Below are 288,358 nucleotides of genomic sequence, written 5' to 3' on the forward strand. Positions count from 1 at the left end.
GAGCTGTACGTCTCCAGGACCTGAAGAAGGGCAGCCGGGATTGAAGCCGACCCCTCTCATCTCATCCTCACAGCAGAAAGATAAGGTGGAAGACTATAGTTTTGCATTGACTCCTCCTCAAAATGAAGAACTGGACTGGTGAATTTTGGTGAATGTGTTGAGTTAAATTCAGTCTTGTGTTTGTTGTGTTTACAGTAATGCAACCGTAGGAATAAAGTAGTTAAAGTCTCTAACAAAGTGTTTAACATTAAAATAAATTGTAATTTTACTGCATTAACTTGAACACACTTTGCTTATTATCTTTTTAAAATATCTACTGCTTTTCTCATGTTCAGAGCTTATTTTTCCTTTATTCTTATTTAGTGTAATATATGTTTTGAAGTTTACTGTATAAAATTAACTCCTATGACTGAAAGACATGACATCAAAATACATTAGTTAGCTTATTTTTAACAGTTTGTAAAAACAAATACTGCAACACATGTTTAACACGGACATTTCAAAGTGTTTTTGCAGGTGTTGAAAAAAACCCAGATGTCACTGAGATCACATCACGTCTTCCTATGGGTGGATGTTTTTGAACAGCTGCTACACTGTCTTCAGTCACTGTGCTTAATCGAGCACAGAAGTAAACAGCAGAATCTTCTGCTGTCAGACTCTTGATCTTGAGGTACTGAGTGCTGCTGGGGACGTCTTCAGTCATGGTGAAACGACTTTGAAAGGAGCTGCCAAGGGTAGCAGAGTTTGAACCTGTATTCATCCATCCAATCCACTCCAGAGCTTTTCCTGGTCTCTGTCGTATCCAGCCCATATCGTAGCTCGTCATGCTATAACCAGATATGACACAGGACATCTTCACTGTCTCTCCAGGTCTTTTCACCTCAGAGTCAGACTGGTCCATTTTGATTTCACTCCAAACTCCTGTAAGTAAAAAGAAAATCACACTTTTCATTCCCCGTAATTTAAACTCAGTGGATAGAAGCATTTGCAGAGTGATATTTCTCACCATGAACAGTAACAACAAGTAATAAGCTCCACACAACTGTGTTTTCCATTCTGTTGATTATCACTGTAGTTCAGTTCTCTTCTACTGCTGTCTCATTAAAATTGACACGATTCTGTCACCAACTGTGTGAGAGTTGTTGATTTAGAGTTGACTTTTTAAAGAAGCAAAACTTTGCATAGACGTCCCTCTGCAGGTTCAAACAGGAACAGATACATTTACATATGTAGAGTAAAACAGTGTGTCAATCTGGGCTGATGGGAATGTGATTGAGAAGCAGTGTAAAGCTCTTTGGGAACAGATGAGGTAGAAGAAAAAGAAAAATGCTGTAAGTGCAGATTATTAGTCATTAAAAATCCTCCCTGTCTCTACTGATGTACCACAACAACTACAAATGGAAATGTCATATTATTCTCATATCGGGCGATAATTAAATACATATCCATGGTTGTTTTAACATAATGTCACTATATTATACTATTTATTAAATCTGTAAGTTTTTTATAAGTTTAGAACATGTGTGTTTATGTGGTGAAGTCATATGTTATAAATCTCCAGGTGTTTGTGCATATTTGTACACAGTAATAAGCAGCTGTGTCCTCAGGCTGCAGGTTCTGTCCTTTTATAGTCACAGTTTCAGCAAACATGTCTCTGCTAAAGCTAAAAAAATACATCTTCTTTCTTAAAAAAAGAATGGAGCTATAATTTCTAACACTTGAAGACTCATGGATATTTGGGACATAGTAACAGTAGGATTTTGTACAGCTGCTCAACCAGCTTCAGTCACTGTGTCACTCGGGCACAATAATAAACAGCAGAATCTTCAGTTTTCAAACTGTTCATCTGCAGATACACCTGCAGTCTGCTGTCGTCTCTGGAGATGGTGAACCGGCCTTGGACTGACTGAGAGTAGTAGATGTAGGAACTGTACATACTCGCAACCCACTCCAGTCCTTTTCCAGGAGCCTGTCTGATCCAGGCCATGTAGTAGCCACTGATTGTCAATCCAGAGGCTGTACAGGTCAGTTTGTGGGATTCTCCAGGTCTTTTAACCACTGGTTCAGATTCTGTTAGAGTCTGACCATCAACACCTGTTGAAAAGCAAAAGATATGTACATTATGTTAGTTAGGATGTTGCATGAAAAACAAAACAAAAAATAAAACAATTTCATTTTGAGATTAGTAGAATTCTTCACCTGCACAGCAGAGAGATAAAAGCATCAGCCCGAACCTATAGTCCATCATGTCAAACTGTGTGTCCACTGTCCTCTGACGTCCTCTCTGTAGACTGATAAGTAGGTGGAAGACATGTGAGTTTTGCATTAACTCCTCCTCACAATCAGGAACTGGACTAGTGATTTTTGGTGAACGTGTTAAATTACATTCAGTCTCGTGTTTGATTATTTTTCCCAACATGTTTAACATTTCTTTAATCTCAGTTTAGACATCAGACACTGAAACATGTTTATTTACATTATTAACAATATTTTTCTATGAACACTGTGAAAGTATGAACACAAACAGATTGTTAAGCATTAAAAACAATCAGCTTTATTGTCAGTTCACCACATTGACTTAAATACACCTTACTTACACCTTACTAATACTGTAACCTTTTTAAATATCCTCTGTATCTATAAACACAGAAATAGTGATCATCAACTACCATAGAAGAAAGAAGACAGAACAAACTTGAGAAAACACTTGTTTCCTTTGTGTTGTTGCTGCTGTGGTTCACTGCACTATTGTTCTGTCTGGAATCAGACAGCTGCTTGTGTGGTGTTTGCACTGTATGGAACAAAGAGTTAGACGTCCCTCTACAGGTTTGCTAACAGTTCCACAAGAAGATGGTCTCTTATGCAACAAGGGATCATCTTTAATCATGGAGCAGCAGTCAGGGGCTATTTATTTTTATCTTGGCCACATCACAGCAAAGTCTGCATTTGTCTGTAGACTGTAGTCCATCCTCTCTACAATGAGAACTGAAAATGATGTCAGCAGCAGTATCAGAGCTACAGAGAACATGGTTGATGGTGAAGCTGAACTGATGGGAGCTCTTCTGTCCTCTCACTGACACACACACACACTTCACCTCCTTATGAACAACATACATTTGCATATTATATAATTCCCTCATTTAAACATAGATGTAAAGTTGAGCCTTCTCCTGTAGCTGCCAGATTGAAGTTAAAGGTTTTACTGCTTTTGTACAAACTTGTACAATTATGTTTTTTTTAAATGTTATAACAATTTAAATTGAACTTTAAATGTGCTTTGAATTAATTTACATTCTAACTGAAAGTTAAAGCCGTTAGTTAATACGTTAACATAAATCAAAACATTTGATATTTTTTTAGAAATATGCTCCAAACGTATGTTAATGTGGAGATGTTATTCAGTCCTTATCTATCATGGTGCTGAGTTCAGTTAGTGGATGAGCTGCTGTAACTGTCATATTAGGGACATTGAAGAGAAAAATTAGCTTGAAGTTTCTATAAAAGCTTAAAATGTAGCTAAACTGTAGGTAAACAGTGAATTACATTGCATATTGTGTGAATGCATAGTTGTAAAACAGTATTGAACATCTTTTTACTGCATGATTATACATTCATTTTTAGTTTTTATTGTTGTTATTAGCTATTGGAATGGAGACTGGGGTTTGTTCTGGTTGGTTGGAGGTTTGAAGTTGTGGTTAGAAAAACTTTGAATGTTTCAGTGTGTGTAGATGTTTGACATCCACAGAAATGTGAAGCAACTGAAACTTAATACAATAAAACTAGTGGAAAAACAATGTTTAACTAAGTGACATTTAGTGTGTGGAATTTAATGTTTTTGCTAAAACATCTGTGTTGTTGAGGTGATGAGTCTCTAGTCGTTTTTTATATTTTATTTTTATTTATTTTTATTTTTTACTTTAAATATATTTTCCACCACAGAATAGATTTGTCTTTAGTGGTATATTTAAATATGTAAGAAACTTTGTTTAATATTGTTCACTTTGATTCTCCCCCCCAAAATGTTTTAGAAAAATAAGAATGGGGCTGTAATGTTTAAACACTTAAAGACTTAAGGACATTTCCCTTTGTGAGATAGTAGGAGTCTATCAACCCAGTGGGATTTTGTACAGCTGCTCAGAAACCTTGTGTCACTGTGAGTCTCTGGCACAATAATAAACAGCAGAATCTTCAGTTGTCAGACTGTTCATCTGCAGATACAGCTGCTGTCTGCTGTTGTCTCTGGAGATGGTGAACCGGCCTTTAACTGACTGAGAGTAATAAGTGGTGCCACCACCACCATTAATGTAAGCGAGCCACTCCAGTCCTTTACCAGGAGCCTGTCTGACCCAGACCATCCAGTAGTCACTAAATGTGTATCCAGAGCCTGTACAGGTCAGTTTGTGAGATTCTCCAGGTCTTTTAACCACTGGTTCAGATTCTGTCAGAGTCTGAGCATCAACACCTGCAAACACACAAAATAAAAAATATGATGAGAGTTAAAATGCTAAGTGGAACATAATTTATTTCCACTTGAGAAATATACAACTCTTCACCTGTCCAACAGAGAGTTAACAACAGCTGTCCTGTCCTATAGTCCATCATGTCAAACTGTGTGTCCACTGTCCTCTGTCGTCCTCTCTGCAGACTGATAAGTAGTTGGAAGACATGTGAGTTTTGCATTAACTCCTCCTCACATGACAGATGGACACTGTACAGACTGAACATTTGCATCAGGGTATGATGGAGGGGGGGTGGCTGATGTGTAGTCAGTCTGTTTAACACATGAACACACAGAATTAACTACATGTATGTAAATGATCCATCTGATTTTATAAGAAGAGAGAAAAATATTACTATTTACTCTCATAAGATTACACATATTTTACAGACATCGCAGCAAAAGAAAAACTTTATATTTCTTTATTTATTTTAGCTTCACTGAATGAAAAAAAAAAACATTCATTGGTATATAATATAAATATGTCAACAACTCTGAATAATATTGTTCCCTTTAAACCTTTTTCTTTTTTTCAACTATAATTTAAATAACCATCAATATTATTCACCTCAAAACCCACTAAAATATGATCTTTTTAAAAAACAACAATGGACCCATCATTTATACTTGAAGACTTTGGGACAATGTAAGAGTCTGTGAACACAGTAGGATTTTCTACAGTTACTAAGACAAGTTCAGTCTCTATGGGTGTCGAGCAGAATAATAAACAGCTGAATCTTTTTTTAAATTCATGTTTTTTTTTCCAGTTTACTTTAGTTCATGTTGAACTAATTAATTCTGTTATAACTTCGGTTAGAAATGAATGAAATGGCAAAAACTAAAAAGATTAAAAAAGATTAATCTTGAGATACAGACTAAAACAAAAACAATACTTTTATAAGACTTAGTGTCACTGTGACATCTGCAGGGGTTTGTGTACAGCTCTGTAACTTCCTGTGTCACTGTGGCCTTCGAGCACAATAATAAACAGCAGAGTCTTCAGTCATCAATCTGTTCATCTGCATATACACCTGATCCACGTTGTTGTCTCTGGAGATGGTGAAACGATTCTTGACAGATGTGGAATAAGCTATAGTGCTTCCACTTGGAGCAGAAATGTAAGCAACCCACTCCAGTCCTTTTCCTTCAGCCTGTCTGATCCAGCTGATATGAGCATCACTGTCAGATATTCCTGCATATGTACAGGTCAGTTTGTGGGATTCTCCAGGCCTCTTTACCACTGGTTCAGACTCAGTCAGAGTCTGACTGCAAACACCTGAGGAGAAAAGACACTTTGATCAGAACTGAGACAAAGGAAACACTGACAAAGAAAAAGGCAGATACGTGTGGTATTTACCAGAAACTGCTGCTAGAAGCAGAAATGTTAAACAAGTAGTTAAAGTCATAGTGGAAATGTGTTGTATGTCTGCTTTGTGGTTTGATTTGTCCTCAGTTTGTTTGCAGTGAGATAAATAAAGATGGAGGAGACTGAGATTTGCATTGACTCCTCCCCATAAGACAAAAAAATCATATTTATCAACTGAAGGGATTTGGCCTATTTGCATTTGTTTTTTTTTTTTAAATTAAACTTTCAGAGACATGACTCATGACAAACTGGTCTGAATTTGCTCAGCATTTAGATCTTATTACAAACAATATGTACATATGCATATTTGTATATTTGTAGGGTGTCAGAGACAAGTCACAGACACAAAGCCTGACTGAAAATATTTGTTCAAGTGAGTCAGTAATCTCCTCACTTCTGTTACTTTCAGTAAAGCTCCATCTTCCATTAGTGTCACCAGAATCCGACTTAGAAACACAAGCAGTTCTTGTCTGACCCCTGGTGGTTGAAAGGAGGAACTGCAACTGTTTTTTTAATACAATGTACTGATGACGCTTTAAAACATAGAATGATGTTTTTTTTCGATGGTTTGATTTTTTAGCTAATGCTTGGCAACAAACAGATAAAAGGAATGTGCAGAGGTATGAATGAATGAAAATGATTTGTGGATGATGAGATAGTTTGTGTACGGAAAATTAGACTTTTGATATGAATTACACACCATATTTTTTTAGTGTGGTTGTGTTCATGGAACGTTAGTAATTACTGCAAATACTTCATTTTTCCTAGTTTCAGTGAGTTTGGACTTTGTAAAGTTTTACTTCAGAATCAATATTTTGATAACAATTTTGTTTAAAAACAAATTTGGCAGCGTGTTTTCAACTTTAACTAAAGTTAAACCTTTATAGGTAAAACTGTGTCAGACCATTGAGGATAAATATAATTGTGCAGCTACTCATTTATTTTTTTGTCAAACAAACTTTATTTTTTCATTTGTAATTTTATCTCAAACATGAATAAATGTGTGTTTAAATGTCTAAGTAACCTTGCTTAAAATTGTTCACTCTAACCTGACTCCCCTCCCTCCCTCCCTTTTAGAAAAATACATCTTCTTACTCTAAACCAGAATGAAGCTCTAATAATGGACTTATGGACATTTGTGACATAGTAAGTGTAGGATTTTGTTCAGCTGCTCAACCAACTTCAGTCGCTGTGGCCGTCGTGTCGAGCACAATAATAAACAGCAGAGTCTTCAGTTGTCAGACTGTTCATCTGCAGATACACCTGCTGTCTGCTGTTGTCTCTGGAGATGGTGAACCGGCCTTTGATTGACTGAGAGTAATATTTGCCGCTACCAGTATCATGCAAGGCGATCCATTCCAGTCCTTTTCCAGGAGTCTGTCTGACCCAAGACATAGCATAGCTGCTGAATGTGAATCCAGAGCCTGTACAGGTCAGTTTGTGGGATTCTCCAGGTCTTTTAATCACTGGTTCAGATTCTGTCAGAGTCTGAGCATCAACACCTGCAAAGACACAAAACAAAGTATCATGTAAGTTAAGATTTTAGTAAGAGGAAAATAATCTGCTTCAATTTGAAATTGGTAAAATTCTTTACCTGTCCACCAGAGAGTTAACAGTAGCAGAACTGTCCTACAGTCCATCATGTCAAACTGTGTGTCCACTGTCCTCTGTCGTCCTCTCTGCAGACTCATAAGTAGGTGGAAGACATATGAGTTTTGCAATGAGGAACTGGACTAGTGATTTTTGGTTTGTTGTGTTTACAACAATGCAACCGTATGATTAATGATGCAATTGTATTTGATCTCTGACACTGAAACATGTATTATTAACATTAGAAAATCCAACAAGTCTTATTAGCTCGGTAATTGTGGGAATATAATTGAGTGTTTAACATAAAAAAAATCTTTGTCAATTTACCACATCAACTTAAACAGACTTTGCTAATTATCTTTTTAAAATATCTACTGCTTTTCTCATGTTCAGAGCTTATTTTTCCTTCATTTTTATTTGGTGTAATATATGTTTTGCAGTTTACTGTATAAATTTCACTCCTATGACTGAGAGACATGACATCAAATTACATCAGTTGTTCTGCCCTCTGTTTGAGTGCATTTATAACTGCTAAAAAACCTTTGCATAGCTTTGTGTACAGCGTTTTGGGAGCAGCAGCGCCCCCCTCTGGTCAGCTAGTAGTAGTAGGTTTAGAGCCTGGATTCCCCTAAGAGTTACTGAAGCACGGTAGAGGAGACAGCGTGACTGATCGCCTGCCGCTAATTTTCTTTATAACGTTGTAGCCTTGGACATTATTTGTCCGTAAGTATTTTGTTTATTACCTTTTTTTATGCTGTAAACATACTGTGGTTGCTGCATTATTATTTTGCTTTAAAATCGTTAATTTGGAGCTATGGTAAATTGTGGTGCTCATTGCCGTTGTGACTCAGCATTTTTTTGTTTCAATGTTTGAAACCTTGGATTGTGCCTGTAAGATGCATGTTATGTTATTTTTATTCCTATTGTTGTTTGTGTTCAGTTTTACAGTGAATGAGTGAGTAAAGTAAAACAAGAGAAACGAAGAGTGAGCCTTCATTAAACATTCAAGGAAAGTTACGCCTTGTGCATATTGGAGGACTTCACACTCACCATGTTAGCTAACTGTCTAGCATAGAACAAGTTCCACTCTTTGCGAGGACAGTTTATCAGTTAGCTTATTTTTAACAGTTTGTAATAAAATTAATGTTAAACATATCAATAACATGGACATGTCAAAGTGCTTTTGCAGGTGTTGAGAAAACCCAGATGTCACTGAGATCACATCACGTCTTCCTATCAGTGGATGTTTTCTGCAGATGCTCCACTGTCTTCAGTCACTGTGTCTCTTCAAGTACAGAAATAAATCCCTGAATCTTCTGTTGTCAGACTTGTGATCTAGTGGCACTGAGAGCTACTGCTAAATTATAGGACATACAGGCCTTTATGTGATTCGTTTTCTAGAATGACCTGCTCCTCCGATTTAATTACGGTCTTCTAGACAGAAAAAGAAACAGCAGGGACTTTAGTCATAATTTTAAATGTAAATTATTTACAATTTCTTAATAAATCATGGTTTTGCTGTCAGCCACAGTGTAGATCAATGAGACGCACCCGTGTCTTCTTCAACTGACAGAGGAAAAACATGTGCACTGACTGCCCCTAGTGCTGTTTATAGAAAAATGCAACAACGTGTTCCACATTTTCTTTTGGGTTGATTTGTGAAAGTGCACATTATTATATAACAGAGAGTCTGACCATTTACCCAAAATCTGTACATGCAGTGGTTGTATAAAGCAGGTCAATCTGAGTAAAAATCTTTCAAAGCAGGAGAACTGTCCCATGTGAAAGTGTGTCCACTGTCCTCTTTCATCTTGTCATCAGACAAATAGCTGGAGGTGGAGGGCGTTTGAGTTTTGACTCATTATCAGGGGGAGGATACACAAGACCGGACATCTTTCAGCTACTGTTTTCTTAATCTAATAACACTGATATTTTGAGTCTGTAGTAATTAGAAACTCTTTTTTTCCCTCGGCTGAAACACCCAGAGCACCACCTTGTTTCTGATAGCTGCAGAGGCAACATCAACAAACTGTTGTTTGACAAGCTGCTTATTTTGTTTTGTTAGTTATAGTTTGTGCATTTCATCAAAAGTCTCCAGATTAGACTGTATTTGGATATTTTGTGTTGCAAATCTTCAAAAATGCTGACTGAAGTAGAAAATATTTGCTTTAAGAAATTACCAAAGGTAATGTTACAGTGCTATTTTTGACAGATGCACTGACCTTGGTCCTCTCACCTGTATGTGCTAAATCCAACACGTTCTCATCACACAGCATCAGATATGGCTTTTTAACATCCTTTGGTAAATCATGTTGACACCACAGATACCCTTTGGCATCACTACTGGGTCTATTTGACCCCGTGGGAACAAGAGCATCTGATATCGACGCCAAGAAACACGTTGGCATCAATATAGGATAAAAAAAAAAGGATAAAAGAAAATTCTGCCATCCATGTATTGTAATGTAACATATAAAGACTTTCTATACACACAGAATATGTTGGCACTTTATTGCTGACAAGACAACTCAGATGTTACTGTGGATGTTTTTGAACAGCTGCTCCACTGTCTTCAGTCACTGTGCTTTGTCACGCACAGAAGTAAACAGCTGAATCTTCTGCTGTCAGACTCTTGATCTCGAGGTACTGAGTGCTGCTGGGGACGTCTTCAGTCATGGTGAAACGACTTTGAAAGGAGCTGCCAAGGGTAGCAGAGTTTGAACCTGTATTCATCCATCCAATCCACTCCAGAGCTTTTCCTGGTCTCTGTAGTATCCAGTGCATATTGTAGCTCGTTATGCTAAAACCAGATATGACACAGGACATCTTCACTGTCTCTCCAGGTCTTTTCACCTCAGAGTCAGACTGGTCCATTTTGATCTCACTCCAAACTCCTGTAAGTAAAAAGAAAACCACACTTTTCATTCCCCGTAATTTAAACTCAGTGGTTAGAAGCATTTGCAGAGTGATATTTCTCACCATGAACAGTAACAACAAGTAATAAGCTCCACGCAACTGTGTTTTCCATTCTGTTGATTATCACTGTAGTTCAGTTCTCTTCTACTGCTGTCTCATTGAAATTGCCACGACTCTGTCACCAACTGTGTGAGAGTTGTTGATTTAGAGTTGACTTTTTAAAGAAGCAAAACTTTGCATAGACGTCCCTCTGCAGGTTCAAACAGGAACAGATGACGTAGAAAAATGCTGTAAGTGCAGATTATTAGTCATTAAAAATCCTCACTGTCTCTACTCATTGTGATGTACCACAACAACTACAAATGGAAATATCATATTATTCTCATATCGGGCGATAATTAAATACATATCCATGGTTGTGTTAACATAATGTCACTACAAAATCTTACATTCAATTTTATTTAGTCTATAAATCTATCTAAGTATTTTTATTCAGTTCAATTCAACTTTATTTATATAGCACCAATTCACAACAAAGTCATCTCAGGGCACTTTACAGAATAAAGTCAAGATTATAAAGATATATAAAGAGAACCCAACAATTCCCCCTGGAGCAAGCCATAGGCAACAGTGGAGAGGAAAAACTCCCTTTAACGGAAGAAACCTCCAGCAGAACCAGGCTCAGGGTGGACGGCCATCTGCCTCGACCGGTAAGAATATAAGAAGCAGGGTTTTAAATTCTATTCTACATTTAATTGGAAGCCAATGGAGAGAAGCTGAAATATGATCTCTCTTGCTAGTTCCAGTCAGCACTCTTGCTGCAGCATTTTGGATTAATTGCAGGCTCTTTAGGGAGTTACTGGGGCATCCTGAAAGTAGGGAATTACAGTAGTCCAACCTAGAGGTAACAAATGCATGGACCAGTTTTTCGGCATCACTTTGAGACAGGATGCTCCTAATTTTGGCAATGTTCCGTAGGTGGAAGAAGGCTGTTCTAGAGATTTGTTTTATATGTGAGTTAAAGGACACATCCTGATCAAAAATAACTCCAAGGTTCCTTGCAGTAGTACTGGAGGCCAGACTTATGCCATCTAGTGTAACAATATGGTTGGACATCATATCTCTGAGATTTTTGGGCCCAAATACTATGACTTCAGTTTTGTCTGAGTTTAAAAGTAAAAAATTGTGGGACATCCAGGCCTTTATGTCTTGTAGGCATGCTTGAAGCTTTATTAACTGATTATTTTCATCTGGTTCAATAGATAAATATAGCTGGGTATCATCAGCATAACAGTGGAAATTTATGGAGTGTTTTCTAATAATGTTGCCTAAAGGAGACATATATAAAGTAAAAAGTATTGGTCCTAACACAGAGCCTTGTGGAACTCCATAGCTAACCTTTGTGTGCATGGAGGATTCATCATTAACATGAACAAATTGAAATTTATCAGATAGATAAGATTTAAACCAACCTAATGCAGTTCCTGTAATTCCAATTTCATGTTCCAGTCTCAGTAATAAAATGTTATGATCAATGGTATCAAATGCAGCACTAAGATCTAACAGAACAAGTATAGAGATGAGTCCAGTATCTGAGGCCATGAGAAGATCGTTGGTGACTTTTACCAGTGCTGTTTCTGTACTATGATGAACTCTAAATCCTGACTGAAAGTCTTCATACAAATTATTCCTATGAAGGTGATCACATAATTGTTTTGCGACTACTTTTTCAATTATTTTAGAAATAAAGGGGAGATTAGATATTGGTCTGTAATTGGCTAAAACACCTGGGTCAAGACAGGGTTTTTTAAGTAATGGTTTAATTACAGCTACCTTATAGGCCTGTGGTACATAGCCTGTTTCTAAAGATAGATTGATGATATCTAATATGAACGTATCTATTAAGGGTAAAGCTTCCTTGAGCAGCTTAGTTGGAATAGGGTCTAGCAGACAGGTTGTTGGTTTAGATGAGATAATAATTGAAGTTAGCTCAGAGAGATCTATGGGTAAAAAGCAGTCTAACAGTTATAAGTTTAGAACATGTGTGTTTATGTGGTGAAGTCATATGTTATAAATCTCCATAAATCTCTGCATATTTTTACACAGTAATAAACAGCTGTGTCCTCAGGCTGCAGGTTCTGTCCTTTCATAGTCACAGTTTCAGCAAACATGTCTCTGCTAAAGCTAAAAAAATACATCTTCTTTCTTAAAAAAAGAATGGAGCTATAATTTCTAACACTTGAATACTTATAGACATTAGGGACATAGTAACAGTAGGATTTTGTACAGCTGGTCAACCAACTTCAGTCACTGTGAGTGTCGAGCACAATAATAAACAGCAGAATCTTCAGTTGTCAGACTGTTCATCTGCAGATACAGCTGCTGTTTGCTGTTGTCTCTGGAGATGGTGAACCGGCCTTTCACTGAGTTAGAGTAGTAAGTGCTACTTCCACTGCCACTGCTTATAAATGCAACCCATTCCAGTGCTTTACCAGGAGCCTGTCTGACCCAGTCCATAGCATAGCTGCTGAATGTGAATCCAGAGGCTGTACAGGTCAGTTTGTGGGATTCTCCAGGTCTTTTAACCACTGGTTCAGATTCTGTCAGAGTCTGAGCATCAACACCTGTGAAGACACAAAGCAAAACTGCATGTGAGTTTAGATGTTAAGTTAAAAACAAACTACATCAATTAGAGATCAGTAAAACTTTTTACCTGCCCAGCAGACAGTTAACAGCAGCAGCCCTAACCTGTAGTCCATCATGTCAAACTGTGTGTCCACTGTTCTCTGTCGTCCTCTCTGCAGACAGATAAGGTGGAAGACATTTGTGTTTTGCATTGACTCCTCCTCACAGCGAAAAAACAACTGCACTGCAGGTATTTAGTCAAAGTGGTGCATAATTTTAGTTTCCTATAACTCTGGTGTTCTGATTGACTGTTATGGATTAATTTGTGTTAAATAGAATTCAGTAATAATAACAACACCATGTGATTTTAAGACACACTATACTGGGCACTATTAAGTCCAATAAAAAGACTTCTGAGTTTTGCATTGACTCCTCCTCACAGAGAATAATCGAATGAATCGCAGATGTTTAGTCAAAGTGGTGAATTAATGTTTGTTCCTTCAGAGACAGTTAGACAACCAATATTTTTATTGATCTACATTTTATCTCAGTTTCAGCATCTCAGAAACACGTTTTATTCAAATTACTTACAAGAGAACAAAATTTTGAATCAATCTCATTTTCTCATCGCACACTCTGAACATTGGGCAACATTCTTTATAAACAGTATTTGTCTGGTTACAAACATGCAACATTTACCATGCTCTCAGATCCTTTGGTATGAGTCTTTTGTTTTTTCCAAAGTGCACCCAAGAGCTCAAGTGGGAGCAGAATATCAGCTCCCTCACAAAGAAGCCTGAGCAGAGGCTGCTGTTCTTACTGCAGCCGAAGAAGTTTCACCTCCATGTCATGATGTTGGTGAACTTCTACACTGCCATCATCGAATCCATTCTCACATCCTCCATCACAGTCTGGTTTGCTGCAGCCACAGCCAGGGACAAGGCCAAGCTGCAGCGCATCATTCACTCAGCTGAGAAGGTTATTGGCTGCAACCTCCCATCTCTCCAGGAGCTGTACGTCTCCAGGACCTGAAGAAGGGCAGCCGGGATTGAAGCCAACCCCTCTCATCTGTGTCATCCTCACAGCAGACAGATAAGGTGGAAGACTAGAGTTTTGCATTAACTCCTCCTCAAAATGAGGAACTGGTCTGGTGAATTTTGGTGAATGTGTTGAGTTAAATTCAGTCTTGTGTTTGTTGTGTTTACAGTAATGCAACCGTAGGAATAAAGTAGTCAAAGTCTGATCACAAACAAAGTGTTTAACATTAATAGAAATTGTAATTTTACTGCATTAACTTGAACACACTTTGCTTATTGTCTTTTTAAAATATCCACTGCTTTTCTCATGTTCAGAGCTTATTTTTCCTTTATTCTTATTTAGTGTAATATATGTTTTGTAGTTTACTGTATAAATTTAACTCCTATGACTGAAAGACATGACATCAAAATACATTAGTTAGCTTATTTTTAACAGTTTGTAAAAACAAATACTGCAACAGATGTTTAACACGGACATTTCAAAGTGTTTTTGCAGGTGTTGAAAAAAACCCAGATGTCACTGAGATCACATCACTTCTTCCTATGGGTGGATGTTTTTGAACAGCTGCTACACTGTCTTCAGTCACTGTGCTTAATCGAGCACAGAAGTAAACAGCAGAATCTTCTGCTCTCAGACTCTTGATCTCGAGGTACTGAGTGCTGCTGGGGACGTCTTCAGTCATGGTGAAACGACTTTGAAAGGAGCTGCCAAGGGTAGCAGAGTTTGAACCTGTATTCATCCACCCAATCCACTCCAGAGCTTTTCCTGGTCTCTGTCGTATCCAGCCCATATTGTAGCTCGTCATGCTATAACCAGATATGACACAGGACATCTTCACTGTCTCTCCAGGTCTTTTGACCTCAGAGTCAGACTGGTCCATTTTGATTTCACTCCAAACTCCTGTAAGTAAAAAGAAAATCACACTTTTCATTCCCCGTAATTTAAACTCAGTGGTTAGAAGCATTTGCAGAGTGATATTTCTCACCATGAACAGTAACAACAAGTAATAAGCTCCACACAACTGTGTTTTCCATTCTGTTGATTATCACTGTAGTTCAGTTCTCTTCTACTGCTGTCTCATTGAAATTGCTACGATTCTGTCACCAACTGTGTGAGAGTTGTTGATTTAGAGTTGAGTTTTTAAAGAAGCAAACTTTGCATAGACGTCCCTCTGCAGGTTCAAACAGGAACAGATACATTTACATATGTAGAGTAAAACAGTGTGTCAATCTGGGCTGATGGGAATGTGATTGAGAAGCAGTGTAAAGCTCTTTGGGAACAGATGAGGTAGAAAACTGCTGTAAGTGCAGATTATTAGTCATTAAAAATCCTCACTGTCTCTACTCATTGTGATGTACCACAACAACTACAAATGGAAATGTCATATTATTCTCGTATCAGGCGATAATTAAATACATATTCATGGTTGTGTTAACATAATGTCACTATATTATACTATTTATTAAATCTGTACGTTTTTTATAAGTTTAGAACATGTGTGTTTATGTGGTGAAGTCTTATGTTATAAATCTCCAGGTGTTTGTGCATATTTGTACACAGTAATAAACAGCTGTGTCCTCAGGCTGCAGGTTCTGTCCTTTCATAGTCACAGTTTCAGCAAACATGTGTCTGATAAAGCTAAAAAAATACATCTACTTTCTTAAAAAAAGAATGGAGCTATAATTTCTAACACTTGAAGACTTATAGACATTAAGGACATAGTAACAGTAGGATTTTGTACAGCTGCTCAACCAACTTCAGTTGTCAGACTGTTCATCTGCAGATACACCTGCTGTCTGCTGTCGTCTCTGGAGATGGTGAACCGGCCTTTGACTGACTGGGAGTAGTACTTGCTGCTACTGCTGTCAGCAATAGTAGAAACCCACTCCAGTCCTTTTCCAGTAGGCATCAAAGTAAAATCCCGAGCCTGTACAGGTCAGTTTGTGAGATTCTCCAGGTCTTTTAACCACTGGTTCAGATTCTGTCAGAGTCTGAGCATCAACACCTGTTGAGAAGTAAAAAACACATGTTATGTTATTTAGGATACTGAATGAGAAACAAACAATTTCACTCTGACATCAGTAAAATTCTTCACCTGCACAGCAGAGAGTTACCAGCAGCAGAACTGTCCTATAGTCCATCATATAAAACTGTGTGTCCTCTGTCCTCTGTCCTCTGTTGTCCTCTCTGCAGACTGATAAGTAGAGGGTGAAGACATCTGAGTTTTGCATTAACTCCTCCTCTCCAGAGGTGAAAAATAACAAATACTTCTTTACAGTACTTAAGTATATCTGTACATTTTTCAGCCAACTTATTATTTTTAGTTCCTACATTTTAATGGACAAATCTGTACTTCAAACTTACATTTTCAGTAAAGGAACAGGAAAGAGTCTGTATTCACAAGCTGCAGTGTTCTAACCTCAACAGTCCAGTTTTATTGTAACCTCAATCACTGCAGGAGGATTCTGACATGTTTGCTTATTAACAAAATTAATATGACATTAATATGACTTCGCTTTGATGTTTTCTTTGTTCGCTTTGATTTTTGCCTGCTTTGCATCTCACTTGCAAGTCGCTTTGGATAAAGCGTCTTCTAAATGACTAAATGTAAATGTAAATGTGATGGTATACATTGCTGAGGTTGGAGCTGCCAGGCAGGAGGTCTAGAGGAAGATCAAAGAGGAGATTTATGGATGTAGTGACAGAGGACATGAAGTTAGTTGGTGTGAGAGGAGAGGATGCAGAGGACAGGGTCAGATGGAGGCTCATGATTCACTGTGGGACCCCTGAAAGGGAACAGCCCAAAGGAAAAGAAGAAGAAGATTTTTTTACACAGTAATAAACAGCTGTGTCCTCAGGCTGTAGATTTTGTCCTGAAGCTGAACTTGTTCTTTAGAGCAGGACTTTGCATTGTGCCCATGAAAAACCAACTCCTTTCATTTCCCTTTCAACTGTGAGATGCAACCAGCTGATAAATATTCAGTTGTACTTTAATTAAAGTTAAAGGTGTCATTTCATTTAGAAAATTGTATCTTAACATTTTTAATTGATTCTTTACTTCGGTATGTTGAACTCATTGACCCTTAATTGTGTTATAAATTAGACTAAAACTAGACTTATAGTTTTTCAAATATTTGATATATGCAGACTGAAAGAAAAAAACAGTCAGTGTCACAGTGACATCTGCAGGGGTTTGTGTACAGCTCTGTAACTTCCTGTGTCACTGTGGCTCTCGAGCACAATAATAAACAGCAGAGTCTTCAGTCGTCAAGCTGTTCATCTGCAGATACACCTGATCCATGTTGTTGTCTCTGGAAATGGTGAAACGATTCTTGACAGATGTGGAATAATATATATAGCTTCCACTTGGAGCAGAAATGTAGCCAACCCACTCCAGTCCTTTTCCTTCAGCCTGTCTGATCCAGCTGATATCAGCATCACTGTCAGATATTCCTGCATATGTACAGGTCAGTGTGTGGGATTCTCCAGGCCTCTTTACCACTGGTTCAGACTCAGTCAGAGTCTGACTGCAAACACCTGAGGAGAAAAGACAGTTTGATCAGAACTGAGCCAAAGGAAACACTGACAAAGAAAAAGGCAGATATGTGTGGTATTTACCAGAAACTGCTGCTAGAAGCAGAAATGTTAAACAAGTAGTTAAAGTCATAGTGGAAATGTGTTGTATGTCTGCTCTGTGGTTTGATTTGTCCTCAGTTTGTTTGCAGTGAGATAAATAAAGATGGAGGAGATTGAGATTTGCATTGACTCCTCCCCATAAGACAAAAAAATGATATTGACCTATTTGCATTTGTTTTTATTTCATTGAACTTTCAGAGACATGACTCATGACAAACTGGTCTGAATTTACTCAGCATTTATATCTTATTACAAACAATATCGATAAGACAATGAAAAAACATCATACAGTTCATTTGTAACACATATTCATGGCACATGGCAAAACTGGACACAGTATCATATTGTACTTTTTCTGAGTTTTATAAGAATTAAATCTATTAGTCTGTGGGTGCAGCTTGTCTTAGTGCACTTTGACAGGAAACACCTACTGTACAGTCAGACACATACTGCTGTACATATGCATGTTTGTAGGGTGTCAGAGACAAGTCACAGACACTAATACTGATAGAAAATATTTGTTTGAAGTGAGTCAGTAATCTCCTCACTTCTGTTACTTTCAGTGATGCTCCATCTTCCATCAGTGTCACCAAAATCCGAATTAGAAACACAAGCAGTTCTTGTCTGACCCCTGGTGGATCAAAGGAGGAACTGCAACTGTTATTTTAATACAATGTACTGATGACGCTTCAAAACATAAAATGATGGTTTTGTTCGATTATTTGATTTTTTAGCTAATGCTTGGCAACAAACAGTTTAAAGGAATGTGCAGAGAAATTAATGAATGTAATTGATTTGTTGATGATGACATAGTTTGTGTACGGAAAATTAGGCTTTTGATATGAATTACACGCCATATTAGTGTGAACATTTTTTTAGTGTGGTTGTGTTCATGGAACGTCAGTAATTACTGCAAATACTTCATTTTTCCTAATTCTTCAACTTTAACTAAAGTTAAACCTTTAGAGGTAAAACTGTGTCAGACCAGTGAGGATAAATATAATTGTGCAGCTACTCATTTATTTTGTTGTCAAACAAACATTTTTTTTCCATTTGTAATTTTATCTCAAACATGGATAAATGTGTGTTTAAATGTTTAAGTAACTTTGCTTAATATTGTTCACTCTAACCCCACTCCCCTCCTTCCCCTTTAGAAAAATACATCTTCTTACTCTAAACCAGAATGAAGCTCTAATAATGGACTTATGGACATTAGGGACATAGTAAGTGTAGGATTTTTTACAGCTGCTCAACCAACTTCAGTCGCTGTGTCCGTCGTGTCGAGCACAATAATAAACAGCAGAATCTTCAGTTTTCAGACTGTTCATCTGCAGATACACCTGCAGTCTGCTGTCGTCTCTGGAGATGGTGAACCGGCCTTTGATTGACTGAGAGTAGTAGATGTTAGAACTGTATATACTCGCAACCCACTCCAGTCCTTTTCCAGGAGCCTGTCTGACCCAGGCCAAGTAGTAGCCACTGATTGTCAATCCAGAGGCTGTACAGGTCAGTTTGTGGGATTCTCCAGGTCTTTTAACCACTGGTTCAGATTCTGTCAGAGTCTGAGCATCAACACCTGTTGAAAAGCAAAAGATATGTACATTATGTTAGTTAGGATGTTGCATGAAAAACAAAACAAAAAATAAAACAATTTCATTTTGAGATTAGTAGAATTCTTCACCTGCACAGCAGAGAGATAACAGCATCAGCCCGAACCTATAGTCCATCATGTCAAACTCTGTGTCCACTGTCCTCTGTCGTCCTCTGTGCAGACAGATAAGTAGGTGGAAGACATGTGAGTTTTGCATTAACTCCTCCTCACAATTAGGAACTGGACTAGTGGTCCATCCTCTCTACAATGAGATCTGAAAATGAGTCATATCCTTCATGTGAGTCTCTGCTATACAAATGTGAGCTGCAGTGGAAAAAAAAATGTTTCACATTAAATCATTTTTATTAATTAAATGTATTGAAAGTAAATACACATTTTTCAATCAGCTTGTGAGTTTTTGTTCAGGTCTGTTGCTGGTTTGTGTCACTGTGAGCCGACAATAGTAAACATGTGTGTCCTCAGGCTGCAGCTTCACCCCTGCTAATGTCACAGAACTAGTTGAAGTGTATGTGTTGTTGTCAAAACATGATTTTATTCAAAGCCACGTCCTCCCCACCAATGCAAAACCCACTTTCTTTTTTTTCTTCACCCTGTCTGATCCAACCTGTTGCATAGCTGTTATCAATCAGAGAATATCCAGAGACCTGACAGGTGATGGACACAGTCTGTCCAGGCTGCACAACCACTGAGTCTGGCTGGATGAAATCAATACCATTCACACCTGTGGAAACAGAAATCAACATTATCTCCATTATTCATGTGAATCTTCAGTGTCGTCATTGTAAAGCAAAATTATTTTGAACTAACACTTCACTTTCTTATGAATAACCTCCGTTTTCAAGCCTTTGAATAATTATGAATATTTACTCTGATTTAAAAGTAGATAAAAAGTCTAACTGAGCAAAATTCATATGTTAGATACACTGTCAATGAATAAATGCTCATCTACTATGCTCATGTACCCTGTCTGCGTTTACAGTCATTTACTTTTCCAGTCATTTTCAATGGGAGAAACTATTTTATAACTACAGTATGTAATATTTTAAAAACATTTATTTATTTTATAACTATGCTCCACTACTTACTGTATGTTAATGTGTGGATGAGCTGCCAAAGCCTCATTGAACAGCACTGTTGACATTAGCTTCACTAATCAGAGATTTTTCTATTCTGCTTGTAAGTTTGAAGAATTCTGATTTACTGTGAACTTATAACAATGACTGCTTAAAGTGCTGGGCAGAGTTTTCAGTCGGTCCTTATCTATCATGGTTCTGAGATCAGTTAGTGGATGAGCTGCTGTACTGTCAGATTAAAGTGACACAGGAGAGAAAAATCAGCTTTAAGTGTCTCTGAAGACTTAAAATGTCCCTAAAATGTTCTGTCTATTCGGTGAGTTACATAAAATATTCTGTATAATTGTGAATTAGTTATTATTTGGTATGTTTTTACTACATGGCTGTTTATATTAATTCTTCATTTCTGTTATTAATTGTTGCAGTTAGGCTTCAATAAAACTTTTCATGTTTCAGTGTAGATATTTGACAAACCGTACACAGACATGTGGAGCCTCTAAAATTCATGTGATTATCTGCAAAATATTTTAGATATTAAAATTAAACTAGTGGAATAACAACATTTAACCAAGTTACAGTGTGTGAATTTGATGTTGTTGCTGAGACATCTGTCTTATTCAGACAATTTATCTTTTTTAAAGGTCTTCAACAATGTGTCCGAAAAACAAACTTTTTATTTTTTCTTTTGTATATTTTATGTCAAACATGGATAAATTTGTGTTTAAATATGTAAGCAACTTTGTTTAATATAAAATATCCCCCCTCCCCTTTTAAAAATACATGTTCTTTCGAAAAAAAAAATACAGCTATAATTTCTATCACTTGATGACTCATGGACATTAGGGACATAGTAACAGTAGGATTTTGTACAGCTGCTCAACCAACTTCAGTCACTGTGAGTCTCTGGCACAATAATAAACAGCAGAATCTTCAGTTGTCAGACTGTTCATCTGCAGATACACCTGCTGTCTGCTGTCGTCTCTGGAGATGGTGAACCGGCCTTTGAATGAGGAAGAGTAGTAGATGTTAGAACTGTCGTACATACTCGCAACCCACTCCAGTCCTTTTCCAGGAGCCTGTCTGACCCAGGCCAAGTAGTAGCCACTGATTGTCAATCCAGAGACTGTACAGGTCAGTTTGTGAGATTCTCCAGGTCTTTTAACCGCTGGTTCAGATTCTGTCAGAGTCTGAGCATCAACACCTGTTGAAAAACATAAGATATGTACATTATGTTAGTTAGGATGTTGCATGAAAAACAAAACAAAAAATAAAACAATTTCATTTTGAGATTAGTAGAATTCTTCACCTGCACAGCAGAGAGATAACAGCATCAGCCCGAACCTATAGTCCATCATGTCAAACTGTGTGTCCACTGTCCTCTGACGTCCTCTCTGCAGACAGATAAGTAGGTGGAAGACATGTGAGTTTTGCATTAACTCCTCCTCACAATGAGGAACTGGACTAGTCATTTTTGTTCAACGTGTTAAATTACATTCAGTCTCGAGTTTGATTATTTTTCCCAACATGTTTAACATTTCTTTAATCTCAGTTTAGACATTAGACACTGAAACATGTTTATTCATATTATCAACAATAGTTTTCTATGAACATAAACAGATTGTTAAGCATTAAAAACAATCAGCTTTATTGTCAGTTCACCACATTGACTTAAATACACCTTACTTACATCTTACTAATACTGTAACCTTTTTAAATATCCTCTGTATCTATAAACACAGAAATAGTGATCATCAACTACCACAGAAGAAAGAAGACAGAACAAACTTGAGAAAACACTTGTTTCCTTTGTGTTGTTGCTGCTGTGGTTCACTGCACTATTGTTCTGTCTGGAATCAGACAGCTGCTTGTGTGGTGTTTGCACTGTATGGAACAAAGAGTTAGACGTCCCTCTACAGGTTTGCTAACAGTTCCACAAGAAGATGGTCTCTTATGCAACAAGGGATCATCTTTAATCATGGAGCAGCAGTCAGGGGCTATTTATTTTTATCTTGGCCACATCACAGCAAAGTCTGCATTTGTCTGTAGACTGTAGTCCATCCTCTCTACAATGAGAACTGAAAATGAGTCATGTCCTTCATGTGAGTCTCTGCTGTACAAATGTGAGCTGCAGTGGAAATCACCAGTAAAATGTATTTATTTTTGTTAAATTAGCAGAGTACTTTTAAATAATGTTTTATATCAACTAATTGTTATTATGAGCAGAAGTTTCCACTATGTCAGTTTGTTCTGGTTGGTTTTAGGTTTGAAGTTGTGCTTGAATGTCAGTGTAGATATTGTATAGATATATGTAAGCAACTTTGTTCAATATTGTTCAGGATTTTGTACAGCTGTTCAACCAACTTCAGTCACTGTGTCTCTCGAGCACAATAATAAACAGCAGAATTTTCAGTTGTCAGACTGTTCATCTGCAGATACAGCTGGTTTCTGCTGTTGTCTATGGAGATTGTTAACCGGCCTTTGACTGACTGAGAATAATATTTGGTGGTGCTACTACCACTATTATGCCAGGCAATCCACTCCAGTCCTTTTCCAGGGGCCTGTCTGACCCAGTTCATATCATAGCTGCTGAATGTGAATCCAGAGCCTGTAAAGGTCAGTTTGTTGGATTCTCCAGGTCTTTTAACCACTGGTTCAGATTCTGTCAGAGTCTGACCATCAACACTTGTTGAAAATAAAAAGATATGTCATCGAGTTAAAATGTTACATGAAAAAAAAGTCTCATTTTGAGATTAGTAGAATTGTTCACCTGCACAGCAAATAGTTACCAGCAGCAGTCCTGTCCTATAGTCCATCATGTCAAACTGTGTGTCCACTGTTAAATGTTGTCCTCTCTGCAGACTGATAAGTAGGTGGAAGACATATGAGTTCTGCATTGACTCCTCGTCACAAAGAGGAACTGGACTAGTGATTTTTGGTAAACGTAAATTCAGTCTTGTGTTTGTTGTGTTTACAATGCAACCGTATGATTAATGATGCAATTGTATTTGATCTGTGACACTGAAACATGTATTATTAATATTAGAAAATCCAACAAGTCTTATTAGCTCGGTAATTGTGGGAATATAACTTGTGTTTATAATTGTGTTTAACATAAAAAAAAAAACTTTGTAAATTTACCACATCAACCTAAACAGACTTTGCTAATTATCTTTTTAAAATATCTACTGCTTTTCTCATGTTCAGAGCTTATTTTTCCTTTATTCTTATTTGGTGTAATATATGTCATAATTTCACTCCTATGACTGAGAGACATGACATCAAATGATATCATGTTGTAACATCATGTGATGTTTTCTGCAGCTGCTCCACTGTCTTCAGTCACTGTGTCTCTTCAAGCACAGAAATAAATCCCTGAATCTTCTGTTGTCAGACTTGTGATCTAGTGGCACTGAGAGCTACTGCTAAATTATAGGACATACAGGCCTTTATGTGATTCGTTTTCTAGAATGACCTGCTCCTTCGATCAAACAGCAGGGACTTTAGTCAAAATTTTAAATGTAAATTATTTACAATTTCCTAATAAATCATGGTTTCGATGTCAGCCACAGTGTAGATCAATGAGACGCACCGTGTCTTCTTCAACTGACAGAGTAGAAACATGTGCACTGACTGCCCCCTAGTGCTGTTTATAGAAAAATGCAACAATGTGTTCCACATTTTCTTTTGGGTTGATTTGTGAAAGTGCACATTATTATCTAACAGAGGGTCTGACCTGACAGGTGATGGACACAGTCTGTCCAGGCTGCTTTATCTACAGAGAACAAGGTTGATGGTGAGGCTGAACTGATTGGAGCTCTTCTGTCCTCTCACTTAATCAGACTCAGAAAAAGATTTATCATGATAAATAATGATTTAAGCAAACAGATCAAAATAAAGTTTGACAAGAATGAATGCAGATATGTGCAGTATTCACCAGAAACTGCTGGTTAAAGCAATGTTTTAGGTAAAGTCATGGTGGGAATGTTTTTAGTGGCTCATTTTTGCTTTGATTTGTCTTCAGTTTGCAGTGAGAATCAATAAGGATGAAGGAGACTGCGATTAACTATGACTCCTCCTCAAGAGCTACGGAAATCTAAAAAAATAAAATTGATATTTATTATCTGAAAACATGTCCATATATAATTTGTTTATTCCATTAGAACTTGTTACAGATGTACTTTCACTAACATTTATATATCATATACTGTTTGACATGACAGTATATAATATATAAAAGTTAGAGAGAGAACATCTGTAACAACTTCTAATGTCATCTGCAAAGATGCAGTACTTTGTGAGTCTTAGTTCAGCTTGTGAAAAACAGAGTTAGACACTGAAATAAACATACAGTACATTTCTAACATTCATTCATGGCATACAGCACGAGTGAAATGTGTTTTGTGATATGTTTTTAGTGACTTCATGGACAGAAATGAGATAAATGTGGTCACTCAAACAGTTTGATTTTGTGCGGTAAAAAGTTGCAACGTTTTCTAGTGCACTAAACTGAGAGCGCAAGGAAAAAATTTTAAATTTGAAAAGACTGAGAAAACAATTATAGGCTGGGGTTTGTTCTGTTATAATGTTTCAGTGTGTGCAGATGTTTGACAGACAGTGGAGCCTCTGAAACCTGTGATTACCAGCAAAATGTTTGTAGATGTTAAAATTAAAATAGTGGAAATGTTTTACCAAGTGACATGTAGTGTGGACATCTGTCTTGTTCAGACAATAAGCTTCTAGTTGTTGTTTTTTTTTTTTCGCCTTTTATGTTCAACAAAGTGCGTGGAAACGAAACTTTCTAAACTTTCTTTTATTTTAATTTATTTATCTTATATTTTTATTCTCCACCCTGGAGACAACAATACAAGCTTTTATTGGTATATATTAAAAATTTTATCACCTTTGTAAAATAATTATTCACTTTAATCCTGATTAAATATTATCTGTCTGAAAGATCTGAATAGGGCTATAATTTCTAAACCTTTAAAGACTTAAGGAGATTAACTATGTGAAATAGTTTGTCAACCCAGTGGGATTTTGTACAACTGCTCAACCAAGTTCAGTCACTGTGTCTCTCTGGCACAATAATAAACAGCAGAATCTTCAGTTGTCAGACTGTTCATCTGCAGATACACCTGCTGTCTGCTGTTGTCTCTGGAGATGGTGAACTGGCCTTTGAATGAGGAAGAGTAGCGGATGTTAGAACTGTCGTACATACTCGCAACCCATTCCAGTGTTTTACCAGGAGCCTGTCTGACCCAGGCCATCCAGTAGCTGCTGAATGTGAATCCAGAGGCTGTACAGGTCAGTTTGTGGGATTCTCCAGGTCTTTTAACCACTGGTTCAGATTCTGTCAGAGTCTGAGCATCAACACCTGAAAAAGACACAAAGCAAAACTGCATGTGAGTTTAGATGTTATGTTAAAAACAAACTACATCAATTGGAGATCAGTAAAACGTTTTACCTGCCCAGCAGACAGTTAACAGCAGCAGCCCTAACCTGTAGTCCATCATGTCAAACTGTGTGTCCACTGTTCTCTGTCGTCCTCTCTGCAGACAGATAAGGTGGAAGACATTTGTCTTTTGCATTGACTCCTCCTCACAGGGAAAAAACAACTGCACTGCAGCTATTTAGTCAAAGTGGTGCATAATTTTAGTTTCCTATAACTCTTGTGTTCTGATTGACTGTTATGGATTAATTTGTGTTAAATATAATTCAGTAATAATAACAACACCATGTGATTTTTAGACACACTATACTGGGCACTATTAAGTCCAATAAAAAGACTTCTGAGTTTTCCATTGACTCTTCCTCACAGAGAATAATCGAATGAATCGCAGATGTTTAGTCAAAGTGGTGAATTAATGTTTGTTCCTTCAGAGACAGTTAGACAACCAACATTTTTATTGATCTACATTTTATCTCAGTTTTAACATCTCTGACACTGAAACACGTTTTATTCAAATTAGTTACAAGAGAACAACATTTTGAATGAATCTCATTTTCTCATCACACACTCTGAACATTGGGCAACATTCTTTATAAACAGTATTTGTCTGGTTACAAACATGCAACATTTACCATGCTCTCAGATCCTTTGGTATGAGTCTTTTGGTTTTTTCCAAAGTGCAGGACAAAAACAGACGACAATGAAAGACAGCAGTTTGTGAGGCTGGGGAATCACATCTCTGACTAAATGACCATCAGCAGGATTTCAGGAAAGACCAGCCCCCCCCCCCCCCTCTCACCCTTTGCACCACTCCAGTGACCTCTCTCAAGTCCTTCTGCTTCCTGGGCCCCACAATCACCCAAGAGCTCAAGTGGGAGCAGAATATCAGCTCCCTCACAAAGAAGCCTGAGCAGAGGCTGCTGTTCTTACTGCAGCCGAAGAAGTTTCACCTCCATGTCATGATGTTGGTGAACTTCTACACTGCCATCATCGAATCCATTCTCACATCTTCCATCACAGTCTGGTTTGCTGCAGCCACAGCCAGGAACAAGGCCAAGCTGCAGCGCATCATTCACTCAGCTGAGAAGGTTATTGGCTGCAACCTCCCATCTCTCCAGGAGCTGTACGTCTCCAGGACCTGAAGAAAGGCAGCCGGGATTGAAGCCAACCCCTCTCATCTGTGTCATCCTCACAGCAGACAGATAAGGTGGAAGACTAGAGTTTTGCATTGACTCCTCCTCAAAATGAGGAACTGGTCTGGTGAATTTTGGTGAATGTGTTGAGTTAAATTCAGTCTTGTGTTTGTTGTGTTTACAGTAATGCAACCGTAGGAATAAAGTAGTCAAAGTCTGATCACAAACAAAGTGTTTAACATTAATAGAAATTGTAATTTTACTGCATTAACTTGAACACACTTTGCTTATTGTCTTTTTAAAATATCTACTGCTTTTCTCATGTTCAGAGCTTATTTTTCCTTTATTCTTATTTAGTGTAATATATGTTTTGTAGTTTACTGTATAAAATTAACTCCTATGACTGAAAGACATGACATCAAAATACATTAGTTAGCTTATTTTTAACAGTTTGTAAAAACAAATACTGCAACACATGTTTAAAACGGACATTTCAAAGTGTTTTTGCAGGTGTTGAAAAAAACCCAGATGTCACTGAGATCGCATCACGTCTTCCTATGGGTGGATGTTTTTGAACAGCTGCTACACTGTCTTCAGTCACTGTGCTTAATCGAGCACAGAAGTAAACAGCTGAATCTTCTGCTGTCAGACTCTTGATCTCGAGGTACTGAGTGCTGCTGGGGACGTCTTCAGTCATGGTGAAACGACTTTGAAAGGAGCTGCCAAGGGTAGCAGAGTTTGAACCTGTAATCATCCACCCAATCCACTCCAGAGCTTTTCCTGGTCTCTGTCGTATCCAGCCCATATTGTAGCTCGTCATGCTATAACCAGATATGACACAGGACATCTTCACTGTCTCTCCAGGTCTTTTGACCTCAGAGTCAGACTGGTCCATTTTGATTTCACTCCAAACTCCTGTAAGTAAAAAGAAAACCACACTTTTCATTCCCCGTAATTTAAACTCAGTGGTTAGAAGCATTTGCAGAGTGATATTTCTCACCATGAACAGTAACAACAAGTAATAAGCTCCACACAACTGTGTTTTCCATTCTGTTGATTATCACTGTAGTTCAGTTCTCTTCTACTGCTGTCTCATTGAAATTGCTACGATTCTGTCACCAACTGTGTGAGAGTTGTTGATTTAGAGTTGACTTTTTAAAGAAGCAAACTTTGCATAGACGTCCCTCTGCAGGTTCAAACAGGAACAGATACATTTACATATGTAGAGTAAAACAGTGTGTCAATCTGGGCTGATGGGAATGTGATTGAGAAGCTGTGTAAAGCTCTTTGGGAACAGATGAGGTAGAAAAATGCTGTAAGTGCAAATTATTAGTCATTAAAAATCCTCACTGTCTCTACTCATTGTGATGTACCAACAACTACAAATGGAAATGTCATATTATTCTCGTATCAGGCGATAATTACATACATATTCATGGTTGTGTTAACATAATGTCACTATATTATACTATTTATTAAATCTGTAAGTTTTTTATAACTTTAGAACATGTGTGTTTATGTGGTGAAGTCTTATGTTATAAATCTCCAGGTGTTTGTGCATATTTGTACACAGTAATAAACAGCTGTGTCCTCAGGCTGCAGGTTCTGTCCTTTCATAGTCACAGTTTCAGCCAAGATGTCTCTGCTAAAGCTTAAAAAATACATCTTCTTTCTTAAAAAAAGAATGGAGCTATAATTTCTAACATTTGAAGACTTATAGACATTAGGGACATAGTAACAGTAGGATTTTGTACAGCTGGTCAACCAACTTCAGTCACTGTGAGTGTCGAGCACAATAATAAACAGCAGAATCTTCAGTTGTCAGACTGTTCATCTGCAGATACAGCTGGTTTCTGCTGTTGTCTCTGGAGATGGTGAACCGGCCTTTCACTGAGTTAGTGTAGTAAGTGCTACTTCCACTGCCACTGCTTATCAATGCAACCCATTCCAGTGTTTTACCAGGAGCCTGTCTGACCCAGTGCATCCAATAGCTGCTGAATGTGAATCCAGAGGCTGTACAGGTCAGTTTGTGGGATTCTCCAGGTCTTTTAACCACTGGTTCAGATTCTGTCAGAGTCTGAGCATCAACACCTGTGAAGACACAAAGCAAAACTGCATGTGAGTTTAGATGTTAAGTTAAAAACCAACTACATCAATTAGAGATCAGTAAAACGTTTTACCTGCCCAGCAGACAGTTAACAGCAGCAGCCCTAACCTGTAGTCCATCATGTCAAACTGTGTGTCCACTGTTCTCTGTCGTCCTCTCTGCAGACAGATAAGGTGGAAGACATTTGTGTTTTGCATTGACTCCTCCTCACAGGGAAAAAACAACTGCACTGCAGCTATTTAGTCAAAGTGGTGCATAATTTTAGTTTCCTATAACTCTGGTGTTCTGATTGACTGTTATGGATTAATTTGTGTTAAATAGAATTCAGTAATAATAACAACACCATGTGATTTTTAGACACACTATACTGGGCACTATTAAGTCCAATAAAAAGACTTCTGAGTTTTGCATTGACTCCTCCTCACAGAGAATAATCGAATGAATCGCAGATGTTTAGTCAAAGTGGTGAATTAATGTTTGTTCCTTCAGAGACAGTTAGACAACCAAAATTTTTATTGATCTACATTTTATCTCAGTTTTAGCATCTCTGACACTGAAACACGTTTTATTCAAATTAGTTACAAGAGAACAAAATTTTGAATGAATCTCATTTTCTCATCGCACACTCTGAACATTGGGCAACATTCTTTATAAACAGTATTTGTCTGGTTACAAACATGCAACATTTACCATGCTCTCAGATGCTTTGGTATGAGTCTTTTGTTTTTTCCAAAGTGCAGGACAAAAACAGACGGCAATGAAAGACAGCAGTTTGTGAGGCTGGGGAATCACATCTCTGACTAAATGACCATCAGCAGGAGTTCAGGAAAGACCAGCCCCCCTCCCCCCAGTCACCCTCTGCACCACTCCAGTGACCTCTCTCAAGACCTTCTGCTTCCTGGGCACCACAATCACCCAAGAGCTCAAGTAGGAGCAGAATATCAGCTCCCTCACAAAGAAGCCTGAGCAGAGGCTGCTGTTCTTAGGGCAGCCGAAGAAGTTTCACCTCCCTTTCAAGATGTTGGTGAACTTCTACACTGCCATCATCGAATCCATTCTCACATCCTCCATCACAGTCTGATTTGCTGCAGCCACAGCCAGGAACAAGGCCAAGCTGCAGCGCATCATTCACTCAGCTGAGAAGGTTATTGGCTGCAGCCTCCCATCTCTCCAGGAGCTGTACGTCTCCAGGACCTGAAGAAAAGCAGCCGGGATTGAAGCCGACCCCTCTCATCTCATCCTCACAGCAGAAAGATAAGGTGGAAGACTTGAGCTCTGCATTTGCTGCTCCTCAAAATGAGGAACTGGTCTGGTGAATTTTGGTGAATGTGTTGAGTTTAATTCAGTCTTGTGTTTGTTGTGTTTACAGTAATGCAACCGTAGGAATAAAGTAGTTAAAGTCTGATCAAAAACAAAGTGTTAACCTTAAAATAAATTGTAATTTTACTGCATTAACTTGAACACACTTTGCTAATTATCTTTTTAAAATATCTACTTCTTTTCTCATATCTACTTTTATTTGTTTTTTCTTATTTGGTGAAGTATATGTTTTATGTTATAAATATGGCAGGTTAGTCAATAATACATTTCACTACTATAACAGAGACATCACATGAAATTACATCAGTTAGCTTATTTTTAACAGTTTGTAAAAAAAATGTGAAACATGTTTAACATCGACATGTCAAAGTGCTTTTGCAGGTGTTGAGAAAACCCAGATGTCACTGAGATCACATCACATCTTCCTATGGGTGGATGTTTTTGTGCAGCTGGTCCACTGTCTTCAGTCACTGTGTCTCTCGAGCACAGAAGTAAACAGCAGAATCTTCCACTGTCAGACTACTGATCTCGAGGTACTGAGTGCTGCTGGGGACGTCTTCAGTCATGGTGAAACGACTTTGAAAGGAGCTGCCATAGCTAGCAGAGTTTGAACCTGTATTCATCCTCCCAACCCACTCCAGAGCTTTTCCTGGTCTCTGTCGCATCCAGTGCATGTAGTGGCTTGTCATGTCAAACCCAGATATGACACAGGACATCTTCACTGTCTCTCCAGGTCTTTTCACCTCAGAGTCAGACTGGTCCAGTTTGATCTCACTCAAAGCCCCTTTAAGCAGAAAAATAAATAATTATCAATATCAAACTAGTGATATTTACAAAAGAAGAACAAAACTCTTCAGTGACTAAACACAGAATATTTTCTCACCATGAAAAGAAACAACACATAATAAACTCCAGAAAATACTTCTTTCCATTTTGTTGCCGCTGCACAGTAAATCAGTGTTTTCTATTCTCAGCCTTAGAAATGTATAAAGCTGCACCAGTGTTCTGCTCCAGTTTATGGCAGCAGCTGATGTGTTTATATGGAACAAAGAGTTTGCATAGAGCTCCCTCTACAGGTTTGCTTAGAGAATGTGGGACACAGATACAGTACATTTCCATAAGAACACTGTCTCTACGATGTCTCTCTGTTTTTTTTACTTTAGTCAAATTGCAAAAACAAAGGTTTCATATTTAAATTAAATATGAATGTTTATGTGATTCAGTCACATGGATTTCTGGGTATTTGTGCAGGTCTGTTGGTGGTTTGTCAGTGTGAGTCCACGGAGACAGAAATAAACATCTGTGTCCTCAGGCTGCAGATTCTGCACTTTTAATGCAACAGATAGATGTTTATTTGTGGTTAAGAAACTTGTTCTTCACTATTTAACAAGTTTCTTTCTCCCCACCGATGGATCAGCAAAACATTTTTAAATATTAAAATTAAAGTAGTGGAAACATTGTCTTGTTCTTTAATCGTTGTTTTATCAAACTGGTTCTTTTTAAAGGTGGTGTTCAACAATGTGAGTAAAAGAAAAGCTTTATATTTATTTATTTATTTATTTTATCTCTACTGCGAAATGAAAAAAAAAGTTCAGTGGTATATAATAAAAATATGTCAGCAACTTTGATTAATATTGTTCACTTTAAACCTTTTTCTGTTTTTTCAATTTAAATAATCCTCAATATTGTTCACTTCAAAACCCACTTAAATATGATCTTTTTAAAAAACAACAATGGACCCATCATTTACACTTGAAGACTTAAAGACATTAACTACGAGCCAAAGTAAAAAGTCTGTGAACCCAGTAGGATTTTGTACAGTTACTAAGACAACTTCAGTCTCTATGGGTGTCGAGCAGGATATTAAACAGCTGAATCTTTTTTTTTATTTAAGTTTATTTCAGCTTACTTTTCAAACTAATTAATTCTGATATAATTTGGGCTAAAAATTAAAAGAAATGGCACATTGATTGTTATTTAGTTTTTTCATGCAAAAAATTAAAAAAAACATTAAAAAAGAAAAATCTAGAGATATACAGACTAAAACAAAAACAGTACTTTTATAAGACTTAGTGTCACAGTGACATCTGCAGTAGTTTGTGTACAGCTCTGTAACTTCCTGTGTCACTGTGGCTCTCGAGGACAATAATAAACAGCAGAGTCTTCAGTCGTCAAGCTGTTCATCTGCAGATACACCTGATCCACGTTGTTGTCTCTGGAAATGGTGAAACGATTCTTGACAGATGTGGAATAAGCTATAACGGTTCCACTTGGAGCAGAAATGAAGGCAACCCACTCCAGTCCTTTTCCTTCAGCCTGTCTGATCCATCTGACAACAGCATCTCTGTACAGGTCCGTTTGTGGGATTCTCCAGGCCTCTTTACCACTGGTTCAGACTCAGAGTCTGACTGCAAACACCTGAAGAGAAAAGACAGTTTGATCAGAACTGAGCCAAAGGAAACACTGACAAAGAAAAAGGCAGATACGTGTGGTATTTACCAGAAACTGCTGCTAGAAGCAGAAATGTTAAACAAGTAGTTAAAGTCATAGTGGAAATGTGTTGTATGTCAAAACTGGACACAGTATCATATTGTATTTATTCTTATTTTAGTGGCAAAAGGGGAACACATTTACGAATGGGGTTTTATAAGAATTAAATCTATTAGTCTGTGGGTGCAGCTTGTCTTAGTGCACATTGACAGGAAAAAACACCTACTGTACAGACACATACTGCTGTACATATGCATATTTGTAGGGTGTCAATGACAAGTCACAGACACAAAGACTGACTGAAAATATTTGTTCTAAGTGAGTCAGTAATGTCCTCACTTCTGTTACTTTCAGTAATGCTCCATCTTCCATCAGTGTCACCAGAATCCGAATGAGAAACACAAGCAGTTCTTGTCTGACCCCTGGTGGTTCAAAGGAGGAACTGCAACTGTTTTTTTAATACAATGTACTGATGACGCTTCAAAACATAAAATGATGGTTTTGTTCGATTATTTGATTTTTTTAGCTAATGCTTGGCAACAAACAGTTTAAAGGAATGTGCAGAGAAATTAATGAATGAAAATGATTTGTGGATGATGAGATGGTTTGTGTACGGAAAATGAGGCTTTTGATATGAATTACACACCATATTAGTGTGAACATTTTTTTAGTGTGGTTGTGTTCATGGAACGTCAGTAATTACTGCAAATACTTCATTTTTCCTAATTCCTCAACTTTAACTAAAGTTAAACCTTTAGAGGTAAAACTGTGTCAGACCACTGAGGATAAATATAATTGTGCAGCTACTCATTTATTTTGTTGTCAAACAAACATTATTTTTCCATTTGTAATTTTATCTCAAACATGGATAAATGTGTGTTTAAATGTAACTTTGCTTAATACTGTTCATTCTAACTCCACTCCCCTCTCTCCCCTTTAGAAAAATACATCTTCTTACTCTAAACCAGAATGAAGCTCTAATAATGGACTTATGGACATTAGGGACATAGTAACAGTAGGATTTTGTACAGCTGCTCAACCAACTTCAGTCGCTGTGTCCGTCGTGTCGAGCACAATAATAAACAGCAGAATCTTCAGTTGTCAGACTGTTCATCTGCAGATACACCTGCAGTCTGCTGTCGTCTCTGGAGATGGTGAACCGGCCTTTGACTGACTGAGAGTAGTAGATGTTGGAACTGTATATACTCGCAGCCCACTCCAGTTCTTTTCCAGGAGCCTGTCTGACCCAGGCCAAGTAGTAGCCACTGATTGTCAATCCAGAGGCTGTACAGGTCAGTTTGTGAGATTCACCAGGTCTTTTAACCACTGGTTCAGATTCTGTCAGAGTCTGAGCATCAACACCTGTTGAAAAGCAAAAGATATGTACATTATGTTAGTTAGGATGTTGCATGAAAAACAAAACAAAAAATAAAACAATTTCATTTTGAGATTAGTAGAATTCTTCACCTGCACAGCAGAGAGATAACAGCATCAGCCCGAACCTATAGTCCATCATGTCAAACTCTGTGTCCACTGTCCTCTGTCGTCCTCTGTGCAGACAGATAAGTAGGTGGAAGACATGTAAGTTTTGCATTAACTCCTCCTCACAATGAGGAACTGGACTAGTGATTTTTGGTGAATGTGTTAAATTACATTCAGTCTCGTTTTCCAATATTTTTCCAAACATGTTTAACATTTCTTAAATCTCAGTTTAGACACCAGACACTAAAACATATATATTATTATATATATTATATATGATATAATATTATTACAACATATATATATATATATATATATATATTATTACAACATATTATTAACAATAATTTTCTATGAACACAGCTTAAGTATGAACATAAATAGATTGTTAAGCATTAAAAACAATCAGCTTTATTGTCAGTTCACCACATTGACTTAAATACACCTTACTTACATCTTACTAATACTGTAACCTTTTTAAATATCCTCTGTATCTATAAACACAGAAATAGTGATCATCAACTACCACAGAAGAAAGAAGACAGAACAAACTTGAGAAAACACTTGTTTCCTTTGTGTTGTTGCTGCTGTGGTTCACTGCACTATTGTTCTGTCTGGAATCAGACAGCTGCTTGTGTGGTGTTTGCACTGTATGGAACAAAGAGTTAGACGTCCCTCTACAGGTTTGCTAACAGTTCCACAAGAAGATGGTCTCTTATGCAACAAGGGATCATCTTTAATCATGGAGCAGCAGTCAGGGGCTATTTATTTTTATCTTGGCCACATCACAGCAAAGTCTGCATTTGTCTGTAGACTGTAGTCCATCCTCTCTACAATGAGAACTGAAAATGAGTCATGTCCTTCATGTGAGTCTCTGCTATATCCAAAGCATCATTAAATGGTTCACAGTCTAAATCTATAAATCTGCGGACTTTAGGATCATGACGTCATACTCTTTACTAAGATTAGTACTTCTTGCTAAAAGTAAGAGTGGGAGGCTTTATAAATAACACCTAATTGAGTTTTTTTTTGCTTGTAGGCTTCTCAGGAAAACTTCCACCACAATCTCTATAGATATTATAATTTGACAGTAAATCAATTTAATATAATGCATATTTTGCTCTTGTCAATGTGACTGATAACAGTTACTCTATTACTGTGAGTGATACTATAACAAAAGTCCTTGAATATATAATTTATATATAATTTAAATATGTTAAGTAAACTTTATATTGTTCTCTTTAAACTATAATTTAAATAACCATGAGTATTTTTCACTTCAAAACCCACTAAAATATTATCGTACTCAAAAAACAACAATGGACACATCATTTCCAAGCACTTGAAAACTTAAAGACATTAATTATTTGTATGAACTCAGTAGGATTTTTTACAGCTGCTCAGAAAACTTCAGTCACCGTGACAATAATAAACAGCTGAATCTTTAGTTTTCAGACTGTTCATCTGCAGATACAACTACTGTCTGCTGTTGTCTTGCAATTTTTTTAAAGGAATTTAATAATGTGTGCAATAAACAAACTTTTTATTTTTTCATTTTTATATTTTATCTCAGACGTGGATAAATGTGTTTAAATGCGTAAGCAACTTTTCTTAATAATGTTTACACTAATCCCACTCCCCTCCTTCCCCTTCAAAAAAATGCATCTTCTTTCTAAAAATAACAATGGCGCTATAATAAGGGACTTATGGGCATTAGTGACATAGTAACAGTAGGATTTTGTACAGCTGCTCAACCAACTTCAGTCGCTGTGTCTCTCGGGCACAATAATAAACAGCAGAATCTTCAGTTGTCAGACTGTTCATCTGCAGATACAGCTGGTTTCTGCTGTTGTCTCTGGAGATGGTGAACCGGCCTTGGACTGAGTTAGAGTAGTAAGTGGTGGAACCACTAGGCTTGCTGATTAATGCGATCCACTCCAGTCCTTTTCCAGGAGCTTGTCTGACCCAGTTCATCTCATAGCTGCTGAATGTGAATCCAGAGGCTGTACAGGTCAGTTTGTGGGATTCTCCAGGTCTTTTAATCACTGGTTCAGATTCTGTCAGAGTCTGAGCATCAACACCTGTGAAGACAAAAATCAAAACATCATGTGAGTTAAATGCTAAGTGACAAATAATCTGCTTCAATTTGAAATTGATAAAATTCTTCACCTGTCCAGCAGAGAGTTAACAGTAGCAGAACTGTCCTACAGTCCATTATGTCAAACTGTGTGTCCACTGTCCTCTGTCGTCCTCTCTGCAGACTGATAAGTAGGTGGAAGACATGTGAGTTTTGCATTAACTCCTCCTCACAATGAGGAACTGGACTAGTGGTCCATCCTCTCTACAATGAGAACTGAAAATGAGTCATATCCTTCATGTGAGTCTCTGCTATACAAATGTGAGCTGCAGTGGGAAAAAAAATTATGTTTCATATTAAATCATTTTTATTAATTAAATGTATTGAAAGTAAATACACATTTTTCAATCAGCTTGTGAGTTTTTGTTCAGGTCTGTTGCTGGTTTGTGTCACTGTGAGCCGACAATAGTAAACATGTGTGTCCTCAGGCTGCAGCTTCACCCCTGCTAATGTCACAGAACTAGTTGAAGTGTATGTGTTGTTGTCAAAACATGATTTTATTCAAAGCCACGTCCTCCCCACCAATGCAAAACCCACTTTCTTTTTTTTCTTCACCCTGTCTGATCCAACCTGTTGCATAGCTGTTATCAATCAGAGAATATCCAGAGACCTGACAGGTGATGGACACAGTCTGTCCAGGCTGCACAACCACTGAGTCTGGCTGGATGAAATCAATACCATTCACACCTGTGGAAACAGAAATCAACATTATCTCCATTATTCATGTGAATCTTCAGTGTCGTCATTGTAAAGCAAAATTATTTTGAACTAACACTTCACTTTCTTATGAATAACCTCCGTTTTCAAGCCTTTGAATAATTATGAATATTTACTCTGATTTAAAAGTAGATAAAAAGTCTAACTGAGCAAAATTCATATGTTAGATACACTGTCAATGAATAAATGCTCATCTACTATGCTCATGTACCCTGTCTGCGTTTACAGTCATTTACTTTTCCAGTCATTTTCAATGGGAGAAACTATTTTATAACTACAGTATGTAATATTTTAAAAACATTTATTTATTTTATAACTATGCTCCACTACTTACTGTATGTTAATGTGTGGATGAGCTGCCAAAGCCTCATTGAACAGCACTGTTGACATTAGCTCCACTAATCAGAGATTTTTCTATTCTCCTTGTAAGTTTGAAGAATTCTGATTTACTGTGAACTTATAACAATGACTGCTTAAAGTGCTGGGCAGAGTTTTCAGTCGGTCCTTATCTATCATGGTTCTGAGATCAGTTAGTGGATGAGCTGCTATACTGTCACATTACAGTGACACAGGAGAGAAAAATCAGCTTTAAGTGTCTCTGAAGACTTAAAATGTCCCTAAAATGTTCTGTCTATTCAGTGAGTTACATAAAATATTCTGTATAATTGTGAATTAGTTATTATTTGGTATGTTTTTACTACATGGCTGTTTATATTCATTCTTCATTTCTGTTATTAATTGTTGCAGTTAGGCTTCAATAAAACTTTTCATGTGTCAGTGTAGATATTTGACAAACCGTACACAGACATGTGGAGCCTCTAAAATTCATGCGATTATCTGCAAAATATTTTAGATATTAAAATTAAACTAGTGGAATAACAACATTTAACCAAGTTACAGTGTGTGAATTTCATGTTGTTGCTGAGACATCTGTCTTATTCAGACAATTTATCTTTTTTAAAGGTCTTTAACAATGTGTCCGAAAAACAAACTTTTTATTTTTTCTTTTGTATATTTTATGTAAAACATGGATAAATGTGTGTTTAAATATGTAAGCAACTTTGTTTAATATAAAATATCCCCCCTCCCCTTTTAAAAATACATGTTCTTTTGAAAAAAAAAATACAGCTATAATTTCTATCATTTGATGACATTAGGGACATAGTAACAGTAGGATTTTGTACAGCTGCTCAACCAACTTCAGTCACTGTGGGTCTCTGGCACAATAATAAACAGCAGAATCTTCAGTTGTCAGACTGTTCATCTGCAGATACACCTGCTGTCTGCTGTCGTCTCTGGAGATGGTGAACCGGCCTTGGACTGACTGAGAGTAGTAGATGTAGGAACTGTATATACTCGCAATCCACTCCAGTCCTTTTCCAGGAGCCTGTCTGACCCAGGCCATGTAGTAGCCACTGATTGTCAATCCAGAGGCTGTACAGGTCAGTTTGTGAGATTCTCCAGGTCTTTTAACCACTGGTTCAGATTCTGTCAGAGTCTGACCATCAACACCTGTTGAAAAGCATAATGTACATTATGTTAGTTAGGATGTTGCATGAAAAACAAAACAAAAAATAAAACAATTTCATTTTGAGATTAGTAGAATTCTTCACCTGCACAGCAGAGAGATAACAGCATCAGCCCGAACCTATAGTCCATCATGTCAAACTGTGTGTCCACTGTCCTCTGACGTCCTCTCTGCAGACTGATAAGTAGGTGGAAGACATGTGAGTTTTGCATTAACTCCTCCTCACAATGAGGAACTGGACTAGTGATTTTTGTTGAACGTGTTAAATTATATTCAGTCTCGAGTTTGATTATTTTTCCCAACATGTTTAACATTTCTTTAATCTCAGTTTAGACATTAGACACTGAAACATGTTTATTCATATTATCAACAATAGTTTTCTATGAACACAGCTTAAGTATGAACATAAACAGATTGTTAAGCATTAAAAACAATCAGCTTTATTGTCAGTTCACCACATTGACTTAAATACACCTTACTTACACCTTACTAATACTGTAACCTTTTTAAATATCCTCTGTATCTATAAACACAGAAATAGTGATCATCAACTACCATAGAAGAAAGAAGACAGAACAAACTTGAGAAAACACTTGTTTCCTTTGTGTTGTTGCTGCTGTGGTTCACTGCACTATTGTTCTGTCTGGAATCAGACAGCTGCTTGTGTGGTGTTTGCACTGTATGGAACAAAGAGTTAGACGTCCCTCTACAGGTTTGCTAACAGTTCCACAAGAAGATGGTCTCTTATGCAACAAGGGATCATCTTTAATCATGGAGCAGCAGTCAGGGGCTATTTATTTTTATCTTGGCCACATCACAGCAAAGTCTGCATTTGTCTGTAGACTGTAGTCCATCCTCTCTACAATGAGAACTGAAAATGAGTCATGTCCTTCATGTGAGTCTCTGCTGTACAAATGTGAGCTGCAGTGGAAATCAACAGTAAAATGTATTTATTTTTGTTAAATTAGCAGAGTACTTTTAAATAATGTTTTATATCAACTAATTGTTATTATGAGCAGAAGTTTCCACTATGTCAGTTTGTTCTGGTTGGTTTTAGGTTTGAAGTTGTGCTTTAATGTCAGTGTAGATATTGTATAGATATATGTAAGCAACTTTGTTCAATATTGTTCAGGATTTTGTACAGCTGTTCAACCAACTTCAGTCACTGTGTCTCTCAAGCACAATAATAAACAGCAGAATCTTCAGTTGTCAGACTGTTCATCTGCAGATACAGCTGGTTTCTGCTGTTGTCTATGGAGATGGTTAACCGGCCTTTGACTGACTGAGAATAATATTTGGTGGTGCTACTAACACTATTATGCCAGGCGATCCACTCCAGTCCTTTTCCAGGGGCCTGTCTGACCCAATTCATCTCATAGCTGCTGAATGTGAATCCAGAGCCTGTAAAGGTCAGTTTGTTGGATTCTCCAGGTCTTTTAACCACTGGTTCAGATTCTGTCAGAGTCTGACCATCAACACTTGTTGAAAATAAAAAGATATGTCATCGAGTTAAAATGTTACATGAAAAAAAAGTCTCATTTTGAGATTAGTAGAATTGTTCACCTGCACAGCAAATAGTTACCAGCAGCCGTCCTGTCCTATAGTCCATCATGCCAAACTGTGTGTCCACTGTTAAATGTGGTCCTCTCTGCAAACTGATAAGTACGTGGAAGACATATGAGTTCTGCATTGACTCCTCGTCACAAAGAGGAACTGGACTAGTGATTTTTGGTAAACGTAAATTCAGTCTTGTGTTTGTTGTGTTTACACCAATGCAACCGTATGATTAATGATGCAATTGTATTTGATCTGTGACACTGAAACATGTATTATTAATATTAGAAAATCCAACAAGTCTTATTAGCTCGGTAATTGTGGGAATATAACTTGTGTTTATAATTGTGTTTAACATAAAAAAAAAAACTTTGTAAATTTACCACATCAACCTAAACAGACTTTGCTAATTATCTTTTTAAAATATCTACTGCTTTTCTCATGTTCAGAGCTTATTTTTCCTTTATTCTTATTTGGTGTAATATATGTCATAATTTCACTCCTATGACTGAGAGACATGACATCAAATGATATCATGTTGTAACATCATGTGATGTTTTCTGCAGCTGCTCCACTGTCTTCAGTCACTGTGTCTCTTCAAGCACAGAAATAAATCCCTGAATCTTCAGCTGTCAGACTTGTGATCTAGTGGCACTGAGAGCTATTGCTAAATTATAGGACATACAGGCCTTTATGTGATTCGTTTTCTAGAATGACCTGCTCCTTCGATCAAACAGCAGGGACTTTAGTCATAATTTTAAATGTAAATTATTTACAATTTCTTAATAAATCATGCTTTCGCTGTCAGCCACAGTGTAGATCAATGAGACGCACCGTGTCTTCTTCAACTGACAGAGGAAAAACATGTGCACTGACTGCCCCCTAGTGCTGTTTATAGAAAAATGCAACAATGTGTTCCACATTTTCTTTTCGGTTGATTTGTGAAAGTGCACATTATTATCTAACAGAGGGTCTGACCTGACAGGTGATGGACACAGTCTGTCCAGGCTGCTTCATCTACAGAGAACATGGTTGATGGTGAGGCTGAAGTGATTGGAGCTCTTCTGTCTTCTCACTTAATCAGACTCAGAAAAAGATTTATCATGATAAATAATGATTTAAGCAAACAGATCAAAATAAAGTTTGACAAGAATGAATGCAGATATGTGCAGTATTCACCAGAAACTGCTGGTTAAAGCAATGTTTTAGGTAAAGTCATGGTGGGAATGTTTTTAGTGGCTCATTTTTGCTTTGATTTGTCTTCAGTTTGCAGTGAGAATCAATAAGGATGAAGGAGACTGCGATTAACTATGAATCCTCCTCAAGAGCTACGGAAATCTAAAAAAATAAAATTGATATTTATTATCTGAAAACATGTCCATATATAATTTGTTTATTCCATTAGAACTTGTTACAGATGTACTTTTTCCAACATTTATATATCATATACTGTTTGACATGACAGTATATAATATATAAATGTTAGAGAGGGAACATCTGTAACAACTTCTAATGTCATCTGCAAAGATGCAGTACTTTGTGAGTCTTAGTTCAGCTTGTGAAAAACAGAGTTAGACACTGAAATAAACATACAGTACATTTCTAACATTCATTCATGGCATACAGCACGAGTGAAATGTGTTTTGTGATATGTTTTTAGTGACTTCATGGACAGAAATGAGATAAATGTGGTCACTCAAACAGTTTGATTTTGTGCGGTAAAAAGTTGCAACTTTTTCTAGTGCACTAAACTGAGAGCGCAAGGAAAAAATTTTAAATTTGAAAAGACTGAGAAAACAATTATAGGCTGGGGTTTGTTCTGTTATAATGTTTCAGTGTGTGCAGATGTTTGACAGACAGTGGAGCCTCTGAAACCTGTGATTACCAGCAAAATGTTTGTAGATGTTAAAATTAAAATAGTGGAAATGTTTTACCAAGTGACATGTAGTGTGGACATCTGTCTTGTTCAGACAATAAGCTTCTAGTTGTTGGTTTTTTTTTTTCGCCTTTTATGTTCAACAAAGTGCGTGGAAACGAAACTCCACCCTGGAGTCAACAATACAAGCTTTTATTGGTATATATTAAACATTTTATCACCTTTGTTTAATATTATTCACTTTAATCCTGATTAAATATTATCTGTCTGAAAGATCTGAATAGGGCTATAATTTCTAAACCTTTAAAGACTTAAGGAGATTAACTATGTGAAATAGTTTGTCAACCCAGTGGGATTTTGTACAACTGCTCAACCAAGTTCAGTCACTGTGTCTCTCTGGCACAATAATAAACAGCAGAATCTTCAGTTGTCAGACTGTTCATCTGCAGATACACCTGCTGTCTGCTGTTGTCTCTGGAGATGGTGAACCGGCCTTTGAATGAGGAAGAGTAGCGGATGTTAGAACTGTCGTACATACTCGCAACCCATTCCAGTGTTTTACCAGGAGCCTGTCTGACCCAGGCCATCCAGTAGCTGCTGAATGTGAATCCAGAGGCTGTACAGGTCAGTTTGTGGGATTCTCCAGGTCTTTTAACCACTGGTTCAGATTCTGTCAGAGTCTGAGCATCAACACCTGAAAAAGACACAAAGCAAAACTGCATGTGAGTTTAGATGTTATGTTAAAAACAAACTACATCAATTGGAGATCAGTAAAACGTTTTACCTGCCCAGCAGACAGTTAACAGCAGCAGCCCTAACCTGTAGTCCATCATGTCAAACTGTGTGTCCACTGTTCTCTGTCGTCCTCTCTGCAGACAGATAAGGTGGAAGACATTTGTCTTTTGCATTGACTCCTCCTCACAGGGAAAAAACAACTGCACTGCAGCTATTTAGTCAAAGTGGTGCATAATTTTAGTTTCCTATAACTCTGGTGTTCTGATTGACTGTTATGGATTAATTTGTGTTAAATAGAATTCAGTAATAATAACAACACCATGTGATTTTTAGACACACTATACTGGGCACTATTAAGTCCAATAAAAAGACTTCTGAGTTTTGCATTGACTCCTCCTCACAGAGAGTAATCGAATGAATCGCAGATGTTTAGTCAAAGTGGTGAATTAATGTTTGTTCCTTCAGAGACAGTTAGACAACCAACATTTTTATTGATCTACATTTTATCTCAGTTTCAGCATCTCTGACACTGAAACACGTTTTATTCAAATTAGTTACAAGAGAACTAAATTTTGAATGAATCTCATTTTCTCATCACACACTCTGAACATTGGGCAACATTCTTTATAAACAGTATTTGTCTGGTTACAAACATGCAACATTTACCATGCTCTCAGATCCTTTGGTATGAGTCTTTTGGTTTTTTCCAAAGTGCAGGACAAAAACAGACGACAATGAAAGACAGCAGTTTGTGAGGCTGGGGAATCACATCTCTGACTCAATGACCATTAGCAGGATTTCAGGAAAGACCAGCCCCCCTCCCTTCGTCACCCTCTGCACCACTCCAGTGACCTCTCTCAAGTCCTTCCGCTTCCTGGGCCCCACAATCACCCAAGAGCTCAAGTGGGAGCAGAATATCAGCTCCCTCACCATTCACTGCTGTTATAGGGCAGCCGAAGAAGTTTCACCTCACTGTCAAGATGTTGGTGAACATACACTGCCATCATCGAATCCATTCTCACATCCTCCATCACAGTCTGATTTGCTGCAGCCACAGCCAGGAACAAGGCCAAGCTGCAGCGCATCATTCACTCAGCTGAGAAGGTTATTGGCTGCAGCCTCCCATCTCTCCAGGAGCTGTACGTCTCCAGGACCTGAAGAAAAGCAGCCGGGATTGAAGCCGACCCCTCTCATCTCATCCTCACAGCAGAAAGATAAGGTGGAAGACTTGAGCTCTGCATTTGCTGCTCCTCAAAATGAGGAACTGGTCTGGTGAATTTTGGTGAATGTGTTGAGTTTAATTCAGTCTTGTGTTTGTTGTGTTTACAGTAATGCAACCGTAGGAATAAAGTAGTTAAAGTCTGATCAAAAACAAAGTGTTAACCTTAAAATAAATTGTAATTTTACTGCATTAACTTGAACACACTTTGCTAATTATCTTTTTAAAATATCTACTTCTTTTCTCATATCTACTTTTATTTGTTTTTTCTTATTTGGTGAAGTATATGTTTTATGTTATAAATATGGCAGGTTAGTCAATAATACATTTCACTACTATAACAGAGACATCACATGAAATTACATCAGTTAGCTTATTTTTAACAGTTTGTAAAAAAAATGTGAAACATGTTTAACATCGACATGTCAAAGTGCTTTTGCAGGTGTTGAGAAAACCCAGATGTCACTGAGATCACATCACATCTTCCTATGGGTGGATGTTTTTGTGCAGCTGGTCCACTGTCTTCAGTCACTGTGTCTCTCGAGCACAGAAGTAAACAGCAGAATCTTCCACTGTCAGACTACTGATCTCGAGGTACTGAGTGCTGCTGGGGACGTCTTCAGTCATGGTGAAACGACTTTGAAAGGAGCTGCCATAGCTAGCAGAGTTTGAACCTGTATTCATCCTCCCAACCCACTCCAGAGCTTTTCCTGGTCTCTGTCGTATCCAGTGCATGTAGTAGCTTGTCATGTCAAACCCAGATATGACACAGGACATCTTCACTGTCTCTCCAGGTCTTTTCACCTCAGAGTCAGACTGGTCCAGTTTGATCTCACTCAAAGCCCCTTTAAGCAGAAAAATAAATAATTATCAATATCAAACTAGTGATATTTACAAAAGAAGAACAAAACTCTTCAGTGACTAAACACAGAATATTTTCTCACCATGAAAAGTAACAACACATAATAAACTCCAGAAAATACTTCTTTCCATTTTGTTGCCGCTGCACAGTAAATCAGTGTTTTCTAGTCTCAGCCTTAGAAATGTATAAAGCTGCACCAGTGTTCTGCTCCAGTTTATGGCAGCAGCTGATGTGTTTATATGGAACAAAGAGTTTGCATAGAGCTCCCTCTACAGGTTTGCTTAGAGAATGTGGGACACAGATACAGTACATTTCCATAAGAACACTGTCTCTACGATGTCTCTCTGTTTTTTTTACTTTAGTCAAATTGCAAAAACAAAGGTTTCATATTTAAATTAAATATGAATGTTTATGTGATTCAGTCACATGGATTTCTGGGTATTTGTGCAGGTCTGTTGGTGGTTTGTCAGTGTAAGTCCACGGAGACAGAAATAAACATCTGTGTCCTCAGGCTGCAGATTCTGCACTTTTAATGCAACAGATAGATGTTTATTTGTGGTTAAGAAACTTGTTCTTCACTATTTAACAAGTTTCTTTCTCCCCACTGATGGATCAGCAAAATATTTTTAAATATTAAAATTAAAGTAGTGGAAACATTGTCTTGTTCTTTAATCGTTGTTTTATCAAACTGTTTCTTTTTAAAGGTGGTGTTCAACAATGTGAGTAAAAGAAAAACTTTATATTTATTTATTTATTTATTTTATCTCTACTGCGAAATGAAAAAAAAAAGTTCAGTGGTATATAATAAAAATATGTCAGCAACTTTGATTAATATTGTTCACTTTAAACCTTTTTCTGTTTTTTCAATTTAAATAATCCTCAATATTGTTCACTTCAAAACCCACTTAAATATGATCTTTTTAAAAAACAACAATGGACCCATCATTTACACTTGAAGACTTAAAGACATTAACTACGAGCCAAAGTAAAAAGTCTGTGAACCCAGTAGGATTTTGTACAGTTACTAAGACAACTTCAGTCTCTATGGGTGTCGAGCAGGATATTAAACAGCTGAATCTTTTTTTTAATTTAAGTTTATTTCAGCTTACTTTTCAAACTAATTAATTCTGATATAATTTGGGCTAAAAATTAAAAGAAATGGCACATTGATTGTTATTTAGTTTTTTTCATGCAAAAAATTAAAAAAAAGATTAAAAAAGAAATATCTAGAGATATACAGACTAAAACAAAAAAGGTACTTTTATAAGACTTAGTGTCACAGTGACATCTGCAGTGGTTTGTGTACAGCTCTGTAACTTCCTGGGTCACTGTGGCCTTCGAGCACAATAATAAACAGCAGAATCTTCAGTCGTCAAGCTGTTCATCTGCAGATACACCTGATCCACGTTGTTGTCTCTGGAAATGGTGAAACGATTCTTGACAGATGTGGAATAAGCTATAACGCTTCCACTTGGAGCAGAAATGAAGGCAACCCACTCCAGTCCTTTTCCTTCAGCCTGTCTGATCCATCTGACAACAGCATCTCTGTCAGATATTCCTGCATATGTACAGGTCAGTTTGTGGGATTCTCCAGGCCTCTTTACCACTGGTTCAGACTCAGAGTCTGACTGCAAACACCTGAAGAGAAAAGACAGTTTGATCAGAACTGAGCCAAAGGAAACACTGACAAAGAAAAAGGCAGATACGTGTGGTATTTACCAGAAACTGCTGCTAGAAGCAGAAATGTTAAACAAGTAGTTAAAGTCATAGTGGAAATGTGTTGTATGTCAAAACTGGACACAGTATCATATTGTATTTATTCTTATTTTAGTGGCAAAAGGGGAACACATTTACGAATGGGGTTTTATAAGAATTAAATCTATTAGTCTGTGGGTGCAGCTTGTCTTAGTGCACATTGACAGGAAACACCTACTGTACAGACACATACTGCTGTACATACATTATTTGTAGGGTGTCAATGACAAGTCACAGACACAAAGACTGACTGAAAATATTTGTTCTAAGTGAGTCAGTAATGTCCTCACTTCTGTTACTTTCAGTAATGCTCCATCTTCCATCAGTGTCACCAGAATCCGAATGAGAAACACAAGCAGTTCTTGTCTGACCCCTGGTGGTTCAAAGGAGGAACTGTAACTGTTTTTTTAATACAATGTACTGATGACGCTTCAAAACATAAAATGATGGTTTTGTTCGATTATTTGATTTTTTAGCTAATGCTTGGCAACAAACAGTTTAAAGGAATGTGCAGAGAAATTAATGAATGAAAATGATTTGTGGATGATGAGATAGTTTGTGTACGGAAAATGAGGCTTTTGATATGAATTACACACCATATTAGTGTGAACATTTTTTTAGTGTGGCTGTGTTCATGGAACGTCAGTAATTACTGCAAATACTTCATTTTTCCTAATTCCTCAACTTTAACTAAAGTTAAACCTTTAGAGGTAAAACTGTGTCAGACCAGTGAGGATAAATATAATTGTGCAGCTACTCATTTATTTTGTTGTCAAACAAACATTATTTTTCCATTTGTAATTTTATCTCAAACATGGATAAATGTGTGTTTAAATGTTTAAGTAACTTTGCTTAATACTGTTCATTCTAACCCCACTCCCCTCCCTCCCCTTTAGAAAAATACATCTTCTTACTCTAAACCAGAATGAAGCTCTAATAATGGACTTATGGACATTAGGGACATAGTAACAGTAGGATTTTGTACAGCTGCTCAACCAACTTCAGTCGCTGTGTCCGTCGTGTCGAGCACAATAATAAACAGCAGAATCTTCAGTTGTCAGACTGTTCATCTGCAGATACACCTGCAGTCTGCTGTCGTCTCTGGAGATGGTGAACCGGCCTTTGACTGACTGAGAGTAGTTGATGTAAGAACTGTATATACTCGCAATCCACTCCAGTCCTTTTCCAGGAGCCTGTCTGACCCAGGCCAAGTAGTAGCCACTGATTGTCAATCCAGAGGCTGTACAGGTCAGTTTGTGAGATTCTCCAGGTCTTTTAACCACTGGTTCAGATTCTGTCAGAGTCTGAGCATCAACACCTGTTGAAAAACATAAGATATGTACATTATGTTAGTTAGGATGTTGCATGAAAAACAAAACAAAAAATAAAACAATTTCATTTTGAGATTAGTAGAATTCTTCACCTGCACAGCAGAGAGATAACAGCATCAGCCCGAACCTATAGTCCATCATGTCAAACTGTGTGTCCACTGTCCTCTGACGTCCTCTCTGCAGACAGATAAGTAGGTGGAAGACATGTGAGTTTTGCATTAACTCCTCCTCACAATGAAGAACTGGACTAGTCATTTTTGTTGAACGTGTTAAATTACATTCAGTCTCGAGTTTGATTATTTTTCCCAACATGTTTAACATTTCTTTAATCTCAGTTTAGACATTAGACACTGAAACATGTTTATTCATATTATCAACAATAGTTTTCTATGAACACAGTGTAAGTATGAACACAGACAGATTGTTAAGCATTAAAAACAATCAGCTTTATTGTCAGTTCACCACATTGACTTAAATACACCTTACTTACATCTTACTAATACTGTAACCTTTTTAAATATCCTCTGTATCTATAAACACAGAAATAGTGATCATCAACTACCACAGAAGAAAGAAGACAGAACAAACTTGAGAAAACACTTGTTTCCTTTGTGTTGTTGCTGCTGTGGTTCACTGCACTATTGTTCTGTCTGGAATCAGACAGCTGCTTGTGTGGTGTTTGCACTGTATGGAACAAAGAGTTAGACATCCCTCTACAGGTTTGCTAACAGTTCCACAAGAAGATGGTCTCTTATGCAACAAGGCATCATCTTTAATCATGGAGCAGCAGTCAGGGGCTATTTATTTTTATCTTGGCCACATCACAGCAAAGTCTGCATTTGTCTGTAGACTGTAGTCCATCCTCTCTACAATGAGAACTGAAAATGAGTCATGTCCTTCATGTGAGTCTCTGCTGTACAAATGTGAGCTGCAGTGGAAATAAATTAATGTTTCATATTAAATAATTTTTATTAATTAAATGTATTGAAAGTAAATACAAAATTTTCAATCAGTTTGTAAGTTTTTGTTCAGGTCTGTTGCTGGTTTGTGTAACTGTGAGCCAACAATAGTAAACGTGTGTGTCCTCAGGCTGCTGTTATTATTCATTGCTGTTATTAATTATTGCAGTTAGGTGAGAGCAGAAGTTTCCACTGTGACAGTTTGTTCTGGTGGTTCGAGGTTTGAAGTTGTGCTTAAATAAAACTTTCATGTGTCAGTGTAGATATTTGACAAACCGTACACAGACATGTGGAGCCTCTAAAATTCATGTGATTATCTGCAAAATATTTTAGATATTCAAATTAAACTAGTGGAAAAACAGCGTTTAACCAAGTTACAGTGTGTGAATTTCATGTTGTTGCTGAGACATCTGTCTTATTCAGACAATTTATCTTTTTTAAAGGTGTTTAACAATGTGTACGAAAAACAAACTTTTTATTTTTTCATTTGTATGTTTTATCTCAAACATGGATTTGTGTTTAAATATGTAAGCAACTTTGTTTAATATAATATATCCCCCCTCCCCTTTTAAAAAATACATGTTCTTTCTAAAAAATAAAAATAGAGCTATAATTTTTAACACTTGAAGACTTATGGACATTAGGGACATAGTAACAGTAGGATTTTGTACAGCTGCTCAACCAACTTCAGTCACTGTGAGTGTCGAGCACAATAATAAACAGCAGAGTCTTCAGTTGTCAGACTGTTCATCTGCAGATACACCTGCTGTCTGCTGTCGTCTCTGGAGATGGTGAACCGGCCTTTGACTGACTGAGAGTAGTTGATGTCGGAACTGTATATACTCGCAACCCACTCCAGTCCTTTTCCAGGAGCCTGTCTGACCCAGGCCAAGTAGTAGCCACTGATTGTCAATCCAGAGGCTGTACAGGTCAGTTTGTGAGATTCTCCAGGTCTTTTAACCACTGGTTCAGATTCTGTCAGAGTCTGACCATCAACACCTGTTGAAAAGCATAATGTACATTATGTTAGTTAGGATGTTGCATGAAAAACAAAACAAAAAATAAAACAATTTCATTTTGAGATTAGTAGAATTCTTCACCTGCACAGCAGAGAGATAACAGCATCAGCCCGAACCTATAGTCCATCATGTCAAACTGTGTGTCCACTGTCCTCTGACGTCCTCTCTGCAGACTGATAAGTAGGTGGAAGACATGTGAGTTTTGCATTAACTCCTCCTCACAATGAGGAACTGGACTAGTGATTTTTGTTGAACGTGTTAAATTATATTCAGTCTCGAGTTTGATTATTTTTCCCAACATGTTTAACATTTCTTTAATCTCAGTTTAGACATTAGACACTGAAACATGTTTATTCATATTATCAACAATAGTTTTCTATGAACACAGCTTAAGTATGAACATAAACAGATTGTTAAGCATTAAAAACAATCAGCTTTATTGTCAGTTCACCACATTGACTTAAATACACCTTACTTACACCTTACTAATACTGTAACCTTTTTAAATATCCTCTGTATCTATAAACACAGAAATAGTGATCATCAACTACCATAGAAGAAAGAAGACAGAACAAACTTGAGAAAACACTTGTTTCCTTTGTGTTGTTGCTGCTGTGGTTCACTGCACTATTGTTCTGTCTGGAATCAGACAGCTGCTTGTGTGGTGTTTGCACTGTATGGAACAAAGAGTTAGACGTCCCTCTACAGGTTTGCTAACAGTTCCACAAGAAGATGGTCTCTTATGCAACAAGGGATCATCTTTAATCATGGAGCAGCAGTCAGGGGCTATTTATTTTTATCTTGGCCACATCACAGCAAAGTCTGCATTTGTCTGTAGACTGTAGTCCATCCTCTCTACAATGAGAACTGAAAATGAGTCATGTCCTTCATGTGAGTCTCTGCTGTACAAATGTGAGCTGCAGTGGAAATAAATTAATGTTTCATATTAAATAATTTTTATTAATTAAATGTATTGAAAGTAAATACAAAATTTTCAATCAGTTTGTAAGTTTTTGTTCAGGTCTGTTGCTGGTTTGTGTAACTGTGAGCCAACAATAGTAAACATGTGTGTCCTCAGGCTGCTGTTATTATTCATTGCTGTTATTAATTATTGCAGTTAGGTGAGAGCAGAAGTTTCCACTGTGACAGTTTGTTCTGGTGGTTCGAGGTTTGAAGTTGTGCTTAAATAAAACTTTCATGTGTCAGTGTAGATATTTGACAAACCATACACAGACATGTGGAGCCTCTAAAATTCATGTGATTATCTGCAAAATATTTTAGATATTCAAATTAAACTAGTGGAAAAACAGCGTTTAACCAAGTTACAGTGTGTGAATTTCATGTTGTTGCTGAGACATCTGTCTTATTCAGACAATTTATCTTTTTTAAAGGTGTTTAACAATGTGTACGAAAAACAAACTTTTTTTCATTTGTATGTTTTATCTCAAACATGGATTTGTGTTTAAATATGTAAGCAACTTTGTTTAATATAATATATCCCCCCTCCCCTTTTAAAAAATACATGTTCTTTCTAAAAAATAAAAATAGAGCTATAATTTTTAACACTTGAAGACTTATGGACATTAGGGACATAGTAACAGTAGGATTTTGTACAGCTGCTCAACCAACTTCAGTCACTGTGAGTGTCGAGCACAATAATAAACAGCAGAGTCTTCAGTTGTCAGACTGTTCATCTGCAGATACACCTGCTGTCTGCTGTCGTCTCTGGAGATGGTGAACCGGCCTTTGACTGACTGAGAGTAGTTGATGTCGGAACTGTATATACTCGCAACCCACTCCAGTCCTTTTCCAGGAGCCTGTCTGATCCAGGCCATCCTGTAGCTGCTGAATGTGAATCCAGAGGCTGTACAGGTCAGTTTGTGGGATTCTCCAGGTCTTTTAACCACTGGTTCAGATTCTGTCAGAGTCTGAGCATCAACACCTGGTAAAAAACATAAGATATGTATATTATGTTAGTTAGGATGTTACATGAAAAAACAAGACAAAAAATAAAACAATTTCATTTTGAGATTAGTAGAATTCTTCACCTGCACAGCAGAGAGATAACAGCATCAGCCCGAACCTATAGTCCATCATGTCAAACTGTGTGTCCACTGTCCTCTGTCATCCTCTCTGCAGACAGATAAGTAGGTGGAAGACATGTGAATTTTGCATTGACTCCACCTCTCAGAAAGGAAATGGACTTATGATGCTTGTTGAATTATATGCAGTCAGTGTTGTGTTTGACTTTATTTTAACTTTTTGTTTTCACATTTCTTTGTGTTAAACATCCATCAGCAATAAAAACACTACCATATGAATATTAACACAATTTTTAAATCTCAGTTGTCAGCAGTACAATCAGCAGTTGTCTAATAAATCTCACAGTGAAACATGTAGTATTTATGTTAGTTAAACAGAATCATGTTATTTCAAGAGTCAGGTAATTTTATGAATAAAGTACATAGTAAGTCAGATGTAGAATGAAAAAATATGCTTAAGTGTCAACTTGAACACATCTTACTAATTATCTTTTTATATATTTTCTGAAAATGTCATGTTCAGAGCTTTTTTTTCATTTATCATTATTTGGTGTAACATGTTTTCACTTATAAATATGACAAAGGTGAGTCTATAATAAACACCACTTAGGCAGATGACATAACTCCTATGACTGAGAGATCCATTCATCCATTATCTGTAACTACTTCTGCCACGTCTTCAGTCATGGTGAAAGGACTTTGAAAGGAGCTGCCATAGATAGCAGAGTTTGTATTAACCTCCCTCTACATGTTGAAAAAGAAAAGAAGCAACATATATAGTGGAGGAAAATGTAAAACATAAAAGCCCTGACAAGTCATTTTAAACTGATGGAAAAGATTTTATACAATGACTGTTTGTGTAGTAGTTTACAGATATTTTTACTCTAATTAGTTCACAAAAGGCCATTTTGCTCTGTTCATGTGTATGTTTTAGTACTTTTGAAGACACTGGGGTGTCGAAGACATCACTTTACCTTTGTTATATATTATTTCTAACCCATGACAATGAAATAAAACACAGTTACTGATCCACAAAAGACTTGTTCTTCTGTGTGTTAATATCAGTAAATTACTGCACTATTGAGTAGATTCTATAAACTCTGATAAACAGTGATAGTGTCCCCCATCACATCATCACAGCACCACACAAAAAGTATTTTTTTCCACATTTTTTTTGTGTGTGGAAAAAAAATACTTTTTTAATGAATTTAAGAAAACTTTTCCTACGATTATTTTCCCATTTATAACGTGTGTTTATGTGGTTCAGTCACGTACTGTAAGTCTCTGGGTATTTGTGCAGGTCTGTTGGTGGTTTGTGTCACTGTGGGGCGACGTACACAGTAATAAACAGCTGTGTCCTCAGGCTGCAGACTCTGTCCTTTCATAGTCACTGTTCCTGCAGAAGTGTCTCTGCTGTAAGTGAACTTGTTCTTCAGAGAATCGTTTTTGTAAAAGTCTCCTCCACCCCACTGATGAAAAATCCACCTTCACGCTGTCTGATCCAACCTGTTGCATAGCTGATGGGAATTCTTCTGTCCTCTCACTGACACACACACACACACTTCACCTCCTTATGAATAACATACATTTGCATATTGTGGGATAATATAATTCCCTAATTTAAATATAGATGTAAAGTTGAGCCTTCTCCTGTAGCTGCCAGATTGAAGATAAAGATTTTACTGCTTTTGTACAAACTTGTACAATTATGTTTTTTAAAATTTTATAGCAATTTAAATTGAACCTTTAAATGTTCTTTGAATTCATTTACATTCTAACTGAAAGTTAAAGCCGTTAGTTAATACGTTAACATAATTCAACACATTTGACATTTCTTTTAGAAATATGCTCCAAACTTATGTTAATGTGGAGATGTTATTCAGTCCTTATCTATCATGGTGCTGAGTTCAGTTAGTGGATGAGCTGCTGTAACTGTCATATTAGGGACATTGAAGAGAAAAATTAGCTTTAAGTTTCTCTAAAAGCTTAAAATGTAGCTAAACTGTAGGTAAACAGTGAATTACATTGCATATTGTGTGTGAATGCATAGTTGTAAAACAGTATTGAACATCTTTTTACTGCATGATTATACATTCATTTTTAGTTTTTTATTGTTGTTATTAGCTATTGGAATGGAGACTGGGGTTTGTTCTGGTTGGTTGGAGGTTTGAAGTTGTGGTTAGAAAAACTTTGAATGTTTCAGTGTGTGTAGATGTTTGACATCCACAGAAATGTGAAGCAACTGAAACTTAATACAATAAAACTAGTGGAAAAACAATGTTTAACTAAGTGACATTTAGTGTGTGGAATTTAATGTTTTTGCTAAAACATCTGTGTTGTTCAGGTGATGAGTCTCTAGTTGTTTTTTACATTTTATTTTTATTTTATTTTAATTTTTTACTTTAAATATACTTTCCACCACAGAATAGATTTGTCCTTAGTGGTATATTTAAATATGTAAGAAACTTTGTTTAATTCAATTGTTCGCTTTGATTCTCCCCAAAAAATGTTTCTCAAAGATAAGAATGGGGCTGTAATGTTTAAACACTTAAAGACTTAAGGACATTTCCCTTTGTGAGATAGTAGGAGTCTATCAACCCAGTGGGATTTTGTACAGCTACTCAGAAACCTTGTGTCACTGTGAGTCTCTGGCACAATAATAAACAGCAGAATCTTCAGTTGTCAGACTGTTCATCTGCAGATACACCTGCTGTCTGCTGTTGTCTCTGGAGATGGTGAACCGGCCTTTGACTGACTGAGAGTAGTAGATGCTGCCACCGCCACTGCTGATGTAAGCAACCCACTCCAGTCCTTTTCCAGGAGCCTGTCTGACCCAGTTCATAGCATAGCTGCTGAATGTGAATCCAGAGCCTGTACAGGTCAGTTTGTGGGATTCTCCAGGTCTTTTAACCACTGGTTCAGATTCTGTCAGAGTCTGAGCATCAACACCTGATGAGAAGCAAAAGATATGTGATCTGAGTTAAGAAATAAAAATCTCATTTTTGGATTAGTAGAATTGTTCACCTGCACAGCAGATAGTTAACAGCAGCAGTCCTGTCCTATAGTCCATCATGTCAAACTGTGTGTCCACTGTTTAATGTCGTCCTCTCTGCAGACAGATAAGTAGGTGGAAGACATGTGAGTTTTGCATTAACTCCTCCTCACAGGACAAAAGCCAGAAACCTACAAGAACAGTGAGAACATGAAGACACACAGAAAATCCCCAACCATCCAACAAGTTTGAATACGAGACCTACACAGTGTTTGTAACTCCACTTGTGACTTCTCCAAGATAAATTATTTAAGTAACATTATTTGTAGCTCCTGGTTCCTCTTAAAATGGGAGTATTACTGTATAGATGGGCCTACAATCAGTTTTCTCTTCACTCAAACTGCTAAGATCATCTTGGAACAGTATACGCTTTGTTTATTACTTTTTATTACATTTTACTCCTGCTGTCATTATTGGGAACAATTACTGCTATTTAAAACAAATAACTGTGTTTTTGTTGAGCACAAGAGACAGGAAGTTGCAAACCTCAACAGCAGTTGATCCTTCCATAGCCTGCATTGTGTGTACAATGGTGTGTGTTAGTCATAAGTGAGTAATTAGTTAGAGTTAGACATACAGTCCCCTTCACCATCATTGACACAGCAATGTGTCATTTGTTTTTGCTGGACACCGAAGACCTTTACAGGTTTACGATCAAAAGATACATGAATCAATTTGTATGACATCACCCACATTTTAGCTCTGGTTTTGTAAACCAGTTCTGTAGTGAGAGCTGTGAGGAACCACAGTGAGTGAGATCAGTTGACCTTTGACCCATTTAAGCATCTACTTTCACCTGATATTCAAAGAGAATCCACCTCCGCCAGCAGAGGCCTGGAAGGCAAATAAAAAATAAAAAATAATAATTAACCAACAATTCAGTGATGGCAGTGAGACACAGATATTGCAAAAAGTGTATTTGCAGCCCAATATAAAGTTTTATTTACTTTAATGTAGTTTTAATAAATTTTTTGAAATCTGCTCCTATCTTAAATATTGTTTGACATATAGAAATGTAATCACTATTAAATGAAGCTAATATCCACATTTTGATCTTGAACCTAAATGTCTTCAGTGAAGAGAAAAAACAAACACACTTTGCTGTTTCAGTACTTTTGGAGGAGACTGTATTTAGTCATTGTCATGTTGGTCAAGTTAATGTCGTCCCAGTTATTAATTGTCTTCTGCCACCTGTAGGTCTCTGTAAACAATTTGGGTGGAGTTTTTTAAAGCTTCTCTGCTTCCTTGAACCAGTGTGTGTATCTGGCACAGTAATACACAGCAGAGTCCTCTGTCTTCAAGTTGGACAGTGTCAGATATGTCATGCTGTTGCTGTTATCTCTGGTGATTTCTATTCGACCTTGCAAACTGATGGCATAGTCTGTTCCACTCGCATCGTAGTAAACTAGTCCAATCCATTCTAGTCCTTTTCCTGCAGGTTGTCTTACCCAGTGCATATTACAGCAGGTAAATGTGAAACCAGATCCTCTGCAGGACAGACTCAGTGTCTCTCCAGTCTTTTTCACCACTGAACTGGGAGGAATGGACTCCATACTCTGACCTGTACAACCTGGCATAAAAAGAGAAGAAAGTCAAAGTTTTGTGATGTCATCAGCCAGTATTCAGATTAAATATAAGGCAAAAGAACGAGGAGAACTCACAGGTCAGAGAGAGAGAAACCAGCAGAAGAGTGAGTGTGTTGATCATCCTGAGGCTGGAGATGTGACCTCTGATGCTCCACACACAGTATAAGAGCAGTCAGCAGGACAGAAGGACACTGTACACACTGACACACATTTCCATCAGGGTATGATGGAGGGGGGGTGGCTGATGTGTAGTCAGTCTGTTTAACACATGAACACACAGAGAATTAACTACATGTATGTAAATGATCCATCTGATTTTATGAGAAGACAGAAAAATATTAGTATTTACTCTCATAAGATTACACATATTTTACAGACATCACAGCAAAAGAAAAACTTTATATTTCTTTATTTATTTTAGCTTTACTAAATGAAAAAAAACATTTAGTGGTATATAATATAAATATGTCAACAACTTTGATTAATATTGTTCACTTTAAACCTTTTTCTGTTTTTCAACTGTAATTTAAATAACCATCAATATTGTTCACTTCAAAACCCACTAAAATATGATCTTTTTAAGAAACAACGATGGACCCATCATTTACACTTGAAGACTTAAAGACATCAACTATGGGACAAAGTAAGAGTCTCTGAACACAGTAGGATTTTGTACAGTTACTAAGACAACTTCAGTCTCTATGGGTGTTGAGCACAATAATAAACAGCTGAATCTTTTTTTAAATTCATGTTTTTTTTCAGTTTACTTTATAACTAATTCTGTTATAACTTGGGTTAACTATGAATGAAATGGCAAAAACTAAAAAGATTAAAAAAGATTAATCTTGAGATACAGACTAAAACAAAAACAGTACTTTTATAAGACTTAGTGTCACTGTGACATCTGCAGGGGTTTGTGTACAGCTCTGTAACTTCCTGTGTCACTGTGGCCTTCGAGCACAATAATAAACAGCAGAGTCTTCAGTCGTCAAACTGTTCATCTGCAGATACACCTGATCCACGTTGTTGTCTCTGGAAATGGTGAAACGATTCTTGACAGATGTGGAATAAGCTATAACGCTTCCACTTGGAGCAGAAATGAAGGCAACCCACTCCAGTCCTTTTCCTTCAGCCTGTCTTATCCAGCTGATAACAGCATCACTGTCAGATATTCCTGCATATGTACAGGTCAGTTTGTGGGATTCTCCAGGCCTCTTTACCACTGGTTCAGACTCAGTCAGAGTCTGACTGCAAACACCTGAGGAGAAAAGACAGTTTGATCAGAACTGAGCCAAAGGAAACACTGACAAAGAAAAAGGCAGATATGTGTGGTATTTACCAGAAACTGCTGCTAGAAGCAGAAATGTTAAACAAGTAGTTAAAGTCATAGTGGAAATGTGTTGTATGTCTGCTCTGTGGTTTGATTTGTCCTCAGTTTGTTTGCAGTGAGATAAATAAAGATGGAGGAGACTGAGATTTGCATTGACTCCTCCCCATAAGACAAAAAAATGATATTTATCAACTGAAGGGATTTGACCTATTTGCATTAGTTTTTATTTCATTGAACTTTCAGAGACATGACTCATGACAAACTGGTCTGAATTTACTCAGCATTTATATCTTATTACAAACAATATCCATAAGACAAAGAAAAAACATCATACAGTTCAATTGTAAAACATATTCATGGCACATGGGAAAGCTGGACACAGTATCATATTGTACTTTTTCTGAGTTTTATAAGAATTAAATGTATTAGTCTGTGGGTGCAGCTTGTCTTAGTGCACATTGACAGGAAACACCTACTGTACAGTCAGACACATACTGCTGTACATATGCATGTTTGTAGGGTGTCAGAGACAAGTCACAGACACAAAGACTGACTGAAAATATTTGTTTGTAGTGAGTCAGTAATCTCCTCACTTCTGTTACTTTCAGTAATGCTCCATCTTCCATCAGTGTCACCAGAATCCGAATTAGAAACACAAGCAGTTCTTGTCTGACACTTGGTGGTTCAAAGTAGGAACTGCAAGTGTTTTTTTATTTTTATTTTTCATTTACTGATGACACCTTAAAACATAGAACGATGGTTGTGTTTGGTTGTTGTGTGTTACAGCTAGTGCATGCAAAACAAACATTTAAAGGGAATGTGCAGAGAAATGAGGTATAGATGGGTAAAAAAATATTGATTGTGGTTGATTTGATAGCTTTGTAAAATAAATATAATGATAAGAAGGCTTTTGATATGTATTTCAAAATTACAATTTTGATCAAAAATAACGTTGACAGAATGCTTTTAACTTAAATTAAGTCTTTATAGGTGCTGTGACTGTGCAGCAGCTCAAACTACATTTACTGTAAAAAACATGAAAACTTTTGACTTTCGATTTCGGACATAAATACTTCCATAACTGTTATTAATATTATTATTATTTATGGTATTTTATTATTTTTTTATGATCCATAGTTTTAAAACTTATAGCCTCCAGAGGAAAGAGCTGCTCACTAATCAAAACGTGTGAAACTAAATAAAAAGTCCAGTGTTCTTTTACACTATTGCTGTAAATATGAGTTGTGCTTTAATTCCTCCTCAAGGACAGAGGTGGATAAACTTTTGTTTAAAAAGCTGAAGCTTCTGTTGAATCAGCAATGAAAAGTGAGACGTCAGGACAACAACAACAAGACATAACCAACCAGCTAATAAGTTTTTTTTTTACTTTTTCCAACAGTGAGAATGTCACATGAGATAATTTAACTGTCTCAGTTCCATCATTTACAAAAGTAGCAGAAGCAGAATTGATTTTCTCCACCATCAATAAAAACTACAAATAATAAACTCAACACAGCTGTTTCCATTGTGTGAAAACATTTTCAGTGCTCTGTGTGCTTCAGTGACTTGTACCTTCTCTTAAGAGCATTGTTTTGATAAAGGCCGCGACTGCTTTCTCCTCACTGATGAAAAATCCACTCCTTTGTTTTTGCTCCTGTCTGATCCAACCTGTTCCATAGCTGCTACTAGTCAGAGAATAACCAGAGAGCTGAGAGGTGATGGACACAGTCTGAGACACACACACACACACACACACACACTTATTAATAACATGTATTTGCATAATTTTGAACAAATAACAAAATCCTACAAATAACATTTTTATTGGGGTAAATCAGTTTAATGAACTCATCCTTAATTCTGTTAGAAATGTGTCTCAATTGTAACAAAATTGACATTTATTACTGTGCCTGAGAAAGTAAAAAATGAAAAAAAATTGTTAAAACTGTTTTTCATGCAAAATTTTGTTAATCAGACTCAAGATTCATCATGATAAATGACGATTGAAGCAAACAGATCCAAAGAAAAACATGACAAGAACGAATGCAGATATGTGCAGTATTGAAGAGAAAAAGCTCCTAAAAGCAGCAATGTTATACATTAAAGTCATAGAGGAAATGTGTTGTAATTCTCATTTTTGTTTTCTAAGATTCAAGATTCTAACAATTGATCCCATAGAGAAATTGTGGGAAAAGTAGAAAAGAAAGAAAAAAACATCCACCAAACCAAGACAATGAACAAGTACAAGTACAAACTACTGATCAATAAGTAAGAAAACCCCAGCTAGAGGAGTAAACAAATACAATAAAAATCATAAATGAAATAAAAAACAATACTATTTGTCCATTTTGACCATTCAGTCCCCCTCCTTTTTAAACAAGAGGGATGAGTTGATCAGTTTAATGGCCACTGGGAGAAAGCATCTCCTGTGTTGTTGTGTGGAGCACTTGACCGTCATCAGTCTCTGGCTGAAAGTGCTCCTCTGTTCAGCCAGCACACAGTAGAGGGGGTGGGAGGGATTGTCCAGGATTGAGACGAGATTGGACAATATTCTCCTCTCAGCCACAACATGCAAAGTGTCCAGCTCCTGCCCCAGAACAGAACCAGCCCTCCTGATCAGTTTGTCCACTCTGTTACCATCTGCCACCTTCATGTTGCTGCCCGAGCAAACCACAGCAAAGAAGATGGAGCTGGCTGCCAGGATGTTGCTTTGTCTTCAGTGAGAATCAATAAGGATGGAGGAGACTGATAAAAAGCTTTTATTAGTATTTACTAAATATTTCATCGTCTTTCTTGTTGTTCACTTTAATTTTGATAAAATATTATCTGTCTTAAAAATCAGAATAGAGCTAGAACTCTTAAAGACTTAAGGACATTAACTACATGACATAGTAAGAGTCTGTCAACCCAGTAGGTTTTTGTACAAATACTCAAACCACTTCAGTCACTGTGTCTGTCGAGCACAATAATAAACAGCAGAGTCTTCAGTTGTCAGACTGTTCATCTGCAGATACACCTGCTGTCTGCTGTCGTCTCTGGAGATGGTGAACCGGCCTTTTACTGACTGAGAGTAGAAGATGTAGCTGCTGCCAGTGCTGATATAAGCAACCCACTCCAGTCCTTTTCCAGGGGCCTGTCTGACCCAGTGCATAGCATAGCTGCTGAATGTGAATCCAGAGCCTGTACAGGTCAGTTTGTGGGATTCTCCAGGTCTTTTAACCACTGGTTCAGATTCTGTCAGAGTCTGACCATCAACACCTGCAAAAGACACAAAACAAAACTGCATGTGAGTTTAGGTGTTAAAATAAAAACAAACTACATCAATTGAAGATCAGTAAAACTTTTTACCTGCCCAGCAGACAGTTAACAGCAACAGCCCTGACCTGTAGTCCATCATGTCAAACTGTGTGTCCACTGTTCTCTGTCGTCCTCTCTGCAGACAGATAAGGTGGAAGACATTTGTGTTTTGCATTGACTCCTCCTCACAGGGAAAAAACAACTGCACTGCAGGTATTTAGTCAAAGTGGTGAATAATTTTAGTTTCCTATAACTCTGGTGTTCTGATTGACTGTTATGGATTAATTTGTGTTAAATATAATTCAGTAATAATAACAACACCATGTGATTTTTAGAAACATGAACATTTTATTTCAGTTTTGGTATCTGAGATGTTAGATGTATTCAATTAGTTACAAGAGAACACATTTTTCTATTAAGTCTCAGTTTCTCATCGCACACTATTTTTATTTTTTGTCCTTTCAGCTTATCCCGTGAGGTCAGGGTCGCCACAGCGGATCAATGTCCGCATGTTGATTTGGCACAGTTTTTTTTTACGCCGGATGCCCTTCCTGACGCAACCCTCCCCAATTTCTACCGGGCTTGGACTGGCACTGCACAGCTGGGGAGGGGAATGGGCTGTTAGGGGTTCAGTGTCTTGCCCAGGTACACTTCGACATATAGCCGGGGCCGGGGATCGAACCACTCACCCTGTGGTCCGTGGACGACTGGGCACTATTAAGTCCAATAAAAAGACACCTGAGTTTTGCATTGACTCCTCCTCACAGGAAGGAACTGGACTGGTGACTTTTGGTGAATGTGTTGAGTTAAACTCAGTCTTGTGTTTGTTGTGTTTACAGTAATGCAACCGTATGATTAATGATACATTTGTATTTTTATCTCAGACATCTGACACCAAAACATGTGTTAATAATAATAGAAAAAAAAGTTATATCGAGTTTTACTGCTATATTAGCTGGGTAATTCTAGGAATAAAGTAGTGTAAGTCTTTTGCAGGTGTTGAGAAAACTCAGATGTCACTGAGATCACATCACTTCTTCCTATGTGTGGATGTTTTTGAACAGCTGTTCCACTGTCTTCAGTCACTGTGCTTTGTCGAGCACAGAGGTAAACAGCTGAATCTTCTGCTGTCAGACTCTTGATCTCGAGGTACTGAGTGCTGCTGGGGACGTCTTCAGTCATGTCGAGTTTGTCGAGTTTGAACCTGTACTCATCCTCCCAATCCACTCCAGAGCTTTTCCTGCTCTCTGTCGTATCCAGTGCATGTAGTGGCTTTTCATGACAAATCCATTTATGACACAGGACATCTTCACTGTCTCTCCAGGTCTTTTGACCTCAGAGTCAGACTGGTCCATTTTGATCTCACTCCAAACTCCTGTAAGTAAAAAGAAAACCACACTTTTCATTCCCCGTAATTTAAACTCAGTGGTTAGAAGCATTTGCAGAGTGATATTTCTCACCATGAACAGTAACAACAAGTAATAAGCTCCACACAACTGTGTTTTCCATTCTGTTGATTATCACTGTAGTTCAGTTCTCTTCTACTGCTGTCTAATTGAAATTGCCACGATTCTGTCACCAACTGTGTGAGAGTTGTTGATTTAGAGTTGACTTTTTAAAGAAGCAAAACTTTGCATAGACGTCCCTCCGCAGGTTCAAACAGGAACAGATACATTTACATATGTAGAGTAAAACTGTGTGTCAATCTGGGCTGATGAATGTGATTGAGAAGCAGTGTAAAGCTCTTTGGGAACAGATGAGGTAGAAAACTGCTGTAAGTGCAGATTATTAGTCATTAAAAATCCTCACTGTCTCTACTCATTACAATATACAGCAATATATGATCAGTTGATAAAACTGTAATAATTACTTTTAGAACATCTGTGTTTATGTGGTTCAATCACATACTGTCAGTCTCTGCTTATTTTCTGCACATTTGTAAGTGTTTTTAGTCACTGTAGTGTAACATACACAGTGATAAACAGCTGTGTCCTGAGGCTGCAGATTCTGTCCTTCTATAGTCAATGTTCCAGCAGACATGTCTCTACTGAGATCAATACCGTTCACACCTGTGGAAACAGAAATCAACATTATCTCCATCATTCATGTGAATCTTCAGTGTTTCTAATGTGTTTATTAGTGAGAATCCACTGAAAGCTCCTCACAGGATCCAGCTGTCAGCAGCAGTATCAGAGCTACAGAGAACATGGTTGATGGTGAAGCTGAACTGATGGGAGCTCTTCTGTTCTCTCACTGACACACACACACACACTTCACTTCCTGAATATGAATAACATACATTTGCATATTGTGGGATAATATAATTCCCTCATTTAAATATAGATGTAAAGTTGAGCCTTCTCCTGTAGCTGCCAGATTGAAGTTAAAGGTTTTACTACTTTTTTACAAACTTGTACAATTATGTTTTTTTAAATTTTATAACAATTTAAATTGAAATTTTAAATGTGCTTTGAATTAATTTACATTCTAACTGAAAGTTAAAGCCGTTAGTTAATACGTTAACACAAGTCTCACATTTGACATTTTTTTAGAAATATGCTCCAAACGTATGTTAATGTGGAGATGTTAGTCAGTCCTTATCTGTCATGGTGCTGAGTTCAGTTAGTGGATGAGCTGCTGTAACTGTCATATTAGGGACATTGAAGAGAAAAATTAGCTTTAAGTTTCTCTAAAAGCTAAAAATGTAGCTAAACTGTAGGTAAACAGTGAATTACATTGCATATTGTGTGTGAATGCATAGTTGTAAAACAGTATTGAACATCTTTTTACTGCATGATTATACATTCATTTTTAGTTTTTATTGTTGTTATTAACTATTGGAATGGAGACTGGGGTTTGTTCTGGTTGGTTGGTGGTTTGAAGTTGTGGTTAGAAAAACTTTGAATGTTTCAGTGTGTGTAGATGTTCGACATCCACATAAATGTGAAGCAACTGAAACTTAATACAATAAAACTAATGGAAAAACAATGTTTAACTAAGTGACATTTAGTGTGTGGAATTTAATGTTTTTGATAAAATATCTGTGTTGTTCAGGTGATGAGTCTCTTTTTTACATTTTATTTTTATTTTATTTTTATTTTTTACTTTAAATATATTTTCCACCACAGAATAGATTTGTCTTTAGTGGTATATTTAAACATGTAAGAAACTTTGTTTAATATTTTTCACTTTGATTCTCCCCAAAAAATGTTTACAAAGATAAGAATGGGGCTGTAATGTTTAAACACGTAAAGACTTAAGGACATTTCCCTTTGTGAGATAGTAGGAGTCTATCAACCCAGTGGGATTTTGTACAGTCAAGCCTTCTCCTGTAGTTAGATTGAAGTTTAAAGTTTTAACTAAGAATTATATTATTTTATTTTGATAACCATTTGAACCTTAACTGTTCCATGAAATGACTTTTACCTAAAATTTAAGCCATTTCATTCACACAAGTTATCACATGTTTTTAAAATATGCTCCAAACGTATGTTAATGTGGAGATGTTATTCAGTCCTTATCTATCATAGTTCTGAGATCAGTTAGTGGATGAGCTGCTGTAACTGTCACATTACAGTGATAGAGGAGAGAAAAATCAGCTTTAAGTGTCTCTGAAGACTCAAAATGTCCCTAAAAAGTTTTGTCTATACAATGAGTTACATAAAATATTCTGTATAAATGTGGATTAGTTATCATTTGTTATCTTTTTACTTCATGGCTGTTTATATTTATTCTTCATTGCCGTTAATAATTGTTGCAGTTTCCACTGTGACAGTTTGTTCTGGTTGGTTCGAGGTTTGAAGTTGTGCTTAAATAAAACTTTTCATTTGTCAGTGTAGATATTTGACAAACCATACACAGACATGTGGAGCCTCTAAAACTTATGTGATTACCTGAAAAATATTTTAGATATTCAAATTAAACTAGTGGAAAAACAGTGTTTAACCAAGTTACAGTGTGTAAATTTCATGTTGTTGCTGAGACATCTGTCTTATTCAGACAATTTATCTCTAATGGTTTGTTTAAAGGTGTTTAACAATGTGTCCAAAAAACTAACTTTTTATTGTTTCATTTGTATATTTAACTCAAACATGGATAAATGTGTGTTTAAATATGGAAGCAACTTTATTTAATATTGTTCACTTTAACCCCCATCCCCCCTCCCCTTTTAAAAAATACATGTTATCTCTAAAAAATAAAAATAGAGCTATAATTTCTAACACTTGAAGACTTATGGACATTAGGGACATAGTAAGAGTAGGATTTTGTATAGCTGCTCAACCAACTTCAGTCAATGTGAGTGTCGAGCACAATAATAAACAGCAGAATCTTCAGTTGTCAGACTGTTCATCTGCAGATACACCTGCTGTCTGCTGTTGTCTCTGGAGATGATGAACCGGCCTTTGAATGAGGAAGAGTAGCCGATGTTAGAACTGTCGTACATACTCGCAACCCATTCCAGTGCTTTTCCAGGAGCCTGTCTGACCCAGACCATCCAGTAGCTGCTGAATGTGAATCCAGAGGCTGTACAGGTCAGTTTGTGGGATTCTCCAGGTCTTTTAACCACTGATTCAGATTCTGTCAGAGTCTGACCATCAACACCTGTCAAGGCACAAAGCAAAACTGCATGTGAGTTTAGATGTTAAATTAAAAACAAACTATATCAATTAGAGATCAGTAAAACTTTTTACCCGCCCAGCAGACAGTTAACAGCAGCAGCCCTAACCTGTAGTCCATCATGTCAAACTGTGTGTCCACTGTTCTCTGTCGTCCTCTCTGCAGACAGATAAGGTGGAAGACATTTGTGTTTTGCATTGACTCCTCCTCACAGGGAAAAAACAACTGCACTGCAGGTATTTAGTCAAAGTGGTGAATAATTTTAGTTTCCTATAACTCTGGTGTTCTGATTGACTGTTATGGATTAATTTGTGTTAAATATAATTCAGTAATAATAACAACACCATGTGATTTTTAGAAACAAACATTTTATCTCAGTTTTAGTGTCCAAGATGTTTGTTGTATTCAAATTAGTTACAAGAGAACAGTTTCTCATCGCACACTATACTGGGAACTATTAAGTACAAAATACAGTGTTTTTCTGACCAATATAATTGAATATAAAATTTAAGACATTAACCTTTCTAATTTGATGCAATATGGTTTGCACTGATAAACTAATACAACTAATAAGCTCTGCCTATTATTGAGCAATGTAAAATCAAATGAATCCATCATGCTTATTATTAAGTGTTGTGGAAAGCTGGCGCTGGTCTCAGTTGTCATTGGAGGAGGTTGACACATAGACACCGTCAACTATTCAAACTCTCTTTCACATTTACAAGCAATTTGGAGTCAACCTGACTGCATGTCTGTGGATTGTGGGCTGGAGCCAGAAACCCACACAACAACATGGAGGACATGAAGACTTCACACAGAAAAACCCCAACCAGGCAACAAGTTTGAATACGAGACCTTACAGCTGTATACAGAAGTGTTCTGGATTCCACTTCTGACTTCTCCAGGATAAAATGGAAGCATTACTGACAGTATGTGCTGCTCTGACTGAGAGATGTAACATCATATTACAACACGTACTATAATTTTATCCACTTGCAAAAAAATAGCTAACACGGACACGTTAAAGTGCTTTTACAGCTATTGAGAAAACCCAGATGTGACTTAGGTCACATTTCTCTTTCTGTTGACTGTGAACGGTTTTGAGCAGCTGCTCCGCTGTCTTCTGTCACAGTGTGTGACTTCGAGCACAGAAGTAAACAGCAGAATCTTCTGTTGTCAGTCTCTTTTAAAATAGACAGCAAAGCAGAATAAAATGTCTCAGCATGAATAGTAACAACAAACAGTAAAACCCATAGTTCCTGCTCTGTAATCAACCTTTTTTTCAGTGTTTATATGGAAGGAAGAGTTTGCAGAGACCTCACTCTACCGCTTTTAAAAGGGAACATGTGACACTGATACATTTTCATGCCTGTTTCTACAATAACAGAAGAAAACTAATAGAAGAAAATATGGTTTGTGTCCTCAGGCTACAGATTCTTATCAGTATATTAGTATATTAACTTGTCTTTTTCAAATATGTTTGGTTTCTTTAATTACTGAATTGTCTGTGTCGTCCTCCTTCACTGGATCCAATAAATTCAAAGTGATACTACACAGCAGTCACATCATCTGAAAACAGATAAACCTTCAGTTTTCTACTTCTTAACATTTTTACCGCTTAACATAATATGAAAACAGGTTGATGGTGAAGCTGGACTGATGTGTCCTCTCACACATTTTAAGTCCTTATGATTATTAACATTCATTTTATGAGTCTTTGCTAACATTTCAACCCACACTAATTAATTTTTATCAATATTATTTGCCTCATTTTATTTATTGACCATCATTCATGTTTTTTTTAATCCTGACACTCTTCAGTGATTTTCATCCAGAGTTCGGTGTTGTTAAGTGTTTGTTCAGCTTTCTAGTCTCTTGTGTCACTGTGACTCTCTTGCACAATAATAAACTGCTGAGTTCTCTGGTTTCAGACTCTTCACCTCTAAATTCACAACATTTGTGGAAGTGTCTTTGGTGATGGAAAACTGGCCTTGGAGACTCGCTGCAAATATTGTGCCAGTTCCATTATCAATGCGTCCGATCCATTCCAGTGCTTTTCCTGGTTTCTGACGAATCCAGTGCAGCCACTCGAGCAAGGCCTTGGACTTTACAGGACAGCGTGACTGATTGTCCAGGTCTGCTGACTACAGGCTCTGAGGAGGTGAGGGACTGAAAGAGACACAGGATTTAGAAGACCGGAGCAGACATCCCACACTCCCTTTGTCTGCTGGATACTCACCTGAAACCAGAGCCAAGAGGAAGAAACTTTCTGCAGCTGTCATGGTTCAAACTTGACTGAGTCTGCAACTGTGCAGGTTGATATGAAGCTTATAACGTGCAGGCAGAATGGGTGGAGATTGTGCATCAGTGAGTGAATTTGCATTTCAACATGAACAGCCTCTGCATTTCTAAATCATATATTTAATTTTCGAGATGCAATGCGGAATAAACATGTGCCATCAAAGCTAAAGTAAAGCAAAATTTTCATTTTTAGTCTCATACAATTTCAATACACATACACATTGATGTATCAACTAACTGGTCACTTTGTAATTTGTAATTTGTAATGCACTTTGTAATGTGCTTAATCTAGATTTAAAATGTTGGATTAATTTAAATTATATCACCAAAAAACAAATTAGTTGCATATCTTTTTAACTGTGTTCTGTCATAAAATCATTCGTGGTCTGAGGGCTCCTCCTCTGGTGGCTTCATGTAACAAGTGTTCAGACACTGAGGGGTTTTTGTTCAGCTCTACTGATGGTTTTTGTTACTGTGGGGTCTCTGGCACAGTAATACACAGCAGAATCTTCAGGCTGCATATTCTGTCCATTTAGAGTTGCTGTGTTGGTGCTGGAAGAGACCACATCAATACTAAACTTGTTCTTCAATGAATCTTTATAGTAAGAGCCTCCTGTATATTTCATCCCAATCCACTCCAGTCCTTTCCCTGCCGGTTGTCTGATCCATGCTGTGTAGTGGCTGCCCACAGAATAAGAGACCTGACAGGTGATGGACAGACGTTGACCTGGCTGCACAGTCACAGAGTCTGGCTGTGTCAACTGTTCACACTTCACACCTGGTAAAAGAAGAACATTAAATGAAATATCAAGTTATGCAGTAAAAGAACTCATGACTTTGTTAAATCCAGAGAGACTCACAGGATCCAGCTGCCAACAGCAGCAGCAGAGCTACAGAGAACATGGTTTACAGTGACGTGATGTGAAGTCCACAGACAGTCTGATGTGAAGCTTTTATAGCTGAGTAACAGGAAACATCAGTGAGTTTGCATAGACTCAAGCATTGAACATAATTGGAGCCAATAATTAAAGTAGTCGATGAATTTTGTTTTTGTTTGTTTTTCTCACATTTTATCAAATACGTGCCAGCTTTGGATTTGTGAAACAGCAGTGTGTGATTTAAAGAAATGAATCTCTGGGTGTAAAGTGCACTGACAACAATTCTATATTAACACATTAGGTAAATGTTATGATTTAAGAATCACTGCTTATAATGACATTAATACTGCTGTTAGGAAAGTGTCTGCCATGGAAAACGTGGAAATGGAAAAAAATGAACACTGCAATGAAAATTATGACGTGCATTCATTGAAAAAAATGAGCAATAACTAAGAACATCCTGTAAGTCATTTTTAAAATGTGTTCATGTCTTCAAAAGGAGGGACTCCCCTCTAAATTTGATTTGAACACAGAGAATTTATTTACTTTTGCACATTGTACAAGACACTTATTATTCACCATTTTTTATCTATATGCTCACTTATTTGGTAACTGAGCAAACAGGGTGACAGTATGAAAACAAGTTTGCAGTGGCTGGTTTGTAGTTTTGCATATGTCAGCAGTGATGAGACCACAACCATGCGACCAGCTCTTTGATGCTATGTGTGCTCACAGCTGTGCCTTCAGTGTAACATCTCATGCTCACATTAACAATACTGATGTGATGATGATAAGCAGGTATAATGTTGGTCATGTTGACCAGTTCACTTAATCTTAACAAACTAACATTATATTGTACTGATGAGTCTGACGGCTTTGTCATTAGTTTCACAGGTATTTGGTATTAGACAGGTTGATGCTTTGACCAAATAGTGGCACCAATTTCAAAGTGAAAGGAAGCCAGCTGCTAGTGTTTGTGCAGGTCTGTTGGTGGTTTGTGTCACTGTGGCATTAACTCGTGCACAGTAATAAACAGCTGTGTCCTCAGGCTGCAGATTCTGTCCTGTTAATCTCACAGAACCAGAAGAAGTGTATGTGTTGTACAGAGCCTGGGATGGGCCAAAAACCCCCCCCCCAAAAAAAAGATTAACTTTAGTGAGATCTCGCAAATGTTTTCCTTATAAATATACTTTCGTGTCAGTTGGTCACCATGGAAATGACAGCGATGGTGCGAACACGTCACATTCGGCTTGTCCCTTCAGGGGTCGCCACGAAAGAACATGTTCCGCAAGTTGATTTCGCATGACTTTTTCACTGTCGTAACCCTCCCGTTTTATCCAGGCTCGGTGGTTGGGTGGGAGCCACACCTGGTGGGGTGGGATTCAATCTCGTGGCCTTCTGCATCCCAACCTGATGCTCTAGCCATTTAGCCACCAAGCCTCCCTGACATCATTTACAGGCTATATTTTGTAATAATGTAGGCATTAATTTAAATTATAGCAGCTTCCTTAGGTGACGTTTTTAGAAAAGTGTATATTGAATTCAAAAAGATTTAATTTTTTTTACAAACGTAATTTAAAATGAACATAAAAAGGTAAATACAAAAATTATCTGACATAGTTATGATCTATTACTCAGTTATGATGAGTTGAGTTTAGTAGGATTTTGTACAGCTGTTCAAACGTCTTCAGTCACTGTGAGTTTCGAGCACAATAATAAACAGCTGAATCTTCAGTTGTCAGACTGTTCATCTGCAGATACACCTGCTGTCTGCTGTTGTCTCTGGAGATGGTGAACCGGCCTTGGACTGAGTTAGAATAGTATTTAGCACTGCCACTTCCACTATCAATGAATGCAACCCACTCCAGTCCTTTACCAGGAGCCTGTCTGACCCAGTTCATAGCATAGCTGCTGAATGTGAATCCAGAGACTGTACAGGTCAGTTTGTGGGATTCTCCAGGTCTTTTAACCACTGGTTCAGATTCTGTCAGAGTCTGAGCATCAACACCTGCAAAGACACAAAACAAAGTCTTCTAAAAGTTAAGATGCTAAATGTAAAAAAATCTGCTTCAATTTGAAAACGGTAAAAATCTTCACCTGTCCAGCAGAGAGATAACAGCAGCAGAACTGTCCTACAGTCCATCATGTCCAACTGTGTGTCCACTGTTTAATTTTGTCCTCGCTGCAGCCAGAAAATAAAGGTTGAAGACGTCTGAGGTTTGCATTAACTCCTCCTCACAGGAAGGAAACAACTTGACTGTAGGTTTTTGTTGAAAAGGTGAAATAAGTTCAGTCCTTCAAACCTGGTGTTCAGATTTCTTTCCAGTCTGTTTAAGATTAATTTTAGTAAAACATTTTTCAATATAAACGACACCTTGATATTACTTTATTATCATAAAATGTAAACATCTGACACACCATAACAAGTTTTATTCCGTTCACCACATCATACAATTAACTTTATTCAGCATTATTAATTATCATTCTAATTTTTCCTTATAAATATAATTAGGAGAGATGAAATAATTATATCACTTATGGTTTTCATCACTTTATAATAATACTTAAGTCAAACACATCCAGTGGATATGTCAAAGTGCTTCTGCATGTGGTGAGTTGTTGACTGTGAATGTTTTTGTGCAGCTGCTCCACTGTCTTCAGTCACTGTGTCTCTCGAGCACAGAAGTAAACAGCAGAATCTTCCACTGGCAGACTACTGATCTCTAGGAACTGAGAGCTGCTGGGGACGTCTTCAGTCATGGTGAAACGACTTTGAAAGGAGCTGCCATAGCTAGCATCGTTTGAACCTGCATTCATCCACCCAATCCACTCCAGAGCTTTTCCTGGTCTCTGTCGTATCCAGTGCATATTGTAGTCTGTCATGTCAAACCCAGATATAACACAGGACATCTTCACTGTCTCCCCAGGTTTTTTCACCTCAGAGTCAGACTGGTCCATTCTTTCACCACAAACTCCTGTAGATGAAGAAATATTGAATGTCATGCAAACCATTCAGAAATGACAGGTTAGCATTTAATAAAAAATGAAGCAAAGCAGAATAAAATGTCTCACCATGAAGAGCAACGACAAATGATAAAATGAATACAACGGTATTTTTCATCCTGGGATGAATGTTCAGTGCTCTGTCAGTGTCAGTGTGTGATAAGTGTAAAAACGTGTCCCAGTGTTCAGCAAACTGTTGATGTCTTTTATAAGGAAGGAAAAGTTTGCATAGACCTCCCTGTACAGGTTTAAAGAGGGACATGTACCACACATATTTTCATAAGTGTCTGTCTCTACCATACCAGGACACAATGTAAAACATATATGTATCTAGTAGTATGTTGCACCTTGATCAGTTTATACTCAGAGGGCATTTGACTGTCTCTATATATGTTATTATTGACCCATAAGCACTGAGACAAGATACACACCCAGTTTTCTCTAGACACTGAAATACAGAAACATTGGAATAAAACTTGAAATGTGTCCTGTATTAAATCAATAAAAATGTAAGTATAAGTCACTTTTTTATTGATCCAAACAAATAAACTTTCTCTTTCTCTCAGTAACAAGTAGGTTTCTCTGTCATTCAATGAATTTAATAAACACTGACAAACTTCTTCAACAAGTCACAACTCAAATTTGGAACATGTGTTTCTGGGTATTTGTACAGGTCTGTTGGTGGTTTGTGTCACTGTGGGGTAACGTACACAGTAATAAACAGCTGTGTCCTCAGGCTGCAGACTCTGTCCTTTCATAGTCACTGTACCTGCAGAAGTGTCTCTGCTTAAGCTGAACTTGTTCTTTAGAGCATCGTTTTGCCTTAAGCCACTTGTGCCCCACTGATGAAAAATCCACTCCATTGCTTTTCCTTCACTCTGTCTGATCCAACCTGTTGCATAGTTGTTATCAGTCAGAGAATAACCAGAGACCTGACAGGTGACGGACACAGTCTGTCCAGGCTGCACAACCACTGAGTCTGGCTGGATGAGATCAATACCGTTCACACCTGTGGAAACAGAAATCAACATTATCTCCATCATTCATGTGAATCTTCAGTGTTTCTAATGTGTTTATTAGTGAGAATCCACTGAAAGCTCCTCACAGGATCCAGCTGTCAGCAGCAGTATCAGAGCTACAGAGAACATGGTTGATGGTGAAGCTGAACTGATGGGAGCTCTTCTGTCCTCTCACTGACACACACACACACACTTCACCTCCTTATGAATAATGGAAATTTGCATATTTTAATATTTATACTCGTTGTGTTTTTTCAGTAAGACGCAGGAACAAAAAAAAAACAAGCAAAACAATGGATTTCCATTTCTTACAAATGGCTGAAGTTATATATAAAAAAAACTTCAATTATTAAAAGCATAAAATATAACATGTGTTCTGATACTGTAAAAAAAATAATTCAAGTTTTAAATTTAAGCTTTAATAAGAAAACAACAATTCAATATTTCACCCATTCTTCTCATCATTTCCAGTTAAAAAATTTTATATTAGGTTCATAAAAAACAAAGGCTCACTTACAGTGAGACTTTCTGTTTACATTAATACACAACAGCTGCATCAAGGTTCCTGTTCACTTTGAGATCAACTGTCTGCAGAGATGAACTCGTACTGACAGATGGAGCTGAAGTTACTGCTTCTAGACACATGATCAAAGTTACTGTTCACACACAGAGTGGATTGTATTCAGTGAAGACTCCACATCTGGGAATCTCACTTTAGTTACACGAGAGAAATATGACACAGACTCTTTGTCTTTATGTGTAAAAATGCAACGTTATTTTTCATATCACAATTTACTTTGGATTTCATATTACTTACAGATGATCAATTTAAGGGGTTTCGGCTTGTCCCTTCAGGGGTCAACAGGGTAAGACATGTTCCGCAAGTTGATTTCGCATGAGTTTTTCATGCCGGATGACCTCACTGTCGCAACCCTCTCGTTTTATCCAGGCTCGGTGGTTGGGCAGAAGCCACACCTGGTGGGGTGGGATTCAATCCCGTGGCCTTCTGCATCCCAACCTGACATTGTTTACAGGCTATATTTTGTAATAATGTAGGCATCATTTTAAATTATAGCAGCTTCCTTAGGTGATGTTTTTAGAAAAGTGTATATTGCATTCAAAAAGATTAATTTTTTTTTTACAAACGTAATGTAAAATGAACATAAAAAGGTAAAGACAAAAATTATCTGACATAGTTATGATCTATAAGTCAGTTATGATGAGTTGAGTTTAGTAGGATTTTGTACAGCTGTTCAAACGTCTTCAGTCACTGTGAGTGTCGAGCACAGTAATAAACAGCAGAATCGTCAGTTGTCAAACTGTTCATCTGCAGATACACCTGCTGTCTGCTGTTGTCTCTGGAGATGGTGAACCGGCCTTGGACTGAGTTAGAATAGTATTTAGCACTGCCACTTCCACTATCAATGAATGCAACCCACTCCAGTCCTTTACCAGGAGCCTGTCTGACCCAGTGCATAGCATAGCTGCTGAATGTGAATCCAGAGACTGTACAGGTCAATTTGTGGGATTCTCCAGGTCTTTTAACCACTGGTTCAGATTCTGTCAGAGTCTGAGCATCAACACCTGCAAAGACACAAAACAAAGTCTTCTATAAGTTAAGATGCTAAATGTAAGATAAGCTGCTTCAATTTGAAAATGGTAAAATTCTTCACCTGTCCAGCAGAGAGTTAACAGCAGCAGAACTGTCCTACAGTCCATCATGTCAAACTGTGTGTCCACTGTTTAATTTCGTCCTCGCTGCAGCCAATAAATAAAGGTTGAAGACGTCTGAGGTTTGCATTAACTCCTCCTCACAGGAAGGAAACAACTTGACTGTAGGTTTTTGTTGAAAAGGTGAAATAAGTTCAGTCCTTCAAACCTGGTGTTCAGATTTCTTTCCAGTCTGTTTAAGATTAATTTTAGTAAAACATTTTTCAATATAAACAACACCTTGATATTACTTTATTATCATAAAATGTAAACATCTGACACACCATAACAAGTTTTATTCTGTTCACCACATCATACAATTAACTTTATTCAGCATTATTAATTATCATTCTACTTTTATTTTTGAATCTTTTTCATTATAAATGTGGCAAAGATGAGTCAGTTATAAATATAATTAGGAGAGATGAAATAATATTATATCACTTATGGTTTTCATCACTTTATAGTTATACTTAAGTCAAACTTCTGCATGTGGTGAATTGTTGACTGTGAATGTTTTTGTGCAGCTGTTCCACTGTCTTCAGTCACTGTGTCTCTCGAGCACAGAAGTAAACAGCAGAATCTTCCACTGTCAGACTACTGATCTCTAGGAACTGAGAGCTGCTGGGGACGTCTTCAGTCATGGTGAAACGACTTTGAAAGGAGCTGCCATAGATAGCAGAGTTTGAACCTGCATTCATCCTCCCAATCCACTCCAGAGCTTTTCCTGGTCTCTGTTGTATCCAGTGAATATAGTAGCTTGTCATGTCAAACCCAGATATGACACAGGACATCTTCACCGTCTCTCCAGGTCTTTTCACCTCAGAGTCAGACTGGTCCATTCTTTCACCACAAACTCCTGTAGATGAAGAAACAATGAACGTCATCCAACAAGCAGGTTCATATTTAAAATAGACAGCAAATCAGAATAAAATGTCTCACCATGAAAAGTAACAACAAAAAATAAAATCCATATAAAAGCAAGCCCAACAACCAGCACATAGTTTTCAAAACTGTTTCAAAACAATAAACTGTGTAGAACACTTATGTAAAAAACGTCTTATTTAATTTTAAGAGAGAAATTATATAAGAAACATGATTCCTCTCACAACAAGTTCGTTTTTGTACAGCTGTTGAAACAACTTCAGTCACTGTGGGTCTCGAACACAATAATAAACAGCAGAATCTTCCGTTGTCAGACTGTTCATCTGCAGATACAGCTGCTGTCTGCTGTCGTCTCTGGAGATGGTGAACCGGCCTTGAACTGATGGAGGGTAAATGATGGTACCACTAGGCCGAGTGATACATGCAACCCACTCCAGGCTTTTCACGGGAGCCTGTCTGACCCAGTGCATAGTGTAGCTGCTGAATGTGAATCCAGAGGCTGTACAGGTCAGTCTGTGGGATTCTCCAGGTCTTCTAAGCACTGGTTCAGACTCTGTCAGAGTCTGAGCATCAACACCTGTGAAGACAAAAGCTAGAACTTCATGCCAAACATGTAATCAGCACAGATGGGTATTATCTGAAACTGTGATCCGTCAAACTCTTCACCTGCCAAGCAGATAATTAAAAGCAGCGACGCTATCATTTTGTCCATCATGTCAAAGTGTGTTTCCACTGGTGTCGGTCTTCTGCTCTGCAGATAAACAAGAAGAAATGGAAAACATCTGAGCTTTGCATTGACTCCTCCTCATTGGGAGGAAACAGCTGATATTTGGTGAAACTGTGATATTTGGATTCATTTCTAACATGCTTGGATTAATTGGTGTAAAATAAAATGTATCAGATTTGTTTTGTCTTCTGAATGTTGAATGTGGTTTGACTTGACAACAACACAACCAGGTAACATTCATGTAGACAAGTTTTATTCAAAGCAGTTAAAAAATAAATATTTAACATACTTACAGCAGTGCTCAAAGTGAACCGGTGCACACAAATTTTCCTCCATGGCATGTTGTGCTGAGTTTGACATGTGTGAGATTTGCATTCACTGCACTGGGAACGAAGGCTACCACGAAAAGACACACCGTCTTTGATTAGTCAGCTAGGAAAAACTGTGTCCACTGTGCCAAACACACCCGTCCATGTTTCTGTCCCTACAGCAGATGGGGGAAACACAATCACTGCATGGTGTGTTGTTTTGATCAGCTGGTATTAAAAGTTTAATGTGTTTCACACTGTGTAGAGCAAAAAGAGAAAATGGCCAAAGGTAAAATGCTGTTTCCATGTGAAATGTGACAAACAAGCTGCATGACCTGTGTCCAAATTGTATCAGACTGCTAATATGAATGTTACATTACAGTACATCTAATCTCCTCCACTATAAAGTATATTACGTGAAACAACTTACCTGCAAAGAAAACAATCACACTGATGTACAGTTGGATGGAAATATGGAGTTTACACTAGAAATTATTTTGTTGTGTCCAGAGTGGGGCACACATTTAAAACAGGGTGGCACATTTGGAAAATGTAGGAAAATCTGCCTGGTTACAACTGCTACAAAATTCTATTCTGACATAATATGACACTAGCTTAAACGTACATAATAATAAAATATGTAAAATCCATTAATAATGATTATAGAGCTTTTTTCAGCTCTATAGGTTTTCAGAATTGATCACTTCTCCTTGTGCTGAAAATTGTGCAGCAGGTTCCTTTCACCTTGCCAATCTGGCAGAGGGTGGTTCTCTTGACATTTTATCAGTTTATTCTTGAAATTACAGTGCTGTTAGTGACACGGTTACTGTCACTATGTGACATGACTGGTTTAGAAATAAAACTGAAAAAAACAGCAAAAAATCCATAAAGTTTGTTTATATTACTGTTTTTTTGTTTACCAGTAGGAAAAGTTTCTTTACATAATGACACATTAACAATATTTTCTTTATTATTTTCACATGTAGAACATCTGACATGTGTTTCTGGGTATTTGTACAGGTCTGTTGGTGGTTTGTGAGTTTGTGTGACTGTGGCACTAACACGTACACAGTAATAAACAGCTGTGTCCTCAGGCTGCAGACTCTGTCCTTTCATAGTCGCTGTTCCTGCAGAAGTGTCTCTGCTGAAGCGGAATTTGTTCTTCAGAGCATCGTTTTGAACTAAGCCACTTGTGGCCCACATATGAAAAATCCACTCCATCGGTTTTCCTTCACGCTGTCTGATCCAACCTGTTGCATAGCTGTTATCAGTCAGAGAATAACCAGAGACCTGGCAGGTGATGGACACAGTCTGTCCAGGCTGCACAACCACTGAGTCTGGCTGGATGAGGTCAATACCGTTCACACCTGTGGAAACAGAAATCAACATTATCTCCATCATTCATGTGAATCTTCAGTGTTTCTAATGTGTTTATTAGTGAGAATCCACTGAAAGCTCCTCACAGGATCCAGCTGTCAGCAGCAGTATCAGAGCTACAGAGAACATGGTTGATGGTGAAGCTGAACTGATGGGAGCTCTTCTGTCCTCTCACTGACACACACACACACATTTCACCTCCTTATGAATAATGCAAATTTGCATATTTTAATAAAAAAACAATCGAGCAAAACAGTGGATTTGCATTTCTTACAAATGGCTGAAGTTATATATAAAAAAAACGTATTAACTTAAATTATTGAAAGCATAAAATATAACACGTGTTCTGATAATGTAAAAAAAATAATTCAAGCTTTAAATTTAAGCTTTAATAAGAAAACAACAATTCAATATTTCATCCATTCTTCTCATCATTTCCAGTTAAAAATATTTATATTAGGTTCATAAAAAACAAAGGCTCACTTACAGTGAGACTTTCTGTTTACATTAATACACAACAGCTGCATCAAGGTTCCTGTTCACCTTGAGATCAACTGACTGCAGAGATGAACTCGTACTGACAGATGGAGCTGAAGTTACTGCTTCTAGACACATGATCAAAGTTACTATTCACACACAGAGTGGACTGTATTCAGTGAAGACTCCACATCTGGGAATCTCACTTTAGTTACACGAGAGGCAAATATGACACTCTGGTTATTCTCTGACTGATAACAGCTATGCAACAGATCTGACACAGTTATGATGAGTTAAGTAGGATTTTGTACAGCTGTTAGAACCACGTCAGTCACTGTGACTATCGAGCACAATAATAAACAGCAGAATCTTCCGTTGTCAGACTGTTCATCTCCAGATACACCTGCTGTCTGCTGTTGTCTCTGGAGATGGTGAACCGGCCTTGGACTGACTGAGAGTAGTATTTGTAGCTACCATAACTATCGAGGTAAGCAAGCCACTCTAGTCCTTTTCCTGGTGCCTGTCTCACCCAGGCCATCCCATAGCTGATAAAAGTGAATCCCGAGGCTGTGCAGGTCAGTGTGTGGGATTCTCCAGGTCTTTTAAGCACTGGTTCAGATTCTGTCAGAGTCTGACCATCAACACCTGTGAGTATAAAAAAAGAAAGAATACCAAGTATTAAGTTGTCAACAGCATGTGCCAAAAAGTCATTAGGACAAACTCAAATAAAGGTGTGTTTTCACCTGCCCAGCAGAGAGTTAAGAGCAGCAGTCCTGTCTTGTACTCCATCTTGTTTAACAATGTCCACTGCTCTCTGTCCTCCTCAGACACATAAGTAGAAGTGTAAGACATGCGTTTTGCATTGACTCCTCCTCACAGGTAAGAGGGAGTTGGACAACATGTGGACTTTAGTTTTGCCATGCAGCCTAATTAATTTAATGTCTGGATAGTTCCGAGCTCTAAATTGCATATAAATACATTTGAAGCGCCTTTTGACTAGAATATTTTAACCTTATATATATATTTGTTGTCTACCTCATTTTATTTCTTCAGAAAATGTCAACTTCCTATATTTAAGTCCATGTGCTTTTGTGAATCATGGAACTGATAGTTGGTTCATGTTCATCTCTGTTCTCTCTTGGGCAGCACAGAGGTGGAGTGGTTAGTGCCGCCGCCTCACAGGTATAAGGTCTGTGCGGAGTTTGCATGTCCTCTCTTGTCTTGTGTGGTTCAGTTTCCTCCCACAATCCAAAGACATGTTAGTTTAATTGGTGACTGTAAATCGCCTGTGGATGTGACTCTGAACCATTGTCTTTGTGTGTATGTCTCTCTGTGTTGGCCCTGGGATAGATTTGACGCCTGTCCTGGGTGTCTCGCCTTATGGCATTTAATTCAAAACACAAGCTGCTAGTTAATACACAAATTACAAAAAGAAAGACAAACACACTTTAAAAACTAAAATTTCAATTTTATGTGCAGAAAATGTATTGTTTTTGGTAAAAAAAAAAAAAGTACCTGATAACTTTTCCAAACAGATTTGTTGTAAAAGAGACATTGAACATCATCCAATGAAGCAAATGTTTCTGTTTGGCGACGATTTGTAACTGTCAAGCGTCTTTGCTTTGTATTGTTCAGTTAAAATTACCAAACACATCCATATGGTTCTAAAGACGTAAACTAGTTTTCTAAACTACTAATGACAATGATCATGTGAGATCGTCAATCAACCCGATAAGAAAGTAGGATTTTTTAAATCTGTTTAACCGTAACTCCTGAAGACATGAAACAATGTTCTGTGTGCATTAATATGCTGAAATAAAAAGTAACATATTTCAATTTGATATAAGTAAAACTCCTCACCTGTTCACCAGAGAGTTAACAGCAGCAGCCCTGTCCTATAGTGCATCATGTTAAAGTGTGTGTCTTTTGCAGACACATAAGCAGAGGTGGAAGACAATGAGGTTTGCTCCATTGAGACACAGTCATAGAATACACAGAAGACAGGATAGTTATTGTTTTATCATTAGTGTTTTCAAGCACAGGAGAAAACAATAAGAATTTTCTGTTGTCACATTATTGACCTCAAGGTACTGAGTGCTGGTGGACACATCTTCAGTCATATTGAAATGACTTTGAAAGGATGCCATAGGTGGCAGAGCTTGAAACAGCATCCATCCTCCCAGTCCACTCCAGAGCTTTTCCTGGTCTCTGACGTATCCAGTGAATGTAGTACTGTGTCATGTCAAACCTGGTGAATGTTCAGTGCTCTTTGCTCAGTGTGTGATAAGGGTAAAAACGTGTCCCAGTGTTCAGCAAACTGTTGACGTCTTTATAAAGAAGGAAAAGTTTGCATAGACCTCCCTCTACAGGTTTAAAGAGGGACATGTATCACACATATTTTCCTAAAGTGGCTGTCTCTACCATACCAGGACACAATTTAAAACATATATGTATCTAGTAGTATGTTGCACCTTGATCAGTTTATACTCAGAGGGCATTTGACTGTCTCTATATATGTTATTATTGACCCATAAGAACTGAGACAAGATACACACCTAGTTTTCTCTAGACACTGAAATACAGAAACATTGGAATAAAACTTGAAATGTGTCTTGTATTAAATCAATAAAAACGTAAGTATAAGTCACTTTTTTTATTGATCCAAACAAATAAACTTTCTCTTTCTCTCAGTAACAAGTAGGTTTCTCTGTCATTCAATGAATTTAATAAACACTGACAAACTTCTTCAACAAGTCACAACTCACATTTGGAACATGTGTTTCTGGGTATTTGTACAGGTCTGTTGGTGGTTTGTGTCACTGTGGGGCGACGTACACAGTAATAAACAGCTGTGTCCTCCCGCTGCAGACTCTGTCCTTTCATAGTCACTGTTCCTGCAGAAGTGTCTCTGCTGTAAGTGAACTTGTTCTTCAGAGCATCGTTTTTGTAAAAGTTTCCTCCACCCCACTGATGAAAAATCCACTCCAATGTTTTTCCTTCTCGCTGTCTGATCCAACCTGTTGCATAGCTGTTATCAGTCAGAGAATAACCAGAGACCTGACAGGTGACGGACACAATCTGTCCAGGCTGCACAACCATTGAGTCTGGCTGGATGAGATCAATACCGTTCACACCTGTGGAAACAGAAATCAACATTATCTCCATCATTCATGTGAATCTTCAGTGTTTCTAATGTGTTTATTAGTGAGAATCCACTGAAAGCTCCTCACAGGATCCAGCTGTCAGCAGCAGTATCAGAGCTACAGAGAACATGGTTGATGGTGAAGCTGAACTGATGGGAGCTCTTCTGTCCTCTCACTGACACACACACACACTTCACCTCCTTATGAATAACCTATATTTGCATATTGTAATAAATTCATAATTCATTCAAAGATCATCGTTCTACACTTTGATTTTGCTTGTGTTTTTAAGTCAGATGCCCTTCCTGCCCGCAAGCCTCCCATTTTTTCTGGGCTTGGGACCTTCACCAAGGTGGCCTTTGGGGGCTGGGCAGGGCCACATCTGGGGGGTGGTGAGTCTTATTTCACTAGTTACAAAGTCAAAGGCTTCACTTTCCTCCTTCACTTGTCCGGAAACAGAAGGAAGAGCACAATCATGCAAATGATAATTTCCTATTTAATTGTTAGAGGTTTTATCTTATTTTGAAATTATAGTCTCCCCACTACTTTCCATGTGCAGTCAAAGTAGTTTCATAATTCTACTGTGCTCTGAGAGGCAGACGAAGACAAATTTAACATAATTATAATAAACCAATTTACAATGATCTGCAAAATAGCATTGACATTTTTATTTTATTAATTGCTTTTGTATGTGTTTATGTGTGATTATGTGAATGTAGTACAGCACGAACTGCTCGTCATGCTATAACCAGATATGACCCAGGACATCTTCACTTTCTCTCCAGGTCTTGTCACCTCAAATGTGTAATTTACAAAAATTTTAATTATATTTTATTTCAGTAAAAGAAAAAATAGTTAAAAAGAGACATTAAAGAAAATAACACCAGAAAATCATAGATTCCATGCTGTCGAGTTCATTGAGTTTTCCACAATCTATGACAGCTGCTGCCACTGCGGCTGCTGCTGCTGCTGCTACTGCTGCTGCTGCTGAGTTTATTTAGAACAAAATGTTTGCACAGACCTCCCTCTATAGGTTTGACAGAGGGAGTTTTAAGGAAACAATAAGCTTTGCTACATCGGATATTATATTCTTGTGTTTTAAAGAAAAACTAATAACATGCCAATAAAGAGTGTCTCCATTAGTCTGAATGAATTATGAGTCTTAAAAAATAAACAAAGAGTGCAATGTTTATGTGTTTATGTGATTCAGCCTTTTGTACAAGCTGTCAAACCATTTAGGTCATTGACACACATACACACACACACACACACACACACACGCACGCACACACACACACACACACAAACACACACACACACACACACACACACACACACACACAGAGACTTCTCTTCCATATGAGTATAGTTGATTTGCTATATTCTTGAACAGTTGCATTTGTATGCAATTAGTTGGACATTAGCAGTTGTAAAGTGAAGATGTAAAAAAGATGTAAAACAAAACAAAAATCACATTTGAGCTTAACTTTAAATTCTAATCCTGTGTAAATGTTATACTGCAATAATGTTTTCCTGCTACTATATACATGGGTCATTTATTTTAATGTTTGCATTTACCCCCCTCTGCTGGTTTATAAAGGAAACATGTAACACTAATTACTATTGTTTAACTATATTTAATTCTTATATCACCTCAGAACAGAATATTTTGTTGAATCACATGTTTTCTGGCACCGAAAAGTTATTAAACATAGGAAGTCAAACCCTAAGGTTCTGGGAGGTGCAACTCATTTAAACAGATACTAAAAACACTGTTTGCACCAAATACACCTTTGCTGGAGCCGGTTTTGTAGGTTTTTGGAAGCTAAGATAAGAATGAGAATCTGTTGCTGTCATTATGAGGATAAAGAAAGTGAAATTTAAATTTTTGTTTGTCATTTTTGAAATTGCAGAAAATACTTATGTGGTAAACAAAACAAAATGCTTTAAAAAAACATTCAAAACTCAAAAAATATGGCCAGTTTTTGTACAGCGTTTCCAACTCCTGTGTCACTGTGAGTCTCGAGCACAATAATAAACAGCAGAATCTTCAGTTGTCAGACTGTTCATCTGCAGATACACCTGCTGTCTGCTGCTGTCCCTGGAGATGGTGAACCGGCCTTTGACTGAGTTAGAGTAGCGAGTGATGCCACCGACACCACTAATGTAAGCGAGCCACTCCAGTCCTTTTCCAGGAGCCTGTCGGATCCAAACTTTAGCATATTCACCACCAAACCCTGAATATGTGCAGGTCAGTCTGTGGGATTCTCCAGGTCTTTTAACCACTGGTTCAGACTCAGTCAGTGTTTGACCCTCAGTACCTGTAGAAATGTTAACACATCATTATAGTATCAATTTCATCACATCCATATTATCCACATATGTTGGTAATTATAAAATGCATTGTCCTTACCAGACATTACACTAAAAAGGCAGAGGACAACAACCAAAGAATCAGGCCTGATCATTGTAAAGGACGATGGTTCAGTCTTCTGTGTGTCTGTCCCTGTGTTTCACTCTAACATATGTAGAGATGCATGAGATAAGAGTTTTGCATTGACTCCTCCTCCCCAAAGAGAAACACACCACGTTTTGCAATCCTTAATTTAATTATTTTAATTTATTTTTTTATAGTTATATTAATTAATCAGATCATCACATTTTCTTTGCCACATGTTGCTTGTTCATAATTTTTAAAAATGACTGAATTATTTGTACATGCAAAGAAAACTAAACTCTCGTAAAAACCTTAAAACCTGCAGTCACAAGCCACAACATCAGCATCTTCTCTTCTTGTTTGTGTTACTTTTTTGCCCCTTATGTTGTTTATGTTGATCTCTGGTGATTTTTTTTTTTAGTTTCACTGACTGGCTGATCTTTTTTTTTTTACCTTTAAATTTACATTTAGTCATTTAGCAGATGCTTTTATCCAAAGCGACTTACAAGTGGGGTACAAGCCAGCAAAAATGTAAGTCAAGGACAAAACATCACAGCGAACTCCTATCAGGAAAATGTTGGCATATAATCAGATGCAAGTGCAGGAAAGAGCAGAAAGGAAGTTGTAGACCAAGTTTTCTGATAAACATATTCAAATCAAGGTTTTAATATTGTGTGTCTGAATTATTATTCTCTGTGGTAATAAATACAGTGTACACGTATGCAGTTATGATCAAAACAGCTAAATGTAATAAAGCAGTTGCTGTTCGATCTATTTATTATTTAAGATTCTGGACAAAATAGCAGACTGTTTGAAGATTGAGATCAAAATTATTTCTGTTTTCGGTAAAATTATGTTTGTGGTTTTATGCATGTTGTTTTCTCTGTAAATGACTTTGGTCAAAACGTTTTTTTTTTTAACTGACTTGAACTGATGTTTTACTTTGCTGAGCTGGTTTAAATCATTCGTGGTCTGAGGCTCCTCCTCTGGTGGCTTCATGTAACAAGTGTTCACACACTGAGGGGTTTTTGTTCAGCTCTACTGATGGTTTGTGTTACTGTGAGTATCTGGCACAGTAATACACAGCAGAGTCCTCAGGCTGCATATTCTGTCCATTTAGAGTCAGTGTCTTACTGGTAGATTCTAAGTCAATGCTGAACTTGTTCTTTAATGAATCTTTATAGTAAGAGTCTCCTGTATATTTCATCCCAATCCACTCCAGTCCTTTTCCTGCAGGTTGTCTGATCCAGTGTGTGTAGTAGCTGCTCACAGAATAAGAGACCTGACAGGTGATGGACAGACGTTGACCTGGCTGCACAGTCACAGAGTCTGGCTGTGTCAACTGTTCACACTTCACACCTGAAAAAAAGACAAATAAACATGTTAGATTGCAAAAGATGAACTATAGACTGTGACAAATCTTGAGAGACTCACAGGATCCAGCTGCCAACAGCAGCATCACAGCAACAGAGAACATGGTGTGAGCTTCTGATCCTCTTTAATCTACACTGACAGTCACATGTGATGCTTTTATAACCGTGTCACAGAGACGATTACTGAGTTTGCATAAAAACCTGTGTCACACACTGTGGCTCAACCTGTTATCACTGTTTTTTTTTAGTTTTGATTTTGTGTCACGAGTTTTGCACTGAACCATGTCAAAGCTACTATAGCTGTACAGAGTTTTCTTTTAATGAGAGTTAAAGTTAAATATTTAAAATGTAATCATTTAATCAGGTCAAAGTCCTGCATAAAAAGTAAATTGATTATGTTTAGATTCAAAGTATGTCAATTACACCTAAATATGATTCATTGTAAAAGAGTGATAATGAAAGTCTTGGATCGATAGTACAGTCATGTCATGTTATAAGGATAAAACTATATTGTCTGAAATCAATGATGCAGAAAATTTATAGATAGGAAGAAGTGAAGGCCTTTCACTTTCTCGATCAATTTAAAATGTAAATATTTTATACATTTAAGTTTATTTTTAAAAAAAATATCTAGTGTGTTATAATAAAGTGGATTCTTGTCATGATAATCAATTGAGTGAACCTGATTATTGCAATAAATGTAATTGGATTGTTTGGTTGATGCGGTAAATAGAGGAAGTAGTTGGTGCCTCACTCTCATCTCTCTCATCTTTATGACCTGGATCCTTGTGAGAATTGGTTTACAATAAGCTGAGACAGACTGGTGACCTGCCCAGGACGGAACCCACCTCTCGTAGAAAATTGTTTGCTCATTGATCTGCTCAATGAAGCATAGCAGTCCCTGATTTTTGACATTGATAACCAAAACAGTAGAAAAGTAAGTCTGTAAGTATATATTTAACAGACGGTTTAAACCTCCGTGTATTTTCTTATTTGACTGTTCTGAAAGTCCACTCTCCTGCAGACTGACAATTAGAACAGATTCAGTAAAGCCATTTAACAAGTCCCGCGTTTATTGTTCAGCTACAGTTTTCTCAGAGGAGACGTTTGAATAAAACTTTAATTTAACAAGAGACAGGCTCAGTATGTAGCCGTAGGATTTTATTTCAGTTTTAATATTATTATTATTTCAGTACTAGTGGTTGTCACTAATTATTTGGTGGGACTGGATTGTGTCATTTCTGTCTTGTTGTCTCTGGAGATGGTAAACCGGCCTTGGACTGATACGTGTAAGCAACTCCAGTCCTTTTCCAGCAGCCTGGCTGACCCAGGCCATCCAGTAGTGACTGGATGTGAACCCTGTGTTTCTGTGGTTCTCTGTCATCCTCTCTGGAGACACATAAGTTTGTGTGAGACGTCGGAGTTTTGCATTGACTCCTGCTCCTTGGTTCAAGAGAGAATCTAAAATAATACATTTCATTTCTCTTACTTTACTGGTGACAAACCAAATTGCAGCATAGTGAGTAAGTAGTAAGTAAGTAAGCTTTATTTATATTGCACTTTTCCCAGATAAAATCACAAAGTACCACAAGGTGCAGTAGCAGAGAGGGAGCAGTGGCAAAGACAAACAGAGGCGCCATCTTGAACTACTGTTCTATCTTCAACTTTGTAGAATGTAAACATGACTTGACGTTTGTTCCCTGCAGCAGTACAGTAATATCTCTTTAGTGTGTTCGACCTACGACCTACTCTGTCATATTTGACAGGAAGACAGTATGTTGGACATACTGTGAAAACCATTAATAAGGTTACGAAGTGATCATTAATAAGTAAAAGATTTTTTGCTTTTAATGTGAATTTATTACTTCAAAATCAGGGGCTATGGGTGCATTAACTACACCATTGTTCTCTTAGCCGTAATAGTTGAAGTTTAAAGTGGCATGAAAAGAAACTAGGCAGCACAGTGCAAATACCTCAACTGTGTATATGAGCACAATACTTGCTTAAATGTACTTAATTACAGCTATCATTAAAAAGTGCAAAGATATTAATTATTTATTCATTTATTGTTTTCTTTTTTTAAATGTTTTCTCCAGTGAACGGATCTGAAATCATTTGTGGTCTGAGGGCTCCTCCTCTGGTGGCTTCATGGTAAAGTCACTGAGGGGTTTTTGTTCAGCTCTACTGATGGTTTGTGTTACTGTGACCGTCTGGCACAGTAATACACAGCAGAGTCTTCAGGCTGCACATTCTGTCCACTTAGAGTCACTGTGTTGGTGGAAGAATCTAACTTAACACTGAACTTATTCTTTAGTGAATCTTTAACAGATTCATCCTCACTAATCCTCTCCAGTCCTTTTCCTGCAGGTTGTCTGATCCAAGCTGTGTAGTCGCTGCTCACAGAATAAGAGACCTGACATCTGATGGACAGCTGTTGACCTGGCTGCACAGTCACAGAGTCTGGCTGTGTCAACTGTTCACACTTCACACCTGGTAAAATAAAGAACAGTACTGTGTTAGTTGGACTGCGACAGAAGAACTGTTACGATGAATCGACACAGACTCACAGGATCCAGCTGTCAACAGCAGCAGCAGAGCGAAAGAGAACATGGCTGGTACTGAAGGTGAAGAGATGAGGTGAGCTTTTTTATCTGCCACTGACTGACTCATGTGAGGATTTCATTTATAGCTTTGACAGGGTGATTTTCATAGAGACATGGGCGGTGATGGTCACATGCACATTAATCACATGGAAGCAAAACAGAGGAACTTGTTGTTGTTGTTGTTACTATTGTTATTATTATTAATGTTATATTACTAAAAGTCATACAATGCATTATAATAAAGAGAGTTACTGAGATGATTATTGCACTACACACAGAACTGAAAGTTACTTGTAAATAGAGGAAGTAGTTTTTGTATGACTGTCCTATTACTGTCTCTCACTGTGTCTCTGGCACAGTAATAAACTGCTGTGTCCTCAGTCTTCAGACTGTTCATCTGTAGATAGACTTTACTGCTGGAGTCATCTCTGGAGATGGTGAATCTGCCCTGGACTGACGGGGAGTAATAGATAGGTGTACTAGATGTGTGCACCAAAGCGATCCACTCCAGTCCTTTTCCAGGAGCCTGTCTGATCCAGTTCCACACTGAGCTACTAAAGCTGAACCCAGACGTTGTGCAGGTGAGCCTGTGGGATTCACCAGGTCTTTTAACTGCAGGTTCAGACTCTGTAATTGTCTGACTTTCAGCGCCAGTTAGAGAAAACAGAACAAACACCAAAATTGTTATCTTTCTCGCAGCCATGTTGTCAGTGTGATTAGAAGGTTTTCAAAACCTTATATTTAAAGTGTCTTTAAATACGAAGTAAACTGGATCCCTGTGAGAATTTGTTTAGAATTAGCTCCTCCTTCATCACATTGTGCTTTTAAAGTCAAATTCAGGGGGGTGAAGTCTGGACAGAGTAAAATAGTAACACACAACACATGAAACCTCTGGTGTAATACCTCCTGACTTAGTAATTCATTTATTAATTTAGCATTGTTACTGTTGATTAAATGATTTAGCATGTGGTGTTCAAATTTAGCTTTTTAAATAAGAGCTATAAATTTAATGAAACCTTTAAAACCATTTGAAATATCTGATTGTCAGTAAAGGATTACATTTAATTTTGTTTAAAGACTTTGTATTTAATTCTGTTTACAGACTTGAGTGAACTTACAACCAGACAATGAAAATTGTAACCTAGGTTTGGTGCAGCTGGATCAAGGTGTAGATTTTTTAAAATAACTGTAATGTTTCAAATCTGTTTGAAGCCACGCACACACAGGCAGTTCTAGAGGAACTGAAACCCGTGTGAGATTAAAAAACAGTAACTGCTGCAGTGAAGAACACTTACACTTTAAACTGAAAATGTAGAACTCAGATTAGACAATAATTAAAATATTTAGATGCTGCTTGTGGGCAATTTGTGGGATTCTCCATGCTTTTTAGCCACTGAAGCAGATTCTGTTAAAGTCTGAACCTGTAAGGACGAAAAAGTCAGTTACTTAGACACAGTAGTAATGTTTCAAAGACAACTCAAACTCAAGTCCATCATGTTGAACTGCGTGTCCACTGTTCTCTGTCGTCATCTCTGCAGACAGATATGTAGAGGCAGAAGACATCTGAATTTTGCATTAACATAAAAAAATGGCAAAAGCATAGTAAAACTTTTAAAGCCAATTTGACAAATAATAAATGATTAAACATAACACTATGACCACCTGTGCAATTTATTACAATCCAGTCCAGCAGCTCTGCCATGAATTCTACTTTTACTGGGACATAATTTGTCTGTTTTTAGGTTGAAACTGTGATAATTCTACTATGTGATTATTATTGAGGTCAACGTAGGTTGTGGAGTTGCACTGGACTCCATTACAAGATGAGCTGGTTCATTTGAGATAGTTGACAAAACTTTAGAACCACCACATGTTATAATGAACTCCAATATGACTCCACCACCCACTTTGACCTCAAAGTTAAACGTGTTTTGGTGTTTAGACTGCCCTCTGGTGTGTTTATAAAAATGGGGTCCTTTAATAGATTCTACATTTCTTTTGATTGCTGTGATGCACATATGAGATGTTGAGGTTAAAATGTGGTCCAGAAATATAATCACAATTGTTATAGCTTAGTTAATATTTATATACTGTGGTATGCAAATTAGAATAAATGATATTTTAAGCAGTAGTGTGATGATATAAATCTAGTGAAAGCTCCTCACAAGGAAGAGGCACCCGATTGGATTCCTCTGTTTTGTTATTCTAATGACACACAGGAATTTATTTTAAGTCTCCTCTACAACTTAAATCCATTTACCTAAAACTAAAAAATATGAACTGAGTTAAAGGATTAGTTGGTTGGTCTGAAAATGTCAAATTAAGTAGTAATAGCCTAACTACTGACAAAGTGGGTGCAATTAATCGAAGCTAAATCAACTCGACTGTTTGCAGAAAAACAGATTTTACATTTTTCACTTTTGAGATGATTAATTCAACGTTATTTTAAAGTAGTAAAAATTATGATGTTTTTGGAGAATTAAAATTAATTTTATTTGTTTGTTATTTGTCAGTCATTGTAACTTCGTCTCCGCACAGACAAAAACATTTTTACTAATATTATATGTTTAATTGTTTATTGGCCATTTAAAATAAAGGGAAATGAGTCTGTATAGCCAAAGATGTTTCAGCACTCGTCATTCAGAGCTCAGTGTTGTTCAGTTTTTGTACAGCTGTTTAGTTTCTTGTGTCACTGTGACTCTCTGACACAATAGTAAACAGCAGAATCTTCAGTTGTCAGACTGTTCATCTGCAGATACAGCTGCTGTCTGCCGTCGTCTCTGGAGGTAGTAAATCTTCCTTGTACTGACTGAGAATAATAGTTGCTGCCACCATTAGAATTAAAAACAATCCACTCCAGTCCTTTTCCAGGTGCTTGTCTGACCCAATGCATCCAGTAGCTGCTGAGTGAAAATCCAGAGACTGTACAGGTCAGTGTGTGGGATTCTCCAGGTCTTTTAACCACTGATTCAGATTCTGTCAGAGTCTGAGCATCAACACCTGCAAAGACAAAAAAGTCAGTTACTTTGACACAGTAGTAATGTTTCAAAGACAACTCAAACTCTGTCCCAATCATCACCTGTCCAGCAGAGGATTAAAATCATCAGTCCTGTCCTGTAGTCCATCATGTTGAACTGTGTGTCCACTGTTCTCTGTCGTCCTCTCTGCAGACAGATATGTAGAGGCAGAAGATGTCTGAATTTTGCATGAACTCCTCCTTACAACAAGGATGACAAGCAGCTTCATGATTTTCAGTCACGGGAGTGAGTTTTAATTAATTTTCAATCAATTGTAAGCAGTGAATATTCACTTCAAATATTAATAAACACACTGCGTGTGTGTGTCCTGATCTCTCAATCTCAATCAATAAAAAAAGAAAACATTCATGTTTTTTCAAAAAATTCATCTATTGCTATTTATTACACTCACATCCAGTCATTTAGCTTCAGATGCTTTGATTCAAAGTGATTTACATGTGAGGTTCACAGGACGCATTAGTTTGATGATATAAATACAGGATCCAGCAGCAGTATCAGAGCTATAGGAACATGGCTGACGGTGAAGCTGAACTGACGGGAGCTCCAGTTTCCTCCCACAGCACAAAGACGTGCATGTTAGGTTAACGGGTGACTGTACTGACCACAGGGGTGAGCGTGAGTGTGAATACATTTTCACTGACTGCCCTCTAGTGTTTATCTAAAAGAACTGCAGCATTATGTTCCACAGTGTGACCTGACTATCTTACAGACCAAGTTTAGGTCATGGACCATCTGCTTTCATGGTTTCACAGCTTTTTTTTAGGTGATTTGTGACAAAAGGTTATTTGAAATTACATGATTGTCATGTGATGAAAATATGGGATGCTGATGTTAAAATGATGTCAATAAGTGTAAATGTATTTTTAAAAGCTTTCAATACTGATAATGTGGCCTGCAAACTAATGAGAATAAATAGAGATATGAGACAAATAAAACAAACAAAACATTGTTAAATATTACATATTCTTATATTTCCATGTCACGTGTGTTAGAAGCATATTTCACAATTTAAACTAGAGCAAAGTACAGTAGTTAATTTCCTTAAAAAATATCTCCTTGGTCTAAAGTCTGATGGGGAGGAGAATAAAGACTTCAGGGGTCGTGTGTGGCACCATGTTTTTGTACAGCTGCTCAACCAACTTCGGTCACTGTGTCCATCTGGCACAATAATAAATAGCCGAATCTTCAGTTGTCAGACTGTTCATCTGCAGATAGACCTGGTTTCTGCTGTTGTCTCTGGAGATGGTGAACCGGCCTTTGACTGACTGTGAGTAGTAGATGTTGGAACTGTCGTACATGCTCGCAACCCACTCCAGTCCTTTTCCAGGAGCCTGTCTGATCCAGACCATCCAGTGTTCACTGAACGTGAATCCAGATGCTGTACAGCTCAATTTGTGTGACTCTCCAGGTCTTTTAAGCACTGGTTCAGACTGAGTGAGAGTCTGACCATCAACACCTGTTCACAATATAAAGATAAAGAAATTGATACACGACTTAAAGTACATTTTACATCAGTAAAATACATGTATGTCAGGTCAATCGGAGTAAATTCATCACCTGCCCAGCAGATTATTGTTAAAATCAGCAGCCCTGTCCTACAGTCCATCCTGTCAAACTGTGTGTCCACTGTTTCCTAACATCCTCCCTGCAGTCAGATAAGTAGAGGTGGAAGACATGTGAGTTTGCATGGACTCCTCCTCACAAGGAAGAGGCACTCAATTGGATTTTTCTGAGCTGTTGTTTTGTTATTGAAATAGTTTTTTTGTTTGTTTGTTTTTTCCTTTCGGTTTATCCTGAAAGTTCAGGGTCTCCCCAGCAGATAACTGTCCACATGTTGATTTGGCACAGTTTTTACACCGGATGCCCTTCCTGACGCATAGTCCCCAATTTCTACCGGGCTTGGACCAGCACTGCACTACTGGAGAGGGGAATGGGCTGTTAGGGGTTCAGTGTCCTGCCCAGAGACACTTAGACATATAGCCAGGACCAGTGATCAAACCACTGACCCCTGTGGTCCATGGACGACTGCCTTTACCAACGATGACACACAATGATTTATTTTAGGTCTCCTCTACAAATTAAGTGTCTTTAACTAAAACTGTAATAATTGCACTAAAAAATACCTATTATTTTACTTAAAAAAGGAAATAGTCCATTCACAGTTTCTTTAATCACCATTATACAAGCAGATCAAAAGAAATCAAATGTTCAACAACTGGTCATTTGCATTGCAGATTCTGTATCAGGGACTAACTGACCACAAAAAACTGCTATATTAGATTAACCTTGCTGTGTTTGTGTGTGTGTGTGTGTGTGGTTGAGTCTTGCTGCTTTCTGAGTATTTGTACAGGTCTGTTGGTGGTTTGTGTCACTGTGGGGAAACGCACACAGTAATAAACACCTGTGTCCTCAGGCTGCAGATTATTTCCTGTTAATTTCACAGAACTAGTAGAAGTGTATGTGTTGTAAAGAAACTTGTTCTTCAGAGCATTATTTTGGTAAAAGGCTCCTCCACCCCATCGATGACAAATCCACTCCAATGTTTTTCCTTCACTCTGTCTGATCCAACCTGTTGCATAGCTGTTATCAGTCAGAGAATAACCAGAGACCTGACAGGTGATGGCTGCAGTCTGTCCAGGCTGCACAACCACTGACTCTGGCTGGATGAGATCAATACCGTTCACACCTGTGGAAACAGAAATCAACATTATCTCCATCATTCAAGTGAATCTTCAGTGTTTCTAATGTGTTTATTAGTGAGAATCCACTGAAAGCTCCTGACAGGATCCAGCTGTCAGCAGCAGTATCAGAGCTACAGAGAACATGGTTGATGGTGAAGCTGAACTGATGGGAGCTCTTCTGTCCTCTCACTGACACACACACACTTCACCTCCTTATGAATAACATGTATTTGCATATTGTAATATGTCATAATTCATTATGCCTTTAAAGTGCCTTCTTTCACTAGTTACAAAATTGAAGGTTTGAGTTACAGTTTCTGTAGGTGGGACTGGAAATTGAAAGAAATTCAGATTTTTCTCTGATATCCTACAGTCTAAGTAAAACTCAACGTCAGTCATAAAACTTCTCAATATTAAATTTATATTGAAGTTAGATATTTACAATAAAACAAAAACATCCAGTAAACATTCATAGTTGGATGTGTTCTGCCGTTTTGCCATATGAAATCTTTTATTAAGGATTTTACTTTACTACATTTAATCACATATCATATATTCCAAAAAGAGTGTCTGTGTGTGAACAATAAATTTATTTTTATTGATATTTTTACATTTTTTGAACTGACTATATGTTGCAACGAGTACAAATTAGGATTTTGTACAGCTGCTCAACCAACTTCAGTCACTGTGACTCTCTAGCACAATAATAAACAGCAGAATCTTCAGTTGTCAGACTGTTCATCTGCAGATACAGCTGCTGTTTGCTGTTGTCTCTGGAGATGGTGAACCGGCCTTTGACTGAGTTAGAGTAGTAAGTGCTGCCACCATCACTACTGATGTAACTGATCCACTCCAGCCCTTTTCCAGCAGCCTGTCTGATCCAGCCCATCCAGGAGCCACCAAAGTCAAATCCAGAGGCTGAACAGGTCAGTCTGTGGGATTCTCCGGGTCTTTTAACCGCTGGTTCAGATTCTGTCAGAGTCTGAGTATCAACACCTGTAAAGACACAGTGAGAAGCAGCCATTTGCTGTAAGATGTTAACTTTTGAAAACAAATTCTTCACATATCAGAGAAACTCTTCACCTGCCCAGCAGATAGTCAGCAGCAGCAGTCCTGTCCAACAGTCCATCATGTCAAACTGTGTGTCCACTGGTCCCCAAACAGATAAATAAAGGTGGAAGACATCTACGATTTACATTGACTCCTCCTCACAGGGAATCTAGTATTTTCAGAGTGCACGTTCAGAGGTGGAGTGGTTAGCACAGCTGGAAGGTTGAGGGTTTGCATCCCTAATCGACTGTGACCTTTCTTTTCAGAGTTTGCATGATTGGCCTGTGCTTGCGTGGGTTTCCTCCCATAGTCCAAAGCGTTGGAGTCAGTGACAAGTGGAATTGGTAAAAATCTCTGCTGATCTGTATGTTGTTTTCCACTTTATGGAAGCAGCAGTATCAGAGCTACAGAGAACATGGTTGATGGTGAAGCTGAACTGATGGGAGCTCTTCTGTCCTCTCACTGACACACACACACTTCACCTCCTTATGAATAACATGTATTTGCATATTGTAATATGTCATAATTCATTATGCCTTTAAAGTGCCTTCTTTCACTAGTTACAAAATTGAAGGTTTGAGTTACAGTTTCTGTAGGTGGGACTGGAAATTGAAAGAAATTCAGATTTTTCTCTGATATCCTACAGTCTAAGTAAAACTCAACGTCAGTCATAAAACTTCTCAATATTAAATTTATATTGAAGTTAGATATTTACAATAAAACAAAAACATCCAGTAAACATTCATAGTTGGATGTGTTCTGCCGTTTTGCCATATGAAATCTTTTATTAAGGATTTTACTTTACTACATTTAATCACATATCATATATTCCAAAAAGAGTGTCTGTGTGTGAACAATAAATTTATTTTTATTGATATTTTTACATTTTTTGAACTGACTATATGTTGCAACGAGTACAAATTAGGATTTTGTACAGCTGCTCAACCAACTTCAGTCACTGTGACTCTCTAGCACAATAATAAACAGCAGAATCTTCAGTTGTCAGACTGTTCATCTGCAGATACAGCTGCTGTTTGCTGTTGTCTCTGGAGATGGTGAACCGGCCTTTGACTGAGTTAGAGTAGTAAGTGCTGCCACCATCACTACTGATGTAACTGATCCACTCCAGCCCTTTTCCAGCAGCCTGTCTGATCCAGCCCATCCAGGAGCCACCAAAGTCAAATCCAGAGGCTGAACAGGTCAGTCTGTGGGATTCTCCGGGTCTTTTAACCGCTGGTTCAGATTCTGTCAGAGTCTGAGTATCAACACCTGTAAAGACACAGTGAGAAGCAGCCATTTGCTGTAAGATGTTAACTTTTGAAAACAAATTCTTCACATATCAGAGAAACTCTTCACCTGCCCAGCAGATAGTCAGCAGCAGCAGTCCTGTCCAACAGTCCATCATGTCAAACTGTGTGTCCACTGGTCCCCAAACAGATAAATAAAGGTGGAAGACATCTACGATTTACATTGACTCCTCCTCACAGGGAATCTAGTATTTTCAGAGTGCACGTTCAGAGGTGGAGTGGTTAGCACAGCTGGAAGGTTGAGGGTTTGCATCCCTAATCGACTGTGACCTTTCTTTTCAGAGTTTGCATGATTGGCCTGTGCTTGCGTGGGTTTCCTCCCATAGTCCAAAGCGTTGGAGTCAGTGACAAGTGGAATTGGTAAAAATCTCTGCTGATCTGTATGTTGTTTTCCACTTTATGTGAATATTAAACTCTATTTGAATCTGGGTTTCTGTGTCAGTCAGTGCTGCTCAGTGTGTGACATTAACGTGTCTGCATATGTGGACACTACATACGTCTTCACTGACTGCCCTCTAGTGTTTATCTAAAAGAAATGCAGCACCGTGTTCCACAGTGTGACATCTTTATCTTACAAACCTCTTTTTACAGCTTACAAAAGTTTAGGTCAGCTGCTTTCATTCATTCAAAGTTTGTTTTTAGGTGATTTATGAACTGAGATATGGGATGCTGAAGTTAAAATAATTAACTGCTTTACTTTTAGGTAATTTCACATGCTAACTAATTGGAATAAATGTCACAACACGAAGATTAATAAATATTTAGTAATCTTATATTTCAAAGCTGCATGTGTTAGGAGCATATTTCAGTTTATATTCCCGCAAAGTAAAGTAGTTAACTTATGATTAAAAATATTTCCTTTTCTGAGGTCTGATGGGGAGGAGAATAAAGACGTCTGGGGTCATGTGTGGCACCATGTTATTGTACAGCTGCTCAACCAACTTCAGTCACTGTGAGTCTCTGGCACAGTAATAAACAGCAGAATCTTCAGTTGTCAGACTGTTCATCTGCAGATACACCTGCTCTCTGCTGTCGTCTCTGGAGGCAGTAAATCGTCCTTGTACTGACTGAGAATAATAGTTGCTGCCACTATAAGTATTAGTAACAACCCACTCCAGTTCTTTTCCAGGTGCCTGTCTGACCCAGTACATCCAGTAGCTGCTGAGTGAAAATCCAGAGACTGTACAGGTCAGTTTGTGAGATTCTCCAGGTCTTTTAACCACTGATTCAGATTCTGTCAGAGTCTGAGCATCAACACCTGCAAAGACAAAAAAGTCAGTTACTTTGACACAGTAGTAATGTTTCAAAGACAACTCAAACTCTGTCCCAAGCATCACCTGTCCAGCAGAGGATTAAAATCATCAGTCCTGTCCTGTAGTCCATCATGTTGAACTGTGTGTCCACTGTTCTCTGTCGTCCTCTCTGCAGACAAATATGTAGAGGCAGAAGACGTCTGAATTTTGCATTAACTCCTCCTTACAACAAGGATGACAAGCAGCTTCATGATTTTCAGTCACGGGAGTGAGTTTTAATTAAGCTTCAATTAATTGTAAGCAGTGAATATTCACTTCAAATAATAACAAACACACTGCAAGTGTGTGCTGATCTCTGTACAGCACCTGTCACAGTATTTCAATCAATAAAAAAAGAAAACATTTATGTTTTTTGAAAAAATTCATCTATTGCTTTTTATTACACTCACATCCAGTCATTTAGTAGATGCTTTGATTCAAAGTGATTTACAAGTGAGGTTCACAGGACGCATTAGTTTGATGATATAAATACAGGATCCAGCAGCAGTATCAGAGCTATAGGAACATGGCTGACGGTGAAGCTGAACTGACGGGAGCTCCAGTTTCCTCCCACAGCGCAAAGATGTGCATGTTAGTGTTACAGGCCCCAAACAACAGAGACCTGTAGACAGGATATATACCCTGTTTCAGACAGGAAAAAGTAGAGACGGGAGACGTTAGTTGTGTCCGTTCAATCAGGCTGTTTCTGTCTTTATTAAACAAGCATATTTTATTCTCATTTGACTCTTCTGTTTTGTTTTTATAAACATTTTTCTCTATTTCACAACAACTCAATTCAACATGTTTCCATTAACATACATTGTGATTTCCATCTCACAGGTTAATATACTGTAACTTACAAACAGAGTCTGGAAATACAGTGCAGTACTGTTTAACATTAATAGTATTAATTCACCACTATAGATTGCATTAACAATACTTACTTTGTGTCTGCTATACTAGCTCTCACTATACACTACCTCAGTAATCCTGTTACTAGTTAAATTCAGCCTATTGATCAATTTTTATGTTTTACACATTTGCAAACATTTCAACAAAGTAGTATACAAAATAACCCACTGGAACTCTGTGCTGAAAACAATACAGAACAGGAAAAATTCGTTATACAACCCATATTCCTCACTCTCGGTCTCACATACAACTTAATTACACATGAATTATATTTCTAACAAATGTCCAGGAGTCTTTAGTCCACACAGAAACACTCACAATAAAACCGCCAATGGTATCGTGTTCACACACGGAAGCTAGCAAAACTTTACTTCGACAAACAACTAATTTTAGGCTTTAAACGCTGCTCAAATGTGTGTTTATCTCCTCAAACCTAACCGTAGTTAGCTCAAAAAGACCTTAGACATCCTATGGAGTATGTTGTGATTAAAATACACATGCTACTAACCTGTTTCAGACAGGAAAAAGTAGAGACGGGAGACGTTAGTTGTGTCCGTTCAATCAGGCTGTTTCTGTCTGAGAAGCAGAGGCCTGAAGGCTACGTTCAACTAGCGCTCATTTTGATGAATGCTCCACCTAGTGGCGTAACTTGACAATTACAATGAAAAGCTTGAAACCTAAACCCATGGTAAATGTTCAGAAATTTAGCCTCTCTGCACCAAAATACAAAAAAAAAACACATAATCCTAATCAACAATTGTGACCAACCACTGGTGGGTGTCACACACTCCCCAACAAAAATAAAATGGCTCCTGACATTTTCATGTATAACTCATTCACTCAATATAAACTAAATTTAGAACTTTAAGTACTACTCAACCCACTTTCTAAACCTATGTACATCAACTTATGAACCAACCCTGTTACGTATAAGAGTGTGGTAAATATACTGGTGACATGTGGTGACGTGAAGGAACCATGTGAGGCATCCAACAGTATGGCTGCATGTCCCAAAGTGTTGTGTAGGGTGTTATGTACACATCTGTACTATTCACTGATGGGTGTACTTGATGTGAAGGCTGGCCTAATGTATTGTAAGTGAAAAACGTTACCGGTCGCCTGTCTCTATTAGACCTTCTGAGCGTCTGCTCCGCTGCTTCCGAGGTCCGACTTGGTCCTGCTGGTGTCTTGTTCAGAGCAGGTGACTCAGCTGCACTCTCACTCTCTGTAGAAGAATTGTGGATGGCTTCCGACTCTCCATCTTCCATATTGTAGTCCTCTTCCCCTCTACTTGCACATTCTTGGTCCTGATGTCCACTGTACTGTTCTTGTCTTTGCTCATTTATCAGTTTAGTAGGTGATTTGACCTTGTGTTTCAAACTTCCTCCTCTGATAGGGTGTTTATAGTTGGCAGTGGCACGTGATTCAGTGGGAGAAGAACCCACAGGAGCAAAGATAGGTTCACTAGAAGGGAAAGCATCTGTTCTATTTCTATTTCTCAGGTCATATCGTAACTCATAGTAGACAGAGTTATCATCATCATCAGAACTTGTCTCACTGTGAGATTGTGGTTTTGTCTCTTTGCTGCTTGTTTTTGATCTCGTTCTCTGCTCAAGTGTTGCTTTTGTTTTTCCATTGTCTGCCGGGAGATCCAAAGGTAGATCGTTGACAAGATGCAACAAGTTACGATGCAAGACACGTGATCTCTTCCCATCCATTTCTGAGACAACTTTGTAGACTGGATTGTCATTAATCTGCTCTTTTACAACATAGATCATGTTCTCCCAATATGACCTCAACTTTCCAGGACCACCTCGTTCACCCAGGTTTCTTACCAGTACCCGATCTCCTGGTTGCAGTACTACTCCCTTGATGTGTTTGTCATAGTATTTCTTACCACGGGCACCTGACTTCCTGCTATTTTCTGATGCTATCCGGTAAGCTTCGGTCATCCTCTCTGCCCATTTTTCTGCATAACCCCTTGCTGTTTGGGGCTCTTCATTTGTAGATAGCCTGAATAACAGATCTATTGGCAACCGTGGATGTCGGCCAAAGAGCAGAAAGAAAGGTGCATACCCCGTTGCTTCATGCCGTGTACAATTGTACGCATGCACAATCTGAGGGAGAAAGTCTTTCCACCTTTCCTTTTCCTTCTCTCCTAGCGTCCTGAGCATTTGCAACACTGTGCGATTAAATCGTTCAGCTGGATTGCCCTGGGGGTGATAAGGTGTTGTTCGTGAGTGTCCCACTTTACTCAGCTGTTGCAAAGTCTGAAATAGCTCATTCTCAAACTCACGCCCTTGGTCGTGGTGCAGCTTTAAAGGATAACCAAACCTGGGGATGTAATCATTGAAGATCTTTTCCGCTGCTGTTTTTCCAGACTTATTGCGGGTTGGGTAAGCCTGTGCATATCTTGTAAAGTGGTCTATGACAACTAAGATGTATTGGTATCCTCCCCTACTAGTCTCCAGGTGCAGGTAGTCAATGGAAACAAGCTCCATGGGTGAGTTTGTGACGATGCTAGACATTGGGGCTCTTATGTGCGTCGCTGGCTTCTTTTGCTTTATACATGAGCACTGTCTGGTAACATATGCTTCTATCTCTTTTCTCATATAGGGCCAATAAAATCTCTGTCGTGCCAAAGTAAGAACTCGTTCAATACCAACATGCCCCATGTCATTATGTAAGTGTTTCAACACTAGTGATTTTAAGCTGGCAGGTAGAACTAGCTGCCGTCTCTCCGGGGTCTTACGATATAGGATCCCATCTTCAATGCATAGTTTTCCCCATTCATGCATCATTTTTTTACTTGCTCCCTTTACACTACGCTTCATGTCATCTGTGAGTGTTTTTTTTGACTCCTTCATTTTCATTATTTCGCCTATCACTGAATCATCTCGTTGAGCTCTTTGCAGTTCAGCGGGATCCATAGGCAACAAAACATCTCTGCTGCTTGCTTCAAGCTGGTCACCCTGTGAGATTGTCAGGGCGGCAATCCAGGCAACATCCTGGTTTTTACTTGCCCTGCAGCCTTCCCATGTAGTAGTGACAGCTTCCCCAACCAGTTGCTCCGTACACTCTTTCATATATTTGTTGATGTCAAGAGGGCATCTAGAAAGAGTGTCTGCATCAACATTCACTTTTCCAGGTCGATAACGTATGTCAAATCTGAAATCAGACAGTTCCCCCACCCATCTGAAACCGACTGCATTCAATTTGGCTGTACTCATGACATACGTCAAGGGATTATTGTCTGTATAGATAGTGAAATATGGGGCATAAAACAAATAATCCCTGAATTTCTCGCAGACAGCCCACTTTAGAGCAAGAAATTCCAACTTGCCCGAGTGGAGCCGATAGTTTTTCTCGGCTGGTGTGAGGGTCCTTGAGCCATACCCAATCACCCTGAGTTTGCCGTTCTGATTTTGGTAAAGGACTGCTCCAAGCCCTTTGTCGGACGCGTCTGTGTGAAGCACAAATGGCAGTTCAAAGTCTGGATAGGCAAGAACAGGTGGATTCGCCAGCATATCAATTAACTTACACAGTGCCTCTTGGTGTCTCATTGTCCATGTAACTGGAGTCCTAGATGGTAACTGTGCACCTCTGACTTTCTGTACACCATGTCTCCCTCCCATCTGCACCTCAGGATTCACCTTTGGTTGCAGAAGTTCATAGATTGGTTGGGCCAGTCTGGAAAAATCTTGGATATATGAGCGGTAGTAGCCCAAAAACCCAGCAATTCTTCGCACGTCTCCCACAGTGTTTGGCGTTTTATCCTTCAGGGCGTACACTGCCTCCAAATCTTTGGGATCAATACGCACTCCTTCAGCCGAGACCAAGCGACCAACATACCTCACCTCCCATTTGAACAAGTCACACTTTGTGGCCCTGAGTTTGACTCCATGACTCTGTAGGGCTCTAAGGACTTTCCTCAGTCCTTCAACATGGTCTTCAAACGTGCGAGCATAACATAAGATGTCATCCAAGTATGGAATGCAGCACTCATCTCGCAGGGGGGCAAGCATTTCTTCCATACTGCGTTGGAATGCAGCAGGAGCATTTGTTAGCCCAAAAGGGATTCGCACCCACTCGTACAGGCCCCAGGGGGTTATGAATGCAGTTAAGTGGCGTGAACCCTCAGCAATAAAGCCCTGGTGATAAGCCTTTCCTTGATCTAAAATGGAAAACCAACTGTACCCACCCAGGGTGTCTGTAAGGTCCTGGATTCTTGGCAATGGATGCCGGTCTGGTACTGTGTGTTGATTGAGAAGGCGATAATCGACGCAGAGTCTGAGTGTTCCATCCTTCTTACGTACACAGACAACAGGTGCTGAGTACGGAGATTTGGACTTTACAATCCACCCCTTTGCCAAAAGATCCTCGATGTACTCCTTGACTTCCTTGTAAAGGGGTTTTGGAATGGAGGTGTAAGCTTTCTGAATAGGCGTGTTATCTTTCAGTGTGATGCACATCTCTAAACTCGGGATACACCCCATGTCATTGTCGTCCCGTGCAAATGCGGCTGATTCCTCTCGCAGCATTTTCTTGACAATTTTCTGCTGGTCATCACTTAAGTGACTGACATCCACTGGTGGGTCCCATGTTGATGTCCCACTACTTCCCGCATCCTGCTGTGCGGCAGAGGACTCCTCACTGCTGGTTCCCTGGGGGGTATGTGACTCAAACAAGTTCAGTTCTTTAGTCTCAATTACTTTCGCTACTGGTTCAATGCTCCCCAAGACAGTCCTGCAGTTCAGGGTTATACTGTGCTTGGTACGGTTGCTAATGGGAACTGTGACGTAAGAGACTTTCGCCTGAGTGATTTCAATTAGACTATCCCCAACATCCAACTGTTGTAGCTGTGGATTGTCCTCATGAGGTTCAAAGAGCACAAGTGAATTTGACGTGTCAAATGTGGAGGGTACTTTACACTTAACATTTCTAACTTGACCAGCTGGAATAACTACATCATACTGCCCCAGTCTCAGCTTGCCATGACATGTACCCTTGTCATTGCTGAGTTTCGTCTGGATTAAGTTGACAAGTGCAGTGGCTTGGTCGCAGTGAAGATTCATTGCACCACGTATGAGTTTCACCAGAGCAGGGATGAGGTCTGTATCGCCCTTTGGTCCTAATACTAGCTGCTCAATTACATTAAAACCGATCAGAGGGGCATCCAGAGGAACACTGCTCACCAGGAAGGGCACTTGTATTGACAGATCTGGGTCACTGTTGTCTGGAAGACTCACAACCACTCCTATCCAACCATCATAAGGTAGTGGCTGTCCATTCACAGCCAGCACACTCAAGTCTTTTTTTCCTATGAGTTCAGCTAGTGGCCGTAGCTGGTGGTCAGGGAGGTAGGTCTTTATCCACTGGCGGTCGAGGAGGCTAACTTGTGCTCCAGTGTCTAATAAACAGTCTACTGCATAGTTGTGAATGTAGCATTTGATTCGACATTTCCTCCCAACTAGCTGAGCTACAGTCTCACGGGCTTCAGTCTCATGTTCTGTGAGCAAGGATGGCACATAGCTTGTCTTCACATTTGCAGTTTCCTTCTGACCAAGCTCTGATTTTGTGGTGTTTGGCTGCCCGCTGCTACTTGGTGTATGTGCTTCAGCAAGTAAGTGACTGGAGCTCTGTCTCTGTACTCTTCTGAAACATCCAACTGCCCTATGCCCTGCCTCTCCACATATGAAGCAATGACTACATGAACTCATGCCTCCTTCAATACATCTCGGACAGCCATACTTCCTTGGTGTTAACTTGGGCTTGCTTTGTTTAGTATGAATACACTGGTAAGATGGTTCTTGGACCCTATTAGCTGCGAGAGCTTCAACCACTTTAGTCAGAGCATCAATTTTGGCATTCAGTTCCTCTATGACTTTATTTTTACTATTTACTTTACCATCTGATGTACTTTCAATGTCTCTTTCAGTAGTAAGTTGAGCACTATGAGCATGAGTTACCTTTTGACGAGAGGTTGCACCGAGTCTGCGCTGCCTTTCGCTCTCCTCACTGGATACTTTATTCACCTGCCGTATTAGTGCTTCATCTGTCACACCATAGTCTGAGAGAAGGGGTTTGAGTTCAGTACGAACATCTGCGTATTTTGGGAGAAGGCCCTGATGGATGGTGCGCAGGAACACATTTTGCACTGTGCGCGGTTCATACTCAATGTCCATGTTATCTTGTTTAGAAGCAAACATAACTTTCTGTTTTAGTCCTATCATCCTGTATAGGAACTGTTGGGGGCTCTCATGCTCATGTTGTTTAGTGCTCATTAGTTCCTGGAAAAGCTCACTGCCGCTCTTTTCACTCAAGTGTGACCTTAGGAAACTTTTGAGCTCTGTGAGGGTTAGGTCATCTTTGTTGATGAGCATGTCTTTAAACTGTCCTGGTTTGATGATGCGCAGCACCCCTTGGATGATTTCACTGTCTGTGTGCTTTGCTTTGTGTCCCTCATCAATCTGTTTACACAGCCCATGATAGCTGATGTCAGATGTACTGTCCCCAACCTGGCCCCCATGGACTTTAAACTCTCTACGCTGGAGGAAGGATAAATCCCTTAAGGAGACCATACTATCAGGCCTACGTTCGATGTGGTCTAATGGGGCTGGACTGTGATGTCTAACTGCTGTCGAGGGTTGTGGTTGTGTAGCTGTTAAGATGGGCTTTATTTGGACCGGTGACGCTGTCTTAAACTCAGCCAATCTTCTACCTAGAGCCTCATAATTAGTCATTAGCTGTTGGTACTCGACTACTTGTGGGTCATCAGAATGCACAGGATACGTGTCATCGGTATTATTCTTTACACTGCTCTGCTCTGACAATCTAGTAGGTGGGGATGCCAGTGTCATAGTCTCATTTTCACTACCTGACAATATAGATTGAGTGCATCTAACAGCACGACTAGACATAAGATCAGTAATGGCATCTCTCATGGATAGCAGATGGGAAAACCCCTGATCCTCTAAGTCGAGCAATGCCTGACAGTTCAAGTAAGTACATATGTAGTCAAGGCAACTCTCCTCATCACCCGGTATTACACTTGAAGGATCCAGGTCCTCTACTAGTGTGATATTCTCAAAAATTTGAAAGAGTTCCTCTGTTGTTAAAGCATGAAGGCTTTTCTTTATCTTCCATATTAACTCTTTTCTTCCGCTGTCATCCATGATGTTTCCCCTGATAAGTGATATCTCAGTTTAGCAATTTCCAGCAGGCTGTGCTGTCCTCCTCCAACTGGGGTTTCTCTCTAGCCCTTAGTCCTCGGGTTACCTCAGTTGCGCACATGCAGCTTTACCATGCTGGTTCTGTGATGTCTGCCTTGGGTCTGTAGAGTTAAGGATCAGCACCAGCTCTCACCAGATGCCGATCCCAGCGGTGCCTCCAAAATTATGTTACAGGCCCCAAACAACAGAGACCTGTAGACAGGATATATACCCTGTTTCAGACAGGAAAAAGTAGAGACGGGAGACGTTAGTTGTGTCCGTTCAATCAGGCTGTTTCTGTCTTTATTAAACAAGCATATTTTATTCTCATTTGACTCTTCTGTTTTGTTTTTATAAACATTTTTCTCTATTTCACAACAACTCAATTCAACATGTTTCCATTAACATACATTGTGATTTCCATCTCACAGGTTAATATACTGTAACTTACAAACAGAGTCTGGAAATACAGTGCAGTACTGTTTAACATTAATAGTATTAATTCACCACTATAGATTGCATTAACAATACTTACTTTGTGTCTGCTATACTAGCTCTCACTATACACTACCTCAGTAATCCTGTTACTAGTTAAATTCAGCCTATTGATCAATTTTTATGTTTTACACATTTGCAAACATTTCAACAAAGTAGTATACAAAATAACCCACTGGAACTCTGTGCTGAAAACAATACAGAACAGGAAAAATTCGTTATACAACCCATATTCCTCACTCTCGGTCTCACATACAACTTAATTACACATGAATTATATTTCTAACAAATGTCCAGGAGTCTTTAGTCCACACAGAAACACTCACAATAAAACCGCCAATGGTATCGTGTTCACACACGGAAGCTAGCAAAACTTTACTTCGACAAACAACTAATTTTAGGCTTTAAACGCTGCTCAAATGTGTGTTTATCTCCTCAAACCTAACCGTAGTTAGCTCAAAAAGACCTTAGACATCCTATGGAGTATGTTGTGATTAAAATACACATGCTACTAACCTGTTTCAGACAGGAAAAAGTAGAGACGGGAGACGTTAGTTGTGTCCGTTCAATCAGGCTGTTTCTGTCTGAGAAGCAGAGGCCTGAAGGCTACGTTCAACTAGCGCTCATTTTGATGAATGCTCCACCTAGTGGCGTAACTTGACAATTACAATGAAAAGCTTGAAACCTAAACCCATGGTAAATGTTCAGAAATTTAGCCTCTCTGCACCAAAATACAAAAAAAAAACACATAATCCTAATCAACAATTGTGACCAACCACTGGTGGGTGTCACATTAGGTTAACGGGTGACTGTACTGACCGCAGGTGTGAGCGTGAGTGTGAATACATTTTCACTGACTGCCCTCTAGTGTTTATCTAAAAGAACTGCAGCATTATGTTCCACAGTGTGACCTGACTATCTTACAGACCAAGTTTAGGTCATGGACCATCTGCTTTCATGGTTTCACAGCTTTTTTTTAGGTGATTTGTGACAAAAGGTTATTTGAAATTACATGATTGTCATGTGATGAAAATATGGGATGCTGATGTTAAAATGATGTCAATAAGTGTAAATGTATTTTTAAAAGCTTTCAATACTGATAATGTGGCCTGCAAACTAATGAGTATAAATAGTGATATGAGACAAATAAAACAAACTAAACATTGTTAAATATTACATATTCTTATATTTCCATGTCACGTGTGTTAGAAGCATGTTTCACAGTTTAAATTGGATCAAAGTACAGTAGTTAATTTCCTTAAAAAATATCTTCTTGGTCTAAAGTCTGATGGGGAGGAGAATAAAGACTTCAGGGGTCGTGTGTGGCACCTTGTTTTTGTGCAGCTGCTCAACCAACTTCAGTCACTGTGTCCATCGAGCACAATAATAAACAGCAGAATCTTCAGTTGTCAGACTGTTCATCTGCAGATACAGCTGCTTTCTGCTGTTGTCTCTGGAGATGGTGAACCGGCCTTTGACTGAGTTAGAATAGTAAGTGCTGCTATCATCACCAGTGATGTAACTGATCCACTCCAGTCCTTTTCCAGGAGCCTGTCTGATCCAGACCATCCAGTGTTCACTGAACGTGAATCCAGATGCTGTACAGGTCAATTTGTGTGACTCTCCAGGTCTTTTAAGCACTGGTTCAGACTGAGTGAGAGTCTGACCATCAACACCTGTTCACAATATAAAGATAAAGAAACTGATATATGAATTACATCAGTAAAATACATGTGTGTCAGGTCAATCGGTATAAATTCATCACCTGTCCAGCAGATTATTGTTAAAATCAGCAGCCCTGTCCTACAGTCCATCCTGTCAAACTGTGTGTCCACTGTTTCCTAACATCCTCCCTGCAGTCAGATAAGTAGAGGTGGAAGACATGTGAGTTTGCATGGACTCCTCCTCACAAGGAAGAGGCACTCGATTAGATTCCTCTGTTTTGTTATTCTAATGACACGCAGGAATTTATTTTAAGACTCCTCTACAACTTAAATCCATTTACCTAAAAATATGAACTGAGTTAAAGGATTAGTTGGTTGGTCTGAAAATGTCAAATTAAGTAGTAATAGCCTAACTACTGACAAAGTGGGTGCAATTAATCGAAGCTAACTCAACTCGACTGTTTGCAGAAAAACAGATTTTACATTTTTCACTTTTGACAAGATGAATTCAACATTATTTTACAGTAGTAAAAATTATGATGTTTTTGGAGAATGAAAATTCATTTTATTTGTTTGTTATTTGTCAGTCATTGTAACTTCGTCTCTGCACAGACAAAAACATTTTTACTCATATTATATGTTTCATTGTTTATTGGCCATTTACAATAATGGGAAATGAGTCTGTATAGCCAAAGATGTTTCAGCACTCGTCATTCAGAGCTCAGTGTTGTTCAGTTTTTGTACAGCCGTTTAGTTTCTTGTGTCTTTTCTGAGGTCTGATGGGGAGGAGAATAAAAACATCTGGGGTCATGTGTGGCACCATGTTATTGTACAGCTGCTCAACCAACTTCAGTCACTGTGAGTCTCTGGCACAATAGTAAACAGCAGAATCTTCAGTTGTCAGACTGTTCATCTGCAGATACACCTGCTGTCTGCTGTCGTCTCTGGAGGCAGTAAATCGTCCTTGTACTGACTGAGAATAATAGTTGCTGCCACCATTAGTATTAGCAACAATCCACTCCAGTCCTTTTCCAGGTGCCTGTCTGACCCAATGCATCCAGTAGCTGCTGAGTGAAAATCCAGAGACTGTACAGGTCAGTTTGTGAGATTCTCCAGGTCTTTTAACCACTGATTCAGATTCTGTCAGAGTCTGAGCATCAACACCTGCAAAGACAAAAAAGTCAGTTACTTTGACACAGTAGTAATGTTTCAAAGACAACTCAAACTCTGTCCCAATCATCACCTGTCCAGCAGAAGATTAAAATCATCAGTCCTGTCCTGTAGTCCATCATGTTGAACTGTGTGTCCACTGTTCTCTGTCATCCTCTCTGCAGACAAATATGTAGAGGCAGAAGACGTCTGAATTTTGCATGAACTCCTCCTTACAACAAGGATGACAAGCAGCTTCATGATTTTCAGTCACGGGAGTGAGTTTTAATTAATTTTCAATCAATTCTAAGCAGTGAATAGTCACTTCAAATATTAATAAACACACTGCAAGTATGTGCTGATCTCTGTACAGCACATGTCACAGTAATTTAATCACTAAAAGAAGGAAAACATTTATGTCAACAGAACAGAATGAAAAGTAGAGACTGAAAGCTCATTCAGAAGAAACATGTATTAAAGTAAATATTATAAAACATTTTGCAGCTGATTCTGAATCAGGGGATATAAGTTTATTCCAAAACAACAGTGGAACTATTTCTGCTCAAAATTAATAATGGCATGATGAATGTTTTGCAGAGCCAACTGTACTTTTCTCACACTGAGTAACACAAAATCAAATATGGAAAAATGGAAATTAAGATGATCTCCATCATTCAGTGCTTCTAATGCATTTATTACATTTACATCCAGTCATTTAACAGATGCTTTTATTCAAAAGTACAGAGAAGCAGTTTGATGATATAAATACAGGATCCAGCTGTCAGCAGCTACAGAGAACATGGTTGATGGTGAAGCTGAACTGATCGGAGCTCTTCTGTCCTCTCACACTGTTTTTTTAATCATTGTAGAAATTCATTTTATTGAATTCAGTTGACTGTGGGTTTTTGTAAACTGTGCCAACTCACGAACAAATTCAGTTTCATTGAGATTATTTGCCTCATTCTGTTTATTCACCATCATTTAATAAGAATGTTTTTTGAAGCCTGACACGCTTCAGTGATTTTCATCCAGAGCTCAGTGTTGTTCAGTTTTTGTTCAGCTTTCTAGTCTCTTGTGTCACTGTGAATCTCTTGCACAATAATAAACTGCTGAGTCCTCTAGTTTCAGACTCTTCACCTCTAAATTCACAACATTTGTGGAAGTGTCTTTGGTGATGGAAAACTGGCCTTGGAGACTCGCTGCAAATATTGTGCCAGTTCCACTATCAATGCGTCCGATCCATTCCAGTGCTTTTCCTGGTTTCTGACGAATCCAGTGCAGCCACTCAAGAGCGAGTCCTTGGACTTTACAGGACAGCGTGACTGATTGTCCAGGTCTGCTGACTACAGGCTCTGAGGAGGTGAGGGACTGGCCCTGAGCAACTGAAAGAGACACAGGATTTAGAAGACCGGAGCAGACATCCCACACTCCCTTTGTCTGCTGGATACTCACCTGAAACCAGAGCCAAGAGGAAGAAACCTTCTGCAACTGTCATGGTTCAAACTTGACTGAGTCTGCAACTGTGCAGGTTGATATGAAGCTTATAACGTGCAGGCAGAATGGGTGGAGATTGTGCATCAGTGAGTGAATTTGCATTTTTTGTTTAAATTCATCTCAAATCAGGGAGATGCAGTGCTGACAGATAAGAGACGTGAAGCTATTGTTTTGCTAGAAGTGTGTTTTTGTGTGACAGAGAACAACCTGAAACACCAACAGGAAGAATGGTTTTTGATGTTTAGTATATGTGATCATTTTTTTTCACATTTTTGAGTGCGAATGAGCAAAAATGCTTGATGCATATCACAACAGCATTAGCTGCACTGTTAGCCTCATACACTTTCCGTACACATGCATTTTTGTAAAGTGCAGGGAGTGGAGTCACAATGTACGTCGTCAGTGTTGCCTAACGAGTTGCATTAATGTGAGTGTCTCCTCATTGACGGAGGACAAACGTTTACACTGACTGCCCTCTAGTGCTTCTTTAAAGAAAATGCAGCATCGTGTTGCACAAAGTGACCTACTTTCAGCATGTTACAAATCAGTTTCTATCAGGTTAAAATGAGGTCATTAATTATAAATGCAATTTTTATGTGTTCAAATATATTCATTGTAATGTAGCATGCAAATTAGAATCAATTGTGATATATATCAATATAACAATACAGTACCTGTGGAGGCCATGGTTCTCTCCCAGAACCATGTTCGTGTTGGGAACGAGTCACTGCCCCAAGTAAAGTCATTTCTCTTCTTGGTCTATGAGGTCTGATGGTGAGGAGACTAAAAACTGCTGGGGTCACGTGTGGCACCCTGTTATTTTACAGCTGCTCCACCAACTTCAGCCACTGTGACTGTTGAGCACAGTAATAAACAGCAGAATCTTCAGTGTACAATATTCTACTTCCACTGCCAATGCTTATCAATGCAACCCACCTCTGTCCTTTTCCAGGAGCCCATCCAGTAGTCACTGAAGGTGAATCCAGAAGTATGTGTGAGTCTCGAGGTCTTTTAAGCACTGGTTCAGACTGAGTGAGAGTCTAACTACCTATTATTTTACTTAATAAAAGGAAATAGTCCATTCACAGTTGCTTTAATCATCACAATACAAGCAGAGAGATTAAATAAATCAAATGTTCAACTGGCCACAAAAAAACTGCTCAATTAGATTCACGTTGCTGTATTTGTGTGTGTGTGTGTTTGTGCGTGAGGTTGAGTCTTGCTGCTTTCTGAGTATTTGTACAGGTCTGTTGGTGGTTTGTTTCACTGTGGAGAAACGCACACAGTAATAAACAGCTGTGTCCTCAGGCTGCAGATTATTTCCTGTTAATCTCAAAGAACTAGTAGAAATGTATATGCTGTGAAGAAACTCGTTCTTCAGAACATTATTTGGGTAAAAGGCTCCTCCACCCCATCGATGACCAATCCACTCCATTGCTTTTCCTTCACTCTGTCTGATCCAACCTGTTGCATAGCTGCTATCAGTAATAGAATAACCAGAGACGTGACAGGTGATGGACACAGTCTGTCCAGGCTGCACAACCATTGAGTCTGGCTGGATGAGGTCAATACCGCTCACACCTGTGGAAACAGAAATCAACATTGTCTCCATCATTCATGTGAATCTTCAGTGTTTCTAATGTGTTTATTAGTGAGAATCCACTGAAAGCTCCTCACAGGATCCAGCTGTCAGCAGCAGTATCAGAGCTACAGAGAACATGGTTGATGGTGAAGCTGAACTGATGGGAGCTCTTCTGTCCTCTCACTGACACACACACACTTCACCTCCTTATGAATAACATGTATTTGCATATTGTAATATGTCATAATTCATTAACGCCTTTAAAGTGCCTTCTTTCACTAGTTACAAAGTTGAAGGTTTGAGTTACAGTTTCTGTAGGTTGGACTGGAAATTGAAAGAAATTCAGATTTTACTCTGATATCCTACAGTCTAAGTAAAACTCAACGTCAGTCATAAAACTTCTCAATATGAAATTTATATTGAAGTTAGATATTTACAATAAAACAAAACTATTTTTTTATTAAAGATCTTTATTTTATCTTTGTTTTATCTAGATATTTACAATATAACAAAAACATCCAGTAAACATTCATAGTTGGATGTGTTCTGCCGTTTTGCCATATGAAATCTTTTATTAAAGATTTTACTTTACTACATTTAATTACATATCATATATTCCAAAAAGAGTGTCTGAGTTTGAACAATAAATTTATTCTTATTGATATTTTTAAATTTTTTGAACTGACTATATGTTGCAACGAGGACAAATTAGGATTTTGTGCAGCTGCTCAACCAACTTCAGTCACTGTGACTCTCTAGCACAATAATAAACAGCAGAATCTTCAGTTGTCAGACTGTTCATCTGCAGATACAGCTGCTGTCTGCTGTCGTCTCTGGGGATGGTGAACCGGCCTTACACTGAGTTAGAGTAGTAAGTGCTGCCACCATCCCACCTGATGGTGGAAACCCACTCCAGTCCTTTTCCAGGAGCCTGTCTGATCCAGCCCATCCAGTGTTCACTGAACGTGAATCCAGATGCTGTACAGGTCAATTTGTGTGACTCTCCAGGTCTTTTAAGCACTGGTTCAGACTGAGTGAGAGTCTGACCATCAACACCTGTTCACAATATAAAGATAAAGAAATTGATATATGAATTACATCAGTAAAATACATGTATGTCAGGTCAATCGGTATAAATTCATCACCTGTCCAGCAGATTATTGTTAAAATCAGCAGCCCTGTCCTACAGTCCATCCTGTCAAACTGTGTCCACTGTTTCCTGACATCCTCCCTGCAGTCAGATAAGTAGAGGTGGAAGACATGTGAGTTTGCATGGACTCCTCCTCACAAGGAAGAGGCACTCGATTAGATTCCTCTGTTTTGTTATTCTAATGACACGCAGGAATTTATTTTAAGTCTCCTCTACAACTTAAATCCATTTACCTAAAACTAAAAATATGAACTGAGTTAAAGGATTAGTTGGTTGGTCTGAAAATGTCAAATTAAGTAGTAATAGCCTAACTACTGACAAAGTGGGTGCAATTAATCGAAGCTAACTTAACTCGACTGTTTGCAGAAAAACAGATTTTACATTTTTCACTTTTGAGAAGATGAATTCAACGTTATTTTACAGTAGTAAAAATTATGATGTTTTTGGAGAATGAAAATTGATTTTATTTGTTTGTTATTTGTCAGTCATTGTAACTTCGTCTCTGCACAGACAAAAACATTTTTACTAATATTATATGTTTAATTGTTTATTGGCCATTTAAAATGAAGGGAAATGAGTCCGTATAGCCAAAGATGTTTCAGCACTCGTCATTCAGAGCTCAGTGTTGTTCAGTTTTTGTACAGCCGTTTAATTTCTTGTGTCACTGTGAGTCTCTGGCACAATAATAAACAGCAGAATCTTCAGTTGCCAGACTGTTCATCTGCAGATACACCTGCTGTCTGCCGTCGTCTCTGGAGGCAGTAAATCGTCCTTGTACTGACTGAGAATAATAGTTGCTGCCACCATTAGTATTACAAACAATCCACTCCAGTCCTTTTCCAGGTGCCTGTCTGACCCAGTGCATATAATAGCTGCTGAGTGAAAATCCAGAGACTGTACAGGTCAGTCTGTGGGATTCTCCAGGTCTTTTAACCACTGATTCAGATTCTGTCAGAGTCTGAGCATCAACACCTGCAAAGACAAAAAAGTCAGTTACTTTAACACAGTAGTAATGTTTCAAAGACAACTCAAACTCTGTCCCAATCATCACCTGTCCAGCAGAGGATTAAAATCATCAGTCCTGTCCTGTAGTCCATCATGTTGAACTGTGTGTCCACTGTTCTCTGTCGTCCTCTCTGCAGACAGATATGTAGAGGCAGAAGACGTCTGAATTTTGCATTAACTCCTCCTTACAACAAGGATGACAAGCAGCTTCATGATTTTCAGTCACGGGAGGGAGTTTTAATTAAGTTTCAATCAATTGTAAGCAGTAAATATTCACTTCAAATATTAACAAACACACTGCAAGTGTGTGCTGATCTCTGTAAAGCACCTGTCACAGTATTTCAATCACTAAAAAGAGCAAAATCCCTGATAATTTGGTGCATTTACATCCAGTCATTTAACAGATGCTTTTATCCAAAGTGAGGTACAGAGAAGCAGTTTGATGATATAAATACAGGATCCAGCTGTCAGCAGCAGTATCAGAGCTACAGAGAACATGGTTGATGGTGAAGCTGAACTGATCGGAGCTCTTCTGTCCTCTCACACTGTCTGTACAGTATTATAGAAATTCACCTGTCCAGCAGATTATTGTTAAAATCAGCAGCCCTGTCCTACAGTCCATCCTGTCAAACTGTGTGTCCACTGTTTCCTAACATCCTCCCTGCAGTCCTCACTAGCCTGGATTTCTCTGAGCTGTTGTATTTTATACTAATGACTGTAATTCCCTTTGATTCATGTCATTCATTTTAAGTCTCCCTTTAAACTTCAGCTCCCTTATTTAAAACTTAAGTGAGCCAAGTCTGAAAATTTAAGACAATCAGAATGAGAATGAAACATCACAGGGGTCAACTTAAAATATGTAACATTTCTTTGAACATATCTCCTGTTTTTCCTTATAGATAGTTACAGAAGGTTTAGTAAATGTATTTTTGGTTTTATTTCATCTGAGTGATTAGTTGGTTAAATGCATTTGTTTGTTGTCTTGGCCTTCGCTCACCTAAGTTACTTTGCTTTTTTTTTTTGTATCACCTGTTCCTGAAGAATGTAGTGATACATTCTTCTTTGTAGTAATACATTCTTCGCATGTTACCATTGTTTGTTTTTTTTTTTGTTTTTTTTGTCTTAATAAAGTCAGCATGATGAAGTCAAATTGTTTTTATATAGACTCATCAACTCTGAATAACAAGTTTCTCTGATGTTCAAACCCAGCTGATGTAATAAAGCTTCACTGAGGTTCATCCTGTGATCATGTAAAAGGTGAAGGGAGGTTTTGAAAACACAATATTCTGCAACAATACTACCTAATTGAAATCTAGGAATGCAGACTTTTTGTGGAGCCTGGGGAGAGAACAGCCTTTGAATCTTGTATATAATCCAGATTAGACATTAAAATTAACCATTTAACTGCATAATTACTGAATGATGCTTGTATGTTAAACTCTGTTTTCATATTTTACTGACTATAAAAAATTAATTGTCAAAGTTTGGATGATCACAGCTTCTGCTGCTCTGTCACGCACAGATATACACATATTTAATTAGGAGTCTGAGCTTATTAATATTGGAAAAAATAAACAATTAATGGAGTTTAATGTTTAAGTATCATATCACTATAACTCAATTAATTTTTTACATTTATGCCTTGATCAAACACACAAAAACCTCACGTTAGTGTAGAGAGATGGATTCAAATGACCACATGCTGTCAGGTAGTTTCTAACTTTTACCACTCAGAAATAACTGTTCCATAACTGTGGAAAACAAGTGTTCACACACTGAGGGGTTTTTGTTCAGCTCTACTGATGGTTTGTGTTACTGTGGGGTCTCTGGCACAGTAATACACAGCAGAGTCTTCAGGCTGCACGTTCTGTCCAATTAGAGTCACTGTCTTACTGGAAGATTCTAATTCAATGCTGAACTTGTTCTTCAGTGAATCTTTGTAGTAGGTTGTATAGCCAACACGTGCACTTCCAATCCACTCCAGTCCTTTTCCTGCAGGTTGTCTGATCCAATGTGTGCGATCGCTACTCAGAGAATAAGAGACCTGACAGGTGATGGACAGACGTTGACCTGGCTGCACAGTCGCAGAGTCTGGCTGTGTCAACTGTTCACACTTCACATCTGTTAAAAGATGAGCATATTTTACAAATTACTAAGTTACCTTTCAGAAGAACAACTATATAAAATGCACAGAGACTCACAGGATGCAGCTGCCAACAGCAGCGTCAGAGTGACAAAGATCATGGTTTCTTGGTTTCTGTCGAAGCTGTGGAGCTGGCAGCGTCTGATCCTCTTTGGCCTCCACTGATCATCTCCTGGGCAGTTTTTATAACTGCATCACTAAGAAGGTTACAGAGTTTGCATAGAGTCGTGGCAGGTGAGGGTCACATGGGTATGAGACCGTGTGGGAGTTCACACTTTTTTTTGAATAACAGATGCCCAAAGGCTGATTATGCTCATTGGACCAATCATTTTAAATCAGTATGGAACAAACACTCCAAAATATCTACAGTTTATAACATGAAGGGCCATATGACAACTGTGCATCAACATAACAGTAACAATGTGTCATAACACAATTTAAGTTTTTGTCCAATGTGTTTCTCTGTGGTCTATTTCTGTGTTGTTTTTAAATTATAATATAATGAAGGGGCATTTTTATATGTTTAACGACTAACAATCATAGCATCAGATACAATAGTAAAATAATTGTTTCACTTGACGTATCAGCCTGATAAATGTGTCACTGTGCAGCTGCGCAAACAGTAATAAACAGCTGTGTCCTCACGCTGTCCTGTGTCCAGTCTGTCCGGTTCATTTCACAGAACTAGGGGAGTCACTGCCCTGTGTTAAAATCACTTGACTCCTCTAAGCCCTTCAACCTCAAAGCTGACGCGAGTGTTGTGGGAGCCTCCACTGTTGTGGGACCACTCCACAGTGGTCCTCCACTGTAGAAGAAGAAACTCTGTCGCTACTGCTTGTTTAAAAACACTTTGACATTTATGTTGGATCCAATTCTAAACCCCTTGTTGTATACAAGGACCATAACCCACTCACCTTCCTGGCTAGAATGTATATTCATAGCACCTCATCAGGTGGGCTTTGTCAGCGCAGGGCTTCAGACTTGATATGTGGCAACAGAAGGGGGTAGAAAATGTGACGGCTGATAAGTAGCACTCCTTTCCTCTATGTTGGAAGTGTTGACTAAAGTGGGGTAATTGGACTTGGATTGATATGTAGTGTGACATTTGATAGAATGGGAGATGTGATTTTTGATGACAAACCTAGGTTGCAATTTTAGAGGGAGGGTGTCACGTTCCCTGGGCTGTTGTGCCCTGTTTGTTGTTCTCCATCCTTCCCTGTTTGCTCCTCTTCCTCTCTGAGTTCAGTGTTTAGTGGGTGGGTCTATGCAAATCGGCTGCAGCGGGTGGTGAAAACTGCCCAACGGATCACAGGGAATAATATACCTGTTTAACACGATGCATCAGCCTCGTTAATGTTACTGTTATGAAAACAGTCTTTTTATTAAAACAATCACACGCTTCTCAAAAAGGTGAGTAAGTGTAAATTAATCTCACAGAATTATTGATGTAAGAATATGATTGATAAAATAAGTGTAATAATGACTGGTTACTGGTCGAGATTCATTTAGAGTCTGACCATCAATACTAAAAAAATAAATAAAGTGAGATAAACTGATCTAAGGTGACAAATAAGCAAAGGTGAAAGACACCTGAGTCTTGCATTAACTCTTCCTCACAAGGTGAAAACACATGATCAGGATACAGTATATTTAGTGAAATTAAAGAATTTATCTATCACATTTGATGTTTTTGACATTTGAAGTATCTTTTATTTTGTTATTATCATCGCCACAAACATATGAATGTTTGTAAGGCAACAATATGATTTTGCTCTAATAACCTAAATATCAGAACATTTTAGCTTTTTATTGTTACTACTACTTAGTATTTAAAATGTAAATATAAATAGATATAGTTATGTATAGAGGAGATTGTATTTTCTACTAACTTAGAATGTAAAGTTCAGTCCCATCAACCAGTTTTTGTACAGGTCTGTTGGTGGTTTGTGTCACTGTGTAACCAGTCGTAGTCCCAGTAAACACGTACACAGTAATAAACACCTGTGTCCTCAGGCTCCAGATTCTTTCCTGTTAATTTCACAGAACTAGTAGAAGTGTATGTGTTGTAAAGAAACTTGTTCTTCAGAGCATCGTTTTGCTCAACGGTGCCTCCTCCCCATCGATGCATTATCCACTCCATTGCTTTTCCTTCACTCTGTCTGACCCAACCTGTTGCATAGCTGCTACTAGTCATAGAATAACCAGAGACCTGACAGGTGATGGCCGCAGTCTGTCCAGGCTGCACAACAACTGAGTCTGGCTGGATGAGATCAATACCGTTCACACCTGTGGAAACAGAAATCAACATTATCTCCATCATTCATGTGAATCTTCAGTGTTTCTAATGTGTTTATTAGTGAGAATCCACTGAAAGCTCCTCACAGGATCCAGCTGTCAGCAGCAGTATCAGAGCTGCAGAGAACATGGTTGATGGTGAAGCTGAACTGATGGGAGCTCTTCTGTCCTCTCACTGACACACACACACACTTCACCTCCTTATGAGTAAAGCACATTTGCATACTGTTGAATAAAATGAGAGTTAAGTTAAGAATGTGTTTTTGCATATGAATCATTGTGTTGGCAGCAGCAATAAATTCACACTTCTGTGTGCAAAAGAGCTGCTTACTTGGAATTTTTATATTTTATATAAAATATTTTAAAGTTAATTTTTGTTGCCCCACACATGCTGTATGTACAGATGGACAGAAGGTGGTTCATGTCCCAGAGGAAAACAGCTGCTCAGGAAATGAAACTTGTCATCATTCGCGAAACAAAAACAAGTTGTTTTTCCTTATGAAACTAACAAGGAATTGTTTTATTGAAAAGTATTCAAGTAGATCTTAGATTAGAAATTTAAATAAACCATTTAACTCATAATTACTGAATGATGCTTTTATGTTAAACTCTGTTTTCATATTTTACTGACTATAAAAAAAGTAATTGTCAAAGTTTGGTTGATCACAGCTGCTGCTGCTCTTTCCTCTCTGTCACACACAGACATACACATATTTAATTAGGAGTCTGAGCTTCTTAATATTGGAAAAATAAACAAGTAATGTGGTTTTTACTATTTGTGTTTGAACTTTTTAGCAATATAAGACAATGTCAACACCATTTAAATATCATATAGTATAGTATATCATTATCATATCAGTATCATATCATTATGACTCAACTGTTCCATAACTGTGGAAAACATAATGATGTAAAGGTTTTTTTTTTTCTCATCATCTAAAGTCATTCGTGGTCTGAGGGCTCCTCCTCTGGTGGCTTCATGTAACAAGTGTTCACACACTGAGGGGTTTTTGTTCAGCTCTACTGATGGTTTGTGTTACTGTGACTCTCTGGCACAGTAATACACAGCAGAGTCTTCAGGCTGCACATTCTGTCCATTTAGAGTCACTGTCTTACTGGAGGAGTCTAAGCTGACACTGAACTTGTTTTTTAGTGAATCTTTGACAGCTGTGTCTCTACTAATCCACTCTAGTCCTTTCCCTGCAGGTTGTCTGATCCAGGCTGTGTAGTAGCTGCTCATAGAATAAGAGACCTGACATCTGATGGACAGACGTTGACCTGGCTGCACAGTCACAGAGTCTGGCTGTGTCAACTGTTGACACTTCACACCTGGAAAAAAAGAGAAATTAACATGTGAAATTGCAAAAGATGAACTATAGACTGTGACAAATCTTGAGAGACTCACAGGATCCAGCTGCCAACAGCAGCATCACAGCAACAGAGAACATGGTGTGAGCGTCTGATCCTCTTTAATCTCCACTGACAGTCACATGTGATGCTTTTATAACCGTGTCACAGAGACGATTACTGAGTTTGCATAAAAAACATGACAGATGATGGTCACACACTGTGGCTCAGCCTGTTATCACTGTTTTTTTAGTTTTTATACTATTTGACTACTTTTGCAATGAACCATGTCAAAGCTATAACTGAGTGTTCTTCTTTATCATTGAAAGTTAATGTTAAATAGTTTTTCATGATATTTAATAACTCACTTAGTCTCACATGAAAAATAAGTTATTTTATTTACACATGAATGTGAATCATTGTAAAAGTTAATTCTAAATGAGTGATAACAAAGGACTGGAATTGTTAGTAATGTCATGTTATAATGATAAAACATGTTGCCTGAAATCAATAATGCAGAAAATGTATAGATAGGAAAAAGCATGGAGCTGCTTTAGGAACTACAACCTGTGTGACAATATGCAAAACCTGTTTTCTGTGTGCAAAGGAAAATGTCTGCTGGTTAATTTATCAAGTAATGTTTATGAAAGCTCTGTTTAACATCATGTTTAAGGTGATTATCCAACACAGACGACTTGGTTACTGTAAGTTACTGTATCTATTACGGAATGACCAAACTGTTATTAATATGATTTCTACAATCTTTTTAGTTTTAAAATATTTCTGATCAAACACAATTTGTCCTCTCAATAAATCCTACAGCAACAATATGTGTCACCAGCTACTTGAAGTACTGTAAATGCATTAAGAAGGACGACTGCAGGATTCTGTACAGCTGCTCAAGATTGCATTTCTCACTGCTGTTGTTTTTATTCTAATAATGTCCACTTTAAATTCACTTCTCCTCCTTTAGAACGTGCATGAGGTGAATTCAGGTTGAAAATATAAAGTTGGTTTAATCATTAGTTGGTCATTTGATGAGTGGACTAACTTAGTGAAGCTAAAGTGAGAAAGTGAGTTCAAACTCAACTGTTTATAGAAAGACAGACTTGCAGCCTTCATAACCGAGCATCACTATGGGGGAGGGTGTAGATGGGATAAGAGAGGCCGCAGAACTGAACCTGCTGTTCTTAACACTTTCTGACACCAAATCCACACACACTGATCAACCGTAGGTGCACACAGACACACGACAGCAGCTCATGAGCCTTGTACATGTGCTGACAGTGACCAACATGTCACATGATGTCAATGATGTTTTTGTGCAGCTGTGTCACTGGCTTCAGTCACTGTGTCTCTCGAGCACAGAAGTAAACAGCAGAGTCTTCTGGTTTCAGACTTGTGATCTCGAGGAACTGAGTGCTGCTGGACACATCTTGAGTAAAGTTGAATCGACTTTGAAATGAGCTGCCGTAGCTCGCGGTGTTTCTATACGGGCTGATTCTCCCCATCCACACCAGAGCTTCCCCTGGCCTCTGTTGTATCCAGTTAATATAGTTGTTTTCCATGTTGTAACCAGATATGACACATGACACCTTCACTGTCTCTCCAGCTCTTTTCACCTCATGTTGAGACTGCTCCAGTTTGATCTCACTCCAAGCACGTGTAAGTAAAGAAAGACGATCATCATCCATTCACAAATGCCCACAAAGGCTCGAGCACATGTGATTTGTGGTCCGTACCATGAAGAAGAAGAACAAATAAACCCCAGACAGTGTATTTCATTGTGTAATAACTCCTGATAATCACTTAGAATCTGACCACAGTGTTTGTATTTAAGTGTTGTAACAGAAAGGATCTGCAGTGGTGTTTATGAAGAAGGAAGAATTTGCATAGACCTCCCTCTAAAGGTTTGACCAACAGGGGCTGGTATTTACATACATTTAATCCTCTTTTCTTTCACCATCTTTTTACCTTTCCATTATATTTCATCCGTTGAACATCCATCTTTGATATTTCATTAACTTACTGCATCTGGTGCCTTTTAATAAGAATAAAGAACATATTAATAATGTGCATGTTTGCTTTGTTATTTTGATGCTGCAGTGTGAAACCTGTCACCAACAGTAATAATGATAATTAAGCCTAATGTGGATCAGAACAGACAAGAGAGCACTGAATCACCCCACAAACTGTGGTTTGCTGCTTTCTGTTTCACCCATTAAAATAGATTATAATATACATTTTTAAAGAAAGTGGAAGGAATCATCAATAATCTTATCCTAGTATCTTATCCTGCAACTTTGACAATATGATTATGGCGTTTTTGGTATTTGTGTTTTTGTCAGTTTGTCTGTTTTAAAATAAGTAACTACTGTATGTGGGAGGAAACAACTGTCCCAGTGACACGTTCTGATATTCTGACCAAATATTTTCAAATGTTCTTTTCTCTGTAAAGTAATTTGGTCAAAACATTTGTTGTTTTTAACTTGAAATGTTTTACTATAAAGATAAACTTGTCTGAACTCATTCCTGGTCTGAGGCTCCTCCTCTGGTGGCTTCATGTAACAAGTGTTCACACACTGAGGGGTTTTTGTTCAGCTCTACTGATGGTTTGTGTTATTGTGAGTATCTGGCACAGTAATACACAGCAGAGTCTTCAGGCTGCACATTCTGTCCATTTAGAGTCACTGTGTTTCTGGAGGAGTCTAATTCAATGCTGAACTTGTTCTTTAGTGAATCTTTGTAGTATGTTGTATATCCAACATGTGCACTTCCAATCCACTCCAGTCCTTTTCCTGCAGGTTGTCTGATCCAAGCTGTGCGGTAGCTGCTCACAGAATAAGAGACCTGACAGGTGATGGACAGACGTTGACCTGGCTGCACAGTCACAGAGTCTGGCTGTGTCAACTGTTGACACTTCACACCTGTGGAGACAAACATGTTGAACATTGAATCAGTGTAATAATGTGCTGTGATGATACTGTCAGTGTCTGTGTCTCAGTGAGACTCACAGGATCCAGCAGCCAGCAGCAGCAGCAGAGCTACAGAGAACATGGTTGCTATTGAAGGTGATCTGATGGGAGCTTCTCTTCTTCTGCTGCAACTGACAGCATGATATCAAGTCTTTATAGCAGACTGGGAGGAAGCTCACTTTGCATAGAGAAGGCTTTTAAAGTTACCAGTTCTCCTCTCCAAAACACACAAAAAGATTTTAATTAGACCTCATGCAAATAGAGTATTTATATGTATTTTACATGTCTCCTGTGAAAAGAGAAAAGAGGAGCTGACAGTTTTGCATTGACTCCTCCTCCTCAAAGAGAAACAACTGCATTTTTCACATCTTCTGAAATAAATTAGATAATTATTATTGTATTGTTATACATTATTGTATTGTAAAAAATATCTTTCTACATATTTTGTTTCATTATTTAATTCTAGATTGGTTTTATTCATACAATCTGTTCTCTCTCCACAACATCAGCTTTTTCTATCACTGTTTTTAACCATTTAAGTTCTTGTGAAAATAAATGATTAAAAATCATTTTAAAGCACCTCTACTTACTTGTACCATGTCACTGTCAAAATACTACATATTACACCTCAGTCCTCTAGCTGTTATTATTGGTCATTTCTATTTGTCCATGTATAATACTGGCTGTTCCATTTACTATATATAATTTATACTCCAACGTCATGAATGTTGTCTCATGCAGTACGTGTTACAGTACTCCCTCCTAGAAGGACCCCAGACTTTTTCAAGACCCAGCTTGAAACAATGGACTCCATCCTATGACCTGCACAACCTGATGAAATGACAGGAAGAAGATATGAAGTGAATTAAATAAGTTTTAAGGTTTCACAGATTGACCATCAGTTGTGCTCTAAAAGTAAAAACTGTCTAAACCAACGTGTCAGCTGAAATTATTTCATTTGATCTTTTATAGTTCTGCATCTAATTAGATTTTCACTGTGGCAATAGACACATTCCAGTAATGTTGCTATAATAGTGTTAGTGGAGGAGTGCGATCAACCTGAAGATTCAGATAATAAAACATATTAACCAAAATCAGCATTTCTACAAATGTTACACATATAAAAACATGGAGCTGTTTTAGGAACTAAAACCTTTGTGACAATATGTAAAATCTGCTGTCTGTGTGCAAAGGAAAATGTTTGTATAAGAGATGTTTACACAGTGTTTATGAAATCATTCCTCTACATCATGTTTAAGGTGAATATGCAAAGACATAATAATAATAATAATAATTCATTTTATTTATAAAGCACTTTACATTTGCTAACAAATCTCAAAGTGCTACACAAGCGGATTAAGACCAGGAATAAAACATAAAACATGTAAAGCCTAAAAACATATAAAACATAGAATAGTACAGGATTAAAGTAAAAAAGTAATGATCATTTTAAAATGATCACTTTAAAATGCTTTTCTAAACAAAAAAGTCTTTAACTGTTTTTTGAAACAGTCCACAGTCTGTGGTGCCCTCAGGTTCTCAGGTAGAGCGTTCCAGAGCCGTGGAGCAGCTGCTGAGAAAGCTCGGTCCCCCATTGTATGGAGTTTGGGTCTGGGGGGGTAGAGGCGATAGGTGTTGGTGGAACGGAGGTGTCTAGTTGTAGAGTGCAGTGTGAGGAGTTCCTTTAGATACTGTGGGGCATTTCCATGGATGCACTGGTGGGTGAGTAGACAGACTTTATAATCAATGCGAAGGTGGATGGGAAGCCAGTGAAGTGTCCGGAGGACAGGAGTGATGTGTTGGTGTTTCCGCACTCTCATAAGGATCCTGGCGGCGCTGTTTTGAACATATTGGAGCTTTTGAAGGCTCCTGCCGGGGATTCCAATGAGAAGTGCATTGCAGTAGTCCAGCCTGGAGGAGACAAAAGCGTGGACCAGCCTTTCAGCGTCACAGAGGGACAGAAAGGGGCGGAGTTTGGCTATGTTTCTCAGATGAAAAAATGCAATTTTGCAGAGGTGTTGGACATGTGTTTTGAATGACAGGTGGGGGTCGAACTTGACCCCCAGGTTGCTAACTGAGTTGGAGAGGGTAATGGTGTGACCAGAAAAGGAGATACAATTAATGGGTAAGGAATGAAGCTGATGAGTGGTGCCAACTAGAAGGGCTTCAGTTTTGATGCTGTTTAGCTGAAGGAAGTTCTCTGTCATCCATGCCTTAATGTCCTCCAGGCAACAGGTGAGAGTTGACGGAAGTGTCGGTGGGGTTGGGCTCAGTCTCACGTAGAGTTGAGTATCATCAGCATAGCAGTGGAAGGAGACTCCATGCTTGCCAATGACGTGGCCCAGTGGGAGCATATAGATGTTGAAAAGGGTCGGCCCAAGAACCGACCCCTGTGGCACCCCACAGGTGACCAAGTGTAACTGAGATTTGGCGTCACCTAGGGCCACACACTCAGCTCTATTTGTGAGATAGGAACTGAACCACCCTAAAGCAGTACCAGAAAAACCAACAGTATGCTGCAGACGATGGAGGAGAATTTTGTGGTCAACTGTATCAAAAGCGGCAGTGAGGTCCAGAAGAATGAGAAGGGATGGGAAGCCCTGGTCAGCAGCCATTAGGAGGTCGTTAGTGACCCTGACCAGGGCTGTCTCTGTGCTATGGGAGGGGCGGAAACCGGATTGAAATGTTTCAAACAGATTGTGTCTTTTGAGGTGATCCTGGAGCTGGGCTAAGACAGCTTTTTCCAAGACCTTTGATAGGAATGGAAGATTGGAGATTGGACGATAGTTTGCCATGACTTCAGGATCCAGGGAGGGTTTTTTTAGACGTGGTTTAATTATTGCGGTTTTCAGTGATGTTGGGACTGTGCCACTCTGAACGGAGTAATTAATGATGCTGGTGATGAGTTGGCTAATGTTTGAGACATTAGTTTTTACCAAGGGAGTGGGGAGAGGGTCCAGGATGCACGTTGAGGGTTTCATCCTCTGTACGATAACTTCAACTTCTTTCACAGTAGTAGCCGAAAACTTAGACAGACAGCCTTCTGGCCTTGAAGTGGGGAGGTCAGGGGGTTTGCGGTTTACGACTGACAGTGAGGAGCGGATAGTTTGAACCTTAGTGGTAAAATGTGCAATGAAACGGTTGCACTGTTCCTCTGTGTGGTTGCTGCCAGTGTGGGATTGGGGTTTGAGTAGAAGATTTATTATGGAAAAGAGTTGTTTTGAGTTCCCGGGGCTGTTATTGATTATATTTGAGTAATATTGTGATCTGGCAGTGGCAAGTGCTTTGGAGTATTTTTTTTGATGATCCCGGTAGGCAATTTTATGGACAGTTAAGTTGGTTGAGATAAAGCGACGTTCAAGGGCCCGCCCAGCTGTTTTCATCTGTCGGAGCTCCCTTGTAAACCACGGTGCAGATTTTGAAAAAGTGACCACACGTGATCTAAGAGGAGCATGGGCCTCAAGGATATTCTGGAGGCTGTTGTTATAGTAGTCCACTAGGTCTGTGACTGAGGGGAGGTCCGGGACAATGGAGAGATTTTTGATGTCAGTATTTAGGTGAGAGAGATTTATGTTTCTCAAATTCCTGAACTGGATAAAACGCTGTGGGTTTGGAGACGATGTATATGAGGGGAAGTCCATTGAAATTATTTTGTGGTCCGAGACACCCAGGTCGTATACTTGGAGGTTAGAAATGGGGACAGAGTCAGTAATGACTAAGTCAAGGATGTGGCCTTTACTATGGGTGGGGACCTCAACTTTCTGCTTCAGGTTTAGGCAGTCCAGCAGTTCTAAGAACTCAGCAGCAGAATGGTTTGAAGGTGTGTCCACGTGGATGTTCAGATCTCCGAGTATCAGCATGTTGGGTGACGCTGTGCAGAAGGTTGAAAGGAGTTCGTACATTTCTGTGATGAAACCCGGGTGTTGCTTTGGTGGCCGGTAAATAAGAAGTATTACTGTGGAGAGTGGATGTTTACATTTAATTGCCAAACATTCAAAGGTAGACAGTTTAGGAAGAGGGAGGGGTGACAGTTTCAGATCTTCACGGTGGATTATGACTAGGCCCCCACCGCGGCCAGTGGTGCGAGCTTTTTCAAGGTAGGTATATCCGGGGGGGCAGGACTCATTCAAAACTGAGTAGGCCTCGGGTTTATGCCAGGTCTCAGTCAGGCAGATGATATCAGTCTCATTTTCCAGAATGTGGTTATGAATCAAACAGGATTTATTTGATAGGGACTGGACATTAAGGAGTTCAAGTTTAGTGTTTGATGTAATATTACTTTTGATCAGAAGACGAAGAACTCTGTAGTCCACTCCAGGATTCCAGAAATCCACTCCAGGAATCCCATTTCCCCTTGTCCGTGGCTTCGCAGCGTTTTCAGTCTCTATGGTAACTGTGTTCGGACGACGTAATCGAGTCGTCACGGAGCGAGATTCTGACCACAGTGAAGGAATGGAGCTCCCGGTTCCGGTATAGACGAACCCCCGGCCGGATCCTCTATGGGCGTAGCGGGATCGACGGAGGAGTCCTAGTTGTTCAATGACTCCAGTGTCCGATGGGAGGCCATGGTTGTTGAGCTCCAGAAGTTGCGATGGTGAATACTGGAGCATGACGCCAGGTGGTTTTGGTATGGTCCCCTGCAAAAAGGTAACCATAGACCATGTGCAGGCGACTGGGTAGTCGCAGCAAACGCCGAGGGAGACCGCAACAGCAGGTCCACCGCCAACAGCCCCCAGACCAGAGCCGACACCCAGGAAAACCCACAGCATAGCATGCGGGCAGTGTCGATAGAGGTAGATGTTAGCTTGTAGCGGCTGTTAGCATGTAGCGGCTAATGCTAGCCGGAGGTGAGCACTGGCGGAGTGAACACGAGAGGCTAGCAACCAGCTACAGAGGCAACAGTCCAACAACAGCAGGTAGAAACAATCAGCGACTTTTAAAACAAACTGATATAGCGCGAAGAAGTGATGTAGCGTGGAGAAGCGGCGAACAGTCAACGCCAGCGTCCTCTCCCGCCACATACGTATGCAAATTATCATATAGATGCTTTACAACTTTACAGTTACTCTATCAATTATATAACCACATTTCTAGTTCTGGTTCTCTGAGTATTTTAAAGTACAGCAACTTTGTCACCAATTACTTGAAGTACAGGCATTAAGCAGGACAACTGTAGGATTTTGTACAGCAGCTCAACCAACTTCAGTCACTGTGAATCTCGAACACAATAATAAACAGCAGAATCTTCAGTTGTCAGACTGTTCATCTGCAGAAACAGCTTCCTCTCTGAGTTCTGTGTTTAGTGGGTGGGTCTCTGCAAATCTGCTACAGCGGGTGGTGAAAACTGCCCAACGGATCACAGGGAATAATATAACTGTTTTACACGATGCATCAGGCTCGTTAATGTTACTGTTATCAAAACTGTCTTTTTATTAAAACAATCACACGCTTCTCAAAAAGAGAACAATATAGTTTTGCTCTAATAACTTAAATATCAGAACATTTTAGCTTTTTATTGTTACTACTACTTAGTATTTAAAATGTATAAATAGATATAGTTATATAATGAGGAGATTGTATGTTCTACTAACTTGGAACGTTCAGTTCAGTCCCATCAAACAGTTTTTGTACAGGTCTGTTGGTGGTTTGTGTCACTGTGTAACCAGTCGTACCAGTAAACACGCACACAGTAATAAACACCTGTGTCCTCAGGCTGCAGATTATTTCCTGTTAATTTCACAGAACTAGTAGAAGTGTATGTGTTGTAAAGAAACTTGTTCTTCAGAGCATCATTTTGCTCAACGGTGCCTCCTCCCCATCGATGCATTATCCACTCCATTGCTTTTCCTTCACTCTGTCTGATCCAACCTGTTGCATAGCTGCTACTAGTCAGAGAATAACCAGAGACCTGACAGGTGATGGCCGCAGTCTGTCCAGGCTGCACAACCACTGACTCTGGCTGGATGAGATCAATACCGTTCACACCTGTGGAAACAGAAATCAACATTATCTCCATCATTCAAGTGAATCTTCAGTGTTTCTAATGTGTTTATTAGTGAGAATCCACTGAAAGCTCCTCACAGGATCCAGCTGTCAGCAGCAGTATCAGAGCTACAGAGAACATGGTTGATGGTGAAGCTGAACTGATGGGAGCTCTTCTGTCCTCTCACTGACACACACACACACACTTCACCTCCTTATGAGTAAAGCACATTTGCATACTGTTGAATAAAATGAGAGTTACGTTAAGAATGAAAGTGTTTTTGCATATGACTCATTGTGTTGGCAGCAGCAATAAATACACACTTCTGTGTGCAGAAGAGTTGCTTACTTGGAATTTTTAAATTTTATATAAAATATTTTAAAGTTAATTTTTTATGCCCCACACATGCTGTATGTACAGATGGACAGAAGGTGGTTCATGTCCCAGAGGAAAACAGCTGCTCAGGAAATGAAACTCGTGATCATTCGCGAAACAAAAACAAGTTGTTTTTCCTTATGAAACTAACATGGAATTGTTTTATTAAAAAGAAGCTCAGAAAACAGTTCAGATAGTTTTCATACATTTGCAGACATAGTTTAAAATCACTTTAGTCACTTTCTCCAAAGCCTCTGCTGTCTATTGCACTGTGTTATTGGTCCTACTGTTTAGGAAGAGGTCAGATAATCAGACTGTAGTCAAGTAGATCTCAGATTACACATTTAAATAAACCATTTAACTAATAAATACTGAATGATTCTTTTATGTTAAACTCTGTTTTCATATTTCACTGACTATAAAAAAAGTAATTGTCAAAGTTTGGATGATCACAGCTGCTGCTGCTCTTTCCTCTCTGTCACACACAGACATACACATATTTAATTAGGAGTCTGAGCTTATTAATATTGGAAAAATAAACAATAATGTGGTTTTTACTATTTGAGTTTGAACTTTTTAGCAATATAAGACAATGTCAACACCATATAAATGTTCAAGTATCACTACAACTCAACTGTTCCATAACTGTGGAAATCATAATCATGTAAAGTTTTTTTTTTTTTCTCAACATCTAAAGTCATTTGTGGTCTGATGGCTCCTCCTCTGGTGGCTTCATGTAACAAGTGTTCACACACTGAGGGGTTTTTGTTCAGCTCTACTGATGGTTTGTGTTACTGTGACTGTCTGGCACAGTAATACACAGCAGAGTCTTCAGGCTGCACATTCTGTCCATTTAGAGTCACTGTGTTACTGGAGGAGTCTAAGTTGACACTGAACTTGTTTTTTAGTGAATCTTTGACATCTGTGTCTCTACTAAACCACTCCAGTCCTTTTCCTGCAGGTTGTCTGATCCAGTGTGTGTAGTAGCCACTCACAGAATAAGAGACCTGACAGGTGATGGACAGACGTTGACCTGGCTGCACAGTCACAGAGTCTGGCTGTGTCAACTGTTCACACTTCACACCTGAAAAAAAGACAAATTAACATGTGAAATTGCAAAAGATGAACTATAGACTGTGACAAATCTAGAGAGACTCACAGGATCCAGCTGCCAACAGCAGCATCACAGCAACAGAGAACATGGTGTGAGCTTCTGATCCTCTTTAATATCCACTGACAGTCACATGTGATGCTTTTATAACCGTGTCACAGAGACGATTACTGAGTTTGCATAAAAACATGACAGATGATGGTCACACACTGTGGCTCAGCCTGTTATCACTGTTTTTTTTTTTTGTTTTGATACTATTTTACTACTTTTGCACTGAACCATGTCAAAGCTATAACTGAGTGTTCTTCTTTATCATGATATTTAATCACTCACTTAGTCTCACATGAAAAATAAGTTATTTTATTTACACATGAGTGTGAATCATTGTAAAAGTTAATTCTCGTCCTGCACCTTAAATGAGTGATAACAAAGGACTGGAATTGTTAGTAATGTCATGTTATAATGATAAAACATGTTGCCTGAAATCAATAATGCAGAAAATGTATAGATAGGAAAAAGCATGGAGCTGCTTTAGGAACTACAACCTGTGTGACAATTTGCAAAACCTGTTTTCTGTGCGTAAAGGAAAATGTCTGCTGGTTAATTTATCAAGTAATGTTTATGAAAGCTCTGTTTAACATCATGTTTAAGGTGATTATCCAACACAGACGACTTGGTTACTGTAAGTTACTGTATCTATTACGGAATGACCAAACTGTTATTAGTATTATTTCTACAATCTTTTTAGTTTTAAAATATTTCTGATCAAACACAATTTGTCCTCTCAATAAATCCTACAGCAACAATATGTGTCACCAGCTACTTGAAGTACTGTAAATGCATTAAGAAGGACGACTGCAGGATTCTGTACAGCTGCTCAAGATTTCATTTCTCTCTGCTGTTGTTTTTATTCTAATAATGTCCACTTTAAATTCACTTCTCTTCCTTTAGAACGTGCATGAAGTGAATTAAGGTTGAAAATATGAAGTCGGTTTAATCATTAGTTGGTCATTTGATGAGTGGACTAACTTCGTTAATCTAAAGTGAGAAAGTGAGTTCAAACTCAACTGTTGACACAAAGACAGACTTGCAGCCTTCATAACTGAGCATCACTATGGGGGAGGGTGTAGATGGGATAAGAGAGGCCGCAGAACTGAACCTGCTGTTCTTGACCTCAGGTTGAGACTGCTCCAGTTTGATCTCACTCCAAGCACGTGTAAGTAAAGAAAGACGATCATCATCCATTCACACATGCCCACAAAGGCTCGAGCACATGTGATTTGTGTTCCGTACCATGAAGAAGAAGAACAAATAAACCCCAGACAGTGTATTTCATTGTGTAATAACTCCTGATAATCACTTAGAATCTGACCACAGTGTTTGTATTTAAGTGTTGTAACAGAAAGGATCTGCAGTGGTGTTTATGAAGAAGGATGGATTTGCATAGACCTCCCTCTAAAGGTTTGACCAACAGGGGCTGGTATTTACTTTCCATTATATTTCATCCGTTGAACATCCATCTTTGATATTTTGTTAACTTACTGTATGTGGTGCCTTTTAATAAGAATAAAGAACATATTAATAATGTGCATGTTTGCTTTGATATTTTGATGCTGCAGTGTGAAACCTGTCACCAACAGTAATAATGATAATTAAGCCTAATGTGGATCAGAACAGACAAGAGAGCACTGAATCACCCCACAAACTGTGGTTTGCTGCTTTCTGTTTCACCCATTAAAATAGATTATAATATACATTTTTAAAGAAGGTGGAAGGAATCATCAATAATCTTATCCTAGTATCTTATCCTGCAACTTTGACAATATGATTATGGCGTTTTTGGTATTTGTGTTTTTGTCAGTTTGTCTATTTTAAAAAAAGTAACTAATGTATGTGGGAGGAAACAACTGTCCCAGTGACACGTTCTGATATTCTGACCAAATATTTTCAAATGTTCTTTTCTCTGTAAATTAATTTGGTCAAAACATTTGTTGTTTTTAACTTGAAATGTTTTACTATAAAGATAAACTTGTCTGAACTCATTCGTGGTCGGAGGCTCCTCCTCTGGTGGCTTCATGTAACAAGTGTTCACACACTGAGGGGTTTTTGTTCAGCTCTACTGATGGTTTGTGTTACTGTGAGTATCTGGCACAGTAATACACAGCAGAGTCTTCAGGCTGCACATTCTGTCCATTTAGAGTCACTGTGTTTCTGGAGGAGTCTAATTCAATGCTGAACTTGTTCTTTAGTGAATCTTTGTAGTATGTTGTATATCCAACATGTGCACTTCCAATCCACTCCAGTCCTTTTCCTGCAGGTTGTCTGATCCAAGCTGTGCGGTAGCTGCTCACAGAATAAGAGACCTGACAGGTGATGGACAGACGTTGACCTGGCTGCACAGTCACAGAGTCTGGCTGTGTCAACTGTTGACACTTCACACCTGTGGAGACAAACATGTTGAACATTGAATCAGTGTAATAATGTGCTGTGATGATACTGTCAGTGTCTGTGTCTCAGTGAGACTCACAGGATCCAGCAGCCAGCAGCAGCAGCAGAGCTACAGAGAACATGGTTGCTATTGAAGGTGATCTGATGGGAGCTTCTCTTCTTCTGCTGCAACTGACAGCATGATATCAAGTCTTTATAGCAGACTGGGAGGAAGCTCACTTTGCATAGAGAAGGCTTTTAAAGTTACCAGGTCTCCTCTCCAAAACACACAAAAAGATTTTAATTAGACCTCATGCAAATAGAGTATTTATATGTATTTTCCATGTCACATGTGAGAACAGAAAAGAACACAAAATCCTGTCTGAAAAATTCAGGTTATTGAGGATGTGTTGAGTTTGTTCACGATGCAATTTATTAATGTGGACGTAAAATGAAGACAATAGTTTTTAACACTTTTCAGTTTTTGTACAGCGCTGATTCCTTTTGTGTCACTGTGTCTGTGGAGCAAAATAATAAACAGCAGAATCTTCAGTTGTCAGACTGTTCATCTGCAGATACAGCTGATCTCTGCTCTTGTCTCTGGAGATGGTGAACCGGCCTTGGACTGAGTTAGAGTAAGAGATCTAGCTGTTGTCACCACTACTATGTCAGTGACCCACTAAAAGCGATTGTCTTTACCAGACAAGGTCATAAACAGGCAGAGAACAACAAGCGAATAATCCTGTCGATCATTGTAAATGTCGACTGCCTCTGTCCCAACTGTTTGTCTGTCTGTTCTTCACTCTTTAACAACATGTAGAGATACAGGAGATGACAGTTTTGCTTTGACTCCTCCTCCTCAAAGAGAAACAACCGCATTTTTCACATCTTCTGAAATAAATTAGATAATTATTATTGTATTTTTATACATTATTGTATTGTTAAAAATGTCTTTCAACATGTTTTGCCTCTTTATTATTTAATTCTAGATTGGTTTTAATCATCCAATCTCTTCTCTCTCCACAACATCAGCTTTTTCTATCACTGTTTTTAGCTGTTTAAGTTCTTGTGAAAATAAATAATTAAAAATCATTTTAAAGCACCTCTACTTACTTGTACCATGTCACTGTCAAAATACTACATATTACACCTCAGTCCTCTAGCTGTTATTATTGGTCATTTCTATTTGTCCATGTATAATACTGGCTGTTCCATTTACTATATATAATTTATACTCCAACGTCATGAATGTTGTCTCATGCAGTACGTGTTACAGTACTCCCTCCTAGAAGGACCACAGACTTTTTCAAGACCCAGCTTGAAACAATGGACTCCATCCTATGACCTGTACAACCTGATGAAATGACAGGAAGAAGATATGAAAGTGAATTAAATAAGTTTTAAGGTTTCACAGATTGACCATCAGTTGTGCTCTAAAAGTAAAAACTGTCTAAACCAACGTGTCAGCTGAAATTATTTCATTTGAGCTTTTATAGTTCAGCATCTGATTAGATTTTCACTGTGGCAATAGACACATTCCAGTAATGTTGCTATAATAGTGTTAGTGGAGGAGTGCGATCAACCTGAAGATTCAGATAAGAAAACATATTGATCAAAATCAGCATTTCTACAAATGTTACACATATAAAAACATGGAGCTGCTTTAGGAACTAAAACCTTTGTGACAATATGTAAAATCTGCTGTCTGTGTGCAAAGGAAAATGTTTGTATAAGAGATGTTTACACAGTGTTTATGAAATCATTCCTCTACATCATGTTTAAGGTGAATATGCAAAGACATAAAACTTTACAGTTACTGTATCAATTATATAACCACATTTCTAGTTCTGGTTCTCTGAGTATTTTTCAGTACAGCAACTTTGTCACCAACTACTTGAAGTACAGGCATTAAGCAGGACAACTGTAGGATTTTGTACAGCAGCTCAACCAACTTCAGTCACTGTGAATCTCGAGCACAATAATAAACAGCAGAATCCTCAGTTGTCAGACTGTTCATCTGCAGATACAGCTGCTGTCTGCTGTTGTCTCTGGAGATGGTGAACCGGCCTTTGACTTAATTAGAGTAGTAGGTGCTGCCACCACTATCACTCACTCCAGTCCTTTTCCAGCAGCCTGTCTGACCCACTGCATCCAGTAGGTACTAAATGTGAATCCAGATGCTGTACAGGTCAGTCTGTGAGACTCTCCAGGCTTTTTATCAACTGGTTCAGATTGTGTCAGAGTCTGACCATCAACACCTGTCAAAAGATCAAAGCAATCATGCATCAGATCAACACAACTTAGAGTCAAGAGTTATCAAAAAATAGTGACAAGTGTCACCTGTCCAGCAGAGAGTTAAAAGCAGCAGTCCTGTCCTATTGTCCATCATGTCAAACTGTGTCCACTGTTCTGTCAACCTCCCTGCAGACAGATAAGTAGAAGACATCTGAGGTTTTGCATTGACTCCTCCTCACATGCATGAAACTTGGTAAAAACTGAACAATGAATAAGAACTGAATTAGAACTGAATTGTAAAAGCTGGATTTTATTACGTGTTCATTTGCATCATCTCTGCATAAAATTAGCAAGTGGAACAGGTCAAAGTTACAAGAATGAATCTTGAGACTGTAATTCGAGTAAATTCATTTCAGAAATCCCACAAGTTAGTAACACACACACAATGAAAGTGTGTGCATGCACATAGGCCTATTGATAACTGAATATTTATAGGGTTTGTGGTTAACAGTTGCCAGGAATGTCTTCAGACTGCTGCCAGTGAGAGAGGAAAGTGTTACTAAATCACTCTGACCCACGGATTGTTGCATCATGTAACACTCTTTATTATCATCGTCCTCATTTCAATAGTTTGCTCAGCAACACATTCATTGTTGGTCCATCACTTTTCAGCTCTTAGAGGTTTTCTTGTTCATACTGAGCAAACTTAGAGTTTGGCTGGAGAAGACTGGAGTGGATCACCTAAATCAGTATTGGTTCTGGAAGCACTTACTACTCTCAGTCAGTCAGCCAGTTTACCAAATATGAGTTTATGTAATATTTATAAATCCTCACTTTGTTTTTTTATGTAGCATTTATTCTAATTAGTTTTCAGGACACATTACACAATTATATTGAAACCTTTTAAAAGTACATATTCACCTCATTTTAACCTCAGCATCTCAAACTAAATACATTCATTCAAAGTTTTTAAGCTTCACAAATCGACTCAAAGGAAGTTTGTAGATTGAAGTTGTCAGTCTCAATGTGGAACATACCGCTGCAGTTCTGACTAAAAACACTAGAGGGCACTAAAGCCCAAATTCATCACTTGAAAACTTCTATATGCATTTATTTATAACATATGAATACATGTTATATATATATATATATATATATATATATATATATATATATATATATATATATATATATATATATATATATATATATATATATATATATATATATATATATATATATATATTGTATTGTATTTAGTATATGATGTGAGAACATAAGAACAGAACTGCACAAAACCCTGTCTGAACAAACCACTTTATTGAGGCTGTTGTATGAATAGTTTTTGTACAGCGTTTCAACCTCCTGTGTCACTGTGACTCTCTGGCACAATAATAAACAGCAGAATCTTCAGTTGTCAGACTGTTCATCTGCAGATACACCTGCTTCCTGCTGTTTTCTCTGGAGATGGTGAACCGGCCTTTGACTGAGTTAGAGTAGTAGATGGTGCCACTGCTAGCACTAATGTAAGTAACCCACTCAAGTCCTTTTCCAGCAGCCTGTCTGATCCAAGCAACCCAGGGATCACTACTGAACCCTGAATATGTGCAGGTCAGTCTGTGGGATTCTCCAGGTCTTTTAACCACTGGTTCAGATTCAGTCAGTGTTTGACCATCAACATCTGCAGAAATTTCAACAGTTATAGTATCAGTCACAGTTTATCTACATGATATGTTTTTTAATTAAAATAAAAGTATGGTTCTTACCAGACAAGTGAATAAACAGGCAGAGAGCAACAACCACATAATCGGGTCTGATCATTGTAACAGACGTCAGTTACAGTCCTGTATAGTGTGAGTCTGTTAGTGATTTAGTCCCTGTGTTTCAGTCTAACATATGTAGAGATGGAAGAGATGAGAGTTTTGCATTGACTCCTCCTCCTCAAAGAGAAACACACCACGTTTCATCTCTTGAAAAAGTAATTTAATATATTTTTACATGAATATAAAAATCACCATATTTTTCCAGTTTGTTATTATAACGTGTACTGAATATATACATATATTGCCAATCATCACATTTTTGTCTGCATTCTAGTAAAAACTTGATGATGATGACCAGATGATTTCTGAGACCCTCTGCTTACTTGTACCATTATCCATCTATCCATTATCTCTAACCACTTTACCAATTTGGGTCGCGGGGGAGCTGCAGCCTATTTTCTAAGCCTGAAAGATTATTTCTGTATTTTTTTACATTCCTGTTGGAGCAGTGCTGAATCAGGAGGATTCTGAAGGGAGAGACCACCCAGTTTGTGACTTCTCATGTAAGTTCAAACCCCATCAACGTTGGTCCTCCACTGTAGAAGAAGAAACTCTGTCACTACTACTTGTTTAAAAACACTTTGACATTTTTGTTGGATCCAATTCTAAACCCCTTGTTGTATACAAAGTTTGGATGATCACAGCTGCTGCTGCTCTTTCCTCTCTGTCACACACAGACATACACATATTTAATTAGGAGTCTGAGCTTCTTAATATTGGAAAAATAAACAATTAAACTGGCTTTTACTATTTGTGTTTGAACTTTTTAGCAATATAAGACAATGTCAACACCAAATAAATGTTTAAGTATCATATCACTACAACTCAACTGTTCCATAACTGTAGAAGAAGAAACTCTGTCACTACTACTTGTTTAAAAACACTTTGACATTTATGTTGGATCCAATTCTAGACCCCTTGTTGTATACAGGGACCATAACCCACTCACCTTCCTGGCTAGAATGTATATTCATAGCACCTCATCAGGTGGGCTTTGTCAGCGCAGGGCTTCAGACTTGATATGTGGCAAAAGAAGGGGGTAGAAATTGTGACGGCTGATAAGTAGCACTCCTTTCCTCTATGTTGGAAGTGTTGACTAAAGTGGGGTAATTGGACTTGGATTGATATGTAGTGTGACATTTGATAGAATGGGAGATGTGATTTTTGATGACAAACCTAGGTTGCAATTTTAGAGGGAGGGTGTCACGTTCCCTGGGCTGTTGTGCCCTGTTTGTTGTTCTCCAGCCTTCTCTGTTTGCTCCTCTTCCTCTCTGAGTTCTGTGTTTAGTGGGTGGGTCTATGCAAATCTGCTGCAGAGGGTGGTGAAAAAGGGAATAATATAACTGTTTTACATTATTAGAATCTGACCATCAATACTAAAAAAAAAATAAGTAAAAAATAAAGTGAGATAAACTGATCTAAGGTGACTGTCTCTGAGGACAAATAAGCAAAGGTGAAAGACACCTGAGTCTTGCATTAACTCTTCCTCACAAGGTGAAAGCACATGATCATGGTACAAAATATGTAGTGCAATTGAAGAATTTATCTATCACATCTGATGTTTTTGACATTTAAAGTATCTTTTATTTTTATCTTATCATCGCCACAAATATATGAATGTTTGTAAGGCAACAATTTAGTTTTGCTCTAATAACCTAAATATCAGAACATTTTAGCTTTTTATTGTTACTACTACTTAGTATTTAAAATGTATAAATAGATATAGTTATATATTGAGGAGATTGTATGTTCTACTAACTTGGAACGTTCAGTTCAGTCCCATCAACCAGTTTTTGTACAGGTCTGTTGGTGGTTTGTGTCACTGTGTAACCAGCGGTACCAGTAAACACGCACACAGTAATAAACACCTGTGTCCTCAGGCTGCAGATTCTGTCCTGTTAATTTCACAGAACTAGTAGAAGTGTATGTGTTGTAAAGAAACTTGTTCTTCAGAGCATCGTTTTGCTCAACGGTGCCTCCTCCCCATCGATGCATTATCCACTCCATTGCTTTTCCTTCACTCTGTCTGATCCAACCTGTTGCATAGCTGCTACTAGTCATAGAATAACCAGAGACCTGACAGGTGATGGCTGCAGTCTGTCCAGGCTGCACAACCACTGACTCTGGCTGGATGAGGTCAATACCGTTCACACCTGTGGAAACAGAAATCAACATTATCTCCATCATTCATGTGAATCTTCAGTGTTTCTAATGTGTTTATTAGTGAGAATCCACTGAAAGCTCCTCACAGGATCCAGCTGTCAGCAGCAGTATCAGAGCTGCAGAGAACATGGTTGATGGTGAAGCTGAACTGATGGGAGCTCTTCTGTCCTCTCACTGACACACACACACACACTTCACCTCCTTATGAGTAAAGCACATTTGCATACTGTTGAATAAAATGAGAGTTACGTTAAGAATGAAAGTGTTTTTGCATATGACTCATTGTGTTGGCAGCAATAAATACACACTTCTGTGTGCAGAAGAGCTGCTTACTTGGAATTTTAAAATTTTATATAAAATATTTTAAAGTTAATTTTTTATGCCCCACACATGCTGTATGTACAGATGGACAGAAGGTGGTTCATGTCCCAGAAGAAAACAGCTGCTCAGGAAATGAAACTCGTGATCATTCACGAAACAAAAACAAGTTGTTTTTCCTTATGAAACTAACATGGAATTGTTTTATTAAAAAGAAGCTCAGAAAACAGTTCAGATAGTTTTCATACATTTGCAGACATAGTTTAAAATCACTTTAGTCACTTTCTCCAAAGCCTCTGCTGTCTATTGCACTGTGTTATTGGTCCTACAGTTTAGGAAGAGGTCAGATAATCAGACTGTAGTCAAGTAGATCTCAGATTACACATTTAAATAAACCATTTAACTCATAATTACTGAATGATTCTTTTATGTTAAACTCTGTTTTCATATTTCACTGACTATAAAAAAAGTAATTGTCAAAGTTTGGATGATCACAGCTGCTGCTGCTCTTTCCTCTCTGTCACACACAGACATACACATATTTAATTAGGAGTATGAGCTTCTTAATATTGGAAAAATAAACAATAATGTGGTTTTTACTATTTGAGTTTGAACTTTTTAGCAATATAAGACAATGTCAACACCATATAAATGTTTAAGTATCATATCACTACAACTCAACTGTTCCATAACTGTGGAAATCATAATCATGTAAAGTTTTTTTTTTTCTCATCATCTAAAGTCATTCGTGGTCTGAGGGCTCCTCCTCTGGTGGCTTCATGTAACAAGTGTTCACACACTGAGGGGTTTTTGTTCAGCTCTACTGATGGTTTGTGTTACTGTGACTGTCTGGCACAGTAATACACAGCAGAGTCTTCAGGCTGCACATTCTGTCCATTTAGAGTCACTGTGTTACTGGAGGAGTCTAAGTTGACACTGAACTTGTTTTTTAGTGAATCTTTGACATCTGTGTCTCTACTAAACCACTCCAGTCCTTTTCCTGCAGGTTGTCGGATCCAGTGTGTGTAGTAGCTGCTCACAGAATAAGAGACCTGACAGGTGATGGACAGACGTTGACCTGGCTGCACAGTCACAGAGTCTGGCTGTGTCAACTGTTCACACTTCACACCTGAAAAAAAGACAAATTAAAATGTGAAATTGCAAAAGATGAACCATAGACTGTGACAAATCTAGAGAGACTCACAGGATCCAGCTGCCAACAGCAGCATCACAGCAACAGAGAACATGGTGTGAGCTTCTGATCCTCTTTAATCTCCACTGACAGTCACATGTGATGCTTTTATAACCGTGTCACAGAGACGATTACTGAGTTTGCATAAAAACATGACAGATGATGGTCACACACTGTGGCTCAGCCTGTTATCACTGTTTTTTTAGTTTTGATACTATTTTACTACTTTTGCACTGAACCATGTCAAAGCTATAACTGAGTGTTCTTCTTTATCATTGAAAGTTAATGTTAAATAGTTTTTCATGATATTTAATAACTCACTTAGTCTCACATGAAAAAAAAAAGTTTTTTTATTTACACATGAATGTGAATCATTGTAAAAGTTAATTCTAGTCCTGCACCTTAAATGAGTGATAACAAAGGACTGGAATTGTTAGTAATGTCATGTTATAATGATAAAACATGTTGCCTGAAATCAACAATGTAGAAAATGTATAGATAGGAAGAAGCATGGAGCTGCTTTAGGAACTACAACCTGTGTGACAATATGCAAAACCTGTTTTCTGTGTGTAAAGGAAAATGTCTGCTGGTTAATTTATCAAGTAATGTTTATGAAAGCTCTGTTTAACATCATGTTTAAGGTGATTATCCAACACAGACGACTTGGTTACTGTAAGTTACTGTATCTATTACGGAATGACCAAACTGTTATTAATATGATTTTTACAATCTTTTTAGTTTTAAAATATTTCTGATCAAACACAATTTGTCCTCTCAATAAATCCTACAGCAACAATATGTGTCACCAGCTACTTGAAGTCCTGTAAATGCATTAAGAAGGACGACTGCAGGATTCTGTACAGCTGCTCAAGATTTCATTTCTGTCTGCTGTTGTTTTTATTCTAATAATGTCCACTTTAAATTCACTTCTCCTCCTTTAGAACGTGCATGAAGTGAATTCAGGTTGAAAATATAAAGTCGGTTTAATCATTAGTTGGTCATTTGATGAGTGGACTAACTTAGTGAAGCTAAAGTGAGAAAGTGAGTTCAAACTCAACTGTTGACACAAAGACAGACTTGCAGCCTTCATAACTGAGCATCACTATGGGGGAGGGTGTAGATGGGATAAGAGAGGCCGCAGAACTGAACCTGCTGTTCTTGACCTCAGGTTGAAACTGCTCCAGTTTGATCTCACTCCAAGCACGTGTAAGTAAAGAAAGACGATCATCATCCATTCACACATGCCCACAAAGGCTCGAGCACATGTGATTTGTGTTCCGTACCATGAAGAAGAAGAACAAATAAACCCCAGACAGTGTATTTCATTGTGTAATAACTCCTGATAATCACTTAGAATCTGACCACAGTGTTTGTATTTAAGTGTTGTAACAGAAAGGATCTGCAGTGGTGTTTATGAAGAAGGATGGATTTGCATAGACCTCCCTCTAAAGGTTTGACCAACAGGGGCTGGCACTTACATATGTTTACACGTACGTGTATACATATGTAAATACCAGCCCCCAAAACACACAAAAAGATTTTAATTAGACCTCATGCAAGTAGAGTATTTATATGTAATTTACATGTCTCCTGTGAAAAGAGAAAAGAAGAACACAAAATCCTGTCTGAATAATTCAGGTTGTTGAGGATGTGTTGAGTTTGTTCACGATGCAATTTATTAATGTGAACGTAAAATGAAGACAATAGTTTTTTACTTTTCAGTTTTTTACAGCGCTGATTCCTTTTGTGTCACTGTGTCTGTGGAGCACAATAATCAACAGCCGAGTCTTCAGTTGTCAGACTGTTCATCTGCAGATACAGCTGATCTCTGCTGTTGTCTCTGGAGATGGTGAACCGGCCTTGGACTGAGTTAGAGTAAGAGATCTAGCTGTTGTCACCAGTACTATGTCAGTGACCCACTAAAAGCGATTGTCTTTACCACACAAGGTCATAAACAGGCAGAGAACAACAAGCGAATAATCCTGTCGATCATTGTAAATGTCGACTGCCTCTGTCCCAACTGTTTGTCTGTCTGTTCTTCACTCTTTAACACACATGTAGAGATACAGGAGATGACAGTTTTGCTTTGACTCCTCCTCCTCAAAGAGAAACAACCGCATGATTTGCATCTTCTGAAATAAATTAGATAATTATTATTGTATTTTTATACATTATTGTATTGTTAAAAATGTCTTTCAACATATTTTGCCTCTTTATTATTTAATTCTAGATTGGTTTTATTCATGCAATCTGTTCTCTCTCCACAACATCAGCTTTTTCTATCACTGTTTTTAGCTGTTTAAGTTCTTGTGAAAATAAATAATTAAAAATCATTTTAAAGCACCTCTACTTACTTGTACCATGTCACTGTCAAAATACTACATATTACACCTCAGTCCTCTAGCTGTTATTATTGGTCATTTCTATTTGTCCATTTATAGTACTGGCTGTTCCTTTTACTATATATAATTTATACTCCAACGTCATGAATGTTGTCTCATGCAGTACGTGTTACAGTACTCCCTCCTAGAAGGACCCCAGACTTTTTCAAGACCCAGCTTGAAACAATGGACTCCATCCTATGACCTGTACAACCTGATGAAATGACAGGAAGAAGATATGAAGTGAATTAAATAAGTTTTAAGGTTTCACAGATTGACCATCAGTTGTACTCTAAAAGTAAAAACTGTCTAATTAGACATCTAATTAGATTTTCACTGTGGCAATAGACACATTCCATTAATGTTGCTATAATAGTGTTAGTGGAGGAGTGTGATCAACCTGAAGATTCAGATAATTAAACATATTAACCAAAATCAGCATTTCTACAAATGTTACACATATAAAAACATGGAGCTGTTTTAGGAACTAAAACCTTTGTGACAATATGTAAAATCTTGAAAATGTTTGTATAAGAGATGTTTACACAGTGTTTATGAAATCATTCCTCTACATCATGTTTAAGGTGAATATGCAAAGACATAAAACTTTACAGTTACTCTATCATTTATATATAACCACATTTCTTGTTCTGGTTCTCTGAGTATTTTTCAGTAAAGCAACTTTGTCACCAACTACTTGAAGTACAGGCATTAAGCAGGACAACTGTAGGATTTTGTACAGCAGCTCAACCAACTTCAGTCACTGTGAATCTCGAGCACAATAATAAACAGCAGACTCTTCAGTTGTCAGACTGTTCATCTGCAGATACACCTGCTGTCTGCTGTTGTCTCTGGAGATGGTGAACCGGCCTTTGACTGAGTTAGTGTAGTCCGTGCTGCCACCACTATCACTGATAGCAGCAACCCACTCCAGTCCTTTTCCAGCAGCCTGTCTGACCCACTGCATTCAGTAGGTACTAAATGTGAATCCAGATGCTGTACAGGTCAGTCTGTGAGACTCTCCAGGTTTTTTATCAACTGGTTCAGATTGTGTCAGAGTCTGACCATCAACACCTGTCAAAAGATCAAAGCAGTCATGCATCAGATCAACACAACTTAGAGTCAAGAGTAATCAAAAAATAGTGACAAGCGTCACCTGTCCAGCAGAGAGTTAAAAGCAGCAGTCCTGTCCTATAGTCCATCATGTCAAACTGTGTGTCCACTGTTCTGTCAACCTCCCGGCAGACAGATAAGTAGAAGACATCTGAGGTTTTGCATTGACTCCTCCTCACATGCATGAAACTTGGTAAAAACTGAACAATTATTGAGAACTGAATTAGAACTGAATTGGAAAAGCTGGATTTTATTACGTGTTCATTTGCACGATCTCTGCATAAAATCAGCAAGTGGAACAGGTCAAAGTTACAAGAATGAATTTTGAGACTATAATTCGAGTAAATTCATTTCAGAAATCCCACAAGTTAGTAACACACATACAATTAAAGTGTGTGCATGCACATAGGCCTATTGATAACTGAATATTTATAGGGTTTGTGGTTAACAGTTGCCAGGAATGTCTTCAGACTGCTGCCAGTGAGAGAGGAAAGTGTTACTAAATCACTCTGACCCACGGATTGTTGCATCATGTAACACTCTTTATTATCATCGTCCTCATTTCAATAGTTTGCTCAGCAACACATTCATTGTTGGTCCATCACTTTTCAGCTCTTAGAGGTTTTCTTGTTCATACTGAGCAAACTTAGAGTTTGGCTGGAGAAGACTGGAGTGGATCACCTAAATCAGTATTGGTTCTGGAAGCACTTACTACTCTCAGTCAGTCAGCCAGTTTACCAAATATGAGATTATGTAATATTTATAAATACTCACTTTGTTTTTTTATGTAGCATTTATTCTAATTAGTTTTCAGGACACATTACACAATTATATTGAAACCTTTTAAAAGTACATATTCACCTCATTTTAACCTCAGCATCTCAAACTAAATACATTCATTCAAAGTTTTTAAGCTTCACAAATCGACTCAAAGGAAGTTTCTAGATTGAAGTTGTCAGTCTCAATGTGGAACATACCGCTGCAGTTCTGACTAAAAACACTAGAGGGCACTAAAGCCCAAATTCATCACTTGAAAACTTCTATATGCATTTATTTATAACATATGAATACATGTTATATATATATATATATATATATATATATATATATATATATTGTATTGTATTTAGTATATGATGTGAGAACATAAGAACAGAACTGCACAAAACCCTGTCTGAACAAACCACTTTATTGAGGCTGTTGTATGAATAGTTTTTGTACAGCGTTTCAACCTCCTGTGTCACTGTGACTCTCTGGCACAATAATAAACAGCAGAATCTTCAGTTGTCAGACTGTTCATCTGCAGATACACCTGCTTCCTGCTGTTTTCTCTGGAGATGGTGAACCGGCCTTTGACTGAGTTAGAGTAGTAGATGGTGCCACTGCTAGCACTAATGTAAGTAACCCACTCAAGTCCTTTTCCAGCAGCCTGTCTGATCCAAGCAACCCAGGGATCACTACTGAACCCTGAATATGTGCAGGTCAGTCTGTGGGATTCTCCAGGTCTTTTAACCACTGGTTCAGATTCAGTCAGTGTTTGACCATCAACATCTGCAGAAATTTCAACAGTTATAGTATCAGTCACAGTTTATCTACATGATATGTTTTTTAATTAAAATAAAAGTATGGTTCTTACCAGACAAGTGAATAAACAGGCAGAGAGCAACAACCACATAATCGGGTCTGATCATTGTAACAGACGTCAGTTACAGTCCTGTATAGTGTGAGTCTGTTAGTGATTTAGTCCCTGTGTTTCACTCTAACATATGTAGAGATGGAAGAGATGAGAGTTTTGCATTGACTCCTCCTCCTCAAAGAGAAACACACCACGTTTCATCTCTTGAAAAAGTAATTTAATATATTTTTACATGAATATAAAAATCACCATATTTTTCCAGTTTGTTATTATAACGTGTACTGAATATATACATATATTGCCAATCATCACATTTTTGTCTGCATTCTAGTAAAAACTTGATGATGATGACCAGATGATTTCTGAGACCCTCTGCTTACTTGTACCATTATCCATCTATCCATTATCTCTAACCACTTTACCAATTTGGGTCGCGGGGGAGCTGCAGCCTATTTTCTAAGCCTGAAAGATTATTTCTGTATTTTTTTACATTCCTGTTGGAGCAGTGCTGAATCAGGAGGATTCTGAAGGGAGAGACCACCCAGTTTGTGACTTCTCATGTAAGTTCAAACCCCATCAACGTTGGTCCTCCACTGTAGAAGAAGAAACTCTGTCACTACTACTTGTTTAAAAACACTTTGACATTTTTGTTGGATCCAATTCTAAACCCCTTGTTGTATACAAAGTTTGGATGATCACAGCTGCTGCTGCTCTTTCCTCTCTGTCACACACAGACATACACATATTTAATTAGGAGTCTGAGCTTCTTAATATTGGAAAAATAAACAATTAAACTGGCTTTTACTATTTGTGTTTGAACTTTTTAGCAATATAAGACAATGTCAACACCAAATAAATGTTTAAGTATCATATCACTACAACTCAACTGTTCCATAACTGTAGAAGAAGAAACTCTGTCACTACTACTTGTTTAAAAACACTTTGACATTTATGTTGGATCCAATTCTAGACCCCTTGTTGTATACAGGGACCATAACCCACTCACCTTCCTGGCTAGAATGTATATTCATAGCACCTCATCAGGTGGGCTTTGTCAGCGCAGGGCTTCAGACTTGATATGTGGCAACAGAAGGGGGTAGAAAATGTGTAGGCTGATAAGTAGCACTCCTTTCCTCTATGTTGGAAGTGTTGACTAAAGTGGGGTAATTGGACTTGGATTGATATGTAGTGTGACATTTGATAGAATGGGAGATGTGATTTTTGATGACAAACCTAGGTTGCAATTTTAGAGGGAGGGTGTCACGTTCCCTGGGCTGTTGTGCCCTGTTTGTTGTTCTCCAGCCTTCTCTGTTTGCTCCTCTTCCTCTCTGAGTTCAGTGTTTAGTGGGTGGGTCTATGCAAATCTGCTGCAGCGGGTGGTGAAAACTGCCCAACGGATCACAGGGAATAATATATAACTGTTTTACATTATTAGAATCTGACCATCAATACTAAAAAAAAAATAAGTAAAAAATAAAGTGAGATAAACTGATCTAAGGTGACTGTCTCTGAGGACAAATAAGCAAAGGTGAAAGACACCTGAGTCTTGCATTAACTCTTCCTCACAAGGTGAAAGCACATGATCATGGTACAAAATATGTAGTGCAATTGAAGAATTTATCTATCACATCTGATGTTTTTGACATTTAAAGTATCTTTTATTTTTATCTTATCATCGCCACAAATATATGAATGTTTGTAAGGCAACAATTTAGTTTTGCTCTAATAACCTAAATATCAGAACATTTTAGCTTTTTATTGTTACTACTACTTAGTATTTAAAATGTATAAATAGATATAGTTATATATTGAGGAGATTGTATGTTCTACTAACTTGGAACGTTCAGTTCAGTCCCATCAACCAGTTTTTGTACAGGTCTGTTGGTGGTTTGTGTCACTGTGTAACCAGCGGTACCAGTAAACACGCACACAGTAATAAACACCTGTGTCCTCAGGCTGCAGATTCTGTCCTGTTAATTTCACAGAACTAGTAGAAGTGTATGTGTTGTAAAGAAACTTGTTCTTTAGAGCATCATTTTGCTCAACGGTGCCTCCTCCCCATCGATGCATTATCCACTCCATTGCTTTTCCTTCACTCTGTCTGATCCAACCTGTTGCATAGCTGCTACTAGTCATAGAATAACCAGAGACCTGACAGGTGATGGCTGCAGTCTGTCCAGGCTGCACAACCACTGACTCTGGCTGGATGAGGTCAATACCGTTCACACCTGTGGAAACAGAAATCAACATTATCTCCATCATTCATGTGAATCTTCAGTGTTTCTAATGTGTTTATTAGTGAGAATCCACTGAAAGCTCCTCACAGGATCCAGCTGTCAGCAGCAGTATCAGAGCTACAGAGAACATGGTTGATGGTGAAGCTGAACTGATGGGAGCTCTTCTGTCCTCTCACTGACACACACACACACACTTCACTTCCTTATGAGTAAAGCACATTTGCATACTGTTGAATAAAATGAGAGTTACGTTAAGAATGAAAGTGTTTTTGCATATGACTCATTGTGTTGGCAGCAATACACACTTCTGTGTGCAGAAGAGCTGCTTACTTGGAATTTTTTAATTTTATATAAAATATTTTAAAGTTAATTTTTGTTGCCCCACACATGCTGTATGTACAGATGGACAGAAGGTGGTTCATGTCCCAGAGGAAAACAGCTGCTCAGGAAATGAAACTCGTGATCATTCGCGAAACAAAAACAAGTTGTTTTTCCATATGAAACTAACATGGAATTGTTTTATTAAAAAGAAGCTCAGAAAACAGTTCAGACAGTTTTCATACATTTGCAGACATAGTTTAAAATCACTTTAGTCACTTTCTCCAAAACCTCTGCTGTGTATTGCACTGTGTTATTGGTCCTACAGTTTAGGAAGAGGTCAGATAATCAGACTGTAGTCAAGTAGATCTCAGATTAGACATTTAAATAAACCATTTAACTCATCATTACTGAATGATGCTTTTATGTTAAACTCTGTTTTCATATTTCACTGAATATAAAAAAGTAATTGTCAAAGTTTGGATGATCACAGCTGCTGCTGCTCTTTCCTCTCTGTCACACACAGACATACACATATTTAATTAGGAATCTGAGCTTCTTAATATTGGAAAAATAAACAATAATGTGGTTTTTACTATTTGTGTTTGAACTTTTTAGCAATATAAGACAATGTCAACACCATATAAATGTTTAAGTATCAAATCACTACAACTCAACTGTTCATAACTGTGGAAAACATAATGATGTAAAGTTTTTTTTTTCTCATGATCTAAAGTCATTCGTGGTCTGAGGGCTCCTCCTCTGGTGGCTTCATGTAACAAGTGTTCACACACTGAGGGGTTTTTGTTCAGCTGTACTGATGGTTTGTGTTACTGTGACTCTCTGGCACAGTAATACACAGCAGAGTCTTCAGGCTGCACATTCTGTCCACTTAGAGTCACTGTGTTAGTGGAAGAGTCTAAGTTGACACTAAACTTGTTTTTTAGTGAATCTTTGACAGCTGTGTCTCTACTAAACCACTCCATTTCTTTTCCTGCAGGTTGTCTGATCCAGTGTGTGTAGTAGCCACTCACAGAATAAGAGACCTGACAGGTGATGGACAGACGTTGACCTGGCTGCACAGTCACAGAGTCTGGCTGTGTCAACTGTTCACACTTCACACCTGAAAAAAAGACAAATTAACATGTGAAATTGCAAAAGATGAACCATAGACTGTGACAAATCTAGAGAGACTCACAGGATCCAGCTGCCAACAGCAGCATCACAGCAACAGAGAACATGGTGTGAGCTTCTGATCCTCTTTAATCTCCACTGACAGTCACATGTGATGCTTTTATAACCGTGTCACAGAGACGATTACTGAGTTTGCATAAAAACATGACAGATGATGGTCACACACTGTGGCTCAGCCTGTTATCACTGTTTTTTTAGTTTTGATACTATTTTACTACTTTTGCACTGAACCATGTCAAAGCTATAACTGAGTGTTCTTCTTTATCATTGAAAGTTAATGTTAAATAGTTTTTCATGATATTTAATAACTCACTTAGTCTCACATGAAAAAAAAAAGTTTTTTTATTTACACATGAATGTGAATCATTGTAAAAGTTAATTCTAGTCCTGCACCTTAAATGAGTGATAACAAAGGACTGGAATTGTTAGTAATGTCATGTTATAATGATAAAACATGTTGCCTGAAATCAACAATGTATAAAATGTATAGATAGGAAGAAGCATGGAGCTGCTTAAGGAACTACAACCTGTGTGACAATATGCAAAACCTGTTTTCTGTGTGCAAAGGAAAATGTCTGCTGGTTAATTTATCAAGTAATGTTTATGAAAGCTCTGTTTAACATCATGTTTAAGGTGATTATCCAACACAGACGACTTGGTTACTGTAAGTTACTGTATCTATTACGGAATGACCAAACTGTTATTAATATGATTTTTACAATCTTTTTAGTTTTAAAATATTTCTGATCAAACACAATTTGTCCTCTCAATAAATCCTACAGCAACAATATGTGTCACCAGCTACTTGAAGTCCTGTAAATGCATTAAGAAGGACGACTGCAGGATTCTGTACAGCTGCTCAAGATTTCATTTCTGTCTGCTGTTGTTTTTATTCTAATAATGTCCACTTTAAATTCACTTCTCCTCCTTTAGAACGTGCATGAAGTGAATTAAGGTTGAAAATATGAAGTCGGTTTAATCATTAGTTGGTCATTTGATGAGTGGACTAACTCAGTTAATCTAAAGTGAGAAAGTGAGTTCAAACTCAACTGTTGACACAAAGACAGACTTGCAGCCTTCATAACTGAGCATCACTATGGGGGAGGGTGTAGATGGGATAAGAGAGGCCGCAGAACTGAACCTGCTGTTCTTGACCTCAGGTTGAGACTGCTCCAGTTTGATCTCACTCCAAACACCTGTAAGTAAAGAAAGACGATCATCATCCATTCACACATGCCCACAAAGGCTCGAGCACATGTGATTTGTGTTCCGTACCATGAAGAAGAAGAACAAATAAACCCCAGACAGTGTATTTCATTGTGTAATAACTCCTGATAATCACTTAGAATCTGACCACAGTGTTTGTATTTAAGTGCATAGACCTCCCTCTAAAGGTTTGACCAACAGGGGCTGGTATTTACATATGTTTACACGTACGTGTATACATATGTAAATACCAGCCCCCAAAACACACAAAAAGATTTTAATTAGACCTCATGCAAGTAGAGTATTTATATGTAATTTACATGTCTCCTGTGAAAAGAGAAAAGAAGAACACAAAATCCTGTCTGAATAATTCAGGTTGTTGAGGATGTGTTGAGTTTGTTCACGATGCAATTTATTAATGTGAACGTAAAATGAAGACAATAGTTTTGAACACTTTTCAGTTTTTGTACAGCGCTGATTCCTTTTGTGTCACTGTGTCTGTGGAGCAAAATAATAAACAGCCGAGTCTTCAGTTGTCAGACTGTTAATCTGCAGATACAGCTGATCTCTGCTCTTGTCTCTGGAGATGGTGAACCGGCCTTGGACTGAGTTAGAGTAAGAGATGTAGCTGTTGTCACCACTACTATGTCAGTGACCCACTAAAAGCGATTGTCTTTACCAGACAAGGTCATAAACAGGCAGAGAACAACAAGCGAATAATCCTGTCGATCACTGTAAATGTCGACTGCCTCTGTCCCAACTGTTTGTCTGTCTGTTCTTCACTCTTTAACAACATGTAGAGATACAGGAGATGACAGTTTTGCTTTGACTCCTCCTCCTCAAAGAGAAACAACCGCATTTTTCACATCTTCTGAAATAAATTAGATAATTATTATTGTATTTTTATACATTATTGTATTGTTAAAAATGTCTTTCAACATATTTTGCCTCTTTATTATTTAATTCTAGATTGGTTTTATTCATACAATCTGTTCTCTCTCCACAACATCAGCTTTTTCTATCACTGTTTTTAGCCATTTAAGTTCTTGTGAAAATAAATGATTAAAAATCATTTTAAAGCACCTCTACTTACTTGTACCATGTCACTGTCAAAATACTACATATTACACCTCAGTCCTCTAGCTGTTATTATTGGTCATTTCTATTTGTCCATTTATAGTACTGGCTGTTCCTTTTACTATATATAATTTATACTCCAACGTCATGAATGTTGTCTCATGCAGTACATGTTACAGTACTCCCTCCTAGAAGGACCACAGACTTTTTCAAGACCCAGCTTGAAACAATGGACTCCATCCTATGACCTGTACAACCTGATGAAATGACAGGAAGAAGATATGAAGTGAATTAAATAAGTTTTAAGGTTTCACAGATTGACCATCAGTTGTACTCTAAAAGTAAAAACTGTCTAAACCAACGTGTCACCTGAAATTATTTCATTTGATCTTTTATAGTTCTGCATCTAATTAGATTTTCACTGTGGCAATAGACACATTCCAGTAATGTTGCTATAACAGTGTTAGTGGAGGAGTGCGATCAACCTGAAGATTCAGATAATAAAACATATTGATCAAAATCAGCATTTCTACAAATGTTACACATATAAAAACATGGAGCTGCTTTAGGAACTAAAACCTTTGTGACAATATGTAAAATCTGCTGTCTGTGTGCAAAGGAAAATGTTTGTATAAGAGATGTTTACACAGTGTTTATGAAATCATTCCTCTACATCATGTTTAAGGTGAATATGCAAAGACATAAAACTTTACAGTTACTGTATCAATTATATAACCACATTTCTAGTTCTGGTTCTCTGAGTATTTTTCAGTACAGCAACTTTGTCACCAACTACTTGAAGTACAGGCATTAAGCAGGACAACTGTAGGATTTTGTACAGCAGGTCAACCAACTTCAGTCACTGTGAATCTCGAGCACAATAATAAACAGCAGAATCCTCAGTTGTCAGACTGTTCATCTGCAGATACACCTGCTGTCTGCTGTTGTCTCTGGAGATGGTGAACCGGCCTTTGACTGAGTTAGTGTAGTCCGTGCTGCCACCACTATCACTGATAGCAGCAACCCACTCCAGTCCTTTTCCAGCAGCCTGTCTGACCCACTGCATCCAGTAGCTACTGAATGTGAATCCAGATGCTGTACAGGTCAGTCTGTGAGACTCTCCAGGCTTTTTATCAACTGGTTCAGATTGTGTCAGAGTCTGACCATCAACACCTGTCAAAAGATCAAAGCAATCATGCATCAGATCAACACAACTTAGAGTCAAGAGTTATCAAAAAATAGTGACAAGTGTCACCTGTCCAGCAGAGAGTTAAAAGCAGCAGTCCTGTCCTATAGTCCATCATGTCAAACTGTGTGTCCACTGTTCTGTCAACCTCCCTGCAGACAGATAAGTAGAAGACATCTGAGGTTTTGCATTGACTCCTCCTCACATGCATGAAACTTGGTAAAAAATGAACAATTATTGAAAACTGAATTAGAACTGAATTGGAAAAGCTGGATTTTATTACGTGTTCATTTGCATCATCTCTGCATAAAATCAGCAAGTGGAACAGGTCAAAGTTACAAAAATGAATCTTGAGACTGTAATTCGAGTAAATTAATTTCAGAAATCCCACAAGTTAGTAACACACATACAATGGAAAGTGTGTGCATGTACATAGGCCTATTGATAACTGAATATTTATAGGGTTTGTGGTTAACAGTTGCCAGGAATGTCTTCAGACTGCTGCCAGTGAGAGAGGAAAGTGTTACTAAATCACTCTGACCCAATGATTGTTGCATCATGTAACACTCTTTATTATCATCCTCCTCATTTCAATAGTTTGCTCAGCAACACATTCATTGTTGGTCCATCACTTTTCAGCTCTTAGAGGTTTTCTTGTTCATACTGAGCAAACTTAGAGTTTGGCTGGAGAAGGACTGGAGTGGGTCGGCTAAATCAGTATTGGTTCTGGAAGCACTTACTGCTCTCGGTCAGTCAGCCAGTTTACCAAACATGAGATTATGCAATATTTATAAATCCTCACTTTGTTTTTTTTATGTAGCATTTATTCTAATTAGTTTTCAGGTCACATTACACAATTTTATTGAAAGCTGTTAAAAATACATATTGACCTCATTTTAACCTCATCATCTCAAATTAAATACATTAAATTCAAAGTTTTTAAGCTTCACAAATCGACTCAAAGGAAGTTTCAAGTTTGAAGTTGTCAGTCTCAATGTGGAACATAATGCTGCAGTTCTGACTAAAAACACTAGAGGGAATTGAAACTAAAGCCCAAATTAATCATTTCATCACTTTATTGAGGCTGTTGTATGAATAGTTTTTGTTCAGCGTTTCAACCTCCTGTGTCACTGTGAGTCTCTGGCACAATAATAAACAGCAGAATCTTCAGTTGTCAGACTGTTCATCTGCAGATACACCTGCTTTCTGCTGTTGTCTCTGGAGATGGTGAACCGGCCTTTGACTGAATTAGAGTAGTAGATGCTGCCACTGCCACTGCTGATGTAAGCAACCCACTCGAGTCCTTTTCCAGCAGCCTGTCTGATCCAAGCAGCATCGGGATCACTACTGAACCCTGAATATGTGCAGGTCAGTCTGTGGGATTCTCCAGGTCTTTTAACCACTGGTTCAGATTCAGTCAGTGTTTGACCTTCAGTACCTACAGAAATTTCAACAGCTCATTATAGTATCAGTCACAGTTTATCTACATGATATGTTTTTTATTTAAAATAAAGGTATGGTTCTTACCAGACAAGTGAATAAACAGGCAGAGAGCAACAACCACATAATCGGGTCTGATCATTGTAACAGACGTCAGTTACAGTCCTGTATAGTGTGAGTCTGTTAGTGATTTAGTCCCTGTGTTTCACTCTAACATATGTAGAGATGGAAGAGATGAGAGTTTTGCATTGACTCCTCCCCCTCAAAGAGAAACACACCACGTTTCATCTCTTGAAAAAGTAATTAAATATATTTTTACATGAATATAAAAATTTGTTATTATAACCTGTACTGGATTTATATATTTATTGCCAATCATCACATTTTTGTCTGCTTTCTAGTAAAAACTTGATGATGATGACTAGATGATTTCTGAGACCCTCTGCTTACTTGTACCATTATCCATCTATCCATTATCTATAATCACTTTACCAATTTGGGTCGCGGGGGAGCTGCGGCCTATTTTCTAAGACTGAAAGATTATTTCTGTATTTCTTTACATTCCTGTTGGAGCAGTGCTGAATCAGGAGGATTCTGAAGGGAGAGACCACCCAGTTTGTGACTTCTCATGTAAGTTCAAACCCCATCAACGTTGGTCCTCCACTGTAGAAGAAGAAACTCTGTCACTACTACTTGTTTAAAAACACTTTGACATTTATGTTGGATCCAATTCTAAACCCCTTGTTGTATACAGGGACCATAACCCACTCACCTTCCTGGCTAGAATGTATATTCATAGCACCTCATCAGGTGGGCTTTGTCAGCGCAGGGCTTCAGACTTGATATGTGGCAAAAGAAGGGGGTAGAAAATGTGACGGCTGATAAGTAGCACTCCTTTCCTCTATGTTGGAAGTGTTGACTAAAGTGGGGTAATTGGACTTGGATTGATATGTAGTGTGACATTTGATAGAATGGGAGATGTGATTTTTGATGACAAACCTAGGTTGCAATTTTAGAGGGAGGGTGTCACGTTCCCTGGGCTGTTGTGCCCTGTTTGTTGTTCTCCAGCCTTCCCTGTTTGCTCCTCTTCCTCTCTGAGTTCTGTGTTTAGTGGGTGGGTCTATGCAAATCTGCTGCAGCGGGTGGTGAAAACTGCCCAACGGATCACAGGGAATAATATATAACTGTTTTACATTATTAGAATCTGACCATCAATACTAAAAAAAAATAAAAAAAAAAATACTGTGAGATAAACTGATCTAAGGTGACTGTCTCTGACGACAAATAAGCAAAGGTGAAAGACACCTGAGTCTTGCATTAACTCTTCCTCACAAGGTGAAAGCACATAATCAGGATACAGTATATTTAGTGAAATTAAAGAATTTATTTATCACATTTGATGTTTTTGACATTTAAAGTATCTTTTATTTTGTTATTATCATCCCCACAAACATATGAATGTTTTCAAGGCAACAATATAATTGTGCTCTAATAACTTAAATATCAGAACATTTTATCTTTTTATTGTTACTACTACTTAGTATTTAAAATGTATAAATAGATATGGTTATATATTGAGGAGATTGTATGTTCTACTAACTTGGAACGTTCAGTTCATTCCCATCAACCAGTTTTTGTACAGGTCTGTTGGTGGTTTGTGTCACTGTGTAACCAGCTGTACCAGGTAACACGCACACAGTAATAAACACCTGTGTCCTCAGGCTGCAGATTATTTCCTGTTAATTTCACAGAACTAGTAGAAGTGTATGTGTTGTAAAGAAACTTGTTCTTCAGAGCATCATTTTGGTAAAAGCTGCCTCCTCCATATCTATGCATTATCCACTCCATTGCTTTTCCTTCACTCTGTCTGATCCAACCTGTTGCATAGCTGCTACTAGTCAGAGAATAACCAGAGACCTGACAGGTGATGGACACGGTCTGTCCAGGCTGCACAACCACTGACTCTGGCTGGATGAGGTCAATACCGTTCACACCTGTGGAAACAGAAATCAACATTATCTCCATCATTCATGTGAATCTTCAGTGTTTCGAATGTTTTTATTAGTGAGAATCCACTGAAAGCTCCTCACAGGATCCAGCTGTCAGCAGCAGTATCAGAGCTACAGAGAACATGGTTGATGGTGAAGCTGAACTGATGGGAGCTCTTCTGTCCTCTCACTGACACACACACACACTTCACCTCCTTATGAGTAAAGCACATTTGCATACTGTTAAAAAAATGAAAAGTTAAGTTAAGAATGAATGAGAGTTAAGTTAAGAATGAAAGTGTTTTTGCATATGACTCATTGTGTTGGCAGCAGCAATAAATTCACACTTCTGTGTGCAAAAGAGTTGCTTACTTGGAATTTTTATATTTTATATAAAATATTTTAAAGTTGATTTTTGTTGCCCCACACATGCTGTATGTACAGATGGACAGAAGGTGGTTCATGTCCCAGAGGAAAACAACTGCTCAGTAAATGAAACTCGTGATCATTCGCGAAACAAAAACAAGTTGTTTTTCCATATGAAACTAACATGGAATTGTTTTATTAAAAAGAAGCTCAGAAAACAGTTCAGATAGTTTTCATACATTTGCAGACATAGTTTAAAATCACTTTAGTCACTTTCTCCAAAGCCTCTGCTGTGTATTGCACTGTGTTATTGGTCCTACAGTTTAGGAAGAGGTCAGATAATCAGACTGTAGTCAAGTAGATCTCAGATTACACATTTAAATAAACCATTTAACTCATAATTGGATGATCACAGCTGCTGCTGCTCTTTCCTCTCTGTCACACACAGACATACACATATTTAATTAGGAATCTGAGCTTATTAATATTGGAAAAATAAACAATAATGTGGTTTTTACTATTTGTGTTTGAACTTTTTAGCAATATAAGACAATGTCAACACCATATAAATGTTTAAGTATCATATCACTACAACTCAACTGTTCCATAACTGTGGAAAACATAATGATGTAAAGTTTTTTTTTTCTTATCATCTAAAGTCATTTGTGGTCTGAGGCGCCTCCTCTGGTGGCTTCATGTAACAAGTGTTCACACACTGAGGGGTTTTTGTTCAGCTCTACTGATGGTTTGTGTTACTGTGACTCTCTGGCACAGTAATACACAGCAGAGTCTTCAGGCTGCACATTCTGTCCATTTAGAGTCACTGTGTTACTGGAGGAGTCTAAGTTGACACTAAACTTGTTTTTTAGTGAATCTTTGACATCTGTGTCTCTACTAAACCACTCCAGTCCTTTTCCTGCAGGTTGTCGGATCCAGTGTGTGTAGTAGCTGCTCACAGAATAAGAGACCTGACAGGTGATGGACAGACGTTGACCTGGCTGCACAGTCACAGAGTCTGGCTGTGTCAACTGTTCACACTTCACACCTGAAAAGAAGACAAATTAACATGTGAAATTGCAAAAGATGAACTATAGACTGTGACAAATCTAGAGAGACTCACAGGATCCAGCTGCCAACAGCAGCATCACAGCAACAGAGAACATGGTGTGAGCTTCTGATCCTCTTTAATCTCCACTGACAGTCACATGTGATGCTTTTATAACCGTGTCACAGAGACGGTTACTGAGTTTGCATAAAAACATGACAGATGATGGTCACACACTGTGGCTCAACCTGTTATCACTGTTTTTTTAGTTTTGATACTATTTTACTACTTTTGCACTGAACCATGTCAAAGCTATAACTGAGTGTTCTTCTTTATCATGATATTTAATCACTCACTTAGTCTCACATGAAAAAAAAGTTGTTTTATTTACAAACTCAACTGTTTATACAAAGACAGACTTGCAGCCTTCATAACTGAGCATCACTATGGGGGAGGGTGTAGATGGGATAAGAGAGGCCGCAGAACTGAACCTGCTGTTCTTGACACTTTCTGACACCAAATCCACACACACTGATCAACCGTAGCTGCACACAGACACACGACAGCAGCTCATGAGCCTTGTACATGTGCTGACAGTGACCAACATGTCACATGATGTCAATGATGTTTTTGTGCAGCTGTGTCACCGGCTTCAGTCACTGTGTCTCTCGAGCACAGAAGTAAACAGCAGAGTCTTCTGGTTTCAGACTTGTGATCTGGAGGAACTGAGTGCTGCTGGACACATCTTGAGTAAAGTTGAATCGACTTTGAAATGAGCTGCCGTAGCTCGCGGTGTTTCTATACGGGCTGATTCTCCCCATCCACACCAGAGCTTCCCCTGGCCTCTGTTGTATCCAGTTAATATAGTTGTTTTCCATGTTGTAACCAGATATGACACATGACACCTTCACTGTCTCTCCAGCTCTTTTCACCTCATGTTGAGACTGCTCCAGTTTGATCTCACTCCAAACACCTGTAAGTAAAGAAAGACGATCATCATCCATTCACACATGCCCACAAAGGCTCGAGCACATGTGATTTGTGTTCCGTACCATGAAGAAGAAGAACAAATAAACCCCAGACAGTGTATTTCATTGTGTAATAACTCCTGATAATCACTTAGAATCTGACCACAGTGTTTGTATTTAAGTGTTGTAACAGAAAGGATCTGCAGTGGTGTTTATGAAGAAGGAAGAATTTGCATAGACCTCCCTCTAAAGGTTTGACCAACAGGGGCTGGTATTTACATACATTTAATCCTCTTTTCTTTCACCATCTTTTTACCTTTCCATTATATTTCATCCGTTGAACATCCATCTTTGATATTTCATTAACTTACTGCATCTGGTGCCTTTTAATAAGAATAAAGAACATATTAATAATGTGCATGTTTGCTTTGTTATTTTGATGCTGCAGTGTGAAACTTGTCACCAACAGTTATAATGATAATTAAGCCTAATGTGGATCAGAACAGACAAGAGAGCACTGAATCACCCCACAAACTGTGGTTTGCTGCTTTCTGTTTCACCCATTAAAATAGATTATAATATACATTTTTAAAGAAGGTGCAAGGAATCATCAATAATCTTATCCTAGTATCTTATCCTGCAACTTTGACTTAATGATTAGGGGTTTTTGGTATTTGTGTTTTTGTCAATTTGTCTATTTTAAAATAAGTAACTACAGTATGTGGGAGGAAACAACTGTCCCAGTGACAAGTTCTGATATTCTGACCAAATATTTTCAAATGTTCTTTTCTCTGTAAATTAATTTGGTCAAAACATTTGTTGTTTTTAACTTGAAATGTTTTACTATAAAGATAAACTTGTCTGAACTCATTCCTGGTCTGAGGCTCCTCCTCTGGTGGCTTCATGTAACAAGTGTTCACACACTGAGGGGTTTTTGTTCAGCTCTACTGATGGTTTGTGTTACTGTGACTGTCTGGCACAGTAATACACAGCAGAGTCTTCAGGCTGCACATTCTGTCCATTTAGAGTCACTGTGTTTCTGGAGGAGTCTAATTCAATGCTGAACTTGTCCTTCAGTGAATCTTTGTAGTATGTTGTATATCCAACATGTGCACTTCCAATCCACTCCAGTCCTTTCCCTGCAGGTTGTCTGATCCAATGTGTGCAATAGTAACTCACAGAATAAGAGACCTGACAGGTGATGGACAGACGTTGACCTGTGTAATATTTATAAATCCTCAGGCTATTTGTTGTACGTTGCATATCAGCATTTTTTCTAATTAGTTTTCAGGCCATATTACACAATTATATTGAAAGCTGGTAAAAATACATATTGACCTAATTTTAACCTCAGCATCTCAAATTAAATACATTCATTCAAAGTTTTTAATCTTCAAAAATCGACTCAAAAGAAGTTTAAAGTTTAAAGTTGTCAGTCTCATTGTGGAACATAATGCTGCTGTTCTGACTAAAAACACTAGAGGGCATTGAAAATTTAACTTCAAATTCATTATTTCATGTTGAAAACGTATATATACATTTATATATAACATATGAATACATGTTATATATATTGTATTGTATTTAGTATATGATGTGAGAACATAAGAACAGAACTGCACAAAACCCTGTGTGAACAACCACTTTATTGAGGCTGTTGTATGAATAGTTTTTGTACAGTGTTTCAACCTCCTGTGTCACTGTGAGTCTCTGGCACAATAATAAACAGCAGAATCTTCAGTTGTCAGACTGTTCATCTGCAGATACAGCTGCTTTCTGCTGTTGTCTCTGGAGATGGTGAACCGGCCTTTGACTGACTGGGAGTAATAGATGTAGTCACTGCCATCACTAATATAAGCGATCCACTCGAGTCCTTTTCCAGCAGCCTGTCTGATCCAAGTAGCATCGGGATCACTACTGAACCCTGAATATGTGCAGGTCAGTCTGTGGGATTCTCCAGGTCTTTTAACCACTGGTTCAGATTCAGTCAGAGTTTGACCTTCACTACCTACAGAAATTTCAACAGCTCATTATAGTATCAGTCACAGTTTATCTACATGATATGTTTTTTATTTAAAATAAAGGTATGGTTCTTACCAGACAAGTGAATAAACAGGCAGAGAGCAACAACCACATAATCGGGTCTGATCATTGTAACAGACGTCAGTTACAGTCCTGTATAGTGTGAGTCTGTTAGTGATTTAGTCCCTGTGTTTCACTCTAACATATGTAGAGATGGAAGAGATGAGAGTTTTGCATTGACTCCTCCTCCTCAAAGAGAAACACACCACGTTTCATCCGTTGAAAAAGAATATATTAAATATATTATTGTATGAATATACAAATTTGTTATTATAACCTGTACTTGATTTATATATTTATTGCCAATCATAACATTTTTGTCTGCATTCTAGTAAAAACTTGATGATGATGACTAGATGATTTCTGAGACCCTCTGATTACTTGTACCATTATCCATCTATCCATTATCTATAATCACTTTACCAATTAGGGTCGCGGGGGAGCTGCGGCCTATCCCACCTGCCATCCAGCGAGAGGCGGGGTCCACCCTGGACAGGTTGCCAGTCCATGTCAGGGCCAACACAGAAAGACAAACACGGACAGACGACCATTCACACTCACATTCACGCCTACGGGCAACTTAATGTCCTTGTCCCTGGGAAGTAAAGACACAAAGACAATTCTATTTTAATTTTATGTTAATTTTTGGTCTCACTGACTGGACATGAGTAGATTTTACACCAATATTTTTAATTTGAGGTTTTAATGTTGTGTGTCTGATTCATTATTCTCGGTGGGAATAAACACAGTAAAGACACATGCAGTTATGAATCTCTCAGACCATATACTTTTATTAAAGCTGGTGATGTTTCATGTTTTCAAATTTTCTAAGACTTAAACATTATTTCTGTATTTGTTTACATTCCTGCTGGAGCAGTGCTGAATCAGGAGGATTCTGAATGGAGAGACCACTCAGTTTGATACAGTTTGTACAGTGTTTCAATCTCCTGTGTCACTGTGAGTCTCTGGCACAATAATAAACAGTAGAATCTTCAGTTGTCAGTTGCTGCCACTGCCAACACTAATGAACGCGATCCACTCCAGTCCTTTTCCAGCAGCCTGTCTAATCCAAGCATCATCATAATCACGATCAAACCCTGAATATGTGCAGGTCAGTCTGTGGGATTCTCCAGGTCTTTTAACCACTGGTTCAGTACCTGCAGAAATTTCAGCAGCTCATTATTCTATCAGTTGCAGTTTATCTATATTACATGTTTGTATTTATATTTTAAAAAATGTCCTCAACAGACAAGTTTATAAACAGGCAGAGAACAACAACCACATAATAAGATCCAATCATTGTAACAGACGACAGTTACGGTCTCTTGTGTGTGTCTGTTAGTGATTTAGTCATATGTAGAGATATGTATAGATGGAAGACTCCTCAACGAAACAAACACATTTCATTTCTTGAAAAATAAATTAATTTAAAGCCCCTCTGCTCACTTTTATGCTCACCATTATGTCCCTGGGAAATAAAACAGCAAACTCAACTGCCTGTGACCTGGACACTATAGATACACTACAATGTTGTTATCTCATTATCTACACTCCATCATCATCAAGTGTTTTTTTTTTTTTGTTTCCTGGGTGTTACAGAAGCAGAGAAACACATTTCCCCAGGCTTTTTAACACCTGAATTTAAAATGTATGTTTTTCTTTACATTCTGTTTGTGATTTAAATTGGTTGTGGCTCAAGCTGTTATCACTGTTTATTTTGTTGTGTTTTTATTTTCTACTTTTTCACTTAAACATATCAAAGAGTGTTTTTCTTTACATTTAATCTTTAATCTTGATGTTTAATCATTCACATACTGTCCTGCATAAAACTAAATGGAATATGTTTAATATAAAGTTATTTAATTTACACCTAAATGTGACTTGTAAAACTTAAATCTAGTATTGCTGTTCAAAAGTAATACCAAAGGACTAGGACTGTTAGGAATGTCATGGTATAAAACTATGAAGCAATGACTAAAATCAGCATTTCAGAAGATCTCGTTTGGGGCCTTTCTGTGTGGAGTTTGTAAATCTCCACACTTGCGTGGGTTTTCTCTGGCTGCTCCGCTTTCCTCCCACAGTCCAAAAACACGGTCGTGGGTTAATGGGCAAATAAACAGCCAATATGTTATATGTTAAAGCATGTGATGTCATTGATGACCCCATCAATGATGTCATCAAAGCAATACTATTTTAAAATGTTAAAATATAAAAATCTTAAAAAAAAAAGAAAAAGCTATACAAGCAATAAAGTTTTGAATTTTGATCAGTGTTTCTAGCTGAAAGTATGTCGATGTAGGTAGGCGCCAAAAAACCTACGGAAGATGGAAGTCAGAATAAAAATAGAGATTAAAGTATCAGTACATTATAAATAATATAGATAAAAGATATAGGTAATAAATATAGTTAATATATAGATAATAAAATCTTCCAAATAAATGGCATAGAGTACCAGTAAATGGTACAGCACCAAAGTAAATTTACTGAGTTACCTAGTTACCTCTTGTCACTTTGATGTAATAAGGTTCCATTTCCAAACTGAGCTTTGGGCTGAATGAACTAAATTCTCCAGTTCCTTAACAAACCTAGACTGAGAGAAACACTGAAAGTATGAGTGGCCAGGGCAGGTGTACCTCAATATATAACGAACTCCATCCAGAGGGAAATCTTTGTGATGCCATTATCAAAGTTGAGGATGTTGAATTTCAAATACACAAGGTCGTCCTCTGTAACTGCAGCCCGTACTTCCGGTAAGCTATGTGATAAATGTACAGTATGTCCTGTTCATTTTAGTCGTTGACTTGAGCCTAGGAAACAGCAGTGTCTACAGAGCTACACTGATTAATTAAGCATTTCTGAAAACAGGTTTGTCAATATAGCAATGCACAAAGCAAGAAAAGAAAAATCCTGATGATAAACAAAGAAAACAAAATCACAAGACGGGGCTACATAAAAGGTCTACAGTCACACAGTATTACTGTCAGTATGAAAAAGTAGAAGATTTATTTGCAGTGTTGCTGCTGTGCCTCTATCCTGACCCTCAGAGTTCTTTTCAACTGCTGCTCAACTGAAGACAGGAAGGTTTTTCATGTGTCCAACCTGTCTCCTCACATGATGGAGCTCATCATCCAGTTCGCATACACTGGCTCTGTCATGGTGACTGAGGACAACGTACAGGAGCTGCTGCTGGCAGCTGATATGCTCAATGTCGTGGACATTGTGCAGACCTGCTCCAACTTCCTCAGTGAGAAGCTCTGTCCAGAGAACTGCGTCGGTATCTGGCAGGTCACAAACATCTGCCTCTGCCCCGAACTGCAGCACAGGGCCTACAGCTACATCATGCATCACTTTAGGGAGGTGGTTTTCCACGAAGAGTTCCTGCAGCTTTCTGTGCAGGAACTCACTGACATCCTGAAAAGAGATGACCTCGGGGTAAAAAATGAGAGCACCGTGTTAGAGGCCATTCTTCGCTGGATCTCCCACCTGCCCGAGGAACGGGAAGGTCACATCACCTTGCTTTTCTCCAAGGTACAATTATGCCACTGCATTTAGCCTAGATTTACATCTTCAGCATTTAACTGGTGGTGACTCCTTTAATGTAATTAATGCAGTAACACTCGTCAAACTGAAGTGAATTCCAGGACCAGTCCAAGACTCTTCAACTATTTTAGCTTGAACTCATATAGACAAGCAGGTAAAGCCGTATGTCACTAAATGATGCTAGATGGTATAGTATATCTAATTCTGGAAACTGTAGACAAGTCATCATGTTAAGAAATCATCTTAACATTTATGTCCGACTAATAATCACGACTCACAATATTGATAAAATGGCAACATATACAACAGCGTTGTCTGGATCCTTGACTTTACTACAGTACAATAAGTCAAGTTCATTGTGTCTCTTGTCTGTGTGCAGGTCCAGCTTGCCCTGTCAAGTGAAGAGTACATCAAAAACACGGTTATGTCGAATAAGCTTGTGAGTAGCAACAAATTGCACGGAAACAGAGCCAGCTTTTGGCACAGGCCATATAGGCGGTCACCTAGGGCGCGACCGGCGCGTCGAGGTGGCGCTGCTGCAAGCCCTCAAATAAAACAAATCAATAAATAATACTTATAATAATTTGCAGCCCCCACCGGCGCTCTTTCCTCATTCTCAGTCTTGAAAGTAAAAAAATAAATATTCACTGACCATAGCACCGTTTCCATTTATGTTGCTGAAGAAAAAATGGAAACGTAAAATAATATATAAAATAATATTTGCTGTCACTGGGACTGACTTTGAGTTAAATTAGCACTGGAACTTTTGTATTCTGGTTTTACGTTACATTGCACTGCTTGGGCACCAAACTATAATCTCGCCTATAGGGCACCAAAATGGCCAGAGCCTGCTGTGGCGGGAACGATTCCATCCAAACCATAAGCCACGTGGTCATAAACAGCCCTCTCTCTTATCGCCTCGCCTGCCCTCGCCTCCCTGATGCTGTTCTGCTGGCCATTGGGGAGCGGCTTTAATCCAAGCAATGACATTGAAGTGTTCGTGCTGACTGCTGGATCGTCATGACGAACAATGATGCCTGTCACGCCGATCTTCAATGAGGATGTCTATTTTGTTGATGGTTTTGATGGCGTGGAGGCAGCACCCACTCGCCTTTGTCGTTGCTAGACAGCAAAGTCGTCTCAGACTTTGATGGACAAAGTCGTCTCAGTACTGCAGAGCACTACAGGCCTGAAACCAATCAGTCTTATTGCACCAATGCACAAACAGAGGAGCGAAGCCAGCTGCACGACACTCCACAGCAAGTTTAGTGAAGTGAGAAAAACATCTGGGCACTTTTCAGCTCCTATCGGTGCTTACGATGACTATTAGCTGCTACTGCCACCAGCAGAAACCCACTCCAGTCGTTTTCCAGGTGCCTGTCTGATCCAGTGCATCCACATCTAAAGTTCTGCAATAATCCACCTCACAAGGTCGAGATATATGTAGTGGTGTTTGATAAATAAATAAAACATTTGATTCGTGTTTTATTTTGGGTTGGAATAGGCCCCCAAGTCATATGATTTTCATAAAATATTTACAGCAATCTAATTTTTTTGCACCATTGTTTTGATAGTCATCAGAACATTTTAGCTTTGCCACTAACACGTGTTTTCAATATTATTCACACTGCAGATATTTCAACGTTACAATTCTTTTGCAGCCAAGTTTGCTGTGAGCAAGCTGTTTGTTAATGTTAATGTTCATTTTTAAGTTCATATTTTATTGCTATTTCCACTCACGCAAGAGAAACCCTGAGCTGATGCTCAGAGTAAAACTGATGCTCCAGAAATTAAATTCATGATCATTTGTGAAACTAAGAACAAGTAGCATTTCTCTTAAAGTGAAATGTAATTTGTCACATCAGATGGTTTTAAACAGTGTCAGTTATCGTTTATAATTCAGACATTTGCATAGAAATGTAGAAATGTAGTAATTAAACGTGTCTGATAAACGTTGCAGGATTTTGTACAGCTGTCTCATCACTTCCAGTCACTGTGTCTCTCGGGCACAGTAATAAACAGCAGAATCTTCAGTTGTCAGACTGTTCATCTGCAGATACAGCTGCAGTCTGCTGTTGTCTCTGGAGATGGTGAACCGGCCTTTGACTGACTGAGAGTAGTATATCTCGTTACTGTCACCTCTGATGAGCGCAACCCACTCCAGTCTCTTTCCAGGAGCTTGTCTAATCCAGGCCATCCAGGAGCCACCAAAGTCAAAACCAGAGGCTGTACAGGTCAGTCTGTGGGATTCTCCAGGTCTTTTAACCACTGGTTCAGATTCTGTTAGAGTCTGAGCATCAACACCTGTTAAACCAAAATGTGAAACAGCCATTTGTTATGGCATTTTTAAAAAAACAAATTCAACACATATCAGAGAAACTCTTCACCTGCCCAGCAGATAGTCAACAGCAGCAGTCCTGTCCAACAGTCCATCATGTCAAATTGTGTGTCCACTGGTCTCTGCATTCAGATAAGTAGAGGTAGAGGACAAATGAGTTTTGCATTGACTCCTCCTCACAGGAAGAAAAATGTTTGAGTGGACCTTTCCAATGTTCAACAATTACAATATATATATATATATATATATATTTATACAACAGGTTTAAATTTCATCTAAACGTACATGATTTTTTAAAAGGTGAATTTCATATTTTTCGATTTGATTTGTCTTAGAAGTTTAATTTTCTGTTGCATGTTATTGTTTCATTAATGCAGCATAAAATAAAATATAAAAAGCTCTTTTAAAGAACCCCAACGTATAAAAATACAATACATGAGGGAATAAAAGGTTTTACAGCCAGAACTGACAGATGTTAGAGTTCGACAGCACAAGGTCGATGTGACAATGTGAGCTCTCATTTCCTTCTTTTGATGCTCTCTTTTATTTTGCTCCCTAATCAGTAAGTTCTCTTTCTGAACTAGTTCTTATCACACACATATTCAGATTTTTGTTGCCGTTAAGTGTGTATTTTATTTGTTTATTTTGCAATTGTAAGAATTTAAGATTTCCATATTTGAGCCGCCTTTTCTCATGTGGAGTTTGCACGTTCTCCCTGTGCTTGCGTGGGTTTTCTCGGGGTTCTCCGGTTTCCTCCCACAGTCCAAAAACATGCATGTTAGGTTCACTCGTGAATCTAAAGTTGCCCATAGGTGTGAATGTGAGTGCAGATGCTGGTCTGTCTGTGCATGTCTCTCTGTGGCCCTGAGATAGACTGGCAACCTGTCCAAAGAGGATAACGGATGGACGGATGGATGGATATTTGAGCTAGTAAAAAGTCATCTGTGGTCTAATGGCTCCTCCTCTGGTGGCTTCGTGGTACTGTTTAGATATTGAGGGGTTTTTGTTCAGCTCTACTGATGGTTTGTGTTACTGTGACTCTCTGGCACAGTAATACACAGCAGAGTCTTCAGGCTGCACATTCTGTCCAATTAGAATCACTGTTCTTTAGTGAATCTTCACAGTCATTATCATATCCCACACGTGCAGTTACAATGAACTGCTGACATGCTATAGAATGTGGACACATCCTGTGTCCCAGTACAGACAATAAAATAATAGCCTTAAAGTTAAATGAAAAAACATTGCATGTGATGAACCTTGGATGGTTCCTTTTGGTTTCCAAATGAAAATTCTTGTGATCTGTTTGCACATGATGTATAACATAAAGGCAATGTGACAGGCTGGGTTAGCACTTACTGTAAGACAACAAAAGTCCAGTGAAGTGTTATTCAGTTGTCTTTTATTGGGAAGTGCAGTTATTATTTCTCACTGCAGTGGGCGGATTAAGATAAGTTTACTTGTTGATTCAATTTAATAATGAGTATATTCAAAGGGGTAAGGGGTCAACTGTGGGGATTGTGTGTGTACCTGATGCCACAGCAGGGGGACAGTGAGGCGTTTAAAAGAATGCAATTGGTGACCCTGCCCAACCACCCAGGGCTACCTTGCTGCTGGTCCCGAGCCCAGATAAAATAGGAGGGTTGTGGCAGCAAGGGCATTTGGAATAAAATACCAAATCAACGTGTGGAACATGTTCCGCTGTGGCAGAAATGTTTTAACTGCTTGTTGATTTAGTTTGATTGTATATGTTGAAAACTAATTTCCATTCAGGGATAAAAAGTTAGTTAAGTCACCACAAGTACATTTTATATTTCTGCCAGCTCCTATTATTGGCAGTTACATACCTGATTAGGTAAACAAAAGAATCTGTGAAATCTGTGAGACAGAGGGAGAGATAGGAGCGGTAACCACGGCAACAAAGATCAGAGTCACAGTCATGATGACATCATTGTGGAATCTTGCCTTTAATCTTTAGCAGGCTCCTCAAAACCTGTTTTTGCTAAACCTTTACAGTTTGACAAAACCAGCAAGGGTTTAACTACACTAGATCAAAAATGATGTCCACCTGAAATGATGGCAAGTAGTCAACCAAACCCTGGACCGTCACTGACAGCAGAATCTCAGTGTACTGCTGATACAGCTAGCCGGGGAGACCAACAGCAGCTGTTGGAAATTGACCCTAGCTTGGAGGTTATTGAAGAAAATGTCCCTCTGCCCCAGGGAGAACCTATTAGAACGTCAAAGCAGGGACATGGGGACAAGTCAAAGTGGTCTCAATGTGCAAAAATGCCAACATTGCTACTGAGATTTGGACTAACTGGTGCAAAAACAAAAGAGGCAGCTGTGAGTTTGACATCCTCCTTTAGTAAACCAAACACTGAGCAGTGTGTGGTAGAAACACAACCAGAGTGTGCTGTAAAAGCAGACCCCCAGTCTGCGGTAACAGCAGACCCGCAGTCTGCGGTAACAGCAGACCCGCAGTCTGCGGTAACAGCAGACCCGCAGTCTGCGGTAACAGCAGACCCGCAGTCGGTGGTAATAGCAGACCCGCAATCTGTGATAACCGCATGCCCGCAGTTGGTGGTAACAATAGACCCGCAGTCGGTGGAAACCGCAGACCCGCACTCGGTGGTAACCGCAGACCCCCAATCTGCTGTGATGACAGAGCAAAAGGATGAACTTTTAGAACCGCAGACTGCCAATGTGTCAGGTGTTGACATGTTTCAGGGGGCTGCGGATACAAGCAGCTCTGCTGTGTCTGAATACAATAAACAGGAGCTCCTGACTATCCCAGACACAGATAAAGAAATGTTCTTGCTGGTTAACGAAAAGGCTGCTGTGTTAAAAGAGCTTGAACGGATGGAAGAACTGCTCAGGATTCAAAAAGCCCAGTCAGATCAGCAGGTGCAATTCCTCCAGACTGAGCTGTCAAAAAAGAAGCAGGCAGAAAGGCACACTGCCCTAAAAGTTAGAAAATTAAGACAGGCTCTGGGCAATGAACGAAGGAAGAAGAAGGAGATACAATCATTACTGGTCAAAAAGGATGAACTGTACTCCAGAAATGTGGCTTTACTGTCCGAGAGAAATAAGTACCTGGAAACTGAGAGAGCTCGTTTATCTTCTGCATGCAAGGAGGAAACTTCCAAGTCGACCACATTGTGGACTGACACAACTGAGAAGAGCAGTTTGGAGTGGAAGGAAGAAAACTCCTGCCTTGTGGCTGAGCATATTAAGGCCGTCTGGAGCATAAAGAAAATGTGGAAACAGGAACTGGAGAACTGCAGGTCTGAGTGGGAGGAGGAGAGGTCTCATTTACAAGCTGTACATGAAGAGGAAACTTCCAAGTTGACTACAACGTGGACTGAAACAATTGAGAACAAGTGGTGTGAGAGGGAAGAGGAAAAATCCCGCCTCATCGCTGAGCACCAGAAGGCTACCGCGTGCATCAAGGAAATGTGGAAACAGGAGCTGCAGAAGTGCAGGTCTCAGTGGGAAGAGGAAGAATCCCACCTCATCACTGAGCACCTGAAGACCGAAATAGAAAAAGAACAGATGATGCAGGAGGACCTCGAAAGAGAAAGAGTGCAGTGCGAGAAGGAGAACTCTCGTATCGAGCAGTCCATCAGGGTCATTATGGTGGACTTAGAGCAGGACACGAAACAAAGACTGAAATACAGGAATGAACTGACCGAAAAAATAGCTCAGTTACACAATCAAATCCCCCGAAAGAAGAGACTATTCTTTGGGCTATTTGAGAAAAAGAAGGTGACCCCACCCAGCTCAGTCATCTGAGCTCCTAAATTGGATTATTAGTCTACATCCCAACGCCATTGACCATCAAAAACAAGAAAAATATATGTGACATAATAACTAACTATAAGAAATCATGAATTTCTTCAAATGATCCGTGATAAGAAAATACAGGGTAGCACAGTGGTGGGCTGGTTAGCACTGCTGCCTCACAGAAGATCCCCTGTTTGGGGCCGTTTGCACATTCTCCCTGTACCTGCGGGGGGTTTTCCTGTTTCCTCCCACAGTCCAAAAGCACGTTGTTGGGTTGATGGGTGAATACATTGCTGAAATCTGCGATTCAAATGCTCTGACAAGTTATTACATGTTAAAGCATGAAAATAAAAATAAAAATAAAAATAATCTTCACAATTTCTTTGTCTTGTGGCACAGGTGAAGCTGTAGCACTTGCTGATTAAGTAGTCAAAATTTTAGATAATGTATATTTTGATCTGATATAAATACACATCTCTATAGTATTAAGTTTAGCTTAGGGTTGAATATATAGTTCACATGCTGTGCTTTCTTTGGCTGTGAAGAAGTAATTATCCTGACATTTTTAATGTTTTAATTTTTGTTGATCCTTCTCAAAGTTTTCACAATATATAATAAACAGTAACAACAGCTTAAAAAAGGAAAAGAAACATCTTCAGGATTTATTAACACATTAATGATGAGAGCTGTAGGTTTTTGTACAGCTGTCTCATCAACCCCTGTCACTGTGTCCACCGAGCACAATAATAAACAGCAGAGTCTTCAGTTGTCAGACTGTTCATCTGCAGATACAGCTGCTCTCTGCTGTTGTCTCTGGAGATGGTGAACCGGCCTTTGACGGACTGGCCGTAGTTGGTCACACTACTGTCAGGTTTGATTTCTGCAATCCACTCCAGCCCTTTACCCGAGGCTTGTCTAATCCAGTACATCCAGTGGCCATCAAAGTCAAATCCAGAGCCTGTACAGGTCAATTTGTGGGATTCTCCGGGTTTTTTAACCGCTGGTTCAGATTCTGTCAGAGTCTGAGCATCGACACCTGCCAAACCACAATAAGAAGCAGCCATTTGCTGTAAGATGTTAACTTTTGAAAACAAATTCATCACATATCAGAGAAACTCTTCACCTGCCCAGCAGATAGTCAACAGCAGCAGTCCTGTCCAACAGTCCATCATGTCAAACTGTTTGTCCACTGCTCACCGCAGTCAAATAAGTAGAGGTAGAGGACAAATGAGTTTTGCATTGACTCCTCCTTTGAATAGACTTTTCCAAATGTTGAATAATTACAGTACAGTATGTGCCGGTTTGTTTTTAGAATTTCAATTTTGTGCTGCATATTTTTATTAGACAGTATAAAACAAAATATAGATAATTATATTAAAGAAGTATAAAAAATATCACACATTAAGGGAATAGTGTTTTGTCGCATTTTGAAGACCTGTTTCTTTCTAGATGACAAGCTTTTTAAACATGCTCTCAGTTAAATGTATTTTATTTTTAGGGTTTAATGGTTTATAATGCAGTTTTCAATGTAACATTCTATTGATTATACTCTCAGACCAATTTAACAAATACAGATGCTTTTAAATGTACAACAATCAAAGACTGCTTATCTCCACATTAATTTTATTTGTAATCATAAATGAAATAATTTTGTGTTATACAGTAAACAGTATAGTATATTACAGTATATTCATTGGGCTGTGACTCCACTGTGGTAACAATAAGCTCGTCTGAAACCATTAGTGGTCTTAGGGCTCCTCCTTTGGTGGCTTGTAAAAAGTGTTGGTTTTTGTTCAGCTCAACTGACGGTTTGTGTGTTTTGTGGTCCTTCTGTCTTCAGGCTGTTTGGACATGACTTTGCATTCAAATACAGGCCAATGAGGGAACGTATATAAAGTATCACATTAGAGGGGATTTAGTTTTCTGACATTGGCATTGCAATACTCTAAATGTTAACAGACAAAACGTAGAGCGAGTAGTTTTGTCTGTTCTGTCCCTCACTGTGTGTCTTCTGGCACAGTAATAAACTGCTGTGTCCTCAGTCCTCAGGTTGCTCATCTGTCGACTTCACTGCTGGGATCCTCTCTGGAGTTGGTGAATCTGCTTTGGCTCTATGAGCCATGTTGTCAGTTTGATTCGTATGAATGTCTTTAAATATGATGTGAACTTGTTTACAGTTAGCTCCTCCAATATATAAATAATAATAGAAATACAGCATAAACGGTGAGTTTCACAGTAATTTCTTACATTTCAATAGCTTTTAATTCAAGAAAGACATTTAAACTGTCTTTGTTAGATCGATTTCTACATCTGCTATTATTTCAAACTAGGCAAAAAAAATTCAAAATGTGCTTGAAACCTCAGATATACAAATGAAAGTGAGACGACTGTGAGATATTCAGAAACTGAAACGTGCAAAAATCAAAAATGAAAATTCTGCTTTCCTGGCAGAGAATCATCATTTCTTGATCATATGTCAAGTGTGAGTGAGATGGTCACAGTGAGCGAGTGCACGTCTATAAGGGAAAAGCAAGATGCCAATGTCTTTGGTTTCTACGCTGATATAATGTATAATTTCGAATCAAACAACACTGATTATTTAGTGTAACTTTATTATATCATTGTCTATGGGAAAAAGTATTACTTCACGATTTTGTACAGCTTCTCAACAGACTTCGATCACCGTGACTGTCAAGCACAAAATCAACGGCAGAATTCTGATGGTGATGGTAACTTAAAAATAATACAACACATGAAGGCAATAAAAAGGTTATTAATTAATATTAATAATTGACAGATGTAAAAGTTTAACAACACATGTTGAACTGAACTAGTTCACAAACACACACACACACACACAAATTCATATATTTTTGCCTTCCATTGCCAAACTGAAGTTACTATGTAAACTGTTACATAAATTAAAATGTATGTCAGCAAATGGCTTTTACACTAATATTAATGTGATTTGATTTAAACCTCTCATTTAAACAAAAATAAAGTATGTGTAAACATTTTTTAAAATTTACATTATTAGCTCCGTTTCTTTATAAGTAATAAATCATTCTGAAACAGACATAATTATTGTGAGCAACATGGCAAATACAATGCTCTTGATTGGTGAGCTGGGGAGACAACATCTGTTGTCTGATGCACTGAGGGGTTTTTGTTCAGCTCTACTGATGGTTTGTGTTACTGTGAGTATCTGGCACAGTAATACACAGCAGAGTCTTCAGGCTGCACATTCTGTCCATTTAGAGTCACTGTGTTTCTGGAAGAGTCTAATGTAATGCTGAACTTGTCCTTCAGTGAATCTTCATAGTAATTATCATATCCCACACGTGCAGCGACAATGAACTCCAATTCTTTTCCTGCAGGTTGTCTGATCCAAGCTGTGTGAGCGTCACTCACAGAATAAGAGACCTGACAGATGATGGACAGACGTTGACCTGGCTGCACAGTCACAGAGTCTGGCTGTGTCAACTGTTCACACTTCACACCTGTGGAGACAAACATGTTGAACATTGAATCAGTGTAATAATGTGCTGTGATGATACTGTCAGTGTCTGTGTCTCAGTGAGACTCACAGGATCCAGCAGCCAGCAGCAGCAGCAGAGCTACAGAGAACATGGTTGCTATTGAAGGTGATCTGATGGGAGCTTCTCTTCTTCTGCTGCAACTGACAGCATGATATCAAGTCTTTATAGCAGACTGGGAGGAAGCTCACTTTGCATAGAGAAGGTGACTGACAGGTTTTGTCAGGATGTACTGCCATGTTGTCAAGAGGACTGAGGATGGTTCAGACGGCTGTGGATCTTAATACTCAGGTACTGCATGTTGATTGACCAGAGAAGCAGGGAGATACTACAAAAGCAGAGGGGTGGTGCCGTTGACATAGCATCTTCATTGACATCTGACCACATCAGTAGGTCATGTTTTAAAACACACTTTAAATACACCCACTTTAGACACATAGAGCCATTGATCCTACCTGTTTTAATACTGTTGTCAATCAGAAACCTGACAGGTGACGGTCAAACGCTGCACAGCTGGGATGAGATCAACATTATCTCCATCATTCATGTGAATCTTCAGTGTTTCTAATGTGTTTATTAGTGAGAATCCACTGAAAGCTCCTCACAGGATCCAGCTGTCCACATATGTGATTAATAATTGGTTTGGTTTCGTATGCTGGTTCTTTTGTAGTGTCCTCTGTCTGTCCTCCATTTTGGGATTGATTTTCTGTTGTTTCTGTACTTTAACACATCAGTGCAATAAATCACCATACTTCCTCTCATTGTCTTCTTACTTGGGTCCTGGATACACATATAGTTACAATATCCATTCTCCCTGTGTTATTTTTTTTTTCTCAGAGTTAAAATTGTTTTTTAAGTTAAAAAAAATACTGTATTTTGATTTCATCCATGATGAAAAGCTTCTCAATGTGAAAAAATGTGTTTAAATACACAATGTACTGTAGAGTGTGTAGGATTCATGTAAATTGTGAGTTTTAAAAGTTTACCCTATGCCACTTATAGAGACAGCTGATGTCTTCTCTTGTGGGGTTTTAATATATATAGTCTATTATGACTAAAACAAGTAATACTAAATGTTTGGGAATTGATAATCTGAAAGATGAATGCTGTAGGTTTTTGTACAGCTACTCAAATAACTTAGTCACTGTGAGTCTCTGGCACAGTAATAAACAGCAGAATCTTCAGTTGTCAGACTGTTCATCTGCAGATACACCTGCTTCCTGCTGTCGTCTCTGGAGATGGTGAACCGGCCTTTGACAGACTGAGAGTAGTAACTGCTGCCACCATCATTTCTCACGGTGGAGATCCACTCCAGTCCTTTTCCAGGAGCCTGTCTGATCCAGCCCATCCAGTAGCTGCTGAATGTGAATCCAGAGGCTGTACAGGTCAGTTTGTGGGATTCTCCAGGTCTTTTAACCACTGGTTCAGATTCTGTCAGAGTCTGACCATCAACACCTGTCAGAACAGTAAAGCAAACAGGTCACATGGAACAACTTACATCTTTAGAAAACATGAAAAAACACTAGTAATATGGTTCACCTGCCAAGTAGATCAACATTAACAACAGCATTTGTGTCCTATAGTCCATCATGTTAAACTGTGTGTCCACTGTCCTCTGTCGTCTTCTCTGCAGACTGATAAGATGTGGAAGACATCTGAGTTTTGCATTGACTCCTCCTCATATGTAGAATTGTGAGGAACTAGATTTGACTTAACAAAAAATGTTGACTGCACATAAATAGTTAATGTCATTTGTATAACAGCCCTGAAATCAGTATTTATGGTTGATGTATTAATATAAAAATATAAATAACTCTTTAACAAATGCTTTTTTCTTTATTTGCATTCCATTAATCTGTTCTCTGTTAATCCAGTTAATCAAGTTTATTTGTGTTTGTTTTAAGATGTATCCTAACAACAGCTAGATAGATGTAATCTAGATTTGAAATTTGTGGTGGATTTGAATCGATCCCTCATCAAAATGTTTACCTTGGCCAGAACATTAGTGTACTTATGTTTTGTTTGAAGCTAAACTAATTAGCTGATTTATCCAATTACTTAATCAATTCCTGTAAGTAAATGCAACTAATTAAATAGGACAATCCGCAGCCCATGTTTTTTTTTTTCATGTTTTTTAAGACTGTTTCTCTTAATGAATCATTCATGGTCTGAGGCTCCTCCTCTGGTGGCTTCATGTAACAAGTGTTCACACACTGAGGAGTTTTTGTTCAGCTCTACTGATGGTTTGTGTTACTGTGAGTCTCTGGCACAGTAATACACAGCAGAGTCTTCAGGCTGCACATTCTGTCCATTTAGAGTCACTGTCTGACTGGAAGAGACTATGGTAAAACTGAACTTGTTCTTAAGTGAATCACTGTACACTACGGTGCAACCAGCACATGAATATCCAATCCACTCATCAATTTTATAAAAATGTATTTTATCAAATTTTATTTTTTCAAATATCTTCATGATATTGATCAAATAAACATCTCTTACTTCTTCCTGTGATGTTAAAGAGGAAATAGAGGAAGTAGTTTTTGTATGACTGTCCTACTACTGTCTCTCACTGTGTCTCTGGCACAGTAATAAACTGCTGTGTCCTCAGTCTTCAGACTGTTCATCTGTAGATAGACTTTACTGCTGGAGTCATCTCTGGAGATGGTGAATCTGCCCTGGACTGACTGAGAGTAATAGATAGAGTAACTGCCTGTTTGTATGAAAGCGATCCACCCCAGTCCTTTTCCAGGAGCCTGTCTGACCCAGACCATATGGTAGCTGCTGAATGTGAATTCAGAGCCTGTACAGGTCAGTTTGTGAGATTCTCCAGGTCTTTTAACCACTGGTTCAGATTCTGTCAGAGTCTGAGCATCAACACCTGTTAAGTGAATGAAAAAAACACAAAGTTTAACAGGCAGTTAAAAAAACTATTAGTGTGTAATAATCTGATCTTTAACATTTTACCTGCCCAGCAGATATTTAAAAGAAGCAGAGCTGTCCTACAGTCCATCATGTTGAGTTGTGTGACACTGTCCTCTGTCGTCCTCTCTGCACACAGATAAGTAGAAGTGGAAAACATTTTGCATTGGCTCCTCCTCAAAGTGAGATTGTGTGTGTGTGTGTGTGTGTGTGTGTGTGTGTGTGTGTGTGTGTGTGTGTGTGTGTGTGCGTGGGCACTAATGTCATTTTGTTTTTAAAGTGAAATGCACAATGATGCACCGGTAAGATGAGCCTACTCATAATTTATCTAACTGCAATATTTCCCTTTAACACACCTTTGGGTTGATCGGCTTCCTAAAATTGCTCCTGGACCTCATAATCTTAATTCCAAAACATAAACAGAAGTCTTTGGAGGCATCTATGTAGCACAGATGACAACTGTTTCCATTCAGCTGCCTGAGATGAAAAGCATGTGATGTTTCGAACTAACTCTCTCTTCACACAGAGTGGATTTACTGGAAATGGACTGAAGATACGTGAGAAATCTAGAGAAGCAACTCTTTTGACATTTGTCTGACACTTTTTAGTTTCATTTGTATAAATGAACTGTGATTATTAATTTGGCAACCACAAATATCAGTAATAGAAAATGTAATTCTCATAGACAACTAACAAATGAGGGGAAGTAGAATTAATATTAATAACAACACTTCAACCTGCTTCATTACTGCTGGTGGAGTAAAAGAAAAACCATGTTAAAAGGAAGAGTTTTCATCAAGTGTCTGGAGGTAAATATTTGGAGACTCAATTTTTCATATAAATATATTATTCTTTATTGTTTTTTTCTAAATGAAGTGACCTTAAATGTCTAGATCAATCTGGAGTTTGAGTGTCAGTGTAGCTCAATGTGAGGCTTTAATTCTTATGTACAGAAGAGAAACCTTTACACTGTCTGACCTCCAGCGTGTAAAATGCTGCATTGTGTCACATTGTGACCTACCTACCTCACATATCAGTCTCTGCTAAATTGCTTTCACAAGTTCAAACTTTCTTTGAGTCAATTGGTGAAGCTTTAAAGCTTCATCATAGCCAATGTTAAAATGAGCTCAGTATGTATTTTATGTGGCCTGCAAACTAATTAGAATAAATGCTGATATGCAACATAAAAAACAACCTGAGGATTAATAAATATTACACAGTTTCATATTTCACAGTTAATAAATGAGCATTTATAGTTTATAGTTCAGAAAAGTGGACTTTTGTTATAAATACAAAATATCTTCTTGAAGAATAAAGACTTCTGGGCTCATCCATGTGTGGCACCATGTTATTGTACAGCTGCTCAGCCAGTTTTAGTCACTGTGACTCTCTGGCACAATAATAAACAGCAGAATCTTCAGTTGTCAGACTGTTCATCTGCAGATACACCTGGTTTCTGCTGTTGTCTCTGGAGATGGTGAACCGGCCTTTGACTGACTCAGAGTAGTAGATGCTGGAACTGTCGTACATGCTCGCAACCCACTCCAGTCCTTTTCCAGGAGCCTGTCTGACCCACTGCATCCAATAGCTGCTGAATGTGAATCCAGAGCCTGTACAGGTCAGTTTGTGGGATTCTCCAGGTCTTTTAACCACTGGTTCAGATTCTGTCCGCATCTGTCCATTAATGCCTGTCAAGACATGAAAGAATACAGTAAGTTGTTGTAAGATGCTGAATTTTTAAAAACAAGTTTGGTGGAGATTGTTCACCTGCGCAGCAGACAGTTAACAGCAGCAGTCCTGTCCTGTAGTCCATCATGTTAAACTGTGTGTCCAATGCTCTCTGTCGTCCTCTCCTCAGATAAGTAGAGATGGAAGACATATGAGTTTTGCATTGACTCCTCCTCATGAGTTCAATGGGCTCGAAAACCATGTGTCTGCTTTTGTGTCAGTGTTGGTCACTGTGGAAGTTTGTAATGTAAAATAATTATCTGATGCATTTATTTGCAAACCATAAAATAGACCAATAGGCTTCAGCACAGAAAGAGGGAAATTGAAGATTGTACCTGTCAGGACTGGAATCATTTTCCTTTAAACCAAAGACCTAGTTGTGAAAAATCAGCATGTGTGTCATCTCGAATGCTGCGATGTCACATACTGTGGAATGACCAGAGATGACTTCCTTATGAGCCAAAAGAGAAAGAGGAGAATTTATATTTTCCACGCTTGATAGTAAATTAAGTCATTAATTCACTATATTTGAATAAATGAAAATAAACAAACATGCACATACACATTCATCGCTTCTGCGAAACAATTTGTTTAATCTGCATATGGTTATATGGAGACTCTAACTAAAATCAATACACAGTTATTTTTTTAAAGATGATGATGTGGTTCAAATCATCTGGTGCTGATCCTTTATCTCTCGAAAGAGTCGATCTTGGATCATTTGTATCAGATTTGAAACAATTACAGTATCATACACAGCATAGATGTGCTGCTTTAACCTGGACAGCATCAAGTGCACCATGCTGACATCATCTGTCAAATACATGAAAAACCACTCAGCAGGAAAATAGAAACAGATTCAACTGTTGTGATTTAATTTGCCTGAATAAAAATGATGTTTAGGAAGACACAGTGTATAAAGTCTGTATAGGATGGTAGTTGTTGAAGCTTGGCCCCTGTTTTGGCTTGATAAGCAAATTTCTTGCTACAACAGTCAAATGAATGTACTCTGAATTAGAAATTTTAGTTGGATTTTATTCATGTCCCCCAACAAATAAAATACATTGTCCTTCCCAGAAAACTTTTTGGTAAATGTGTTACAAGACATTTCTTTCCTTAAATCATTCGTGGTCTTAGGGCTCCTCCTCTGGAGGCTTCATGTAACAAGTGTTCACACACTGAGGGGTTTTTGTGTTACTGTGAGTCTCTGGCACAGTAAGACACAGCAGAGTCTTCAAGCTCATTCTGTCCATTTAGAGTCACTGTGTTGCTGTAAGAGTCTAATTCAACACTGAACTTGTTCTTTAATGAATCTTTGAAGAATGTGTCTCCTGTACGTGCTTATGAAATCCACTCCAGTTCTTTCTTTCTCAATTTGCATAGAGAAGGACACTGACTGCTTATAAAAGAAAGATGTGCTGATTTGTCAAATGTAATCACATCATCAATTGTGTCATAAACATTTATTTTGATACACAGAATTTATTGAGCCTGATATATAAGTTTTTACATCACAAAACTTGTTACAAAGCAGATGAAATCATTCATTCACAGTTACACTCATGTAAACATGTAATTGTTGCCGTCTCTGCAGGTCTTATACTCACTGGTTTAGACTCAGTCAGTTGTCAACAGAAAAGTTTTTAATTAGCTGCTGTAGTGCAGATATGTTATGTTTAAATTGTGATTTTGGTTAGAGGTTATATAATAATAATAATAATGGCTGTAAATTAAGGAGAAAGTACGTTATGGGAAGCTGGGTGTATGTTTGAAATCAGCGATGTTCTGGTTTTGCTTTAAATTTTCAGTCATAATTATTCAGACTGATCAGCAAAATCCTGTATGTGGGACAAACATTTGATGGATTCTGCTTTTACTTTAAACAGCACATGCTGAAATGTCCTTCAATCCAGAGCTAAGACAGTCTTTTGAGTTAGTGTTGTCTCTCTATCATGAAGGGAAGGACTAATGTAGGTTTTTGTGCAGCTGCTCAACCAACTTCAGTCACTGTGAGTCTCTGGCACAATAATAAACAGCAGAATCTTCAGTTGTCAGACTGTTCATCTGCAGATACAGCTGCTGTCTGCTGTTGTCTCTGGAGATGGTGAACCGGCCTTTTACTGACTGAGAGTAATATTGGTTACTGCCACCACCATCAGCAGGAACCCACTCTAGTCCTTTTCCAGGAGCCTGTCTGACCCAGTGCATCCAATAGCTGCTGAATGTGAATCCAGAGGCTGTACAGGTCAGTTTGTGGGATTCTCCAGGTCTTTTAACCACTGGTTCAGATTCCGTCAGAGTCTGTCCATTAATGCCTGTCAAGACATGAAAGAATACAGTAAGTTGTTGTAAGATGCTGAATTTTTAAAAACAGGTTTGGTGGAGATTGTTCACCTGCGCAGCAGACAGTTAACAGCAGCAGTCCTGTCCTGTAGTCCATCGTGTTAAACTGTGTGTCCACTGCTCTCTGTCGTCCTCTCCTCAGATAAGTAGAGATGGAAGACATATGAGTTTTGCATTGACTCCTCCTCATGAGTTCAATGGGCTCGAAAACCATGTGTCTGCTTTTGTGTCAGTGTTGGTCACTGTGGAAGTTTGTAATGTAAAATAATTATCTGATGCATTTATTTGCAAACCATAAAATAGACCAATAGGCTTCAGCAAAGAAAGAGGGAAATTGAAGATTGTACCTGTCAGGACTGGAATCATTTTCCTTTAAACCAAAGACCTAGTTGTGAAAAATCAGCATGTGTGTCATCTCGAATGCTGCGATGTCACATACTGTGGAATGACCAGAGATGTAGGACACAGTGCATCTATGTGTAAACACAGCTGTGCCTTCAGTGTAACATCTCATGCTCACATTAACAATACTGATGTGATGATGATAAGCAGGTATAATGTTGGTCATGTTCACCAGTTCACTTAATCTTAACAAACTAACATTATATTGTACTGATGAGTCTGACGGCTTTGTCATTAGTTTCACAGGTATTTGGTATTAGACAGGTTGATGCTTTGACCAAATAGTGGCACCAATTTCAAAGTGAAAGGAAGCCAGCTGCTAGTGTTTGTGCAGGTCTGTTGGTGGTTTGTGTGACTGTGGCATTAACACGTGCACAGTAATAAACAGCTGTGTCCTCAGGCTGCAGATTCTGTCCTGTTAATCTCACAGAACCAGAAGAAGTGTATGTGTTGTAATGAAACTAGTTCTTCAGAGCATCGTTTTGGTAAAAGTCTCGTCCCCATCGATGCCAAATCCACTCCATTGTATTTCCTGCCTTATTTTCTTTCACTCTGTCTCAGGCTGCACAACCATTGAGTCTGACTGGATGATATCAATACCGTACACAAAACCAACATTATGTCCATCATTCAGGTGAAGATTCAATGTTTCTAATGTCACATGACTTCCTTATGAGGCAAAAGAGAAAGAGGAGAATTTATATTTTCCACGCTTGATAGTAAATTAAGTAATTAATTCACTATATTTGAATAAATGAAAATAAACACACATGCACACACACATTTATCGCTTCTGAGAAACAATAGGTTTAATCTGCATATGGTTATATGGAGACTTTAACTAAAATCAATACACAGTTATTTTTTTAAAGATGATGATGTGGTTCAAATCATCTGGTGCTGATCCTTTATCTCTCGAAGGAGTCGATCTTGGATATCGGATTTGAAACAATTATAGTATCATACACAGCATAGATGTGCTGCTTTAACCTGGACAGTATCAAGTGCACCATGCTGACATCATCTGTCAAATACATGAAAAATCACTCAGCAGGAAAATAGTACACTATACAGATTCAACTGTTGTAATTTAATTTGCCTGAATAAAAATGATGTTTAGGAAGACACAGTGTATAAAGTCTGTATAGGATGGTAGTTGTTGAAGCTTGGCCCCTGTTTTGGCTTGATAAGCAAATTTCTTGCTACAACAGTCAAATGACTGTACTCTGAATTAGAAATTTTAGTTGGATTTTATTCATGTCCCCCAACAAATAAAATACATTGTCCTTCCCAGAAAACGTTTTGGTAAATGTGTTACAAGATGTTTCTTTCCCTAAATCATTCGTGGTCTTAGGGCTCCTCCTCTGGAGGCTTCATGTAACAAGTGTTCACACACTGAGGGGTTTTTGTGTTACTGTGAGTCTCTGGCACAGTAAGACACAGCAGAGTCTTCAAGCTCATTCTGTCCATTTAGAGTCACTGTGTTGCTGTAAGAGTCTAATTCAACACTGAACTTGTTCTTTAATGAATCTTTGAAGAATGTGTCTCCTGTACGTGCTTATGAAATCCACTCCAGTTCTTTCTTTCTCAATTTGCATAGAGAAGGACACTGACTGCTTATAAAAGAAAGATGTGCTGATTTGTCAAATGTAATCACATCATCAATTGTGTCATAAACATTTATTTTGATACACAGAACTTATTGAGACTGATATATTAGTTTTTACATCACAAAACTTGTTACAAAGCAGATGAAATCATTCATTCACAGTTACACTCATGTAAACATGTAACTGTTGCCGTCTCTGCAGGTCTTATACTCACTGGTTTAGACTCAGTCAGTTGTCAACAGAAAAGTTTTTAATTAGCTGCTGTAGTGCAGATATGTTATGTTTAAATTGTGATTTTGGTTAGAGGTTATATAATAATAATAATAATGGCTGTAAATTAAGGAGAAGGTACGTTATGGGAAGCTGGGTGTATGTTTGAAATCAGCGATGTTCTGGTTTTGCTTTAAATTTTCAGTCATAATTATTCAGACTGATCAGCTAAATCCTGTATGTGGGACAAAAATTTGATGTATTCTGCTTTTACTTTAAACAGCACATGCTGAAATGTTCTTCAACCCAGAGCTAAGACAGTCTTTTGAGTTAGTGTTGTCTCTCTATCATGAAGGGAAGGACTAATGTAGGTTTTTGTGCAGCTGCTCAACCAACTTCAGTCACTGTGTCTCTCGAGCACAATAATAAACAGCAGAATCTTCAGTTGTCAGACTGTTCATCTGCAGATACAGCTGCTGTCTGCTGTTGTCTCTGGAGATGGTGAACCGGCCTTTGACTGACTGTGAGTAGTATGTGGTGGTGCTACTACCCCATATATGCCACGCGATCCACTCCAGTCCTTTTCCAGGGGCCTGTTTGACCCAAGCCATGTTATAGTCACTGAATGTGAATCCAGAGGCTGTACAGGTCAGTTTGTGGGATTCTCCAGGTCTTTTAACCACTGGTTCAGATTCTGTCAGAGTCTGAGCATCAACACCTGTCAAACCAAAAAGAAAACAGATGCATGTGTTGTGTTAGGTTGGTAGCAAAAACAAGAATAAGTCCTATTAATATTAGTGGAAATCATCACCTGCCCAGCAGATGGTTAAAAGCAACAGTCCTGTCCTACAGTCCATCGTGTGTCCACTGTTGTCTGTCGTCCTCTCTGCAGACGAATAAGTAGACGTGAAAGACATCTGAGTTTTGCATTGACTCCTCCTTAGAGTGGAACATTGACACAGACCTGAATCTCAGCTGTGGTTCAATGAAACTGGCAAATACATTTTTCACTTTACAAACAATTCAAGAGTGATTTTTAAATGTTTTGGTATCATCTGTGCAAAACATGGACAAATACATTATCTAAATTATTGAACTCATCACTAATTATAAGTTCAGTGTCTATACAGCAAAAACAAGTAGTTGCAGACAAACAAACAAAAGCATGTAATTCTCCAGTGCACTAATACAAAATGCACAATTTATGTATAAAAAAGTTTAATTGTGGCCTTTACGATGAGGCCATGTATTCATTTGTCATTAAAGTATGAGTGGAATGTGTGTTTTTTTTTATTAAATATTAAAATGTGATTCATTACATTATTACTTTTTAACTGTTCCAAGAACTGACACTCTGTTTGAGTCAACTGGTTTCTAAAATCATTCGTGGTCTGAGGCTCCTCCTCTGGTGGCTTCATGTAACAAGTGTTCACACACTGAGGGGTTTATGTTCAGCTCTACTGATGGTTTGTGTTACTGTGAGTATCTGGCACAGTAATACACAGCAGAGTCTTCAGGCTGCACATTCTGTCCATTTAGAGTCAGTGTCTTACTGGAAGAGACTATGGTAACACTGAACTTGTTCTTAAGTGAATCACTGTATACTACGGTGCAACCAGCACATGAATATCCAATCCACTCCACAATTTTATAAAAATGTATTTTATCAAATTTTATTTTTTCAAATATCTTCATGATATTGATCAAATAAACATCTCTTACACATGAAATAACAGAACTCAGTGTTTCCTGTGATGTTAAATAGAGGAAGTAGTTTTTGTATGACTGTCCTATTACTGTCTCTCACTGTGTCTCTGGCACAGTAATAAACTGCTGTGTCCTCAGTCTTCAGACTGTTCATCTGTAGATAGACTTTACTGCTGGAGTCATCTCTGGAGATGGTGAATCTGCCCTGGACTGACTGGGAGTAATAGACATTGGAACTGCCTGTGTGTATGAAAGCGATCCACTCCAGTCCTTTTCCAGGAGCCTGTCTGACCCAGTTCATAGGATAGCTGCTGAATGTGAATCCAGAGCCTGTACAGGTCAGTTTGTGAGATTCTCCAGGTCTTTTAACCACTGGTTCAGATTCTGTCAGAGTCTGAGCATCAACACCTGTTAAGTGAATGAAAAAAACACCAAGTTTAACAGTCAGTTAAACAAACTATTAGTGTGTAATAATCTGATCTTTAACATTTTACCTGCCCAGCAGATACTTAAAAGAAGCAGAGCTGTCCTACAGTCCATCATGTTGAGTTGTGTGACACTGTCCTCTGTCGTCCTCTCTGCACACAGATAAGTAGAAGTGGAAAACATTTTGCATTGGCTCCTCCTCAAAGTGAGATTGTGTGTGTGTGTTTGTGTGTGTGTGTGTGTGTGTGTGCGTGTGTGTGTGTAGGTGTGTGTGTGTGTATGTGTATGTGTGGATGTTCGTGGGCACTAATGTCATTTTGTTTTTAAAGTGAAATGCACCAGATAAACCTACTCATTATTTATCTAACTGCAATATTTCCCTTTAACACACCTTTGGGTTGATCGGCTTCCTAAAATTGCTCCTGGACCTCATAATCTTAATTCCAAAACATAAACAGAAGTCTTTGGAGGCATCTATGTAGCACAGATGACACCTGTTTCCATTCAGCTGCCTGAGATGAAAAGCATGTGATGTTTCGCACTAACTCCTTCACACAGAGTGGATTTACTGGAAATGGACTGAAGATACGTGAGAAATCTAGAGAAGCAACTCTTTTGACATTTGTCTGACACTTTTCAGTTTAATTTGTATAAATGAACTGTGATTATTAATTTGGCAACCACAAATATCACTAATAGAAAATGTAATTCTCATAGACAACTAACAAATGAGGGGAAGTAGAATTAATATTAATAACAACACTTCAACCTGCTTCATTACTGCTGGTGGAGTAAAAGAAAAACCATGTTAAAAGGAAGAGTTTTCATCAAGTGTCTGGAGGTAAATATTTGGAGACTCAATTTTTCATATAAATATATTATTCTTTACTGTTGTTTTCTAAATGAAGTGACCTTAAATGTCCAGCTCAATCTGGAGTTTGAGTGTGAGTGTAGCTCAATGTGAGGCTTTAATTTTTATGTACAGAAGAGAAACCTTTACACTGTCTGACCTCCAGCGTGTAAAATGCTGCATTGTGTCACATTGTGACCTACCTACCTCACATATAGGCTCTATACTTATACGTAATGACTTATAATTATTGTTCAATAATTTAAATAATGTATTTGTCCATGTTTTGCACAGATGATACCAAAACATTTAAAAATCCCTCTTGAATTGGATGTTTGATTGTTTGTAAAGTGAAAAATGTATTTGCCAGTTTCATTGAACCACAGATTCAGGTCTGTGTCAATGTTCCACTCTAAGGAGGAGTCAATGCAAAACTCAGATGTCTTTCACGTCTACTTATTAGTCTGCAAAGAGGACGACAGACAACAGTGGACACACGATGGACTGTAGGACAGGACTGTTGCTTTTAACCATCTGCTGGGCAGGTGATGATTTCCACTAATATTAATAGGACTTATTTTTGTTTTTGCTACCAACCTAACACAACTCATGCATCTGTTTTCTTTTTGGTTTGACAGGTGTTGATGCTCAGACTCTGACAGAATCTGAACCAGTGGTTAAAAGACCTGGAGAATCCCACAAACTGACCTGTACAGTCTCTGGATTCACATTCAGCAGCTACAGGATGGTTTGGGTCAGACAAGCCCCTGGAAAAGGACTGGAGTGGATCGCCTGGCATGAAAGTGGTAGTAGCACCACCACATACTACTCACAGTCAGTCAAAGGCCGGTTCACCATCTCCAGAGACAACAGCAGACAGCAGGTGTATCTGCAGATGAACAGTCTGACAACTGAAGATTCTGCTGTTTATTTTTTGTGCTCGAGGCCACAGTGACTAAAACTGGCTGAGCAGCTGTACAATAACATGGTGCCAACATGGATGAGCCCAGAAGTCTTTATTCTTCAAAAAGATATTTTAAGAAAAAAATCATATAAGTCCACTTTTCTGGACTATAAACTATAAATGATCATTTATTAACTGTGAAATATGAAACTGTGTAATATTTATTAATCCTCAGGTTTTTTTTATGTAGCATATCAGCATTTATTCTAATTAGTTTGCAGGCCACATAAAATACATACTGAGCTCATTTTAACATTGGCTATGATGAAGCTTTAAAGCTTCACCAACTGACTCAAAGAAAGTTTGAACTTGTGAAAGCAATTTAGCAGAGACACATAGCACATAATTCTCTAGTACACTGACGCAAAAAGCCCACAATTTATGTATAGAAACGTTTAATTGTGGCCTACACGTTGAGGCCCTGTATTCATTTGTCATTAAAGTATGAGTGGGATGTGTGTGTTTTTTTTTTTTTTATAAAATATTAAAATATGATTTATGACTCTAACTTTGTAAATGTTCCAAGTACTGACACTCTGTTTGAGTCAACTGGTCTGAACTCATTCATGGTCTGAGGCTCCTCCTCTGGTGGCTTCATGTAACAAGTGTTCACACACTGAGGGGTTTTTGTTCAGCTCTACTGATGGTTTGTGTTACTTTGGGTCTCTGGCACAGTAATAAACAGCTGTGTCCTCACGGACACAGCTGGGAGCTCTTCTGTCTTCTCACTGATACATGCACACACTTCACCTCCTTATGAGGCAACACGGAAGGAGGAGAATTTACATAGTGATGCTAGTAAACCAGCTAATTTCCCTTTAAATCCACTTTATTCCACATTCTGATGCTCGGTTTGAACTCCAGCCATGTCTACATGCACAGATGCATTAAATTGCTGCAGTGTGATTGCGTGGACCTAATAAAGAGGCCAATGAGGGTAATTATTTAATTAAAGATCACCTGTCTTAATATGAAGGATTTATTGAGTAGATATATATGTTGGGGGGGCCGGGTGGTGGGATGCAGGTCTGTCACTTTGTGGCAAAAAGAATCTGGGTTCAAACCTGACAGTTGATCAGGGCCTTTATGTTTTATATCTTCTCCCCATGTTGTCCCCAAACCATCTGTCCTGTCTGCTGAGCTGATCAGACATCGACAGATGGAGCTGAAGACACTGCTGATGATCGACTACCTTCCAATAAAACTTTAAGGTAAAAAACATAGATTACTTATGACTCATGTTTAGGATAGAAACTAAATAAGTATCATTGTCAGTTATTATTATTATTTCTGAAGATTTTTTTCCCTTTAAGAATGTTTTTGTGGTTTTGTGTAATTAAAGGGAAATTGAATAGCAGATAAGTCTTTGTTAATTTGGGGTCTGTCAGCCTGGAAGATAATTACTGTTGGTTTTTGTACAGTTGTTCAAACAACTCTAGTCACTGTGTCTCTCGAGCACAATAATAAACAGCAGAATCTTCAGTTTTCAGGCTGTTCATCTGCAGAAACACCTGCTTCCTGCCGTTGTCTCTGGAGATGGTGAACCGGCCTTTGACTGAGTTAGAGTAATAAGTGCTGCCACCGTTCCAGCTGATGTAGGAAACCCATTCCAGACCTTTTCCAGCAGCTTGTCGGACCCAAGCATAAGCATGATGAGCATCAAACCCATATGTGCAGGTGAGTCTGTGGGATTCTCCGGGTCTTTTAACTGCTGGTTCAGACTGAGTCAGTTCTTGACCTTCAGTACCTACAGAAATGTACATAAGCTTGTTAGTTCATATACTCTCACATCTACATATTAAGATGTTTCCTGAACAAGAAGTTTAACTTTACCTGCTGTTGACAGGATTAAAAAAACAACCATCAAATGACGTCTGATCATTGTAAAAGTTGCTGTGTCCAGTCTTCACTGTCTGTGTCAGAGATTGAGTTTCTGTCCTTCACTTTACAACACATATGTAGACGTGGAAGAGATGAGATATTTGCATTGACTCCTCCTCTTTAAGAAGAACAAAATGTTGCAGATAAAAACCCAAATACACTCTTGGTTAACAACAAGGATCAGCTACTGTAATGGTTCTGTTGTGTCCCTGTGTTTGTGAGGATGTTGTGTATGTGTTTGTGTAGGTCTGGAGGTGACATAAAGTGGGTTTTTTATCTTTATCTTCTGATCTTTTGTACAGATGTAGTTTGTATGAATTGTATGACATTGTATGATGGCTCCCCCTCTAACTAGAAAGTGAACTAACTGCTACTTGGTTTATTATTGTTTATTATTCTGCATATGAATGACTGGAAAAAGAACAAAGCGTCATAATGTGTCATAATATCTGATTCAAAAAAAATAACCTAAGTCAGAATATATTGGATTAAGGATGCTGCTTTGTTTTTCTTGTGATTAAAGGACCATAAAAGAAATGACCAGTAATGACACATTATTTAATAAGAACAGTGAGAAACATCAAATCAGATATGGTTTGTCAGACTCTAAGATGCTGCACTGGACTTTTCTCATTTCCATTCAAACTACTGTAAAGAACTTTTTTTTATTGTTTGTTGAGGTTTCATCAACTGTAACTAAAACCAACATTCTGCCAAATAAAATAAGTATTTCTCAGAATATTGTTCAAATAAACTTTAAATACAAGTGATATTGAAGGAAAAGTTCACTTATTGTTTCAGTAGTGGGCAGAATTTAAGGAAGTAGTTTTTGTATGACTGTCCTATTACTGTCTCTCACTGTGTCTCTGGCACAGTAATAAACTGCTGTGTCTTCAGTCTTCAGACTGTTCATCTGTAGATAGAGTTTACTGCTGGAATCATCTCTGGAGATGGTGAATCTGCCCTGGACTGACTGCGGATAAGAGATAGAGGAACTGGATATGTGCACGAAGGCAACCCACTCCAGTCCTTTACCAGGAGTCTGTCTGACCCAGACCATCCAGTAGCTGCTGAATGTGAATCCAGAGGTTGTACAAGTCAGTTTGTGGGATTCTCCAGGTCTTTTAACCACTGGTTCAGATTCTGTCAGAGTCTGAGCATCAACACCTGTCAGGACAGTAAAGCAAACAGGTCAAATGCAGCAAACTTAAAATCTCAGAAAACATCAAATAAGAGACTAGTTCACCTGCCAAGTAGATCAACATTAAGAGCAGCAGTCCTGTCCTACAGTCCATCATGTTAAACTATGTGTCCACTGTTCTCTGTTGTCCTCTCTGCAGACAGATAAGTAGAGGAAGAAGACCTCTGAGTTTTGCATTAACTCCTCCTCACATAGAAGACAGTAAGAAACTGGATTTAACTTACAGAAAACTCAGAGTTAACAATGTATTTATATTTAGAAAGTTCTCTATAGGCAGGATAAAGATCCACCATCTGTGCATGTTTTACACCAAATGATGCCGTGTTGTTTGGCATAGTTTGGTGCAACAGAAGTAACTTGTGTATTATATGTGTTCTACCATTGTAATGACATCACCATATAATAAATAACAATCAGGGAGAGGAAACATTCCAACCCCGTCCTCTAGAAGAGCAGTTGGTGGTTTGTTGGTTATTTTTGCATTGTGGATGTAATGATCATGTAATGATCATGTAATGTATTTGAAATTTTACTTTTAACATTATTGTGTGACCACAATAAATACTTAGTCAAGATGTATTGTCCTGTGAGAAACTAACAGTCTGTGAACTTTAAATTAGGAGGTTTATTATCTTTATAGCAATGTTGGAAAAAAAAAACAAGGTGGAAGTCTTCCATGTTTGACTTTACACTGGTTTAACCAGTTTAAATGTTAAAGTTTAGTGTCTTATAGACTTAATGAGCTCCAACAGATTATTCTAGTTTTAAGACGTAAGTTTAATTTTAATCATGTCCCCTAACAAATTGTTTCCTTTACCAAAATATTAACAAACCTGGATTTTGTTCTGACACAATGACACAATTGTTATGCAACTAATTCAATTACGTTTCATTCCCAGAACACTTTTTGGTAAATGTGTTTCAGGAATGTTTCTGGTCTGAGGGCTCCTCCTCTGGCGGCTTCATGTAACAAGTGTGCAGACATTGAGGATTTCTTTGTGTTATTGTGTGTGTCTGTCACAGTAACACAAAGCTGCACATTCTGCACCTTTTGCTGTGGAAAGGGTCAAATTCTATTGTGAACTTGTTCTTTAGTGAATGTCTGTAGTTTGTAGTGTGAACAGAGGTAAACAGAATTAATATTTATCTGGGACCCATTAGATTTCTGTTTAGTGTTATTACATTTTGACTAAAAATGTGCTTGAAAATCACCTCTGCCTCATATGTAATATTTCATTTTTATAATACTAAACTGCAATACTGTGAGAATGTTCTAGCATGTTCTAATATTAACCTGCTCCTTTACTTTGCTGTCATCTAATAGCTCTGAAATGGAAAATACTGCCTTAAAATGTAAAGACATATTTAAAGCAGTTTGTGAACAGAAGATGAAAAAGAAGATGGACCTTCCACTGTGTCTTCTGTTCTGACTGGATCCAGTTGCAGCATGTCTGCAGAGGCTATAGTGTCCACCTATTAAAGAAATCTTCAGTTTCTTTTAGAGAATAACTTTCTTTTCCCAAGACAAGTTTCTAAGGAAAGCTGTTTTATTTTAGAATATTTTTCCAGTAAAGGTGACTGCTGCAGGATTGTGTACAGGATCTTCACCATGTGTCACTGTGGATGTCGAGCATAATAATAAATCATCAGGTTTTCTTCAGAATCTTCAGTTTCACACTGTTCATGGTTTGAACAATTTGTGAGATTCCCCAGGTTGTTAAACCTCTGTTTCAGATTGTAGCAGAGACTGACCATCAACACCTGTCAATAGATAATTACAAAGATTCATTTTCTTATTGTTTAAAAACATAAATGTAACTTATAAGATCAGTAAAATCACCTGTCCAGCAGAGAGTTAACAGCAGCAGCTCTGTCCTATAGTCCATCACGTTAAGCTGTGTCCACTGTTTAATATTGAGACTTTCAGGTCACAGGGAAGACATATGCACAATATATGTACTGTAACTGGAAACTGGTGTCTTATGAAATATGCATCATATCCACCAGACTTTCTCACAAGAGTCTGAGATTAGAGTCCAGTGTGAGATGACGTTTAGTCTTCCAGTCACATGAATTCTGTACTTCATTTAGTGCCTGGGAATGGCAGCTGCCATGTTCTGTTGCCTTTTTAACAGATGCCTTTCTCTTTATGCTCTTTACGGTGAGGAGATTTTGGTGGTTTTGGTGGTTATTTTTTAGGGATAAGATAAATTAAGATCAGTTATCAATTATCAATTTGATTATTAGTTAAAAAAGTTTTAAAAAAAATCTTAAATCATTAGTGCTCTGAGGGCTCCTGCTTTGATGGCTTCAGAGTTTGGGTGAGTTCACTGTTACATTTTATGTGTCCTACTGCCACCTGTAGGTTGTAGTTGGGAAAACAATGTTTTTTTAACCAGTGTGTGTCTCTGGCACAGTAATACACAGCAGAGTCCCCTGGCTGTAGGTTGGACAGTCTCAGATACACCATGCTGCTGCTGTCATCTCTACTGACTTCCATACGTCCTCTGACGCTGCTTGCATAAGTGTTTTTGCTGGCATCAGAGTAGCTGTCTCCAATCCATTCCAGTCCTTTGCCTGCTGGTTGTCTTACCCAGCTCATAACACAGCAGCTAAATGTGAAGCCAGATCCTCTGCAGGACAGACTCAGAGTCTCTCCAGGCTTTTTCACCACTGAACTGGGAGGAATGGACTCCATACTCTGACCTGTAACAACTGATGAAAAGATGGAAACCACAGGACAACATGAAATCATCATCTGGGAACATGTTCTCCCCTTTTTTTCTCTAATTAAAACTAAAGAATCAGCAGAACTCACAGGTCAGAGAGAGAGAAACCAGCAGAAGAGTGAGTGTGTTGATCATCCTGAGGCTGGAGATGTGACCTCTGATGCTCCACACACACACAGCAGTCAGCAGGACAGAAGGACACTGTACACACTGAACATTTGCATCAGGGTATGATGGAGGGGGGCTGGCAGGCGTATAGTTCAGGAAGTCTGTAATAATCTAATCACTTTGTATCATTTCTTCTTTATTCATTTTGCATGTAGCTACTTGTCTGCTGATGTTTGACATAAGAACATTTTACACCAATTTCTGTAAATCACTTTTATCTGTAAATGCTCACATAAACAATAAATAAACAATATAGGCTTCCCGATTTATTTATTTATGTTGTTTGTCCTTTCGGCTTATCACGACACCACAGGGGATCATTGTCATCATGTTGATTTGGCACAGTTTTTACACAGGATGCCCTTCATGACACAACCCTTCCCCATTTCTACCGGGCTTGGACCGGCACTGCACAGCTGGGGATGGAAATTGGCTTTGGGGGTTTCAATGTCTCGCCCAGAGACAGTTCGACATATAGCCGGGACCTGGGATGAAACCAGTGACCCTGTGGTCCGTGGACGACTGCCTTTACCAACTGAGCTACAGCCGCCTCACAGGCTTCCTGATTTAAAAAAAGAAAAAGAAAAAAGGCCTTTATGTTCAAGTATCTTGGTCACTTCTTTATTTATGAGGGTTTTGTTAGTTTATGAAAAAAAAACATTTATTTCAAAATATATATTTTTTTAAATCATTCATGGTCTGAGGGCTCCTCCTATGGTGGCTTCATGGTAAACTCACTGAGGGGTTTTTGTTCAGCTCTGCTGATGGTTTGTGTTACTGTGACTCTCTGGCACAGTAATACACACCAGAGTCTTCAGGCTGAACTTGTTCTTTAGTGAATCTTTGTAGAATGAAGCTGAAATATATCTCATCCCAATGCACTCCAGTCCTTTCCCTGCAGGTTGTCTGATCCAAGCTGTCCAGTGGCTGGTGACAGAATAAGAGACCTGACAGTTGATGGACAGATGTTGACCTGGCTGCACAGTCACAGAGTCTGGCTGTGTCAACTGTTCACACTTCACACCTGTGGAGACAATCATGTTGAACATTGAATCAGTGTAATAATGTCCTGTGATGATACTGTCAGTGTCTGTGTCTCAGGGAGACTCACAGGATCCAGCAGCCAGCAGCAGCAGCAGAGCTACAGAGAACATGGTTGCTATTGAAGGTGATCTGATGGGAGCTTCTCTTCTTCTGCTGCAACTGACAGCATGATATCAAGTCTTTATAGCAGACTGGGAGGAAGCTCACTTTGCATAGAGAAGGAGACTGACTGCTTATAAAACAAAGATGTGCTGATTTGTCAAATGTAATCACATCATCAATGGTGTCATAAACATTTATGTTGATACACAGAACTTATTGAGACTGATATATTAGTTTTTACATCACAAAACTTGTTACAAAGCAGATGAAATCATTAATTTACAGTTACACTCATGTAAACATGTAATTGTTGCCGTCTCCGTTATTTATTTAGCTGCAGTGGTGCAGATATGTTATCTTTAAATCATGATTTTGTTTTGTTAGAGGTTATATAATAATAATAATAATAATAAGAAGAAGAAGAAGAATAATAAGAAGAATAAGAAGAAGAAGAAGAAGAAGAAGAAGAAGAAGAAGAAGAAGAAGAAGAAGAAGAAGAAGAAGAAGAAGAAGAAGAAGAAGAAGAAGAAAGGTTGATTTTATTAATTCCATGGAAAATGTATAAACTACTCATTAATAATAGTATGTGGGCATCAAACATATAGAACTCTAACAGTGTTTGTTAGGTGAAGATTGTGAAACATGACAGAGCATCTTATTTGTAAGAGACTTTCACACAGGAGACCACACAAATACAATCACTCCAGTCCTTTTCCTGAAGCCTGTCTGAACCTGTGGGAGTCTGCAGGTGTTTCAAATGTTTGTTTTATAATTAATATTTGGCTGTAAATTAAGGAGAAAGTACGTTATGGGAAGCTGGGTGTATATTTGAAATCAGGGATGATCTGGTTTTGCTTTAAATTTTCAGTCATAATTATTCAGACTGATCAGCAAAATCCTGTATGTGGGAAAAACATTTGATGGATTCTGCTTTTACTTAAAACAGCACATGCTGAAATGTCCTTCAACCCAGAACTAAGACAGTCTTTTGAGTTAGTGTTGTCTCTCTATCATGAAGGAAAGGACTAATGTAGGTTTTTGTGCAGCTGCATAACCAACTTCACTCAGTGTGGTTCTCTGGCACAATAATAAACAGCAGAATCTTCAGTTGTCAGACTGTTCATCTGCAGATACAGCTGCTGTCTGCTGTTGTCTCTGGAGATGGTGAACCGGCCTTTCACTGACTGAGAGTAATATTGGTTACTGCCACCACTATCAGCACAAACCCACTCCAGTCCTTTTCCAGTAGCCTGTCTGACCCAGTGCATCCAATTGCTGCTGAATGTGAATCCAGAGCCTGTACAGGTCAGTTTGTGGGATTCTCCAGGTCTTTTAACCACTGGTTCAGATTCCGTCAGAGTCTGTCCATTAATGCCTGTCAAGACATGAAAGAATACAGTAAGTTGTTGTAAGATGCTGAATTTTTAAAAACAAGTTTGGTGGAGATTGTTCACCTGCGCAGCAGACAGTTAACAGCAGCAGTCCTGTCCTGTAGTCCATCGTGTTAAACTGTGTGTCCAATGCTCTCTGTCGTCCTCTCCTCAGATAAGTAGAGATGGAAGACATATGAGTTTTGCATTGACTCCTCCTCATGAGTTCAATGGGCTCGAAAACCATGAGTCTGCTTTTGTGTCAGTGTTGGTCACTGTGGAAGTTTGTAATGTAAAATAATTATCTGATGCAATTGTTTGCAAACCATAAAATAGACCAATAGGCTTCAGCACAGAAAGAGGGAAATTGAAGATTGTACCTGTCAGGACTGGAATCATTTTATTTTAAACCAAAGACTTAGTTGTGAAAAGTCAGCATGTGTGTCATCTCGAATGCTGCGATGTCACATACTGTGGAATGACCAGAGATGACTTCCTCATCAGGCAAAAGAGAAAGAGGAGAATTTATATTTTCCACGCTTGATAGTAAATTAAGTCATTAATTCACTATATTTGAATAAATGAAAATAAACAAACATGCACATACACATTCATCGCTTCTGCGAAACAATTTGTTTAATCTGCATATGGTTATATGGAGACTCTAACTAAAATCAATACACAGTTATTTTATTAAAGATGATGATGTGGTTCAAATCATCTGGTGCTGATCTTTTATCTCTCGAAGGAGTCGATCTTGGATCATTTGTATCAGATTTGAAACAATTACAGTATCATACACAGCATAGATGTGCTGCTTTAACCTGGACAGCATACAGTGCACCATGCTGACATCATCTGTCAAATACTTGAAAAACCACTCAGCAGGAAAATAGAAACAGATTCAACTGTTGTGATTTAATTTGACTGAATAAAAATGATGTTTAGGAAGACACAGTGTATAAAGTCTGTATAGGATGGTAGTTGTTGAAGCTTGGCCCCTGTTTTGGCTTGATAAGCAAATTTCTTGCTACAACAGTCAAATGACTGTACTCTGAATTAGAAATTTTAGTTGGATTTTATTCATGTCCCCCAACAAATAAAATACATTGTCCTTCCCAGAAAACTTTTTGGTAAATGTGTTAGAAGACATTTCTTTCCTTAAATCATTCGTGGTCTTAGGGCTCCTCCTCTGGAGGCTTCATGTAACAAGTGTTCACACACTGAGGGGTTTTTGTGTTACTGTGAGTCTCTGGCACAGTAAGACACAGCAGAGTGTTCAAGCTCTTTCTGTCCATTTAGAGTCACTGTGTTGCTGTAAGAGTCTAATTCAACACTGAACTTATTCTTTAATGAATCTTTGAAGAATGTGTCTCCTGTACGTGCTTATGCAATCCACTCCAGTTCTTTCTTTCTCACTTTGTCCTTTAGAGAAGGACACTGACTGGTTTTAAAACAAAGATGTGCTGATTTGTCAAATGTAATCACATCATCAATTGTGTCATAAACATTTATTTTGATACACAGAATTTATTGAGACTGATATATTAGTTTTTACATCACAAAACTTGTTACAAAGCAGATGAAATCATTCATTCACAGTTACACTCATGTAAACATGTAATTGTTGCCGTCTCTGCAGGTCTTATACTCACTGGTTTAGACTCAGTCAGTTGTCAACAGAAAATTATTTAATTAGCTGCTGTAGTGCAGATATGTTATGTTTAAATTGTGATTTTGGTTAGAGGTTATATAATAATAATAATAATGGCTGTAAATTAAGGAGAAAGTACGTTATGGGAAGCTGGGTGTATGTTTGAAATCAGCGATGATCTGGTTTTGCTTTAAATTTTCAGTCATAATTATTCAGACTGATCAGCTGAATCCTGTATGTGGGACAAACAATTGATGGATTCTGCTTTTACTTTAAACAGGACATGCTGAAATGTCCTTCAACCCAGAGCTAAGACAGTCTTTTGAGTTAGTGTTGTCTCTCTATCATGAAGGGAAGGACTAATGTAGGTTTTTGTGCAGCTGCTCAACCAACTTCAGTCACTGTGAGTCTCTGGCACAATAATAAACAGCAGAATCTTCAGTTGTCAGACTGTTCATCTGCAGATACAGCTGCTGTCTGCTGTTGTCTCTGGAGATGGTGAACCGGCCTTTGACTGACTGTGAGTAGTATGTGGTGGTGCTACTACCCCATTGATGCCACGCGATCCACTCCAGTCCTTTTCCAGGGGCCTGTCTGACCCAAGCCATGTTATAGTCACTGAATGTGAATCCAGAGCCTGTACAGGTCAGTTTGTGGGATTCTCCAGGTCTTTTAACCACTGGTTCAGATTCTGTCAGAGTCTGAGCATCAACACCTGTCAAACCAAAAAGAAAACAAATGCATGTGTTGTGTTAGGTTGGTAGCAAAAACAAGAATAAGTCCTATTAATATTAGTGGAAATCATCACCTGCCCAGCAGATGGTTAAAAGCAACAGTCCTGTCCTACAGTCCATCGTGTGTCCACTGTTGTCTGTCGTTCTCTCTGCAGACTAATAAGTAGACGTGAAAGACATCTGAGTTTTGCATTGACTCCTCCTTAGAGTGGAACATTGACACAGACCTGAATCTCAGCTGTGGTTCAATGAAACTGGCAAATACATTTTTCACTTTACAAACAATTCAAGAGGGATTTTTAAATGTTTTGGTATCATCTGTGCAAAACATGGACAAATACATTATCTAAATTATTGAACTCATCACTAACTACTCATCACTTATTATTAAGTTCAGTGTCTATACAGCAAAAAACAAGTAGTTGCAGATAAACAGACAAAAGCATGTAATTCTCCAGTGCACTAATACAAAATGCACAATTTATGTATAAAAAAGTATAATTGTGGCCTATACGATGAGGCCATGTATTCATTTGTCATTAAAGTATGAGTGGGATGTTTGGTTTTTTTAATTAAATATTAAAATGTGATTCATTACATTATTACTTTTTAACTGTTCCAAGAACTGACACTCTGTTTGAGTCAACTGGTTTCTAAAATCATTCATGGTCTGAGGCTCCTCCTCTGGTGGCTTCATGTAACAAGTGTTCACACACTGAGGGGTTTTTGTTCAGCTCTACTGATGGTTTATGTTACTGTGAGTCTCTGGCACAGTAATACACAGCAGAGTCTTCAGGCTGCACATTCTGTCCATTTAGAGTCACTGTCTTACTGGAAGAGACTATGGTAACACTGAACTTGTTCTTAAGTGAATCACTGTACACTAGGGTGCAACCAGCACATGAATATCCAATCCACTCCACAATTTTATAAAAATGTATTTTATCAAATTTTATTTTTTCAAATATCTTCATGATATTGATCAAATAAACATCTCTTACACATGAAATAACAGAACTCAGTGTTTCCTGTGATGTTAAATAGAGGAAGTAGTTTTTGTATGACTGTCCTATTACTGTCTCTCACTGTGTCTCTGGCACAGTAATAAACTGCTGTGTCCTCAGTCTTCAGACTGTTCATCTGTAAATAGACTTTACTGCTGGAGTCATCTCTGGAGATGGTGAATCTGCCCTGGACTGACTGGGAGTAAAAGATATGGGAACTGCCTGTGTGTATGAAAGCGATCCACTCCAGTCCTTTTCCAGGAGCCTGTCTGACCCAGACCATATGGTAGCTGCTGAATGTGAATTCAGAGCCTGTACAGGTCAGTTTGTGAGATTCTCCAGGTCTTTTAACCACTGGTTCAGATTCTGTCAGAGTCTGAGCATCAACACCTGTTAAGTGAATGAAAAAAACACCAAGTTTAACCGGCAGTTAAACAAACTATTAGTGTGTAATAATCTGATCTTTAACATTTTACCTGCCCAGCAGATACTTAAAAGAAGCAGAGCTGTCCTACAGTCCATCATGTTGAGTTGTGTGACACTGTCCTCTGTCGTCCTCTCTGCACACAGATAAGTAGAAGTGGAAAACATTTTGCATTGGCTCCTCCTCAAAGTGAGATTGTGTGTGTCTTTGTGTGTGTGTGCATGTGTGTGTGTGTGTGTGTGTGTGTGTAGGTGTGTGTGTGTGTGTGTGTGTGTGTGTGTGTGTAGATGTGTGTGTGTGTGTGTATGTGTGGATGTTCGTGGGCACTAATGTCATTTTGTTTTTAAAGTGAAATGCACCAGATAAACCTACTCATAATTTATCTAACTGAAATATTTCCCTTTAACACACCTTTGGGTTGATCGGCTTCCTAAAATTGCTCCTGGACCTCATAATCTTAATTCCAAAACATAAACAGAAGTCTTTGGAGGCATCTATGTAGCACAGATGACAACTGTTTCCATTCAGCTGCCTGAGATGAAAAGCATGTGATGTTTCGCACTAACTCCTTCACACAGAGTGGATTTACTGGAAATGGACTGAAGATACGTGAGGAATCTAGAGAATCAACTCTTTTGACATTTGTCTGACACTTTTTAGTTTAATTTGTATAAATGAACTGTGATTATTAATTTGGCAACCACAAATATCACTAATAGAAAATGTAATTCTCATAGACAACTAACAAATGAGGGGAAGTAGAATTAATATTAATAACAACACTTCAACCTGCTTCATTACTGCTGGTGGAGTAAAAGAAAAACCATGTTAAAAGGAAGAGTTTTCATCAAGTGTCTGGAGGTAAATATTTGGAGACTCAATTTTTCATATAAATATATTATTCTTTACTGTTGTTTTCTAAATGAAGTGACCTTAAATGTCCAGCTCAATCTGGAGTTTGAGTGTGAGTGTAGCTCAATGTGAGGCTTTAATTCTTATGTACAGAAGAAAAACCTTTACACTGTCTGACCTCCAGCGTGTAAAATGCTGCATTGTGTCACATTGTGACCTACCTACCTCACATATCAGTCTCTATACTTATACTTAATGACTTATAATTATTGTTCAATAATTTAAATAATGTATTTGTCCATGTTTTGCACAGATGATACCAAAACATTTAAAAATCCCTCTTGAATTGGATGTTTGATTGTTTGTAAAGTGAAAAATGTATTTGCCAGTTTCATTGAACCACAGATTCAGGTCTGTGTCAATGTTCCACTCTAAGGAGGAGTCAATGCAAAACTCAGATGTCTTTCACGTCTACTTATTAGTCTGCAAAGAGGACGACAGACAACAGTGGACACACGATGGACTGTAGGACAGGACTGTTGCTTTTAACCATCTGCTGGGCAGGTGATGATTTCCACTAATATTAATAGGACTTATTTTTGTTTTTGCTACCAACCTAACACAACTCATGCATCTGTTTTCTTTTTGGTTTGACAGGTGTTGATGCTCAGACTCTGACAGAATCTGAACCAGTGGTTAAAAGACCTGGAGAATCCCACAAACTGACCTGTACAGTCTCTGGATTCACATTCAGCAGCTACAGGATGGTTTGGGTCAGACAAGCCCCTGGAAAAGGACTGGAGTGGATCGCCTGGCATGAAAGTGGTAGTAGCACCACCACATACTACTCACAGTCAGTCAAAGGCCGGTTCACCATCTCCAGAGACAACAGCAGACAGCAGGTGTATCTGCAGATGAACAGTCTGACAACTGAAGATTCTGCTATTTATTTTTTGTGCTCGAGGCCACAGTGACTAAAACTGGCTGAGCAGCTGTACAATAACATGGTGCCAACATGGATGAGCCCAGAAGTCTTTATTCTTCAAAAAGATATTTTAAGAACAAATCATATAAGTCCACTTTTCTGGACTATAAACTATAAATGATCATTTATTAACTGTGAAATATGAAACTGTGTAATATTTATTAATCCTCAGGTTTTTTTTATGTAGCATATCAGCATTTATTCTAATTAGTTTGCAGGCCACATAAAATACATACTGAGCTCATTTTAACATTGGATATGATGAAGCTTTAAAGCTTCACCAACTGACTCAAAGAAAGTTTGAACTTGTGAAAGCAATTTAGCAGAGACACATAGCACATAATTCTCTAGTACACTGACGCAAAAAGCCCACAATTTATGTATAGAAACGTTTAATTGTGGCCTACACGTCGAGGCCCTGTATTCATTTGTCATTAAAGTATGAGTGGGATGTGTTTTTTTTTTTTTTTTTTATAAAATATTAAAATATGATTTATGACTCTAACTTTGTAAATGTTGCAAGTACTGACACTCTGTTTGAGTCAACTGGTCTGAACTCATTTGTGGTCTGAGGCTCCTCCTCTGGTGGCTTCATGTAACAAGTGTTCACACACTGAGGGGTTTTTGTTCAGCTCTACTGATGGTTTGTGTTACTGTGAGTCTCTGGCACAGTAATACACAGCAGAGTCTTTAGGCTGCAGATTCTGTCCATTTAGAGTCAGTGTCTTACTGGAAGAAACTATGGTAACACTGAACTTGTTCTTTAGTGAATCTTTGTAGAATGAACCTGAAATATATCTCATCCTAATCCACTCCAGTCCTTTCCCTGCAGATTGTCTGATCTAAGTTGTCCAGTAGCTGGTGACAGAATAAGAGACCTGACAGGTGATGGACAGACGTTGACCTGGCTGCACAGTCACAGAGACACTTCCACCTGTGGACACAAACATGTTGAACATTGACTCAGTGTAATAATGTGCTGTGATGATACTGTCAGTGTCTGTGTCTCAGTGAGACTCACAGGATCCAGCAGCCAGCAGCAGCAGCAGAGCTACAGAGAACATGGTTGCTATTGAAGGTGATCTGATGGGAGCTTCTCTTCTTCTCTTCTCTTCTCTTCTTCAGTTGTCAACAGAAAATTATTTAATTAGCTGCTGTATTGGAGACATGTTATGTTTAAATCGTGATTTTTATTTTTGTTAGAGGTTATAATAATAATAATAATAATAATAATAATAATAATAATAATAATAATAATAATAATAATAATAATAATAATAATAATAATAATAATAATAATAATAATAATAATAAGGTGGCTGTAGCTCAATAATAATAATAAAGGTTGGTTTTTATTAATCCTAGGGAAAATGCATAAATGTTTGAATTCCAGGATGTACTGGTTTCGCTCTAAATTTTAAGTCATGATTATTCTGACTGATCAGCTAAATCCTGTATGTGGGACAAACATTTGATGGATCCTGCTTTTGCTTAAAACAGCACATGCTGAAATGTCCTTCAACCCAGAACTAAGACAGTCTTTTGAGTTAGTGTTGTCTCTCTATCATGAAGGGAAGGACTAATGTAGGTTTTTGTACAGCTGCATAACCAACTTCAGTCACTGTGAATCTCGAGCACAATAATAAACAGCAGAATCTTCAGTTGTCAGACTGTTCATCTGCAGATACACCTGCTGTCTGCTGTTGTCTCTGGAGATGGTGAACCGGCCTTTCACTGTGTTAGAGTAGTATGTGGTGGTGCTACTACCACTATGATGCCAGGCGATCCACTCCAGTCCTTTACCAGGGGCCTGTCTGACCCAAGCCATGTGATAGCTGCTGAATGTGAATCCAGAGGCTGTACAGGTCAGTTTGTGGGATTCTCCAGGTCTTTTAACCACTGGTTCAGATTCTGTCAGAGTCTGAGCATCAACACCTGTCAAACCAAAAAGAAAACAGATGCATGAGTTGTGTTAGGTTGGTAGCAAAAACAAGAATAAGTCCTATTAATATTAGTGGAAATCATCACCTGCCCAGCAGATGGTTAAAAGCAACAGTCCTGTCCTACAGTCCATCGTGTGTCCACTGTTGTCTGTCGTCCTCTTTGCAGACTAATAAGTAGACGTGAAAGACATCTGAGTTTTGCATTGACTCCTCCTTAGAGTGGAACATTGACACAGACCTGAATCTCATCTGTGGTTCAATGAAACTGGCAAATACATTTTTCACTTTACAAACAATCAAACATCCAATTCAAGAGGGATTTTTAAATGTTTTGGTATCATCTGTGCAAAACATGGACAAATACATTATCAAAGTTATTGAACATTAAGTGTTAGTCATTAAGTATAAGTTTAGAGTCTATACATTCAGAAAAAAATATATAGTTGCAGACAAATACAAAAAAGCACTTAATTCTCCAGTACATTGATGCAGAAAGCCCATAATTTATGCTTATAAAAGTTTAATTGTGGCCCATACGACAAGGCCATGTATAATTTTGTCATTAGTATGAGTGGGATGTTTGTTTTTTTTTAAATAAAATATTTAAAATATGATTTATGACTTTAACTTTGTAAATGTTCTAAGTTCTGACACCAACAAGTCTTCACACACTGAGGGGTTTTTGTTCAGTTCTACTGATGGTTTGTGTTACTGTGACTCTCTGGCACAGTAATACACAGCAGAGTCTTCAGGCTGCACATTCTGTCCACTTAGAGTCACTGTGTTGCTGGTGGAGACTATTCATACTGAACTGGTTCTTTAGTGACTGTTTAGTGACACATGAATATCCAGTGTACTATTCTATGAACTTGTACTTGCTGTATGTTTGAATTGATATTTTCTGTGGATGAGTTGTATAAAAAATTGCAAGTGAGAGACAGACTAAAAAACTTTTGACTTTAAAGAAAAACCTAAACTTGCATCACAATATAGAGAGATGTTTTCTATTTAATGTGAAGCAGGTTTAGTTTTTTTTTTTATTATTTTTAATAAAAATGATAGTAGCCCAAGCATAAATACATTTTGGTTTTTGTCCTTCTAGTTGTATGAAATCACGTGTTACTTGTTTTTGGACAGGTCTGTTGATGGTTTGTGTCACTGTGGGGTACCTGCACGAGATAACACGCACACAGTAATAAACAGCTGTGTCCTCAGGCAGCAGGTTCTGTCCTGTTAATTTCACAGAACTAGTAGATGTGGATGTGTTGTAAAGAAACTTGTTCTTCAGAGCATCATTTTGGTAAAAGCTGCCTCCACCAAAATGATGAGAAATCCACTCCACTCTGTCTGATCCAACCTGTTCTATAGCTGTTATCAGTCAGAGAAAAGCCAGAGACCTGACAGGTGATGGAAGCTGAACTGATGGGAGCTCTTCTGTCCTCTCACTGACACACACACACTTCACTTCACCTCCTTATGAGGCAACACAGAAGGAGGAGAAGTTACATAGTGATGCTAGTAAATCAGCTAAATTCCCTTTAAATCCACTTTGTTCTACATTCTGATGCTCTGTTTGAACTCCAGCAGATATCTGATCATGTCTACATGCACAGATTCATTAAATTGCTACAATGTGATTGCGTGGACCTAATAAAGAGGCCAATGAGGGTAATTATTGCATCAAAGATCAGCTCTCTTAATATGAAGTATTTATTGAGTAGATATATATGTTGGGGGGGCCGGGTGGTGGGATGCAGGTCTGTCACTTTGTGGCAAAAAGAATCTGGGTTCAAACCTGACAGTTGATCAGGGCCTTTATGTTTTATGTCTTCTCCCCATGTTGTCCCCAAACCATCTGTACTGTCTGCTGAGCTGATCAGACATCGATAGATGGAGCTGAAGACACTGCTGATGATCGACTACCTTCCAATAAAACTTTAAGGTAAAAAACATAGATTATTTATGACTCATGTTTCGGATAAAAACTAAATAATTATCATTGTCAGTTATTATTATTATTTCTAAAGATTTTTTTCCCTTTAAGAATGTTTGTGTTGTTTTGTGTAATAAAAGGGAAATTGAATAGCAGATAAGTCTTTGTTAATTTGGGGTCTGTCAGCCTGAAAGATAATTACTGTCGGTTTTTGTACAGTTATTCAAACAACTTCAGTCACCGTGGGAACGAACACAGTAATAAACAGCAGAGTCTTCAGTTGTCAGACTGTTCATCTGCAGATACAGCTGCTGTCTGCTGTCGTCTCTGGAGATGGTGAACCGGCCTTGAACTGACTGTGAATAGTATTTGTTGGTGCCACTATCTCTTTCATGCCACGCGATCCACTCCAGTCCTTTTCCAGGAGCCTGTCTGACCCAGTGCATGAAAAAGCTGCTGATTGTGAATCCAGAGACTGTACAGGTCAGTTTGTGGGATTCTCCAGGTCTTTTAACCACTGGTTCAGATTCTGTCAGAGTCTGAGCATCAACACCTGTCAAACGAAAAACAAAACAAATGCATGTGTTGTGTTAGGTTGGTAGCAAAAACAAGAATAAGTCCTATTAATATTAGTGGAAATCATCACCTGCCCAGCAGATGGTTAAAAGCAACAGTCCTCTCCTATAGTCCATCGTGTGTCCACTGTTGTCTGTCGTCCTCTCTGCAGACTAATAAGTCTGAGTTTTGCATTGACTCCTCCTTAGAGTGGAACATTGACACAGACCTGAATCTGTGGTTCAATGAAACTGGCAAATACATTTTTCACTTTACAAACAATCAAACATCCAATTCAAGAGGGATTTTTAAATGTTTTGGTATCATCTGTGCAAAACATGGACAAATACATTATCTAAATTATTGAACATTAAGTATAAGTCATTAAGTTTAAGTTTAGAGTCTATACAGTTAGAAAAAAATATATAGGTACAGACAAATACAAAAAAGCACGTAATTCTCCAGTACAAAAAGCCCACAATTTATGTATAAAAACCTTTAATTGTGGCCTATACAACGAGGCCATGTATTCATTTGTCATTAAAGTATGAGTTGGATGTTTGTTTTTAAAAATAACATATTAAAATATGATTTATGACTTTAACTTTGTAAATGTTCCAAGTACTGACACTCTGTTTGAGTCAACAGGTCTAACTAATTCGTGGTCTGAGGCTCCTCCTCTGGTGGCTTCATGTAACAGGGTTCAGACACTGAGGGGTTTTTGTTACTTTGAGTCTCTGACACAGTAATAAACAGCTGTGTCCTCTGGCTGCAGATTCTGTCCTGTTAATTTCACAGAACTAGTAGAAGTGTATGTGTTGTAAAGAAACTCGTTCTTCAGAGCATCATGTTGGTAAAAGCTGCCTCCATCAAAACGATGAAAAATCCACTCCATTGTTTTTCCTTCACGCTGTCTGATCCAACCTGTTGCATAGCTGTCATCAGTCAGAGAATAACCAGAGACCTGACAGGTGATGGCTGCAGTCTGTCCAGGCTGCACAACCACTGAGTCTGGCTGGATGAGATCAATACCATTCACACCTGTGGAAACAGAAATCAACATTATCTCCATCATTCATGTGAATCTTCAGTGTTTCTAATGTGTTTATTAGTGAGAATCCACTGAAAGCTCCTCACAGGATCCAGCTGTCAGCAGCAGTATCAGAGCTGCAGAGAACATGGTTGATGGTGAAGCTGAACTGATGGGAGCTCTTCTGTCCTCTCACTGACACACACACACTTCACTTCACCTCCTTATGAGGCAACACAGAAGGAGGAGAATTTACATAGTGATGCTAGTAAATCAGCTAATTTCCCTTTAGATCCACTTTATTCCACATTCTGATGCTCTGTTTGAACTCCAGCAGATATCTTGACCATGTCTACATGCACAGATTCATTAAATTGCTGCAATGTGATTGCGTGGACCTAATAAAGAGGCCAATGAGGGTAATTATTGCATCAAAGATCAGCTCTCTTAATATTAAGTATTTATTGAGTAGATATATATGTTGGGAGGGCCGGGTGGTGGGATGCAGGTCTGTCACTTTGTGGCAAAAAGAATCTGGGTTCAAACCTGACAGTTGATCAGGGCCTTTATGTTTTATGTCTTCTCCCCATGTTGTCCCCAAACCATCTGTCCTGTCTGCTGAGCTGATCAGACATCGACAGATGGAGCTGAAGACACTGCTGATGATCGACTACCTTCCAATAAAACTTTAAGGAAAAAAACATAGATTATTTATGACTCATGTTTAGGATAGAAACTATTTAATTATCATTGTCAGTTATTTCAGATCTTTTCAGACAAGTGGTTTATTTTATTTCTAAAGATTTTATTCCCTTTAAGAATGTTTGTGTTGTTTTGTGTAATAAAAGGGAAATTGAATGGCAGATAAGTCTTTGTTAATTTGGGGTCTGTCAGCCTGGAAGATAATTACTGTCGGTTTTTGTACAGTTATTCAAACAACTTCAGTCACCGTGGGAACGAACACAGTAATAAACAGCCGAATCTTCAGTTTTCAGACTGTTCATCTGCAGAGACACCTGCTTCCTGTCGTTGTCTCTGGAGATGGTGAACCGGCCTTTCACTGAGTTACGATAGTAAGTGTTGACACTGTTAAAGCTGATGGTGGAAACCCATTCCAGACCTTTTCCAGCAGCTTGTCGGACCCAAGCATAATCATGATGAGCATCAAACTCATATGTGCAGGTGAGTCTGTGGGATTCTTCGGGTCTTTTAACTGCTGGTTCAGACTGAGTCAGTTCTTGACCTTCAGTACCTACAGAAATGTACATAAGCTTGTTAGTTCATATACTCTCACATCTACATATTAAGATGTTTCCTGAACAAGAAGTTTAACTTTACCTGCTGTTGACAGGATTAAAAAAACAACCATCAAATGACGTCTGATCATTGTAAAAGTTGCTGTGTCCAGTCTTCACTGTCTGTGTCAGAGATTGAGTTTCTGTCCTTCACTTTGCAACACATATGTAGACATGGAAGACATGAGATATTTGCATTGACTCCTCCTCTTTAAGAAGAACAAAATGTTGCAGATAAAAACCCAAATACACTCCAGGTTGACAACAACAGGATCAGCTACTGTAATGGTTCTGTTGTGTCCCTGTGTTTGTGAAAATGTTGTGTATGTGTTTGTGTAGGTCTGGAGGTGACATAAAGTGTGTTTTTTTTCTTCATCTTCTGATCTTTTGTACAGATGAATTTTGTATGAATTTTGCGTAATTTTCTTTCTTTTCTACTAATCCTCTGAGCTGGTCATTAATGGTCTGAGGGCTCATCCTCTGGTGGCACTGAGGGAAATTTATTCTGACTGAGGTTTTAAAATTGGTCATATTTTATGATTCATTATCAACAACAAACTAGAAAGTGAACTAACTGCTAATTGGTCTTATTCTGTATATGAATGACTGGAAAAAGAACCAAGATAAAAAATGTTTAACAATGATTTAAAAAATAACCTAAGTCTCAGAATATATTGGAATAAGGATGCTGCTTTGGTTTTATTTTAATTAAAGAAATGGGTTTCCGGTAATATGCTGAATAAATACACAGATAAACACAATCATTTTTAGAGCTACTGCCGTGTTGATTTATAGTTTGGGCTGTAAATAATTGTTAGACCAGTAATGAGATTTATTTAATAAGAACATTAAGAAACATCATTTACATATGGTTTATCAAACTCTAAGATGCTGCACTGAACTTTACTTATTTCCATTCAAACTATTGTAAAAAGCATTTTGTTTTATTATTTGTTGAGGTTTTATCAACTTTAACTAAATTCAACATTCTGCCAAATAAAATAACTGTTTCTCAGAATATTCTTCAAATAAACTTTAATCACAAGTGATGTTGAAGGAAAAGTTCACCTCAGTGGTGGTGGTGAGGATTAAAGGAAGTAGTTTTTGTATGACTGTCCTATTACTGTCTCTCACTGTGTCTCTGGCACAGTAATAAACTGCTGTGTCCCCAGTCTTCAGACTGTTCATCTGTAGATAGACTTTACTGCTGGAGTCATCTCTGGAGATGGTGAATCTGCCCTGGACTGACTGAGAGTAATAGAAAGAGGAACTGCCTGTTTGCACAAATGCGATCCACTCCAGTCCTTTACCAGGGGCCTGTCTGACCCAGTCCATAGCATAGCTGCTGAATGTGAATCCAGAGGTTGTACAGGTCAGTTTGTGGGATTCTCCAGGTCTTTTAACCACTGGTTCAGATTCTGTCAGAGTCTGAGCATCGACAGCTGTCAGGACAGTAAAGCAAACAGGTCAAATGCAGCAAACTTAAAATCTCAGAAAACATCAAATAAGAGACTAGTTCACCTGCCAAGTAGCTCAACATTAAGAGCAGCAGTCCTGTCCTACAGTCCATCATGTTAAACTGTGTGTCCACTGTTGTCTGTCGTCCTCTCTGCAGACAGATAAGTAGAGGAAGAAGACCTCTGAGTTTTGCATTGACTCCTCCTCACATAGAAGACAGTAAGAAACTGGATTTAACTTACAGAAAACTCAAAGTTAATAATGTATTTATATTTAGAAAGTTCTCTAAAGGCAGGATAAAGATCCACCATCTGTGCATGTTTTACACCAAATTATTGTGTATTTAATGTGTTCTACCATTGTGTGGCCACAATAAATACTTAGTCAAGAATTATTGTCCTGTGAGAAACTAACAGTCTGTGAACTTTAAATTATGAGGTTTATTATCCTTATAACAATATTGGGAAAAAAAGGTGGAAGTCTTCCATGTTTGACTGTACACTGGTTCAGCCAGTTTAAATGTTAAAGTTTAGCCTCTTTTAGACTTAATGAGCTCCAACAGATTATTCTAGATTTGAAATGTGAGTTTAATTTTAATCATGTCCCCTAACAAATTGTTTCCTTTACTAAAACATTAACAAACCTGGATTTTGTTCTGACACAATGACACAATTGTTATGCAACTAATTAAATGTGATTGTTTTTATGCTTAATGAGGTCAGAGAAAAGATGCAGCATCAGAGCAGAAATCACGCTTAAGGTTTTACATATTTAAATGACAGGGGCTGATTCAAAGCTCCAAGGAACCAATCTGTGCTATACTGTACATTTACATGTTTGAAAAGGCCAAACATTGCATTTGGAAGATAGATGGACTTATGCTGCTGATGGTGCTGCATTTAAACAACAGGGAGAAATAACGTTTAAAAAAGTACACAAGTACTGTTACTGTCATGCAGATTCTTACTTTTTTACAAAACGTTGAAGTAGATGAAACTCTTCACAGCTTAATACACACATATGTAATATGCACAAATACATCAATAAATAAAATCTATAACTGTCTGTTCATTGGTAAATGTAGTGTTAGGTAACAATTTTTAAAAAACACTTAATTGTTTTACGTTCTGCAAAATGTTTTTCCTTTGTGAATTTGTGTAATGCAGGGCAATATATGCATTTGTTAAAAAGGAAAACTACAAACTGTACGATTTTGTACAGCTGCTCAACCAACTTCAGTCACTGTGTCCATCGGGCACAATAATAAACAGCAGAATCTTCAGTTGTCAGACTGTTCATCTGCAGATACAGCTGGTTTCTGCTGTTTTCTCTGGAGATGGTGAACCGGCCTTTGACTGAGTTAGAGTAGTAAGTGCTGCCACCACCACCATTAATGTAAGCGATCCACTCCAGTCCTTTTCCAGGAGCCTGTCTGACCCAGCACATTTCATAGCTGCTGAATGTGAATCCAGAGACTGTACAGGTCAGTTTGTGGGATTCTCCAGGTCTTTTAACCACTGGTTCAGATTCTGTCAGAGTCTGAGCATCAACACCTGGTAAAAAAAAAAAAAGAAGTTAATTCCCATGTTGGGTTTTTAAACATTGTTTTAAAAAAATAAGATTAATAGAAGCATCACCTGCCCAGCAGATAGTTAACATCAGCAGTCCTGTCCTACAGTCCATCATGTTAAACTGTGTGTCCACTGTTCTCCGTCCTCCTCTCTGCAAAGTGATAAGTAGTGGTGGAAAACTCTCTTTGCATTTTGCGGTTTTTGCAACTCCTCCTCAGTGACCATGCAACAAGGAGAGTAGTGAGGGAGGCCCCCAAGACACCTCCTCAGAAGGAGCGATGAGCTTCAGCAGCTGGAATCGGAGACACTAAACACACAATCCACCCAGGGGCCTACTCTCTGCAGATTTACACATGTGCCATATTCCTTTTATTTATTAATGATGGATTTAACTCTGCTCCATAACATATTTAATATGTAGATCTAGAATGTCTAAATGCTAAATCCCTTGAATTCTGCTTTTTAATAATATTTTCACAGAGTAGATTGGAGTATTTTTTTTGCCTTCACAGTGTAGATCTTGACCTGTGTACTAATTCACCTTATAACTGGACATTCCAAGTACATGTGTATTTATACTACAATCCTTTAAACATTTTCACTATGCTCAGGTGATCTCCAATCTGCTTACTATGTGACTTTGGAACGTGTTTCTTCCTCATACTCTAGTAAATATTACCACTTCAGTCCTATTCCAGCAGCCTTCAGAAAATGCATTAGATTTCAATCATAACAATAATTGATCATAAGAATCATTGTAACAGTGGTTATTGTTAAAGTCTGTTTCCTACTACAGTGTGTCTGTCAGTGATTTAGTCCCTTTCTGTGACACACACTGCAGTAAATGGATGAAAGATTGAAAGAGTCTTTTTTTAATTTCTCCATCTTCTCCATAAGACACAAACAAACATGTCATGCTTCTCTGGAAACAAGTGGAATATTAACATTAAAGCCTCTCATCATGTTTTCATATTTTAATGACATATTGGACATATTTGTTAATGCTGATTCATTTTGCTCTCCCTTATTACATTACAGATCTTTTACTGCCACCTGTAGGTTGTAAGTGAAAAATAGGTTTTTGTAAAGACTCTCTGCTCATTTTAACCCGTGTGTGTATCTGGCACAGTAATACACAGCAGAGTCCCCTGGCTGTAGGTTGGACAGTCTCAGATACACCATGCTGCTGCTGTCATCTCTACTGACTTCCATACGTCCTCTGACGCTGCTTGCATAAGTGTTTCTGCTGGCATCAGAGAAGCTGCTTCCAATCCATTCCACTCCTTTTCCTGCTGGTTGTCTTATCCAGCCCATAACACAGCAGCTAAATGTGAAGCCAGATCCTCTGCAAGACAGACTCAGAGTCTCTCCAGGCTTTTTCACTACTGAACTGGGGGGAATGGACTCCATACTCTGTCCTGTAGAACCTGATGACAAGATGGAAATAACAGGACAACATGAAATCATCATCTTGGAACATGTTCTCCCCTTTTTTCTCTGGTTAAAAATAAAGAATCAGCAGAACTCACAGGTCAGAGAGACAGAAACCAGCAGAAGAGTGAGTGTGTTGATCATCCTGAGGCTGGAGATGTGACCTCTGATGCTCCACACACAGTATAAGAGCAGTCAGCAGGACAGAAGGACACTGTACACACTGAACATTTGCATCAGGGTATGATGGAGGGGGAGTGGCTGACGTTCAGGAAGTTAGTAAGAGTTTAACAAATTTGTTTGATTTCTTTTTCATTCATTTTGATGTATTAGCTGTTTGCTGTTACTAATAGTACCTCCAAGCACAACATTATTTGCCACATTTCTTAAAAATAATTTTAACCTTAGAGAACAACACATAATTTAGGCATCCTGAACAGAACATACTAATAAAAATAAGGGATTCAAGGGTAAAGGCTTCCGCTTAGTTCTAGTTTGTTGACCACTTCTGTTTTTGTATGAGTTTTTGGCTTGTTTATGATTATCATATAATTATTAGTGGTCTGAGGGCTCCTCTTTCATGTAACAAGTGTTCAGACACTGGACTATGTATTTTGGTATTTTTATTCCCGCTCATTTAGAAACATGAAAACCAGTGTTGTAAATGAATGATAAAGAGAAAAAATCAATAAGCCATTGAAGGATTGAAGCTGGTCAGCTACACTTAATCACTGGTCACTAACAACTCTGAAGTGAATGCAAGTCTAGTGCTCATTGCAACATGCTCCAAAAGTTGTAAGAAATAATTGCAAGTTGCATAATTAATTAACTATGGACTTGTGTGATATTCAGTCATGAATGGTGACTATAAATTCACAAAATATATTAAAAAAATATAAACTCCAGGTAAACAAATTGTCCATGAAAGTTTTTATAACACCTTCAGTTCTTGTGAGTACAATGATTCAACAGATGTTGTTGGTGTGTTTTTAAAGAAGGCAGGATTTGCATACACCTCCCTCTACAGGCTGTATGTTGGAAACAGCTCAGTTTTGTTTATTAACTGCCAGCCAGCAGCAGTCCTGTCCCAAGGTCCATCATGTTAAACCGCGTGTCCACTGTGATGCTTTTGGATGACATCTTAGCTTTGCATTGACTCCTCCTCTCAGGTTAGATTTGACTTTCGGGGTGTTTGCTATGTCAGACAGAAGTAAACTGTGACTGTCTATAATCTCTTGAGGTGGAATTCTTCAGAAAACCAAACATGTTCAATGTCTCCTCACTTCTGATCAATATATCAACAACTGACAGGAAGTAGCTGAAAACCTTAAGCATTTAATTTTCTTCTGTATTTGCCAGTGTTAAAATGCATTTTAACCTGTAATGTCTAAATGCAGAAGGTAAACCACAGAATATAAAGTGCTCAGATGTTATTGTTCTTATGCTTTATCAGGTCATCTGGGATGAGACAAGACATGGTTATGCCCAAAGTTCCCAGGAAATTTTTATTACTGTTTCTTGCTGCCCTTTGATTATAATGGTGCTTAATTATATTATTTGTTTTGGTTTTGTTTTGTTTTGGGTTTTTTACACTTTCTTATATTTATTAAACTTTCTTATACTTTCTTATTAATCTTCTGAACTACTCTAAAATCATTCGTGGTCTGAGGCTCCTCCTCTGGTGGCTTCATGTAACAAGTGTTCACACACTGAGGGGTTTTTGTTTAGCTCTACTGATGGTTTGTGTTACTGTGAGTCTCTGGCACAGTAATACACAGCAGAGTCTTCAGGCTGCACATTATGTCCATTTAGAGTCACTGTCTTACTGGAAGTCTCTAATTCAATGCTGAACTTGTTCTTTAGTGAAGCTTTGTAGAACGTATCTCCAGTATATATGCTCCCAATCCACTCCAGTCCTTTTCCTGCAGGTTGTCTGATCCAAGCTGTCCAGGTGCCCAAAGAATAAGAGACCTGACAGGTGATGGACAGACGTTGACCTGGCTGCACAGTCACAGAGTCTGGCTGTGTCAACTGTTCACACTTCACACCTGTTAAAATAGTTTTACAAAGTTAACAAGTTAAACTTCCAAACCAGTTATGGACGAGGACAAATTCAAAGAGACTCACAGGATCCAGCTGCCAACAGCAGCAGCAGAGCTACAGAGAACATGGTTTACAGTCCAACTAACTTGACGTGAACTCCACAGACTGATCTGATATGAAGCTTTTATAGCTGTGTAACAGGAAACATCAGTGAGTTTTCATAGACTCAAGCATGTAATACATTGACATTGGCCAAACTGGAAGCGGTAAGAAGTGTAGTTGTTTTATGCTAATTTCACACATTCAATTTTAACATTTTGGAGATATGAAATCATTTTGAGTAATATAACAGTTAATGTGTTTTTGGTTGTGCTGTTTAAAGTATGGATATCTAAATATGGAGTCTACAATTTACTAATAAAAATGTAGGATGTTTTTATTATTGCAGCTAAGAGTATGTTCATTGTGTGAAACATTAAAGTCAGCACTACAATGTGATGTGTACTCATAGAAACAAAACCAGCAATCACAAAGCAAGTCGGGTTTAAATGTGTTTATGCTTTCAGAGGAGGCTCCTCTGTACGTTTGATGTGAATTTTTCTCCAGAGGAAGATTCCCTGAAGTCAACGGGGCTAGGAACTGTCTGAAGCTTAAAAGACTGTGAAAACAGAAAGGAAAAGTGGAAGACAATGGATGGATGGAGTGGATATATGAATATTCTGGGAATTATTATACAAATGATGTTGTCATATACTGGTCTATTTATCTTCTTGGTCTATAAGGTCTGATGGTGAGGAGAATAAAGACTTCTTGGGTCGTGTGTGGCACCACGTTATTGTATAGCTGCTCAACAAACTTCGATCACTGTGCGCTACGAGCACAATAATAAACAGCAGAATCTTCAGTTTTCAGACTGTTCATCTGCAGAAACACCTGCTTCCTGTCGTTGTCTCTGGAGATGGTGAACCGGCCTTTAACTGAGTTAGAGTAATAAGTGCTGCCACCGTCCCAGCTGATGGCGGAAACCCATTCCAGACCTTTTCCAGCAGCTTGTCGGACCCAAACATAACCATGATGAGCATCAAACCCATATGTGCAGGTGAGTCTGTGGGATTCTCCGGGTCTTTTAAGTGCTGGTTCAGACTGAGTCAGTTCTTGACCTTCAGTACCTACAGAAATGTACATAAGCTTGTTAGTTCATATACTCTCACATCTACATATTAAGATGTTTCCTGAACAAGAAGTTTAACTTTACCTGCTGTTGACAGGATTAAAAAAACAACCATCAAATGACGTCTGATCATTGTAAAAGTTGCTGTGTCCAGTCTTCACTGTCTGTGTCAGAGATTGAGTTTCTGTCCTTCACTTTGCAACACATATGTAGACATGGAAGAGATGAGATATTTGCATTGACTCCTCCTCTTTAAGAAGAACAAAATGTTGCAGATAAAAACCCAAATACACTCCAGGTTGACAACAACAGGATCAGCTACTGTAATGGTTCTGTTGTGTCCCTGTGTTTGTGAGGATGTTGTGTATGTGTTTGTGTAGGTCTGGAGGTGACATAAAGTGGGTTTTTTTTTTCTTTATCTTCTGATCTTTTGTACAGATGAAGTTTGTATGAATTGTATGACACTTTCATTAAATTTTACTAATCATCTGAGCTTGTTAGAAGTCAATAATGGTCTGAGGACACTAAGGGGTGTTTGTTCTGAGGTTTTAAAAGGAGCCATATTTATGATTCATTATGAACAACAAACTAGAAAGTGAACTAACTGCTAATTGGTCTTATTCTGCATATGAATGACTGGAAAAAGAACAAAGACGAAAAATGTGTCATAATATCTGTTAAAATAATAAGTCTCAGAATATATTGGATTAAGGATGCTGATTTGGTTTTATTTTAATTAAAGAAATGGGTTTCTGGTAATATGCTGAATAAATACACAGATAAACACACTTAATTGTTTTGAGATACTGCTGTGTTGTTTTATAGTTTAGGCTGTAAATAATTGACAGAAGAACAGTAAAAAACATCATTAAGATATGGTTTGTCAAACTCTAAGATGATGCACTGAACTTTACTTATTTCCATTCAAACTACTGTAAAGAACATTGTGTTTTATTGTTTGTTGAGGTTTTATCAACTGTAACTAAATTCATCATTCTGCCAAATAAAATAAATATTTCTTTAAATAAACTTTAATCACAAGTGATATTGAAGGAAAAGTTCACCTCAGTGGTGGTGAGGATGGTAAGGAAGTAGTTTTGGTGTGACTGTCCTATTACTGTCTCTCACTGTGTCTCTTCTGGCACAGTAATAAACTGCTGTGTCCTCAGTCTTCAGACTGTTCATCTGTAGATAGAGTTTACTGCTGGAGTCAACTCTGGAGATGGTGAATCTGCCCTGGACTGATTGGGAGTAATAGATAGGTGTACTAGATGTGCCAATGTAAGCGATCCACTCCAGTCCTTTTCCAGGAGCCTGTCTGACCCAAGCCATAGCATAGCTGCTGAATGTGAATCCAGAGGCTGTACAGGTCAGTTTGTGGGATTCTCCAGGTCTTTTAACCACTGGTTCAGATTCTGTCAGAGTCTGAGCATCAACACCTGTCAAACCAAAAAGAAAACAAATGCATGTGTTGTGTTAAGTTGGTAGCAAAAACAAGAATAAGTCCTATTAATATTAGTGGAAATCATCACCTGCCCAGCAGATGGTTAAAAGCAACAGTCCTGTCCTACAGTCCATCGTGTGTCCACTGTTGTCTGTCGTCCTCTCTGCAGACTAATAAGTAGACGTGAAAGACATCTGAGTTTTGCATTGACTCCTCCTTAGAGTGGAACATTGACACAGACCTGAATCTCATCTGTGGTTCAATGAAACTGGCAAATACATTTTTCACTTTACAAACAATCAAACATCCAATTCAAGAGGGATTTTTAAATGTTTTGGTATCATCAGTGCAAAACATGGACAAATACATTATCTAAATTATTGAACTCGTCATTAATTATAAGTTCAGTGTCTATACAGCAAAAAACAAGTAGTTGCACACAAACAAACAAAAGCATGTAATTCTCCAGTGCACTAATACAAAATGCACAATTTATGTATAAAAAAGTTTAATTGTGGCCTTTACGATGAGGCCATGTATTCATTTGTCATTAAAGTATGAGTGGAAGTGTGTTTTTAAAAAAATATTAAAATATTTGATAAGTGTTTCAAGAACTGACACTCTGAGTGAACTGCTCCTAAAATCATTCGTGGTCTGAGGCTCCTCCTCTGGCGGCTTCATGTAACAAGTGTTCACACACTGAGGGGTTTTTGTTCAGCTCTACTGATGGTTTGTGTTACTGTGAGTGTCTGGCACAGTAATACACAGCAGAGTCTTCAGGCTGCACATTCTGTCCAATTAGAGTCACTGTCTGACTGGAAGTCTCTAATTCAATATTGAACTTGTTCTTTAGTGAATCTTTGTAGTACGAAGCTCCAGTATATTTGCTCCCAATCCACTCCAGTCCTTTTCCTGCAGGTTGTCTGATCCAAGCTGTGTAGTAGCTGCTCATAGAATAAGAGACCTGACATCTGATGGACAGTTGTTGACCTGGCTGCACAGTCACAGAGTCTGGCTGTGTCAACTGTTCACACTTCACACCTGTTAAAATAATTTTTAAAATGTTAACAAGTTAAACTTCCAAACCAGTTATGAACGAGGACAAATTCAAAGAGACTCACAGGATCCAGCTGCCAACAGCAGCAGCAGAGCTACAGAGAACATGGTTTATGTTGATGCTGATGTGCTGTGAACTCCACTGACGTCTGTGTGAGGTTTTTATAGCTGAGTGATCAAACAGTTCACTGAGTTTGCATAGAATCCAAACTATAAAACATCAGTGTTGTACTGGTGTCATTTTATCTGCAGAATAAAAATCTGCCTGGAAACAAGCTCTGTAGGTTGTTAAACATTTCACTGTAAACTATTAAATCAGTGAAATAACTAACTATTAATCACACATATACACAGGGTTTGTTTTGATGTGTGCACTTTATTTAAACATGATAGAAAACAATTATATCAAAAATATTATCAATGACAGAAATTGGATTTAATTATTGTGTTGTTTGCAATTAACATATTTTTTATTTTTTGGTTATTACAGTTATTTTGAGTTATTGTGCTGAGGTTGTGAGGTTTTTTGGGGGCAGCTGTAAGTCCTTCCAGCAACACTTTACTTTGCCTTCTATTTTAGTTTAACAGAAAAATCATTTTCTGATGAACAGTACAGTTGAAATTTTTAGCAGTGCAAAGATGTGCTGATGTGTCAAATGTAATCACATCATCAATTGTGTCATAAACATTTATGTTGATACACAGAACTTATTGAGACTGATATATTAGTTTGTACATCACAAAACTTGTTACAAAGCAGATGAAATCATTCATTCACAGTTACACTCATGTAAACATGTAATTGTTGCCGTCTCTGCAGGTCTTATACTCACTGGTTTAGACTCAGTCAGTTGTCAACAGAAAAGTTTTTAATTAGCTGCTGTAGTGCAGATATGTTATGTTTAAGTCAGGATTTTTGTTTTTGTTAGAGAATACAACAACAACAACAACAACAACAACAACAACAACACCAATAATAATAATAATAATAATAATAATAATAATAATAATAACATCCTGTATGTGGGACAAACATTTGATGGATTCTACTTTTACTTAAAACAGCACATGCTGAATTGTCCTTCAACCCTGAACTAAGACAGTCTTTTGAGTTAGTGTTGTCTCTCTATCATGAAGAGAAGGACTAATGTAGGTTTTTGTACAGCTGCATAACCAACTTCAGTCACTGTGAATCTCGAGCACAATAATAAACAGCAGAATCTTCAGTTGTCAGACTGTTCATCTGCAGATACAGCTGCTGTCTGCTGTTGTCTCTGGAGATGGTGAACCGGCTTTTTACTGGTGGCTTCATGTAGCAAGTGTTCACACACTGAGGGGTTTTTGTTCAGCTCTACTGATGGTTTGTGTTACTGTGAGTCTCTGGCACAGTAATACACAGCAGAGTCTTCAGGCTGCACATTCTGTCCATTTAGAGTCACTGTCTTACTGGAAAAGTCTACGGTAACACTGAACTTGTTCTTCAGTGAATCACTGTACACTAGGGTGCATCCAGCACATGAATCCAATCCACTCCAGTCCTTTTCCTGTAGGTTGTCTGATCCAATGTGTGCCGTAGCTGCTCAAAGAATAAGAGACCTGACAGGTGATGGACAGACGTTGACCTGGCTGCACAGTCACAGAGTCTGGCTGTGTCAACTGTTCACACTTCACACCTATGCAGACAAACATGTTGAACATTGAATCAGTGTAATAATGTGCTGTGATGATACTGTCAGTGTCTGTGTCTCAGTGAGACTCACAGGATCCAGCAGCCAGCAGCAGCAGCAGAGCTACAGAGAACATGGTTGCTATTGAAGGTGATCTGATGGGAGCTTCTCTTCTTCTGCTGCAACTGACAGCATGATATCAAGTCTTTATAGCAGACTGGGAGGAAGCTCACTTTGCATAGAGAAGGACATTGACTGGTTATAACAGAAGAAGTCATATTTTATGATTCATTATCAACAACAAACTAGAAAGTAAAGTAACTGCTAGTGGACAAAGAACAAAGATAGAAAATGTGTAATAATATTTGATTTAAAGTCACAGAATATAATGAAATAAGGATTCTGCTATGGGCAATGAATGAATGGATAAAGACAATTCATGTTTTTGAATGAATCATTGCTGTGTTGTTTTATAATTTGAGCTGTAAATCAGACCAGTGATCATACACATTATTCAATAAGAACATTAAGAAACATCAACCAGATATGGTTTGTCAAACTATAAAGTAAAGATGCTATACTGAACTTTATTTGTTTTCTACATAACATTGTCTTTTTGTCCTAAGGAAGAACTAATGTAGGTTTTTGTGCAGCTGCATAACCAACTTCAGTCACTGTGGCCTCGAGCACAATAATAAACAGCAGAATCTTCAGTTGTCAGACTGTTCATCTGCAGATATAGCTGCTGTCTGCTGTTGTCTCTGGAGATGGTGAACCGGCTTTTTACTGACTGTGAGTAGTATTTGGTGGTGCTACTTCTACCGCTATCATGCGTGGCGATCCACTCCAGTCCTTTTCCAGGAGCCTGTCTGATCTAGCTCATATAGTAGCTGCTGATTGTGAAGCCAGAGACTGTACAGGTCAGTGTGTGGGATTCTCCAGGTCTTTTAACCACTGGATCAGATTCAGTCAGAGTCTGACCATCAACACCTGTGAACACAAACAATAAGTTAGTCACATAGTGTAACTGGCAGCTGAAGACAGATTTATCTCAGGATGAATGAATATTTTCACCTGTCCAGCAGAGAGCTAAAAGCAACACTGTCCTACAGTCCATCATGTTAAACTTGATGTCCACTGTCCTCTGTCATCCTGTCTGCAGACAGATAAATTGTAACAGACATCTGAGTTTTGCATTGACTCCTCCTCAAAACAGAGGCACAATGAGATGTGACAACTCACACGTTTACAATTCACAGTAAGACAATAGTCGGGAATCAAGTCTGAGCTCTGATGTTTTACTTTGCACCAAAAAAAAATCATTAGGAGACATGATGTGTTTTTTGATTTGAAACAATGGTTTTAAACTTTTTTTATTGGTGATTTGCATCAATGAGTACCAACTTCCACATAATGGCATTTTCATTCATATATATATTTGCTGATCCAACTTGTGGCACAGCTGTTATCAGTCAAAGCATTAACAGAAACCTGTGTTTGTCATTAAATCATCTGAGGTCTTAGGGCTCCTCCTCTGGTGGATTCATGTTACAACACTGAGGGTTTTTATTTCTGATCTAATTATGTTTTTAGTTACTGTGACACGTAGGCAAAGTAACACACAGCAGTGTCTTCAGGCTGCACATCCTGTCCATTTAGAGTCACGGTCACAAGATTCTTTCTGTCTTTATATCCTTCATGGTCTGAGGCTCCTCCTCTAGTGGCTTCATGTAACAAGTGTTCACACACTGAGGGGTTTTTGTTCAGCTCTACTGATGGTTTGTGTTACTGTGAGTGTCTGGCACAGTAATACACAGCAGAGTCTTCAGGCTGCACATTCTGTCCATTTAGAGTCACTGTCTTACTGGAAGGTTCTAATTCAATGCTGAACTTGTTCTTTAGTGAATCTTTGTAGTATGCCTCTCCAGTATATTTGCTCCCAATCCACTCCAGTCCTTTTCCTGCATGTTGTCTGATCCAAGCTGTGTAGTAGCTGCTCATAGAATAAGAGACCTGACATCTGATGGACAGATGTTGACCTGGCTGCACAGTCACAGAGTCTGGCTGTGTCAACTGTTCACACTTCACATCTGTTAAAATAATTTTTAAAAAGTTAACAAGTTAAACTTACAAACCAGTTATGAACGAGGACAAATTCAAAGAGACTCACAGGATCCAGCTGCCAACAGCAGCAGCAGAGCTACAGAGAACATGGTTTATGTTGATGCTGATGTGCTGTGAACTCCACTGACGTCTGTGTGAGGTTTTTATAACTGACTGACCAAACAGTTCACTGAGTTTGCATAGAATCCAAACTATAAAACATCAGTGTTGTACTGGTGTCATTTTATCTGCAGAATACAGATCTGCCTGGAAACAAGCTCTGTAGGTTGTTAAACATTTCACTGTAAACTATTAAATCAGTGAAATAACTAACTATTAATCACACATATACACAGGGTTTGTTTTGATGTGTGCACTTTATTTAAACATGATAGAAAACATTTCTATTAAAAATATTATCAATGAAAAAATTATAAACTATATTTATTTATTGTGTTGTTTGAAATTAACTTTTTTTTTTTGGTTATTACAGTTATTTTGAGTTATTGTGCTGAGGTTGTGAGGTTTTTTGGGGGCAGCTGTAAGTCCTTCCAGCAGCACTTTACCTTGCCTTCTATTTTAGTTTAACAGAAATATCATTTTCTGATGAACAGTACAGTTGGAATTTGTAGCAGTGTTTGTAAACCCTGACTGGTAATAAAACAAAGATGTGCTGATGTGTCAAATGTAATCACATCATCAATTGTGTCATAAACATTTATGGTGATACACAGAACTTATTGAGACTGATATATTAGTTTTTACATCACAAAACTTGTTACAAAGCAGATGAAATCATTCATTCACAGTTACACTCATGTAAACATGTAACTGTTGCCGTCTCTGCAGGTCTTATACTCACAAGTTTTTCATTAGCTGCTGTAGTGCTGTAGTTTTATGTTTAAATCATGATTTTTGTTTTTGTTAGAGGTTATAATAATAATAATAATAATAATAATAATAATAATAATAATAATAACAACAACAACAACAATAATAATAATAATAATAATAATAATAATAATAATAATAATAATAATAATAATAATAATAATAATAATAATAATAATAATAATAATAATAATAATAATAATAATAATAATAATAATAATAACATCCTGTATGTGGGACAAACATTTGATCGTTTCTACTTTTACTTAAAACAGCACATGCTGAATTGTCCTTCAAGTTAGTGTTATCTCTCTATCATGAAGGGAAGGACTAATGTAGGTTTTTGTACAGCTGCTCAACCAACTTCAGTCACTGTGAATCTCGAACACAATAATAAACAGCAGAGTCTTCAGTTGTCAGACTGTTCATCTGCAGATACAGCTGCTGTCTGCTGTCGTCTCTGGAGATGGTGAACCGGCCTTGAACTGACTGTGAGTAGAATTTGTTGGTGCCACTACCACTTTGATGCCACGCGATCCACTCCAGTCCTTTTCCAGGGGCCTGTCTGACCCAGTGCATGAAACAGCTGCTGATTGTGAAGCCAGAGACTGTACATGTCAGTGTGTGGGATTCTCCAGGTCTTTTAACCACTGGTTCAGATTCTGTCAGAGTCTGAGCATCAACACCTGTCAAACCAAAAAGAAAACAAATGCATGTGTTGTGTTAGGTTGGTAGCAAAAACAAGAATAAGTCCTATTAATATTAGTGGAAATCATCACCTGCCCAGCAGATGGTTAAAAGCAACAGTCCTGTCCTACAGTCCATCGTGTGTTCACTGTTGTCTGTCATCCTCTCTGCAGACTAATAAGTAGACGTGAAAGACATCTGAGTTTTGCATTGACTCCTCCTTAGAGTGGAACATTGACACATTATATATAATTATAAGTTCAGTGTCTATACAGCAAAAAACAAGTAGTTGCAGACAAACAAACAAAAGCATGTAATTCTCCAGTGCACTAATACAAAATGCACAATTTATGTATAAAAAAGTTTCATTGTGGCCCTATACGATGAGGCCATGTATTATTTTTTAATAAAGTATAATTGGGATGTGTGTTTTTTTAATTAAATATTAAAATGTGATTTATTACGTTATTACTTTTTAACTGTTCCAAGAACTGACACTCTGTTTGAGTCAACTGGTTTCTAAAATCATTCATGGTCTGAGGCTCCTCCTCTGGTGGCTTCATGTAACAAGTGTTCACACACTGAGGGGTTTTTGTTCAGCTCTACTGTTAAAGTACTACAGTGATTTGTTAATTTTACCTTTATAATTCTGCTGCATTTCTCTTTAAAGTGTTTGTTCATGAAGATGGAGGACAGAAGGACACTGTACACACTGAACATTTGCATCAGGGTATGATGGAGGGGGGGTGGCAAAGGTATAGTTCAGGAAGTTAGTAGGAGTTTTCCACTCTATCATTAATTTTAGATTAAATTTTGATGTATTTGTTGTTTGCTGATGTTGGACATACTGTAACTAATAGCACCACCAAGCAAAACATTTTAGACAGTTTTTTAAAATAGTTTTGACCTGTAAAAACATTACAGAAATATGCACATTTAGACATCCTGATCTGAAAGTAATAATAAGAATAAAGAATTAAAGAGAAAATGCTTCCTCTCAGATTTTATTTCAGCTTAGTTGTACTTTGTTGGCCACGTCTGTATTTGTTCTTTATGATTAGTGGTCTGAGGGCTCCCCCTGTGGTGGCTTCATTTAACGGGTGTTCAGAGACGGAACTATGTGTTTTGTGACTTTCATTCCCCCTTATTCAGAAAAATGAAAACAAATGTTGTAAATGAATAGTAAAGACAAATGAAAGAATTATCCATCAGATTTGAAGTCTTTTCTAATGATGTGCTCACCAAAGATCTGTAAACCTAGTGTGTCTTTCATTGTCTTCTAAACGAGGGAGAAAAAAAAGGGAAAAAGTAAAAAACTAAAAGTCCATTAAAATTGAATCTAAGCTGCTCACCCACACTTGATCAATGACATTTGTCAATAGCAAGTCTGAAGTGAATGCACAGTAAAATCTGAACATGCTACAAAAATGATAAGAAATAATTGCAAGTTGAATAATTAATTATAGTAATTACTTAATATGACTGACATTTTGACCACAGCTCTGATAAGTTATGGAAACTTCATGTCTTCTTATTTCTTATACAGTCAAACATGTATAAACACCGATGGGACATTATGATTAAACTTGTTTTTTTTTCACTGGAGGTTTTTGAACAGCTGCTCCACTGTCTTCAGTCACTGTGCTTAATCGAGCACAGAAATAAACAGCAGAATCTTCTGCTGTCAGACTCTTGATCTCGAGGAACTGAGAGCTACTGGACACATCTTGACTTATACTGAAACGACTTTGAAAGGAGCTGGCGTAGCCCACATTGTTTGTTTCTGTGTTTATCCAGCCAACGAACTCCAGTCCTTTCCCTGCTTTCTGTCTTATCCAGTTCATACCATAGCTTGTCATGGTATAACCTGATGTGACACAGGACAACTTCACTGTCTCTCCAGGTCTTTTCACCTCAGAGTCAGACTGGTCCAGTTTGATCTCACTCCAAACTCCTGAAAATAAAGAAATGCTAAACATCACACATTAAAAAATTAAACATTTTACTTTGCACTTGCATGATTAGCATCTCTTACCATGAATGGTGACTAAAAATAATAAACTCCAGGGAATCATATTTTCCATGAAAGCAATTTGATGATTTTGGTTCAAAGTTTTTAGAAAACCTTCAGTCCTTGTGACTAACATGATTCAACAGATGTTGTTGGTGTGATTTTAAAGAAGGCAGGATTTGCATAGACCTCCCTCTGCAGGTTTAAAAAAGAAACATGGAAGCCAAGTCATATTTATCACACACCCTCCAAAGATCATTGTATCATCAGTCATAACTGTTGAACATCATTTATGTTCAACAGTTACAACTCAGACATTTTTCTTCTCCTTCACAAGGTCCTATGTCCCGTGTCCTTTAATATGTCCCTCAATGTCTTGAAAAGCACTCTCTGAATATAAGGTTTTGTATTTCTATAAGAGAAAGGATTTTCTATTACGTCCGTATTTGTTTTATCTTTTAAATGTATTAAACAGTCAAAATCCAAACTTTGAGAACAAAAAATGTATTGGGGAAAATGAGGCCACATAATAAAGACAATAGAAGGAAATGTTGGAGTGTCAGAAAAAAAACTTTATTGATGCTTGAATGGATCATTTTGACAATGACTGATCAGAATTTAAAGGCTAATTGTTCCTCTGAAAATGTAATAATGTAATAATGTTGCAGTTTTAATTTGAATAATTTTATTTAAATACGTGCTTGGCTTAAACATGGACTTCATATGGAAATTCAAGCCCAACTTAAACACAGAAGCAATGACAAATATTCATATTTTATGAGTTTTCAAAGTAAAAATATACTTTTTCAAAGGTTAAATGATACTGAGGTATCTGAATGTTCCCTGTCAATGTGGTGAAAAGAGGAAGTAGTTTTTGTATGACTCTCCTATTACTGTCTCTCACTGTGTCTCTGGCACAGTAATAAACTGCTGTGTCCTCAGTCTTGAGACTGTTCATCTGTAGATAGAGTTTACTGCTGGAGTCATCTCTGGAGATGGTGAATCTGCCCTGGACTGACTGGGAGTAATAGATAGGTGTACTAGCTGTGCTTATAAAAGCAATCCACTCCAGTCCTTTTCCAGGAGCCTGTCTGACCCAAGCCATCTCATAGCTGCTGAATGTGAATCCAGAGGCTGTACAGGTCAGTTTGTGGGATTCTCCAGGTCTTTTAACCACTGGTTCAGATTCTGTAAGAGTCTGAGCATCAACACCTGTCAAACCAAAAACAAAACAAATGCACGTGTTGTGTTAGGTTGGTAGCATAAACAAGAATAAGTCCTATTAATATTAGTGGAAATCATCACCTGCCCAGCAGATGGTTAAAAGCAACAGTCCTGTCCTACAGTCCATCGTGTGTCCACTGTTGTCTGTCGTCCTCTCTGCAGACTAATAAGTAGACGTGAAAGACATCTGAGTTTTGCATTGACTCCTCCTTAGAGTGGAACATTGACACAGACCTGAATCTCAGCTGTGGTTCAATGAAACTGGCAAATACATTTTTCACTTTACAAACAATCAAACATCCAATTCAAGAGGGATTTTTAAAGTTTTGGTATCATCTGTGCAAAACATGGACAAATACATTATCTAAATTATTGAACTCATCACTAATTATAAGTTCAGTGTCTATACAGCAAAAAACAAGTAGTTGCAGACAAACAAACAAAAGTATGTAATTCTCCAGTGCACTAATACAAAATGCACAATTTATGTATAAAAAAGTTTAATTGTGCTCTATATGATGAGGCCATGTATTCATTTTTTATTAAAGTATAAGTGGGATGTGTGTTTTTTTAATTAAATATTAAAATGTGATTTATTACGTTATTACTTTTTAACTGTTCCAAGAACTGACACTCTGTTTGAATCAACTGGTTTCTAAAATCATTCATGGTCTGAGGCTCCTCCTCTGGTGGCTTCATGTAACAAGTGTTCACACACTGAGGGGTTTTTGTTCAGCTCTACTGATGGTTTGTGTTACTGTGAGTCTCTGGCACAGTAATACACAGCAGAGTTTTCAGGCTGCAAATTCTGTCCATTTAGAGTCACTGTCTTTCTGGAGGAGTCTACAGTAATACTGAACTTGTTCTTCAGTGAATCGCTGTACACTGCTGTGCATCCAGCACATGAACGTCCAATCCACTCCAGTCCTTTTCCTGTAGGTTGTCTGATCCAATGTGTGCCGTAGCTGCTCAAAGAATAAGAGACCTGACAGGTGATGGACAGACGTTGACCTGGCTGCACAGTCACAGAGTCTGGCTGTGTCAACTGTTCACACTTCACACCTGTGGAGACAAACATGTTGAACATTGAATCAGTGTAATAATGTGCTGTGATGATACTGTCAGTTTCTGTGTCTCAGTGAGACTCACAGGATCCAGCAGCCAGCAGCAGCAGCAGAGCTACAGAGAACATGGTTGCTATTGAAGGTGATCTGATGGGAGCTTCTCTTCTTCTGCTGCAACTGACATCATGATATCAAGTCTTTATAGCAGACTGGGAGGAAGCTCACTTTGCATAGAGAAGGACACTGACTGCTTATAAAACCAAGATGGGCTGATGTGTCATATTCATACCAAATATACACTGTGAAAAACAAACATATAATAAAATTGGCCAAGTCAGCATTCTGTATCCAGTTTACCTTGTGTCTGTTAGTGATTTAGTTCCTGTCATTAACTCAGTAACACAAATTGTATGAATATAAGAAATAAATCAGTATTTTATTGGCTCCTTTATTAAAAGAAAATAAATAATATACCACACATCTCTGGAAAATAAACAAAAAAAAGGACAATTAAGTTTTAAATATATCATTATGTTCAACATGAACTGGTAATCACTTATATTTGTTCATGAATTTTAATAATTAGGTGGAAGATGTATATACTCATAAACACTAGGCTACCAGATCCTCTGCAGGACAGACTCAAAGTCTCCCAGGCATTTACCTTCTGAACTAGGGCAAGATTTGGTCTATAATCTGATTAGAATACAAATATTTTTATATATATATTTTTTGGGTTATGTTATTTTTTTTTATCTTTAAAACAGAAAGTTAAAAAACCTTAAACACCATGCCTTCTGATGTGAAAAAAACATAATTAAAAAATATACTTCATAGAAAGTTTTTTACTGGTTAATTTGTGATTGTTGGTCACTTCAGTGTACAAGTTTTAGTCTGTACTCTTTGGAATGTGGTGCATGATTGAATATCATTATTGTTTTAGACTTTGTTCGAGTCAACTGGTTTTTGAAATCATTGTGCTGTGAACTCCACTGACGTCTGTGTGAGGTTTTTATAGCTGAGTGACCAAACAGTTCACTGAGTTTGCATAGAATCCAACCTATAAAACATCAGTATTGTACTGGTGTCATTTTATCTGCAGTTTGAAAATCTGCCTGGAAACAAGCTCTGTAGGTTGTTAAACATTTCACTGTAAACTATTCAATCAGTGAAATAACTAACTATTATTCACACATGTACACAGGGTTTGTTTTGATGTGTGCACTTTATTTAAACATGAAAATTGAAATTAACATATTTATTTATTTTTTTGGTTATTACAGTTATTTTGAGTTATTGTGCTGAGGTTGTGAGGGTTTTTCGGGGCAGCTGTAAGTCCTTCCAGCAACACTTTACCTTGCCTTCTATTTTAGTTTAAAAGAAAAATCACGTTCTGATGAACAGTACAGTTGGAATTTGTAGCAGTGTTTGTAAACACTCACTGGTTATAAAACAAAGATGTGCTGATTTGTCAAATGTTATCACATCATCAATAGTGTCATAAACATTTATGTTGATACATAGAATTTATTGAGACTGATATATTAGTTTTTACATCACAAAACTTGTTACAAAGCAGATGAAATAATTCATTCACAGTTACACTCATGTAAACATGTAATTGTTGCCGTTAAATATAAATCTGCAGATACAGCTGCTGTCTGCTGTCGTCTCTGGAGATGGTGAACCGGCCTTGAACTGACTGTGAGTAGAATTTGTTGGTGCCACTACCTCTTTGATGCCACGCGATCCACTCCAGTCCTTTTCCAGGGGCCTGTCTGACCCAGTGCATGAAACAGCTGCTGATTGTGAATCCAGAAACTGTACAGGTCAGTTTGTGGGATTCTCCAGGTCTTTTAACCACTGGTTCAGATTCTGTCAGAGTCTGAGCATCAACACCTGTCAAACCAAAAAGAAAACAGATGCATGTGTTGTGTTAGGTTGGTAGCAAAAACAAGAATAAGTCCTATCAATATTAGTGGAAATCATCACCTGCCCAGCAGATGGTTAAAAGCAACAGTCCTGTCCTACAGTCCATCGTGTGTCCACTGTTGTTTGTCGTCCTCTCTGCAGACTAATAAGTAGACGTGAAAGACATCTGAGTTTTGCATTGACTCCTCCTTAGAGTGGAACATTGACACAGACCTGAATCTCAGCTGTGGTTCAATGAAACTGACAAATAAATTTTTCACTTTACAAACAATCAAACATCCAATTCAAGAGGGATTTTTAAATGTTTTGGTATCATCTGTGCAAAACATGGACAAATACATTATTTAAATTATTGAACTCGTCACTAATTATAAGTTCAGTGTCTATACAGCAAAAAACAAGTAGTTGCAGACAAACAAACGAAAGCATGTAATTCTCCAGGGCACTAATACAAAATACACAATTTATGTATAAAAAGGTTTAATTGTGGCCTATACGATGAGGCCATGTATTCATTTTTTATTAAAGTATAAGTGGGATGTGTGTTTGTTTTTTATTAAATATTAAAATTTGATTTATTACATTATTACTTTTTAACTGTTCCAAGAACTGACACTCTGTGTCCAGGAGACCAGGTGGAAAGGTAGCAAGGCTAGAAGCTTAGGAGCAGGGTTCAAGTTGTTCTACCATGGGTCAGATAGGAAGAGAAATGGAGTAGGAGTTATACTGAAAGAGGAGTTTGTGAGGAATGTTCTAGAGGTGAAAAGAGTATCAGACAGGTTGATGAGTCTGAAGCTGGAAGTTGAAGGGGTGATGTTCAATGTTGTGAGTGGAGATGCCCCACAGGTAGGATGTGAGTTAGAAGAGAAGGAGAAATTCTGGAGTGAGTTAGATGAAGTGATGCAGAGCATCCCCAGAGGTGAGAGAGTGGTCATTGGTGCAGATTTCAATGGGCATGTAGGTGAAGGGAACAGAGGTAATGAGACTGTTATGGGCAGGTTTGGTCTTCAGGACAGGAACACAGAAGGTCAGATGGTGGTTGACTTTGCAAAGAGAATGGAAATGGCTGTAGTAAACACTTTCTTTCAGAAGAGGTTGGAACATAGGGTGACGTACAAGAGCGGAGGTAGAAGCACTCAGGTAGACTACATCTTGTGTAGACGTTGTAATCTGAAAGAGATCAGTGACTGTAAAGCATTGGTAGGGGAGAGTGTAGCCAGACAACACAGGATGGTGGTTTGTAAAATGATGCTGGTGGTGAGGAAGATGAAGAGGACTAAGGCAGAGCAGAGGACGAAGTGGTGGAAGTTGAAAAAGGAAGAATGTTGTGTAGTTTTCAGGGAGGAGCTGAGACAGACTCTGGGTCTGGAGGTGCTTCCAGATGACTGGACTACTACAGCTAATTTGATCTGGGAGACAGGTAGGAGGGTACTCGGTGTGTCATCTGGAAAGAGGAAAGCGGACAAGGAGACTTGGTGGTGGAACGAGGAAGTTCAGGAGTGTATACAGAGAAAGAGGTTAGCTAAGAAGAAGTGTGACCCTGAGAGGCATATGAGGACTTGTATGTTAGGTTGGACACTAAAGAGGGAGAGGTGGATTTGTACAGGTTGGCCAGACAAAGAGATAGAGATGGAAAGGATGTGCAGCAGGTTAGGGTGATTAAAGATAAGGATGGAAATGTATTGACAGGTGCCAGGAGTGTGATGGGAAGATGGAAGGAGAACTTTGAAGAGTTGATGAACGAGGAAAATGAAAGGGAACGAAGAGTAGAAGAGGTGACTGGTGTGGAGCAGGAAGTAGCAAAGATTAGTAAGAGTGAATAGAGGAGGACATTGAAGAGGATGAAGAGTGGAAAGGCAGTTGGTCCTGATGACATACCTGTGGAGGTATGGAAGTGTCTAGGAGAGGTGGCAGTAGAGTTTTTGACTAGTTTGTTTAACAAGATCTTGGAGAGTGAGAGGATGCCAGAGGACTGGAGGAAAAGTGTACTGGTACCAATTTTTAAGAACAAGGGAGATGTGCAGAGCTGTGGCAACTACAGAGGAATAAAGCTGATGAGCCACACAATGAAGTTGTGGGAAAGAGTAGTGGAAGCTCGGCTAAGGGCAGAGGTGAACATTTGTGAGCAGCAATATGGTTTCATGCCTAGAAAGATTCCAACAGATGCAGTATTTGCTTTGAGGATGCTGATGGAGAAGTACAGAGAGGGTCATAGGGAGTTGCATTGTGTCTTCGTAGATTTAGAGAAAGCGTATGACAGGGTGCCGAGAGAGGAGCTGTGGTATTGTATGAGGACGTCTGGAGTGGCAGAGAAGTATGTTAGAGTGGTGCAGGACATGTATGAGAGCTGTAAGACAGTGGTGAGGTTTGCTGTAGGTGTGACAGAGGAGCTCAAGGTGGAGGTGGGTCTGCATCAAGGATCGGCTCTGAGCCCCTTCTTGTTTGCTCTGGTGATGGACAGACTGACAGATGAGGTTAGACAAGAATCTCCCTGGACTATGATGTTTGCAGATGACATTGTTATTTGTAGTGAGAGCAGGGAGCAGGTGGAGGAAAATCTAGAGAGGTGGAGGTCTGCTCTGGAAAACAGAGGAATGAAGCTTAGCCGCAGCAAGACAGAATACATGTGTGTCAATGAGAGGGACCCAGGTGGAACGGTGAGGTTACAGGGAGCAGAGGTGAAGAAGGTGCAGGACTTTAAGTACTTAGGGTCTACGGTTCAGAGCAACGGTGAGTGTGGAAAAGAGGTGAAGAGGCGAGTGCAGGCAGGTTGGAACGGGTGGAGAAAAGTGTCAGGTGTGTTGTGTGATAAAAGAGTATCAGCGAGAATGAAAGGAAATGTGTTCAAGACGGTGGTGAGACCAGCGATGTTGTTCGGCTTAGAGACAGTGGCACTGAAGAAAAGACAGGAGGCAGAGCTGGAGGTAGCAGAGCTTAAGATGTTGAAATTCTCTTTGGGAGTGACGAGGATGGACAGGATCAGGAATGAGGACATCAGAGGGACAGCTCATGTTAGATGTTTTGGAGATAAAGTCAGAGAGGCCAGATTGAGGTGGTTTGGACACGTTCAGAGGAGAAACTGTGAATATATCGGTAGAAGGATGCTGAGGTTGGAGCTGCCAGGCAGGAGGTGTAGAGGAAGACCAAAGAGGAGATTTATGGATGTAGTGAGGGAGGACATGAAGTTAGTTGGTGGGAGTGAAGAGGATGCAGAGGAAAGAGTTAGAAGGAGGCACATGATTCGCTGTGGTGACCCCTGAAAGGGAGCAACCGAAAGGAAAAGAAGAAGAAGTGTCTATACAGCAAAAAACAAGTAGTTGCAGACAAACAGACAAAAGCATGTAATTCTCCAGTGCACTAATACAAAATGCACAATTTATGTATAAAAAAGTTTAATTGTGCCCTTTACGCTGAGGCCATGAATTAATTTTTTATTAAAGTATAAGTGGGATGTGTGGGTTTTTTTAATTAAATATTAAAATGTGATTTATTACGTTATTACTTTTTAACTGTTCCAAGAACTGACACTCTGTTTGAGTCAACTGGTTTCTAAAATCATTCGTGGTCTGAGGCTCCTCCTCTGGTGGATTCATGTAACAAGTGTTCACACACTGAGGGGTTTTTGTTCAGCTCTGCTGATGGTTTGTGTTACTGTGAGTCTCTGGCACAGTAATAAACAGCAGAGTCTTCAGGCTGCACATTCTGTCCATTTAGAGTCACTGTCTGACTGGAAGATTCTAATTCAATGCTGAACTTGTTCTTTAGTGAATCTTTGTAGTATGAAGTGCTGCCAGCTCTCATCCTAATCCACTTCAGTCCTTTCCCTGCAGGTTGTCTGATCCAAGCTGTGTAGTAGCCAGTGACAGAATAAGAGACCTGACAGGTGATGGACAGACGTTGACCTGGCAGCACAGTCATAGAATCTGGCTGTGTCAGCTGTTCACACTTCACACCTGTTAAAATAATTTTAAAAAGTTAACAAGTTAAACTTCCAAACCAGTTATGAACGAGGACAAATTCAAAGAGACTCACAGGATCCAGCTGCCAACAGCAGCAGCAGAGCTACAGAAAACATGGTTTATGTTGATGCTGATGTGCAGTGAACTCCACTGATGTCTGTGTGAGGTTTTTATAGCTGAGTGATCAAACAGTTCACTGAGTTTGCATAGAATCCAAACTATAAAACATCAGTGTTGTACTGGTGTCATTTTATCTGCAGATTGAAAATCTGCCTGGAAACAAGCTCTGTAGGTTGTTAAACATTTCACTGTAAACTATTAAATCAGTGAAATAACTAACTATTAATCACACATATACACAGGGTTTGTTTTAATATGTGCACTTTATTTAAACATGATAGAAAATGTTCCCATTAAAAATATAATCAATGACAAAAACTATTAAATTATCCTGTTTGCAATTAACAGAATAATTTGTATAATAATCTGACATTGTTTCTTGCAGCACATGCAGAGCTCGGTACCTCTTCTTCGTATGTTGTCATGGTATTATGTCAAACTTTTAGTATTGTTTTTACAGCTTCTTAGAAATTTCTCTGTAGGTAAAAAACAATGACTTGATGATTTTACCTTTATAATTCAAATGATGGCTGCATTTCTATTCAAATTGTTTATTTAAACAGGTGATGAATGAATGATAATGAATAATTTATTCAAAGTTTTATTTTTTTCAAGTGAAACTTAAAACTTTTGATATCAATGTTATAATTATTACATATTTAGCTTTTTATCTTATGAAATGCAAACAGAAGGAAAGTGACACCATACAAAGTTCTCAAATGTCATTATTTATATGCTTTGTCAGGTCAGTTTGGATAAGAATGGAAATGTTTTCATTCAGTTTCAGTCTCATATTTTTGGAGCTCAAGTCCATTAGTGAGGTTTAGGAGCAAGCCACTGTTTTCCAGCAGATAACCATGATCACAGACCTGGAGGTGTTGACTCTCATCTCAGCTGCTTAGTCTTCACTTTATCTCATCTACTGTAGACCATTGTGAGGATACCTCAGAGGACACTTCTGCTGTATGGGATTATCCTTCTGGACACTGGGGGGCAGTCAGGTCTGGATTGCTCCTCCTTTTAGGCACAGTATGAATCTAGTGCTTACATGAGACTTGGAATCAGTCCTCTCTGCTCAGCTCTCACTCTTCCTGCTCTATAACAGCTTTACAATCTTATGAATATTTCTCAGCCATTTCTTGGTGATGAGGTTGTGAAGTTTTTTGGGGGCAGCTGTAAGTCCTTCCAGCAACACTTTACCTTGCCTTCCATTTTAGTTTAACAGAAAAATAATTTTCTGATGAGCAATACAGTTGGAATTTGTAGAATGGACACAATTTAGACAGCTGAGCTACTGATGCTTGAATGGATCATTTTGACAATGACTGATCAGAATTTTAAGGCTAATTGTTACTCTGAAAATGTAATAATGTTGCAGTTTTAATTTGAACCATTTTATTTAAATACGTGCTTGGCTTAAACATGGACTTCATATGGAAATTCAAGTCCAACTTAAACACAGAAGCAATGACAAATATTCATATTTTATGAGTTTTCAAAGTAAAAATATACTTTTTCAAAGGTTAAATGATACTGAGGTATCTGAATGTTCCCTGTCAATGTGGTGAAAAGAGGAAGTAGTTTTTGTATGACTTTCCAATTACTGTCTCTCACTGTGTCTCTTCTGGCACAGTAATAAACTGCTGTGTCCTCAGTCTTCAGACTGTTCATCTGTAGATAGAGTTTACTGCTGGAGTCATCTCTGGAGATGGTGAATCTGCCCTGGACTGACTGGGAGTAATAGATAGGTGTTCTAGATGTGCCAATGTAAGCGATCCACTCCAGTCCTTTTCCAGGGGCCTGTCTGACCCAAGCCATCCTGTAGCTGCTGAATGTGAATCCAGAACCTGTACAGGTCAGTTTGTGGGATTCTCCAGGTCTTTTAACCACTGGTTTAGATTCTGTCAGAGTCTGAGCATCAACACCTGTCAAACCAAAAAGACAACAAATGCATGTGTTGTGTTAGGTTGGTAGCAAAAACAAGAATAAGTCCTATTAATATTAGTGGAAATCATCACCTGCCCAGCAGATGATTAAAAGCAACAGTCCTGTCCTACAGTCCATCGTGTGTCCACGGTTGTCTGTCGTCCTCTTTGCAGACTAATAAGTAGACAGACATCTGAATTTTGCATTGACTCCTCCTTAGAGTGGAACATTGACACAGACCTGAATCTCAGCTGTGGTTCAATGAAACTGGCAAATACATTTTTCACTTTACAAACAATCAAACATCCAATTCAAGAGGGATTTTTAAATGTTTTGATATCATCTGTGCAAAACATGGACAAATACATTATCTAAATTATTGAACTCATCACTAGACACTGAACTAATTAAGTTCAGTGTCTATACAGCCAAAAACAAGTAGTTGCAGACAAACAAACAAAAGCATGTAATTCTCCAGTGCACTAATACAAAATGCACAATTTATGTATAAAAAAGTTTAATTGTGGCCTTTACGATGAGGCCATGTATTCATTTGTTATTAAAGTATGAGTGGGATGTGTGTTTTTTTAATTAAATATTAAAATGTGATTTATTACGTTATTACTTTTTAACTGTTCCAAGAACTGACACTCTGTTTGAGTCAACTGGTTTCTAAAATCATTCATGGTCTGAGGCTCCTCCTCTGGTGGCTTCATGTAACAAGTGTTCACACACTGAGGGGTTTTTGTTCAGCTCTACTGATGGTTTGTGTTACTGTGACTCTCTGGCACAGTAATACACAGCAGAGTCTTCAGGCTGCACATTCTGTCCATTTAGAGTCACTGTCTTTCTGGAAGTGTCTATGGTAATACTGAACTTGTTCTTCAGTGAATCTTTGTAGCTTCCGCTGCATCCGTCACATAAATATCCAATCCACTCCAGTCCTTTTCCTGCTGGTTGTCTGATCCAATGTGTCCAGTAGCTGCTCACAGAATAAGAGACCTGACAGGTGATGGACAGACGTTGACCTGGCTGCACAGTCACAGAGTCTGGCTGTGTCAACTGTTCACACTTCACACCTGTGGAGACAAACATGTTGAACATTGAATCAGTGTAATAATGTGCTGTGATGATACTGTCAGTGTCTGTGTCTCAGTGAGACTCACAGGATCCAGCAGCCAGCAGCAGCAGCAGAGCTACAGAGAACATGGTTGCTATTGAAGGTGATCTGATGGGAGCTTCTCTTCTTCTGCTGTAACTGACAGCATGATATCAAGTCTTTATAGCAGACTGGGAGGAAGCTCACTTTGCATAGAGAAGGACACTGACTGCTTATTAAACAAAGATGGGCTGATGTGTCATATTCATACCAAATATACACTGTGAAAAACAAACATATAATAAAATTGGCCAAGTCAGCATTCTGTATCCAGTTTACCTTGTGTCTGTTAGTGATTTAGTTCCTGTCATTAACTCAGTAACACAAATTGTATGAATATAAGAAATAAATCAGTATTTTATTGGCTCCTTTATTAAAAGAAAATAAATAATATGTCACACATCTCTGGAAAAACAAACAAAAAAAAAGGACAATTAAATTTTAAATATGTCATTATGTTCAACATGAACTGGTAATCACTTATATTTGTTCATGAATTTTAATAATTAGGTGGAAGATGTATATACTCATAAACAGTAGGCTACCAGATCCTCCGCAGGACAGACTCAGAGTCTCCCAGGCATTTACCTTCTGAACTAGGGCGAAACTTTGGTCTATAATCTGATTAGAATACAAATATTTTTATATATATTTTTTTGGGTGATGTTATTTTTTTTATCTTTAATACAGAAAGTTAAAAAACCTTAAACACCATGCCTTCTGATGTGAAAAAAACATAATTAAAAAATATACTTCATAGAAAGTTTTTTACTGGTTAATTTGTGATTGTTGGTCACTTCAGTGTACAAGTTTTAGTCTGTACTCTTTGGAATGTGGTGCATGATTGAATATCATTATTGTTTTAGACTTTGTTCGAGTCAACTGGTTTTTGAAATCATTGTGCTGTGAACTCCACTGACGTCTGTGTGAGGTTTTTATAGCTGAGTGACCAAACAGTTCACTGAGTTTGCATAGAATCCAACCTATAAAACATCAGTATTGTACTGGTGTCATTTTATCTGCAGTTTGAAAATCTGCCTGGAAACAAGCTCTGTAGGTTGTTAAACATTTCACTGTAAACTATTCAATCAGTGAAATAACTAACTATTATTCACACATGTACACAGGGTTTGTTTTGATGTGTGCACTTTATTTAAACATGATAGAAAACATTCATATTAAAAATATTATCAATGACAAAAATTATAAATTATATTTATTTATTGTGTTGTTTGAAATTAACATATTTATTTATTTTTTTGGTTATTACAGTTATTTTGAGTTATTGTGCTGAGGTTGTGAAGGTTTTTTGGGGCAGCTGTAAGTCCTTCCAGCAGCACTTTACCTTGCCTTCTATTTTAGTTTAACAGAAATATAATTTTCTGATGAACAGTACAGTTGGAATTTGTAGCAGTGTTTGTAAACACTGACTGGTTATAAAACAAAGATGTGCTGATTTGTCGAATGTAATCACATCATCAATTGTGTCATAAACATTTATGTTGATACACAGAACTTATTGAGACTGATATATTAGTTTTTACATCACAAAACTTGTTACAAAGCAGATGAAATCATTCATTCACAGTTACACTCATGTAAACATGTAACTGTTGCCGTCTCTGCAGGTCAGGTTTTTAATTAGCTGCTATAGTGCTGTAGTTTAAATCATGATTTTTGTTTTTGTTAAATATAATAATAATAATAATAATAATAATAATAATAATAATAATAATAATAATAATAATAATAATAATAATAATAATAATACTGATGATAATAATAATAATAATACTGATAATAATAATAATAATAACATCCTGTATGTGGGACAAACATTTGATGGATTCTACTTTTACTTAAAACAGCACATGCTGAAATGTCCTTCAACCCAGAGCTAAGACAGTCTTTTGAGTTAGTGTTGTCTCTCTATCATGAAGAGAAGGACTAATGTAGGTTTTTGTGCAGCTGCATAACCAACTTCAGTCACTGTGAGTCTCTGGCACAATAATAAACAGCAGAATCTTCAGTTGTCAGACTGTTCATCTGCAGATACAGCTGCTGTTTGCTGTTGTCTCTGGAGATGGTGAACCGGCTTTTGACTGACTGTGAGTAGTATTTGCCGCTACCAGTTTCATGCCACGCGATCCACTCCAGTCCTTTACCAGGGGCCTGTCTGACCCAAGCCATCTCATAGCTGCTGAATGTGAATCCAGAGGCTGTACAGGTCAGTTTGTGGGATTCTCCAGGTCTTTTAACCACTGGTTCAGATTCTGTCAGAGTCTGAGCATCAACACCTGTCAAACCAAAAAGAAAACAGATGCATGAGTTGTGTTAGGTTGGTAGCAAAAACAAGAATAAGTCCTATTAATATTAGTGGAAATCATCACCTGCCCAGCAGATGGATAAAAGCAACAGTCCTGTCCTACAGTCCATCGTGTGTCCACTGTTGTCTGTCGTCCTCTCTGCAGACTAATAAGTAGAGATGAAAGACATCTGAGTTTTGCATTGACTCCTCCTTAGAGTGGAACATTGATACAGACCTGAATCTCATCTGTGGTTCAATGAAACTGGCAAATACATTTTTAACATTACAAACAATTAAAACATCCAATTCAAGAGGGATTTTTAAATGTTTTGGTTTCATCTGTGCAAAACATGGACAAATACATTATCTAAATTATTGAACTCATCACTAATTATAAGTTCAGTGTCTATAAAGCAAAAAACAAGTAGTTGCAGACAAACAAACAAAAGCATGTAATTCTCCAGTGCACTAATACAAAATGCACAATTTATGTATAAAAAGGTTTAATTGTGGCCTTTACGATGAGGCCATGTATTCATTTTTTATTAAAGTATAAGTGGGATGTGTGTTTTTTTAATTAAATATTAAAATGTGATTTATTACGTTATTACTTTTTAACTGTTCCAAGTACTGACACTCGTGGTCTGAGGCTCCTCCTCTGGTGGCTTCATGTAACAAGTGTTCACACACTGAGGGGTTTTTGTTCAGCTCTACTGATGGTTTGTGCACAAACTGCACATTCTAAATGCACAATCTGTCCATTTAGTGTCATTTTATCTGCAGAATAAAAATCTGCCTGGAAACAAGCTCTGTAGGTTGTTAAACATTTCACTGTAAACTATTAAATCAGTGAATTAACTAACTATTAATCACACATATACACAGGGTTTGTTTTAATATGTGCACTTTATTTAAACATGATAGAAAATGTTCCCATTAAAATATAATCAATGACAAAAACTATTAAATTATCCTGTTTGCAATTAACAGAATAATTTGTATAATAATCTGACATTGTTTCTTGCAGCACATGCAGAGCTCGGTACCTCTTCTTCGTATGTTGTCATGGTATTATGTCAAACTTTTAGTATTGTTTTTACAGCTTCTTAGAAATTTCTCTGTAGGTAAAAAAAATGACTTGATGATTTTACCTTTATAATTAAATGATGGCTGCATTTCTATTCAAATTGTTTATTTAAACAGGGGATGAATGAATGATAATTAATAATTTATTCAAAGTTTTATTTTTTTAAGTGAAACTTAAAACTTTTAATATCAATGTTATAATTATTACATATTTAGCTTTTTATCTTATGAAATGCAAACAGAAGGAAAGTGACACCATACAAAGTTCTCAAATGTCAATATTTATATGGTTTGTCAGGTCAGTTTGGATAAGAATGGAAATGTTTTCATTCAGTTTCAGTCTCATATATTTGGAGCTCAAGTCCATTAGTGAGGTTTAGGAGCAAGCCACTGTTTTCCAGCAGATAACCATGATCACAGACCTGGAGGTGTTGACTCTCATCTCAGCTGCTTAGTCTTCACTTTATCTCATCTACTGTAGACCATTGTGAGGATACCTCAGAGGACACTTCTGCTGTATGGTATTGTCCTTCTGGACACTGGGGGGCAGTCAGATCTGGATTGCTCCTCCTTTTAGGCACAGTATGAATCTAGTGCTTACATGAGACTTGGAATCAGTCCTCTCTGCTCAGCTCTCGCTCTCCCTGCTCTATAACAGCTTTACAATCTTATGAATATTTCTCAGCCATTTCTTGGTGCTGAGGTTGTGAGGGTGTTTGGGGGCAGCTGTAAGTCCTTCCAGCAACACTTTACCTTGCCTTCCATTTTAGTTTAACAGAAAAATAATTTTCTGATGAGCAATACAGTTGGAATTTGTAGAATGGACACAATTTAGACAGCTGAGCTACTGATGCTTGAATGGATCATTTTGACAATGACTGATCAGAATTTTAAGGCTAATTGTTACTTTGAAAATGTAATAATGTAATAATGTTGCAGTTTTAATTTGAACCATTTTATTTAAATACGTGCTTGGCTTAAACATGGACTTCATATGGAAATTCAAGTCCAACTTAAACACAGAAGCAATGACAAATATTCATATTTTATGAGTTTTCAAAGTAAAAATATACTTTTTCAAAGGTTAAATGATACTGAGGTATCTGAATGTTCCCTGTCAATGTGGTGAAAAGAGGAAGTAGTTTTTGTATGACTGTCCAATTACTGTCTCTCACTGTGTCTCTGGCACAGTAATAAACTGCTGTGTCCTCAGTCTTCAGACTGTTCATCTGTAGATAGAGTTTACTGCTGGAGTCATCTCTGGAGATGGTGAATCTGCCCTGGACTGACTGGGAGTAAGAGATAGGAGAACTAGCTGTGCTAATATAAGCGATCCACTCCAGTCCTTTTCCAGGAGCCTGTCTGACCCAAGCCATCCTGTAGCTGCTGAATGTGAATCCAGAGGCTGTACAGGTCAGTTTGTGGGATTCTCCAGGTCTTTTAACCACTGGTTCAGATTCTGTCAGAGTCTGAGCATCAACACCTGTCAAACCAAAAAGAAAACAAATGCATGTGTTGTGTTAGGTTGGTAGCAAAAACAAGAATAAGTCCTATTAATATTAGTGGAAATCATCACCTGCCCAGCAGATGGTTAAAAGCAACAGTCCTGTCCTACAGTCCATCGTGTGTCCACTGTTGTCTGTCGTCCTCTCTGCAGACTAATAAGTAGACGTGAAAGACATCTGAGTTTTGCATTGACTCCTCCTTAGAGTGGAACATTGACACAGACCTGAATCTCAGCTGTGGTTCAATGAAACTGGCAAATACATTTTTCACTTTACAAACAATTCAAGAGGGATTTTTAAATGTTTTTGGTATCATCTGTGCAAAATGTGGACAAATACATTATCTAAATTATTGAACTCGTCACTAATTATACGTTCAGTGTCTATACAGCAAAAAGAAGTAGTTGCAGACAAACAAACAACAGCATGTAATTCTCCAGTGCACTAATACAAAATGCACAATTTATGTATAAAAAGGTTTAATTGTGCCCTTTACGCTGAGGCCATGAATTAATTTTTTATTAAAGTATAAGTGGGATGTGTGTTTTTTAATTAAATATTAAAATGTGATTTATTACATTATTACTTTTTAACTGTTCCAAGAACTGACACTCTGTTTGAGTCAACTGGTTTCTAAAATCATTCCTGGTCTGAGGCTCCTCCTCTGGTGGCTTCATGTAACAAGTGTTCACACACTGAGGGGTTTTTGTTCCGCTCTACTGATGGTTTGTGTTACTGTGACTGTCTGGCACAGTAATACACAGCAGAGTTTTCAGGCTGCACATTCTGTCCATTTAGAGTCACTGTCTTACTGGAAGGTTCTAATTCAATGCTGAACTTGTTCTTGAATGAATCTTTGAAGAATGTGTCTCCTGTACGTGCATATCCAATCCACTCCAGTTCTTTCCCTGCAGGTTGTCTGATCCAGTGTGTGTAATAGGTGCCCACAGAATAAGAGACCTGACAGGTGATGGACAGACGTTGACCTGGCTGCACAGTCACAGAGTCTGGCTGTGTCAACTGTTCACACTTCACACCTGTGGAGACAAACATGTTGAAATTTGAATCAGTGTAATAATGTGCTGTGATGATACTGTCAGTGTCTGTGTCTCAGTGAGACTCACAGGATCCAGCAGCCAGCAGCAGCAGCAGAGCTACAGAGAACATGGTTGCTATTGAAGGTGATCTGATGGGAGCTTCTCTTCTTCTGCTGCTGAAGAATAATGGTCACTTACAGTTTGAGACACATCAAAGAATCAAACTAGTTTTAAGAGCATTGTCTTAAAACAGAGACAGAAAGTTACACACAGGCTACTGTGTATTTAATGTCTGTCCATCACTCTGCAGAGTTCATATCATTTTAGATAATACATAATGTTTTATTGATAATGCTTTAAATGCTATTTAATTTTACATTTCTTAGTTTGTCAATTCAGAATCTAAACATCTAAATATAGTCTTAACACTTGCTATCTAGAATTCGTCAAGGGAATATCATTAAGAGTGATTGTTGTATAAAAAGTATGTGAATTCTAACCCTAATAAACAGGAAGTCACAAACCATAACACCAGCTGTTTTTTGCAGTGTGCACATGTACATTTGTGGATATACTCTCTTTAAAGCCATCTCACCCATAGCTTATACTGCCATCTATAGGTCACCAGGAAGATCACACATGGAGTTTTTGTAAAGCTTCTCTGCTTCCTTAAATCAATGTGCATGTTTGGCACAGTAATACACAGCAGAGTCCTCTGTCTTCAAGTTGGACAGACTCAGATATGTCATGCTGTTGCTGTTATCTCTGGTGACTTCAATCCGTTCTTGTACACTGCTGGCATAATCCGTTTTACTTGCATCGCTATAAACTCTCCCGATCCACTCCAGTCCTTTTCCTGCAGGTTGTCTTACCCAGTGCATGCTGCAACAGCTAAATGTGAAACCAGATCCTCTGCAGGCTTTTTCACCACTGAACTGGGAGGAATGGACTCCATACTCTGACCTGTACAACCTGATGACAAGATGGAAATAACAGGACAACATGAAATCATCATGTGGAAACATGTTCTCCCCTTTTTTCTCTGATTAAAAATAAAGAATCAGCAGAACTCACAGGTCAGAGAGACAGAAACCAGCAGAAAAGTGAGTGTGTTGATCATCCTGAGGCTGGAGATGTGACCTCTGATGCTCCACACACAGTATAAGAGCAGTCAGCAGGACAGAAGGACACTGTACACACTGAACATTTGCATCAGGGTATGATGGAGGGGGGGTGGCAACGGTATAGTTTAGGAAGTTAGTAGGAGTTTTCCACTCTATCATTAATTTTAGTTTAAATTTGATGTATTTGTTGTTTGCTGATGTTGGACATACTGTAACTAATAGCACCACCAAGCAAAGCATTTTAGACAGTTTTTTAAAATAGTTTTGACCTGTAAAAACATTACAGAAATATGCACATTTAGACATCCTGATCTGAAAGTAATAATAAGAATAAAGAATTAAAGAGAAAATGCTTCCTCTCAGATTTTATTTCAGCTTAGTTGTAGTTTGTTGGCCACGTCTGTATTTGTTCTTTATGATTAGTGGTCTGAGGGCTCCCCCTGTGGTGGCTTCATTTAACAAGTGTTCAGAGACGGAACTATGTGTTTTGTGACTTTTATTCCCCCTTATTCAGAAAAATGAAAACAAATGTTGTAAATGAATGGTAAAGACAAATGAAAGAATTATCCATCAGATTTGAAGTCTTTTCTAATGATGTGCTCACCAAAGATCTGTAAACCTAGTGTGTCTTTCATTGTCTTCTAAACGAGGGAGAAAAAGAAGGGAAAAAGTAAAAAACGAATAGTCCATTAAAACTGAATCTAAGCTGCTCACCCACACTTGATCAATGACATTTGTCAATAGCAAGTCTGAAGTGAATGCACAGTAAAATCTGAACATGCTACAAAAATGATAAGAAATAATTGCAAGTTGAATAATTAATTATAGTAATTACTTAATATGACTGACATTTTGACCACAGCTCTGATAAGTTATGGAAACTTCATGTCTTCTTATTTCTTATACAGTCAAACATGTATAAACACCGATGGGACATTATGATTAAACTTGTTTTTTTTTCACTGGAGGTTTTTGAACAGCTGCTCCACTGTCTTCAGTCACTGTGCTTAATCGAGCACAGAAGTAAACAGCAGAATCTTCTGTTGTCAGACTTGTGATCTGGAGGAACTGAGTGCTGCTGGACACAACCTGAGTAAAACTAAAACGACTTTGGAAGGAGCTGGCGTAGGTCGGGGAGCCTGTGTTTGTGTTTATCCACCCCATCCACTCCAGTCCTTTCCCCGGCTTCTGTCTTATCCAGTTCATACCATTGCTTGTCATGGTATAACCAGATGTGACACATGATATCTTCACTGTCTCTCCAGGTCTTTTCACCTCAGCGGGGGACTGGTCCAGTTTGATCTCACACCAAACTCCTGTAAGTAAAGAAATTGTGACCACCCTCCATGAAACATGAAAATATTTTAGTTTGTACTTGCATAGTAATAATTCCTTACCATGAAGAGCGGCTATAAGTACTAAACTCCAGGCAATCATACTTCTCGGAAAATGGTGATTTTGGATTTAGGCTTTTCCTTTATAAACCTGCCAGTTCTTGTGACTGAAATGAGTCAACAGTCTCCGTTGGTGTGTTTAAAAAGAATCCAGAATTTGCATAGACCTCCCTCTACAGGTTCAACAAGGGAAAATGAAATACAAGGAACTTACTTCTCCTCGAAAGCCTTCTCTAAATGATGACGTATGGCACAAAATGCTCATGTTTTCTGATTGGCAGCTCATCTTCTTTTTGTATCAAAGTACATTTACAGCCCAAATTCATAAAGTCGTCTTCAGAAGAAGAATTTTATGATTGTTTTAGATTTTTAGATGCTTGTTGTCTTGATGATGGTCAGGTGTTTATTAAATAAAATCCAGAAGAAAGCAAAAGAAAAAGATGATTTGATGGTGCAAATAGAATTTTAGCAAATGATTGACCTTTGGCTTTCTGTAAGGTAGTGACCATTGTGTTTAGTGCGTGCTGGTAACCATCTTTCCCCTGAGACAGCTTGTAGGAATGTATTAAGAAAGTTGAAACAAACAATGAACAGTCTGTTACTATTATAGGAATTATGACAACACAGTAATTCATAAATTAAAAATAGGGGTCAAAGGTCACTGCTGGAAAAGGTGGAGCTGATTGTAACCACTTAATGTGCTGACAGGTGTTTTTTTCCGTAGTGACTAATCAATACTGGTATTGATTAGTTCATAATATACTTTATTAAAAACCATATCATATTTTTATAATAAAAACACCAGTTACCCACTGGATTACTCTTTATTTAAGTCAGCGTTTGAACACATCTAAGCTCAATCAATCAAGAACTATACATATAGAAAACTCTGAGTTACTGAGCATTAAGACAGAATAAAAACCTACCTAGTTTAAAAATACCCCATCACAATTTGTCCTTTAAAAGAACTTTCTTTTTATAAATTCAAACATTTATTAAAAGGCAGCAATGTATGACAAATTATACATGTAAATAATATACATGTAAATACTAGACCACTAAAATTATTTTAAGGAAATTGTTTAGGAAACAAATATATGAATGATTTATTAAAACGTGCATTAAAATCGCTAACATCATCAGGTTAAATAGAGGAAGTAGTTTTTGTATGACTGTCCTATTACTGTCTCTCTCTGTGTGTGTCTGGCACAGTAATAAACTGCTGTGTCCTCAGTCTTCAGACTGTTCATCTGTAGATAGAGTTTACTGCTGGAGTCATCTCTGGAGATGGTGAATCTGCCCTGGACTGACTGGGAGTAATAGACATTGGAACTGCCTGTGTGTATGAAAGCGATCCACTCCAGTCCTTTTCCAGGAGCCTGTCTGACCCAGTGCATCCTGTAGCTGCTGAATGTGAATCCAGAGGCTGTAAAGGTCAGTTTGTGAGATTCTCCAGGTCTTTTAACCACTGGTTCAGATTCTGTCAGAGTCTGAGCATCAACACCTGTCAAACCACCAAAACAAATAAATGTCATAGATGCAGCTGGAAGAAAATGAACATTAACATTAGAGGGAACATTCACCTGCCCAGCAGAGAGTTAACAGCAGCAGTCCTGTCCTATAATACATCATGTTGAACTGTGTGTCCACTCTTCTGTTCGACCTCTTTGCAGTCACATAAGTAGAGATGGAAGACAACTGAGTTTTGCATTGACTCCTCCTCACAGTATAAAATTGGATTTGAGTTGGACCTTATTTATGGTTTAGTGAAAATAGGAACTATACTGCACATTCTTATGCTACATATGTGATTCACCCCAGCGTACTTCTTTAGTTGTTCAGCATAATTTGTGCATCATAAAGTATTTATATTTCATAATGTCATTATAATGACGTTACTTTGGTTAGTTTTCCTCTCCACTGTTGCCTAACGCTTGCTCTAGGGGGGATTTTTTGGGATTTCTCTATACATCTTTATAGTCTTGACTTTAATCTGTAAAGTGCCGGGAGATGACTATGTAGTGAATTGGCGCTTCGGTTCATAGGTTCATAGGCTCCATCCCTATGCTCTCTAATCAACAAGATAAATACTAAAGTCTCCACTAAATAAATGTTTTGGATTTAAAAGTGTTTTGTGTCTTGCTTTGTTGAATCATGTCATAATTTGTTAAATTTTGAAGAAATTATAGTTTATCAGGAAACAGTTCAAAACCCTGTCTCTCTGATGGTATGTGGGTCCATTAGTGCCTACACATCTGGAAAGATGCCATCAATGCGGAAAAGTTCTTACAGCTTTTAGAGCAACATATGCTCCCATCCAGACAACGTCTCTTGCAGGGAAGGTCTTGTATATTTCAGCAAGACAATGCTAAACCACACACTGCATCCATCACAACAGCATGGCTTCACAGGTGACTGGAGTCCTGATGCTGAACTGAGCTGCCTGCAGTCCAGACCTTTCACCAATTGAAAACATTTGGTGCATTATAAAATAAAACGTCTGGCAACAAAGGCCCAGGACTGTTAAGGACGTAAATCCTGCATCAGACAAGAATGGGACAACATTCCTCTCCTGAACTCTCACAACTTGTCTCCTCACTTCCAAAACATTTTGCAGGAAAAAAGGATGTGCTGAGTTTTTGTACAATATTTCAACCTCCTGTGTCACTGTGACTCTCTGGCACAATAATAAACAGCAGAATCTTCAGTTGTCAGACTGTTCATCTGCAGATACACCTGCTTCCTGCTGTTGTCTCTGGAGACGGTGAACCGGCCTTGGACTGACTGAGAGTAGTATTTGCCACTACTGTCTGTGGATATAGTAGCAACCCACTCCAGTCCTTTTCCTGCAGCCTGTCTGATCCAAGCGTTCCAGTGATCACTACTGAACCCTGAATATGTGCAGGTCAGTCTGTGGGATTCTCCAGGTCTTTTAACCACTGGTTCAGACTCAGTCAGTGTTTGACCATCAACACCTGTACGAAATAAAAAACTCATTATCTATTGTTATGCAGCCATATTGTCTTTAGATTTTAATATTTGGAAAAAGAAACATTTAATTGTTCTTACCAGCCCAGTTAAATGACAGGGTGAGAAAAACACCCAAATAAATGTGTCTGATCATTTTTAAACCAGTTTTCTCTTTCCAGTCTACAGTGTGTCTGTCAGTGATCTAGACCCTGTTCATCACTCTGCAACACATATGTAGAGATGGAAGAATCAGAGATTTGCATTGACTCCTCCTTTTCTTAATTTGAAACACAACATCAAAGTATTCCTTAAATTTTTGAGGAACACTTTTTATATGTATTTTATATCTTTGAAAATGAACTTGGTGATAAATTATTAGGTTGTTGTCAAATATAGTTTGGGTTGAACTGAGTATGCATTATACATAATTGGTACATGAAGAATAGTGTGTAATTTACTATGTAGTAAAAACCTTTATACTCCATTGATTTTGATGTAGCAAATTGTTCATAAATATGGTGTATAATAGTATTGTAGCACGATACATTTCAAATATTACACTTTCTTATAAAAACGTAGCATGTGAAAAAATGTTGTGAAGATTAAGGTGATGTTACTAAAAGTCACTGAGCTTAATTGCGCTGGCTTTTAGGCTACACTGTATAACATAATTTTTCTCAGTAAACTGATCTTATAATCAGTGGTATAATTAGTGGTCTCAAAGCCCCCTCTGGCGGCCCAAGTGTTCACACACTGAGGGGTTTTTGTTCAGCTCTACTGATGGTTTGTGTTACTGTGGGTCTCTGGCACAGTAATACACAGCAGAGTCTTCAGGCTGCACATTCTGTCCACTTAGAGTCGCTGTGTTTTTGGAGGAAACTAAATCAATTCTGAACTTGTTCTTTAGTGAATCTTTGAAGCTTGAGCTTTGTCCAACACGTGCATCTCCAATCCACTCCATTTCTTTTCCTGCAGGTTGTCTGATCCAAGCTGTCCAGTAGCCACTCACAGAATAAGAGACCTGACAGGTGATGGACAGTTGTTGACCTGGCTGCACAGTCACAGAGTCTGGCTGTGTCAACTGTTCACACTTCACACCTGTTAAATTTCACCTTGAGGAGAACTGTTGAGTATGACTGATCTATAGAGACTCACATGAAGCAGCTGCCAACAGCAGCAGCACGGCAACAGGAAACATGTTTAATGGTGAAACTGATGTGCAGTGAACTCCTGAGACTGTGTGGTGTGAAGTTTTTATAGCTGAGGAACAAGGCAGGTCACTGAGTTTGCATAGAATAAAACCTATGAAGCATCAATGTTTGTCTAACTGGAATCAGTAGAAAACTGTGTAGTGTTATTATATCTGCAAAATGTTGCTTGTGACATCTGCTTTGCAATTTAATTTGATAACTTAGCTGTAACATTTTGAAAATGTCCCCAAATTTAAAACCACAGTCTTATCATAAACTATTAATGCTTAAAAGGAAAATGTATTTTAAAGCATAGTATCTTGTTTAAACAGCAGGTGTCATAAAGTTTCTTTTTTAGTTAATTTCAACATGATTGAACGCAATTTTAATTAATTTTCACACTAAATGAACAATAATGTGCAGTCGAAAAGGAACAATCCTTTTTGTGGTGTGCAAGCCTGACTTTGGATATTTCAACACATGTGTTTGCTCATTTATTTATTTGCTGCATTCATGCGTTTCTTTATTTCAGAGGATCATTTGGGTTTTATTTTCGGTTGGTTTGCAGGTTTGCATGAAACACTTTAGTTTTCAGGTTTCAGTTTTGGACATTAAGAGAAACTTGCAGCCTCTAAATGAAAAACAGCTGGGACCCGACATGTGTGACGATATACAAACAACTATAATCTTTACTTTAGAGAAATAATAGAATCAGCACAGTGATCTGTGGATTTCATCAGTAGTGGTATCAGAAATCAAAAGTCTTAATCATACTACATACTTGTAGCAGTTTAGCATTAAGCTGATTCTTACACTATACAGAGAGAGATGACAGCAACAGTAAAGGTGGACACCACTTACATGAAGCATGACTATGAACAAATTAGAAAGTGATGTATAAAAGATTTTTGAACAACTAATGGTCATTCTCACTAAGGCTGTTAGGCTGCATGGTTTTAACGAGTAAATCCTTTTTAGTTCATTTTTACTACAACTCAGACATTCACTGTTGCAGGGAATGTCACATTAGTTACTGTATTCACTTAATTAGGTGTGTTGTTCATAACACAGTACACGGCATTTATCTCAAAATACATTTATTTAAAATGATAATTCCAAGTGCTCCATGCTAAGTTCAAAGTACAGTAGTAGTAAGTTAAAAGTACCTAAAGTAAATGTTCAAATACTGTACTGTTTTTTTTCTTCCTTGTCGTGTAAATGTGTACTTAACTTAATAAGCATTTGTAAGTACAAAACAAATCCCATTCCAGTTGTTGTTTTTGTTCGTCTTTGTAACACGACTTAGCTAAAGTAGCATGTTAAACTAAAAAGTAAAGATACCAAATGCTCAGTTTTCTTTAGTTTTCAGACTTTCTGCTGTTGTCTCTGGAGATGGTAAATGGGCCTTGGACTGAGTTCAAATAGTAGATGCTGCTTCCTGTTGTGATGTAAGTCATCCACTCCAGAGGATCCCAGGAACCTGTCTCATCCAACACGTCCCATAGCTGCTGAAATTAGACCAATGGCTGAACAGCTTAATTTGTGGAATTCACGTACACCTGATCTTTGTTGTTGTCTTCGGAGATGAGATTTTTTTTTCAGGAGTCTTTCTGTCATATCCAAACTTTATTATAATTACCACCAAATCCTGTAAATGTGCAGGTCAGTCTGGGATTCTTCAGATACCTTTGCTGTTCCATCATCTCTGTGATATACTTGCAATGACAATAATAAAATGCTGCTATGTAAACAGTGTTTTCCAAATCACTAAATAACATTCTGCAGATTCTGTCCTTTTAGAGTCACTGGTATTGAAGGTGATCTAATGGGAGTTTGTCTTCTTCTGGTCTACAAGGTCCTGTAGATGCATAGAGTCATGTTTTAGGTGTTTGGGTCCAAGCAAAGGACTCATGTCAGATGCAGAGCACAAGTTGATGCCTAACCCCATCAGTAAAACATGGAGGTCGAAGTTGAGGAGGTGATGATCTGGAGATGCTTTGGCAATAGGGAAGTGCAGCATCTGCATCATGTGCAAGGCCTCAAACAGTATGGAAAATACTTCTACTGTCCTCAGGACAACGGATGATTCGGGATAACTTTGAGGACTGGGGGGTTTTAGCAATACAATGACGCCAAGCATTCCTCCCATTTGTGTGAGAATTATGTGTAGAAGTATCTGCTGGAATACTCTGGGTTGCATGTTTTTATGCATGTTTATGCATGTTTAACATGCAAGTTTGATTTAACCCTTTAACCTCTCACAATGTGAAAATATTGTTGAACTGAATATTGACTTTGTTTGATTTGGGGTTGAGTCTCTGGCACATTAATAAACAGAAGAATCTTCAGTTGTCAGACACATTGACACATTTGCTGTTTCTCTTGTATGTTTGGTAGTTGAGCAATAGATCTCCAAATGCTGGCAAGTCAATGGCGCTGCAAACACAGGCTGCAGTTAAAATCACATTACTCTGTAAATTACAGGTAAAACAAACTATTTATTATCAATACAATAATTAATGCACATTCAGGTAGTGCAATAGTTTTTTTTCATCTTAAACAGTGAAGTTACAGTGAATAATAACATTTGGGACTCAGAAAAGGATAATTTCTGAAAGATGTCTCTGTTGTGTTGTTGGATGTTTTTACATATTTTCTTTTTCTTTTTAATGTTAAATCCTCATGTGTGACATTTTCTTCATTACTGCTGATTTTCCAATTTGTGACACTGTGACACAAAAGGCTCCTCCTCTGGTGAGACACTTCGACATATAGCCGGGACCGGGCATTGAACCACTGACACTCTGGTGTCAGTGGACAACTGCCAACAGAGATATAGCCACCCCAAGAAAGACACTGACAGTGTAGATGAGTAATGATCACTTACAGTTTGACACCTCTTGGTGTGACCCTCAGACCAAAGCACTGTCTTAAAATATTTGCTTTACTGTGCACAAATGTAAAGTTGACAATGTAGCTAAACTGCACTTGGAAATTCAAAAAAAAAAACAAGAAAATTATATAATAAAGTGTTTAAAATATTAAACTGAGTTATGACTGTATTTAATTAGGGTTTCTATACAGTACAATGTTCTTCTAAGTTAAAACATTAAAACTGGGGTTTGACAAGTGGAAATTAAAAAACTTTTAGCTCCATAACATTTATAATATATAATCCATAACACGTGTACATTATGGCTTCTCTGTTTCTTGGATTTTATTTATACTTAGTTAAGGACAATACTTCCATTTAAATTTAAATATGTTATTGGTAAATATACGAAATCTGGAAGTTTACCATTAAAGATTTTCTTTTGTCTGTGTGTTACAGTCAGGACAGCTACACAGTCTGTGTGTGACTCTGTTATTTAATGTCTGTCCATCACTCTGCTGAGTTCATATCATTTTAGATAATACAAAATTTTTTTTTGGTAATGCTTTAAATGCTATTTAATTTTACATTTATTAATTCTCAATTCACAATCTAAATGTTAAAATGTAACTTTAACACTTGCTGTCTAGAATTTGTCAAGGGAATATCATTAAAAGTGATTGTCATTGAAAAATCTGTGAATTTTAACCCTAATAAACAGGAAGTCGCAAACCATAACACCAGCGGTTTTTTGCAGTGTGCACATGTACATTTGTGGATATACTCTCCTTAAAGCCATCTGACCCATAACTTATACTGCCATCTATAGGTCACCAGGAAAATCAAACATGGAGTAAAGCTTCTCTGCTTAAAAAAGGGGCTAATGTCAAAAAAGAAAATAAATACTTTCAGCGCATACTATGAATGTCATTTTGTTGTCATATTTAGTCATGACATTTTTTAAGGCCTTTAACACTGGGAGACAGTAACATATGATCTTTGGAAGTTGACTTTGTGGCATTATTGTATGTTATTACTATGATGTTTTAAAATAATAGTACTGACACCCTCTTTAACTGAGGTCTCCTCCTCTGGTGGGTTCATATTACAGGTGTTAGGACTCTGAGATGATATTTAATATTGAACCTGTTTTATTGGTGAATATTAGTCGTATATTTATCCAACACGTAGTATAGTGTTGGATAAACAGATTTATTTTGAAGAAGTTTTTATTCTTCGCAAAAGACACAAACACATTCAGGTGACATTCAAGTTTTTAAACCGCATTAACTAAAAAAAATGTGTTTGGATTAAAGTGTTTAGATGATGTAAAACTATTACTATTGTAAAACTATTTTAAATAGTTTAGAGAAACAAAAGCAAACTCTGACGTTGTTTGGCTTGAAGTTTTTGTACAGTGTCGCTTCCTCCTGTGTCACTGTGAGTATCTGGCACAATAATAAACAGCAGAATCTTCAGTTGTCAGACTGTTCATCTGCAGATACACCTGCTGTCTGCTGCTGTCTCTGGAGATGGTGAACCGGCCTTTGAATGAATTAGAATAGTCACTGCTGTCATCGCTGTAGATGACAGAGATCCACTCGAGTCCTTTTCCAGCAGCCTGTCTGACCCAAGCAATATGGGGATCACTACTGAACCCTGAATATGTGCAGGTCAGTCTGTGGGATTCTCCAGGTCTTTTAACCACTGGTTCAGACTCAGTCAGTGTTTGACCATCAGTACCTAAAGTCATTGAAGCAACTCATTAGTTATCACAGTGACATTGTCTTTAAATCAGAATAATTGACCCCAAAATGATTATTTTTCTTACCAGTCATCTTAATAAGCAGGATGAGCAAAGTAACCAAATAATCAGGTCTGATCATTGTCAAAGCCAGTTGTCTCTGTCCAGTCCACAGTGTTTCTGTTCTTCAGTCTGTATCATATGTAGAGATGGAAGAAACCAGAGATTTGCATTGACTCCTCCCCCTCAAGTGACCACATCTCTTAAGTTTCTTCCTTTGATATTCATTGGACGTCAAACCTTCACTATTGGTAAATGGTTAATATCTGCTTATACAGCACTTTACAATGTTGCTTCTCATTCACCTATTCACACAATGATAACGGTCATTTATATACGGATTTTCATGCACAAGGGCAAAACATGTTGCTTCACACAATTTAATTATCAAAGTAATTATCTTACTTTTTTCATAATGTATTTGGACAAAACAGGGAACATGCTTTATATCTTACAGTTCATCATTAACCTGAGAGTCTTCATTAAATGTTTGAGTGAATTCAGTGCATCAATTTAAAAACAAAGACAACACATTGTTTTTATAAGAGCAACATTTTTATTACAGCATCAGTGGAAAAATATTTAGAAGGGAATAAAAAGGGGGCTAATATATAAAAAAAAATACTATGAATGTCATTTTGTTGTCATATTTAATCATGACATTTTTTAACAAAGGCTTTTAACACTGGGAGACAGTAACATATGATCTTTGGAAGTTGACTTTGTGGCATTATTGTATGTTATTACTATGATGTTTTATAATAATAATAATAGTACTGACACCCTCTTTAACTGAGGGCTCCTCCTCTGGTGGGTTCATATTACAGGTGTTCAGACTCTGAGATGTTCTTTGATATTGAACCTGTTTTATTGGTGTATATTAGTCGTATATTTATCCAAAACGTAGCATAGTGTTGAATAAACAGATGTATTTTGAGGAAGTTTTTATTTTTCACAAAAGACACAAACACTTCTAGGTGATATTCAAGTTTTCAAACCGCAATAAATAAAAAAATGTGTTTGGATTAAAGTGTTTAGATGATGTAAAACTATTACTGTTGTAAAACTATTAAACTAGTTTAATAAAAAAGAAGCAAACTCTGACGTTGTTTGGCTTGAGGTTTTTGTACAGCGTCGCTTCCTCCTGTGTCACTGTGAGTATCTGGCACAATAATAAACAGCAGAATCTTCAGTTGTCAGACTGTTCATCTGCAGATACACCTGCTGTCTGCTGCTGTCTCTGGAGATGGTGAACCGGCCTTTGAATGAATTAGAATAGTCACTGCTGTCATCGCTGTAGATGACAGAGATCCACTCGAGTCCTTTTCCAGCAGCCTGTCTGATCCAAGCAATAGCGGGATCACTACTGAACCCTGAATATGTGCAGGTCAGTCTGTGGGATTCTCCAGGTCTTTTAACCACTGGTTCAGACTCAGTCAGTGTTTGACCATCAGTACCTAAAGTCATTGAAGCAACTCATTAGTTATCACAGTCACATTGTCTTTAAATCAGAATAATTGACCCCAAAATGATTATTTTTCTTACCTGTCATCTTAATAAGCAGGATGAGCAAAGTAACCAAATAATCAGGTCTGATCATTGTCAAAGCCAGTTGTCTCTGTCCAGTCCACAGTGTTTCTGTTCTTCAGTCTGTATCATATGTAGAGATGGAAGAGACCAGAGATTTGCATTGACTCCTCCCCCTCAAGTGACCACATCTCTTAAGTTTCTTCCTTTTGATATTCATTGGACGTCAAACCTTCACTATTGGTAAAAGGTTAATATCTGCTTATACAGCACTTTACAATGTTGCTTCTCATTCACCTATTCACACACACACTCACACACTGATAACGGTGGCTGCCATGCAAGATGCTCCCCTGACCCACTGGGAGCAACTTGGGGTTCATGAGTCTTGTCCAAGGACACTTCGATATATAGCCAGGAGGCACCGGGAATTGAACCACTGACCGGGCAAATCTTAAATCATCTTAATAAAAAAAAACTCTTTATTATGTTTATTGGAGGCCAAACCTTTGTGACTCCTTTTGTATAGTATGTTTCATTTTTAAAAACTCAGATTTGTTCTGCTCAGCAGCGTTTGGTTTCCCAACAAAATGGTGGAAATGTTGATTGTAAATGTTCAAATTGTCAAGGGAACAAAATCATTATCAAAAAAAGCTGGTTTATTTTAACACTTTGAAATAAGTGAAAAACACAACACCAGCTGCTTCTCTCATGTGTGTTGATGACATGAAGAAGAGCATTGGCATGTTCGCCTTAGTGTCATCTGTCTATACTGTATCTTGTGCTGCCACCTGCAGGTCTGTAGGAGGAAAGAATGTGTGGAGTTTTTGTTGAACCTCTCTGCTCACTTTAACCAGTGTGTGTTTGGCACAGTAATACACAGCAGAGTCCTCTGGCTTTAAGTTGGACAGTGTCAGATGCACCATGCTGTTGCTGTCATCTCTACTGATTTGTGCTCGTCCACTCACACTGCTGGCATATCTGTTACTGCTGGCAGAAGAGAAGCCAACCCCTAACCACTCCAGTCCTTTCCCTGCAGGTTGTCTTATCCAGTGCATAGCCCAGCAACTAAATGTGAAGCCAGATCCTCTGCAGGACAGATTCAGAGTCTCCCCAGGCTTTTTCACCACTGAACTGGGAGGAACGGACTCCATACTCTGACCTGTACAACCTGATCACATGAAGCAAACAAGAAACCAAGGACACAGTAAGACAGACATAATGGCGCTTTGCTGGTGATCATCACTTGCTGTTGTCTGAAACATTAAACCAGAAAGAATCAGCAGAACTCACAGGTCAGAGAGAGAGAAACCAGCAGAAGAGTGAGTGTGTTGATCATCCTGAGGCTGGAGATGTGACCTCTGATGCTCCACACACAGTATAAGAGCAGTCAGCAGGACAGAAGGACACTGTACACACTGAACATTTGCATCAGGGTATGATGGAGGGGGAGTGGCTCCTCATGTGTGAGATGTGTTTATTCATCACATACTTTAGACTAAAGAAAAACACGTTTGAGAAAATCAGGTGTTTAAAGACACATTGAACTTGATTATGTGAACATGAACATTTGTTTGTTTTGTAAAGTTTTGACATGTCTTTAACAAAATGGGGCTACATGGCTCACATTCATTTACCTGATGTTCTTATGTAAAATTTAGGTCTGGGTCACCTGCTTGCTGTGGATATGAACATGTCTTGTACAGCAGATGTCTCTATAACTGTGGGGCCCAGTTTACAGTAAAACAGTGTTATGATGCCACAGATTCTGCTGTAACAGAAATGTTTATCTACGTAATTATTTTCGTTTCTTATTTATTGCAGGTTCTTGCAGATAATTAAAAAAAGAAAACCAAATCACAAACCCCAATATCAGTTTCTGAAGTGTCATCTGACTTCATATGATGTTTGGTCCTGAACAACATCTACTGTTGTCACATTAACGAGTATCTTTAACTTATAGAGGTTTTATGGTGAATGAGGGGATTTATTAAGGAAAAGGCAGACATCTGAAAATCACTCCACGAGGAGGGAAAAAACACACGTAGTAATAAATAAATAAAGTAAAAAAACACAAAACCTGGAACAAACAAGGGAGGATGACAAACTAAACCTAATACTGAAACAGAAGCTAAAGAAACTAACAATAGAAAGTGGTACTGAGGGATAACAAACTAAAAACCAGGAGCAAGAAGAAAAACTAGAGGAAAAATTCCAGGAACAGTGATGGTGACAACTGTGGGATTTTGTACAGCTCCTTAACTAACGTCAGCCATTGTGTCACTCTGAGTGATGAGCACAGTGATAAACAGCAGAGTCTTCAGTTGTCAGACTGTTCATCTGCAGATACATCTGCTTCCTGCGGTTGTCTCTGGAGATGGTGAACCGACCGTTGACTGACTGAGAGTAATATTTGCTGCTACTGCTGTCAGCAATAGTAGCAACCCACTCCAGTCCTTTTCCAGGAGCCTGTCTGATCCAGGCCATCCAAGAGGCACCAAAATTAAAACCAGTGGTTGTACAGGTCAGTGTGTGAGATTCTCCAGGTCTTTTAACCACTGGTTCAGATTCCTTGAGAGGCTGAACATCAACATCTGCCAAGACAAACAAGGAAACAGTCATTTGCTACATTTGCTGTAAACACATTTAAGTCAAACTCTTGAAATATTTTCACCTGTCCAGCAGTGAAAAGCAGTTAACAGCAGCAGTGATGTCCTATAGTCCATCATGATGAACTGTGTGTCCACTGTTTTCTGTAAAGCTCTTCACAGACACATAAATAGCAGTGGGACACCCGTGTGTTTGCATTGACTCCTCCTGCAAAGAAAACTGGCCTATTTGCTCTTTTTTTACTGATTGAATTGAATTTGTTTACTTTTAAAAAGATTAAAGACATAATAACAAATTTTTAATTATTTCACATCACAGTGAAGTTGAAAAGTAGTAAATTATTAAATCTGATGAATCTTTACTGAGCATGAACATTGTCCACTAAAACAGGACGTTACACTCAGTTTTACTGTGTTATGGAGTTTGTTAAATCTAAGAAGAGAAATTCATGTTGTTACATGATTTTGCTAATTATTCCACCTTTTATTCAAATGGCATTTTTTCTAACTTCTAAAAATCATCTATTCTAATATCTCACAAGTGTATTTTTATTTTAATTAATATTATAACATTTGTTTTATTTTTGTTTTATGAAAACATAAATAAAAGGCAGCAACAAGAGTTTTTTATGTTTTATTACCATATAAGAATAAATAATTAGTTATGGTATTTCTAAATTTTCAGTGCTGTTTGCAGTTAATAAAAATCATTCGTGGTCTGAGGCTCCTCCTCTGGTGGCTTCATGTAACAAGTGTTCACACACTAAAGGTTTTTGTTCAGCTCTGCTGATGGTTACTGATGTCAACTGTTCACACGTCACATCTGTTGAAAATAATATGTCGTAAAAGTTTTAAAAAAATGCAAAAGAATAATTATTAATGATGATAAATCCACAGAGACTCACCTGAACCAGCAGCAGCAGCAGCAGAGCTACAGAGAACATGGTTTATGGTGAAACTGATGTGCTGTGAACTCCACTGACTGTGTGATGGGAGGTTTTTATAGCTGAAGGATCACAACTGAGTTTGCAAACATTTACATTTAATAATCAATATTTGTGTAAGCCAAAAAATGTCTGTTTAACAAATATACTGTATAAATTATATTATTTTTATTTATTTATTTTTTTTACCAAATGCTGAATTGAAACATTTGAACAAGTGTTCTTTCGTTTATTATATTAAAAAAATAAGTTTTTGCTTTTGCTGTAAATTGTTGATGCTAAAATGTAATAGACCAACAAATTACAAAATATTTGCATATATTTAAATGTGCATCATTAAGAATCAATATTTGTCTAACTAGAGCCATTAGAGCAGTTTTCACAGCATCATTTCCTCTAATTGAAAACATACTGTACTTGAAACACACCTCTACTCTAAATATAAAATAAAAAATATTTATATATTTACTAATTGTTACAATTATTTTAGCATGAATCCATCATGTGAGGAACATGGACATCTGATGACAGATGTAGGATTTTGTACAGCAGCTCAACCAACTTCAGTCACTGTGAGTGACGAGCACAATAATAAACAGCAGAATCTTCAGTTGTCAGACTGTTCATCTGCAGAAACAGCTGCTCTCTGCTGTTGTCTCTGGAGACAGTAAACCGGCCTTGGACTGACTGAGAGTAGTATTTGCCGCTACTGTCTTGATTGATACTAGCAACCCACTCCAGTGCTTTTCCAGGAGCCTGTCTGATCCAGACCATCCAGTAGCTACTGAATGATATTCCAGAGGTTGTACATGTTATTTTGTGGGATTCTCCAGGTCTTTTAACCACTGATTCAGATTCAGTCAGAGTCTGAGCATCAACACCTGTTAGAGAAACAAACAAGGAAATCATTCAGTTGTTGTGTAAAGACATTTTAAAATCAAGTTCAGCATTAAATCTTCACCTGTCCAGCAGATGGTTAACAGCAGCAGTCCTGTCCTGAAGTCCATCATGTTAAACTGTGTGTCCTCTGCTCTCTGTCAGACTCTCTGCAGACTGATAAGTGGAAAACAATCTGAATTTTGCATTGACTCCTCCTCACAGGGAGGAAACAAGTGGAGCTCATGGTGTTTAACAGCTCCTCATACAAACTCTGAACAGCTTTCTGACTCTGTGGATCTTTATTTCAGAGAGACTTTAAAGCATGTTTAGCTCAGTCTACCAGTGTTATAACAGGCCCTGTGTGTTGGTGCTTCAACCCTGTGATGTCGTTCTTGTCTGGATCTTAATGGAGAACATTGTTCACTATTACTATTAACATATAGTTAAGAAAACCAAACCCTTAAAAGACAAGAACTCACAAACTAGCAGTTGGTTCTGTCAAACCTGTTTAAAGTCATGTTCAGGCCCAGTTAATGTGTTTTGCTGCCACCTGCTGGGTTTACATTTAATATTTCTATGGTGCTTTTGTAAAGCTGCTTTCCCTCCTGTAACCAGTGTGTGTATCTTGTACAGTAACACACAGCAGAGTCGTCTTGGTTTAAGTTGGACACTTTCAGATATGTCATGTTGTTGCTGTTATCCTGCATGATTTCTGTTTGTCCTTCACACTGATGGTATGTCCCATCCATTCCAGTCCTTTTCCTGCAGGTTGTCTTCTCCAGTCCATGTTACAGCAGCTAAATGTGAAGTCCAATCCCCTGCAGTACAGACTGAGAGTGTCCTCAGGCTTTTTCAATACTAAAGTGGAAGGAACGGACTCCACACTCTGACCTGACCAACCTGATGATTAGAGATGAGAGAAACAACAGGAGAAGAATGAAGGCTCTTATGTAAAGTTTATGTCTGGGTGCTGGGGTTATGAACCAGTCTTGTAGGGGTCTCTATGGATGTGGGGCCAGATTTACAGTAAGACACAGTGTTTTTAAGCTGCAGATTATTTCCACACTTCTAGTGCGATTTTTTTATATTTATTTCATTTCTGCTCTTAAATGTTCTTGCAGATGTTTGAAGACTCAAATAACATTGACAATAAGTGACAAGTAATGTCAGTTTCTTTATGTTTCACCTCATCAATTATATTTAGTGAAGTCAAATTTATTGTTAAAGAGATTTTTATATACAAGGACAATTCAAGTTGTTCATGACAACATGAATATTTCATTAAATATGTGGATGAAACAGGGGGATTCTTACAGTACATGTGTATAATCGAGTATATAGTACTATACATGAGTATAGTTTGTGCAATTAGCTGAAAAACACATTAGGTCAGTTGCCCTTGAGGATAAAGCAACAGTTCACTGATTTTATTTTAGTATCAGTTATCTTTGAATAACCGATTATAGAGAAATGCATCTTGCTTATATTAGAACACAGGATCACTGGAACAAAATTAGAAAGGGAAAAAAAACATTTCAGTCCATGCTATGAAGGCAGAAATGTGTCCGGAATGACAGCTCTGAAACAAACACATTTGTAGGTCCATTATCTCAAAAAAACATATTGTTGTATTATTATTATGTATATATTTTTTTTTACAATGACTTCTTAAAATAATGAACCATACTGTGTGACTTTAACTTCATTTAGTGGTGAATCTTCCAAGTACTGACTCCCTCTCTGATTGATTAGTGGTCAGAGGGCTTCTCCTCTGGTGGGTTCATGTTACAGGTGTTCAGACTCTGAGATGATATGTAATATTGTATCTTTGAGGCATTTCAAACAAAACATGGGGTACTGCATCAAAAAGTATTTATTTTGCACATAAGACACAAACACATTCAACTTTACATCAGGTGACAAATTCTTAAACTGCATTAACTAAATGAACATGTTTGGGTTAAAGTGTTTAGATGATATAAATATGAAATTTAAAGAAACAAACAGTGAATGTCTGACTTTGTTTGACTTTGGGTTATTGTACAGTGTTTCAACCTCCTGTGTCATTGTGACTCTCTGGCACAATAATAAACAGCAGAATCTTCAGTTCAGACTGTTCATCTGCAGATACACCTGCTGTCTGCTGTTGTCTCTGGAGATGGTGAACCGTCCTTTCACTGACTGAGAGTACAAGATGAGGCTGCTGCCACTGATGATGTAAGCAACCCACTCGAGTCCTTTTCCGGCAGCCTGTCTGACCCAAGCAATAGCGGGAGTGTTACTGAACCCTGAATATGTGCAGGTCAGTCTGTGGGATTCTCCAGGTCTTTTAACCACTGGTTCAGACTCAGTCAGTGTTTGACCATCAACACCAGCAGATATTAAAGCAACTCTTTAGTTGTCACAGGTACATTGTCTTAAAGTTTGTCTGTTTGACACAACAATGATAATTTTTTTACCAGTCATCTTAATAAACAGGATGAGGTAAAATAATCAGCTCTGATCATTGTCAAAGCCAGTTGTCTCTGTCCAGTCCACAGTGTTTCTGTTCTTCAGTCTGTATCATATGTAGAGATGGAAGAGACCAGAGATTTGCATTGACTCCTCCCCCTCAAGTGACCACATCTCTTAAGTTTCTTCCTTTGATATTCATTGGACGTCAAACCTTCACTATTGGTAAATGGTTAATATCTGCTTATACAGCACTTTACAATGTTGCTTCTCATTCACCTATTCACACAATGATAACGGTCATTTATATACAGATTTTCATGCACAAGGGCAAAACATGTTGCTTCACACAATTTAATTATCAAAGTAATTATCTTATTTTTTTCATAATGTATTTGGATAAAACAGGGAACATGCTTTTTTTTTTTTATAAGTTCATCATTAACCTGAGAGTCTTCATTAAATGTTTGAGTGAATTCAGTGCATCAATTTAAAAACAAAGACAACACATTGTTTTTATAAGAGCAACATTTTTATTACAGCATCAGTGGAAAAATATTTAGAATGAAATAAAAAGGGGGCTAATATAAAAAAAAATACTATGAATGTCATTTGGTTGTCATTTTTAGTCATGACATTTTTTAACAAAGGCTTTTAACACTGGGAGACAGTAACATATGATCTTTGGAAGTTGACTTTGTGGCATTATTGTATGTTATTACTATGATGTTTTATAATAATAATAATAGTACTGACACCCTCTTTAACTGAGGGCTCCTCCTCTGGTGGGTTCATATTACAGGTGTTCAGACTCTGAGATGTTCTTTGATATTGAACCTGTTTTATTGGTGTATATTAGTCGTATATTTATCCAACACGTAGCATAGTGTTGAATAAACAGATGTATTTTGAGGAAGTTTTTATTTTTCACAAAAGACACAAACACTTTTAGGTGATATTCAAGTTTTCAAACCGCAATAAATAAAAAAATGTGTTTGGATTAAAGTGTTTAGATGATGTAAAACTATTACTATTGTAAAACTATTAAACTACTTTAATAAAAAAGAAGCAAACCCTGACTTTGTTTGGCATGAGGTTTTTGTACAGTGTCGCTTCCTCCTGTGTCACTGTGAGTCTCTGGCACAATAATAAACAGCAGAATCTTCAGTTGTCAGACTGTTCATCTGCAGATACACCTGCTGTCTGCTGCTGTCTCTGGAGATGGTGAACCGGCCTTTGAATGAATTAGAATAGTAACTGCTGTCATCGCTGTAGTTGACAGAGATCCACTCGAGTCCTTTTCCAGCAGCCTGTCTGACCCAAGCAATATGGGGATCACTACTGAACCCTGAATATGTGCAGGTCAGTCTGTGGGATTCTCCAGGTCTTTTAACCACTGGTTCAGACTCAGTCAGTGTTTGACCATCAGTACCTAAAGTCATTGAAGCAACTCATTAGTTATCACAGTCACATTGTCTTTAAGTCAGAATAATTGACCCCAAAATGATTATTTTTCTTACCAGTCATCTTAATAAGCAGGATGAGCAAAGTAACCAAATAATCAGGTCTGATCATTGTCAAAGCTTGTTGTCTCTGTCCAGTCCACAGTGTTTCTGTTCTTCAGTCTGTATCATATGTAGAGATGGAAGAGACCAGAGATTTGCATTGACTCCTTCCCCTCAAGTAACCACATCTCTTAAGTTTCTTCCTTTGATATTCATTGGACGTCAAACCTTCACTATCGGTAAATGGTTAATATCTGCTTATACAGCATTTTACAGTGTTGCTTCTCATTCACCTATTCACACACACACTCACACACTGATAACGGTGGCTGCCATGCAAGATGCTCCCCTGACCCACTGGGAGCAACTTGGGGTTCAGAGTCTTGTCCAAGGACACTTCGATATATAGCCAGGAGGCACCGGGAATTGAACCACTGACCGGGCAAATCTTAAATCTTCTTAATAAAAAAAAACTCTTTATGATGTTTATTGGAGGTCAAACTTTTTTTGACTCCTTTTGTATAGTATGTTTCATTTTTAAAAACTTTTTTATTTTAACACTTTGAAATAAGTGAAAAACACAACACCAGCTGCTTCTCTCATGTGTGTTGATGACATGAAGAAGAGCATTGGCATGTTCGCCTTAGTGTCATCTGTCTATACTGTATCTTGTGCTGCCACCTGCAGGTCTGTAGGAGGAAAGAATGTGTGGAGTTTTTGTTAAACCTCTCTGCTCACTTTAACCAGTGTGTGTTTGGCACAGTAATACACAGCAGAGTCCTCTGGCTTTAAGTTGGACAGTGTCAGATGCACCATGCTGTTGCTGTCATCTCTACTGATTTGTGCTCGTCCACTCACACTGCTGGCATAGCTGTTACTGCTGGCAGAAGAGAAGCCAACCCCTAACCACTACAGTCCTTTCCCTGCAGGTTGTCTTATCCAGTGCATAGTACAGCAGGTAAATGTGAAGCCAGATCCTCTGCAGGACAGACTCAGAGTCTCCCCAGGCTTTTTCACCACTGAACTGGGAGGAACGGACTCCATACTCTGACCTGTACAACCTGATCACATGAAGCAAACAAGAAACCAAGGACAAAGTAAGACAGACATAATGGAGCTCTGCTGGTGATCATCACTTGCTGTTGTCTGAAACATTAAACCAGAAAGAATCAGCAGAACTCACAGGTCAGAGAGAGAGAAACCAGCAGAAGAGTGAGTGTGTTGATCATCCTGAGGCTGGAGATGTGACCTCTGATGCTCCACACACAGTATAAGAGCAGTCAGCAGGACAGAAGGACACTGTACACACTGAACATTTGCATCAGGGTATGATGGAGGGGGGTGGCTCCTCATGTCAAGAAAATCTGTATAAAGTTATTACTGTTTTAAAAATTTGATCAAAAAATGAAGAGTATTTGATTTGTTTTGTAACTTAAAATGAAAGTTGGTCTATATGTCAAATATTCACTCAAGAATGAAAGCTCCAAAGGAAAGTTAATGTCTGGGTCACCAGGTTTATGAGCAAGTCTTGTAGGACAAAGTCAGACAGACATAAGGGAGTAAACTAAACAGTAACACACAGTGTTCTTAGTCTGCACTTTCTGTCCAGGTTAATAGATCTTTATTTATTTTCATTACTTATCTGGTAAATGTTCTTGCAGATGATTGAAGACACAGAGATTCAGAAAAATTGGAAACTGTTGAGGTTTAAAAATATTGTCACTGTTTCTTTCGTTTTCATCCCATCATTATATCTAGTGAAGTCAGTTTCGTTTTTATAAAGATTTTCATACACACGGGCCAAACATGTTGTTCACACAACTTAATTATCAAATTAATTATCATATTTTTTAAATAATGTATTTGGATAAATCAGTGGAACAGTTTTATATCTTACAATTCATCTTTAACCTCAGAGTCCTCATTAAATGTTTCAGTGAATTCAGTGCATAAGTTTAAAAACAAAGTTTAGCTCATAAGAGCAAAATTTTTATTACAGCATCAGTGGAAAAATAATTAGAAGGGAACAAAAAAAGGGGCTAATACCAAAAACAAAAAAGACTATCAGTGCAAACTGTGAATGCCCAAAGCTATATGACAGCTCTGAAACAAAAGTTTTGGTATGTCAATTGTACCAAAAAAACATTTTGTTTTCATATTTTGTCATAGTATTTTTTATATTTATATTTATATTTATATATTTGTCTAACTATAGCGATTAGAGGAGTTTGCACAGCATCATTTCCTCTAATTGAAAACATACTGTTCTTGAAACACACCTCTACTCTAAATACAAAATAAAACATTTTGAAAAATGTTGAAAAAATTAAATTTTTAAAATGTATTTTATAATTTAATATTATTTATATTGTTATGGAAAATGCCAATAGCTAAACAAAATATTTACTTTTTAATTCTTACAATTATTTCAGCATGAATCCATCATGTGAGGAACATGGACATATGATGACAGATGTAGGATTTTGTACAGCAGCTCAACAGACTTCAGTCACTGTGAGTCTCTGGCACAATAATAAACAGCAGAATCTTCAGTTGTCAGACTGTTCATCTGCAGAAACAGCTGCTCTCTGCTGTCGTCTCTGGAGACGGTGAACCGGCCTTGGACTGACTGAGAGTAGTATTTGCTGCTACCGCCTGTGGCTATAGTTGCAACCCACTCCAGTCCTTTTCCAGGAGCCTGTCTGATCCAGCTCATCCAGTTGCTACTGAATGATATTCCAGAGGTTGTACATGTTATTTTGTGGGATTCTCCAGGTCTTTTAACCACTGATTCAGATTCAGTCAGAGTCTGAGCATCAACACCTGTTAGAGAAACAAACAAGGAAATAATTCAGTTGTTGTGTAAAGACATTTTAAAATTAAGTTCAGTATTAAATCTTCACCTGTCCAGCAGATGGTTAACAGCAGCAGTCCTGTCCTGAAGTCCATCATGTTAAACTGTGTGTCCACTGCTCTCTGTCAGACTCTCTGCAGACTGATAAGTGGGAAACAATCTGAATTTTGCATTGACTCCTCCTCACAGGGAGGAAACAAGTGGAGCTCATGGTGTTTAACAGCTCCTCATACAAACTCTGAACAGCTTTCTGACTCTGTGGATCTTTATTTCAGAGAGACTTTAAAGCATGTTTAGCTCAGTCTACCAGTGTTATAACAGGCCCTGTGTGTTGGTGCTTCAACCCTGTGATGTCGTTCTTGTCTGGATCTTAATGAAGAACATTGTTCACTATTACTATTAACATATAGTTAAGAAAACCAAACCTTTAAAAGACAAGAACTCACAAACTAGCAGTTGGTTCTGTCAAACCTGTTTAAAGTCATGTTCAGCCCCAGTTAATGTGTTTTGCTGCCACCTGCTGGGTTTACATTTAATATTTCTATGGTGCTTTTGTAAAGCTGCTTTCCCTCCTGTAACCAGTGTGTGTATCTTGTACAGTAACACACAGCAAAGTCGTCTTGGTTTAAGTTGGACAGTTTCAGATATGTCATGCTGTTGCTGTTATCTTGCATGATTTCTGTTTGTCCTTCACACTGATGGTATGTCCCATCCATTCCAGTCCTTTTCCTGCAGGTTGTCTTCTCCAGTCCATGTTACAGCAGCTAAATGTGAAGTCCAATCCCCTGCAGGACAGACTGAGAGTGTCCTCAGGCTTTTTCAATACTAAAGTGGAAGGAACGGACTCCACACTCCGACCTGAACAACCTGATGATTAGAGATGAGAGAAACAACAGGAGAAACTGACACCTGGGTTGACACCAGGAATGGACGCCATGACCTGTACAATCTGATGAATATATGGAAATAATAGGACAATATGAAATCATCATCTGGGAACATTTTTGACTGATAAAAATAAATGTTCACTAATTGCATCAGCAAATCATGGAGAGGGACTGGCTCCTTATGTCAAGGAAATCTGTTAATTGTAGCATTTATTATTTATTCACAAATTACATAATTTATATTGAATTGTGTGAGCATGAACATTGTTTTATTTTGCAGAATTTAGTCATATTACCAACTCACCAGGAAGAGACACAAGTAGGGGTTTCTATGGATGTGGGGCCAGATTTACAGTAACACACAGTGTTTTTCATCGCAGATTATTTCCACACTTCTAGTGTGATTTTTTTTTTTTTTTTTATTAATTTCTGCTCTTATCTATTAAATGTTCTTGCAGAGTGACAAGTGACAGTTCACTCATCTCATCAATTATATTTAGTCAAGTAAAATTTATTGTTAAAGAGATTTTTATACACAAGGACAATTCAAGTGTTTAGATGATGTAAATATGAAATTTAAAGAAACAAACAGTGAATGTCTGTCTTTGTTTGACTTGGGGTTTTTGTACAGCGTTTCAACCTCCTGTGTCACTGTGACTTTCTGTCATGTGGATGTCATATTTAGTCATGAGATTTTTTAACAAAGGCCTTTAGCACTGGGAGACAGTAACATATGATCTTTGGAAGTTGACTTTGTGGCATTATTGTATGTTATTACTATGATGTTTAATAATAATAATAATAGTACTGACACCCTCTTTAACTGAGGGCTCCTCCTCTGGTGGGTTCATATTACAGGTGTTCAGACTCTAAGATGATCTTTAAAAATGAAACTGTTTTTTAGTGAATATTAGTGGTATATTTATCCAACATGTAGCATAGTGTTGGATAAACAGATGTATTTTGAGGCATTTTGGATAAAACTGGAGAACTGAATAATAAAGAACCTTTTTAAACTGCATTAACTAAAAAAATGTGTTTGGAGTAAAGTGTTAAGATGATGTAAAACTATTTTAACTAGTTTAGAGAAACAGAAGCAAACTCTGACTTTGTTTGGCTTGAGGTTTTTGTACAGCGTCGCTTCCTCCTGTGTCACTGTGACTCTCTGGCACAATTATAAACAGCAGAATCTTCAGTTGTCAAACTGTTCATCTGCAGATACACCTGCTGTCTGCTGTTGTCTCTGGAGATGGTGAACCGTCCTTTCACTGACTGAGAGTACAAGATGAGGCTGCTGCCACTGATGATGTAAGCAACCCACTCGAGTCCTTTTCCAGCAGCCTGTCTGATCCAAGCAATATCGGGATCAGTACTGAACCCTGAATATGTGCAGGTCAGTCTGTGGGATTCTCCAGGTCTTTTAACCACTGGTTCAGACTCAGTCAGTGTTTGACCATCAGTACCTAAAGTCATTGAAGCAACTCATTAGTTGTCACAGTCACATTGTCTTTAAGTCAGAATAATTGACCCCAAAATGATGATTTTTCTTACCAGTCATCTTAATAAGCAGGATGAGCAAAGTAACCAAATAATCAGGTCTGATCATTGTCAAAGCCAGTTGTCTCTGTCCAGTCCACAGTGTTTCTGTTCTTCAGTCTGTATCATATGTAGAGATGGAAGAGACCCGAGATTTGCATTGACTCCTCCCCCTCAAGTGACCACATCTCTTAAGTTTCTTCCTGTGATATTCATTGGACCGGGCAAATCTTAAATATTCAAAAAAAAGAAAAAAAGAAAAAACTGTTTTTGGTGATGATTGGTGATATTGACATTTCATTTTTAAAAACTCAGATTTGTTCTGCTCAGCAGCGTTTGGTTTCCCACAAAAATGGTTGAAATGTTGATTGTAAATGTCCAAATTGTCAAGGGAACATAATCATTATCAAAAAAGCTGGTTTATTTTAACACTTTGAAATAAATGAAAAACACAACACCAGCTGCTTCTCTCATGTGTGTTGATGACATGAAGAAGAGCATTGGCATGTTCGCCTAAGTGTCATCTGTCTATACTGTATCTTGTGCTGCCACCTGCAGGTCTGTAGGAGGATAGAACACCAGCTGCTTCTTTCATGTTATTATCATTCCACCTTTTTATTCAATTGGCATTTTTTCTTACGTCTAAAAATCTTTTATTATAATATCTCACAATTGTATTTTTGTTTTAATTAATAATATAACATTTGTTTTAGTTTTGTTTCATGAAAAAGTAAATAAAAGGCAGCAACAAGAGTTTTTTATGTCTTTTTTTACCATATAGGAATAAATAATCAGTTATGTTATTTCTATATTTTCAGTGCAGTTTGCAGTTAATAAAAATCATTCGTGGTCTGAGGCTCCTCCTCTGGTGGCTTCATGTAACAAGTGTTCACACACTGAGGGGTTTTTGTTCAGCTCTACTGATGGTTACTGATGTCAATTGTTCACACGTCACATCTGTTGAAAATAATATGTCGGAAAAGTTAAAATAAATGCAAAAGAATAATTAATAATGATGATAAATCCACAGAGACTCACCTGAACCACCAGCAGCAGCAGCAGCAGCAGCAGCAGCAGAGCTGCAGAGAACATGGTGAAACTGATGTGCTGTGAACTCCACTAACTGTGTGATGGGAGGTTTTTATAGCTGAAGGATCACAACTGAGTTTGCAAACATTTACATTTAATAATCAATATTTGTCTAAGCCAAAAAATGTCTGTTTAACAAATATACTGTATAAATTATATTATTTTTATTTATTTTATTTTTTACCAAATGCTGAATTGAAACATTTGAACAAGTGTTCTTCGGTTTATTATATTAAAAAGTAAGTTTTAGCTTTTACTGTAAATTGTTGAAGCCACAATGTAATAGAACAATAAATTACAAAATATTTGCATATATTTAAATGTGCATCATTAAAAATCAATATTTGTCTAACTAGAGCCATTAGAGCAGTTTGCACAGCATCATTTCCTCTAATTCAAAACATACTGTTCTTGAAACACACCTCTACTCTAAATATAAAATAAAAAATATTTATATATTTACTAATTGTTACAATTATTTTAGCATGAATCCATCATGTGAGGAACATGGACATCTGATGACAGATGTAGGATTTTGTACAGCAGCTCAACCAACTTCAGTCACTGTGACTCTCTGGCACAATAGTAAACAGCAGAATCTTCAGTTGTCAGACTGTTCATCTGCAGAAACAGCTGCTCTCTGCTGTTGTCTCTGGAGACAGTAAACCGGCCTTGGACTGACTGAGAGTAGAATTTGCCGCTACTGCCAGCTTCAGTTCCAACCCACTCCAGTCCTTTTCCAGGAGCCTGTCTGATCCAGTCCATCCAGTAACTACTGAATGATATTCCAGAGGTTGTACATGTTATTTTGTGGGATTCTCCAGGTCTTTTAACCACTGATTCAGATTCAGTCAGAGTCTGAGCATCAACACCTGTTAGAGAAACAAACAAGGAAATAATTCAATTGTTGTGTAAAGACATTTTAAAATCAAGTTCAGTATTAAATCTTCACCTGTCCAGCAGATGGTTAACAGCAGCAGTCCTGTCCTGAAGTCCATCATGTTAAAGTGTGTGTCCACTGCTCTCTGTCAGACTCTCTGCAGACTGATAAGTGGGATACAATCTGAATTTTGCATTGACTCCTCCTCACAGGGAGGAAACAAGTGGAGCTCATGGTGTTTAACAGCTCCTCATACAAACTCTGAACAGCTTTCTGACTCTGTGGGACTTTAAAGCATGTTTAGCTCAGTCTACCAGTGTTATAACAGGCCCTGTGTGTTGGTGCTTCAACCCTGTCATGTCGTTCTTGTCTGGATCTTAATGAAGAACATTGTTCACTATTACTATTAACATATAGTTAAGAAAACCAAACCCTTAAAAAACAAGAACTCACAAACTAGCAGTTGGTTCTGTCAAACCTGTTTAAAGTCATGTTCAGCCCCAGTTAATGTGTTTTGCTGCCACCTGCTGGGTTTACATTTAATATTTCTATGGTGCTTTTGTAAAGCTGCTTTCCCTCCTGTAACCAGTGTGTGTATCTTGTACAGTAACACACAGCAAAGTCATCTTGGTTTAAGTTGGACACTTTCAGATATGTCATGCTGTTGCTGTTATCTTGCATGATTTGTGTTTGTCCTTGCACACTGATGGTATGTCCCATCCATTCCAGTCCTTTTCCTGCAGGTTGTCTTCTCCAGTCCATGTTACAGCAGCTAAATGTGAAGTCCAATCCCCTGCAGGACAGACTGAGAGTGTCCTCAGGCTTTTTCAATACTAAAGTGGAAGGAACGGACTCCACACTCCGACCTGAACAACCTGATGATTAGAGATTAGAGAAACAATAGGAGAAACTGACACCTGGGTTGACACCAGGAATGGACGCCATGACCTGTACAATCTGATGAATATATGGAAATAATAGGACAATATGAAATCATCATCTGGGAACATTTTTGACTGATAAAAATAAATGTTCACTAATTGCATCAGCAAATCATGGAGAGGGACTGGCTCCTTATGTCATGGAAATCTGTTAATTGTAGCATTTATTATTTATTCAGAAATTACATAATTCATATAGAATTGTGTGAGCATGAACATTGTTTTATTTTGCAGAATTTAGTCATATTACCAAATCATCAGGAAGAGACAAAAAACCTGCAGCTCTACAAGAATGAAGGCTCTTATGTAAAGTTTATGTCTGGGTGCTGGGGATATGAACCAGTCTTGTAGGGGTCTCTGTGTATGTGGGGCCAGATTTACAGTAAGACACAGTGTTTTTAAGATGCAGATTATTTCCACACTTCTAATGGGATTTTTTTTATATTTAATTCATTTCTGCTCTTAAATGTTCTTGCAGATGTTTGAAGACTCAAATAACATTGACAATAAGTGACAAGTAATGTCAGTTTCTTTACGTTTCACCTCATCAATTATATTTAGTGAAGTCAAATTTATTGTTAAAAACATTTTTATACACAAGGACAATTCAAGTTGCTTCATGACAACATGAATATTTCATTAAATATGTGGATGAAACAAGGGGATTCTTACAGTACATGTGTATAATCGAGTATATAGTACTATACATGAGTATAGTTTGTGCAATTAGCTGAAAAACACATTAGGTCAGTTGCCCTTGAGGATAAAGCAACAGTTCACTGATTTTATTTTAGTATCAGTTATCTTTGAATAACCGATTATAGAGAAATGCATCTTGCTTATATTAGCAAGATAATTTAATCAAACTAATCTCACAGGATCACTGGAACAAAATTAGAAAGGGAAAAAAAAGCTTTCAGTCCATGCTATGAAGGCCCAAATGTGTCCGGAATGACAGCTCTGAAACAAACACATTTGTATGTCAAACATCTCAAAAAACATATTGTTGTATTATTATTATGTATATATTTTTTTTTACAATGACCTCTTAAATAATGAACCATAATGTGTGACTTTAACTTCATTTAGTGGTGAATCTTCCAAGTACTGACTCCCTCTCTGATTGTTTATTGGTCAGAGGGCTTCTCCTCTGGTGGGTTCATGTTACAGGTGTTCAGACTCTGAGATGATATGTAATATTGTATCTTTGAGGCATTTCAAACAAAACATGGGGTACTGCATCAAAAAGTATTTATTTTGCACATAAGACACAAACACATTCAACTTTACATCTGGTGACAAATTCTTAAACTGCATTAACTAAATGAACATGTTTGGGTTAAAGTGTTTATATGATATAAATATGAAATTTAAAGAAACAAACAGTGAATGTCTGACTTTGTTTGACTTGGGGTTATTGTACAGTGTTTCAACCTCCTGTGTCATTGTGACTCTCTGGCACAATAATAAACAGCAGAATCTTCAGTTGTCAGACTGTTCATCTGCAGATACACCTGCTGTCTGCTGCTGTCTCTGGAGATGGTGAACCGGCCTTTGAATGAATTAGAATAGTAACTGCTGTCATCGCTGTAGATGACAGAGATCCACTCGAGTCCTTTTCCAGCAGCCTGTCTGATCCAAGCAATAGTGGGATCACTACTGAACCCTGAATATGTGCAGGTCAGTCTGTGGGATTCTCCAGGTCTTTTAACCACTGGTTCAGACTCAGTCAGTGTTTGACCATCAGTACCTAAAGTCATTGAAGCAACTCATTAGTTATCACAGTCACATTGTCTTTAAATCAGAATAATTGACCCCAAAATGATTATTTTTCTTACCAGTCATCTTAATAAGCAGGATGAGCAAAGTAACCAAATAATCAGGTCTGATCATTGTCAAAGCCAGTTGTCTCTGTCCAGTCCACAGTGTTTCTGTTCTTCAGTCTGTATCATATGTAGAGATGGAAGAGACCAGAGATTTGCATTGACTCTTCCCCCTCAAGTGGCCACATCTCTTAAGTTTTTTGCTTTCATGATCATTGGACCGGGCAAATCTTAAATTTTCAAAAAAAAAAAGAAAAAACTGTTACTGGTGATGATTGGTGATATTGACATTTCATTTTTAAAAATGAAGATTTGTTCTGCTCAGCAGCTTTTGGTTTCCCACCAAAACGGTGGAAATGTTGATTGTAAATTGTCAAGGGAAAATAGTCACTATCAAAAAAGCTGGTTTATTTTAAAACTTTCAAACAAGTGAAAAACATAACACCAGCTGTTTCTTTCAGGTTATTATTATTCCACCTTTTTATTCAATTGGCATTTTTTCTTATTTCTAAAAATCATTTATTATAATATCTCACAAGTGTATACTTGTTTTAATTAATATTATAACATTTGTTAAATTTTTGTTTCATGAAAAAGTAAATAAAATGCAGAAACAAGACTTTTTTTATGTTTTATTACGATATAGGAATAAATAATCAGTTATGTTATTTCTACATTTTCAGTGCAGTTTGCAGTTAATAAAAATCATTCGTGGTCTGAGGCTCCTCCTCTGGTGGCTTCATGTAACAAGTGTTCACACACTGAGGGGTTTTTGTTCAGCTCTACTGATGGTTACTGATGTCAACTGTTCAAACGTCACATCTGTTGAAAATAATATGTTATAAAAGTTAAAATAAATGATGATAAATCCACGGAGACTCACCTGAACCAGCAGCAGCAGCAGCAGCAGCAGCAGCAGCAGAGCTGCAGAGAACATGGTTTATGGTGAAATTGATGTGCTGTGAACTCCACTGACTGTGTGATGGGAGGTTTTTATACCTGAAGGATCACAACTGAGTTTGCAAACATTAACATTTAATAATCAATATTTGTCTAAGCCAAAAAATGTCTGTTTAACATATATACTGTATAAATTGTATTATTTTATTTATTTCTTTTTTACCAAATGCTGAATTGAAACATTTGAACAAGTGTTCTTCCGTTTATTATATTAAAAAGTAAGTTTTATCTTTTGCTGTAAATTGTTGATGCCAAAATGTAATAGAACAACAAATTACAAAATATTTGCATACATTTAAATGTGCATCATTAAGAATCAATATTTGTCTAACTAGAGCCATTAGAGCAGTTTTCACAGCATCATTTCCTCTAATTGAAAACATACTGTACTTGAAACACACCTCTACTCTAAATATAAAATAAAACATTTTGAAAATGTTGAAAAAATAAAAATGTAATAATTTATTTTATAATTTTATAACATTTCTATTGTTATGGAAAATGCCAAAAGCTAAACAAAATATTTACTTTTTAATTGTTACAATTAATTTTAGCATGAATCCATCATGTGAGGAACATGGACATCTGATGACAGATGTAGGATTTTGTACAGCAGCTCAGCCAACTTCAGTCACTGTGACTCTCTGGCACAATAATAAACAGCAGAATCTTCAGTTGTCAGACTGTTCATCTGCAGAAACAGCTGCTCTCTGCTGTTGTCTCTGGAGATGGTGAACCGGCCTTTGACTGAGTTAGAATAGTAAGTGCTGCTACTGCTAGGATGAATATAAGCAACCCACTCTAGTCCTTTTCCAGGAGCCTGTCTGATCCAGTCCATCCAACTGCCACTGAATGATATTCCAGAGGTTGTACATGTTATTTTGTGGGATTCTCCAGGTCTTTTAACCACTGATTCAGATTCAGTCAGAGTCTGAGCATCAACACCTGTTAGAGAAACAAACAAGGAAATAATTCAATTGTTGTGTAAAGACATTTTAAAATCAAGTTCAGTATTAAATCTTCACCTGTCCAGCAGATGGTTAACAGCAGCAGTCCTGTCCTGAAGTCCATCATGTTAAACTGTGTGTCCACTGCTCTCTGTCAGACTCTCTGCAGACTGATAAGTGGAATACAATCTGAATTTTGCATTAACTCCTCCTCACAGGGAGGAAACAAGTGGAGCTCATGGTGTTTAACAGCTCCTCATACAAACTCTGATTAGCTTTCTGACTCTGTGAGACTTTAAAACATGTTTAGCTCAGTCTGCCAGTGTTATAACAGGCCCTGTGTGTTGGTGCTTCAACCCTGTGATGTCGTTCTTGTCTGGCTCTTAATGAAAAACATTGTTCACTATTACTATTAACATATAGTTAAGAAAACCAAACCCTTAAAAAACAAGAACTCACAAACTAGCAGTTGGTTCCGTCGAACCTGTTTAAAGTCATGTTCAGCCCCAGTTAATGTGTTTTGCTGCCACCTGCTGGGTTTACATTTAATATTTCTATGGTGCTTTTGTAAAGCTGCTTTCCCTCCTGTAACCAGTGTGTGTATCTTGTACAGTAACACACAGCAGAATCGTCACATATGTCATGCTGTTGCTGTTATCTTGCATGATTTCTGTTTGTCCTTGCACACTGATGGTATTTCCCATCCATTCCAGTCCTTTTCCTGCAGGTTGTCTTCTCCAGTCCATGTTACAGCAGCTAAATGTGAAGTCCAATACCCTGCAGGACAGACTGAGAGTGTCCTCAGGCTTTTTCACTACTAAAGTAGAAGGAACGGACTCCATACTCCAACCTGAACAACCTGATGATTAGAGATGAGAGAAACAACAGGAGAAGAATGAAGGCTCTTATGTAAAGTTTATGTCTGGGTGCTGGGGATATGAACCAGTCTTGTAGGGGTCTCTATGGATGTGGGGCCAGATTTACAGTAAGAGACAGTGTTTTTAAGCTGCAGATTATTTCCACACTTCTAGTGCGATTTTTTTATATTTATTTCATTTCTGCTCTTAAATGTTCTTGCAGATGTTTGAAGACTCAAATAACATTGACAATAAGTGACAAGTAATGTCAGTTTCTTTATGTTTCACCTCATCAATTATATTTAGTGAAGTCAAATTCACTGTTAAAAACATTTTTATACACAAGGACAATTCAAGTTGCTTCATGACAACATGAATATTTCATTAAATATGTGGATGAAACAGGGGGATTCTTACAGTACATGTATATAATCGAGTATATAGTACTATACATGAGTATAGTTTGTGCAATTAGCTGAAAAACACATTAGGTCAGTTGCCCTTGAGGATAAAGCAACAGTTCACTGATTTTATTTTAGTATCAGTTATATTTTAATAACCGATTATCGAGAAATGCATCTTGCTTATATTAGCAAGATAATTTAATCAAACTAATCTCACAGGATCACTGGAACAAAATTAGAAAGGGAAAAAAAAGCTTTCAGTCCATGCTATGAAGGCCCAAATGTGTCCGGAATGACAGCTCTGAAACAAACACATTTGTAGGTCCATTATCTCAAAAAACATATTGTTGTATTATTATTATGTATATATATTTTTTTTACAATGACTTCTTAAAATAATGAACCATCACTTCATTTAGTGGTGAATCTTCCAAGTACTGACTCTCTCTCTGATTGTTTAGTGGTCAGAGGGCTTCTCCTCTGGTGGGTTCATGTTACAGGTGTTCAGACTCTGAGATGATATGTAATATTGTATCTTTGAGGCATTTCAAACAAAACATGGGGTACTGCATCAAAAATAATTTATTTTTCACATAAGACACAAACACATTCAACTTTACATCAGGTGACAAATTCTTAAACTGCATTAACAAAATGAACATGTTTGAGTTAGTGTTTAGATGTAAAAATGACATTTAAAGAAACAAACATTTTGAAAAATGTTGAAAAAATTACATTTTTAAAATGTATTTTATAATTTAATAATATTTCTATTGTTATGGAAAATGCCAATAGCTAAACAAAATATTTACTTTTTAATTGTTACAATTATTTCAGCATGAATCCATCATGTGAGGAACATGGACATCTGATGACAGATGTAGGATTTTGTACAGCAGCTCAACAGACTTCAGTCACTGTGACTCTCTGGCACAATAATAAACAGCAGAATCTTCAGTTGTCAGACTGTTCATCTGCAGAAACAGCTGCTCTCTGCTGTCGTCTCTGGAGACGGTGAACCGGCCTTGGACTGACTGAGAGTAGTATTTGCTGCTACCGCCTGTGGCTATAGTTGCAACCCACTCCAGTCCTTTTCCAGGAGCCTGTCTGATCCAGCTCATCCAGTTGCTACTGAATGATATTCCAGAGGTTGTACATGTTATTTTGTGGGATTCTCCAGGTCTTTTAACCACTGATTCAGATTCAGTCAGAGTCTGAGCATCAACACCTGTTAGAGAAACAAACAAGGAAATCATTCAGTTGTTGTGTAAAGACATTTTAAAATTAAGTTCAGTATTAAATCTTCACCTGTCCAGCAGATGGTTAACAGCAGCAGTCCTGTCCTGAAGTCCATCATGTTAAACTGTGTGTCCACTGCTCTCTGTCAGACTCTCTGCAGACTGATAAGTGGGAAACATCAGAGTTTTGCATTGACTCCTCCTCACAGGGAGGAAACAAGTGGAGCTCATGGTGTTTAACAGCTCCTCATACAAACTCTGATTAGCTTTCTGACTCTGTGAGACTTTAAAGCATGTTTAGCTCAGTCTGCCAGTGTTATAACAGGCCCTGTGTGTTGGTGCTTCAACCCTGTGATGTCGTTCTTGTCTGGCTCTTAATGAAGAACATTGTTCACTATTACTATTAACATATAGTTAAGAAAACCAAACCCTTAAAAGACAAGAACTCACAAACTAGCAGTTGGTTCCGTCGAACCTGTTTAAAGTCATGTTCAGCCCCAGTTAATGTGTTTTGCTGCCACCTGCTGGGTTTACATTTAATATTTCTATGGTGCTTTTGTAAAGCTGCTTTCCCTCCTGTAACCAGTGTGTGTATCTTGTACAGTAACACACAGCAGAGTCCTCTTGGTTTAAGTTGGACACTTTCAGATATGTCATGCTGTTGCTGTTATCTTGCATGATTTGTGTTTGTCCTTCACACTGATGGTATATCCCATCCATTCCAGTCCTTTTCCTGCAGGTTGTCTTCTCCAGTCCATGTTACAGCAGCTAAATGTGAAGTCCAATCCCCTGCAGGACAGACTGAGAGTGTCCTCAGGCTTTTTCAATACTAAAGTGGAAGGAACGGACTCCACACTCCGACGTGAACAACCTGATGATTAGAGATGAGAGAAACAACAGGAGAAGAATGAAGGCTCTTATGTAAAGTTTATGTCTGGGTGCTGGGGATATGAACCAGTCTTGTAGGGGTCTCTATGGATGTGGGGCCAGATTTACAGTAAGAGACAGTGTTTTTAAGCTGCAGATTATTTCCACACTTCTAGTGCGATTTTTTAAATATTTAATTAATTTCTGCTCTTAAATGTTCTTGCAGATGTTTGAAGACTCAAATAACATTGACAATAAGTGACAAGTAATGTCAGTTTCTTTACGTTTCACCTCATCAATTATATTTAGTGAAGTTGAATTTATTGTTAAAGAGATTTTTATACACAAGGACAATTCAAGTTGCTTCATGACAACATGAATATTTCATTAAATATGTGGATGAAACAGGGCTTCATATGATTCTTGGTCCTGAACAACAACTACTGTTGTCACACTAACAAGTATATTTAACTTATAGAGGTTTTATGGTGAATGAGGGGATTTATTAAGGAAAAGGCAGACATCTGAAAATCACTACACGAGGAAAAAAATTACAAAAGATTTGCACATATTTAAATGTGCATCAATTAGAATCAATATTTTTCTAACTAGAACCATTAGCCAAATGTGTCTAGAATGACAGCTCTGAAACAAAAACATTTGTATGTCCATTATCTCAAAAAACATATTGCTGTATTATTTTTCATGACATGTATTAACATGTCAGTAAAATTTCATCTTTGTGGCATTAGGGTTAGGGTTAGGGTTAGGGGGTTAGGGTTAGGGTTAGGGTTAGGGGTTAGGGGGGTTAGGGTTAGGGTTTGGGGGCTTCTCTTCTGGTGGGTTCATGTTACAGGTGTTCAGACTCTGAGATGATTTTTAATAAGAAACCTGTTTTTTGGTGAATATTAGTCATGTATTTATCCAACACTTAGCATAGTGTTGAAGCAATTTTTATTCTTGACAAAAAACACAAACAAATTCAGGTGAAGTTTTAAAAATGCATTAACTAAAAAAATGTGTTTGGATTACATGTTTAAATGATGTAAAACTATTACTATTGTAAAACTATTTTAAATAGTTTAAAGAAACAAAAGCAAACTCTGACTTTGTTTGGCTTGAGGTTTTTGTACAGCGTCGCTTCCTCCTGTGTCACTGTGACTCTCTGCACAATAATAAACAGCAGAATCTTCAGTTGTCAGACTGTTCATCTGCAGATACACCTGCTGTCTGCTGCTGTCTCTGGAGATGGTGAACCGGCCTTTGACTGAGTTAGAGTAGTAGATGCCACTGCTAGGATTTATGTAAGCAAGCCACTCTGGTTCTTTTCCAGCAGCCTGTCTCATCCAAGCAGCATGGGGATCATCACTAAACCCTGAATATGTGCAGGTCAGTCTGTGGGATTCTCCAGGTCTTTTAACCACTGGTTCAGACTCGGTCAGTGTTTGACCATCAGTACCTAAAGTCGTTGAAGCAACTCATTAGTTGTCACAGTCACATTGTCTTTAATTCAGAATAATTGACCCCAAAATGATGATTTTTCTTACCAGTCATCTTAATAAGCAGGATGAGCAAAATAACCAAATAATCAGGTCTGATCATTGTCAAAGCCAGTTGTCTCTGTCCAGTCCACAGTGTTTCTGTTCTTCAGTCTGTATCATATGTAGAGTTGGAAGAGACCAGAGATTTGCATTGACTCCTCCCCCTCAAGTGACCACATGTCTTAAGTTTCTTCCTGTGATATTCATTGGACCGAGCAAATCTTAAATTTTCAAAAAAAAGAAAAAAAGAAAAAACTGTTTTTGGTGATGATTGGTGATATTGACATTTCATTTTTAAAAACTCAGATTTGTTCTGCTCAGCAGCGTTTGGTTTCCCACAAAAATGGTGGAAATGTTAATTGTAAATGTCCAAATTGTCAAGGGAACATAATCATTATCAAAAAAGCTGGTTTATTTTAACACTTTGAAATAAATGGTAAAAAAACACAACACCAGCTGCTTCTTTCATGTGTGTTGATGACATAAAGAAGAGCATTGGCATGTTCGCCTAAGTGTCATCTGTCTATACTGTATCTTGTGCTGCCACCTGCAGGTCTATAGGAGGATAGAACACCAGCTGCTTCTTTCATGTTATTATCATTCCACCTTTTTATTCAATTGGCATTTTTTCTTACGTCTAAAAATCATTTATTATAATATCTCACAATTGTATTTTTGTTTTAATTAATATTATAACATTTGTTTTAGTTTTGTTTTATGAAAAAGTAAATAAAAGGCAGCAACAAGAGTTTTTTTATGTTTTATTACCATATAGGAATAAATAATCAGTTATGTTATTTCTACATTTTCAGTGCAGTTTGCAGTTAATAAAAATCATTCGTGGTCTGAGGCTCCTCCTCTGGTGGCTTCATGTAACAAGTTTTCACACACTGAGGGGTTTTTGTTCAGCTCTACTGATGGTTACTGATGTCAATTGTTCACACGTCACATCTGTTGAAAATAATATGTTATAAAAGTTAAAATAAATGCAAAAGAATAATTATTAATGATGATAAATCCACAGAGACTCACCTGAACCAGCAGCAGCAGCAGCAGCAGCAGCAGCAGAGCTACAGAGAACATGGTTCATGGTGAATCTGATGTGCTGTGAACTCCACTGACTGTGTGATGGGAGGTTTTTATAGCTGACGGATCACAACTGAGTTTGCAAACATTAACATTTAATAATCAATATTTGTCTAGCCAAAAAAATGTCTGTTTAACATATATACTGTATAAATTGTACTACTTTCATTTAATATTGTTTTTACCAAATGCTGAATTGAAATATTTGAACAAGTGTTCTTCCGTTTATTATATTAAAAAAATAAGTTTTTGCTTTTGCTGTAAATTGTTGATGCCAAAATGTAATAGAACAACAAATTACAAAATATTTGCATATATTTAAATGTGCATCATTAAGAATCAATATTTGTCTAACTACAGCCATTAGAGCAGTTTGCACAGCATCATTTCCTCTAATTCAAAACATACTGTACTTCAAACACACCTCTACTCTAAATATAAATTAAAAAATATCGAAAAATGTAGAAAAAATAAAAACGTAATAATTTATTTTATAATTTTATAACATTTCTATTGTTATGGAAAATGCCAACAGCTAAACAAAATATTTACTAATTGTTACAATTATTTCAGCATGAATCCATCATGTGAGGAACATGGACATCTGATGACAGATGTAGGATTTTGTACAGCAGCTCAACCAACTTCAGTCACTGTGACTCTCTGGCACAATAATAAACAGCAGAATCTTCAGTTGTCAGACTGTTCATCTGCAGAAACAGCTGCTCTCTGCTGTTGTCTCTGGAGACAGTAAACCGGCCTTGGACTGACTGAGAGTAGAATTTGCCGCTACTGCCAGCTTCAGTTGCAACCCACTCCAGTCCTTTTCCAGGAGCCTGTCTGATCCAGTCCATCCAGTAACTACTGAATGATATTCCAGAGGTTGTACATGTTATTTTGTGGGATTCTCCAGGTCTTTTAACCACTGATTCAGATTCAGTCAGAGTCTGAGCATCAACACCTGTTAGAGAAACAAACAAGGAAATAATTCAATTGTTGTGTAAAGACATTTTAAAATCAAGTTCAGTATTAAATCTTCACCTGTCCAGCAGATGGTTAACAGCAGCAGTCCTGTCCTGAAGTCCATCATGTTAACGTGTGTGTCCACTGCTCTCTGTCAGACTCTCTGCAGACTGATAAGTGGGATACAATCTGAATTTTGCATTGACTCCTCCTCACAGGGAGGAAACAAGTGGAGCTCATGGTGTTTAACAGCTCCTCATACAAACTCTGAACAGCTTTCTGACTCTGTGGGACTTTAAAGCATGTTTAGCTCAGTCTACCAGTGTTATAACAGGCCCTGTGTGTTGGTGCTTCAACCCTGTCATGTCGTTCTTGTCTGGATCTTAATGAAGAACATTGTTCACTATTACTATTAACATATAGTTAAGAAAACCAAACCCTTAAAAAACAAGAACTCACAAACTAGCAGTTGGTTCTGTCAAACCTGTTTAAAGTCATGTTCAGCCCCAGTTAATGTGTTTTGCTGCCACCTGCTGGGTTTACATTTAATATTTCTATGGTGCTTTTGTAAAGCTGCTTTCCCTCCTGTAACCAGTGTGTGTATCTTGTACAGTAACACACAGCAAAGTCCTCTTGGTTTAAGTTGGACACTTTCACATATGTCATCCTGTTGCTGTTATCTTGCATGATTTCTGTTTGTCCTTCACACTGATGGTATATCCCATCCATTCCAGTCCTTTTCCTGCAGGTTGTCTTCTCCAGTCCATGTTACAGCAGCTAAATGTGAAGTCCAATCCCCTGCAGGACAGACTGAGAGTGTCCTCAGGCTTTTTCAATACTAAAGTGGAAGGAACGGACTCCACACTCCGACGTGAACAACCTGATGATTAGAGATGAGAGAAACAACAGGAGAAGAATGAAGGCTCTTATGTAAAGTTTATGTCTGGGTGCTGGGGATATGAACCAGTCTTGTAGGGGTCTCTATGGATGTGGGGCCAGATTTACAGTAAGAGACACTGTTTTTAAGCTGCAGATTATTCCCACATTTCTAGTGCGATTTTTTAAATATTTAATTAATTTCTGCTCTTAAATGTTCTTTCAGATGTTTGAAGACTCAAATAACATTGACAATAAGTGACAAGTAATGTCAGTTTCTTTACGTTTCACCTCATCAATTATATTCAGTGAAGTCAAATTTATTGTTAAAGACATTTTTATACACAAGGACAATTCAAGTTGTTCATGACAACATGAATATTAAATTAAATATGTGGATGAAACAGGGGGATTCTTACAGTACATGTGTATATTCGAGTATATAGTACTATACATGAGTATAGTTTGTGCAATTAGCTGAAAAACACATTAGATCAGTTGCCCTTGAGGATAAAGCAACAGTTCACTGATTTTATTTTAGTATCAGTTATCTTTGAATAACCGATTATCGAGAAATGCATCTTGCTTATATTAGCAAGATAATTTAATCAAACTAATCTCACAGGATCACTGGAACAAAATTAGAAAGGGAAAAAAAAGCTTTCAGTCCATGCTATGAAGGCCCAAATGTGTCCGGAATGACAGCTCTGAAACAAACACATTTGTATGTCAAACATCTCAAAAAACATATTGTTGTATTATTATTATTTATTTATTTTTTTTACAATGACTTCTTAAAATAATGAACCATAATGTGTGACTTTAACTTCATTTAGTGGTGAATCTTCCAAGTACTGACTCCCTCTCTGATTGTTTAGTGGTCAGAGGGCTTCTCCTCTGGTGGGTTCATGTTACAGGTGTTCAGACTCTGAGATGATATGTAATATTGTATCTTTGAGGCATTTCAAACAAAACATGGGGTACTGCATCAAAAAGTATTTATTTTTCACATAAGACACAAACACATTCAACTTTACATCAGGTGACAAATTCTTAAACTGCATTAACTAAATGAACATGTTTGAGTTAAAGTGTTTAGATGATGTAAAAATGACATTTAAAGAAACAAACAGTGAATGTCGGACTTTGTTTGTCTTGGAGTTTTTGTACAGCATTTCAACCTCCTGTGTCACTGTGACTCTCTTACACAATAATAAACAGCAGAATCTTCAGTTGTCAGACTGTTCATCTGCAGATACACCTGCTTTCTGCTGTTGTCTCTGGAGATGGTGAACCGGCCTTTCACTGAGTTAGAATAGTAGATGCTGCTATCACTGTAAATGACAGAGATCCACTCGAGTCCTTTTCCAGCAGCCTGTCTGATCCAAGCAATAGTGGGATCACTACTGAACCCTGAATATGTGCAGGTCAGTCTGTGGGATTCTCCAGGTCTTTTAACCACTGGTTCAGACTCAGTCAGTGTTTGACCATCAACACCTAAAGTCATCAAAATAACTCATTAGTTGTCACAGTCACATTGTCTTTAATTCAGAATAATTGACCCCAAAATGATTATTTTTCTTACCAGTCATCTTAATAAGCAGGATGAGCAAAGTAACTAAATAATCAGGTCTGATCATTGTCAAAGCCAGTTGTCTCTGTCCAGTCCACAGTGTTTCTGTTCTTCAGTCTGTATCATATGTAGAGATGATAGAGACCAGAGATTTGCATTGACTCCTCCCCCTCAAGTGACCACATCTCTTAAGTTTCTTCCTTTGATATTCATTGGACGTCAAACTTTCACTATTGGTAAATGGTTAATATCTGCTTATACAGCACTTTACAATGTTGCTTCTCATTCACCTATTCACACACACACTCACACACTGATAACAGTGGCTGCCATGCAAGATGCTCCCCTGACCCACTGGGAGCAACTTGGGGTTCATGAGTCTTGTCCAAGGACACTTCGATATATAGCCAGGAGGCACCGGGAATTGAACCACTGACCGGGCAAATCTTAAATCTTCTTAATAAAAAAAACTCTTTATGATGATTATTGGAGGTCAAACCTTTGTGGCTCCTTTTATATAATATGTTTCCTTTTTTAAAACTCAGATTTGTTCTGCTCAGCAGCGTTTGGTTTCCCACCAAAATGGTGGAAATGTTGATTATAAATGTTCAAATTGTCAAGTGAACATAATCATTATCAAAAAAAGCTGGTTTATTTTAACACTTTGAAATAAGAGAAAAACACAACACCAGCTGCTTCTCTCATGTGTGTTGATGACATGAAGAAGAGCATTGGCATGTTCGCCTAAGTGTCATCTGTCTATACTGTATCTTGTGCTGCCACCTGCAGGTCTGTAGGAGAAAAGAATGTGTGGAGTTTTTGTTAAACCTCTCTGCTCACTTTAACCAGTGTGTGTTTGGCACAGTCATCTCTACTGATTTGTGCTCGTCCACTCACACTGCTGGCATATCTGTTACTGCTGGCAGAAGAGTAGCCAACCCCTAACCACTCCAGTCCTTTCCCTGCAGGTTGTCTTATCCAGTGCATAGTACAGCAGGTAAATGTGAAGCCAGATCCTCTGCAGGACAGATTCAGAGTCTCCCCAGGCTTTTTCAGCACCGAACTGGGAGGAATGGACTCCATACTCTGACCTGTACAACCTGATCACATGAAGCAAACAAGAAACCAAGGACACAGTAAGACAGACATAATGGAGCTCTGCTGGTGATCATCACTTGCTGTTGTCTGAAACATTAAACCAGAAAAAAGCAGCAGAACTCACAGGTCAGAGAGACAGAAACCAGCAGAAGAGTGAGTGTGTTGATCATCCTGAGGCTGGAGATGTGACCTCTGATGCTCCACACACAGTATAAGAGCAGTCAGCAGGACAGAAGGACACTGTACACACTGAACATTTGCATCAGGGTATGATGGAGGGGGGGTGGCTCCTCATGTCAAGGAAATTTGTAAAAGGTAAATTTTACTGTTTTAAAAATTTAATCAAAAAATGAAGAGTATTTGTTTTGTTTTGTAACATAAAATGAAAGTTGGTCTATATGTCAAAAATTCACTTAAACTCAAGAATTAAAGCTCCAGTTTATGTCTGGGTCACCTGTTTGCTGGGTTTATGAGCAAGTCTTGTAGGACAAAGTCAGACAGACATAAGGGAGTAAACTAACTCACTGTTTCTTTCGTTTTCATCCCATCATTATATCTAGTGAAGTCAGTTTTATTTTAATAGAGATTTTCATACACACGGGCAAAACATGTTGCTTCACACAACTTAATTATCAAATTAATTATCATATTTTTTTAAAAATGTATTTGGATAAATCAGGGGAACAGTTTTATATCTTACAGTTCATCTTTAACCTCAGAGTCCTCATTAAATGTTTGAGTGAATTCAGTGCATTAGTTTAAAAACAAAGTTTAGCTCATAAGAGCAAAATTTTTATTACAGCATCAGTGGAAAAATAATTAGAAGGCAATAAAAAAAGGGGCTAATACCAAAAAAAAAAAAAAGACTGTCAGTGCAAACTGTGAATACCCAAAGCTATATGACAGCACTGAAACAAAAGTTTTTGTATTTCAGTTGTCCCAAAAAAAACATTTTGTTTTCATATTTTGTCATAGTATTTTTTAACATAGGCCTTTAAAACTGGGAGACAGTAAAATATCATCTTTGGAAGTTGACTTTGTGGCAATATTCTATGTTATTACAATGACTTCTTAAAATAATAAACCATAATGTGTGACTTTAACTTCATTTATTGGTGAATCTTCCAAGTACTGACTCTCTCTTTAACTGAGGTCTCCTCCTCTGGTGGGTTCATGTTACAGGTGTTCAGACTCTAAGATGATCTTTAATGATGAAACTGTTTTTTAGTGAATATTAGTGGTATATTTATTCAACATGTAGCATAGTGTTGGATAAACAGATGTATTTTGAGGCCTTTTGGATAAAACTGGAGAACTGAATAATAAAGAACCTTTTTAAACTGCATTAACTAAAAAAATGTGTTTGGAGTAAAGTGTTTAGATGTAAAACTATTTTAACTAGTTTAGAGAAACAGAAGCAAACATTGACTTTGTTTGGCTTGAGGTTTTTGTACAGCGTCGCTTCCTCCTGTGTCACATTGAACAGTGCAGTTTTTGTTTGTAGTTCTGTGACTTCAGTCTTTTAAATTAAGTTTAAATAAATAAAAAAATTATGAAACAATAAACAATTTTTTTCTGAACTACCTCATCTGATGCTGTAGGATTTTGTACAGCTGCTTTATTGACTTCAGTCACTGTGACTCTCTGGCACAATAATAAACAGCAGAATCTTCAGTTGTCAGACTGTTCATCTGCAGATACACCTGC

General features: G+C 38.0%; 1 protein-coding gene, 6 long non-coding RNA genes, 1 pseudogene and 13 gene segments (V, D, J or C); 3 read left to right on the forward strand and 18 right to left on the reverse strand.

The window, feature by feature from the left end:
* Window positions 1-785: 785 nt before the first annotated feature.
* LOC137100592 (uncharacterized) lies at window positions 786-3,870 on the reverse strand. Its single transcript, XR_010910928.1, has 3 exons — window positions 2,200-3,870; window positions 1,007-2,094; window positions 786-921 (listed from the first exon to the last, which is right to left on the reverse strand). It is a non-coding gene; the product is annotated as an uncharacterized lncRNA (long non-coding RNA).
* Window positions 786-14,958, forward strand: LOC137100593 (uncharacterized). Of its 4 annotated transcripts, XR_010910931.1 has the most exons (4): window positions 1,886-2,024; window positions 6,942-10,350; window positions 13,175-13,245; window positions 13,740-14,511. It is a non-coding gene; the product is annotated as an uncharacterized lncRNA (long non-coding RNA). The 4 variants fall into 4 exon arrangements; XR_010910929.1 differs by adding an exon at window positions 786-923 and having other exon boundaries at window positions 1,853-2,024; window positions 6,942-14,511; XR_010910932.1 differs by adding an exon at window positions 14,518-14,958 and having other exon boundaries at window positions 6,942-14,092.
* A 13,752-nt stretch (window positions 14,959-28,710) lies between these two features.
* LOC137100109 (Ig heavy chain V region 914-like) lies at window positions 28,711-30,168 on the reverse strand. The segment is given in 3 exon segments: window positions 28,711-29,027; window positions 29,117-29,201; window positions 30,106-30,168. Coding segments are annotated over 3 exon segments (465 nt in total).
* Window positions 30,169-30,830: 662 nt separating this feature from the next.
* LOC137100110 (immunoglobulin heavy variable 1-46-like) lies at window positions 30,831-33,570 on the reverse strand. The segment is given in 3 exon segments: window positions 30,831-31,147; window positions 32,660-32,781; window positions 33,566-33,570. Coding segments are annotated over 3 exon segments (444 nt in total).
* An 11,059-nt stretch (window positions 33,571-44,629) lies between these two features.
* LOC137100112 (immunoglobulin heavy variable 1-46-like) lies at window positions 44,630-46,527 on the reverse strand. The segment is given in 2 exon segments: window positions 44,630-44,946; window positions 46,461-46,527. Coding segments are annotated over 2 exon segments (384 nt in total).
* A 5,134-nt stretch (window positions 46,528-51,661) lies between these two features.
* LOC137100113 (immunoglobulin heavy variable 3-11-like) lies at window positions 51,662-52,121 on the reverse strand. The segment is given in 2 exon segments: window positions 51,662-51,969; window positions 52,076-52,121. Coding segments are annotated over 2 exon segments (354 nt in total).
* A 9,095-nt stretch (window positions 52,122-61,216) lies between these two features.
* On the reverse strand, window positions 61,217-177,070 carry LOC137100595 (uncharacterized). Its single transcript, XR_010910934.1, has 3 exons — window positions 177,011-177,070; window positions 175,586-176,924; window positions 61,217-61,295 (listed from the first exon to the last, which is right to left on the reverse strand). It is a non-coding gene; the product is annotated as an uncharacterized lncRNA (long non-coding RNA).
* Window positions 98,001-106,923, reverse strand: LOC137100575 (uncharacterized). 2 transcript variants are annotated; one of them, XR_010910927.1, is made up of 2 exons: window positions 98,981-106,923; window positions 98,001-98,652 (listed from the first exon to the last, which is right to left on the reverse strand). XR_010910927.1 is itself a non-coding variant. In XM_067478465.1 (2 exons), the coding sequence occupies exon 2, from the start codon at window positions 105,645-105,647 to the stop codon at window positions 99,396-99,398; it is 6,252 nt and encodes a 2,083-aa protein (XP_067334566.1). In that variant the 5' UTR covers window positions 105,648-106,366; window positions 106,695-106,923; the 3' UTR covers window positions 98,003-99,395. The 2 variants fall into 2 exon arrangements, 1 of the variants encoding a protein (XP_067334566.1); XM_067478465.1 differs by having other exon boundaries at window positions 98,003-106,366; window positions 106,695-106,923.
* On the reverse strand, window positions 110,054-110,534 carry LOC137100585 (immunoglobulin heavy variable 1-46-like). The segment is given in 2 exon segments: window positions 110,054-110,373; window positions 110,444-110,534. Coding segments are annotated over 2 exon segments (348 nt in total).
* LOC137100596 (uncharacterized) lies at window positions 121,027-150,855 on the reverse strand. The gene is made up of 3 exons (XR_010910935.1): window positions 150,764-150,855; window positions 150,644-150,684; window positions 121,027-121,629 (listed from the first exon to the last, which is right to left on the reverse strand). It is a non-coding gene; the product is annotated as an uncharacterized lncRNA (long non-coding RNA).
* LOC137100583 (Ig heavy chain V region 5A-like) lies at window positions 122,627-123,105 on the reverse strand. The segment is given in 2 exon segments: window positions 122,627-122,934; window positions 123,022-123,105. Coding segments are annotated over 2 exon segments (351 nt in total).
* Window positions 132,584-133,062, reverse strand: LOC137100584 (Ig heavy chain V region 5A-like). The segment is given in 2 exon segments: window positions 132,584-132,891; window positions 132,979-133,062. Coding segments are annotated over 2 exon segments (351 nt in total).
* On the reverse strand, window positions 139,625-140,664 carry LOC137100587 (immunoglobulin heavy variable 3-74-like). The segment is given in 2 exon segments: window positions 139,625-140,546; window positions 140,622-140,664. Coding segments are annotated over 2 exon segments (336 nt in total).
* Window positions 163,457-165,445, forward strand: LOC137100067 (kelch-like protein 10; annotated as a pseudogene).
* On the reverse strand, window positions 173,137-175,181 carry LOC137100586 (Ig heavy chain V region 5A-like). The segment is given in 3 exon segments: window positions 173,137-174,010; window positions 174,098-174,374; window positions 174,502-175,181. Coding segments are annotated over 2 exon segments (351 nt in total).
* A 1,272-nt stretch (window positions 177,071-178,342) lies between the features above and the next one.
* Window positions 178,343-178,895, reverse strand: LOC137100114 (Ig heavy chain V region 914-like). The segment is given in 2 exon segments: window positions 178,343-178,653; window positions 178,733-178,895. Coding segments are annotated over 2 exon segments (474 nt in total).
* A 1,980-nt stretch (window positions 178,896-180,875) lies between these two features.
* LOC137100594 (uncharacterized) lies at window positions 180,876-181,489 on the reverse strand. Its single transcript, XR_010910933.1, has 3 exons — window positions 181,384-181,489; window positions 181,088-181,278; window positions 180,876-181,008 (listed from the first exon to the last, which is right to left on the reverse strand). It is a non-coding gene; the product is annotated as an uncharacterized lncRNA (long non-coding RNA).
* Window positions 181,490-200,886: 19,397 nt separating this feature from the next.
* Window positions 200,887-201,342, forward strand: LOC137100115 (Ig heavy chain V region 914-like). The segment is given in 2 exon segments: window positions 200,887-200,893; window positions 201,026-201,342. Coding segments are annotated over 2 exon segments (324 nt in total).
* A 7,907-nt stretch (window positions 201,343-209,249) lies between these two features.
* Window positions 209,250-209,838, reverse strand: LOC137100597 (uncharacterized). The gene is made up of 2 exons (XR_010910936.1): window positions 209,631-209,838; window positions 209,250-209,551 (listed from the first exon to the last, which is right to left on the reverse strand). It is a non-coding gene; the product is annotated as an uncharacterized lncRNA (long non-coding RNA).
* An 8,125-nt stretch (window positions 209,839-217,963) lies between these two features.
* On the reverse strand, window positions 217,964-220,086 carry LOC137100116 (Ig heavy chain V region 5A-like). The segment is given in 3 exon segments: window positions 217,964-218,268; window positions 219,885-219,956; window positions 220,044-220,086. Coding segments are annotated over 3 exon segments (420 nt in total).
* A 7,534-nt stretch (window positions 220,087-227,620) lies between these two features.
* LOC137100598 (Ig heavy chain V region XIG14-like) lies at window positions 227,621-228,058 on the reverse strand. The segment is given in 2 exon segments: window positions 227,621-227,928; window positions 228,016-228,058. Coding segments are annotated over 2 exon segments (351 nt in total).
* Between the last annotated feature and the right edge of the window lie 60,300 nt (window positions 228,059-288,358).

This window comes from Channa argus, chromosome 15, assembly GCF_033026475.1.
Source record: "Channa argus isolate prfri chromosome 15, Channa argus male v1.0, whole genome shotgun sequence".
NCBI classification, from domain to species: domain Eukaryota; kingdom Metazoa; phylum Chordata; class Actinopteri; order Anabantiformes; family Channidae; genus Channa; species Channa argus.

Coding starts and splice junctions, on each gene's coding strand:
- LOC137100575 (XM_067478465.1), bottom strand. CDS start 105,647: ATGGATGACAGCGGAAGAAAAGAGTTAATATGGAAGATAAAGAAAAGC.